We start from the raw sequence: 237791 nt of genomic DNA on the forward strand, positions 1-237791 counted from the left end.
CAAGTACCTAGAAAGGTGCTTAGCACATAGTAGGTGCTCAATAAATATTTGTTGAACAAATGAACTAATCCTCACGATAACCCTATGAGGTAGATTCTATTTTTATCACCCCCACTTTATAGATCAGGGAATGGAGGCTCAGATAGTTTAAGGAACTTACCCCAAATCATACAACTAGTAAGTGGCAGGGCTGAGGGTGGAATCAAAGTGGGCTCTACTTTTAAGTCTAACTCTTTAACCACTGCAGTACACTGCTTTTATATCCCAATAATCAGTCCTGTTAAGTCTACCCCTATGGCCTTTGTTAGTTTTGGCCTCCAATGACTCTTACCAAGATCTCTTTAAAGCTCTTAACTGTTCTTCCTCTCTTGACCGCACGTCTTTATCCTCTACACAGAACCAGAGTGACCTCACTATTTGTATTACTTATACAATTCACTAGTTTTTAATATATTCACAGAGCCACCAGTGAATGCAGCCATCACCATTATCTAATTGCAGAAAATTTTCATCACTCTGAAAAGAAACCCCATACCAATTAGTAACTCACTTCATACCGATTAGTAACTCACTCACTGATCTACTTTCTGCCTGCAAGGATTTGCCTATTATGGATGCTTCATTTAAGTGGAATCATACAGTATGGGCTCTTTTACTTCTGATTTCTTTCACTTAGTATAATGTTTTCAAAGGTCAGCCATGTTGAAGCACGTATCAGTACTTCATTTTTTTTTTTGTATACTGTATGGTGGGATCATACTTCATTATTTTTCCATGTGATTATTCCTTTATTGCAGCACCATTTGTTAGATTTTTTTGTTTGTTTGTTTGTTTTTTGGGGAGTGCACGGACCTGGAATTGAACCCGGGGTCTCCCACATGGCAGGCAAGAATCCTACCACTGAACTACCTTTGCACCCCCTTCATTTCCTTTAATTGCCAAATAATATTCCATTGTATGGATATACCACATTTTATCTATCTTTTCATCATCTGATGGGCATTTGGAGTGTTTCTACTTTGGGGTTATCACAAAAAATGCTACTATGAAATTCATAATGTGTTTGTGAGGGTATAGGTTCCAGTTCTCTTGGGTATATACCTAGGAGTGAAATTGTTGGGTTATTTGGTAATGCTACACTTCATTTTTGAGGAACTGTGTTAGTTAGATTCAGTTGTCAACTTGGCCAGGTGAGCGTACCTAGTTTTGTTGCTGTGGACATAAGCCAATGGTACATGAACCTCCTCTGTTGCTAACTACATCTGCAGTCGACTAGGAGGCGTGTCTGCTGCAATGAGTGATGTTTGACTTAATTGGCTGGTGCTTAAATGAGAGAGCGCAACATAGCACAGCCTAAGCAGCTTGGCATTCCTCATCTCAGCTCTCGCAGCTCAGCCCAGGCCTTTGGAGATGTAGAAAGAAGTCACCCCAGGGAAAGTTGTTGGAACCCAGGGGCCTGGAGAGAAGACCAGCAGAGACCATCCTGTGCCTTCCACGTAAGAAAGAACCTCAGATGAAAGTTAACTGCCTTTCCTCTGAAGAACTAGCAAAATAAATCCCCTTTTATTAAAAGTCAATTCGTCTCTGGTGTGTTGCATTCCGGCAGCTAGCAAACTAGAACAGGAACTATCATTGTTTTCCAAAGCAGCTGCACCATTTTATAGCAATGTGTAAGGATTCTAATTTTCCCACATCCTCACCAACACTGGATTATTGCAATAATATCAACAGCTTCATTCTTTTGCATGTGAATATTCAGTTGTTATTGTCCATCTTTTTTATTATCGCCATTTTAGAGGGTATAAAGCAGTTTGTGGTTTTGGTTTGCATTTCCCTAATGACAAACGATGTTGTGCAATAAGACTGTCTTTTCACTTTTGTAATTCCTCTGCTTTTCAGAATGTATGGAACATAATATGTACTAAAATTTTGTTGAATGAATGAATGGGAAGTAGCCAATTGATCTGTTCTTTAGGAGTCCCATTCTTCAGTAAACCTGTCCTTGAGAGTTCTAATCAGTGGTTGGAAAATAAACCACCGAGCCAGGAATTCCAAGGAGGTAGTTCAGTGTTCCTTTATGGGCCTGAGATAATTGATAAATGATAAAAGTTATTTTTTTTCACAGTAGTCTGGGGGTTATAGGGATAATTTGTTTTATATAGCATCTCAGATTTACAGCCTGCTAAACGCAATTGGTCTTCTTGAATCCAAGTTTTCAATGCTAAGGATTTTTTAGACCCCGCTAATTTTGATGTAGCAAAAACCACCAAAAATTCCTTGTTGAATGCTTGCTGTGTGCCTAAAATGTGCTAAGAACTTTATTAAACTATCATCATTTCATCCTCCCCACAGCCCAGTGAGGTAAGGGATTATCATCTGCATTTTATACCTGAAGGACCGAAAAATTAAATTGCTCGGGTTCCCAAGGATGGAGTCAGGTTTTGAACTCAGGCCTTTTGACACTAAATCCGCACTTTTAACTGTTTGGTTCCTCCTTCTTACCTACTTACAATGAATGATTTTGCCAATAGTGCAGTTGTATCTTACTTGAAAATCAGTAAATAAGGCAAAAATTGCATATTGTCAAAATTATTTTTGAAAAATACTTTGTTAATCAACATAGTATACAGACACATCATGTCTGCATATGTCCAACACAGCTGATTTTTCCCTTCAGCTCAAATCTCCTTCTTTGGTTGACCATCAGCTGAAATGCTTGCCTTGCACAAAGAGACTATTAAACAATAACAACAACGTGCTTTCTTTAAACACTGAGCACTGGGTGTATAATTACAATCATATACTTAAATGCAAACATGATGGTACTCTTTTCTATTTGCATACTTTGATTTTCTGGACTGGGGAATAGAGTGGGTAGTGCCTCCAGTGCAAGTATTGTTCCCTCCCTTTCCCCCATATGTCTCAGAGTCAAATGTTCCTGTGAAATGGGACAGTCTCCTTAGATGTTTCAATTTTAGAAGATTTATTTCAGATCTTTCTTGGGGATGTACACAGGGAGAAGGTAAAGCAAATAAACATGGGGCAGTTCAAAGTTAATCAAGTGCTTAATCATCATATCACCATAAGTGATAGTTCCTATTTGTTTGTGCTCTTATTCCCATATGCCAGATGTTTTGAAGTGTTTTATTAGCATTGTACATTTAATCCTCTTAATCACCCTGTGAAGCAGTTTCCATAAAACTGAGGCTCAAAGATTTTTTTTAATAATTTGTCCCATGTCGTTTTTTTTATGAGGAGGACCTTGATGTAATCTGAAATGTGTCTGATTCCAGAGCCTGTCCTGATGTTAGGGTTCCTGGCCTATAGTCCTTTCTTTTGGGGGGGCTGCGTGGGCTGAGAATTGAACCTGAGTCTCCCACAGGCAAGGCAAGAATTCTACCACTGAACTAAACGTGCACCCTTAATCCTTTCCTTTGAAAGGGTAAAATAGTCTCCTGATTGGACTTTTTGAAAAATCAAGGCCATTAGACCCCAACCTGAAAATGCCACCAACAGGAAATAGTAAAGATTTCCTTTGCCTCCAGTAGGGAATTTGCATCTCTGAGCATGTCCAGAGAGACATTTCTCTAAGTCTGTTCTGGCCCACACATGATACCTTCGGGTATTTCCATCCTTATTTGCTAATTCCTCCCTTTCCAACCCCCACTGTTCTCCATTCAACCAAATCTTTCATTATGCCCAGAACGTGCTTGCACTTTTGGGCTTTGCTCACATCCTCTACCTGGAAAGACCAGGTCATGGTAAGGAGTTTGATGAGGGGAGTTCAACCAGGTGAATGACAGATTTGATCTAAGTTTTTAAAAAGATCACTCTGTCTATGATATGGAGAATGGACTGCAGGAGCAAGCATGGAAGCAGGATGTGCTGGTTTGAATCTGTTATGTACTCCAGAAAAGGCCTTGTTCTTTTAATCCACTCTTGTGAGTGCAGACCTGCGGGACCTTTTTGTTAGTTTATTTCAATTGAGATGCGACCCAACCCATTCAAGGTGGGTCTTAATCCTTTTACTGGAGAGTAGAAAGGACACAGAAAAAGCTCAGAGAGATTTCTCAGAGAGAAACACAAAGAGAAAGCTGAAAGAGAAAATCCCTGGAGATGCTAAGAGAGGATCCACATAAGCTCAGAGAGTAGGCTACTGGAGCCAGGAGCTGAAAGGAACAAAACCTGGAGCAAAGGACCAGCAGATGTTAGTCATGTGTCCTGCTCTCTGACAGAGGAAACTCAATGCCAGCAGCCTTTCTTCAGAGAAAGTAACTTCCTCTTGATGCCTTAATTTGAACATTATCATGGCCTTAGAATTGTAACTTGTGAGCTAATAAGCCCCCATTGTAAAAGTCAATCCATTTCTGGTACATTGCATTCCAGGCAGCTTTAGCAAACTGAAACGTGGGGAGACTTTTAAGGAACTTTAGCAGTGCGATTGTGGGAGTAGAGATGGTGAGAAGTGGTCAGATCTGGAATAGATTTTGAAAATAGGATTGGAATTTGGGATGTATGTTGGAGGTTAAGTTAATAAGACTTACAGAGATTGGTCTTAGACTGTGAGAGACAGCACAGAATAAAGGGTGAGAAGTAATAAGGGCCTCAACAAGGCACTCTCTATTTGTGTTATAATATGCAATGTTCAATTCATAGTCCTGGTTTTTAAACTGGGACAAAATTGTAACTATGGCTTCAGAAAATCTTTGACTGAAAGAGTTGTCTACTGAGCATCATGTGTGTTGGGGGAAGGGTGTGTATCTTAGTTTAACAACGATGTGAACCAACATTATCAGTATCTGCTAAGTGCCATATGCTATGATAGGCTTTGCCATAGAAGTGGCGTCATTTAACTTTCTCCAAAATTCTGAGACCTAAGAGTTAATATCCTCATTTCATAGAGAAGGAAACCAAGATTAATGAGGTTACATAGCCAGTAAGGGACTGACCTCAGGTCTGAAGCCAAATTTGACTTCGAAGTGTCTACTCTTGTCACTGCACTAATTCAAAGGTACAGAATTGGAATTTCCCAAACTTTTTTACTCATTACTTGAAGCCTTCCATTGTCTTTCATGTGCCCTAGTTTAGAGCCCAAGGCTGGCAAACAGGAAAGCTTTGTTCTGTCTGTAGCCTATCTACTGACTTGCCTTGTGATTTAGGGCAAGCTTCTTAATTTGGTGGTGTCTCAGGATTCCCACATGTTAAGCAGGGCTAGTAATTACTTATGGAGAAAATGCTTTGAAATCTGCAGATGAAAGGACCTATAGCCATTAGTGCAAACATTTTCTTTCACATGATATTCTTTTGGTTTCTAATATCTTCTAGGACCCTTCATAAGGAAAAGGAAAAAAAAAACAAAAACAAGGAAGGAAATAGGGCAAATGTAAAACTGTATTTTCTTTCTCACTAGAAGCCAATGGCATTTTTGGAAAATAAATGTAATAATCTTTCTTATTGCCTTGTTGTATTAGTACTCAAGAAATGTTATTAATGGCTCAGTAAATTATATTCAGAAATCCATTAAGGTAGGCTTTGGAAAACCACTGAAAACCTCTAAAAATGATTTCTATTTTGTGTTCTGGCTATTTAAACTCTAACTATTCTCTAGTAGTAAGAAAAGGAAGGAGTTAGCATTTATCTAGTGTCTGCTCTGTGCCAGGTGTCAGGCTAAGCGCTTTTATAAATAACCTCATTTAATCATCATAATAGCACCATCAGGTAGGTGTTATTATTACTTCAGTTTACAGGAGAGGAAACCACGTCTTTGTATAGTTCACTGATGTGTCCAAGTTAACAAAATTAGGAAGCTGCAGAGCAAGACTAGAATGAAGCTGAGCCTTCCCTGCTCTAACTTCGGGCTTCTCCTAGGACACCCCGTTGCCCTGAAAAATTAGCACTGATGACAATTTTGAACTGTCTTCTCACAACCTGGGTGTACATGGCATTTAAAAATCTCTCACTGTTTGTTCTTTTCATGGCATAGTTCCTGGCACCAAAACAGTTATTTGTGTAGCACAATTGCTATTATTGTGCAGCCTCACATATTCTTTCTGCCCTGTGCAAACACAAACAATAATGGGCTATATTTATGAAACCAGCAGCTTGGAAGCATGAGCTCCAGATTACCATTACAATTATAGTATATTGTGTATATATGTATTTTGTAGCTTAGCACCATTCATGAAAATAAACTGGTTCTTTGTATATTCAGAGATCTCTTCACAGTTCTTTTTTTCATAGATTCAATCTCATCTGCAAATGCTGACATCACAGACGTTGCACTGTTCTTGAAGAGCTGATATGACAGCCACCTCCAAAAGTTGGAAAATAAAGAAACAGAAGTTGTTGCAGTTTCCTTTATGAGTATATTGGGAGTGAGATGGTAATTAGAGGAGGATAGAAAGATGGAAAGATGGGTTAATGACAAAGCTATTGGGCTCAGTTATCATAAATCCAGAGCCTCATCTTTCTTATCTAGTTGTTTAGGGGGTGATTGATGCCTGTAGGATGCCAGCAGCACACTCTAGTAAAAAGCACATTTGGGGGCAGGCAACGGTGGCTCAGTGGCAGAGTTCTCGCTTGCCGTACCGGAGACCTGGGTTTGATTCCCAGTGCCTGCCCATATTTTAAAAAAAGCTTATTAAAAAAAAGCACATTTGGATCAGAGATTTGTGTACAGTTCCCAGTCTTGTCACTAATTATAAACTTGAACAAATTCTTCTTCTATAAAACAAGATTAATAACAAACTCTATTGTATCGTGAGGATTAAATAAAATAATCATGAAAGTAGCAACTGTTAGTTATTAACATCCAGATTTAACTCATCAGACACTGATGTATAAAAGCAGAAACTGAGTTTGCCTAGAAACACTATCATTCCAATGATAGGGATACATATGTCAGCTATTCAAAACAACCCTTTCTTGTAAACAATGTATCTGCAAAACTGACTTATTGACTGAAGGGTGAAGAGTTAAAGGGTGATCTTGAAGAATGGCATTGTTATCGAACTTATTGAACATCTATTCCAGGCCAGGCTTTTTTTTTTTAGATTTCTAATTTATTATTGAATTACTTAACAAATCTTTTTCCAAATAGTCAGAAAATGCACATTAGATGAGAACAAAAATTAAGTTCAAATACAATAAAATTGGCTCCAAGAAGCTATTATATATATATATATATATATATTTTTTTTTTGCATGGGCAGGCACCCGGAATCGAACCTGGTTCTCTGGCATTGCAGATGAGAACTCTGCCTGCTGAGCCACTGTGGTCCATCCCTACCAAGAAGCTATTTTAAAAGCAAAAAATCAGAAAGTGTATTTGGAAAATAATAATTTTTAAAAATCTGAACTGGCATTTTTCATGAGGAAAGATCCTACATCATGGTAAAGTGTGACTGGAATTGATTTTCCTCTCTAAGAGTTAAATGGATGGAAATGGATGCAAACACTTTGATAGTAAAGTGAGATTTTAAGTACACAGAAAATGAGAAAGAGCCCTTAGAACATGGCTCAGTTTTGTCTCCACTTCCTATTCTTAATATTCACATCCTTAAAATTCAATTGTACTTTTCTCATTTTCTTTTCCCCTATAAAACCTAAGGATATGTAGGTCTATAAAGGAATAACAAGATTAGTTTATCAAGACCATGATGATCTTTTTGGAGATCAGTCTAAATAAACCTTACTCCAAAAGGAGACTGGAAGACATCACTGTAATTTTCTGAGGGGTGGAACCCAGTTGTTCTTTAGTTACATTTGCCACAAAATTCAGTGTTAACATCAGATATGGCCATTTATCCCAACAGTTTAATATTTCAAATTAGAAAACTCAAATCAGTTCCATCAAATCATATCTGGCTAATGATCAAACATCAGGTATTAGAAATAAAAAAAGCTGGCCCAGTTCTTTTTTTGTTGTTGTTAATTAAAAATTTTTTTTTAAACATAACGACATACAAGCACAAACATTCTTACCATATGATCATTCCATTCTTGGTATATAATCAATAATTCACAATATCATCACCATGATCATTTCTTAGGACATTTGCATCAATTCAGAACAAGAAATAAAAAGAAAAAAAAAACCTTATATATATCACACCCCTTACCCTTCCCTCTTATTGACTGCTACTATTTCCATTTACCCAATATATTTTAGCCTTTGTTTCCCCTATTTTTTTCTATACCCCTTACCACTCCCTTTCATTGATCACTAGCATTTCAATCTACTAAATTTATTTTAATATTTGTTCTCCCCATTATTTATCTATTTTTAATACACATGTTTTACTGATCTGTCCATACCATAGATAAAAGGAGCATCAGACACAAGGTTTTCACAATCACACAGTCACATTGCGAAAACTATATCATTATACAATCATCTTTAAGAAACATGGCTACTGGAACACAGCTCTACATTCTCAGGCATTCCCCTCCAGCCTCTCCAATATACGTTAATGAAAAAGGTGATGTCTATATAATGCATAAGAATAACCTCCAGGATAACCTCTGGACTCTGAAATCTCTCAGCCACTGAAACTTAATTTTGTCTCATTTCTTTCTTCTCCCCTTTTGGTCAAGAAGGCTTTCTCAATCCCATGATGCCAGGTTCCTGAGAATCCCAGGAGTTCTGTCCCACATTGCCAGGGAGATTTATATCCCTGGGAGTCATGTCCCTAGTGGGGAGGGTAGTGAGTTTACCTGTCAAGTTGACTTAGAAAGGCCACCTCTGAGCAACAAAAGAGGTTCTCTGGGGGTGACTTCTAGACCTAATTTTAAGTAGGCTTAGCTTATCCTTTGCAGGGATAAGTTTCATAGTGGAAACCCCAGGACTGAGGGCTCAGCCTATTGATTTGGTTGTCCCCACTGCTTGTGAGAATATCAGAAATTCTCCAGTTGGGGAAGTTGAATATTTCCCCCTTTCTTCCCAGTCCCCCAAGGGGACTTTGCAAATACTTCCTTATTTACTGCCCAAATTACTCTGGGATTTATCAGGGCATTACATTAACCTGGACAGACCAACAAGATCTCATGCCCTATTCAAGATTCCATGTACTTACAGCGTTCAACTAAACAGGCCATATGAGTTAAATTAGGTAATGTGCTACCCAAGATACAAATTTTAGGCCAGGTTTTTTGATAGGCCATTTATGTATTGTCTCTAATCCTTACACCACCCTACAGGGTAAGTATTATCTACAATGTACACATGAGGAATCAGAGGCTTAGAGACCCAGAGGCTTTAAAGTGTCCTAGAAAAAACAGGTAAGTCTTTTTAGTCTGCTCCTTGAAGCTCATTCTTGTTACAGTGAATTAGATCATAACATATCTTCCATTAGCTACATTTTGCTCTCCTAAAATAGATTTGGGATATGACCTAGTGCTTTGATGAGATCTGGGACACACATTTGCAAACTATCACTGCTGTGTCAGTTTAAAAAATCCAGTTCCAGACGTTTTAGGCCTTTTTAGGAGTTTGGACCATTTTCTCCCACCCCTGTAGACCTGCTTCCATCCCCTACTACTTATCAAGTTATTGATTTAATCCAGAGCCAAGGAGGGGAGGAAGTTGGTGGCACAAATTATTGGTAGTATGGAAGGGAGCCTGGGGCAAATTTCATAAAATTTTTCTCTCTTCTGTTTTGGTCTGCTAAAGCATTGGATTTTTTTTTTTTTTTCCTGCATGGGCAGCCAGAAATTAAACCCAGGTCTCTGGCATGGCAGATGAGAATTCTGCCACTGAGCCACCATTGCACCGCACTAAAGCATTGGCTTTTCTGCATTTTTTTTGGGTTGTTGTTGGTGGTGGTGCATGGTCCAGGAATTGAACTCAGGTCTCCTGCATGGAAGGCAGGAATTCTAACCACTGAACTACCCGTGCACCCCAGCACTGGCTTTTAAAAAGGGGATTTATTAAGTTACAATTCTAGGGCATGGAAATGTCCAAATTAAGGCATTAACAAGAGGAAACCTTCACTGAAGTAAGGCCAACTGCATCTGGGTTCCTCTGTCACATGGGAGGGCACATGGTGACGTCTGCTGGCTCTTCTCTCCTGGGTTGGTTTCAAAATGGCTCTCAGCTCCTGTGGGTCCTTCTGGTTTCTGCTGGGGCATTTTCTTTCTTCAAGCATTTGTGCTTTTCTCCAAAATGTCTCTCTGAAAGGACTCCAGTAAGTAGATTAAGACTCACTTTGAATGGGTGGGGTCAAATAACCTAATCAAAAGGTCTTACCCAACAATATGTCTACCCCCACAAGATTAGATTAAAAGAACATGGCTTTTCTGGGGTACATATACATAACAGTTTCAAACTAGCACATTTTCTTTTCTTTTTTCCTTTCCCTTTTCTTTTCTTCCCTTCCCTTCCCTTTTCTTTTTCTTCTCTAAGGCCCAAATCTGCTTTCAGTGATCCTTCCTTAAACAAATTAGTTATAAAAAATGTGTTCTTTGGTTTTCTCATGTATGAAATGGAGATCCAAATAATTACAAATGAGATTATGTATATAGTTCTGTTTAACACTTTCGCCACAACTACTAGATGCCAGAAGTTGTGCTAAATGTTGTATGTAAAAACATTTATAAACTGTGAGGAGCAATACTGCACAAATATTAGCTGCCATTTTCTACTTATTATAAGTTGTATTAAATAATAATAATTCCTTATATTTCCTCAAAAACTTCCATACTGCTAATTTTGTGATTAGCAAACTGTGATTTGCTAATTTTCACATATGAGAGATTGAAGTTCAGATAATTTAAATGCTCTGTCTGAACTCACATACTAAATGACTTCAATATTCTATTTCAGTGTTACTACTGCACACTCCTTTTCTAGGAGTGTGTACACCAGGGACTCGACTCTATTCAACCAGAATAACATCTTGTATCTTATATGGTTTGGAGGAGACTTCTTGAACAGCAAGTGTGTTGGTTTGAAAGGATTTATGTACCCTAGAAAAGTCATGTTTTAATCCTGATCCAGTGAGAGCAACCATTTCTTTTAATCTCTATTCTGTACTATACACTGGAAACTCAATTAGATTATCTCCATGGAGATGTGACTCACCCAATTGTGGCTATTAACCTCGGATTAGAGGGAGCTGTGACTCCACCAATTCCAGGTGGGTTTTGACTTGTTTACTAGAATCTTTTAAAAGAGGAAGCATTTTGGAGAAAGAGAGAGCAACAGAGCAGACTCCTAAGAACCATGAGAGCCTATGCAGCCAGACGCCCTTGGAGATTAAGAAGGAAAACGTCTTCACGAAACAAGAAGCCTGAAGAGAAAGCTAGCAGATGTCATCATGTTCTCCATGTGTCTTTCCAGCTGAGAGAGAAACCCTGAACTTCATCAGCCTTTCTTGAGTGAAGGTAACCTCTTGTTGGTGCCTTAATTTGGACATTTTTATAGACTTGCTTTAATTAGGTCATTTTCATGGCCTTAGAACTATAAATTTGCAACTTAATAAATTCCCTCTTTTAAAAGCCATTCCATTTCTGGTATATTGCATTCCGGCAGCTAGCAGACTGGAACAGCAAGTAAAAGTAAACTCCCAAAATCAAGTTGCTCTACCACTTTCAGATTTCTTAACTAAATTCATGTACCTACAGCTTTAGGCATTTTCCTACATCTTATCTCATTTATCTTCACAACTACCTTAATGTCTTACAGCTAGAAAATGGGTGTTTCTGATGTCTGAGCACTGTTTTTTCCACTACACTGCACTGCTTTTTTTTTCTTAATGCAATTTTATTGAGATATATTCACACACCATACAAATCATCCATGTATACAATTACTAGTTCACAGTATCACACTGCACTGCTTTTCCACTACACTACACTGCTTTGGCTATTAGCAGTGTGACTGGGAAAATCCCTTTAGTCTCTGTTATGCCCAGTTTCCTCATCTGTAAGGTGCATATGATGATCACTATCTTCTCAGGTGGCTGTGAAGCTCAAATGTGATAACATGAAATAGAAAATTCCAATAGAGACATCAGTTGTGGTTCTAGCTGATAAACATACCAAAGCAGAGTCATTTAAAACAGTGTCTCCCCTTCACCCTTGAGGCAAAAAGAAAAATAGCAAAAAGAGGCCAAGGAAGACTCTTTGTTAAATAAGTGATTGCACAACAGACCTGTATTACTTGCTCTTAATGGATGGACCTTGTTGAAGGGGTCTGAGCAAAGTTAGGTGTCCCTGGGGACATTTTTGGGATGGTTTGCCTATAGTGGAAAAGGTCTAAAAACTTAGGTGGGGTCAGCTCCATCATGGGTTTGTTCAATTGGCGCTCCTAGGGCATCAAATGAGGACTGCTATGATAATGGTATCAGGGGTGTGGGCTTGATAGAGTTGTGGTTAATTGTCATGGGAAGCCACAGTGACTGAGAAAGGGAGACCAGTTCTGGGCAAAGATATTTATCGAAGCGCTCTCTGGGCTGGGTTAAACTGTGAGTGGTTGTGGTAGAGAGTCGGCCATATGTCCTCAGTTTAGTGGGGTGTAGACAAGCCCTCAACTAACTCTTAAAAACAAGGCAGATTGTAATAAGGATCGTATCAGAGCAATTAAGAGGTGGGGTGGGGAATTCCTAGAAGGCTTCTTGAAGGAGATGGCATATAAGCCAGACCTTTGAAGATGAGGGTTTCAAATGACTGGTTGGTTATTCCAACTGAAGGTGGCAGCATGGGAAAGTCTAGGAAGTCTTACATTTAATGCAGGCAGGGACTAAGACATGCAAACACTCACTGAGCACCTACTACATGCTAAGGTCTGAGGACAGAAATATATCAGAAACAGCCGTTGTCATTGAGGAGCTCAGTCTAGCAAGAAAACAGATATAAACAGTCATTCAGGTGATGATGACTTCCTAAAAGAAGAAATGTTGAACTGAAGAAGAGAGTAACTCTGATTTGAAGAGGTCAGGAAATAGTTTTCCAGAGGAGTTGACACTTGAGTTTCGTCTGAAGGAATGAGGAGGAGTTTGCTAGATAGATTAAAGCAAGAGTTAGGAGGTGATGCAGGCATCTAAGCAGGGCTGTGTTCTTTTATTGGCCAATCCATTTGCGGCAGCCAGCAGGCGAGGAAAGGATTTTTTTCCCCCTCTCACCTAGATTTTGACTTGGAGAGACAGTGATATCATACTCCAATAGTAGATGGTTAAATGAAAGATTTTGGAGTCAGACCTGGATTCTAATCCAGTTTATCTACTCAGGTGTATGATCTTAGGCAAGACACTTATTTGCGTCTCAGTTCCCTCATTCATACAATTAAAAAAATTAAAGCGTCTGGCACAGAGCCTGGGACATACAAAGTGCTGTTATTCTTTACCATTATTATCTCATTTAGCCCTCACAAGCTACCTGGACTGTGGGTATAAATTTCTCCCATTTTTCAAAAAACAGAAGCTCCGGACTAGGTAGGTGACCTGCCCAAAGATCACAGGACAATCAGGATTCCCCTCCCACTCCGCAGCCCCGTCTGCCTTAATTTCCTATTCGCGCGGGCTTTTCTCAGGCAGCCCCGAGGACAGGCAGCTCCGGTCTGGCGGCTCAAACTCCAGTGCCGAGGTTTGGGTTCCGCCGCGGCCTTCGCCGGGCGGGCGGGGGGCGGGGCCAGGCGGGGCGGGGCGGGCAAGAGGAGGGAAGTTGTCGAAGTTGGGGTAGACGCCCGCCTGCCCGGGCCTCGCCTCCGGCCGCTCCCTCCGCCTCCTCCCCGCCCGAGTCTCCGTCCGCCAGTCCTTCCTTCCCCTCCTGTGCATGATGGAAACACCATGGCTGCGGCGGCCCAGCTTTCCCTGACACAGGTAACGCCACCCGCCCGGCCGCCGGGGTCCCCCGGCCGGTGCCTGGCCTATTCGTGGCTCCAGACTTCTTCCCCCACTGTCGTTAGGTTCGCCGACCCGGGCAGCTTCTCCAGGTTCGCTAGCCTGGCGGCCGGTGTTGATGAGAAGCAGCGTGTGAGTGACTGGGGGAGGGCGCCATCCCGAGCCGGTAGCTCAGCGACGGCAGCCGCGACCCCGCCCCGGGTCCCTCAGTGCCCCCCCCTCGCCCCCCGACCGGCCCCTCTTCGCCGCTGCTGAGTGGACCGTGTCCCCCGCTTGGATCAACCCATGCCCGGCCCTTCTCACTCCAGTCAGCTTTCACCGACCCAAGAAAGTTTCCTTCTTCCAGGCCAGACGCACTCCCAGGTGAGCTCCGTGTTGAGCTCGCGTGGACCATCCTGACCCCCTGCTTCAGCCCTCGCCCCGCACGAGGCTCGCCCTCTTGGCAAGGCAGCGCGCTTCCCCCCTCAGAATTACCTTCCCGACGCACAAGCTCACTCGAAACTAGTCTTTCCCCTTTAAGTCGGCTTTTTTTTTTTTTGCCTACTGGAGTCCAATGAAATCACCCTCCTCCCCAGCAGTTTTCTTCAGTCATCCTCATCCTATCAATGTACTCACTCTGCTAACTCCTTATTGAGTTGAGTTTCTTCCCCTCCCGGTCAGGTTATCTTCTGGGCCAGATCCCGATTTCGAGTCTTTTCCTTTCCAAATCCACCTCCACCCCTGCCAGGTGGGCTCTCACTTAATCCCTCTCCAAGCGTACAAGAGGGAAACAGCCTTGAAACAAGCGTTTGCTTCCTCTAGTCTTGGTCCTGGGAACATTCACTGAGATTACTTGTCCTGGGGAATCTTCACCAAAATCTGTTCTTTAAGGTCTTTTCCTCTTGCCTTTTTGCTTCCTTCAGAGACCAGTCCTTGTGCTTCACAGAAGACCTCCCAACATCACTTACTCAGAGAACCTCTTTCCTCCCTCTCTGTCAAAGAAAGCCAATTGTAGTTGGCCAGTATGATAGCCGGTATGATGAGATGACAGGTGTCTGCCAATCCCTTCCTCTCCCTCTGACCCGAACAGGGCCATATACTTCCATGTTGGGGCCCAACCTTCCTGCCCACCGTGTGGAATTTTTCTGTTACCTTGTAGTCTTCTTGGCTTGGATTTGTCGGTGTTTAATAAGGCAGTAGGATCTTCTGTGTAGAAACAAGAGGCCTTGCTATTTTGTGCCTAGTACTCCACAACAGAAACTTAGTGATAAATGTCTTCTCCCAGGAACCAGGAGTTACTAATGAACAAGTGCTGCAGGTAAAATAACAAACTTCAGTTTGCAGGAAATAACAGTCTCATAAGTGAATGTTTATTTCTGCATTTATTTGGTGTTAGTTATCCTGATTTGAAAAGCAGATAGCAGGGAAGACCCCTTTAATATGGAATGTGGTGGCTAGAGTCTTGGTCTTGAATCTCTTTGGAAGGGTCTGCCTGAAATTCAAATTTGAAGAATGGCAACATTGACTTTTGGGTGTTAGCTTTCTGAGTGTAGTTAGTGACATGTACTAAACAAGATCCCTTTTGGCAGGCTACTGCTCTTTGGCTCTCTTGGCTAATTCTGGCAGGAGTTTTCTCCTCTGATACTTTTGTTCTTTTGAAGACTTTTATAGATTTGCTTCTTAGTTGTGTGTAAACTTTAGTTTCTCCCTGGGTAATACTGTTTTTAAAATATCTCTTTTCTCTCATTCATTTTGGTGATTTGCTTCAGGTTCTATCAGGTTTGTAGTCACCTAAGTGATTTATGTTCTTGTAGTTATATATTTAGGAGTTAACCTGTACCCACAGTAAATGATGAATTAGGAACGAGTGTTGTTCCTCAGTGTTTCAAAGATGAGAGAACATACTACATTGATGGTTCATTTATATTGATAATTCGAAAAAATCACTTTAGACTATTTTGATTTTAGAATATTGAAAGGCAGTGAGATATATTGTAAAGGCCCAGTAAAAAAGAACCTTTTCAATTGTTAGTATACACTAATGTGCCTCCTTGTTATTGTAGAACTTTGCAGATATGTAGGTTTTTAATTAAAAACATTTTTTAACTGCTTGAGTTTAACTGCTTAATTTGAGATAATGCAATCTGGTCTCACATTCATTATTGATATATTTATGTCACCCCCTGCCTTCCTCACCCTTTTCCCCCTCCCCCAACATGTAGGCATACTGGAGTGAGAAATCCTTCAGGGCAAGGGTAGCTTTTAATTCCTCTCTCTCCCCCAGTGCCCATCTTGAAGAAAATGATTAGTCAATGTTTGTCAAATGAATGATTGAAAATTCTAAAACACTCTATGGCAGTTATAAAGATTAAAAGGATACTGAAATTAGTTTCTGCCTCTGGTTGTGAGATAATGATGGGTTTGAGGTAGGTTCATTTTAACAAATATTTAAGTATTATGTGCTAGACACTGTGTTGGGATTGTCTTGTTTATGATTTTCTGCCTTTATTGATTAAGCGCAACTGACAGTTGCGGGGGAGGGAAATGTGAAAAATATTTTAATTTATGCCTTCCTTCCTCTTCCCCTGCTTGCCACCCAACCCTCAATCTCCCAACCCCCAAACTAAAGTAAATTGTATATTAGCTTCTAGAGAGGATAAGAATATTAGAGTAATGAAACTCTAGTTCCATTTTCAACTCTGCCAACTGAGGATATGCTAGTGAACAAAATAGATGACAGTTATTGCCTCCGTGGAGTTTACATTCTAGTAAGGGAGTTTGAGCTAGCAGATCTAAGGACCTTTCTAGTTCTTAACATTTCTGTTTTATAGATCATATTCTATGACTTGTAGATACAGTAGTGACTTTTTCAGGGTATTAAGTGCTCTCCAGCTTTAGGATTTTTCTTCTATAATTCCACTTGCCCTCACTAGATGTTCTTTTTTCATCTTGTCATAAGAATTAAAACTTGAGTGAGAAAAGTTTTGTGGTTTTTGCTTATGGTGGTAGAATACAAAAAAGATACTACTTTCTGTCTTTATAAACTTTTCCCAACTTTTCTTAAGCCCTATATCTGTAATAATAACAGTAATACTATTAGCTTCCCTTTGGGTGTTGTTATACACTAGGAATTTTACTTCACTTCATCTAATAACAATCTGTTTTACAAATGAGGAAAGTAAATACTACTTAAGCTAGTCAATGATAGATCTAAGATTTGAGCCAAGGTCTGTAGGACTTCAAAAACAATTTCACTTTATTTTTCTTTGTACTAGATGCTTGGCATGTCCAGCGCTTCCTTGAATTTTTTATTTTCTTTTTCATTATGTGATCTGTTGTCCTAATTAGGTAGGAAGCTACTTGGGATGGAAACCATGTCTTTTTTACCTCCTTGAATCTCCCTGCAGTGTCTTTCATGATATTTTGACAAAACAATTGTGGGTGTGCTATTAGTGCTATAGATATTTAATTTTACTGAAATGGTATTACAGAAGTATTTTAAATAATCTTTCAGTAGTTCAGCTATTGCTGAAGTTTTCTTGTTTCATTTGGCAAAGGTTTTTTTTTAATAATTAAAAAACCTTAAATTGGGACTTCCTAAAGAAAATAAGCTTAGTAAATGGTCTAAAACAACAAATATAGCATATGTAAGAGTGATATAACTGCATTACTAAAAATATGTATATTAGAGAAAAATTTCCCATAATTTCAGCTTCCGGTGTTTTTCAATTTCACTTTTTAAAATAATACACAGTGTGTGCTAATGAACCTACTACCTTTGTGGTCTGTTTTAAAACTTTGGTCAGCAAGTACAGAGCAGAGTTTGAAGATTATAACATGTTCTCAGAAGCAGAAAAGGAGCATTTATGCAATATGGCAGATATTTGAGTCCTACTATGGGCAAGGCATATTAATGGCATTTTTCTTTTTTGTCTGCAGTTGCTTTCTAGTATATTCAGGAAATCTGCACTTCCTTGAGAGATAGCTAACCATTCTCAAAAACGGCTTGGAATGTTCAGCATTTGGGAGGAGTTGTCATACTTAAAATTAATTAGGAACATTTGGATTTGTCCAATAGAAAGCCTCCCAAGAATAACCTAAGAGTGCAATCCTTTGTTTTCACTCTGCAGACAGTACCCTAATAACAAACTAACATGTAGTAGAAAAGATGGACCATCTTTAGCAATAAATTACTATTCTAAATCTCCTATCTCTTAAATAGTCGTTTTTTAATAGCAAAATCTAAGGTGTTTTACTTGCTCTTCAAGGATTTTTAAAAGACTTTATGTTTTTTTTGTTTTGTGAGTTTGGAGTTTAATACAGTTGGAACTTTAGCAACCCAAAGCAGGAAAATGGCTTGAGAGAGGGAGAGATCTGATTACTTAGAGAATTGGCAGAAATAGTAAATGAGAAGTTAACCTAGGTGGAGTTTTTTAGACAAATCCATATCCTGAAATCTTATTTTAAAGCAGTTGAACCTTCATCATCAAGATAGAATATTATGCCTTAAATATCATTAAAATAAATTAAAGATGATATTTCTCGGGAGTTCATAATTATCTAAAGAATATTATATGTATTTTTTTCAATGTTATACAGCTCCGTGTTTTTATTATATGTAACTTGAATGCTGTATTATGATAAAGTGGGAAATTTTTATTTAGACAAAATGATCTAAGTTTGTTAAACATGCATAGAAAAAAGACTAGAAGTGAAAGTACCAAGATTTTATTATAGTGTGGTTAAAGTTTGAAAATAATATACTTTGCTGTATTGTTTTCTAAAGTTTTCTGCACTGGACATGCATGTATTCCTTTTGTAATCAGTAAAAGTTAAAATAGATGATATAATAATTAATATATTTTTAGCTGATTTTACGATTCTATATGATAACTTTTAGGCAAATCTACTCATTTAAGTTGAAATCAATAATTGTGGATAAAGTAAAAATCTGTTCTAAGATTACATTTACACTTGGGTTTCACCTTAAACATACCCATCTTTGATTTTAGAGAAATTGGTCAGAAGAATGATAATAATAATAATTATTGTAATTGGTTTGGAGAATTCAGTCAGAAGACTAATTTATAATTTTGTGTGCTGCTTTATAATATACAGAGCATTTTATGCTCTCTCATTTTATCTTCACAATAACCAATGAGCTAGGCTGTTACTAACATTATTTCAAATTGGGGGATATTGAGGCTCAGAATTTGTGCCTTAAGTTTTATCATCAGTAAATAAGAGAACCAACATAAACCATGTTTTAAAAAATTCAAGCAATTCCAGTGAAAAGTCTCCTTCCAGCCCCAGACCCTCAATCGTCTTCCCTGAGGCAGCCATGCTTGCCAGTTGCATATTGTGTTGCAACCTATTATTTTTTAGCTTAACTGATCTAGGAGATTTTTCTATACTAGTACATATAGATCATCCTTATTATTTATAAAAGTTCAAGGTATTACCTTAATATGGATAGACTATAATTTATTTAACTAGTAACCTAATGATGGACATTTATGTTGCTCCCAATCTTTTGTTACTAACAATACTGAAGTGAGTATTCCTTTACATGTCTTTGTGCACAAGTATATGTGAATTAGTTTCTAGTGGATGTGTAATTTCTGGGTTAAGGGATATCTTTAATTTCGATAGACACTGCTAATTTGCATTCTGAAAGACTGTACCAACAAATGTTTGAAAGTGCCTTTTTCTCTACAGCTTCATCAGCATAAATTGTTGTCCAACTTTTGATCATTGTCAATCTAATATATAAAAATTATATTTCATAGTTTTAACTTGTCACTGCTTTAATTATGGCTAAGATTGATCTTATTTTCATTTTTTTAGAAATCATTCCAGTTTCTTCTTTTTGTAAATTGCCTGCTAAGTACTTTTACCAGTTCTTCTGTGGGATTGTTGGTCTCCTTACTGATTTGTAAAAACTCAATATGATTAGGAATCTCCCGCCTGTTTTTTTCCTGTAAAATTCTTTGCAAATATATTTTTCTCTTTTAAAAAGTTTTGTTTATGGCATATTTTGCTTATGTAGAAATACTTAAGTTTTATATATTTAAACTTAGTCTTTTCTATTAGAATTCTGTCAAATCTAGGTTTTTAATCTTCAGGGCCAGAGGTAGAAAATAAACCAGCGAGAGGAGAGGGGTTCTGCTTCAGAGTAACTGTAATTTTGAGAAAGTTGCTTAACCTCTTGGCCTCAGTTACTCATTTGTTAGTGGAAATAAATTATCCATATTTTAGGCATGTTGTGATTATGAAATGAGATTATGAATGGAAAAGGATTTAACATATATGTGGCTTTCAGTAAGTATTAATTTTCTTTAGCAATCCCTTGTAGTTCCTTGATTTCTTAAAAGTTGACCTCATTCCCTGCCTCATGCCCTGTGCTCTTCTGTCACATAAATGTGAACTTTTAAGTATTTCATGCAAAAGAAAACCATACTGAGGTAGAAGAAACATATCTTTGAGATGTAAATAATGCTTTTAGCAGAATTGGAGGTGCAGTTAAAAAAGTGGCAGCTCAGGCTCTTTTTAAAACAAACTTTTAAAAAATTAGAGTACTTGTAGGTTTATAGAAAAATCGTGCAGAAAGTGTAGCGTTCCCACATCCCCCAGCCCTGCCTCCCCTCACCCTATCCCTGTTTTCCTTGTTAACACTTTCCATTAGTGTGGTACTTTTGTTGCAGTTAATGAAAAATTATTATAATTATACTATTAACTATGGTCCTCAGTTTACTTTAAGGGAGTCTATTCTTTGTTTTTATAGTTCTGTTTTTTTTTTACCTTGTTTTGTTTTGTTATTCTGGTAACATAATTATACCTTAAAATTTCTTGTTTTAACCATTTTCAGGTATATAATTCAGTGGATTTAATTACATTCACAATGTTCTACCATCACCACTATTGATTAGCACAACTTTTCATACCCCAAACAGAAATTGTATACCAATTAAACATTAATTCCCCATTCCCCACCCCTGTCTTGGCCTCTGGTAACCTGCATTCTAGTTTCTGACTATGAATTTCCATCTTCTAATTATTTTATATAAATAAGATTATACAATGTTTGGCCTTTTGTAGCTGACTTATTTCACTAAACACGATGCCTTCAAGATTTATCCGTGTTATAGCATGTGCCAGGCCTTATTTTTTATGGCTGGATAATATTCCATTGCATGTATATACCACATTTTGGTCATTGATCTGTTGATGGACATTTGGGTAGCTTACACCTTTTGGCAATTGTGAATTATGTTATTTTAAACATTGGTGTGCAAAAGGCTCTTTTTAACTTTTTTTATTGTATAATATAAAATATATATAAACAAAGAAAGAAAAATGCAATAGTTTTCAATGCACTCTTCACCAAGCAGTTACAGGACAGATCCCAGAGTTTGTCACGGGCTACCATATTATCTTTGCAGATTTTTCCTTCTAACTGCTCCAGAATATAGGAGGCTAGAAGGAATAAATATTTTTTATCATCATAACCAACTTTTTTCTGAAAAATAACATCTGTACAAAAAAGGAATAAATTTCAGAGCACAGCACGACAGTTGTAGAACAGATTTCATAGTTTGAAATGTGTTGTAGGATTACAATTCCACAATTTTAGGTTTTTACTTCTAGCTGCTCTAAGATATTGGAGACTAAAAGAAGTATCAATTTAATGATTCAGCTGTCATGTTTGTTTGTTAAACCCTACCTTCTCTGTATAACTCCACCATCACCTTTGATCTTTCTATCCCACTCTTTTTTTTTTTAAAATTTATTTATCTATCCCACTCTTTAAGGGTATTTGGGCTATGTCCATTCCGACTTTTTGATGTTGGAAGGGGCTGTCAATAATATGGGGTAGGGAGATGGGACTAGCTGATGTTCTGAAGAGTCTGGGCCCTCTAGGTTTCAGGATTTACCTGGTCTAGGGACCCATCTGGAGGTTGTAGGTTTCTGGAGTGAAAGTCTCTTTTTAAAACTTGTTTTTTACGTGGTAGAAGTATACAAAGAAAAACAGGACTCACTTCCTTCCTCTTTTGGGCTGGGGATTTTGTAATGATAATTTAATGGTACCACGAGTTTACCATTTAAAGTGATCAAGCTGCTTAGTCTTTTTTGTATCTTCAATAAAAATACAAATGTGACCAAGAATATTAGGACAAGAGCATACTGTTTTTGAGGGAAGCTTCTATATATTGCAGTGTTTTGCATTTCTTTAGATCAGGGTTTCTCATTTTCAGCCCTGTTGGCATTTTGGGCTGGATAATTCTTTATTGTAGGGGAGTGTCTTATACATTGTGGAATGTTAGAGCAGCATCCTTTTGTAAGAGATGCCAATAGTACCCTCCCAGTCATGACAGTCAAAAATATCTCCAGGCATAAAACAAAACAAAACAAATACATGTGTGTGTATCTTCAGGCATTGCCACGTGTTTCTTGGGAGACAGTATGTCCCCAGTTGAGACTACTGATCTAGATGTATGCTTTTTGTGATCCACTTGGACATGTAGGAGAAAAAAAGGTAGGTCCTTTTTTGGAGTAGGGATGAGGAGAGGGGCTAGTTAATCTTCTTCATCTTATTTCCTAACTTGCTATGAGCTGTGAATGATTAGTTGTGCATAGATAGATACTGAGCTTAAAAAACTTAAATGGTAAAACACCCTGAAATTGTGAACTTGATATGTGTGGTTTCTCTTCCTTTTTTGTAGTGCAGTCTTCTTATTTTAGTGGAGCACTTCTTTCTATTGGCCAAGTATGAATGCAGAAATCCTGGAAGAAAAACACTCTTAAGCTATTTTTGAGAAGGAAGCAGTCTGTTGTTTATTAAACTCCTAATGAGCACTAGGTACTTTTAGGTGATTTACATGTATTATTTCACATAATCTACACTACTTTTCTACAAGTAGAATTTATCTTCTGTATTACTTGCTCAGGGTTTTGTTGGTAGTATTTGGTAGAATTGAGATGTGAACCCGGACGCATCTGTTCTCCAAGCACATTTTCCATGCTGCTTCATGTAAATAGTCTCTGAGAACATTCAGTCAAATTTAGGGATGAAAATAAACATTCATATGCAATTACTTTCCTCTACTGATGTGTAAAAGGAGAAAAATTATTCAGATTGTGGTGTGTATGTATATGAGAGAGGATGAGAAAGGGTGTGAGAAAGTTTAATAGACCAGTGATAGCACGGATTATTGGTAACTGCATTCCATCTTGAATTCTGTATGTACAGCACAGGTATATCATTATGCATATGTTAAAAATTTGGACCTTGTATACATAAAGTTTTTTTTCCAGTATTGCTGATTATTATTCTTTTAATTCAGAAAACATGTACTGAATGCCTCCTGTATGTTACCACTGTATATGCTAGACCTTGCACATATAAAGAGAATATGTTTTAGCTCCTTGCTCTGAAATAGCTTTGTGTTTTTTAGGAGGTTAAACACTGCCTCTGGCGTGATAAATACTAAGATAAAGGCTCACAGAAGTAAGGCATTGGGGATACTGTGGGAGCATCTTGCAATTATGATAAAATTTTTGTGTTACTTTAGTCTTTAGGTTTTGTAATTGCTTTACAGTATTGTAAAGGATTGGTATTGTTGATGACATTTAAAATTGTTCTTGAAAGTCCATCATGAAGCCACAGGAACATTTGATTCAGATTAAATTATGTTTTGGTGCATAGGGCCCACAATGGGGGCGTATAATGTCCATTTTTTAATAATTTATTCTCTGCTTTTTAAATTCTTTGTAATAAAGCAAGAATTTTTAACATAGAGCATAAGCGAATAAGAATGCTTAAAGTCATTAAGAAGGTTGGGCTTCAGGGGATATGTGACCTACCCCAAAAGAGTACATAAAAGACATTGTCTGTATATTGTTTTAGCAGAGTGTTAAGGTTCTTATCCCAGGAATCCTCAGAGAGATTTTATGTAGTAAAAAAAACACTGGATTCAGTATAAGGCAAACCTAGTTTTGAATTCTTACTCTGCCACTTCTGTTTTTTCTGGAGAGGTTAAGGCAAATTGCTTAACCTATTTGAACTTCCATTTTCTTGTGGATAATGTATATACATTGCAGAATATTGGACACATTCAATAGATAGAAGTGCTGTTCCTACAATTGTTGATGCTTATAAGCAAAATTATTTAAATATTATTTTAAATGTTTTTTCATTTTGAAAATTCTTTACTCATTAAAGAAAACTTGGAAAATGCAGAAAAATAACAGAAAAAGCATGGATCACCTTTTAATACTGTCTTTAAATTTTAGTTTTTTTACTTTTAGTTTTTTTCCCCTGTACATGTTATTTTTTCCAAATGTGATTGTATATACACGTACACTCACACACACATATATATATGTATAATTTTGTATTCTGCTTTCTTTGAATTAACATAGGTGTTTTCCTGTGTGGTCTTCACAAGCATCTTTTTAATATCTTTAGGTTATTTTCCTTGACTTGGTATTCCATAGTTTACTTAATCAAGTCGTTATGTATAAAAATATATTGTATGACTTAAAATTAATGCTGTTGCAAACAACTTTTTAATGGTTTTCTTTTATTTTCTTTTTTATTGCCTTTTGCTTTTTTTTCTATTTGCAGACAACTTTTTTTTGTGTGTGTGTGTGTTGTATGACAGGGTCACATTTCATTCTTTTTCCATGTGGGTATCCTGTTATTGCAGCATCATTTGTTGAATTTTTATTTGTTTTTTGTTTGTTAGTTTGCTTGTTTGTTAGTTTTTTGGGAAGTGCATGGGCTGGGAATTGAACCTGTGTCTCCCTACCCTTGTACTTCCTACAGGCAACTTTTAATATATTTTTTTGCTGAATTCTTTCCTGTAGAGTTTTGCATAAAATTTTCTACATAATTGATTTATTTTTCTATGTCTACCTTTGAGTTCTGAAGTCAAACTTGAGTGATTTTTGTTTAGTTTTTATTTTTAAGATCTTGAATGGCATAGCAGACAGCAAAAGTAATTTACTTAGATAGGAGCAATAACCTCAAAGATATTTCAATCTCAAAGATATTATTGCTAAGGAATTAAGATGAGTATATTTAATTCAGTTGCAAAGGTAATTTATAATTTCCCAAAGCTCACTTGGCATAGGAATGGGGCATTAAAAATTGTGAATTTGGGCGGGCCACGGTGGCTCAGTGGCAGAGTTCTTTCTTGTCTGCCATGCCGGAGACCTGGGTTTGGCATTTTTTGCTTGCCCGTGCAAAAAAAAAAAAAAAGAAAACAAATTGTGAACTTGAAGAAGATTGAAATATTTTGGTCTGTGTACAGTTTTTATTCTTTGCAGATTGGGTTGCTTTTATTCTTAGTATCTGTTTTCTACATCCTGTTCTTCTGTTTTGGTGTTTCATTTTCTTTTTTTTTTTTTCTGACACACTTTTTTACAGGACCTTGTAAGATCCTGGGGGTGGCTATTCTGGACCATCTGGTACCTCAGAACAGTTAAAAAACTTAACTTTATTGACTCTACTTAGAGCTAGACTAGCTTGAAATGTCTTGGGTTATCTCTGTGCTTGGCAAGTTTTCTCCTTTTTACCTACACAGTTTTTTTACAACTAAGTTCTTCCTTATTTTAGTATAGGATGTTTAACAGTTCTGATTATTCATAGATTAAAGTAGACAAAACTTAATTTAATAGGTATATAATTGACGTATTTTGTATTCTTCAATGTGTTGGTTAAATATTTAAAAGATTAAAAAATTGAATAGTTTTTAGGTACAAATTATAGCATTTCTTTCATCATGAGGCTAGGTGGAGGGGAAAGTATATTTTGTAAACTGTAGATTTACTGAGTTCATTTCTAGTTCTAGTTAAAATTCTTTATGTGTCCAATAATGAAAATTTTTTTGTTACATCTGAATTTAAAAATATGAGCCATCATCTTCAAAAATCTAGAGGTACAGATTTTTTTTTAAATCTTTAAATGTTTCATTGTTAAGAGACTGACTTTGTGCTTCCTGACCTATAGATTTCTGTGTATGTATATTAAGTATCTGAAGGTTCCTTGTTGAGCCATTGATTGATTGTTCAGGAAACCTAGTATTATTTGAAAGGACTTTAATTCACATTTTTGTTTGGTTTTGAAGCTCAGTGGTTCTTGAGGGTGATCCTTGTACCAACAGCATCACTTGAGAACTTTTAGAATGCAAATTCCAGATCCCACCCTAGCCTTACTCTGAATCAGAATCAGAAATTCTGGTGGTGGGAGTTTACTTAGCCTTGTTCATGATAAATATATTTCATGTTAGAAGAACTAATAATGGTACTGGTGAGGAACATATATAATATATAGGGTTTTAAGTTCATATAAAACATGCAATATTTGCAGATTGTTTATAGTAGGTATTTTATTTTTTAACATATGAGGAAACAACCTTAGGAAGTTGTCAGTTTTCTGTGCTTTCTGTTATCATACTGAATGGCTTGGAATTCCGGTTCTACTATTTACTAGCTGTGTGAATTTGTTGAGCAAGTCATTTAATCTCTCGATGTCTCAGATTCTTCATATGTAAAATGTGAATGAGTGCCTGCATCATACAGTTGTGAAGATTAGATGAGATAAAACAAGTAATGTGCTGAGAATCATACACTCTCCCAAAGTAAGTCGTTAATAAATATAAATATTTGCTGTTATCTTTATTACTGGTCAAGAGCAACTAGTCATGGCCGGTTTCTCACACCTTTCTTCTATACATGTTTCTGGCTATGCCTGAATTCCTTTTCCTCTCCTTTGCTTCATTCATTCTACAGATCTTGAGTACCTACTCTCTGTGAAGCATTGGTTTTGGTACAGTGGATATGTGGCAAAGAAGAAAGATAAATTCACTGGCCCCATAGGCTGATATTTCTAGTGAGGGATACCATCAAGAACATATAGATGATAAATATAATGTCAGATGGTGATGAGAGCTAGAAAGAGCAGTAAAGCAGGCAAAGAGAATAATGAGTGATAGAGGGTACTACTACCTTAAATAGGGTGCCAGAAAAGGCTCCACAGGGGAGGTTATATTTGATTAGGGATCTGAATAAAATAAGTAGTGAGCCATAGGTATATCTAGGAGGATTTTCCATTCAGAGGGACAGCAAGTTAAGAGGCCTTCATAAGAGAGTGTATTCTTTGCAGTTATTTGACTTGTTCCTTTAAGATTTAGCCTAGGTGTTGTTTCTAAGCCAAGACTTCTTTGACTTTTTCCATCTTAATTTGTTGTGAAATCATTAAGACATAATTTTTTCCTTCTCTTCCTCTTCTGTCGCTCTTTGGAACTTCTGGTCACATAGTAACTGCATGTTCTCTCGTTGCACTTACCACAGTTGATTGTTTTTGTCTGCTTTCTCTCCTGGACTCTGAGTTCTCTAATTAGCTATTGTGGTTTCTTATTTATTTTAGTATTCTCAATATCTAGACATAGAGACTCATTATAAATGTTTAGATAAATGAATAATGAGTAAACAAATTTTTTGACTTGATATTTCCTTAGCACATTTCTCTCTGAACTTTTTCTGCTTGGTAATGAAAGTAAAATTTATGGGAGTACTTTTTTGTTTGTCTGGCACTCATCTTAGTGTATCACATACATTTCTTATTTAACCATTGTGTAATAGTTTATCTTTTTTTGTCTTCTCTCTCTTAAGATTGTAAGTTCCAGGAAGGCAGAAACTGTTGTCCTATTTGTTCACCTCTGTATTAGGAGTGCCTATTGTAGACCAGCAGTTGTTTGAATAAAAGAGTGATATGTTAATTTGTCAGTATAGTGAGTCTTCTACTGAATCACATATAGTATAAACCATCATTGCATGATATTGTAACAGGCACTGAACTGGGAGATTTAATCAAAATAAGTGATTTTAGATTTCCTTACCCTTCCAAACTGCTCTTCCTTAGTAGTACCTTATCCATGTCTAATGTTTGTCAGAGTGCTCCAATAGGAGTAACTTTATTTTTCTAACTAGAAGTTGATATAAATGGTCTGATAATTATACAGAATACTTGAAATTCAGGCTGGATGATTATTATCTCTGTATTTATGCACTGAAACTATCCCCTCCTCCAATTTCATAGTAAAATTCTCATTCTTAGTACCCTCTAGCTATAGGTTAGGTAATCATACTTTCTGGTCTAGGTAGTTATTTTCAGAGTCTGCATGAATGATCATAAGCAACCCCTAGAGTGAACATTTACCTTTTAAAAGAGTAGTTTGCTAAGTAGTCCAAAGGACAGTTGGTGTTATGTATGTGGCTGAAAGTAATACAGACTTCTTGTATTTTACCAAACTAGGGACTGAAATAAAGTAACAAATCTTTTCATGTTACAGTAATGTAAATTGATGGTATTTTCCCAGCTAGAGATTCATTCTTTTGTCTGAAAAAGGATGCTTTTTTTTTTTGCATGGGCAGGCACCGGAAATTGAACCTGGGTCTCCAGCATGGCAGGCAAGAACTCTGCCTGCTGAGCCTCCGTGGCCCGCCCTGAGAAAGGATGCTTTTTTTGGGTGCTTGTTCTGGGAATTGAACCTGGGTCTCCCGCATGGAAGGCGAGCATTCTACAACTGAACCACCCATGCACCCTTGAAAAAAGATGCTTTTTTATTTCTTGGTTTGTAAATTTATTTTCAGGAAAAGATAATGGAACAGAATATTTGAAATCAGGAAAATTGAGTTTTGTTATCACCAACTATAGGATGAAGTTCTGCTATTATCTTTGTATTAATAAAGCATTCACTGAAGGTTTCTGTGCCTCATGATACTCTCTTTTTTTTTTTCTCATTCCCCTTTTTAATGTGTCCTCTCGAAAGCCTTTTGACACTTGAGAGAGCTGCGGGAAAGGCAGTCTCCTGAGAAAGTAGGGGAAGCTAGGTTTTAGTTAGAACAAAATGTAAAAGGATTATTTAGAGAAGATGAGCTCAGACATAGAATAGCTGACAAGTAGTTGGGTGGGAGGTTGGGGTGAGGAAGTGTGTGATATGCAGAGCTCTGTGAGTTGAAGGATGACCATAGTCCTGGGTTCCTTGCGTTGCTGTGTTCCTTGTGTTGCTGTAAAGAGATGTAGTCCTGATGATTTCAGGGTATATAATGGTGGTGGGTGTTAGAAGAGAGTAATGGGGTCTTAATGAGGAGCACATAGAGTTCCAGACCTCTCTCTTTATTTTTGCCTGTGATAATGTGGAAGCCAGTGGAAGAACAGTTGTATCCAAAGCCCATGGATTTCCAGGCCTCCCCCCCCCCCCACTGTTTTTTTTTTTCAGGGTTCCCTCTTGATTCCTACCTAGGGATGTTTGGAGGCGAGGAAAAACTTTCTTATAGGGAACGTGGAATTCTTTGACTACCCTCTTTTTTTAAAAAAAAAACATAACAATATACAAGCACGAACATTCTTACCATATGATTGTTCCATTCTTGCTATATAATCATTAATTCACAATATCATCACATAATTGTATATTCATCACCATGATCATTTCTTAGAACATTTGCATCAATTCAGAAAAAGAAAAAGCAAAAAAAACCCTCATACATACCATACCCCTTACCCCTCCCTCTCATTGACTGCTAGTATTTCCATCTACCCAATATATTTTATAGCCTTTGTTTCCCCTATTTTTTTCTATACCTTTTACCACTCCCTTTCATTGATTACTAGCATTTCAGCCTACTAAATTTATTTTAACATTTGTTCCCCCTATTATTTATTTATTTTTGATCCATATATTTCACTCATTTGTCCGTACCATAGATAAAAGGAGCATCAGATGCAAGGTTTTCACAATCACACAGCCACCTTGTGAAAGCTGTATCATTATTCAGTCATCTTCAAGAAACATGGCTACTGGAACACAGCTCTACATTTTCAGGCACTTCCCTTTAGTCCCTCCAATATACCTTAACTAAAAAGGTGATGTCTATATAATGTGTAAGAATAACCTCCAGGATAACCTCATGACTCTGTTTGAAATCTCTCAACCATTGACACTTTATTTTGCCTCATTTCTCTCTTCCCCCTTTTGGTTGAGAAGGTTTTCTCAGTGCCTTGGTGCTGAGTCCCAGCTCATTCTAGGATTTCTGTCCCACGTTGCCAGGAAGGTTTATACCCCTGGGAGTCGTGGCCAGCTTAGAGAGGGGAAGGACAGTTAGTTTGCTTGTTGTGTTGGCTGAGAGAGAGAGGCCACGTCTGAGCAACAAAAGAGATTCTCTGGGAGTGACTCTTAGGCCTGATTTTAAGTAGGCTTAGCCTGTCTTTTGTGGGGATAAGTTTCATATGAACAAACCCCAAGATTAAGGGCTCAGCCTATTGCTTTGGTTGTCCCCACTGCTTGTGAGACTATCAGGAATTCTCCACATGGGGAAGTTGAGTTTTCCCCCTTTCTCACCATTCCCCCAAGGGGATTTTGCAAATACTTTTTTATTCACTGTTCAAATTCACTGTACAAAATCTCATGCCCTACACAAGGTTCCATGTACTTATGTTGTTCAATTAAACTGTCCACATAAGTTATATTAGGAAATGCACTAGTCCAAATATAAATTTTGTACCAAATAAACTTTTTTTGCTTTAGTCTTACACATAAGTTGAAGTTTAAAATGTGAATTACCATCTATTTTCAACACCCTGCAATATTGACATTCCTTTGTTCTTCTTCATGCAAAAACATTTTTTAATTTCTACATTTAGTCACTATCATTATACACTCAAGGTATTCCTAGATCATATCATCTCATTCTTTATCATCTATCTTTCCTTCTGATTTCATTTGTGCCCCCAGTCCTCTTCCCTCTATCATTCTCACATTTAGCTTCATTCGGTTTTCTAACATTATTATATTGCAGTTAGGTAGTATTGTACTATCAATTTCTGAATTTTTCCAATCAGTCCTGTTGCACAATCTGTATCCCTTCAGCTTCAATTATCCAATGTCTGTCCTATTCCTATCTCCTGATGGTCTCTGTTCTTAGCTCAAATTCTCCAAATTCATTCATTAATATTGGTTCATATCAGTGAGACCATACAGTGTTTGTCCTTTTGTTTCTGGCTTATCTCACTCGGCATAATGTCTTCAATGTCCATCCATGTTGTTACATGCTTCATAATTTTATTTTGTCTTATAGCTGCATAATATTCCTTCGTACATATATACCACAGCTTATTTAGCTACTCGTCTGTTGATGAACATTTGGGCTATTTCGATCTCTTGGGAATTGTAAATAATGCTGCTATAAACATTGATGTGCAGATGTCTGTTTGTGTCCTTGCTTTCATGTCCTCTGAGTAGATACTTAGCAATGATATTGTTGGATCATATGGAAATTCTATACTTAGTTTCATGAGGAACCACCAAACTGCCTTCCACAGCAGTTGTACCATTTTATGTCCCCACCAACAGTGGATAAGTGTACCTCTTTCTCTCCATCATCTCCAGCACTTGTCATTTTCTGTTTTATTGATAATGGCCATTCTTGTGGGTGTGAGATGATAACTCATTGTGGTTTTGATTTGCATTTCCCTAATAGCCAGGGAAGTTGAGCATCTTTTCATTGTGTCTTTTGGTTTGGCTACCCTCTTGATTCCTTGACTTCATTTATTCCGGCAACATCAATTAAGCATTTCAGACACTGTGCTAACTAACAGCTGGGGATAAAAGTTGAAAAAACCTGAAACTGACTTTAAGGGTTATATAGGCCATAATTTATATGAAGACAGTACTTTTTTCACTTGTCTCTCAAAGACTTAAATTTATAAGAGGTTTTCAAGATCACTTAATGTGAAAGTTTATGAACTGTTTAAACAATGTGCGTTTGTGGCTATTTCTCTAGGTCTGTTTTTTTGCTTGTTCGTCTGAAGTGTTGAATACATGAATTTTTCAACTCTGGCCAGGCAGAGTTGAGGTTTTAAGGATAAAAGTATAAAGCTTGGTGTTGAGAAGTCACATTGTAATCCTGTGAACTAGGCAGAAAAAAGGTGGGTTAATTAATTTTTTTCTTAATTATAAATCCATAGTTTGTTATTTGTACCTCTGTCACCTTAATACTTCAGTTGCATGGTAAAATTCTGGGTGGTTTATTATAGGTGATATTTTTGTGTTGCCAGAAAAGAAATTTAACAAAGAAGAGGTGTGAAATTTTCTAAGTTTTACTTACCAGGATACTTCTAAGATGTATAAATCGGGTATGGTCTATTCAAATAGGCTGGGCTTGGCTAATTGCTAGTGTATATCACTCTTTTTTGCATATGCTCAGAAATAAAACAGTTCATGATATCTGTGTATCATTTCAAAGGCATTAGGTCACATTCCATCTAGTTGTTGGGTGTGTAAGATGAACTTTTTAGGTTCACCTTGGGCAAGTTACATATTAGACAGTAGGCTGTAGTAATTGCTAAAGTCCCTGGGAGTAGATTATAGAATTTTGAAAGCTAAAAGAGGTTAATTGTCAAAAAATTGTCAGGTTCTGAATGTTCAAAATTAATTTTAAAAATGAAACTGGGTTTAAACAGAAAAAAGGAAATACCAGAGACAACTGCAGCAGTTTCAATTTTCATTTATACTGAAGAGATTAAGAAGTGAGGCCTAAATTAGAGGAAGTAGCATGTTTCTTTCCTTCTGTGCTAATGACTATAAGGATTGAGATGAATCTTCAGATTATGAATGTGAAGAAAGCTTTGACTTAATGTTGATTACGATCCTGAAGAAGAAAGGTGGATAACTGTATGCACTTCTGGTTTAATAATAAAAAGTGTTCCTTTACATTTTGTCTTTATTTTTGAAAGAAGTATTAAATAAAGGGCGATCCTTACAACTGAAGGTGTCTTAGAATTGAGGTAATATGGTAATACCTTTCCTGAATATAATGCAATGCATATGAAAAATCCTAGGAAGGTAATATTGAAGATAATAATAACACTGATGCTAGAGGCAACAAACCCACTGGTGAAGAGTGAGAGTCTTGGTATCAGTCTTCTTGGATTTGATCTTAGTGCCAACACTGACTAGATGTGTGACTTTGAGTTAATTACTTAATTTATTAATCTCATTTTCCTCATCTGTAAAATAAATAATAATAGGACATGCCTCATCATATTGTTGTAAAGAGTAAATGGGTTTAATGTGTAAAGTGCTTAGATTAGTATTTGGTATACAAGAAATACTCAATAAAAGGCTCAATATATTACCGTGAAGCAGTGGAAGAGTATTTACATGTGTGTGTGTAAGATTTGAAAACGTAGTGTTATTAAAATTCATACCTTACAGCTGAACTTGTCTTTTTAAATAGCAGTATTTCATTGCTGATTCTTTGGTCTCCTGTATCCTATTAACTGAGAAATTTTGTGTCTTACTTGTGCAAAGCTTATGTTTTTCTCCCTGAGTAAGCTACTCTTCATTTCTATGTAAAATGTAATTAACTTTGTTTACCTTCTGCTAGTCCAGAACACCTTTTAGTCATCAAAACTATTAGTATTAATCCAGAGGGTGGATCATGCAAGGACTTGAGACCAAAGCAAAGAGTTTGGATCTAATTTTTTGAAGTAAGAAGCTGTTGAGTGGTTTTAAACAGGGAAATTATATGTCATGGTTTATATTTTTAAATGGCTACTGTGTAATCTGTGTGAATAATAAAATATAGCAGCAAGGATAAAAATAGAGAGGAGAGATAAAGATGGTTGCAGTAGTCCAGGCAAGATGTGGACTGGGTTCAAAATATGCTTTCAAATTAGAGTTGATAGGTCTTGCTGATGGATTGAAAATGGAGAGTGAGAGAAAGGCTGACTCTTAGGCTTTTGGCTTTTATACCTTGATGGTTAGTGGTAGGAGAGGAACAGATTTTTGGAGGAAAAAGTACAAGTTCTGTTGGATGTTTGGGAGACATTAGAGGTGTAAAGTAAATAGTTTTAACTCTTACCATCAACTCATAGATATATGAGTTTGGAGTTCAGAGATGAGGTCTGAACTGGAGATATCAATTTGGCAGTCATCAGCATAAGTATGGTACAGTATTTGATGTGATCATCTGGGTTAGAGTGAAGAAAGAGGACATGAGAGATGAAGTTATAAATGTCCTTTGTAAAGGGTAAAAGACTTTGCAAATGCAAGAGGCTGTTATTTTGGTTTCTTTTGCTACTTACATGAATTTTTATAAATTGATATATTAGTCATTCTTGCTTAAATATCATGTTTCTTTCCAGTGATCCCTGTTTCTTTTGGGCTGACTAGAATGGCATATATAAGGCTCAGTAAGTCTTTTGATGAGAGCCCAAAGCTGCTCATCACATTTATTCTTTGTATCCCTGTTACCTACACATTTGATCAGGTTGAATTGAATTTAACAGAAGCTGGTCTGTTACTGGGTGCTGTTATGGTCTGTTTATACCCATTATTTTTAGTAGTACCTAGCTTGTGACATCTTTGAAATTCTTTTTTTACTCTATTTAAAGTTTCTTTAATCTGTAATTTCTGCTAATATCTAGAGCAAATATATTCTTAGATCCAGATTTTAAGAACTTTCTTTAAAAGACTGTATTTATAATATATTTAGATCTTGACCTGCTAACAGTATTAGCCATTTACAATGGTTTGTTATGGAGCAAATGTGTTAGAATGTTGGCAGAATGAAGCATTACAACTTTTTATATCTATAAGAGCTAGTTACTTGACTTTTCTTAGTAGAATAAAATGAATAAGTTCTTTTGAGGGTAGGAGTCCTATCTGATTTTTGTAATGCTAGATACCTAAACCTATTGGCTGTACCTAGAAGGCATCTAGTACATGTTTATTAAATTTTTAAATGAGTTGTGAATAACAGTGTTTTCCGAAGAGCTAAGGGCTTAATACTGTGCATTCTGTAAGGAAAATGCTCAGGTGGCTGCTTGTTTCCTTGTGCCTCTCTTCCTCTCAACCCCCGTTGTGAGGACTGCTCAAGTGATTTGCTTTTTTCTATCCTCCTACTCCCTCCACACCAGCTTCAGTTTTCTTTTCTCAAGTTTCTTCATTACTGACTTTCTCTTAACTCTTCAAACAGCTTCTGATTGCTGTTTCTTTTGTCAGTTTGGATTGCCCTGTCAGTGTTGCTCCTTTCTCTTTTTCTTCCTTATCTTCTGATTACTATTCATTTTCATCCTGTTTTCCTTTGCATTGTGAAATACACAGGTCTTCTTTAGAGTTTAGACATTATAAGCTTATTAAAAGCTTTTAGTTTTCTTCACTGAAAACTATTCACATTGTGTAAACACATGTACAAAACCTAGGCTCTTTTTGTGTTTTGTTCCTGTGATGCTTTGGCCTTACGAGTTGCTGTTCCACCATTAAGGTATGGTGGTAGTGAGAAAGACGTTGAGAAAATGTGGAGACTAGTCCTCTTTCTGATTTCTGAGCTCTCTTCAAAGTGGAAGTCTAGAATGCTGAATTCTAAATAGTTGGATTTTTACATTTTAATATGTCAAAAATAGTTATATGATAAATTATCCACACAATTGTGTGCTGGACTGTTACTCATTTTCTTAAATTTTTATAGAGAGCAAAACTAAAAAAGATTTTGAATGGTTAGATTCTCTCTACTTCAACACAACCTTTTTTGTAGGAAGTTATAAAAAGTAATACCAAGAGGTCCCATGTACTCTTTACCCAGTTTCCCCTAATGGTAACATCTTATATAGTTATAAGATGGTATAATTATCAAAACCAGGAAATTGACCACAGACCTTATTCACATTTCACCAGTTTTAAGATACTCGTTTGTGTGTATGTATTAGTTTGTAAAGCAGCCAGAATGCAGTATACCAGAAATGGAACAGTTTTTAAAAAGGAAATTTATTAAGTTGCAAATTTACAGTTCAAAAGAAGTGAAAGTGTCCAAATTACCTTCACTCAAGAAAGGCTGATGACTTTTCTGAACACCTCTCAGTTGGGGAGGCACATGGCTTGCATCTGCTCGTCCCTTACACCTGGCTCCATTGCTTTCAGCCTCTATTTCTATGGGGGTTCCTCACTTTGCTTCTCCTGGGCTGACTTTCATCTCTTGGCTTCTTTTAGCTCTCTCCAGGTTCTGGCTTGCTTAGCGTCTCATGGGAAGCCACATGACAACATTTGCTGGGCTCTGATCATCTCCAGACATTTCTGTTCTCTGCCTGTTAGAACTGCTCTGAAGTTTCTGTCAGCTTTGCCGTTTTTGTCATTTTTGGCTCTCTCCAAAATGTTTCTTCTTTTAAAGGATCCCAATAAACTAATCAAGATCCACCCGAAATGGATAGAGTCACATCTCCATTTAATCCAGAGGTCACACCCATAATTGGGCACGCCACGTCTCTGGGAATAATCTAATCAAAGTTTCTGCCCTAAAAGTAATGGCTGCCTCCATAAGATTGTTCGGCATTAAAATATGGCTTTTCTGGTGCATAATAGATTGCCATGTGCATATATATTTCCATGTGGTTTTATTACATGTATGGCTTCATGTAACTACAACCACAACCAAGATGAAGAACTGTTCCATCACCAGAGATACTCATGCTATCATACTCATATCCACCCCCATTATTTTATTAATTTATTCATTGGTTATTTTTAATATAATTTGACCATGTGATTAACCAAATAAAAAAGATTGGCACTGTGTTTTAGGGTGGTGTTTTTATTTTATCATTTTCCATAGTGTTCTGCAAGTATTTATCATAAGCCTATTGGCAGTTTCAGTTCATTTTGCATATTATAGAATCTTAGCCTGTCAAAGTTATATAATCCAGCATTTCCCTTAACATCACCTCCCAAAAAATGAAACCAGAAATCCCATATGAAGCAACTTTTGCCATTTATTATTAACCTGTAAATTTCCCCAATAACTGGGACCTTTATTTATTTATTTTTTTGCCACCTGATATATTTTGGTGTTAAATTACCTTATGCTTTAACTTTAGCTAGATTATGTATGCTACAGTAAGAAACAACCCAAAATATCAGTAGTTTACAATAACAAAGATTTATTTATTGCTCACGTTTTAGGTTGCCTAAGAACCAGATTCTATAGCTTTGCTCTGCAAGTCTTTCATTACAGGATTCAATTTGAAGAAGTAGTCCCTATTTGTGACATGCTGTTCCCTTGGCAGAGAGAAAAGAGCTAGAGCCTGTGGAAACACACAGTAGCTCTGAAAGCTTCTTAGAACTGAAACTTCTTACATTTCACTGGCCAAAGTAAGTCATATAGCCAGTCACCAAAAGGGCACCCACAGAAAGGCACTACAAGTCACATGGCAATAGGCAGGGATATTAGTACTCTGTTACAGAGAGGGTAGTGAGTGAGAATTAAATACAACCTACTACACCTTAGTATGGTTTACTGTAATAACTTTTTTCTTAGTCAAATTTACTTTACTTAAGGTTTATTATAATTAAAAAAATTAAAATAGCAGCTACTTTTCTTTCTTTCTTTCATGCATTAGTTAAGTTATTGAAACAAGCCAGAATCATGCAGAATCGCAATGTTTTAAACTAGAGAGGTTTATTTCTTTCAGGTGACAGTCTGAGTGGCTGTTATGGCAGTTTCATGATGGTGTCAGGGTCTCAGGCCCCTTTGTGTCTGGTTACTCTGTTCTCAACCATGTTTTTCATCTATCAATCTAAGACAGCTGCTTCGTGGTTTGCTACCATATTTGCATCCTAGCCAGCTTAGAAGAAAGGCTGGGGGGTGGGGGCGGGGGTTGGTAGAAGGCATTCTGTTTCCCTATAGGTACACAACCTGGGAGTTGAACATGTTATTTCCTTTCACATTCTAATGTCTAGGTAAACATTAGGGGTACTATTACTAAAGAAAGGAGGGGAGAAAGACTATTAGGGGATAGCTAGCAATTTCTACCCCATTTTTTATTTTAATTAATCCTCACAAAAGCCATGAAAAGTTATTATTGGCACTTTTCAGATGAAACAGGTTTTTCCAAGATATGGAATAAGTTGCTCAAGAACATACACATAGGAAGTAGTGGAGTGAGCTTTGAATCTAGGCCTTTTCGGCACCATATCCCTAGTGCTTCTAGGAAGTATACTGGTTTTCAATCATCTCTTATTTGCAAGCACTTTACATTTTGTTCAGATTAATAATAAGTAGCTATTGACTCTTTAGAAGGAATTCTGACAGTTTTGTGGCAACTGGTTAGAGTATGATACAGCTAGTAAATAATAGCTTTTAACTTATAATAAGATTCAAAATTTAAAAGATCAAACTTTGGTTCTGACAACTGTTTAAACATTTCCTTTATAAGTTAATTTAGTTGTTAAAAATTCATATATTCTCGCCTGCCATGCTGGAGACCCGGGTTTGATTCCTGGTGCCTGCCCATGCAAAAAGGAAAAAAAAAAAAATCATATGCAATTTTGAAAACCCATAAAATGTTTGGATTTTAATATTTCCCCCCAAATTGAAAATAGCTTTATTGTTTTAGTCTAATTATAAAAATAAGACGTGTTTATTTAAAAAAAAAATTCAGAGAATGCTGAGTAGTATGCAGAGATGATCACTGTTACCATTTTAGCTATGGCTTTCAACTTTTTTCTCTATGCATTTCCTGGGTATGTTATGAATACGAGTGTTTTTTTTTTTTTTCACTGATCATATCTGCAACCTTCCCCTCACATACATACACATCTAAGACACATCAATAACACTCTTTGATCATCTTGCTTGATGAATGAAATGGCAATTTGAATGTTTTTTCCTTTCTCACTTCTATTTCATTAGTAATCAGCACAGGGTGTATTCTCGAACACTTTCATGAGCTAATGTTTTCTCATATGTGTTTATATAGTAACTAAACGAGTCTATAATGTGATGATTAGTAAGTTACAGATTGGAGCTCAGGATTCTTAACTATGTATGAGTTGTATGAATTCTTTTTCTGGGTACTAAAATTCAATTACATTGTTTTAAAAAATTAACTTCATTATTGAATGAACTTATTTGCTTACTCTATTAAAGCATTTATACTCTTGTCTATAAGTAGGATGATCATATAATTTGTCATTCAAACTTGAGTTTTAAGAATTTAAAACATTCAAACATTTAAATTTTGAGAATGAAAAGAGCACTGAAATATTACAAATTTTATAAATTTGTTGAAAAATTTTTTGACAGTCAGTGGTTTTATTATATTAGTCAATAAATTATTCTGTTCAAAACCTTTTAAGAAGTAAAAATTTTCTGTAATATTTCCTGTACTTTAAAACAAAATTAAAAATTCTTCACAATGATTATATGAATATTAAAAAACACAAGCAAGATAAGTATTCTTGTTAATAATCGTATGTTTTAATCTGTTTGTTAGCCATATCTGCTTCTAATATTGTATCATTAATACTTTTCTGAAGACTGTAATTTTTCTAATATTGTTTTATCATTTTTACTTTTTTCATAAAATTTTCTGTAATGTTTTTCAGAATTGCATTTAAAGATTTGTCGTTGTTCATCTCTAAAATTGATTTTTCTTTGTAACTAATAATAATTCTACTTGCTAATATACTCGCTGTACATATGCGATAATACCTGCTTGGCTCAAAAATATTTGCCAGGTGGAGAATATTCTTGATTCTAGTTTTTTTCTTATTGAAAAGTTTATTTCACTCCAAATATTTTTGCCTCTATTAAGAGTACCCCTCTTTGACAAATGTTTTTATAAGACAAATCTTGTCAAATAAGTTGTTTCTAAATAGATTATTTTATGTTTACTCAAATTTAGCTGCTATGAAATTGTAATTTCAGAAAATAAATTTAATTTTATCCAGTACAAAATATAAATTTTCCAGTTAAAAATAGAAAGGCTCTTTTGATGGAGATCCTCCTACAATTCATTCTAAGAAGTAATTATAGAATTTCAGAATTAAATTTTGTTTATCATTTGAGTTCTTAGTCGTTTAGTTTGTTCAGTTCTGTCTTTGCTTTTGAGGGATGCGTTTCAGTGTCTGGTAAACTTTAATAATTGATACTTGCTAAAAGCTTCAAAAGCTGAAAATTTTTTGGTGTTTTATTCATTGAACTTTAATCCTTGATTAAAGATTTCCACTTGATTTTGAATAATATGCAACCAAATTTTAGAGGACTTTTTGTTAAAAAAATTTTTTTTACAAAGTAGTTTTTTAAATGTTCTAACTTTTAAAATATGATGCATGATAGGTTGCAAGGAGAGCTCACATATTGCCATGTGGAAGTTTTTTTTAAATTCAATTCCAGCTTCATCCTCAGAATTTTAATTATGGATATAAAAAAATTATAAATTTTAACAGTTGCAATTAACTTCATTATTAGTGATGTCATTAGAGATCCTATAATAAATAGGAATATCCTCAAAGGTTTTATATGAATTGTCTGCTAATCAGTTTTCTGGAGAAATGGAAATTCAGTAATTTTGTATTAAATATGCAGTTTCTTCTTTTTATCTCATTGCTGATGAAAGAATTTATTGGATAATGCAAAATTATTGCCAAAGAATAAAATATGTAGTTGTGGATTTATACCATACTATAAATGACAGAACCACAAAACCACCCAAGAGTTTTCAGACTATCTACTACTCATATGTCATTTGTACCTAAACTGTAATTTCCCACAGTCTAAGTGTTTAGTGGCCTGGTAAATCTTGTAAGCCATAGCACATGTCACTGCACTGGCTGGTATTACCAAATAGCCAGCAGGGATAGCAGTATCAAATACTCTTCTCCTTATCTTGCAAGACCATAAGCTGTCCATAGTTACTTATGATTGAGGATACTTTTCAGTGAGTCTTCAGCGCTCTGTTTGAAAGGAAAGGTGTTAGTTATGTTGTATCTTTAAAGAGCCAGGAAAAGAAAGGTGGAATTATTATCAGTCCACTTTCAGATTTAATCTCCTTATAGTGGTTAAAGCATTGCCCTCGCATCTTACATACTACTTACTAATACTTTGGCCAAAAACCGTTGTGCATGGTAGAGCTGCATTATACCCTTGGTTTATTTTAATGAAATGATTCATAATAATAGTTCATTTAAAAAAAATGAAAATCCAGGATAAATGGTAAAATAGATGGGATGCTGGGGCAACAATTTGTAAACCAAGAAAACCAGGGCTTATGGGAAGCAGTGTGGCTCTCTTTTAAAAGAGCCTGAGGTGGGACAGACCTGAGTTTTAAGTCCTGGCGCTGCCATTGAAAAGCTTGGACAAATACCTTCTCTGAGTATAGGTTTCCTCATTTGTGAACTGGGATGATAATATATAGTTCACAAGGATTAAGTGTGGTAGTATTTATGAGGCACTTGGCATAATGTTTTCTCAATGAATGTTAGTTATTTTTATCCTGTTTTGTATATCCATTGAGACTGTAGACCCAAATTTGATGCTAGAAGTTTTTTTCCATGTTCATGTTTGTATTTGAAACTACCCTGCACTCCCACCACCACACATACACATGCATTTAACAAATTTTGTTAAAACTATCTAATAAACTTTTCTTCAAACCATATTCCTCTTTTCTGCCATTGCCAATGATCAGGTTCTCATCTGCAGCCATTGAAGTTATTTCCTACATGGCCCCCTGCATTCAACCTCTACTTTCCGTCTTTACATATAAATAAGTAGGTAAATCTTGGATCTTTCCCTTTTCCCATCTCCATTTTCTTTTACCATGGCAGATGAGGCCCTTTATAAGTTGACTTCTACAAAACTTAGCATTCTTACCTCCCTGCCCTCTCACCATTCAGAACTACCTGCTTTTCTCTTCAAATGTAACTGAACTTTCTGTTGACTGCATGCCTTAGTGCCTCTGTATAGAATCCTACCCACCCTCCAACCCCTGTTCTTCAGGTTCCTTCTATTCTGTAACCACCATGAAGCCTTCCTGCCTTTCTTTCCTGGTTCTGGAACACTCTTAACCGTTTATGTACAGGTTAAACCCTGAGAGCTTTCAAACGTTAGTACTAAGCTGGCTTCAGATGAGGTTTATAGCCGATGAAGGAGCTCTTTGAATTGTGATGTTAATTAAATGGTACTACCTCTTTGCAAACAAAATCTGATGACATCGTATGTTCCAGCCCAGCATAATCCCTAGACTAAAGAATACAGCCAGATAGAAGATTAGCCATGAGTTTTAATTACCACCTTATGGACCGGAGAATAATTTTCTCCAATGGCAGCCAGTTGGGAATTGAAGTCTGCACTTCAATTCCCAAAGCCAAAGCGGGGGTTGGGGGTGGCACTTACAAAGTTCAGCCAGGAATCTCAGCAGAGTCCTGCAAGAGTTGGCTACCAAAGTGATTAGGGGAGGGGAATTTTAATGAATATCTGTGCTCTGGTCATGTGGGCTGCTACCCCACCCTTTCTCTGGAGTCTCGACTCCTGGGCTGCTGCATCAATATATTTTCTTTTTTTTCTCTCAGAAGTTTGTATATTCAATTGATTATTTTATTGAAGTGTTTTTTGAGCAGTATTCATAGGCGCCTTGGACACTTGAGTAGAAGATGAGTCCTTGGGGCTTTAGGTAGGTTAGCTGGCTTTTTTTGGGGGGGGGGGAAGTGGGGGTGCATGGTCTAGAAATTGAACCCAGGTCTCCCAGATGGAAGGTAAGCATTCTACCACTGAACCATCAGTACATCTTAGCTCAGCTGGCTTTTAACTCCAAAGCATTACATCTTTAATATGTTTTATGTTGGGTTTCTGGGTAAATTTGTGCTCAAGGAAAAGACTTCCAGTGTCAAAAATAATTTTAAAATTCTTATTTTATTTCTTATCTACCTGATAAACAGTTACACATGTGCTGCCTTTATTCATCACCCTCCCCCTCCGTAAGAAACAAAACCAAATTTCTTTGAATCAGAGGCTTTTATCTTACTTATCTTTGATTCTCAAATATCTGTTGAGTGATTGCTGAGTATGGTAATACAAACTATTGAATAGCCTATAATTTCTGTTTATTTATTTTAGTTATCAAGTGGGAATCCTGTCTATGAAAAATACTATAGGCAGGTAAGATTTTTGTTTCTTTATTTTCCTGTATTGAACATAAAATTTACTGACAATTCTTGATTGTATGTATGTTAGTTAACAGCCACCTGGATAAATTTTGACAAGTCTTGTTTTTAACGTCTTATGCTTTGGCCTCCTACTTTGAGTACTTAATGCTTTTAACAGCTCTCAGAAAAATGAAGGAAAGATAATTAAGATCAAGCAGTTATCTTAAATATCTGTATTAAAAATTGATATAACATTAGAGCATCTAGAAGGAAAAACCTAGAATTGTGGAACTGTAATCCATATCAAACTCTGAAATCTGTTCTATAACTACTTGTTACATTGTACTTTGAAATTTATTGCTTTTTATATATATTCACAATAAAAAATGTTTAAAAATTGACATAACAATAGATATATTCATCCAGATATAAATACCCAAATTAATTTATAAATTGAATATAAATTACTTTTAAGATTCTTTCAGGCTTATTGAAGTATAATTTTATATTTGTATAAATTATACAAATATAAAATGGACAGGTGTTAAAGATTTTATTCTACTCACTAATTACTAAGGGAAGCAGTAAGATGTATAAAATAATTCAAATGAGAATATGTCCCATGGTAATCACTAAGAAAATACCTGAAAAGCATACCCAGAAGGAAATGAGATTCAAAATGGTTCACATCAGAAGGTCAAATATATTCAAATGTAGATAATAAAAGAGTGTTTTTAAAAAGTTGTTAAAAAAAACAAAACAAAGCAAAATGATAGAAGAAAGCAAAATTTACTGCAGTAAATGTAAATGGATCAGGCAAAAGGCAGAGATTGGCAGAATGAATAAAAAAGCTTGATCCAGCTACAGACATACCTCATTTTATTGCACTTAGCTTTATGTGCTTTGCAGATATTGCATTGTTTACAAATTGAAGGTTTGTGGCAGTCCTGCATTGAGCAAATCTGTTAGTGTCATTTTTTCAACAGCATATGCTTGCTTTGTGTATCTTTGTCACATTTTGATTAAGGTAAATACATTGTTTTTATAGATATAATGCTATTGCACCCTTGATAGACTATAATATATTGTAAACAACTTTATTACATAGATCAGATATTCTCCTGAGGTCTAGACAGCCTTATTTGTCCATTTCTAAGTATTGGACCATTTTTTTCTAATGGTCATTTTACTTTGTGATCATGATTACAGGAAAGGTTTGTCTTGTTATGTATTTGACTTGACTGCCTACATAGTGTTAATTGACCATTATAGGCCTCCTTGGGTTTGACTTGTAAATCTGTTGAGCAACTTCTAAGGCATGAGAATTAATTTTTGCTTGAAATTTTTTATAAGTAATCTCAGATTGTCTGTTTTAAAGCCTTTGTTGCATGTTCCTTTATTTCAAGGTTACATTTCAAACCTTAGAAATTCTCCCCACCATATTTTACCTTGAAGTACATATAAATTAGAATGAATTTCTTTCATTTTAGGATTTCCCAAATTTACTGAGGTTCCTAGCCTGCTAGTGAGTGACCTTGCTACTTATGGTGCTGGGACTTGATAAACCAGGTACCAGGCCAGTTTTCCTAGGAGGGCTTTGTAGGCATTGGCCGTACATAAAGTCAGTCTGTTCCTTGATAGTGGCCTGTTCTGTGTGAATAAAAGAGATTAATTTTCAAATACGGCCTTGTTTTGTACCTTGCTTTACCCAATTATCCTGATAAAAAGGAGAACAAATTGTTGTTATAGTTATACCCATCAGATAACTATAATGCCTTGAAAAGTAAGGGCTTTCAGGAGAAATACTTGTTTTTGAATTCTGTAGGGTCAGTGATAATCAGATACCATTTCAGATTATTTTATTTTGAGTTACAAAATAAAGACTACTAAATTGAGGGTTAGAAACAGCCTAAAAAGAAAAAGAAAGGGCTTCTTCATTTATCCATTACAAATAGAACATTTAAAAACAATACCAACAATATTCTAAATAAATAGCAGTAATTAAATTTTTCTCAACAGTTCATTCAGTCTTGTGTAATCAATTCTTGTTCTGCTGGTCAGCAGTTATTTTTTTATGAAGTACATCTGTTTCCGGACTGCACAGTCCTGAAAATCCTGACAAAATCTACCAATCAGCACTAATGATGTCAGCTCAGAAGCTTCAACTCAATAAGTTTTTGAAGTGTTAATAAGTCAGAGTATATGGTATAGTCCTTTCTGTGAAGCTCTGAAACTTTCTTTCTGGAAGACACAGATTCTAGCCTATAGCTTAGGACAGAAAATTCAATTAAACAGGACAACAGAAACTAATTGTAGATGACAAAGACAAAATGATTGTGTTTAATAAATTAAATGTTTAATTTTTTGCAGTAACCAAAAGAATGAGAGAGAATAAAATTCTTTATTGAAATACAGTACCTAAATATTTCTTAGGAGCTTGATGTTTCCTCTGAGCACCTCTATATTTTTGGCTGTGCTGAGAGTTGGGATTCCTTTTCTACCCTGGTCAGGGAGTAGGCAAAAGAAAGGAGTTCTGGAGAATTCTAGAGGCAGGTTTCCCAGCCCTTTTTGTACTTCCCCCAAATTCGAAGGATTGGGTAGTTGTTTCTTTTTTGCTGAATGCCTGATTTATCCAGTGCTTTAGAAGTTTGAAGAAAGGGTTTCCTTTTTTGCTTCTTTTCTGGAACTGTCCTAACTGGAATGCTTTATATAAATTAACAGTAAACTTAATCTTTTAATGAAATTGGAAAAACAGCTATCTCAGAAATACCTTATTACTATTTATTTTACCTTTTCTATAATTAAAAAAAAATCACTTTTCATTTTTACAACTAGAATTTTACGTTAGGAAATCTTTACAGAAGTCTTTTTTTCTTTTTTTTTTTGCTGTGACTGATTTTGTCTTGTCTTACTAATGCCATTTTAAAAAATTAAGTTATTTTTATTTTTGTTATTTCTGGTGTATGTAAATTTTCAAGTGCTTTTCTGTTATTGGTGACCTCATTCTGTCTTAAAGTAAAGTCCCCATTAGTTAAAATGATGTTTCTCTTATATGGTTTAGGAACTTAACAGTTTTAATAATGTTTCTTTAAGTTTATTATGAAATCACAGCTGATTTCTAAGAGTAAGTAGAAAATATAAGTTAATACTTTACAGATGTTTGAAAAAGCAGATAAGTTGCATATATTTCTACTTGTTAAAGAACCTCTGTGGGAAATGTCTCTTTTTCTCCTATTGCCATTTAAGTTTATTGGGATTTAAGTGGCAACTAGAGAGGATTTTGGAATCAGAAGATATGTGTTAATGTTATGACTCTATTAATTTACTTTACTTGTCTGAGCTTCAGTTTTCTCATTTCTAATCATTGGGATGATAAAAAGCACTGTAATTGTCAGTGCTGTTTAGATGTTACCATACATATATGCCTCTTTACATATTCCTGGACCCTTGCTAGTCAAAGGATTCCCCTTCTTTCTTTGAAAAAGCCAGTTCCTAAAGCATAGGGATGGAAGGCAGATAATTGGTGATAATTTTGCCTTTGTGCTTTGTTGTCAACTTATTGTCTGTATCTTTTCAGGTTGATACAGGCAGTATTGGAAGGGTGTTGGCTTCTGATGCTGCTGTTTTCCTGAAAAAATCAGGGCTTCCAGACTTGATACTTGGAAAGGTAGTATTTGTTTATTATAACTAGATTATAATGAATATTTAGTCCTGTAGCTGAAAGTGTATTCCAATTCAGAAAGATAACCATCAGCAAACTTAGATGTTAGAACTGAGTCGTAGATGCAGTTACAGTAATGGGATGGAGAGAATTTGGAGGGTAGTGATTTACCTTCTTGAGAAAGATGTTTCTCAAATTTTTAGAAACAAATTACTTTTAAGTAGGATGCAATGAGGAAGTAATAGTACATTTGGGTATTTTGGAGAGAAACATTGCTGACTGGAACCTTGCCACCCACTCAGAGAGTTGGCTCTATCCCTACTTCCTCTATTACAACTGTCTTTTAGCTGTGTTTAATATGTAGTGAGGAGAGTGGGTGATGGGAGGCTTTGAAAAGACCACATGGGGTGGAAATCCCCTCCCTTGGCTTGATCTCCTGGTGAATCCTTATGTATGATATTGGTATATCAATGTCCTAAAAAAAATTCACTTAATAATTTAATTATTCACAAATGAGTGCCAGCCATCTCAATTTGCCCATGAGAAAGAATATCATCTTAATAAAGATCTAAAATTAAGACTATATGTTCTTGATGTGTATAGAAAGAGCATTGGACTTAGAGTTAGAACCTGGATTAATGAAAAAGGCATTGAATGGAAAGTGAGAACCTGGGCTTTGTTTCTTTCCCTGATTCTTTGAATGTTCTTAAGGAAGTAACTTTACCTCATTGGTCCTCAGTATCTCTGAAGGAGTGCACTAAATATCTTTAAGGTTTCTTTCCACTATGAAAGTTCTATGATTTTCAGATCTGATTACCAAATAGCATGAAGTGGTAAACTATTTTTAATCTATTTTAAGATAATTTTTGTTTAAAATATAGATTGATGCTTTATATGTATTTTTTACATTGCAGATTTGGGATTTAGCTGACACAGATGGCAAAGGTATCCTGAACAAACAAGTAAGATTCAGAGATTTTTTACAAAATTTTTTTTAATGAGAGTGGTTCAAAAATGAAAATAGCCAGCAGTTTTGTTTTGTTTTGTTTTGTGTTTTTAGGCTAAGAATTGATTTTTACCAACATTAGGGTTTTGCAAGGGCAAATATTCCCAATCACTGAATATGAAAATAACAAATTCCCAAAGGTTAGTGTTAGTTTGAGGATATTATTTTCCTGGGATTTATTGTTTTTAGTCTGAATTTCAGAGAAACTTTGGTCTTTGTATTTTCTTTTTAATTAAAATTCTGAAGTGTTTGGGTTTATAAGTAAAAGTGGATGTTATTAATAAGTGTTAAGTGTTAAGATGATATTGTCCAGTTAATTTGAAATGAAGTTCTTGGCTAATCAGACCTGAATGTTCTGACATTATTATCCATGTCCTTACCTCTGATATATAAATTACAAATGGTTTGCAGGTCAGAAATAAATCTAGACCAAAAATACATGCAAGTGGTTGTGGCAGGGAGTTGGGCACTATCAGTGTACTTTGAAGTTCTGTTTGATGGGATTGGTTTTCAAAGTTCCACAGGATTGAGTTCAAAACTGCTTTGTGTTGAGATGTTTGCTGAGCACTGTTGCTCAAAGCTAATTCTGTCCAACGGTGATAGCTAAAGCAAGATCAAACATGGAAAAGGAATGGGAAAAATTAGATGAGAGGGTTAGATTACACAGTCTCTCAATTAAGATTTCAGGGCTAGATGGTAGTCCATATTAGAGTTCTTGGGCAGAAGGGCCAATTGGATGCATTTGAAACATAATTCATACGGGCACTCAGGGTAATATACCCTCAAGCAGTATATATTTTTAGTATACCCTCAAATAGTAAATGTTTGTTGGGTACCTGTTATGAGTCAGGCTTTGGAAATATAAAGGGTCAATATGACTGATGTGGTCCCTACCTTTATAAGCTTACAGTATAATAAATTCTCCCCTGATATTCCTGGGCTTTGGATGTTGGCTTTGAGTTGTCTTCGTTAAATCCAGATTGCTGGACTTATGATTCTGGGGTTAAATTTTGATGTTTGGATGGAGGCATAGATTTGGGAATTAACAATTAACATATGAAAAAAGAAAAGAATCCAATTCTTACTGAGTTCTGATGTGCCAAAAACAGCACTAGGCACTTTCCTCCTATAGTATAGTTTTAAGTTTGTTGTTTATAATACATTTCAAGGTAGGTATTAGGGACCCCCCGTTTTTTTTTTTTTTTTTTTTTGCATGGGAAGCGAACCTGGGCCTCCAGCATGGCAGGTGAGAAATTTGCCGCTGAGCCACCATCTCACCACCCTAGCTCCCCTTTTTTTTTTTTTTTTTTTTTTTTTTAAAGAGAGAGGGAGGAAGGGAAGGAAAGACAGAGAGAAGGAAGGAAGGATGGAAGGAAGGAAGGGAGGAAGAAAGGGAAACATCTTTAAACATTTTCTTGTTTTTTATTATATTTTGTTTGTTTGTTTGTTTCTTACATGGGCTGGGGCCGGGAATCGAACCGGGGTCCTCCGGCATAGCAGGCAAGCACTCTTGCCCGCTGAGCCACCGCGGCCCGCCCCTAGCTCCCCTTTTGTGGAAAAATTTTTTACATAATTTGCCCATAGCCGCATGCAGAATTAGAATTTTTTTTTTTTTTGTATGCTGTGTGGTTGGGGTCACATTTTGTTCTTTTTCCTGTGGCGATCCTGTTATTGCAGCACCATTTGTTGAATTTTGGGGGAAAGTACATGGGCTGGGCATCAAACTCGGATCTCCCTCATGGCAGGTGAGAATTCTACCATTGAACTACCCTTGAACCACCAGAACCAGAATTTAATGTAGGACTCTTTCACTTCAAAGCCCATCTGTACCAAAGTGGATCTGATAACCTAAGAGTATTTAATCTCACATAGAGTTAAAGAGAAAGAGAGTCAATATTGGAATACTTAAAATACTAACATTGGGCGAGCCATGGTGGCTCAGCAGGCAAGAATGCTTGCGAACCCGGGTTCGATTCCCGGTGCCTGCCCGTGTTAAAAAAAAAAAAAGATATATATATATATATATATATATATATATATACTAACATTTAAAAATTGGAGGGGGGCAGGCATTGAATCCAACAGAAGAGACTGGACAGGTTAGTGGGGAACTAGGTGAGCTTTATGAAGCTGTATTGGTGAAGGAGAGCCTCAGGGATGATGGTAGTGTTTTATGCTGCTAGGAGAACAAGCAGGATGAACCTTTTTTTTTTTTTTTTCCTTTTTAAGCTGTTTGGTAGATAAGAGGTTATTTGTGACAAGGCAGAAGTTTCTCTTGGGAGTTGAAGTCAGATTGCACAGAGGCTTCTGGAGTGAATGAGAAAGCAGGGGAGATCTTAAAATAGAATTTTTTCACGAACTTTGTGAGTAAAGGCAGTTGTATAAAGCCAATAGCAGGCAAAGTGATAAGAGTGAGTTTGGAATTGGGTAATAAGGGTGTTGGTGAGAAGAGTGGATTTGAGAAAAGTTGTGAAGGGTTGATTGCATTGGTACTTTTGTAGTAGGATTCGGTCTTGGTTTATTAGCTGCTGAAACAAATACCATGCAATGGGTTGGCTTAACCACAGGAATTTATTGGCTTATAGCTTTAGAAGCTACAAGGCTTGCTTCCTCCTAGGGTGGGTAATTTCCATCACATGGCAATGCACATGGTAGCATTTTCTCCTTTCTCTTGCAGTTCCTTTGACTTGCAAGTTCTGACTGCTCTCCTTTTGTGTTCAATTGCATTAGGACTTCATCCATATTTGATTTAAACCCACCTTCATTTAGTTTGGGCATACCTTAACTAATAACATCCTCAAAGGTCCTATTTACAAAAGGAGTCACACTCACAGGACCGGGGGTTGGGACTTGAACATGACTTTTATGGGAGTCAATCCCCATAGGTATTAACAAGTTGTAAATAATAACTGGAGTAAAAACTTTTATCATTTCTATTCTGCTTAATTCAAAACAGCTGAAACCATTTGCTTCAGCTTCTTTGCATTTATTTATTTGTTGATTGCCTGGTTGATTTAGTTAGTTTATTAATTTTGGACTTCAAATACCAAAAATCCCAAAGGCCTTTGGAGGAGATTTATACTAAAGTCAAGCATTTATATAATTGTTCCAGATGCTGCATAGTGATTCTCTGTAGCTATTCTGAAATAGCAATGGTTGTACAACTTGAATGACTGATTCCTTTTCAAAATTAATAATCTCACACTCCACACATAACTTTTGATAACAATTAGGTATTATTTCCTTTTATGCTTTTTTCATATTCTTTTTTCCAACTCAAATTATAACATTTCCTCATATAAATGGATATTCTTTGAAACATGTTTATTCTGTATAATTTCCACTATCTCTGTGTGTCACAATTCATTTAGATATTTTCACATTTATATTTTTATTAGTTTTTTGCTGTTTAAAATGTCAGAAACATCTTTGTATGTATGTCTTTTCTCAATTTTAGAGCAAGTGATTTCTAAGCAAATGTACCATTAACATTTGTTGCTATATAAAAACCTGTAATAATTTTGAATCATATATTTTCACATTTTTTGTGTGCTTATGTATATGTGTTTATATAGTAGTTTTTTAACATTCATACTTTTCTTTCTCAGGAATTCTTTGTTGCTTTGCGACTTGTGGCATGTGCCCAGAATGGATTGGAGGTTTCACTGAGCAGCTTGAACCAGGCTGTTCCTCCACCAAGATTTGTAAGAAACACTTTAAAATTTAAATTGTATTTAATTTTTTTTTTGGAATGATACCACATTGTTTGAAAACTAAAATTTTTATATATATGTATATAAAATTCTCCCTCCAACCCATATTGCCCCGCTACTTGATTTTATTTCTCAGTGGCTAATGCTGTTAACTTATTTCTTGTGTATCCCTTTAGAGATATTATATGTGTATAAAAGAAATGTAATTATGCATTTCCTCATTTTACGCTATTTGTAGCATATTATACACATGATTCTATACCTTTTTAAAATAATTTAAATGTTTTAGAGATTTTTACATACTATTACATAAAAACTTCCTAATTCTTTTTTATAGCTGCTTAGTATTCCCTTGCTTGTATTTACTATAATTTATTTTAACTTCATATTGATAGGTGTTTAGCTTGTTTCTAATCTTTTATTATTAAAAAATGCTATAATGAATAATAACCTTGTATATATGTCCCTTTTCATGTATAGGAGTATATGAGTATCCATAGATTCCCAGAAATGGAATTGCTGCTTCAATGTTTATGCATTTGTAATTTTCTCTGAAATTATCAACTTACCTTCCATTCCATGGTGGTTGCACTACTTTTGCTAATATACTATTGTCAAACTTTTAGATCCTTGTCAATTTGTTAGGTGGAAAATGGTATATAAGTGTAATTTTTATTTGCCTTTTGGTTTCATGGAGTGAGATAAGCACAAACTTTCCTTGTGCTTATGAGCTGTTTGCATTGCCTTTCTGTGAAATATCTGTTTATAGCTTTTTGTCATTTTGCTTGAATTGTTTTTTTCTTAGTGAATTCTAGAGGTGCTTGACATATTAGGAAATTTGTTCTTTGTCTATATGAGTTGCACATATTTTTTCCAGTTTAGTATTTGTCTTTGCTTACAGTGATCATTTTCCATTAACATTTGTTGCTATATAAAAACCTGTAATAATTGTGAATTGATTATTAATCCACAATTAATAATCAATTGATTATTAATTTTAAATTGATTATTAATTTTTAAAATTTCTGTTTCTTTTTCACATTTATATTAATCCTGATAAAAGATATGAATATGGATTCAAATTTATACTTTTTCATGATGGCTACTTTGCTAACCTACCTAATGCAGTTTATTGAATAATAAATCTTTTCCTTACTGATTTGAAATGCCATTTCAATCATGCTAAATTCTCATATGTATTTTGGTTTCTTTCTGATTTTTCTGTTCTGACAGTCTCATATTAATTTTTGATTATTATATTTGATAATGTATCTTTATATCTGATGGAGTCAGTCCTCCACACTTCAGTCCTTTTTTTCATAGGATATGACATATCTCTTTTGCTTGTTTTCAAACTCATTGTTTTCAAAGTACTGGTTTTAGTGTTATGAATTTAACCTGAGTTTTGAAAATTTCTGCACTTCTTTATTTAGGAAGTTACCGAGAGGCTGCATAGAGCTGCATAGAAGGTTAATTTGGGAATTTGTTGTTTAACTATACTAGTATAAAGATTTTTCAAATATATTCAGATAAACATAATGACTTGGGTATTTTGTTAATAGGTGTTAATACTTATAATCTGATAATATTAGGTAATGGATGTTAATGGTGGTCACTTAAAAATCCTAAGGGATATCCACATTGAGTTGTTTTCACAATCTCATTTCCTTAAATAATTCTGTTGGGTTGAAGTCATCAGTTGAGGACCATAAATACCCTTATATTGACCTCAATTGTGATAGGATTTCATTTATAATACAAGTATGTTTTAGTGCTTTATAATTATTTATGTTGTTAATTCAGTGAAAATAGTTTTTGTTTTATTTGTAATTAAATAAAGGTATAGTTAATGTAAAATACGAGTGTCCTGTGTGCACTGGGAAGAGGAATCATTTCTTATGAATACATCCAAACCTGAAGACCACTTTTTCTTCTTTGCTTATTAATATACTATATTTTCTTTTTTAGCATGATACTAGTAGTCCTTTACTAGTTAGTGGAACTCCTGGAGCTGAGCTCCCATGGGCTGTAAAAGTAAGTAAACTTTGTAACTATTCTCTTTTTATCCCTACTTTGCTTTCTGACCATATATATATATCCTCTTTTCCTACATTCCAAGATGTAATGCAGTCTGCATTAATCATTTCTATCTATGCTCAAATTAGGAGATTACTGGTACTAGAAATCTTTTGAGGGATCTTTCAGCTGTGTCAGTCATTTTGTGGCATTTCGTATTGGTCTAATCTCATTTCTATTATATTTTAAAGTAAAAATGGTGATGTCATAATCTTGTATTAACTAAAATATTTGAGGAACAGAAGTAAAACTTGTTGGAATTTTTCTTGTTTGAAAATTCTATTTAGCAAGCTATTCTCTTTAGGGTTGAGCCTCTTTAAGTTTCTTTGAAACAAATTGTTTATGAAATCTCTTTCTGAATGGGCATTTTAATTATAATTAATTAAAGGCATCATCTTGATTATAGCTATCATATATTTTAAAAATTGTAATTTTAAAACAGTATTAGAATATAGCAGATCGAATGGACTTTAGTAAATATGTACAGTTTGTCAGAAAACCATTTTGGTTTGTATGTGTGTGTATGCTTGTGGGCTATTATAGCCAGTTTTAAAAAGTATTTATAGATATTTGGCCTTGACAGGGAAAATCATGAATAATAGTTTTTGATGTTCTACAAATGACTTTTCAGGTTTTTTGCGGAAATTTTGTTAATAGACAGAAAGAGGTCTTGCTTTGGGAAAAATGGGAGTTATTTATTCCCAAGGCAGTGATTTTATTTAAAAATTTATTTGTTTAGATTTGAATTGTACTTAATACCATGCTCAGAAAGTCATGGAATGTCACTAACTCACTGTGTGTTCTTGTAAGTGAGAAGGTTGGACTAAATGCCCTTCAAAGCCCTTGTAGCTCTGAAATCTTTTGATATTAACTTAACATTAGAAAAGTAAAAATAGTTTTCTAACTCCTGAAAGAATGAGGTCACCAGACTCTTTCGTAGAGCCTCTTTGAAATTATTAATTATAAAATATTTTGATGGAAGTAAAAAAATTTTTAATGATAGTTTAAAGTATGTGTTTTTGTTCTTTGAGGATTTGATTTTTGTAGCTGCATTTAAATCCTTTTCACCATTATTTAACTTGTGATCTTTTTTTACATTATAGTCTGAAGATAAGGCCAAATATGATGCAATTTTTGATAATTTAAGTCCAGTGAATGGATTTCTTTCTGGTGATAAAGTGAAACCGGTATTGCTCAATTCTAAATTACCTGTGGATATCCTTGGAAGAGTAAGATATTGTTAAATTTGAAATGTAATTTCTATGTATTTTAATTTTGTGTCTGTCAGGAACATTTATAGCTCACTGTTTAAAAATATATAGATCTTATTTTGAAATTGTGTTAGTACAAAATTTTCTGTGTTCTGACATAATGTATAAAATTATTGCCAATTTATTTCTCAATTTGGTTGTTCCCTACTACAAGGCTTTAATTCTTTTATGTCAAGATCTTTTCATCTGCATATCCTTAGCTCCCTTTGCCATTGTTATTCTTCTATCTCTCCTATCTGTTAAAATTCCAATTTTACGTGAAGCTAATTATTTATCTATATACTCTGTGGTTGCATATGGACAGTAGAGAAAATCCTGATAAGATTGATGGTGTCATAAACTCATGGTCATGAACCTCACCTGGGCTTTCCATATTGCCAGCTACTTTTGTGATATCTTTCTACTCCTTTTCATATTTCAAACTTACCTTCTTTAAACCTGTAGCCCTTGCTTGAGTCAGCTTAGTCCATTTGCATAGGGTCAAATGCTGGCTGTACCACAAGGTGTCTATCTATGTGACACCTTGGGCAGATCTTTAGAAAACCATGTCTCGGTTTTCTAATCTTTAAAATAGGTATGATAATTCCCAATTTATAGAATTATAAAGGTTAAATGGGATAATATATGTAAAGCATAGTGCTTAGTGCATACCATGAATGCTAGCTGCTATGATGATGATGATGATGATAGTGATAGTGATGATAGTGATCACTACCATCAATACTACTATTACTGTTACTCCTCCTGGCTCAGTGTTGTGTAGATGATGTGCATAATGAATATTAATTTAAAGGGCCTTTTTTGGTATTGCTTTCCACTAATTACTTCTCCACTGTATGGTCAGTGTGGAATTTTTAAAAGAAAAATAAGATTCTGTCATTTTTTTTTACTTAAAACTAGCATTTAGTGGCTTCCCATTGCATTTAGGATAAAGTCCAAATTCCTTTCAAGGCATTTAATGACCAGGTACTTGCTTATCTCTCACCAATAACTTTCTTTCCTTGCCCCACTTAAAATTTTATTGAATGAGTTAAGTATTTCTTTTCAAGAATTTATGTAGTTTTGTATCTGGTCTAAAGCTATAGAATCAAGTCTGGATTTGGATCAAATCTACTCTTTGTAAGACCTTGACATTAGCTAGTAAATGATTGATACTATAGTATTCATTTGGCTATTTCTTTTAGCTAAGTAGAGGTTCTGTAGTGAAGAGAAAACAATAATGGACTTAGAAGTTATCTGAAAACTGATTCTATTATTTAATAATAGTTGCATGATCTCTGATGAGTTATATAGCCTCTTGTCTAAAATAGGGTTGATATAATGGAATTGTTTCATGAAATTAACTAAGATGTTAGTGAAGAAGCTTTGTAGTTTTTAAAGTACTTTGTAAATAACTGTTTTCTTGAGCAACAAAATTGTATTTTCTTTAAAAATTTAGAAAGGAATATTTATTTGAAAAATACTTAGTATTAAAATTTATTATTGCGTTTTACCATAATGTTAATATAATATGTGATATAAAATGATCAGTATACTTGAAATTTCTCAGAGGAATAGGCATTATAGTGTTTGTTTTCTTTCTCCACATTTATATATTTGATATCTACATGAAATGAAAGGATATTAATCTTTCTCGATATTTGCTTTTCTTCTTAAGGTTTGGGAGTTGAGTGATATTGACCATGATGGAATGCTTGACAGAGATGAGTTTGCAGTTGTAAGTAACTTAATGCTTTTAAAATGTTAAGCAACTTTTAAAAAAAGTTTGCTCAAGTGAAAACTTTTCCTTTTAGTTTATCATAAAAGGAAGCTCTGTTTCCATAGGATTTTTGATGTGAGAATATCTCTTAGACCTATGGGCAGTAAATAAATATTTTTTAAACAAATAAGTAATAGAAAGTTTGTGTTTTCTCTATCTTCATATTATTTGACTTTAAGTTTCATAGAATATTCACTTTGGATAATGCACTTTAGAGATGTTGAGTGGTATTTTTTGTATTCACACTTGGTCAGGCATCTCAGTACCTTCTGCTGTGGATTAATTTTGCTTCATATATTCCTCCCAAATATCGCATTCATTTCACTAAAGGAAAACATAAATTAGACTTGTTTTATTTTACTTTGAAGGCAGATAAAGTTTACTCATCTTACCTGAGCACTTGTTCTTAGCAGTTGGATACTTAATTACACAGTGTTGTAATTATCTCTTCAGAGAAAACTCTGCTATGGATACACAGTGGTGCATCTTTTGTCCTTCTTTTAAATTTCTTATTTGGAAATTAATCTGTTCAAATTTTTAATCTTTTTTTTTGTTAATGAACCATTTCCTTGACTTGTAAATTGGTTGCCATAGATATACATTATTCTTTTTTTTTTTTTTTACAATATGAACATTCTTTTTTTATCACATAGTTGTATATTCATCACCATGATCAGTTCTTAGAACATCTACATGAATTTAGAAACAGAAATAAAAAAAAATTCATACATACCATACCCCTAACCCTTCTCTTTCATTGATCACTAGCATTTCAATCTACCAAAGTTATTTTAACATTTGTTCCCCCTATTACTTATTTTTTTCTTTTTTTTTATTAATTAATGGAAAAAAAAGAAATTAACCCAACATTTAGAAATCATACCATTCTACATATGCAATCAGTAATTCTTAACATCATCACATAGATGTATGATCATCGTTTCTTAGTACATTTGCATCAGTTTAGAGGAACTAGCTACACAACAGAAAAAGATATAGAATGTTAATATAGAGAAAAGAAATAAAAGTAATAATAGTAGAAAAAAAACAAAAAAAACCTATAGCTCAGATGCAGATTCATTCAGTGTTTTAACATGATTACTTTACACTTAGGTATTATTGTGCTGTCCATTTTTGAGTTTTTGTATCTAGTCCTGTTGCACAGTCTGTATCCCTTCAGCTCCAATTACCCATTATCTTACCCTGTTTCTAACTCCTGCTGGACTCTGTTACCAATGACATATTCCAAGTTTATTCTCGAATGTCCGTTTACATCAGTGGGACCATACAGTATTTGTCCTTTAGTTTTTGGCTGGACTCACTCAGCATAATGTTCTCTAGGTCCATCCATGTTATTACATGCTTCATAAGTTTATCCTGTCTTAAAGCTGCATAATATTCCATCGTATGTATATACCACAGTTTGTTTAGCCATTCTTCTGTTGATGGACATTTTGGCTGTTTCCATCTCTTTGCAATTGTAAATAATGCTGCTATAAACATTGGTGTGCAAATGTCCGTTTGTGTCTTTGCCCTTAAGTCCTTTGAGTAGATACCTAGCAATGGTATTGCTGGGTCGTATGGCAATTCTATATTCAGCTTTTTGAGGAACCGCCAAACTGCCTTCCACAGTGGTTGCACCCTTTGACATTCCCACCAACAGTGGATAAGTGTGCCTCTTTCTCCGCATCCTCTCCAGCACTTGTCATTTTCTGTTTTGTTGATAATGGCCATTCTGGTGGGTGTGAGATGATATCTCATTGTGGTTTTGATTTGCATTTCTCTAATGGCCAGGGACATTGAGCATCTCTTCATGTGCCTCTTGGCCATCTGTATTTCCTCTTCTGGTAGGTGTCTGTTCAAGTCGTTTTTCCATTTTGTAATTGGGTTGGCTGTCTTTTGGTTGTTGAGTTGAACAATCTCTTTATAAATTCTGGATACTAGACCTTTATCTGATATGTCATTTCCAAATATTGTCTCCCATTGTGTAGGCTGTCTTTCTACTTTCTTGATGAAGTTCTTTGATGCACAAAAGTGTTTAATTTTGAGGAGCTCCCATTTATTTATTTCCTTCTTTAGTGCTCTTGCTTTAGGTTTAAGGTCCATAAAACTGCCTCCAACTGTAAGTTTCATAGATATCTCCCAACATTTTCCTGTTTTATGGTTTTAGACCTAATGTTTAGATCTTTGATCCATTTTGAGTTAACTTTTGTATAAGGTGTGAGATACGGGTTTTCTTTCATTCTTTTGCATATGGATATCCAGTTCTCTAGGCACCATTTATTGAAGAGACTGTTCTGTCCCAGGTGAGTTGGCTTGACTGCCTTATCAAAGATCAAATATCCATAGATGAGAGGGTCTATATCTGAGCACTCTATTCGATTCCATTGGTCGATATATCTCTCTTTATGCCAATACTGTGCTGTTTTGACCACTGTGGCTTCATAATATGCCTTAAAGTCCGGCAGCGCAAGACCTCCAGCTTCGTTTTTTTCCCTCAAGCTGTTTTTAGCAATTTGGGGCACCCTGCCCTTCCAGATAAATTTGCTTATTGGTTTTTCTATTTCTGAAAAATAAGTTGTTGGGATTTTGATTGGTATTGCATTGAATCTGTAGATGAGTTTAGGTAGGATTGACATCTTAATTATATTTAGTCTTCCAATCCATGAACACGGTATGCCCTTCCATCTATTTAGGTCTTCTGTGATTTCTTTTAGCAGTGTTTTGTAGTTTTCTTTATATAGGTTTTTTGTCTGTTTAGTTAAATTTATTCCTAGGTATTTTATTCTTTTAGTTGCGATTGTAAATGGGATTCGTTGCTTGATTTCCCCCTCAGCTTGTTCATTGCTATTGTATAGAAATGCTACAGATTTTTGAATGTTGATCTTGTAACCTGCTACTTTGCTGTACTCATTTATTAGCTCTAGTAGTTTTGTTGTGGATTTTTGCGGATGTTCGACGTATAGTATCATATCGTCTGCAAACAGAGATAGTTTTGCTTCTTCCTTTCCAATTTTGATGCCTTGTATTTCTTTTTCTTGTCTAATTGCTCTGGCTAGAACCTCCAACACAATGTTGAATAATAGTGGTGATAGTGGACATCCTTGTCTTGTTCCTGATCTTAGGGGGAAAGTTTTCAATTTTTCCCCATTGAGGATGATATTAGCTGTGGGTTTTTCATATATTCCCTCTATCATTTTAAGGAAGTTCCCTTGTATTCCTATTTTTTAAAGTGTTTTCAACAGGAAAGGATGTTGAATCTTGTCAAATGCCTTCTCTGCATCAATTGAGATGATCATGTGATTTTTCTGCTTTGATTTGTTGATATGGTGTATTACATTAATTGATTTTCTTATGTTGAACCATCCTTGCATACCTGGGATGAATCCTACTTGGTCGTGATGTATAATTATTTTTTTTTTTTTTTTTTTTTTTAATCTTTTTTTTTTTATTAATTAAAAAAAAAGAATTAACAAAACAATTAGAAATCATTCCAATCTACATGTACAATCAGTAATTCTTAATAACATCACATAGTTGCATATTCATCATTTCTTAGTACATTTGCATCGATTTAGAAAAAGAAATAAAAAGACAACAGAATAAGAATTAAAACAATAATAGAAAGAAAAAAAAACAAAAAAAAAAAACAAAAACAAAAAACCTATACCTCACATGCAGCTTCATTCAGTGTTTTAACATAATTGCATTACAATTGGGTAGTATTGTGCTGTCCATTTCTGAGTTTTTATATCCAGTCCCGTTGTACAGTCTGTATCCCTTCATCTCCAATTATCCCTTCTCTTTTTTTTTTTTTTTTAATTAACGGAAAAAAAGAAATTAACCCAACATTTAGAGATCATACCATTCTACACATGCAATCATTAATTCTTAACATCATCACATAGATGCATGATCATCATTTCTTAGTACATTTGCATTGGTTTAGAAGAACTAGCAACATAACCGAAAAAGATATAGAATGTTAATATAGAGAAAAAAATAAAAGTAATAATAGTAAAATCAAAACAAAACAAAACAAAAACCTATAGCTCAGATGCAGCTTCATTCAGTGTTTTAACATGATTACTTTACAATTAGGTATTATTGTGCTGTCCATTTTTGAGTTTTTGTATCTAGTCCTGTTGCACAGTCTGTATCCCTTCAGCTTCAATTACCCATTGTCTTACCCTGTTTCTAACTCCTGCTGAACTCTGTTACCAATGACATATTTCAAGTTTATTCTCGAATGTCCGTTCACATCAGTGGGACCATACAGTATTTGTCCTTTAGTTTTTGGCTGGATTCACTCAGCATAATATTCTCTAGGTCCATCCATGTTATTACATGGTTCATAAGTTTATCTTGTCTTAAAGCTGCATAATATTCCATCGTATGTATATACCACAGTTTGTTTAGCCACTCTTCTGTTGATGGAGATTTTGGCTGTTTCCATCTCTTTGCAATTGTAAATAATGCTGCTATAAACATTGGTGTGCAAATGTCCGTTTGTGTCTTTGCCCTTAAGTCCTTTGAGTAGATACCTAGCAATGGTATTGCTGGGTCGTATGGCAATTCTATATTCAGCTTTTTGAGGAACCGCCAAACTGCCTTCCACAGTGGTTGCACCCTTTGACATTCCCACCAACAGTGGATAAGTGTGCCTCTTTCTCCGCATCCTCTCCAGCACTTGTCATTTTCTGTTTTGTTGATAATGGCCATTCTGGTGGGTGTGAGATGATATCTCATTGTGGTTTTGATTTGCATTTCTCTAATGGCCAGGGACATTGAGCATCTCTTCATGTGCCTCTTGGCCCTCCGTATTTCCTCTTCTGAGAGGTGTCTGTTCAAGTCTTTTTCCCATTTTGTAATTGGGTTGGCTGTCTTTTTGTTGTTGAGATGAACAATCTCTTTATAAATTCTGGATACTAGACCTTTATCTGATATATCATTTCCAAATATTGTCTCCCATTGTGAAGGCTGTCTTTCTACTTTCTTGATGAAGTTCTTTGATGCACAAAAGTGTTTAATTTTGAGGAGTTCCCATTTATTTATTTCCTTCTTCAGTGCTCTTGCTTTAGGTTTAAGGTCCATAAAACCGCCTCCAGTTGTAAGATCCATAAGATATCTCCCAACATTTTCCTCTAACTATTTTATGGTCTTAGACCTAATGTTTAGATCTTTGATCCATTTTGAGTTAACTTTTGTATAGGGTGTGAGAGATGGGTCTTCTTTCATTCTTTTGCATATGGATATCCAGTTCTCTAGGCACCATTTATTGAAGAGACTGCTCTGTCCCAGGTGAGTTGGCTTGACTGCCTTATCAAAGATCAAATGTCCATAGATGAGAGGGTCTATATCTGAGCACTCTATTCGATTCCATTGGTCGATACATCTATCTTTATGCCAATACCATGCTGTTTTGACCACTGTGGCTTCATAATATGCCTTAAAGTCTGGCAGCGCGAGACCTCCAGCTTCGTTTTTTTTCCTCAAGATGTTTTTAGCAATTCGGGGCACCCTGCCCTTCCAGATAAATTTGCTTATTGGTTTTTCTATTTCTGAAAAATAAGTTGTTGGGATTTTGATTGGTATTGCATTGAATCTGTAAATCAATTTAGGTAGGATTGACATCTTAACTATATTTAGTCTTCCAATCCATGAACACGGTATGCCCTTCCATCTATTTAGGTCTTCTGTGATTTCTTTTAGCAGTTTTTTGTAGTTTTCTTTATATAGGTTTTTTGTCTCTTTAGTTAAATTTATTCCTAGGTATTTTATTCTTTTAGTTGCAATTGTAAATGGGATTCGTTTCTTGATTTCCCCCTCAGCTTGTTCATTACTAGTGTATAGAAATGCTACAGATTTTTGAATGTTGATCTTGTAACCTGCTACTTTGCTGTACTCATTTATTAGCTCTAGTAGTTTTGTTGTGGATTTTTCCGGGTTTTCGACGTATAGTATCATATCGTCTGCAAACAGTGATAGTTTTACTTCTTCCTTTCCAATTTTGATGCCTTGTATTTCTTTTTCTTGTCTAATTGCTCTGGCTAGAACCTCCAACACAATGTTGAATAATAGTGGTGATAGTGGACATCCTTGTCTTGTTCCTGATCTTAGGGGGAAAGTTTTCAATTTTTCCCCATTGAGGATGATATTAGCTGTGGGTTTTTCATATATTCCCTCTATCATTTTAAGGAAGTTCCCTTGTATTCCTATCTTTTGAAGTGTTTTCAACAGGAAAGGATGTTGAATCTTGTCGAATGCCTTCTCTGCATCAATTGAGATGATCATGTGATTTTTCTGCTTTGATTTGTTGATATGGTGTATTACATTAATTGATTTTCTTATGTTGAACCATCCTTGCATACCTGGGATGAATCCTACTTGGTCATGATGTATAATTCTTTTAATGTGTTGTTGGATACGATTTGCTAGAATTTTATTGAGGATTTTTGCATCTGTATTCATTAGAGAGATTGGTCTGTAGTTTTCTTTTTTTGTAATATCTTTGCCTGGTTTTGGTATGAGGGTGATGTTGGCTTCATAGAATGAATTAGGCAGTTTTCCCTCCACTTCGATTTTTTTGAAGAGTTTGAAGAGAATTGGTACTAATTCTTTCTGGAACGTTTGGTAGAATTCACATGTGAAGCCATCTGGTCCTGGACTTTTCTTTTTAGGAAGCTTTTGAATGACTAATTCAATTTCTTTACTTGTGATTGGTTTGTTGAGGTCATCTATGTCTTCTTGGGTCAAAGTTGGTTGTTCATGTCTTTCCAGGAACCCGTCCATTTCATCTAAATTGTTGTATTTATTAGCGTAAAGTTGTTCATAGTATCCTGTTATTACCTCCTTTATTTCTGTGAGGTCAGTAGTTATGTCTCCTCTTCCATTTCTGATCTTATTTATTTGCATCCTCTCTCTTCTTCTTTTTGTCAGTCTTGATAGGGGCCCATCAATCTTATTGATTTTCTCATAGAACCAACTTCTGGTCTTATTGATTTTCTCTACTGTTTTCATATTTTCAATTTCATTTATTTCTGCTCTGATCTTTGTTATTTCTTTCCTTTTGCTTGCTTTGGGATTAGTTTGCTGTTCTTTCTCCAGTTCTTCCAAATGGATAGTTAATTCCTGAATTTTTGCCTTTTCTTCTTTTCTGATATAGGCATTTAGAGCAATAAATTTCCCTCTTAGCACTGCCTTTGCTGCGTCCCATAAGTTTTGATATGTTGTGTTTTCATTTTCATTCACCTCGAGGTATTTGCTAATTTCTCTTGCAATTTCTTCTTTGACCCAGTCGTTGTTTAGGAGTGTGTTGTTGAGCCTCCACGTATTTGTGAATTTTCTGGCACTCTGCCTATTATTGATTTCCAACATCATTCCTTTATGGTCCGAGAAAGTGTTGTGTAAGATTTCAATCTTTTTAAATTTGTTGAGACTTGCTTTGTGACCCAGCATATGGTCTATCTTTGAGAATGATCCATGAGCACTTGAGAAAAAGGTGTATCCTGCTGTTGTGGGATGTAATGTCCTATAAATGTCTATTAAGTCTAGTTCATTTATAGTAATATTCAGATTCTCTATTTCTTTGTTGATCCTCTGTCTAGATGTTCTGTCCCTTGATGAGAGTGGTGAGTTGAAGTCTCCAACTATTATGGTATATGAGTCTATTTCCCTTTTCAGTGTTTGCAGTATATTCCTCACGTATTTTGGGGCATTCTGATTCGGTGCGTAAATATTTATGATTGTTATGTCTTCTTGTTTAATTGTTCCTTTTATTAGTATATAGTGTCCTTCTTTGTCTCTTTTAACTGTTTTACATTTGAAGTCTAATTTGTTGGATATTAGTATAGCTACTCCTGCTCTTTTCTGGTTGTTATTTGCATGAAATATCTTTTCCCAACCTTTCACTTTCAACCTATGTTTATCTTTGGGTCTAAGATGTGTTTCCTGTAGACAGCATATAGAAGGATCCTGTTTTTTAATCCATTCTGCCAATCTATGTCTTTTGATTGGGGAATTCAGTCCATTGACATTTAGTGTTATTACTGTTTGGATAATATTTTCCTCTAACATTTTGCCTTTTGTATTATATATATCATATCTGATTTTCCTTCTTTCTACACTCTTTTCCATGTCTCTCTCTTCTGTCTTTTTGTATCTGACTCTAGTGCTCCCTTTAGTATTTCTTGCAGAGCTGGTCTCTTGGTCACAAATTCTTTCAGTGACTTTTGGTCTGAGAATGTTTTAATTTCTCCCTCATTTTTGAAGGATAATTTTGCTGGATATAGGAGTCTTGGTTGGCAGTTTTTCTCTTTTAGTATTTTAAATATATCATCCCACTGTCTTCTAGCTTCCATGGTTTCTGCTGAGAAATCTACACAAAGTCTTATTGGGTTTCCCTTGTATGTAATGGATTGTTTTTCTCTTGCTGCTTTCAAGATCTTCTCTTTCTCTTTGACCTCTGACATTCTAACTAGTAAGTGTCTTGGAGAACGCCTATTTGGGTCTAATCTCTTTGGGGTGCGCTGCACTTCTTGGATCTGTAATTTTAGGTCTTTCATAAGAGTTGGGAAATTTTCAGTGATAATTTCTTCCATTAGTTTTTCTCCTCCTTTTCCCTTCTCTTCTCCTTCTGGGACACCCACAACACGTATATTTGTGCGGTTCATATTGTCCTTGAGTTCCCTGATACCCTGTTCAAATTTTTCCATTCTTTTCCCTATAGTTTCTGTTTGTTTTTGGAATTCAGATGTTCCATCCTCCAAATCACTAATTCTATCTTCTGTCTCTTTAAATCTATCATTGTAGCTATCCATTATTTTTTCTATGTTTGCTACTTTATCCTTCACTTCCATAAGTTCTGCGATTTGTTTTTTCAGTTTTTCTATTTCTTCTTTATGTTCAGCCCATGTCCTCTTCATGTCCTCCCTCAATTTATCGATTTCATTTTTGAAGAGGTTTTCCATTTCTGTTCGTATATTCAGCATTAGTTGTCTCAGCTCTTGTGTCTCATTTGAGCTATTGGTTTGTTCCTTTGACTGAGCCATATTCTCAATCTTTTGAGCGTGGACAGTTATCTTCTGCTGCTGGCGTCTGGGCATTTATTCAGATTTCTCTTGGTGTTGGACCCAGCAAGGTTGTAATATTTTTCTGTGAAATCTCTGGGTTCTGTTTTTCTTCTCCTGCCCAGTAGGTTGCGCTCGTGGCACACGTTTGTCTGCGGGTCCCACCAGTAAAAGGTGCTGTGGGACCTTAAACTTTGGAAAACTCTCGCCGTCCTGGGGGTTCGCTAGCCGAAGCGGCTTGAGCCGGCCCGGGGTCCGAACGCAGGGAGGGTGTCCGAACGCAGGGAGGGTTGCTGGTCGCCGCAGCCAGGGAAAGAGCCCGTCCGAATTTCCTAGTTGGCCCTGGGCAACAAGCGTGGCGGGAGGGCGCCAGCGGCAGCGGCCCGCCTGAGAGAGTGCACGTTCCCCGGGAGTCACGGGGTCACCGTTCTCCGCGGCCTGGGGGTTTCCGATCCAATTCTCTCAGTTGGTCCGGGGGCTGCGCGTGGTGTGGGCGCCAGTCGCCTTGGTTTCAGGGGACCACCTCTCCAATTCTCCCAGCCGGCCCGGGAAGGGGGAAGGGAGTAACTCCGGCCGCTTGCCACCCCGCCCGGTAAGGCCCGCGCGCCTCGGCGATCTCACCCGAGCTGCTTCTCTCAGCCAGCCAGCCGTTCCAGGATGGGGTACGCTGTCTTTTTTATCTCTGTGTGGCTTTGGGCGCTTTCTGTATCGTTTCTACTCCCCTAGTAGGTGTCCTGGAGAAGAAACTAAGATCCGCGCGTCTTACTAAGCCGCCATCTTCCAGGAAGTTTGTGTATAATTCTTTTAATGTGTTGTTGGATACGATTTGCTAGAATTTTATTGAGGATTTTGCATCTATATTCATTAGAGAGATTGGTCTGTAGTTTTCTTTTTTTGTATTATCTTTGCCTGGTTTTGGTATGAGGGTGATGTTGGCTTCATAGAATGAATTAGGTAGTTTTCCCTCCACTTCGATTTTTTTGAAGAGTTTGAGGAGAGTTGGTACTTATTCTTTCTGGAATGTTTGATAGAATTCACATGTGAAGCCGTCTGGTCCTGGATTTTTCTTTTTAGGAAGCTTTTGAATGACTAATTCAATTTCTTTACTTGTGATTGGTTTGTTGAGGTCATCTATGTCTTCTTGAGTCAAAGTTGGTTGTTCATGTCTTTCCAGGAACCCGTCCATTTCATCTAAATTGTTGTATTTATTAGCGTAAAGTTGTTCGTAGTATCCTGTTATTAACTCCTTTATTTCTGTGAGGTCAGTAGTTATGACTGATCCATTTCTGATCTTATTTATTTGCATCCTCTCTCTTCTTCTTTTTGTCAGTCTTGCTAAGGGCCCATCAGTCTTATTGATTTTCTCATAGAACCAACTTCTGGTCTTATTGATATTCTCTGTGGTTTTCATGCTTTCAATTTCATTTATTTCTGCTCTAATCTTTGTTATTTCTTTCCTTTTGCTTGCTTTGGGGTTAGTTTGCTGTTCTTTCTCCAGTTCTTCCAAGTGGTCAGTTAATTACTGCATTTTTGCCTTTTCTTCTTTTCTGATGTAGGCATTTAGGGCAATAAATTTCCCTCTTAGCACTGCCTTTGCTGCGTCCCATAAGTTTTGATATGTTGTGTTTTCATTTTCATTCGCCTCGAGGTATTTACTAATTTCTCTTGCAATTTCTTCTTTGACCCACTCGTTGTTTAAGAGTGTGTTGTTGAGCCTCCACGTATTTGTGAATTTTCTGGCACTCTGCCTATTATTGATTTCCAACTTCATTCCTTTATGATCCGAGAAAGTGTTGTGTATGAATTCAGTCTTTTTAAATTTGTTAAGACTTGCTTTGTGACCCAGCATATGGTCTATCTTTGAGAATGATCCATGAGCACTTGAGAAAAAGGTGTATCCTGCTGTTGTGGGATTTAATGTCCTATAAATGTCTGTGAAGTCTAGCTCATTTATAGTAATATCCAGATTCTTTATTTCTTTATTGATCCTCTGTCTAGATGTTCTGTCCATTGATGAGAGTGGTGAATTGAAGTCTCCAACTATTATGGTGTATGTGTCTATTTCCCTTTTCAGTGTTTGCAGTGTATTCCTCACGTATTTTGGGGCATTCTGGTTCAGTGCGTAAATATTTATGATTGTTATGTCTTCTTGTTTAATTGTTCCTTTTATTAGTAGATAGTGTCCTTCTTTGTCTCTTTTAACTGTTTTACATTTGAAGTCAAATTTGTTGGATATTAGTATAGCCACTCCTGCTCTTTTCTGGTTGTTATTTGCATGAAATATCTTTTCCCAACCTTTCACTTTCAATCTATGTTTATCTTTGGGTCTAAGATGTGTTTCCTGTAGACAGCATATCGAAGGATCCTGTTTTTTAATCCATTGTGCCAGTCTGTGTCTTTTGATTGGGGAATTCAGTCCATTAACATTTAGTGTTATTACTGTTTGGATAATGTTTTTCTCTACCATTTTGCCTTTTGTATTATCTATATCATATCTGACTTTCCTTCTTTCTACACTCTTCTCCATACCTCTCTCTTCTGTCTTTTCGTATCTGACTCTAGTGCTCCCTTTAGTATTTCTTGCAGAGCTGGTCTCTTGGTCACAAATTCTCTCAGTGACTTTTTGTCTGAGAATGTTTTAATTTCTCCCTCATTTTTGAAGGACAATTTTGCTGGATATAGGAGTCCTGGTTGGCAGTTTTTCTCTTTTAGTAATTTAAATATATCATCCCACTGTCTTCTAGCTTCCATGGTTTCTGCTGAGAAATCTACACATAGTCTTATTGGGTTTCCCTTGTATGTGATGGATTGTTTTTTCTTGCTGTTTTCAAGATCCTCTCTTTCTCTTTGACCTCTGACATTCTAACTAGTAAGTGTCTTGGAGAACGCCTATTTGGGTCTAATCTCTTTGGGGTGCGCTGCACTTCTTGGATCTGTAATGTTAGGTCTTTCATAAGAGTTGGGATATTTTCAGTGATAATTTCTTCCATTAGTTTTTCTCCTCCTTTTCCCTTCTCTTCTCCTTCTGGGACACCCACAGCATGTATATTTGTGCGGTTCATATTGTCCTTGAGTTCCCTGATACCCTGTTCAAATTTTTCCATTCTTTTCCCGATAGTTTCTGTTTCTTTTTGAAATTCAGATGTTCCATCCTCCAAATAACTAATTCTATCTTCTGTCTCTTTAAATCTATCATTGTAGGTATCCATTGTTTTTTCCATCTTTTCTACTTTATCCTTCACTTCCATAAGCTCTGTGATTTGTTTTTTCAGTTTTTCTATTTCTTCTTTATGTTCATGCCATGTCTTCTTCATGTCCTCCCTCAATTTATCGATTTCGTTTTTGAGGAGGTTTTCCATTTCTGTTCGTATATTCAGCATTAGTTGTTTCAGCTCCTGTATCTCATTTGAACTATTGGTTTGTTCCTTTGACTGGGCCATATTTTCAATTTTCTGAGCGTGATCTGTTATCTTCTGCTGACGTCTGGGCATTTAGTCAGATTTCCCTGTGTGTTGAACCCAACAGGTTGAAAGATTTTTCTGTGAAATCTCTGGGTTCTGTTTTTCTTATCCTGCCCAGTAGGTGGCGCTCGTGGCACACGTTTGTCTGCGGGTTTCACCAGTAAAAGGTGCTGTGGGTCCTTTAACTTTGGAAAACTCTCGCCGTGGGGGAGGTTCGCCAGCTGAAGCGGCTTGGAAGAGTGCCAGCCGGCCCGGGGGTCCGAATGCAGGGAGGGTCGCCGACCCCCGCAGCCCGGGAGTGCGCCCGACTGAATTTCCTAGTCGGCCCGGGGCGCCAAGCGTGGCAGGAGGGTGCCAGCCGCCGCAGCCCGGCAGAGTGCACCGATCCCAGCCGGACCGCGGAGTCACGTGTTTGGAAGGGACCCCCCCCCCCCGGTCACCGTTCTCTGCGGTCTGGGGATTTCCGAACCAACTCTCTCAGTTGCTCCGGGGGGCCTGGCGTGATGGGGGCGCCAGCTGCCACGGCCCGAGGGGACCGCCTGTCCAATTCTGCCAGCTGGCCTGGAAGGAGGAAGGGAGGGACTCTGGCCGCTTGCCGTCCCGCCCGGGAAAGCCCACGCCCCTCGGCGATCTCACCGGAGCTGGTTCTCCCAGACAGTCAACCATTCCAGGATGGGGTACGCCGTCGCTTTGATCTCCGTCATGGCTCCGGGAGCTGCTCTGTATCGTCTCCACTCCCCCAGTAGCTGTTCGGTGGGCTGTGCGCGGGCCGCGAAGCCACTGCCCCTCATCCTGGCCTGCGCGTCGCGAGTCTGCTGTCTCGGCTCCCACCGCCGCCACCACCCGAGCACTCCACTTCCTCTGCTGCCACCTACACTGGCCCAGTGCGCGCCGGCCGCGTCCTCCCGTCACCAAGCGCAACCCCTTACATTATTCTTTTAATATCTTCTGGCTTTGTGTTTGTGTTCTTTTCTAATTCCAAATCTTGTGTAATTTTACTCCCTTTCATTGTTAATTTAATTTGATTTTATCTATTTTGTTGATCTTTTAAAAGAGCCATCTTTTGGGTTTGTCGTTTCTATTAAATTTTGACTTTTTCTTTCTTTCTTTTTAGCTTTTACCTTAATTCCGTTTTCTAGTTTCTTTTGTTAATTACTTTTAAAAACTTCTGAATCTGAGTACTAAGTTCTTTTATTTTCATTAATTTTTATATTCAAAGTATGTGTTCTAGTTTGCTGGCTTCCTGAATGCAATATATTAGAAACAGAATGGCTTTTCAAAAGGGGAATTTAATAAGTTGCTAGTTCTAAGGCTGAGAAAATGTCCCAATTAAAACAAGTCTATAGAAATGTCCAATTTAAGGCGTCCAGGAAAAGATACCTTGGTTCAGGAAGGCCGATGACATTCAATGTTTCTCTCTCAGCTGGAAGGGCACGTGGTGAACATGGCAGTTTCTGCTGGCTTTCTCGTGGCTCTACAAAAGGGACTCTCTCCAAAATGTTTCTTCTTTTAAAAGATTCCTGTAAGCAACTCTACCTTCAATGGGTGGAGACACACCTTCATGAAAATATCTAATCAAAAGTTACCACCCACAATTGGGTGGGTCACATCTCCATGGGAGCAATCAAAATGCTCCCACCCAGCAATATTGAATGAGGATTAAAGGACATGACTTTTCTAGGGTCCACTGCAGATTCAAACCAGCACAGTATATAAAGAATACATAAACCCTGAATACAGGTTTAGCTGGATTCATAGATAGTACTAGAAAGTGTTTGTTTTTCAAATATACATATATTTTTACTACTTTCTCGGTAATTTTAAATTTTCTTTGGTCATCTGATTAGGAAGATTTTTCCCTATCTCAGAGTAGTTAAGTTTGCTTTTTATTACCTTTGTATGCATTTTTTTTTTTTTTTTAACATGGGCAGGCACCAGGAATTGAACCCGGGTCCTCGGGCATGGAGGCAAGCACTCTTGTCTGCTGAGCCACCATGGCCCGCCCTTATTTTATATGCATTTTTAACTTAATTGGTTTATGACTTAGAGAATGTGGTCTGTATAATCTCTGCTGTAAAAAATTTGTCAGGGTTTTCTTTTTTGACAAATTTGTGACCTGTTTTTGTATTTGTTCCATTGATATGTCAAGATTTCTGTTAGGAGGATATTAGATGCCTATAAATCCATTACATGAAGTTTGTTATGTGTCAGTTTCTCATTGTCTTTACATTTTTTTCCCCTTTCATTAATTTTATTGTATTTGCTTCCTATAAGACCCAAATGAAATAGATAGGGTACATATTATCACGTTCAAATATATGTGTGTATATATATATCTATATGTATACACATATGTATTTATTTGCCTATATAATTAGATAGAAGCTTAATAAAATTTGACGTGACATATGTTCCAGGTCAGGTCATGGATTCCTTTGTCTTTTTTATTTTGATTTGGGTGATAGTTGGGAAATGGCAGGTGATATCCCTTCACAGTGATAAAAAGGATAGCCCAGCTATATATCAGAAGTTGGGTCATTGTTTGTGAGATGTTTTGAGGAAAAGGGAGTATTGAAGAGCTTTGGATGATGATGTACTTGAAAGACTATCATTCTATATATTAACTTTTCATGAATAGTTTTTGTGTTAAGAATAACAGTATAAAATTTTTTTGCAGTGGAAAGATGTATTGAAGAATTTTTTTTCATTATAAAAGTGAAAAATTTATATTCCAAAGGATCTGTATGGTTAGGATACGGTGGAGGATAGTACTATTCTCATATGATAAATAGTAGTACATACTAAGGTACATTTTATCTTATATATCTTGAAGCTTTTCCTAGGCAACTTTATTTTTAATCAAAGTAAAATCATATTTAAAAATAATAAATATGGCGGTGCGCCGGAGGCTCAGTGACAGAATTCTCGCCTGCCTTGCCTGGAGACTTGGGTTCGATTTCTGGTGCCTGCCCATACAAAAAATAAAAATAAATAAAAATTTAAAAATACCAATAAACATATTTGTGGGAATTTATTACTTAAAAGTTTTTTAAGAAATAGTGAAGATCAATATACGTTCTAGATTTATTAATTTTTTTACCATTTTGCCATGTTTACTGTCCCCCTGTGTGCCTTCCTCAGGGACTCTTTTCCAACTTTAACATCCTTACTGCTTTTTTTGTGTGTCTTTTGGTTATTGTTTTCTTCATCCTTACTGCTTTTAATTTTAAATTCCAGGTTATGTGATATTAATATTACTTTTCCAGTTCTTTATTGTTTGAATTATCTATTTCATTTCTTAAGTTTGATGTTCTCTCTCTTGCAAAATGACACATTCCTGTTTTAATTTTTACCTAATTTGACATCTTCGTCTTTTAAGATAGAGACACATATGTTGCTTTTGTTCCTCCTCCATATCTATTTATTTTACTTTTATTTTCTCTTTCCTGTTGTTGCTGCTTATTAAGTTTTGATTCGTTCATTTTCTCCTTGTTCATATGGAAATTCTGTAATAATGCCTTGTTCCAATAATGGTTAGTGTGCCTTTCCCTATATTTGTCCTACCATTTCTCCTATATTTGAAAACAAGATTATTGACACTCACTTTAGTAATATGAGACATTTAGATTATTTTCACTTCTCTTTTTTCCTCTAGAAGATTTCAGATTTTATTTGATGTTTGTTTTAAAGATCCAGTAGCTATATAATGTTTGTGTTTTTGCATGGAAACAAATAAAAATTAAATTAATTGAGAGATTTTTAGCTTGGTTTGTTGACTTGCAATGTAGTTTTTTTTTTTTTAGAAAAACTTACTTCACCAAAACCTGATTGAGCTTGAATGTTTATGGTCTCAAGGCTTACCTTTAAAATTCATATCCAGTTTCTGTCTTTCCTTTTACAGCATAAATGGGTTTTGTGGTGGTTTTTTTTTTTTAATGAGAATAAAGTTGGAGTTAGTGAAAGATTCTAACTTGTAAAACTTCTGTTGCCATGTAAACCTTTAATGAATAGCCCTTGCTTCTTTTCAAATGTAAAAGCTTTTTCATAATATCTGAAGTTCAGTGGTTTCCAAATCTAGAATATATTTGAATTTTTTTTTAACTGAATTTGTACAGGTCAGGCTTTGGCATGCCATGGGTGTCCTAGCCAAAAATAATGTGACTTTTGAAAGGTGTGTGTGCTTGTGTGTATATATACCAAAAATAAATAAATAAATAAAATGGATTTAAAATAAAGTGGACTTAAAAAATAATTTTTCTCTCTTTGAGTATAGAATTTTTTATATCTGTGACATGTCAATATTCTGTGTGCATATAATATTTATTTTACTTTTACTTGAATTCTTAATATGAATATTAATTATATAATTCATATGAGTTATATGAAAAGAGTGTAAGGATATTAAAATATATTTCCCTGAGTTTTACTCCCAACACATTTACTTCAGTAGAAAGTCTCTGACAGGATATCATGGGGACATTTTTTTTTTTCACTTTTTTTTATGAAAAAACAAAGAAATAGGAAAGCAATAATTTTCAGAGCACTCTTCAGCAAATAGTTACAGGACAGATCCCGAAGTTTTTCATGGGCTACCAACCATCTTCTCAGATTTTTCCTTCTAGCTGCTCCAGAATATAGGAGGCTAGAAGAAATAAAGATTTTTTTATCACTGCAATTGATTTTTTTTGTGTGTGGAAAATAATGTATATACAAAAAAGCAATAAATTTCAAAGCACAGTACAACAATTAGTTGTAGAACAGACTTCAGAATTTGGTATGGGTTGCAGTTCCTCAATTTTAGGTTTTTACTTCTGGCTGCTCTAAGATACTGGAGACTAAAAGAAATATCAATTTAATGATTCAGCAGTCATATTCGTTTGTTAAATCCTGTCTTCTCTGTACAACTTCACCATCACCATTGATCTTTCTGTCCCACTCTTTAGGGGTGTTTGTGCTATGGCCATTATAACTTTTTCATGTTGGAAGGGTCTGTCACTAATGGGGTAGGGAGATGGAGCTAGCTGATGATCTGGAGAGGTTGGGCCTCTAGGTTTCAGGACTTATCTGGTCCAGGGATCCATCTGGAGATTGTAGGTTTCTAGAAAGTTACGCTAGTGCGTGGAACCTTTGTAGAATCTTATATATTGCCCTAGGTGCTCTTTAGGATTGACTGGAATGGTTTTGGTTGGGGTTTGGCAAGTTATGATAGGTAGCAATGTCTAACTAAAGCTTGCTTAAGAGTGACCTCCAGTAGCCTTTCAACTTTATTTGAACTCTCTCAGCCACTGGTAATTTATTAGTTACACTTCTTTTCTCCCTTTTGGTCAGGATGGAATTCTTGGTCCCACAATACCAGGGTCAGACTTATCCCTGGGAGTCATCTACCATACTGCCAGGGAGACTCATCCCTGGACATCATGTCCCATGTAGGGAGGAAGGGCAATGGTTTCATTTGCAGAGTTGAGCTTAGAGAGACTGAGGCCACATCTGAGCAACAAAAGAGGTCCTCCAGAAGTAACTCTTAGGCATACCTAAAGGTAGGCTAGGCTTCTCCACTACCAACATAAGCTTCACAAGAGTAAGCCTCAAGATCAAATGCTTGAAAATAAATAAATAAATAAATAAAAATGAAGATCAAGGGCTTGGCCTGTTGATTTGGCTGTTCCTAATGTTTGACACAGTATCAGGGGATTCCCTGGTAGTAAAATTTAATAGTTACATATTTTTTCTCCCATCCTTCAAGGGATTTTACCCATACTTTTTTTTCCCTTTTATTTATTTATTAAACAAAACCACATACTAACACAAACATTGTTACTATATGATCATTCCATTCTTGATATATAATCAGTAACTCACAATATCTTCACATAGTTGTGTATTTATCATCATGATCATTTCTTAGAACATTTGCATCAATTCAGAAAAAGAGATAGACCCACTAGAGAATCTCCTTCACTTCTATCTATTCCCTTACATTTGAGTTCAACCTCATTAGCTGACTGTTCACACATCTCTAGCATCTTTGTATCCCTAAGTCCTATGGGGACATTTTACAAAAAGGGCAAATTTTCCTCTCTGATATCAGTTGGAAAACTCAAAATTTATATGGTATTGGCAGTGAACAAATGTAATTAAATCATGGTAATGTAAAAGTTTGTTGTTCCCTTTGCTGGAATGAATTCCATAAGTGTGCAGTCCTGTTCTGTAAAATAGTTTTTTGTTTTATTGAAGTGAAATCCACTACTTTATACATACAGGAAAGGTCCCTAAGTCTTAGTAATCCAGTATTTGTTGAATGAGCTTACGCTCATTCTTTATGAGTTTTATTGTTGGACAAAATCCTAGAAATTATCTTTAAGTAGAGCAGTTAGTACAGGGCTGACCTGAAACTGGACTCATGTACCCCCTCTCCCCCTTTTTTAAATAAACTAAGATTTGGAATTATTTTGAATTTACAGAAAAATTTTCCAGTATATGTTTTGTTTAACTAAATTGATGAAAGAAATTTATATTGCTTGAAAAGCATAGTAAACGTCTGATATTTTCATCCATATTGCTGTTTTAAGAAATTTAAACTGGCAGGTCAAGTGACTAAGTAGACCAGTGAGCAAGTAAAACTCTGAAGGTGACTACTACAAGGACTGCTTCTCAAATGGGAACTCCCATTTGCAGCATCAGCATGACTTGGAAACTTACTAGAAATGTGAATTCTGGGGCCTTGCTTGAGACCTGAAATTCTGGGGTGGGGTCCACTAAAATTTGAAAACTGCCTACAACCGTAGAAAATGAAAAAAAAAAAAGAAAGAAAGTGAGCAGCTGCTGGTAATTGACTAACAATAAAACTAAAATCCCTTCTTTCCATTCTCTCTCCCTGAATAAACTGAGGGTTTTATACTGCCCTGTAGGAAGATTTTTGATGACTGATTGAATCTCTTTACTTGTGATTGTTTTGTTGAGAGCTTCTTTCTTCTTGAGTCAGTGTAGCTTGTTTTTTTTGTTTGTTTTTTTCCTCATGCAAAAACATTTTTAAAATTTCTACATTTAGTCACTGTCATTATACACTCTAGGCAGCCCTAGATTACACCATCTCAATCTTTATCGTCTTTCTTTGTGATTTCATTTATGCCCCAGCCCTCCTCCCTTTATCATTCTCATATGCAGCTTCATTCAGTGTTTTAACATAATTGTATTACAGTTAGGTAATATTGTGCTGTCCATTTCTGAGTTTTTATATTCAGTCCTGTTGCACAATCTGTATTCCTTCAGCTCCAATCACCCAATATCTTACCCTATTTCTATCTCCTGATGGTCTCTGTTACCAAGGAAATATTCCAAGTTTATTCACTAATGTCAGTTCATATCAGTGAGACCATATAGTATTTGTCCTTTTGTTTCTGGCTAATCACACTCAGCATAATGTCCATAATGTCCATTCATGTTGTTACATACTTCGTAACTTTATTCTGTCTTTCAACTGCATAATATTACATCTTATGTATACCACAGTTTGTTTAGCCACCCGTCTGTTGATGAACATTTTGGCAGTTTCTGTCTCTTGGTAATTGTTAATAATGCTGCTATAAACATTGGTGTGTAAATGTCCATTTGTGTCCTTGGCCTCTTGTCCTTTGAGTAGAGACAGCATATAGATGGGTCCTGTTTTTTAATCCATTCTGCCAGACTATGGATAGTTTAATCCATTAACATTCAGTGTTATTACTGCATGGGTAGTACTTTCTTCTACTATTTTGCCTTCTGGATTTTATATGTCATATCTAATTTTCCTTCTTTTTACCTTTACTCATAATCTTCCTTTCTACACTCTTCTCCACACCTCTCTCTTCTGTCTTCCTATCTGTCTCTAGTGCTCCCTTTAGTATTTCTTGCAGAGCTGGTCTCTTGGTCACAAATTCTCTCAGTGATTTTTTTGTCTGAAAATGTTTTAATTTCTCCCTCATTTTTGAAGGACAATTTTGCTGGATACAGAATTCTTGGTTGGCAGTTTTTCTCTTTTAATAATTTGAATATATTATCCCATCGTCTTCTCGCCTCCATGATTTCTGCTGAGATATCTGCGCATAGTCTTATTGGGGTTCCCTTGTATGTGATGGATCGCTTTTCTCTTGCTGCTTTCAAGATCCTTTCTTTCTCTTTGACCCCTGACATTCTAACTAGTAAGTGTCTTGGAGAACGCCTATTTGGGTCTATTCTCTTCCAGGTACACTGCACTTCTTGGATCTGTAATTTTAAGTCTTTCATAAGACTTGGGAAATTTTCAGTGATAATTTCCTCCATTAGTTTTTCTCCTCCTTTCCCCTTCTCTTCTCCTTCTGGGACACCCACAACACATATATTCGTGCGCTTCATATTGTCTTTCAATTCCCTGAGTCCCTGCTCATATTTTTCCGTTTTTTTTCCCTATAGTTTCTGTTTCTTGTTGGATTTCAGATGTTCCTTCCTCCAGTTCAGAAATCCTATGTTCTGTCTCTCGAAATCTGCCATTGTAGGTTTCCATTGTTTTTTTCATCTCTTCTGCTGTCTTTCATTCCCATAAGTTCTGTGATTTGTTTGTTTTTTCAGACTTTCAGTTTCTTCTTTTTGCTCTTTTCTTGCCTTCTTTATATCCTCCCTCAATTCATTGATTTGGTTTTTGATGAGGTTTTCCATGTCTGTTCGTATATTCTGAATTAATTGTTTCAGCTCCTATATGTCATTTGAATTGTTGGTTTGTTCCTTTGACTGGGCCATATCTTCAATTTTCCTAGTATGATTTGTTATTTTTTGCTGGTGTCTAGGCATTTAATTGCCTTAATTAGTTTATTCTGGAGATTGCTTTCACTTCTTTTATCTAGGGTTTTCTTGCTGGATGAATTTGTTGTCCATCTGTTCTTTGACATTCCGTTCAGCTTTATCTGAACCTTTAGCTTAAGTTTTGTTTAACAGAAGAGAATTTTTCAGTTCTTGTTTTCTTGTTTCTTGCCCTGCTTGTGTGGTGTCTTCCCCCACACACACACACACTTAGAAGGGTCTGCTTAGATATTATAGACCCCAGCCAGATTTTCCCAGACCAAACTGGCCTCCTATCAGGAGGAAAGAGTCACCTGCATCGGTTTTCCCTAAAGGTGAGACCCAGCAGGTTGAAAGACTTTCCTGTGAAGTCTCTGGACTCTGTTTTTCTTATCCTGCCCAGTATGTGGTGCTTGTCTGACTGCAGGTCCCACCAGCGTAAGATGATGTGGTACCTTTAACTTTGGCAGACTCTCCCTACTGGGGGCATGGTGGAGACAGAGAAGAGGTTGTAGGCTGGTTTTAATGGCTTCAAATTACCAAGCCCTGGTGTCTGAATTCCTTGATGGAGGGATTCCACCTGGGTGGGGCTTCACCCCTCCCCTGGGGAAGGCACAAGCTCCAGATAAGCCCCCTAAAGAGCTCACTTCTGCCTATGCCTGGGGCAGTTGCAGCCTGAAAAGTCCTGCCACTGTATCCAGAGGCAGTCAAGCCTTTGTAGATACACAGCCACAAAAACCTCTGTTTCCTTCTTTTTTCCCCCCTTTTTCTGTCAGTCCTGCCCCCTTGGCGCCGGGGCAAAAATGAGCAACCTCCGCTTTGATCAGGTTCACCTAAGCTGGGGGCCTATTTTTAGTAGTCAGTATTTGTTAATTAGTTCCACAATTGGCATTTGATTGTGCCCAGTCCCTGCTGCTGGTGAAGTCCTTTCCTTTCCCCTCTGGGAAGTGGCCTGTTGGGGAGGGGCGCTGGCCGCTGCAGCTTTGGGAACTCACGATTCTGGGGAGTGCTCGCAGCTGGTCCAACTGGTCCAGACAGGGGTACGCTGTGTGTCCGATCACTGACGTGGCCCCTGGAGCTGTTCTGTACGTTTCTGGTTATTTAGTAGTTGTTCTGAAGGACAAACTAAAATGCGCACATTGTTAAGCCGCCATCTTGACCCAGAAACAGTGTAGCTTGTTTTTGTCTTTCTAGGAATTTGTCCATTTCATCTGAGTTGTCTAGTTTGTTGGTGTATAGTTGTTTATAGTATCCTCTTATGATTTTTTTTTTTATTCAGGTCTGTGGTAATGACCCCCTCTCATTTCTGATCTTGTTGTTTACATCCTTTCTCTTTTTTCTTTGTTAGCCTTGCTAGTGGCCCATCAATTTTATTGATTTTCTCAAAGAACCAACTTTAGTTTAATTGATTCTTTCTGTTCTTTTGATCTCCCATTCATTTTACTCTGCTTTAATCTTTGTTATTTCTCTTCTCCCATTTGCTTTGGGGTTAGTTTGCTGTTCTTTCTCAAGTTTGTCCATGTGAGCAGTTAAGTCCTCGATTTTTGGTCTTTCTTGTTTTTCAATATAGGCATTTAGGGTAATATATTTCCCTCTCAGCACAGCCTTTAGCACATCCCATAAGTTATGATATGTTGTCTTCTCATTTTCATTCGTCTCCAGATAGCTATTTATTTCTCTAGCAGTTTCTTCTTTGACCCACTGGTTGTTTAAAAGAATGTTATTGGGTGGTCCATGGTAGTTCAGCAGGCAGAATTCTCACCTGCCATGCCGGAGACCTGGGTTCGATTCCCAGTGCTGCCCATGCAAAAAAAAAAAAAAAAAAGTGTGTTATTTAATCTCCATGTTTGTGCATATTCTTGTTCTTCGGTGGTTACTGATTTCCACCTTCATTCCATTATGATCAGAGAAAGGGCTTTGGGTAATTTCAGTGTTTTTAAATTTATAAAGACCTGTTTTGTGCCCCAGCATATGATCTATCCTGGAGAATGTTCAATGAGCAGTAGAGAAGGATGTATATCCTGGTGTTTTGGGGTTAATGACCTGTATATGTCTGTTGGCTCTAAATCATTTATCAAATTAAGTTCTCTATTTCCTTGTTGATCTTCTGTCTGGTGGTTCTATCTATAGAGGAGAGTGGTGCATTGAAGTCTACTGTTATTGTTGAAATGTCTATCATTCCTTTCATTTTGTCCATGTCTGTCTCATATACTTTGGAGCTCCTTGATTGGAAACATAGACATTTATGGTTGCTATATCTTCTTGGTTAATTGTCCCTTTTGCTAAGATATAGTCTCCTTCTTTGTCTCTCATGATGTCTTTACATTTATATTCTTTTTTTATACATGGGCAGGCACCGGGAATCGAACTCCGGGTCCTCTAGCATGACAGGCAAGCGTTCTTGCCTGCTGAGCCACTGTGGCCTGCCCAGTGTCTTTACATTTCAAGTCTATTTTGTCTGATATTAGTGTAGCCACTCTTACTTTCTTTTGGTTATAACTTGCATGAAACATTTTTTTCCGTCCTTTCACTTTCAATTTATTTGTATCCTTATGTCTAAGATGAGTCTTTTGTAAATGGCATATAGCTGGATTAAATTTATTAATCCATTCTGCCAATCTGTGCCTTTTAATTGCTAAGTTTGGTTTGTTAACATTCGAAGTTATTATTGCAAAGGCGTTTCTTGAATTCACCATCTTGTCCTTGAATTTTATTTGTCAGATCTATATTGTTTCCCCCAGTTCTTTTCTTTTTATTTTTTAAGTTACACTAATTGATGCTCTTCAATTCTGTGCCCTCCTCCAGATCTCCCTCTCCTGTCTTTTTTTTTTTTTCAGCCCTCAGAACTCTCTTTAGTGTTTCTTGTAGAGCAGATCTCTTGTAGACATATTCTCTTAGCTTTTGTTTGTGAAAATTTTAATCTCTCCCTTGGTTTTTAACTTTTTTTATTGTCTAACATAACATATATACAAAGCAAAGAAAGAAAAAAGCAATAGTGTCAATAAGTAGTTAGAAGACGGATGCCAGAGTTTGTCATGGGCTATCATACCATCCTCTCAGATTTTTCCTTCTAGCTGCTCCAGAATATAGAGCAACTATTGTTTTTATCATTACAATGACTTTTTTTCATGAAAAATAACATATATTAAAAAAAAACCAATAAATTTCAAAATACAGCTTAACAATTAGTTGTAGAACAGATTTCAGAATCTGTTGGTATGGGTTACCATTCCACAATTTTAGGTTTTTACTTCTAGCTGCTCTAAGATACTGGAGACTAAAATATCAGTGTCATGATTCAACAATCATATTCGTCTGTTAAACCCTACCTTCTCTGTATAAGTCTACCATCACCTTTGATATTTCTATCCCACTTTAAGGGGTATTTGGAGTATGACCATTCTAACTTTTCATGTTGGAAGGGGCTGTTAGTAATATGGGGTAGGGAGATGGAACTAGCTGATGTTCAGGAGAGGCTAGCCCTTCTAGGTTTCAGGGCTTACCTGGTCCAGGGATCCATTTTCTCCCTCAGTTTTTAAGGACAATTTGTCTGGGTACAGAATTCTTGGCTGGAAAGCTTTCTTTTTCAGGATCTGAAATATATCATACCACTGCCTTCTTGCCTCCATAGTGCCAGTTAAGTATTCCGAATTCAGTCCTACGTGGTCTCCCTTGTGTGAGGTAGATTATTTTCCTGTTGCCATTTTCAGGATTTTCTGCTTCTCTGCTTCTCAGCATTTGACAGGCTGATTAGTATTTGTCTTAGGATAGGCCTATATGTATTTATTCTGTTTGGAATTCTTTGGGCTTCTTTGATTTGCATATTTATGTCTTTTATAAAGATTGAAAGGCTTTACCCCATTATATCCTCCACTGATCTTCGTAGCCTTTTTCTTTTCTCCTTCTGGGACACTGATGATTCTTATATTTGTGTGCTTTGTTTTGTCCATTCACTTTCCTGAGATCCAATTCAAATTTTTCCATCTTTTTTGTCATTTGCACTTTTGTGTGTTCAAAATTAGTTGTCCTGTCCTCTCATTCACTTATTCTTTCTTCTGCCTCTTCAGATCTGCTGTTGTGTGTCTCTTGTATATTTTTGGTTTGGTCTGCAGCATCTTTAATCTCTGCGATATCTGCTACTTTTCTATTTATTCTTTCAAATTCCTCATTATGTTCTTCTGGTGTCTTCTTGATCTCCTTTATGTTATTAGTCACCCCACTGATTTTATTTAGTTGAGTTATGTGGACATCTTTGATTAGTTGGTCCAAAATTTGTGTCTCCTCTGATGTTTTAATTTTTTCATTAGATTGGGCTGGGTTGTATCTGTCTACATCTTCATGTGGTTTATGATCTTCTGTTGTCTTCATGGCATGTGTATATTGGTAGGGTTACTTTGGAATTTGATTTCCTTCAGTATTCTAAAGCTTTGTATTTGTAGGATGGGTGTGGAACAGGCATAGCAGTGCAGTGATGGGTGGTCGTGCAGGTATATATACGAATCGGGGATGCTACGCTGGTGCCTGTGAGCGTGGGGTGCAGATCGCAGAGTTGTGGAGGTGTGGTGTGGAGGCCATGGGATTGAGGTGCAGCTCAGGCAGGCTTTGGAGCTCAGGAGCAGGGTCCAATGTGGGGGACACAGAGATAGAGCATGACCTGAGGTGAATGGGGGGCTGAATGGATATGCTGGGGCTGGTATGTGGGCAGAATGCGGGTGGGCATGTGAAACATTTAGGTCATGGGTGTCATTGTGTGGGGTACAAGGTATAGAAGTCAGGGCACAGGGAGGGCAGGGTGCTTGTGTGTCCTTACTTAGAAGAAGGAGTCCAGGGTTGCTGGTATGCAGATATGCAAGTGTATAGGGGCGGGGCACAGGTCGTGGAGGTCGTGGGACTTGTGTCAGGGTGGGTGATGACGGTTGGGCCGGGCCCTGGCATGGGTGCACAGGTGCTGGGGCAGGTGGGATTGGCATGTACGCTTGTGCAGGGCAGAGGCTATGAAGCACAGATGTACACTACAGCACCTGACAGTTGTTGGAGAAGGGCACTGTGCATGTGTGTGGGGTGGGTTGGGGTGGGGTGTAGGGGTCAAGAGGTCAGTGCATGGATACTTGGGTGCCTGGCAGGGAGGATGTGGCTGTGCCGGTGCATGGGTATGGGGCCTGGGCCCTGGTGTACACAGGTGTAGAGGGGCAGGGCCCTTGTGCGCTGCATGTTCACAGAGATCAGGGGCAGCGAGGTGGGACTATGCCTGTGTGGGCTAGGGGCAGTTGAGTCTTGGACACACAGGTCAGTGCTTGCCCGGAGCTTAGGGGGCATGGTGTGAGTGGGCATTAGTGTACGCGACTGAGAGACTGGGGGTGGGTGGGTAGATGGATGGGGCCAGGCAGGGTTGAAGGACTGTATGGGCTGGGTGCGGGTATGGCTTGGGTATGAAGGTGAGTGCCTGCAGCCTGTACGCGCAGATGAATGCCTGCAGGGGGCAGGAAGGGGGAGGTGGAAATCAAGGGGCTGGACACAGGTATGCAGTCTTGAAGGGGCAGGGCAAGATTGTGTACTTGTGCAGGAGAGTTGTGTCAGGGTGGGACAGACTTGAGTGCATGTGTGAGGCAGGGCCCGGTGGTTGGAATGTGGTGGGGGGCAGGTGACAGGGGTCACATCTTTAAGATGTGGGGGGGAGTCATGGTGTGGGGGCTGCATGCATGAGGGTGGTGCTTCCAAGAAATGCAGCATGACTTCCTTGTTGCTGACTCCCTGTCCATGCACTCCTGAGGCCTCTGGGCTTCTGTTTCAGGAGTACCATAATTTTGCAACCAGTCTTCTGTTGATGGACACTTAGGTGCTGATAAAAACAACACTGGATTTAATAACATTTTTCACACAGTATTTCATATGTAGGCAGGTAATCTGAAGATAAATTTCAGATGTGGGATAACTGAGTCAAAGGAGAAATACGTTTGCAGTTTAGTAGATTTTGCTTATTTATCCTCCATAGAAATTGTACTGGTTTGAGCACCCACAACTTACTAGTAGTATGAGAGTGCTTGTTTCCTCACAGCTAGCTAGTAAAGTATGTTGTGAAACTTGTGGATTTTAGTCAGTTAGGTAGAAAGTGGTATTTCAGTACAGTTTTACCTTGCAGTTTTCTTATTATGAGTGAAGTTGAACATATTTTCACGTCATAGGATGGGCCATTTGTATTTCTTCTTTTGTAAAATATCTCTTCATACCCTTTGCCCATTTTCTGTTAGGTTTGGTTTCTCCTCTCTTGATTTGTGTGAGTTCTTTATATATTAAAAAGATTAGAGATTAGTTTTTTCTTTGCAGGTATTTTTCCCTCCAGGTTGTTTGGTTTTGACATGGTAAGAACTTTAGTTGAAGGGTGTGTCTTGAAGTTTTGACTGCTCAGGATTTATATTCTGAAAAGTTGCTTAGCTTTGATTTGTTTCCTTTCATCTTCCTTCCTTTCACTTCCTCCCTCTTTTCCTCTTCAGTTTAATTTCCTCAAAAAGTATTTGAGACAGCTTAAAAGTGCTTTGTTGTTCAACAGTAATAAATTCAATAGGTTAATGTTGTTAAATGGTTTTAATATATGTGACCCTTGTTCATATATTTTGAAGGCCATGTTTTTGGTATACTGTGCACTGGAGAAGGAACCTGTGCCAATGTCCTTGCCTCCAGCCTTGGTGCCACCTTCTAAGAGAAAAACGGTCAGTATATCAGGCTCAATGCAGTTGATCCCCTCTTCAGCATCAGCCAAGGAACCTTACCACTCCTTACCACCTGTAGGCATTTTACTTCCTAAAGCACCATTAAGACAGGTATAGATTTATCAGTGTTATAGGATTTATTTTTAACAAAATGCATGACATTTAACACTTGATTATTGGTAATAAAGATAGAAGTACAATCAAAGGAATCCAAGATTTAGAGTTCCTTCTGGTTGAACCTGTATAATGTGATGACCCAGAGAAGACAGATAAATTCCTTTTCTTGCACTTGGCCATAGGTCGTATGAAGGCTTAATTGCCTTTGCCTTGATCTATCTATAATTAAAGTTGGGAATGTAAGACACTCCGTGCTAACATAGCATGCTTGCCCTGGCATTGTTAGTAGGTTTTTTGTTTAGTTTCTAGTTAACTCTTGATTCTTTGATATATTATCCAGTTTTGTTCCCCGTGGCCTTTTTTTCTCTCCTGTTTGTTCTCCAGCCAGGTGGGTAAAGGAAAAGAATGACAGGTTATATGAATTGGCCATTTTGGCTACAGTTAATAATGTTGGAAGTTGAAACTACAAAAAAATCGAGATTGAAGATTATGTGAAGTTTTTTTATACAGACTTTCCTAGCTACTCATATTAACATGGGCATTCAGAATCAAGGGTTAACTATGCTTGAATTTACTCATTACTTAAAATAAGTTAAATGGGCATCTAAAAATATAGTCCTAACTGACCTTTATTTTTCTTCTGTTATTTTCCTTTCAACACATTTTGATTAAGTTGTGATAGATGTTGCATCTAGTGGGGCAGCATAATTCAGAATTTGTATTAGATACTGTCATATATTAATAGAGTGACATTTCAACGTTTGTTTCATTTAGATAGAAATTATTTCTTTATTTATTTTCCTGTAGTGGGTTGTAACTCCTGCAGAAAAAGCTAAGTATGATGAAATCTTCCTGAAAACTGATAAAGATATGGATGGATTTGTGTCTGGATTGGAGGGCCGTGAAATCTTCTTAAAGACAGGTTTACCTTCCACCTTATTGGCTCATATTTGGTAAGACTCTTTACATTTATTTCAAAAAAACAAATACGGTTTTGTGTCACCTCTAGTTTCATGCCTTTTTTTAAATGCATTTGTGCATAGGGGTGTTTTTATTGCTGAATTCTTTTTTTTTTAAGAGAAAATTTTATTCTGAGAATTTCTTCTTATAATAGACAAAAGCTTGAGAATACTTTTAAGATTGATGGAGTTAATTGTTAGTATATTGTTCATAGCAATTAATTAAACTAACATTTTTAGGGGAGAATCCAAGTATGGGAAATATAAATGTAGAATGGTACCTTCATGGAACTGTATAATTCTGCAGGGCATGTGCATATTTTCATACCTTTATGTAGAAATAATGCATTTGGTTCTTAAAAAAGGATGAACCTCAGTATCTTTAATAGATTTTACATTTCATTGAAGTAGTGTATATGAAAATACTTTATACCTTGCCTACCACCAGTCTTCATAACTATTCCAGAGGTTAATTTGAGTTTTTTAAGGGGCAGCAGTCAGAGGTGGAACCACATAATGGCAAAGAGAAATTTAAGAATAGAGGAGAAAAAATCTGCCTTAAAAGGAATAATAACCCAAGACTGGGAAGAAATAAATGAAAATGACCAGCTGTCATTTTCAGCACCTAATCTAGGTTAGGTACTAGACTCAATAAATGGCAGCTGTCACAAGCTTGGCATTATGCCCAGACTTCTATGAGCCCAGTCTTTAATCCTTACAGTAATCTTGCAGAATAGGTGTTACCATCTCTACTTTATAGATGAAGCAGATGAGGCTAGGAGAGATTAAAAATTTTGACCAAAGAAGAAATAAGTGGAAAAGTTGGAGTTCAATATTTATTTGACACCATAGACCTCATCAGGCTGTATTGACTTTAAGTAAATCAAATAGATCAGGACTTCAGAGAGGAGAGTGTAACAAAACAAAACAAAACAAAGCAAAAAAAAGGGAGGGGGGAGAAAGAAAAGAAGAAAAATAGAATAAAACATTTGCTCTTCCTTTTAGAGCGATTTTGTAAAGCTTTCCAGATGCCTGCCTTCTCCTCACATGTGATCTCCATTTTCAGCTGTTATTTGTGCTTTGGTTTAGTGACCTTATATCCTCCTACTCCAAAAGTTGCTGGAAGCCATCTGATGTGGAAATTTTTGCTTGTCTTAGAAGTATGCTAGTGCCACCATTAAGCCAAATTTGTTGAAGCTTGTGTTTCATCTTTAACGTCTTTTAATGTTGAGAATGTTGGGAGTAGGGAATGTTGGCATTCTTTAGTCCACCACATTCTCATCTGTAGTGGTTCTGGAAATTGGTAGAAAACATAAAGTAAACCCAGATTAAAGGCCTATCATGCTCAGTACCAGGGTGAGCATTCTCTATTTTCACTATCTTAGTTGATCTATTTCTTCTAATATTTGAGTGATTTGGGGTAACCCACAAGTGAATTTGACTTTTTTTTAAAATAAAAATTCAACTGATCATTTTTAAAAAGTTACATACAGTCTTATTACTTCTGAATTTTTAGAATGGTAGTAGTGACATATATATATATATATATATATACTGTTCATTTTGTTTGTTTGTACAGGGCATTATGTGACACAAAAGGCTGTGGGAAACTTTCAAAGGATCAGTTTGCCTTGGCTTTTCACTTTATCAATCAAAAATTAATAAAGGGCATTGATCCTCCTCAGATTCTTACTCCTGAGATGATTCCACCATCAGACAGGGCCAGTTTACAAAAGGTAAATCAATTTAAAAGAAAACCTGAATGCATTAACTGTACTATGTTATGTATAAATTTGATTCGAATGCAGTAATGGAGAAAATGTATCCGCTAAGAGCAAATCAGTATACTGTTTGTGGTTTAGAGTGTGCTTATGAATATGCTTGAGTGCCTTGTATGCCATCCTTGGGCCATAGCTTGTTTGCCCTCCCATTCATTACATATATGGCAGCCATATTTTCCAATCTTAAAATTGGAAAAATGTGACCTCGTTTTTCCTCTCCTGGATATGTGAGTTAATTTTTATGAGTAGGTGTAAAAATAAATGAAAGCCATAAGGATTAAATGATTGTGTTTCATTTGATGAAACAAAGAAAATTAGAAAGCAAAATCTAGGAGATGATGATTGGTTGCTATCAATTATACATCAAAAAATCTCAAATATATTGAGGGTAAATCTGTTTCATTTTTGCTATAGATGACCCTTGACCTAAGCATAGAACAACTAGAAATAGGTTTCAGCTACTTTTGATTTCTGCCAGCAATGGAAAATTTTCAAATTATATTATTTTAGCAATGTTGCCTTAATTTTTCTCTCCTCTGGAAACCTTACCATGCATTTGGCCTTTCATAGAGCTTTAAAAGGACTTCTAATGTCTAATGACTATTTGCCTTTAGAAATAAATGCTTTGTGTCTTAAAATTTCTTTTGACCTAAAAAGTAATTCATTATTGTGGTGATTCTTCAGAGTTTGTATATAACAGTTGTCAAATGTGAGGTATGAAGTGAGCTGTCTTTAAAAGTCAATAGAATATTTTTGTTTTGCATTATTTTGCCAAATGTGTTTTAAAATCCCATTTTAACAAACCTCAGAAAAGTCAAACTTGAATTTTTTCTAAATTTTCTAAATTTCTAAATGGAAATTTACAGTTATCAGATATAGAGAGTTACTAATGGCTGTTTTTGTCTTTACTTTTAGTAAAATAGGTTTTTGAGTATATATTATATTTTAAGGTAACAATTACTTTGTGAGTTTTTTTGTGGGAGCACAGAGCATTTCATGAGTTTTTTTTAGATTCCTTCTGATATAAGACATGGTTCCATAAGTTGTGGAGAAGGCTGAGAATTATGTCACCAAGAAAGATAAAGATTTCAAAATTTTTATTTATGTCTTCTGCTATAACTGTATTGCAGTTATGGAATGCTGTGTTGTTGTTCTCTTTCTTTTATCTTTGTAAACTTTTTTTTTTAACCTCTTTCCTTCTTCATTTTATAACCCACTCAGCCCCTGACCAACACAAATGACAGATATGACAGAAATTACTGAAGTAAATGTTTGTTCCTTTGAGTCTCTATGACATTAGTAGATACTTGAAAGTATATCTGCGATAATGAGTTTTTAATTTAATAGATTTGTCTGAAGTCCATTCAGTAAAGCATAGACTCCTTTGCCTATTTATGTCAGATACCATATTACTCTTTAAAATGGGATTTTAGTGCTGTTGCCTTATCTCTTAACCAAAAATTTTAACCTTATTTGAAAATAAAATTTGCATTTGTTTTGTCTTTCAAATAATCTCATTACTCTTTATAATCTGATTTTTTTTTTTTTTAAAAGTACTGCATATTCTGCAGCTTGACTAATCCTTTTTTGAATGTTACTTTCCTCTCTGTGTTTTTTCTAGTTTGGACTATTTTTTCCATTCTGCAGCACTCTGCTTTTCGCCTTTCTTGTACTGTCAGTTTCTTAAATCTACTCTCTCTCAAGGTTAGAGCTTTACTTTCTGCATTTTTAGCCTAATGATTTTTGGTTTACAAGATATATTTGAAAGTAGAGGTTTTCTATGCAGCAAATGTGATGCAGAGAAAGTACCTAAACAGCATGCTTTTGTAACACGTCACTTGGTCCTTATGTGCACTGTAGCTTGCTTTCCCCTGCGCTTACTGATCCACTTAAAAACACCAAGGTGGAATTTTGTGTGTAATACACAAAACAGGGTGGGAGAAAATATTTTGAAAGAAGGGGTCATGCTACATTTTTCTTCATATACCCTTCATATACTTCATATACTGTTAGCTGAACATTTTTCATGCTTCCTGGTTGCATGCCATTTTATTGCTGTTTTATGGGAATCTAATTTTTCTGTCAGTTGAGGAATACATAATTTGTATCAAGTATAGTACACTAACCTTCCTTCTAGAGTCATCTGGGGTGTCACCCAAGTTAAACTAATTTGTCTCACTTTGTCTTCTTATTTGGTAATAGTTTAATAGCAAAAGGCTGTGAGATATGAGTCACTTTTTGAGTTAAGCTAGTAACAGAAGAGGTGTTGAAGTCATGAGTTTCTTGGTATGCTAGTACCTCTGACAGCAAATTTCTCAGTAGCATTTAAGTGATGTAAGTTATTCTTGGCAGTAAAAGTGATCAAGGGTTTAGATTTCATTTTGTTCACTTATTTAGCTGTCTGGCTAGGCTTAGCTCATAGGGCAAGTTTGGACAGTTAAAATACTCTCATGTTCCAAACTCCATTTTAAAATTTCTAATTTAATTTAGCATTAGTAAAGGTCAGTGTATTGATGGAGCACTCTAAAACATTGAGGTAATTTGATATAAATCTCTAAGTAATATAAAATTGATACTTGCATTAATTGAATGCTAATAGATACGATTTTGGTATTCATAGTAAAAACAAAACAGCTCAGTACTAGTAATGCAGTGTGGCATGCAGAAATATAGAAGGAATTATTTACCAAATTTTATTGAAGTATATATTTAACAAGTTGACTTTTAGGGTATTTCATTTACTGAAGTGATCTTGGTATGTAAATGCAAGGGGCAAAGTGTGAAATAGTACTTTAATTTAATCAGAATTCTCTTGATAAGAGAATTCTGATTAAATTAAAGTACTATTTGGATTCAGCTTTAAGTAAGTCATTTAATCTCTTTCTTCAGCTCTTAAATGGGGTTAATAATACCTGTCCTACCTAGAACCTGCTTTTCACATTAGTCTGAGGAATTGACTAATGGATTTGGAAGTGCTTAATGAATTATAAACCATAGTATAAATGTGAGGAGGTGGTATGTTTTGAGCTTTTAGCATTCTTCTGTTGTATGCATTGGTGACATACATTAAATTGACAATAATAACTTTTATGCTGTACTAATAAGCTCATCAATATGTCTTAGTTTTATATGTTCAGGCCTCAGTCTTAACATTTACAAATGGTGATTATTCTTGTTATTTGTCATTCTACTTATAGCATTGGATATTAGATCAAGTGTTTGAAGGAATAGTAGTCTTTTTGCCTTACTTCAACCAGCTATATAAGGCATCAAGAATGGTTCACAAAGGAGATTAAGCCAAGGTGGAAGCAAGTCAATTAGAGGCCAGTCATCTTTCAAGAGACTTTTCTGATGAGGAGGTTAATTATATAATTGCTTATATTAATAAAGTGTCAGTTTGCAGAGGGATTTCACATGCGTTATTTCATTCAGTTTGTAAAATGAGTAGGGCAGAGATTATTTTCCCATTTTACAGATGAAGATCATGCAGCTGGTAAAATAGTAGAGTCCAGAATAAACTCAGCTATAGTTTCTTATAATAGAATTCAGACATCACATTTGGCATCTTCATTTATGAAAGAAAGCCATATGTAAAGGATATCATATATAATATCATATATGATATCATGGTCCATACCTGAACACTGGTTTTACTCTAAACAGAGTAGGCACTAAATGTATTTAGAAGTATTGGGCTTAGTTTATAGGCTTAGCTTATAACCAGTATTATATTTCTGAGAGCCAACAAAAATTTGTGCACCTCCTTGGTACCAGATGATACAAATTCAAATTGTCATCCATCTCCCCAATAAATTTATACTCTAGTAAGGGAAATAATTTATGAATCTTACATGTGTTTTATTGCAAGATTCTAAACAGACTAATATCAGGTGATCAAGTCAAATGGGGATATACATATAGAATAGCATTTAAAGAATTAAAGAAAAAAATCTCAGAATAAACTAATATATATACATATATATAATTTTACTAGATTTGGTTTTCTTAAATGAATTGTGTTAGTAATACAGTAAAATATGGAATACCTTGTATCTTGTCTAGCACTTTAACATTTTTAATGCTTTCTGTCTGTTGTATAATTTTATAGAAATAATGCATAATTATGGACTTTTTTTTTTAATTTTAGAACATCATAGGATCAAGTCCTGTTGCAGATTTCTCTGCCATTAAGGAGTTAGATACCCTTAACAATGAAATAGTTGACCTACAGCGGTATGTAAAGTAAAATTGCAACCAACTTCATATATGTGTATGTATATGTATGTATAGATGCAGTATTTCTCTTTCACATAAACATACCTCTTCTGTTTCTGATGTGTATGTTGGTAAATACTACTTTATTTTGTTAAATACATAGTTCTATTTGAGCTGGGAATCAGTATACCTTATTTTACCAAATCTAAGGCAACCTTTAATTGTAGGATACATTATTTTCTTATGTTTCATTAAAAAAAGAGAGCGGGCCACGGTGGCTCAACAGGCAGAATTCTCGCCTGCCATGCCAGAGACCCAGGTTCGATTCCTGGTGCCTGCCCATGCAAAAAAAAAAAAAACCAACAAAACACTGCCAAATAAACAATGGCATGCCATCAACTATAGGATACTATTTGATTTCAGGTAATAAAAATATGAAAGAATATACATCTTTGAATGAAATATACCTTTTCTTCAATTTTAGATATTTGAATAGCATATTAAGAGGACATTATTTAATACATTCTATGGAAAGAATAGTAAAAACACCGTGTAATGAACTTTTGTAACTGCTGTCTCATTTCATCTTTACAAGAGCCTTGTGACTTGAGATGTGTTCCTCTTTAATACGTATAGAAGTTAAGGTGCTTAAAGAGCTTATTTCTCCCAAACTCAGACAGACTTGTCAGCATATCTGATCCTAAAAGTATTTGATTCCAAATTGAATCTTTCTTATAACTGAGTGTACTATGTAAAACAGACTCGAAAACAGATTTGAAATCAGAGTCCAGCAGGTACTGTTAATATTTCCTTAATTCCCTTGTTTCTCAGGGACTTTATGATAGTACTCATTCTAAAAATGACTTCCTAAAATTACTTCTTAAAAGTTAAGACCAATCCCAGCAATTACTCCAAAAAAAGTTAAGAACATTTTTCACCTGTTGAGCATTGGATTTAAATATTAGTTTGTATTTACATGAACCTTTTTTCTTTGACAGCATTTTTTTTTTTTATGACATGGGCAGGCTCTGGGAATCGAACTTGGGTCTCCAGCATGGCAGGTGAGAACTCTGCCACTAAGCACCGTTGCCTGACCTCTTTCACAGAATTTTAAAATAGATAATAGCTACTATTACTGATGGTACTGAGGCATAAGGGAATTAAATGCTTAAGTTATATGGCAAGAACTTTGCAGTATTCTTACCTCATCAGTGAGGCTACAGAGACTACTGTAGAGAGGCTTAGATGTTGGGATTTTTTCAGTTGTGAGACAGAACTCAACTCTAACTTAAGCTGAGAGTAGATTTATATGCTTATGAAACTAAAAACTCAGAGTTAGGGATGACTTAAAGCAGAGCTTGATACTGGGGCTCAAATAATATCAGTTCTCTTATTCTCTCCATTTCTTTGTTCCACTTTTACTGGATTGGGTTGATGTCATTCTAATAGGCTTTCTCCTTATGTTGACAAAGTGACTATAGCACATTCTCATGTACTTATAATTCCAAGTTCTGTGGAGAGTGCTTCTTTTCTGGTAGCTCCTACAAAAGTCCTGAAATTCATTCCAATTGGATTGGCTTAGGATGGTGTCCACCCTTGAACCAGTCACTGGCTAGGGATGTATAGTTTATGAATTTGCCTGAGCTCCTTTCTGGGAGTGATTGGTACTTGGCTCCCAAGACCGCATGGAGGAGGGAATATATCCAAATGAAAATTGGAGGCTGTTGCCTGAAGGAGGAATGAATTTGGGGTGGTGGGGTGGGGTAGAGACAGATATCTACTATAGGCAGTATAGCTTCAAATCCACAACAATTTCAGTCATTAGCCTTAGTTTCATCTACCTTTTTGAACAATATGACTTGGCATTCTGACTGTTTTTATGTCATTGTTTGGTTTTGAGTGTATCTTGCCTTGTACTAAATTCAACTGAGTTCTTATTTCCTGTTATAAAATTGGCTTTTGCCTATTATATAATACCTCTAATATTGGACTCGTAGAAAGTAAGAAAAACTCCTTGGAGTTTTTATAGTCCAATTTCTTCCTCATTCATGAAAAAAATCAAATCCAAAGTCTCACATTAAGTCAGCAGTAGTGCTGGAACTCAAACCAGAGTATGTAAGTCCTAGTTCAGTGTTCTTTCTATTATATAATTCTGCCCGTTATTAAGATTTAAAAATTTTTGGCATTGGTTCAGAATAGAAGTAAGCAGTTATTGTTGTTTTAGTTTCCTAGGTTGCTCAAGTAAACACCATGCCCTGGTTTGGCTTAAACAGTGGAAATTTATTTGCTTATGGTTTTGAGGCTAAGAGAGAGTCCAAATCAACGCATCGTCCAAGGCGATGCTTTCTTCCCAAAGGTTGACATTCTGTGGCTGGCTGCTGGCATTCCTTGGTCCTTGTCATATGGCAAGACATGTGGCAGCCTCTTCTGACTTCTCCCTTCTGTTCCATTCCATTGGTTACAGCTCTGGCTGCTCCCTTTGTAGTTTCTCTCTTCTCTGTCTGAGTGTCATTCTGCTTATAAAAGGCTCCAATAGTGAGAGTAGGACTCATTCTTGTTGAGATGGGACACACCTTAACTGAAGTAACTTCATTAAAAGGTCCTACTTTCAATGGGTTCACACCACAGGAATGAATTATTTTAAGAAAATGTTTTTCTGGGGTATGTACAGCTCCAAACCACTGCAATAACTAAGTCTTTAATGGTGCTGAGACTTTTCATTTTCATATGGTATATAAATGTTCCATAAAACTTTTTTACTTGCATAATACACACCCACACACGTAGCATGTAACTGTAATGTAAATTGGATAGTAGCTTTATTACCGGATCAAACATAAAATGTTCTTAACCAGTGCCAGCATTTATAATATTAGTTATATTTTGGTCACTTAATTTTTTAATGACTTTTAGTAACCATAATTGAAAGTTGTAGTCTTGATATGGACTACAGCTAACAACATAAAAAGAATACATCTAACGTTTTGTGACAGTCTTATTAAGAAAATCAGAGTGTCCAAAACCTTGTTAGTTTTTACTTGTAGTCACATTTTATAGATATGTGATCTATTTATATATGATTTGACATTTGTGAAAATATTTCCCCAAGACTTTTATTGTAGGTGAGATTGGTAATGTAGGCACACTTCCATCATCTGTCAACCCTAGTAATGTCATAATGAGTCTCAAGTATGCATGCTAAAGTTATGATTGTTAAAATTCACTTTTGTAAGTAATTGTATTATGTTACTGTCACTAAGTTATCAGGGTATTACATTATAAATCATGGCTTTCATTATTGTTTAAAGCAATTTTTTCCTGTGCAAAAGTTCTACTTTTCAGCCTTTAAATCTTTCCTGTTATTAATATATCAGAACATACAGGAAAAAAAGAATTTAAAGACATACCATGTATGACTTTTACTAAATTGTTATTTTACAAATATCAGCCCCTCCTTCATTGTTGTTTTTGAGATGAGGATATTTAATTTTAGTTCAGGGACACAACCTGTAAATAAACAGCATATATAATGTGGAATCTGTGTGTAATGAATATGGTACTTTACAATATTCAATATTTTTTTTCTTCCCTTCAGTAATTCTTATAATACATGTTCATCATAAAAATTGGAGAATATAGAAAAGCATAATGAAAGAAAATGTTTATTAGAGTAATATTTTGTTTTGAGCATTGTAAAGCAGTGTAGCTATTCAAAGATATATATATATATATATTTGGGTATTAGCTGGATAAAGCGTGTTCTTTGTTACTGGTTAGAGAATGAGACATTATCATTGTTTTCATTTCTGGTTCACCAAATTGTCTCTGATGAGAAATAGAAGACATTGAGAGCTTAAGATAAACCTTTTTGGCATTTTGTTTCTTTATGCTATTCCTTCAGCATTGCTATGAATTTTGGGATTTAATGATGCCAATTAGATTAAATCAGTGTGCTCATTTTAGCTTAAAGAAGGAAAAGCAATAGTTATAGTCTCACCAAATACCTGGATCTCTTTTACCTGGGCTCAAGGCCTATATTTTTCATTGTCTAGTAGTATCTTCATCTTAAGTTCCAGTAGAACATACCTTCTAAATCTTCCTGTAATTGTCTCCTTGTCTTTCTTATTTTCTTTCCTCAGTGACATCACCATTCATATAATCACTCATCTTCTACATTCAATTGATCAGTCTTTACTTTTCTACTTTTCGAATGTGACTTGAATTAATTCCTGCCTTCCTGTCTCTTTTACCTGACCATCTCTTTCTCATCCATCAATTCTCAAATTAGACATCATTTCCTATGGGAGGGGAAGCCTTCCCTGACTTTTTATCCCGTCTTCTATAACCCTCAAGTCTTAAGAGCCTCTCTTATATAATCATTATATTTACTTATCATAGCACCTACCTTACTTTATTGTAATTGTCTTTTTTTCTTTGAATCTCCCACTAGACTGTGTGCTTCTTAAGTGTAGGGACTGTTTGCTTGTTCACTGTTGTATCCTTAGTGCTTAGCTTATAATAAATAAGAAAATAATTTAGTCAGTATTATTGAATCTGTCTTCTCTGTTCTACTTTTTCTGTCTTAAGTTTAGCCTTTATCTCTTATCTTTATTACTGCTATAACTTCCTTTTGGCTCCCTTCTTTAAGTCTCTCCTTCCTTTCTTTGAGCCATCTTACATTAACGAGTATAATTCATTCCTCCTTCAGGCAACAGCCTCCAATTTTCATTTGGATATATTCCCTCCTCCATTTGGTCTTGGTAACCAAGTACCAATCACTCCCAGAAAGGAGCTCAGGCAAATCCATAAACTATACATCCCTATATATGTATAATATGCAGCTCAGATCCATCAGTGAGCCCTCATCCCCATCTGGATCCAATTCGTGTTGCTGATGTAGCATAAAGATTCTTCCTGAGGGTGTTCCCTTGGCATCCTGACCATTCTTTTGTCTTAGCCACCTCCCACAGTAACAGCAATTATCTTCTCCCATTACACTGTAAAGTTTCTTGAGAGCGGGGACTGTGTATTTGCTCTTTCTCACTGCTCAGCATTTGCTCTAACCTACCTTTTCACCATCTTCCTTCTTCTCTAGCAAAATGGTGGGTGGGCTTTTTATCACTTGCCTTGATATGCCACTGTTTTTTATCCTTCTGGGCCTCTGATCCTACTACTGCTGCTGCTTCCTTTTGCTTAGATGCACCTTTCTTCTTTTTTTGCCTTGCAAACTTTTACTTGTGCTTCAAGACCCAGCTTATATATCTCCTCTGTCAAGCCTTCTTTAAAACCTCCAGATTGCTAGTTGCTCTTTCCTATTTCCTGAGACTTTATACCTTTATTATAGTACTCATTACATATTATAGTTATTTATATGCTTTTTTTTTTCCCTTTGTAAATTTTGAAGTCCTTAAGGGTAGGAGCTATGTCTTAATCATTTTGATAGGTCTAGAATTTAGCACATAGTGCCTGACAACTTAGAGTCTCAGTATAGGTTTGTTAGTTGAACAAATGAAAAAGTATGTTAAAAATAGAATATTTTCCTTCACATTCCTGCAAAGTTCATGGTAGACTAGAAGTCCTGTGTTAAATATTGAAATAAGGTAAAAGATGTATGAATAATAGTTTATTTGGAAGATTATAACAGAGGATTTTGTAAGTTGAAGATGTTTAATCCTTACAAGGACATGAAGGTTAATGTGTTGATTCTTCATGCTTTCCATTTTGTCAGGGATTTCCTTTGAGAATCTGATGAGGGTTAATTAGTCCTTGTCCCCAGAAAAAAAGAATGTGCATCCATGAACCCGGGTCTCCAGCATTGCAGGCAAGAACTCTGCCTGCTGAGCTGTTGTGGCCCTCTCCATGTATATTATTTTGTATTTATTTCAGGAGTTCCCAGATCTTTAAAATATCCATGGACTCATTTTTGTTGTTGTGAAATCATACACATACAGTCCATCTGTAGTATACAATCAGTGGCTCACAGTATCAGCACATAGTTGTGTATTCATCACCATGATCATTTTTAGAACATTTGTATCACCCCAGAAAAAGAAATAAAAAGAAAAAAACCAAAAAACCTCATACATCCCATACCCCTTGCATGTTCCTCTCATTGACCACTAGTATTTCCAGCTACCCAATTTATTATGACCTTTATCCTCCTCTTTTATTTATTTATTTTTTTATCCTTATCTTTTCACTCATGTGTCCACACTCTGGATAAAGGGAACATTAGACACAAAGTTTTCACAATCACATGGTCACATTGTAAAAGCTACATAGTTATATAATGGTCTTCAAGCAAGAATCAAGGCTAGTGGAATGCAGTTCAACAGTGTCAGGTACTTCCCTCTAGACACTCCAGACATACCATAAACTAAAAAGGAATATCTATATAATGCATGAAAATAACCTCCAGGATAATCTCTTGACTCTGTTTGAAGTCTCTCAGACACTGACACTTTATTATGTCTCATTTCTCTCTTTTCCTCTTTTGTTTATGAAGGTTTTCTCAATTCTATGATGCCAGGTCCCAGCTCATCCCAGGAGTCCTGTCCCATATTACCAGAGAGATTTATACCCCTAGGAGTCTTGCCCATTTAGAGGGGAGGGCAGTACGTTCACCTCCTGAGTTGGCTTAGAGAGGGAGGCCACATCTGGGGAGCAAAAGAGATTCTTTGAGGGTGATTCTTCAGAATAATTATTAGTAGGCTTAGCTTCTCCTTTGCAGGAATAAGTTTCATAGGAGGCACACCCCAAGATTGAGGGCTCAGCCTATTGAATTTGTTATCTCCATTGCTTGCGAGAATATCAGGAGTTTCCCAGATGGGGAAGTTGAATATTTTCTCCTTTCTCATTAGTCCCCCCAAGGGGACTTTGCAAATACTTTCTTATCTTCTGCCCAAATTCCTGTGGGATATATAGGGACATCACCCTAACCTGTACAAACCAATAAGATCTTACGCCCTATAAAAGAGTCCATGTAGTTATGGTGTTTGAATAAACTGACCATATAAGTTAAATTAAATAATGTGCTACCTAAAATATAAACTTTATACCAAATAAACATCTCTCCCTTTGGTCTCACACAGAAGGTGAAGTTTGAAAATATGAGCCATATCATCCCTTACCCAGTGTTCTGATTTATCTGAGTCCTAGCCAGATCAGCTTCATTTACATTTCTAATTGACACATGGACCTATTTTTTTTTCAATCTAAATATATTTTAACATTTGTTCCCCCTATTATTTATTTTTATTCCATATGTTTTACTCGTCTGTTTATAAGGTAGATAAAAGGAGCACCAGGCACAAGATTTTCACAATCACAGTCACATTGTGAAAGCTATATCATTAAATGATCATCTTCGAAAAACATGGCTACTGGAACACAGCTCTACATTTTCAGGCAATTCCCTCCAGCCTTTCCATTATACCTTAACTGAAAAGATATCTATTTAATGCATAAGAATAACCTCCAGAATAACCTCTCGAGTCTGTTTGGAATCTCTCAGCCATTAACACTTTACTGTGTCTCATTTTGCTCTTCCCCCTTTTGGTTGAGAAGGTTTTCTCAATCCCTTGATGCTGAGTCCCAGCTCATTCTAGGACTTCTGTCCCACGTTGCCCAGAAGGTCCATACCCCTGGGAGTCATATCCCATGTAGACAGGGGGAGGGCAGTGAGTTTGCTTGTTGTATTGGCTGGAGAGAGAGGCCACATCTGAGCAAGAAGAGAGACTCTCTTCGGGGTGGCTCTTAGGCCTAATTTTAAGTAGGCTTGACCTATCCTTAGTGGAGTTAAGTTTCATATGAACAAACCCCAAGATTGGGGACTCAGCCGATTACTTTGGTTGTCCCTACTGCTTGTGAGAATATCCAGAATTCTCCACTTGGGAAGTTGAATTTTCCCTTTCCCCCTTTCTCACCATACCCCCAAGGAGATTTTGCAAATATTTTTTTTTTGCCCACTCTTCAAATCACTCTGGAATTTATCGGGGCCTCACTCTGGATAAACCTACAAAATCTTATGCCCTACTCAAGGTTCCATGTACTTATGGTGTTCAATTAAGCTGTCCACATAAGTTATATTAGGAACTGCACTAGTCAAAATATAAATTTTGTACCAAATAAGCATATTTTGCTTTAGCCTCACACATAAGTTAAAATTTTTAAATATTAATTACCATCTATTTTCAACACCCTGCAGTCATGACATTCCTTTATTCTTCCTTATGTAAAAGCATTTTTTAAATTGTACATTTAATCACTATCATTATACACTCTAGGCATTCCTAGATTATACCATCTCAGTCTTTATCATCTATCTTTCTTTCTGATATCATTTGTGCCCCCAGCCCTCCTCCCTCTATCATTCTCACATTCAGCGTCATTCAGTGTTCTAACATAATTGTATTGCAGTTAGGTAGTATTGTGCTATCCATTTCTGAGTTCTTACGATTAGTCCTGTTGTACAGTGTGTATCCCTTCAGCTCCAGTTACCCAATATCTTACCCAATTCTGTCTCCTGATGGTCTCTGTTACCAATAAAATTCTCCAAGTGTATTCACTAATGTCAGTTCACATCTGTGAGGCCATACAGTATTTGACGTGGACTTATTTTTAAGTACCCCTGCTTTGAGAGTAAAACACCTTGGATAGAGAAATTCTTGACAATAGAAAAGGCAAAACATAACGAGAGATTATTTCAGTCCCTGGGATAGCATGGTATTGGTACTGAATTACGCTGAGGCAAGAGTTAATATTTGTCTTCTACCAACTTCTGCTTCCTTCCTGCCTCTGTCCTTTCAGCAATAGCATCAGGAAGTAAAAAGCCACATCCTATCAGGCCTGTTCATTATCCTGGTCTTGTACCAATAAATAGGATAGATAGTAACAATAAAAATTATCAAGCATCTTTACATAAATTCTCTTACTATATTCTTTCAGTAAGTAGTTTTATCCCTGTTTTTCAGAAGAGAAAATGAATAAGTCTGCCTTTCCAAGAATTTTTCACTGATACTTATCTCAGTACAGAGAGCACTCAGTTTCTTTCTCTTGGAGTACTTAAAATAGGAATTTTATTTTTTTCCCTAGTAATCTCCGAGATCTGTGTAATGGCACAGATCATCTATTTCTAATGAGGTGATATAAAGTAAGAGCATGGGCTTTCTAAAACCAGATTGCTTGGTTTGACATAACATGAACAAGTTACTGAACTATCTGCACCTCAGTTTCTTCATCTGTAAAATGGAAATATTAATAATACCATGTAAAATATTTAGAACAGTTCTTGAAATATGGTAAGCCCTCAATTCATTTTAGTAATTATCAATATCATAATCCCCCAGTATCCACCTCAGCACTCAAGTATAACATTTATCAAATAGGTTCTCAGTAAATATTGGTTAAATGAACCAAAGAGCTGAATGAATACTCTCTTTCCCTAATTGAAGAAGCACTGCTACAGTATAGCCAAGTAGCCAAAATTTAAATGTATAAACCTCTACCTCAGTTATATTCAAGAATTCTTTTTTTAAACAATTTTTAAAAGAGAGTTAGCATATGGTTTGAGCATTTTTTTTGCAATTGAATTTTTAACTCTTTTTATTATATGGTATAATATATATACAAATCAAAGAAATAAAAAAGCAATAGTTTTCAAAGCATTCTACAACTAGTAGTTACAGAACAGATCCCAGAGTTTGTCACAGGCTACCATACAAACCTCTCAGATTTTTTTTTTCTTGCTGCTCCTGAATGTAAGAGACTAGAGGGCTTAATTATTTTTTTATCATCATAGTTGACTTCTTTGTGAAATATAACATATATAAAAAAAGCTATAAATTTCAAAGCACAGTACCACAATTAGTTGTTGTTCTAGTTTGCTAGCTCCCATAATGCAATATACCAGAAACAGAATGGCTTTTAAAAAGGGAAATTTAATAGGTTGCTAGTTTACAGTTCTAAGACTGAGAAAATGTCCCAGTTGAAGCAAGTCTGTACAATGTCCAATCTAAGGCATCCAGGGAAAGATCCTTGATTCGAGAAGGCCGATGAAGTTCAGGGTTTCTCTCTCAAGTGGAAGGGCACATGGTGAACACGGTCAGGGTTTCTCTCTCATCTGGAAGGGCACATGGCGAACACGGTGTCATCTGCTAGCTTCTTCTCCTGGCTTCCTGTTTCACGAAGCTCCCCGGGAGGCATTTTCCTTCTTCATCTTCAAAGGTCACTGGCGAAGGGACTCTGCTTCTCATGGCTATGTCATTCTCCTGTGCTCTCTCTGAATTGCTCTCTGAATTTCTTTCATTCTCCAGAATGTTCCCTCTTTTATAGGACTCCAGAAACTAATCAAGACCTACCCAAATGGGTAGAGACATATTTCCCCCAATCCAGCTTAACACCTCCTCTTGATTGAGTTACGTCTCCAAGGAAATGATCTAATTACAGATTCAAAATACAGTATTGAATAAGGATTATTCTGCCTTTATGAAATGGGATTTAGATTAAAATATGGCTTTTCTAGGGATATACATCCTTTCAGACCAGCACAGTTGTAGAGCATATTTCAGAGTTTGACATGGGTTACAAGTTCACAATTTTCGATTTTTACTTCTAGCTGCTCTAAAATACTAGAGACTAAAAGAGATACCAATTCAATGATTCAGCATTCATTTTCATTTGTTAAATCCTGTCTTTTATGTATAAACTCCACTATTACCTTTGATCTTTCCATTCTTCTCTTTAGGGGTGTTTGGGCTATAGCAATTCAAAATTCTTCATTTTGGAATGGTCTGTCACTAATATGGGATAGGGTGATGGAACTATCTGATGTGCTGGATAGGCTGGGCTAGGTTTCAGGACTTATCTGGACCAGGGACCCATCTGGAGGTTGTAGGTTTCTGGAAAGTTACTCTAGTGCATGGAATCCTTGTGGAATCTTATATATTTCCCTAGGTGTTCTTTAGGATTGGCTGGAATGGTCCTGGTTGGGGGTTGGTAGATTATGATAGGTAGCAAGGTCTACCTGAAACTTGCGTAAGAGCAACCTTCAGAGTAGCCTCTCGACTCTTATTTGAACTCTCTGCCACTGATACTTTATTAATTATACTTCTTTTCCCCCTTTTTGTCAGGATGGAATTGTTGATCTCATGGTGCCAGGTCTGGATTCATCCCTGGGATTCTTCTCCCACATCACCAGGGAGACTTTCACCCCTGGATGTCATGTCAAACATAGGGGTAGGGCAATGATTTCACTTGCAGAGTTGGGCTTAGAGAGACTGTGGCCTCATCTGAGCAACAAAAGAGTTCCTCCAGAAATAACTCTTAGGCATGTATATATGTAGTCTAAGCTCCTCTGCTACCCACATAAGCTTCACAAGAGTAAGCCTCATGATCGAGGACATGGCATATTGCTTTGGGTGTCTCTAAAGTTTGACACAGTATTGGGGTATTCTCTGATGGTAAGGTTTAATAGTTCCATATTTTTCTCCCATACTTCAGGCGACTTTGCCAATACTTTTTGTTTTATCTGCTTAATATACTCTAGGATGTATCCAGGCATTAAAATAATCTATACAAGACTAAAGAACCTCTTTTTTATTCTGTGTTCCCTGTGTTTCAGTTGTTCAAATGAGCTATACAGACAGATTGTATTCGATCATTATGCATTACAGAAAATTTCAGTTCCAGATCAAACCTTTCTTTCATTGGTCTCAAAGAGTATGTGTGGTTCTAAAGTATAGACACTGTCTTCCTTTCTCCTGTGGTCTGAATTACTTTAGCCCCAATCTGTTTGGCTTCATTCTTATCTCTAACTATCAGGTCATATATATAAAACAGCCTCTCAAAATCCAGAAATAATAATCACCACTCCAGACTTAATGTGTCTGCTCTAAAAGCTTACAGTGTAGGTCCCTGTTTTCTTATAAGCATTTTCTAAAGGTGACCATACCATTTTTGTTCTTTTGTTTCTGGCTTATTTTCTCTCACCAAATGTGGTTCATTCACATGTTGCATACCTCAAAACTTTGTTCCTTTTTGTAGCAGCACAACCTTCATTCTTAAGTATACACCATCTTTTGCCAATCTACTTCTTCCTCAGTGCATCCTTCAACCACCTGCATTCATTGGGTATCATGTAGAGGGCCCAAAGTCCACAGTCCATCAACATTCTCAATTTTAAATAATGTCATTGTTCCCAGAGAAAGAAAACCAGTAAACATACTCTCTCCAATAAAAGATCTAAACCTCCTCTTAACTCTTGTCCCTCCCCCATTATTTACCTCTGCTTTTGTTGTTGTAGTGCTGATGTTTCCTTTTGAACATAGCTGATAGCATACAATAGCAGTTTCCCCCATACCCTCGACTTAAACACGCTGTACAAGAATCATATCTTTGAAGTAATTCTTGTGAGAACTAATTCATATTTCTAGTGTTGATCAGTGGGACTCGTAGGTCCGTACAACCCCTTACAATCTTGTACATCTTCAATATGGTAATATAACTTATAGACCCACTAGAGAACCACCTTCACTCCTGTCTATTCCCTTACTTTGGAGTTCAACGTCCTTAGCTAACGGTTCGCCCATCTCTAGCTTCTATATATCTTCTGTGCATCTCTAAGTCCCCTATATTCTGTATTATAAGCTGCTGATTATACCTTTATGCTGGTCATAAAAATGGAATCGTACAGTATCTACCCTTTTGTGTCTGGCTAACTTCGCTCAGCATTATGTCCTCAAGGCTCATCCATCTTGTCATGTGCTTCTGGACGTCATTTTGTCTTACAGCTGCATAGTATTCCGTTATATGTATATACCACATTTTGTTGATCCACTTGTGTTGATGGGCACTTAGATTGTATAGAAATGTTACTCATTTTTCCACATTAATTTTTTTTATTAATTCAAAAAAATTAACACAACATTTAGAAATCATTCCATTCTACATATGCAATCAGTAATTCTTAATATCATCACATAGATGTATGATCATCATTTATTAGTACATATGCATCGATTTAGAAAAAGAAATAGCAAGACAACAGAAAAAGAAATAAAATGATAATATAGAGAAAAAATAAAAATAAAAATAAAAAATACAAATATATATAAGAAAAAAAAACAACTATAGCTCAGATGCAGCTTCATTCAGTGTTTTAACATAATTACATTACAATTAGGTAGTATTATGCTGTCCATTTTTTTTTTTTTTTTTTAGAAATCATACCATTCTACATATGCAATCAGTAATTCTTTTTTTTTCACTTTTTTTATTAATTAAAAAAAGAATTAACAAAACAATTAGAAATCAATCCAATCTACATGTACAATCAGTAATTCTTAATAACATCACACAGTTGCATATTCATCATTTCTTAGTACATGTGCATCGATTTAGAAAAAGAAATAAAAAGACAACAGAATAAGAATTAAAACAATAATAGAAAGAAAAAAAAACAAAAACAAAAACAAAAAACCTATACCTCACATGCAGCTTCATTCAGTGTTTTAACATAATTGCATTACAATTGGGTAGTATTGTGCTGTCCATTTCTGAGTTTTTATATCCAGTCCCGTTGTACAGTCTGTATCCCTTCAGCTCCAATTATCCCTTCTCTTTTTTTTTTTTTTTTTAATTAACGGGAAAAAAGAAATTAACCCAACATTTAGAGATCATACCATTCTACATATGCAATCATTAATTCTTAACATCATCACATAGATGCATGATCATCATTTCTTAGTACATATGCATTGGTTTAGAAGAACTAGCAACATAACCGAAAAAGATATAGAATGTTAATATAGAGAAAAAAATAAAAGTAATAATAGTAAAATCAAAACAAAACAAAACAAAACAAAACAAAAACCTATAGCTCGGATGCAGCTTCATTCAGTGTTTTAACATGATTACTTTACAATTAGGTATTATTGTGCTGTCCATTTTTGAGTTTTTGTATCTAGTCCTATTGCACAGTCTGTATCCCATCAGCTCCAATTACCCATTATCTTACCCTGTTTCTAACTCCTGCTGAACTCTGTTACCAATGACATATTCCAAGTTTATTCTCGAGTGTCAGTTCACATCATTGGGACCATACAGTATTTGTCCTTTAGTTTTTGGCTAGACTCACTCAGCATAATGTTCTCTAGGTCCATCCATGTTGTTTCATACTTCATAAGTTTATTCTGTCTTAAAGCTGCATAATATTCCATCGTATGTATATACCACAGTTTGTTTAGCCACTCGTCTGTTGATGGACATTTTGGCTGTTTCCATCTCTTTGCAATTGTAAATAACGCTGCTATAAACATTGGTGTGCAAATGTCCGTTTGAGTTTTTGCCCTTAATTCCTTTGAGTAGATTCCCAGCAATGGTATTGCTGGGTCGTATGGCAATTCTATATTCAGCTTTTTGAGGAACCGCCAAACTGCCTTCCACAGTGGTTGCACCCTTTGACATTCCCACCAACAGTGGATAAGTGTGCCTCTTTCTCCGCATCCTCTCCAGCACTTGTCATTTTCTGTTTTGTTGATAATGGCCATTCTGGTGGGTGTGAGATGATATCTCATTGTGGTTTTGATTTGCATTTCTCTAATGGCCAGGGACATTGAGCATCTCTTCATGTGCCTTTTGGCCATTTGTATTTCCTCCTCTGAGAGGTGTCTATTCAAGTCTTTTTCCCATTTTGTAATTGGGTTGGCTGTCTTTTTGTTGTTGAGTTGAACAATCTCATTATAAATTCTGGATACTAGACCTTTATCTGATATGTCGTTTCCAAATATTGATTCCCATTGTGTAGGCTGTCTTTCTACTTTCTTGATGAAGTTCTTTGATGCACAAAAGTGTTTAATTTTGAGGAGTTCCCGTTTATTTATTTCCTTCTTCAGTGCTCTTGCTTTAGGTTTAAGGTCCATAAAACTGCCTCCAATTGTAAGATTCATAAGATATCTCCCTACATTTTCCTCTAACTGTTTTATGGTCTTAGACCTAATGTTTAGATCTTTGATCCATTTTTAGTTAACTTTTGTGTAGGGTGTGAGATATGGGTCTTCTTTCATTCTTTTGCATATGGATATCCAGTTCTCTAGGCACCATTTATTGAAGAGACTGTTCTGTCCCAGGTGAGTTGGCTTGACTGCCTTATCAAAGATCAAATGTCCATAGATGAGAGGGTCTATATCTGAGCACTCTATTCGATTCCATTGGTCGATATATCTATATTTATGCCAATACCATGCTGTTTTGACCACTGTGGCTTCATAATATGCCTTAAAGTCAGGCAGTGCAAGACCTCCAGCTTTGGTTTTTTTCCTCAAGATGTTTTTAGCAATTTGGGGCACCCTGCCCTTCCAGATAAATTTGCTTATTGGTTTTTCTATTTCTGAAAAATAAGTTGTTGGGATTTTGATTGGTATTGCATTGAATCTGTAGATGAGTTTAGGTAGGATTGACATCTTAACTATATTTAGTCTTCCAATCCATGAACACGGTATGCCCTTCCATCTATTTAGGTCTTCTGTGATTTCTTTTAGCAGTTTTTTGTAGTTTTCTTTATATAGGTTTTTTTGTCTCTTTAGTTAAATTTATTCCTAGGTATTTTATTCTTTTAGTTGCAATTGTAAATGGGATTCGTTTCTTGATTTCCCCCTCCGCTTGTTCATTGCTAGTGTATAGAAATGCTACAGATTTTTGAATGTTGACCTTGTAACCTGCTACTTTGCTGTACTCATTTATTAGCTCTAGTAGTTTTGTTGTGGATTTTTCCGGGTTTTCGACGTATAGTATCATATCATCTGCAAACAGAGATAGTTTGACTTCTTCCTTACCAATTTTGATGCCTTGTATTTCTTTTTCTTGTCTAATTGCTCTGGCTAGAACCTCCAACACAATGTTGAATAATAGTGGTGATAGTGGACATCCTTGTCTTGTTCCTGATCTTAAGGGGAAAGTTTTCAATTTTTCCCCATTGAGGATGATATTATCTGTGGGTTTTTCATATATTCCCTCTATCATTTTAAGGAAGTTCCCTTGTATTCCTATCTTTTGAAGTGTTTTCAACAGGAAAGGATGTTGAATCTTGTCAAATGCCTTCTCTGCATCAATTGAGATGATCATGTGATTTTTCTGCTTTGATTTGTTGATATGGTGTATTCCATTAATTGATTTTCTTATGTTGAACCATCCTTGCATACCTGGGATGAATCCTACTTGGTCATGATGTATAATTCTTTTAATGTGTTGTTGGATACGATTTGCTAGAATTTTATTGAGGATTTTTGCATCTATCTTCATTAGAGAGATTGGCCTGTAGTTTTCTTTTTTTGTAATATCTTTGCCTGGTTTTGGTATGAGGGTGATGTTGGCTTCATAGAATGAGTTAGGTAGTTTTCCCTCCACTTTGATTTTTTTGAAGAGTTTGAGGAGAGTTGGTACTAATTCTTTCTGGAATGTTTGATAGAATTCAGATGTGAAGCCGTCTGGTCCTGGACTTTTCTTTTTAGGAAGTTTTTGAATGACTGATTCAATTTCTTTACTTGTGATTGGTTTGTTGAGGTCATCTATGTCTTCTTGAGTCAAAGTTGGTTGTTCATGTCTTTCCAGGAACCCGTCCATTTCCTCTAAATTGTTGTATTTATTAGCGTAAAGTTGTTCATAGTATCCTGTTATTACCTCCTTTATTTCTGTGAGGTCAGTAGTTATGTCTCCTCTTCCATTTCTGATCTTATTTATTTGCATCCTCTCTCTTCTTTTTGTCAATCTTGCTAAGGGCCCATCAATCTTATTGATTTTCTCATAGAACCAATTCTGGCCTTATTGATTTTCTCTATTGTTTTCATGTTTTCAATTTTATTTATTTCTGCTCTAATCTTTGTTACTTCTTTCCTTTTGCTTGCTTTGGGATTAGTTTGCTGTTCTTTCTCCAGTTCTTCCAAATGGATAGTTAATTCCTGAATTTTTGCCTTTTCTTCTTTTCTGATATAGGCATTTAGGGCAATAAATTTCCCTCATAGCACTGCCTTTGCTGCGTCCCATAAGTTTTGATATGTTGTGTTTTCATTTTCATTCGCCTCGAGGTATTTGCTAATTTCTCTAGCAGTTTCTTCTTTGACCCACTCATTGTTTAAGAGTGTGTTGTTGAGCCTCCACGTATTTGTGAATTTTCTGGCACTCCGCCTATTATTGATTTCCAACTTCATTCCTTTATGGTCCGAGAAAGTGTTGTGTAAGATTTCAATCTTTTTAAATTTGTTAAGACTTGCTTTGTGACCCAGCATATGGTCTATCTTTGAGAATGATCCATGAGCACTTGAGAAAAAGGTGTATCCTGCTGTTGTGGGATGTAATGTCCTATAAATGTCTGTTAAGTCTAGCTCATTTATAGTAATATCCAGATTCTCTATTTCTTTATTGATCCTCTGTCTAGATGTTCTGTCCATTGATGAGAGTGGTGAATTGAAGTCTCCAACTATTATGGTATATGAGTCTATTTCCCTTTTCAGTGTTTGCAGTGTATTCCTCACGTATTTTGGGGCATTCTGGTTTGGTGCGTAAATATTTATGATTGTTATGTCTTCTTGTTTAATTGTTCCCTTTATTAGTATATAGTGTCCTTCTTTGTCTCTTTTAACTGCTTTACATTTGAAGTCTAATTTGTTGGATATTAGTGTAGCCACTCCTGCTCTTTTCTGGTTGTTATTTGCATGAAATATCTTTTCCCAACCTTTCACTTTCGATCTATGTTTATCTTTGGGTCTAAGATGTGTTTCCTGTAGACAGCATATAGAAGGGTCCTGTTTTTTAATCCATTCTGCCAGTATATGTCTTTTGATTGGGGAATTCAGTCCATTAACATTTAGTGTTATTACTGTTTGGATAATTTTTCCTCTAACATTTTGCCTTTTGTATTATATATATCATATCTGATTTTCCTTCTTTCTACACTCTTCTCCATACCTCTCTCTTCTGTCTTTTTGTATCTGAATCTAGTGCTCCCTTTAGTATTTCTTGCAGATCTAGTCTCTTGGTCACAAATTCTCTCAGTGACTTTTTGTCTGAGAATGTTTTAATTTCTCCCTCATTTTTGAAGGATAATTTTGCTGGATATAGGAGTCTTGGTTGGCAGTTTTTCTCTTTTAGTAATTTAAATATATCATCCCACTGTCTTCTAGCTTCCATGGTTTCTGCTGAGAAATCTACATATAGTCTTATTGGGTTTCCCTTGTATGTGATGGATTGTTTTTCTCTTGCTGCTTTCAAGATCCTCTCTTTCTCTTTGACCTCTGACATTCTAACTAGTAAGTGTCTTAGAGAACGCCTATTTGGGTCTAATCTCTTTGGGGTGCGCTGCACTTCTTGGATCTGTAATTTTAGGTCTTTCATAAGAGTTGGGAAATTTTCAGTGATAATTTTTTCCATTAGTTTTTCTCCTCCTTTTCCCTTCTCTTCTCCTTCTGGGACACCCACAACACGTATATTTGTGCGGTTCATATTGTCCTTGAGTTCCCTGATACCCTGTTCAAATTTTTCCATTCTTTTCCCGATCGTTTCTGTTTCTTTTTGGAATTCAGATGTTCCATCCTCCAAATCACCAATTCTATCTTCTGTCTCTTTAAATCTATCATTGTAGGTATCCATTGTTTTTTCCATCTTTTCTAATTTATCCTTCACTTGCATAAGTTCTGTGATTTGTTTTTTCAGTTTTTCTATTCTTTATGTTCAGCCCATGTCCTCTTCATGTCCTCCCTCAATTTATCTATTTCATTTTTGAAGAGGTTTTCCATTTCTGTTCGTATATTCAGCATTAGTTGTCTCAGCTCTTGTATCTCATTTGAACTATTGGTTTGTTCCTTTGACTGGGCCATTATCTCAATCTTCTGTGCGTGGACAGTTATCTTCTGCTGCTGGCGTCTGGGCATTTAGTCAGATTTCCCTGGGTGTCGGACCCAACAAGTTTGTAAGATTTTTCTGTGAAATCTCTGGGTTCTGTTTTTCTTATCCTGCCCAGTAGGTGGCGCTCGTGACACTCGTTTGTCTGCGGGTCCCACCAGTAAAAGGTGCTGTGGGTCCTTTAACTTTGGAAAACTCTCGCCGTCCGGAAGGTTCGCTAGCCGAAGCGGCTTGGAAGAGTGCCAGCCGGCCTGGGGCCCGAATGCAGGGAGGGTCGCTGGCCGCCGCAGCCCGGGAAAGCGCCGATCCGAATTTCCTAGTCGGCCCGGGGCGCCAAGCTTGGCGGGAGGGCGCCAGCCGCAGCGTCCCGCCCGGGAGAGTGCACGTTCCCGGGGAGTCACGGGTTTGGAAGGGCCCCCCCCCCCCCGTCGCCGTTCTCTGCGGCCTGGGGATTTCCAATCCAATTCTCTCAGTTGGTCCGGGGGGCCGCGCGTATTGTGGGCACCAGCCGCCGCGGCTTGAGGGGACCGCCTGTCCAATTCTCCCAGCTGGCCCGGGAAGGGGGCAGGGAGTGACTCCGGCCGCTTGCCGCCCCGCCCGGTGAAGCCCGCGCCCCTCGTCGATCTCACCAGAGCGGGTTCTCTCAGCCAGCCAGCCGTTCCAGGATGGGGTACGCTGTCTTTTTTATCTCTGTCGTGGCTTTGGGAGCTGTTCTGTATCGTTTCTACTCCCTTAGTAGCTGTCCTGGAGGAGAAACTAAGATCCGTGCGTCTTACTAAGCCTCCATCTTCTCCGGAAGATTTTTCCACATTAATTTTATATCCCGCCACCTTGCTGAATTGTTTATAGCTCAAGTATAATAGTGGTGACAGTGGGCATCCTTGTCTTGTATCTGATCTTAGGGGGAAAGCTTTCAGTCTCTCTCCATTGAGTATAATGCTGGTTATCGGTTTTTCATGTATTCCCTTTATTGTACTGAGGTAGTTACCTTTGATTCCTAGTTTTTGGAGTGTTTTTATCAGAAAAGAATGCTGAATTTTGTCAAATGCTTTTTCAGCGTCAATCGAGATGATCATGCGATTTTTCCCTTTTGATTTGTTAATGTGCTGTATTACATTCATTGATTTTCTTGTGTTGAACTATCCTTACATTCCTGGTATAAACCCCACTTGGTCATGGTGTATAATTCTTTTAATGTGTTGTTGGATTTGATTTGTTAATATTTTATTGAGAATTTTTGCATCTATGTTTTTTAGGGAGATTGGCCTGTAGTTTTCCTTTCTTATAGCATCTTTACCCAGTTTTGATATTTAAATAATTTTAGCTTCATAAAATGAGTTAGATAGAGTTCCTTTTTCCTCAATGTTTTAGAAAAGTTTGAGCAGGATTGGTATTAGTTCTTTCTGGAATGTTTGATAAAATTCCCCTGTGAAGCCATGTGGTCCTGGGCTTTTCTTTGTAGGAAGATTTTTGATTACTGATTGAATCTCTTTACTTGTGATGCGTTTGCTGAGATCTTTTTTTCTTCCTGAGTCAGTGTAGTTTGTTTGTGTGTCTCCAGGAATTTGTCCATTTCATTTAAGTTGTCTAGTTTATTGGCGTATTGTTGTTCATAGTATCCACTTATGATTTATTTTATTTTTTCAGGGTCTGTGGTACTGCACCCCTTCTCATTTCTGTTTTTTTTTTTGTGTGTCCTCTCTCTGTTTTTGTTTTTTTTGGTCAGTCTTGCTAGTGACCAATCAATTTTATTGATTTTCTCAAAGAACTAACTTTTTGTTTTATTGATTCTTTCTGTTGTTCTTTTGTTCTCCCATTCATTTTCTCTGCTTTAATCTTTGTTATTTCTCTTCTATTTGCTTTGGAGTTAGTTTGCTGTTTTTTCTCTAGTTCTTCCAGGTTTAAGTCCTCGGATTTTGCTCTTTCTTGTTTTTTAATATAGGCATTTAGAGTAATAAATTTCCCTCTCAGCGAAGCCTTTGCTGCATCCCATAAGTTCTGGTAAGTTGTATTCACATTTTTATAGATGGTATATGATCTGTCCTGGAGAATGTTCCGTGAGCACTTAAGAGGAATGTATATCCTTGTGCTTTGGGGTGCACTGACCTATATATGTCTATTAGGTCTAATTCATTTATCAAGTTATTTAACTTCTCTATTTCCTTGTTAATTTTCTTTCTGGTTGTTTTATCTATAGAGGAGAGTGGTGTATTGAAGTCTCTTACTATTATTGTTGAAACATCTATCGATCCCTTTAGTTTGCCAATGTCTGTCTCATGTACTTTGGAGCTCCTTGATTGGGAACATAAACATTTATGATTGTTATATCTTCTTGGTGAAGTGACCATTTAGTTAGTATATAGTCTCATTCTTTGTCTCTTATGATGTCTTTACATTTAAAGTCTATTTTGTCTGATATTAGTATAGCTACTCCTGCTTTCTTTTGGTTACAACTTGCATGGAACATCTTTTTCCATCCTTTCATTTTTAATTTTGTATCCTTTTGCCTAAGATGGATCTCTTGTAAGCAGCATACAGTTGGATTATATTTCTTAATCCCTTTTGCCAATCTGCATCTTTTAATTGCTATGTTTTGTCTGTTAACATTCAAAGTTATTACTGAAAATGTGTTTCTTGAATACACCATCTAATCTTTTTTGTTTTATTTGTCAGATCTCTATGTTCTTTTCCCCTCTTTCTCTTTGTATTGTTAAACTACCCTTAGTGGTCCTCTTCAATTTTGTGCCCTCCTCCAGTCCTCCCTCTCTTCTATTTTTTTCAACCAGCAGAACTCCTTTTAGTATTTCTTGTAGGGCCAGTCATTTGTTCACAAATTCTTTCAGGACTTCTTTGTCTGTGAAAACTTTAATCTCTCCTTCAATTTAGAAGGGCAGTTTGGCTGTGTACAGAATTGTTGGCTGGAAGTCTTTCTCTTTTGGGATCTTGAATGTATCATACCGCTGCCTTCTTACCTCCAGAGTGCTAGTTGAATAGTCTGAACTCAGTCTTTTGGTTTCCCTTGTATGTAGTAGATTGTTTTTCACTTACCGCTTTCAGAATTTTCTGCTTCTCTTCAGCATTTGACAGACTGATTAGTATGTGCCTTGGCGAAGACCTATTTGGATTTATTCTGTTTGGAGTTGGTTGGGCTTCTTTGACTTGTGTGTTTATGTCCTTTGTGAAGGTTGGGAAGTTTTCCCCCATTATATCCTCAACTACTCTTCCTAGCCCTTTACTCTCCTCTTCTCCTTCTGGGATACCAGTGATTATTATATTTGTGTTTTTGTCTATCGTTTCCCTGAGTTCCAATTCAATTTTTTCCATCTTTTTAGCCATTTCCTGTTTTGAGTCTTCGAAGTCAGTTATCCTTTCCTCTATATCACTTATTCTTTCTTCTATCTCTTCAAATCTGGTGTTATGTGCCTCTAGTATTTTTTATTTGGTCAGCAAAGTCTTTAATCTCCGAGTTATCTGCTATTTTTCTATTTATTCTTTCAAATTCCTCTTTATGCTCTTACTGTCTTCTTGATGTCCTTTATGTCATTTGCTATCCCACTTATTTTATTAAGTAGAGTTGTAAGAATGTGTTTGATTAGTTCCAATGTCTGTGTCTCCTCTGGTGTTTGAATTTGGTATTCAGGCAGGTCTGTATCTATCTGCATTATGATATGCTTAGTGATCTTCTGCTGTCTTTGTCACATGTAAGTATCTTGAGTGATTTACTTTAGGAATTGATTTCTTTCAGTAGTCTAAGGCCCTGTGTTTGTGTGATAGTTGTAGAGTAGGGAACTGGGCATGGGGTGGGCACTCAGTATATTGATTTATTATAGGGCAGGTAAAGACGCAGGTTGGGGATGTTACACTGATGCTTGTGAAAGTGGGCGCCCAGTGGCCTGGGAGAATGTAGCTGTATGGGTACACTGGTCTGGGTGTCATAACCCTGGTGTGCGCTGGTCTAAGGCATTGGGGCCTTTTTTGCGCATACGTAGGGCTGTGGCAGCAGGTTGGCATTATGCCTTTGTGGATTGGGGGTAGATGTGACCCGGCTACACAGATTGGCCCTTTCTCAGAGCTGACAAGTGTGGCTGAGGGCCTTGCACATATGCAGTTCTGGGACTGCTGTAAGGTGTGGTTCCCAGAACTGAATGAGGCTGTGATTGGGGGCCCATGTGCATGCATTGGCCTGGGATGCCGTAAATGGATGTGCAGAGCTCGGGTGGGGGTGTGCGGAACGAGGCTATGTGACACTATGGGCAGGGGGCCAGGGGTAGCCTAGGTATGGAGGTCAGTGCCCGTAGCCTTTATGTGCTGGCAACAGCCTGCAGAGAAAGGGGAGGGGAGGCAGTTCTCCTGAGGGATGTAGGAGAGGTGGGTTGGGCTGGGCTTGGGGTAGGGTTGTGGGGCAGGTATGTGCGCTGGGGGCTGGTGAGGCGGAGGTGCCTGTAGTTTGGGGAGTGGGGATGGGTGACGGGGTTTGGATGTGTAGGGTGTTGAGTGAGTCGACAGTCATGGGGCTGTGCTGGTGAGGGTAGCATGCCTGAGGAACGCGGCCTTTCTTACTTCCCAGTCTTGGGCTCCCATCCGTGCACTCCTGTGGACTCCATGGTTCCACGCCTCCGCGCCAGGCTCCAGCCTTCTGCCTCCGAGTTCCTTGGCCTCTGCAACTTGGACTGCCATGTATGGTGCAGAAGGCTCTCCCAGATTCCTGCCTCAGTCACCCTCCTGTCCCTTCTCTAACTTTTCCATGGAAAAGTTACTTTTTTCCACGGAAAAAATCTTGAGTTACTCTATTTGGCCATCTTCCCAGAAGCCCCTAAGTATTTTTTTGAAGTTCATCTTTCAGTTTAGTTTAGTTCAGATACCATTAGACACCATTAATTAGAGAAATCTTTGCTTATACCTTTGAGTCTGGAGCTGTTTTGCTTATGCTGCTTACATGATCTAACCTCATTTGTTTTGGGTCCTGTAAAGATCTGTGGTGCTAATAGTAGGATATCTTAGTTACGTCTACCTCAGGAACGGCACTACTGATTGAATGACTGTGGCTCTAGGTTGTAGGATATATTTGTTTGATAATAAGGAGACAGCCTAATTCATTTTCATATAAAGCACATGGATCATCATTTATAACCTCTATTTAGAGAGGCTCCTCTTACTTGAAAACTTTATTGCTAATGTCTGAATCTGCACTGTCCAATACAGTAGCTATTAGACATGTGACTTTTGAGCACTTGAGATATGCCAGTCCAAATTAAGATGTAGTGTAGTATGTCTACTGAAATCCAGATATACTGGATTTCAGTAGACATACAAAACATACTATAGACTTAGAAATATGAAAAAAGACTGTAAAGAAATCTTGATTTTTAACTTTTTAAAAAATATTTATTATATGTTGACATGCTAACCCTTTGGATATATTGGGTTAAATAAAATATATTAAAATAAATTTCACTTTTTAGTGTATAGCTATTAGAAAATTTAAAAATGACATATGTGGCTTTCATTATATTTCTGTCAGACAGCCCTAGTCTGAATCAGTTGTATTCTGTAAAAGTTACATTTCATTTGCTTGAAATGTATTTTGTGGCCCTGGTAGCTTATTAAGGGACACGTACTTCTAAGAGAGCCACAGATTTTAGGTGTGGCATAGTCTGTCTTTAGAAAACAAAGATCTCCAGCAAGACATTTCAGCTCCTGAAGGATTTAGGAATCCCACTTAACCACCAACATTTGAGTCCTAACTGCTGTCACTCTGGATGCTTAATTACAAATTTTCAAAAAGCCAGTAAATATTGTACTTTTATATTAGGAAATAATATAATGGTAACAATAATAGTAGCTGATATTTATGAAGTATTGTGTGCAACAACAACTTTTATTCTCCTTGTTTTATAATTGTGCAAAGTAAAGCTTAGTTTTACATTTCTTTTCTTTTAATTTTTTCATCTTATTTTTGCCCTGCTGAAGAAGTAGAATAAATTAATTATTTTGGATTTGCAAATAAACTTTTATTTCTCCTTTGAAAATTTTTATTCCTCCTTATCAAATGTAATTTTTAGTACTATATACACTTCAACTTTTATAGCATTTATCTTATAATTTTATCATTATAATAGTTATATTTGTATTCCCCAGCAATCTATAAGTAGAGGCTCAATTTTAATCTTGTTTGGCATATGGTAGATATTTGATGAATATTTGGTGAAATAATAAGAGAATACATAGTCATTAGAGATTATATATGTATTTTTTGTATGTTGTATGGTCACATTTCATTTTTTTTCCATGTGAGTATCCTGCTATTGCAGCACCATTTGTTGAATTTTTGTTTGTTTGCTTGCTTTGGGGAAATGCACAAGCTGGGAATTGAACCTGGGTCTCCCCGCATGGCAGGTGAGAATTCTGCCACTGAACTACCCTTGCACCCCCCTGGAGATTATATTTTAAGGCAGTTTTTAGAGAAATTATAAACTTAAGGTAAAGATCCATGTCTTTACTTTTAAATTTTAATTTTTTATCAACCCACCATGAATTTTCAGATTAAAGATTTCTAACTTTCAGATTGGTTTAGGTTAAAAATTAAAAATTTCTCATCAGGCATCTATAATTGCATGTCCAATTTAATGTAAGGCTTCTGAAAGTTTCCAAGATAAGCAGAGTGATGATGTTCTGTTTCCTTTCTAGCAATTGTCATCACCTTTCTGAACAGCAAGAACTCTTCTTCCTCTCTCTCTCCCACAGAATAGAAGCCAGAAGGAAAAGAAGAGTTGTGTCGTTAAATAATACCATTTAGAGTTAAAAATCAGCATGACTCAGAAATCTTTTGGGACTCACCATTGCTTGTATATTGAAAGTCTATGTGTCCTTACCTAGTACTGAACTTCTTTTGTAATCTTATCCTGATCTACTATTCCAATTTTGTTTCCCATTCATGAACCCTCCATCTCAGATAAATTACTATCTAGACTTTTCTCACTTTGCTATATTCTTACCCAACATTCTTTTTCTTTCAAGGCTTAGCTGAATACTTGCCTCCTTCACAAAGCATTCCCAGGCTGATAAACATACTGCCTACTATCTGCATAGTTTGCCTGGCAATTAATTATACCACTTACACTGATACCAGGGAAGCCTTTCTTGATCCTCTCCAGGTACCCATCTTTTGTGTTCCCACAGCACCTTATGCTTCCTCTTGTAATATCTGTAAACTGCTTTTTTTTTGCATGGGCAGGCACTGGGAATTGAACCCGGGGCTTTGGCATGGCAGGGGAGAGCTCTTGCCTGCTGAGCCACAGTGGCCCACCCCCCACACTTCCCCCCCATACACTGCATTTTAATCATTTCTTTACCTTTATCCTGACCCCTCCCATCCAGTGTGAGTGTTCATAAATTGAATTGTGAGTTTCCTAATGACAGGAACCTGTTTCACTGTTTTTGTATCTCTAAACAGTAGCGTAGTGACAAGAATGAGGCAGGATTCAATATATGCTTATGGAATCAGTGAATAGCTCAATGTTGCATAGGGGTATATTGAGATCTGTTGTATATTTTCTCTTTCATTTGTCACAACAACCTGATATATAATTTGTAAAGTAGATCTTATGTTCAATATATAGATGGGGAAATCAGCTTATAAAAGTTTGTTACTGGGGGGTGCAAGGGTAATTCAGTGTTAGAATTCTTGCCTCACATTTGGGAGACCTGAGTTCGATTCCTGGTATGTACACTTCCCAAAAAACAAACAAAACAGTAAAAAAACAAGCAAACAAAAATTCAACAAATTGTGCTGCAATAACAGGATACTCACGTGGAAAAATAATGAAATGTAACCCCGCCATACAGCATACATAAAAAAAAGTTTGTTACTGTCTTACCAGTTATTTAGCACCCAGTATGACTAGGTATGTTGGCATAAATTTAATCCTTTCTGCAACTATAATTGGCACTTTTTTTTTTAAATCCTTCTTTTAGGAGAAGAAAACCAAGGCTTAAAAAGATGAGGTGCTATACCTAATTTAATCTATTTTAGGCAAAAAGGAAAATTTCATAAATCCATATAATTGGGAAGAGTAAGGGTGTAGTTGATTGATTGCGGGAACCAGAGCCTAAACCCTATCAAGACTGTCCCTACTTTTTACCTTAGCTTTTTGGTGTGTGAACATTTTATTATTCATCAAGCAGTACAGTGACTGCTATCAGCACCTGACTCACATTTGTCCATTGTCATCATTTCACTATAAAGATTTTTCTTAAGAATAAAGTCTCTGGAATCAGACTTCATAAACTTGAATTCTGGCTCTCCTATTTCCCAGATGTATGTTCTTGGGTAAATTACCTGTTTTCTGGGCCCCAGCTCCCTTAGCTCTAGTATGTAGAAGTAATAATAGTGTCTATCACATAGGGCTGATGTGAGAATTAAATGAGATAATACATGTAAAGTGTTTATTACATAGCATCTGTCTTCTGTAATTATTATTAATAGTAGGAGTAGTAATAGAAGTGGTAGTAGTGGTAGTATTCTTTTAATTCCAAATAAAAAATCCTAAATAGAAATTCTGACTGCTTTGACTTTGGTTATGGACCTATTCTTGAATTAAACACTGTGATTGTGAGTCGGGATACTATGATTGGTTTAACTTTGGTCGGAAAACTGCCAATTATTGCCTAGAGAGGTAGGATCCAGATGGTTTTTAAACTGTATGGACAGCAAGTAGGTAAGGGAGAGAAGATCAGTATCCTAAAAGAAGGGATTGCTGGGTCCAAGAAAAAGGGAAGCGTCAGCTAAAATTATAACTGTTACTGTAGTGATTTTAACCAAGATGATATGTGATGGAGCTAGTATTTGAATCCTGGCCTATTTTACTGCAAATCCTATGCTTTGAAAATCATTATGAGTTTCTAAAAGCAGAGCAGTTTATTTTGAATAACATTTAAATAAGGTTTGGGGGCAGAGATTTCAGTGATTACATTATATATTCTCATAACTGTATTCAATCAGTGTTTTCTCACCTTTTTTATCACCTTTTTTTTAAAACATGTAATTCCTTTTTAATTTTAAAAATTACTCCATTAATATTATTTAAAATTCTGAATAAAGTTATTATTATTAGTATAAAGCAACCAAGGCATTTGATCATGGCTTGCTTTTTTCCCCCTAATTACATGGCATCTAACATGTTTTGCCTCACAAATCTTAAAATGCTAGAAATATTAGCACCTGCATTTGAAAAATAAGACTGAGATTCTAAAAGGTTATGTGACCTAATCAGAGTCAGGATACTATTTCAAGGCAGAGACAGATTAAAATCCATGTCTCTAGTTCTTAGTCCCAGACCCAATACCTTCCTGAAGACTACAGAATGAGAATGGCATGCTTTTCTGTGTTTGCTTGTAAAAAGAGATTGGCAGTTAAAGAACTTACTAATAGGACCATCTTTAGGTTAAATGTGCCCTTAAAACATTTTATAAGTTTTATGGTTGAAAAAACATAGCTTTGTAAGTTTTCATAGCTTTCTAGTTCCTGACTGGTTTTTAGCTTTTATTGTTTTTGTTTGTTTATTTAGTAAACAATGGATTTTTCTTCAGGAAAAAAATTTGTAAAATTATCTACATGGGAAGGACTTTGAAATGATTTAATCTTGTCTATGTGACTCTATCAGGGAAATATCAAGATTAAGACAGATGGCTCGTTCACTTCTCCTCATAAACACAGCCTAGGAAAATGAAAGTGGATTTCATGGATTCAAGATCCTTGAGCCTGACTGTCCTTGTGAACAGTTTTTTGCTACTTTATCTGCGATTTATGCATTTGTCAAATTTAGGCTTCTGAAAGACTAGATTGGACTTTGCTTTCCTTGCTGGTTCAGATACTAGGTTCCATGGAATCAGAACAGTGAGCTTCTGAAACATCAGGGAGTGCCATTATGTGGTCCTTCTTTTTATGGTGGTAGTACTTGTGGATTACTCAAAATGTTTAAGTGTCTTGGGGGTAAATAGGGACAGAGAAGTGATCGAAGATGAAGGGTGTGTAGCATCACTTATCTCCCCTTTTCTGGAAGTTACTAAATTGATGGTAATAGCTTTTCCTCATCCAACAACTGAGATGAGCAGTTCTTTGGGCAAAATGCTCAGCTGCTTATTTATTCTATCTTAAGTCTACCTTATCTACATATATTGGTGGGCTCTTTGGGAAGCTGCTTATTATAAATGTTATTTTTTATTTCAAGTCTTCAGGAAGCCTGGAAAGTAGAATCAGGTTTTAAAATTATTAATGTTACTTGAAAGAAGGAGGAATGTAAGAAATATGGGCAGGCATTCTTAGTACATCTAAACACATGCTTAGACATTACTTGCCTGAAATGGAAAGGATAGCTTTAGAGGTTAAGAACCATTGGAAGATGACAATAACAATTTGGCCTCTCTGCAATGATAATGTAAATCTTTAAGAAAATAATTTGGTCTTCAGTCTGGTTTATAGGATGGATTTTCAGTTGTAATGTTTTGTAGCAAGTAATATTACTGGACATTTTATTTTTTAAGTTTTTCTTTTTAACAATGTATGTTATAGTATTTGACTTTCATAACAAAAGGAATTATTCTGAAACTAATTTTACTAGGTAAATTTGAATTGAAAGTTAAATTTTATCTCCATACTAAGAGAAATTAATGACCAAAGAATCCTATATTTTATTTAATAGTTTGTAATGGTCTCCTGAATATATTTGGGTACATGACCACCACTCCCACCTGACACACACATACACACAGTCCAAATTATAAATTAAAGACACTGAAGAAAAATTTGTACTCTAAACTTCTTCCATTTTACCTAATAGACTATATTTGCTACTTGGAGCAGATAATCCTTTTATAATATTTTCCTTTTTCACTGAGTGAGCTTCCTTCCTTTGCTCACCTTTCTTGTGCAGCCCTATTTTCCTTCATGTACACTTGTTCTTCTGAGCAGACACTGCCTGTAATGGCAGTTAACAGTGGAGTAGAAAGGATTGAATACTAATGTGCAGAATTGTGTGTGCAGTGCTGAATTATGACACTGTGTAATGTTTTTAATTTTTGTTATTATCTACTCTTGGAAGTGAGGAGCTGAATTGATACTGACTGTGTGGAATGCCTCCGAGGATTTGGTTTGTGGGGAGAGAGGGAACTAGTTTTTCATGTGACTTATCCCTGAATGCTGCAGCAGACTGAAAACACTCATCTGCTTATTCAGGAGGAAATGAAAATATCCAAGATAGAGCTTGCAGAATTTATGGGGTATTTTCAGATTTTTGTGTGTGTATGTTTTCCATTTTTAAATTTTACTTTATTTGATAAGTGGGGGATGACCTTTACATAATAAGTAGATTGAGAGAAATGGGCTGCAACAATAATTTGCATGGTAAAGGACTATTTAAAATCTCCACGACATTGAAACCAATCTGATAAACAGGTGGTGAGCTCCTTGGCTATCTCAGATGTTTTAAAGTAATGGTATACATATAGCTTTATTTTCATGTTTTTCTTTTTTCCATACAAATCATAGAATATTATACCTGTATACCCGAAACAGTTGCTTTTTGGTCGACATTAAATGTGAGATATTAAGTATCCTTTTATACTTAGGATACATTATTTTTATGTATTTGATCAATTGAGTTTGATAGTGGGCCTAAAATAGCTTTTTTGAACAGATGTAGTATTTAATAGAGCAAATGGTTTAGATATTAACAACTTTTTCAGTTTTCTGTATGTTTCATTATAAAATTGGTGTACACCTGTGATTTAAGGGGAAATTAGTACTTCAGTAAATCCCACCTGAGAAGGTGAGAAACATAAATTTAATATGCACTTGTCCCTCAAGTATAAATATCTCATATTATGCTAGAGCTTAATGGTGCCTGACATCACATTTGTGTTGCGCCTGGGGCTGAGAGTGAAACATACTTACAAAACTCTAAGGAGAAACTTCAGTACTAGTGTGGAGGACTTTTAAGTGCCATCTTTCCTTCTCTATATTGCCTTATTTTACCTTTGCCTACCCCAAAATGTATTGCTGCAGAATTTTTGATCTGGCATAAAGTTCTGTTATAGATACAAGCATGGCTTGTTTTTCTCTCATTTTGTAGAAAAGGAAGTAGTAGCGTGTTTAAGTTATTACATCAAAAGAAATAGCCTTATTTTATTATCCTGAATTTAAGGTTGCTTGGATTCATTCATTAAGACCCCAGCTCTAATAGAAGCATATAAGAGTTTAGAAAATGATGATTAGAAGTTAAAGTAGAGCTTAGCATATTTGATCTGAAGTGTAGAAAGAGATAAATGCTAATGTTTCCTTTTATACTTTGGAAACATTATTTTTATGTGTTTGAGCAATTGAATTTGATAGTGGTCCTAAAATAGCTTTTTTGTACAGATGTGGTATTTAATAGAGCAAATGGTTTGGATATTAACAACTTTTTCAGTTTTCTGTATGTTTCATTATAAAATTGGTACACACCTGTGATTTAAGGAGAAATTAGTACTTCAGTAAATGTCCTTTTCCTTAATATTATTGACTTTCTATTAGCCATTTTCATTTAATTTAACAGTGGTACTTAAGGGTTAATCTTACAGAGCTGATGCAACCCCTCCTTTTTTTCACCAGCAATTTTCATTGGACAGAATTCCATAGCAACAGTGATATCAGTGAAATCTGAGTGTTTCATTGATTACTTTTTTTCTCTTCCTTTTTTAATCTATTCTCTTTTCACCACATTTTAGTGAGAAAGCAATTTTTTTTTTTACAAACAGAGCTTATATTGATTTCTATTCCATAAATAATTAAAAGAGGGTGGAAAAATCTGCCCTTCATTTAAAAATTGAATGTTTCACTATGTATTTAAAAAGCGATTCAGGATTAGGAGGATGGATAACCATACCGGCTGTAGCTGATGTTCTGAAATATTCTTGCATTGTTTGTTGGTCTTCTAGGGAAAAGAATAATGTTGAACAGGACCTTAAGGAGAAAGAAGATAATATTAAACAGAGGACAGTCGAGGTTCAGGTAAATGAACTGTAGCATTTGGTATTCCATTTCTGATTTAGGAGTATTAATCTTAAATGTATAAGATTATTTACAGTCTGATGGATGTGATATTGAATAGGTCAAGTGGATACCTAATATTTATATAATATAAATGTTTTTCTTTTGCAAAATGATCATTTTTGCTTTGAATTCTAGCCTACAAAGACTATACTGCAATGAGAAAGCAGTATTTTCCAGCATAGATTTCTAATTTTTAAAATACATTTAAAATAATATTTTCTTGCATATCATATCATTAAAGGTAAGTTTGAATGACTTACAATGTGAATATTGTTACACCAGTAAAATTAAATGAGTGAGATCATTGTTATAGCCAAGCAGATTGCTTTTTTGTGGGTGTGAGATTTTGTTAGCTAGAAAACCTAGAATATTTCCCATAATACTAGTAGGGTAAAGGAGATGATAGGGAGTAATTTAAAATAATATTTTATAAGTTGCTTGGTAGCCAGATATCTTAAACTTTGATATAAAGAGATTTAATTTATTTTCACTAAGTGCTGTGTTAAGTAGTTTCATTTAAATAATAAAAACTATAAAATTCAATTTATGTTTGGGAAATAATACAAAAAAAGGATATTTTAAACATTAAAAATAAGGAAAAATGGGACAGTTTTGCAATTAGAACTGTAAGTACTATGTGTGATCATGTTATTGGGGTATTATTTACTGAATGCTGTAGTAGGATATACAGGAGGTTGGTTGTAGAAGCACTGATAATAGTTGCCATTAGCAGTCATGGATGGACATTTCTTAATCTGTTACTTTTATGTTGGATTACCTTGTTTGATTGAATAGTCTTTTTTTTTTTGATTGAATGGTTTTAAATGTTGAAAATTAGAAACCATTAGATCCATTCTTTTGCTTTGATGTAAGACATTCACCACATCTTGTCAGGTTGGCTACTAGAATGAAAAAAGATTTATTGAAGGATTGAGGCAGAAGCTAGAGTGATTTCTTGTTAGAAGTTGATTTTCTGATTGAATGACTATATTTATTATATGTACTGGAATTTTCCTTAAAGTGATGCTGAAGTCAATAATATTTTTCTTGCTGTCAGTGAGATGAGGTGGGGGTAGGGTAGCCTCAATTACATTATTTTTGATACAATATTTGAGCTTCTTAAGAAAGGTAAAAATGTCATGGACTTTTAAGCAGTCACTGCTAAATTAGTTTAAGAATGAAAAGCGAAATAATCTACAAAAGTTTTCTCAATCTGAATAAACAGATTTGGTTACTGATGTAATCTTGAGCAGCTTCTAAATTTAACTACTTGCTGTTTCAAAGTACATATGTTCTTGTGATAGACTAACATCTTTTTTATTTAAGTGCATCTATTTGTTGTTTTTACCCTACCACATCTTTTGAAGATGTGAATTTTAGTAACCAGTTTTGAAGAGAACTAAAATTTACATTGTTTCTTTTAAGCTGAATAGGTTTTCCTCAAATATTTGATTTCTTTAATTATAGAAGTTGTGTCATCAGTCAAAATGTCCTTGTCCTTGTTTATTTAGTAGTGGTGCATGTTTAATTTTAAGTTTTGCAAGATCCAAAATGCATGATTGCCTTGGAAGTTAAAATTGTTGAATTTTTCTGCATAGGGTGCTATAAGGGTAAGATATCTTAGGTCATGGTTAGTACAGACCAAGTGCTAATGGTTGAACATAAAAATTGAAAGAAAAAGAGCAATGGATTGGTTAAAAGTTTGGGTTAATAGATTCATTACTCATTCTATTCCAGTAAAGGTAACTCTGCATTATACATGGTAATGAGGCACTAGACTAAGCATGACATGTTTAATTGACATCTACAAATAATTAAAACTCTTATTTTAGTGCTACTTAACCAACGCTAGTATTAAGTAGATTTCCTTACCCATAGCATCCTATTGAGTTAACTCTGATTTACCCATTGATAATGAGGCAGAGACTAGGAATAACATGGATAATTAAAATCCAAAAATAACTCAAACTACCAGTACTCATTTTCTGATTTCTAATAGCAAAAGAACTATTAGTAAATAGCTATATTAAAGAATGTATACTTCACTTCTTCTTTCTGACTACACCTTTTAATGGAAGTGTTAATGAGAAATGACAAAATGAAAATGTCAGAGAAGAGACATAAGGGAAATTTGACCTATCAATGAGTGTCTGCTTAATCCAAACTTGGCTTTTCTTAGTGTTCTTGCTTTTCTCAGTATTGAAAGTCACAGATGGTGATTATATGACCTCATATCTCAAGCACAGCAACCAAAGTCTCTTTAGATGTGGCCAAAACTCTAGAAGTCTTGTTTTTGTTGTTTTATATTTGTTTAGTCTCCTCAGTGCAATTACTTTAAAAAATCTGTTATATATTTAATTTCCAAACTTTCAGTCCCCATCTGTTATCCTATGAAATATCATCTTGAAAATTTTCAGTTCAAGATATTTCCCTGAAGACCAAACTAATCATTGACTTCAAATTTTCTTTCAGGAAATAATTACTATTAACTCTTATGAGATACAGTAGTTCATCAAGTTCTGTAGAGAAATTGGGCCCAAAGTGATCCTGTCCCAAGGGGAAAAAACTGTGAAAGGCATTCTTAAAATATTAATGGTTCTGGCTTTTCTTTTCTTTTTTAAGAAGAGAAGGTAGATCCACATTCTCTCCTATCTTAAACTGCCTGTGTACAGTCTTACTGAAAATTTTCTTCTGAGAAGTCAGCAGATGCTTAGTTTTGTTTTTCTGGTGTTTTTAGTTTTCAGTTTTTCTTCATTTTGCATAGAGGTTTATAGCAAGACATTGGTGTCAGGCAGACTTAAATTCAGTTCCTGGTTATGCCACTTCCTATGTTTGTGATCCTAAGTAATTTAACCATTCTATATTTTAGTTTTCTCTTCTGTAACATGGGATAATAAAAATGCCAAACACTTAGAATTGCTATAAAAGTAAATGAGATAATGCAAAGTGCCTAACATAGTGACTGATACACAGTAGGTGTTAAGTATATGTTCTCATTAGTATTGTTATTCTATATCACAGAGTCATTTCTTTACCACCCTCCCTTCAACTTGAAGCTCTTTCTTCTCTGACTTCTGTCTTCACACCAGCACTAATATCTTTGTTTTTACTATGGCTGCTGTCTTTGTTTGCCTGACCTGCTATCACAAATACAGTAGCTTGACTTAAACGACAGACATTATTGGTTCATGATTTCAGAGGCCAGAAGTCCAGCATCACGTTATCAGCAAGACTTGCTTTCTCTACAAAGACTGTAATGTTCTGGTGCTTGCTACTAGTGATCCTTGTGGTTCTTTGGATTTTCTGTCTTCACGTGGCAAGGTCCTCTTCCAGGTTCCCTGCTGACTTTCAGCCTCTGGCTCTTTATAGAAGGCCTCCAAATCCTGACATTTGGGCCAAACCCATGCTAAAAATAACATCTTCAGAAGTCCTATTTACAATGAGTTTACCCCCTCAAGAATGCGGATTAAAATTAATAATGTGTCTAAATTGTGGTATATAATTTAATCTACCACAGTTCCCACTTCCAATTCATTTTGATGCATTTTTCTCTACTTTTGTGCTTTGCTTTATGTGGCCTTTTTGCTCTTCCTGGCCTTTCAGTAACCCTGTTCAGTCTGCTGGTTACCTGTGCTGTGCTTTTATTTTTCTCTGCAAGGCCAGCAATTATCTTAAGACCAAATCCGCTGGTTCTTCCAGAGGTGTGTACTGCTTTCTTTGGTTTTACTCGCTTGAGGTATTCTCCTACCTCTTTGAGCCTTTGCCTTTGCTGCTTTTCCCAGGATCTGACTCCCTCCCAACTCCCTCACGTCTCTAGTTGGATATTTTGGTGATTATCACTTCAAACACAGTATGTCTAAAATGAGTCTCACCTTCTCGAAAAAATATTGGCTTCTTTTTGAACTTTGTCCATGTTTTCCTTTTTTCACTGCTGCCACCTTTATCACCTAACATTTAAAAGTTTAAAGCCAGAACATAAGTGCTTACGCCATCCCCTTCTTGCCTTTTTTCTTAAATCAATTTTAATATTATGGCTCTCAGATGTGAAAATTTTTACTGCTGCTGTTAATGATGGGAGGATGTCATTACTCACAGATAAATTGGGGATAGAGAAAAAGGTGTCAAAATAAAAACTTCCTGCCTTTGCTCAATTTGCTTTCTGTTGTCTGACTCTAAACTGTGCACTATATACATTTCTCCTTATCCCTATCCTTATACCTTTTGTTATTGCTATCTAGAATGCACCCTAATCCCTGCTTGTGTGAATTGCATTGATGCCTTAAAGCCCAACTCAATTCCCAGAATTTCTCAAAAACTTTCCCTTCTCTCTCTTCAGTCTACAACAGACTCCTCTGTTTTGAAACTCCCAGAGATGTATTCTCTGTGCCATTTGTATGGCATGTACTGTGTATTTCCTTTGTAATGTTACTTTGGTTTGTGTGTATATAGATTCCAGTATATTCCAGCCTATACTGGAAGTTCCTTAAGCTTAGAAATTGTACCTTGGATACCTTCCACTGCATTTGGTAATATATACTTAATTGGAGGTAAATTCAAAGTAGCTATTCACAATAAAAATGAATAAACTTCAATTTTTGCTCATGAAATTAAAAATAGGACAAGTCACAGCCAGAAACCACAGAAATTAAAAAAAGGATTAGAAACACAGCAGGTACTATGATACAGATTTTTCCATATTGTTTTGTTTTGTTTTTTGCATGGGCAGGCACCGGGAAATGAACCCGGGTCTCCAGCATGGCAGGCAAGAACTCTGTCCTCTGAACCACTGTGACCTGCCCCCCATATTGTTTTTGTTTATAGAAAAGAAACTCCCAATTATTTATACTTTACCAGTAAAAATTCAGTCATTCAAGGTAATTGTCCATGTTTCTTTCATTTTAATTCACGAAATTGTTTGTTTTCTTAGGTTAAAGGAGATGACTTATTTTAGTCAGAAATAAAATTAGATACATGAGCTAAACATTCTTTTCTTAGTAATAATGCTGTTTAGAACATTTTGAAAATTATATGATTGGGAAATAAAAAGGCAGGCTGCTCAATGGGGCTTTCTAACATCTATCCTAGTTTAACAGACCCCTTTCAGTTCTTTGACTTAAACATTTTGCTTTACAATTGATGTTTTTTTTAAATGCTTTTTAAGTGGTAAAATATATATACAAAGCAAAGAAAGAAAAAGCAATAATTTTCAAAGTACACTTCAACAAGTAGTTACAGAACACATCCTAGAGTTTTTCGTGGACTACTATTCCACCATCTCAGATTTTTCCTTCTAGCTAGAAACTAGAGGGAAAATTAAAACAGTGATTTGGCAGCCATACTCATTTGTTAAATCCTATTTTCTCTGTTATACCTCCTCCTCTCCCAGTCTATAGGGATATGTGGGCAATACCCATTCTGACCTTTTCATGTTAAGAAGAGGTATCTGCACTAGAGGATAGGGGGATACAATCAATCAGTAATCTTGGAGAGGCTGATCCTTCTGGGTTTCAGTCTTTATCTTCCTTAGGAACTCTCTGGGAATTATAGGTTTTAGGAGAGCAAACTTAATGCATGAAAAGTTTATAGAGTCTCAGTTTGAGCCCTAGGTGTTCTTAATAGTCAACAGGAGTGATGTGGATTAGGGTTTAGTAAACCATAGCAGTTAGCACTAGCTAACTGAGCTTGCGTTAAAGTGACCTCCAGAATAGTCTTTTGATTCTATTTGATCTCTGTTGGCCATTGATGCCTTATTTTATTACACTACTTTCCCCCTTTTTGGTCCGGAAGGCATTGTTGATCCCATATTGCCAGAGTCATCCTGTGAAGTCATATCCCATGAAGCGGGGAAGGTAATGATTTTCATTGAAGAGTTGGGCTTTGAGAGAGAGAGGCCACATCTGAGCAACAAAAGAGGTTTTCTGCAAACAACTCTTAGACCTTGTTATGGGTGGTTTTAGTTTCTCCCCTACAGAAACAAGTTTCATATGAGCAAGCCTCAAAATCCAGAGCTTGGCCTATTTTCTTGGGAGTCCCCAATGGTAGAGAGGGTGCCCAGGATTTCCCAGGTGGGAAACTTTAATAGTTTTGTATGTATATTCCACACACCCCTCTTTGAACCCAAAAGAGACTACCAATACTTTTTTGTTTGTTTCTTTGTTATTTTTTTTATGTTAGTTAAAAAATTTTTTTTAAACATAACCTATAAGCATGGACATTCTTACCATATGATCATTCCATTCTTGGTATATAAACAGTAATTCACAATATTGTCACATAGTTGTATATTCATCACCATGATCACCTCTCAGAACATTTGCATCAATCCAGAAAAAGAAATAAAAGAAAAAAAAATTCATACATACCATACCCCCTCCCCCTTCCCCTCACCAATCACCAGCATTTCAGTCTACTAAATTTATTTATTTTATTTTATTTTTTTAAATACAGAAATACACCAAATAAACACAAGCATTCCTATCATTCTGTTCTACATATATGATCAGTAATTTACAATATAATCACATAGTTGCATATTCATCATCAGGATCGTTTCTTAGAACATTTGCATCAATTCAGAAAAAGAAATAAAAAGACAACAGAAAAATAAAACGAAAACAGAAAGAAAAAAAAATGGTACATACCATACCCCTTACCCCTCCCTTTCATTGATCACTGGCATTTCAAACTAAATTTATTTTAACATTTGTTCCCCCTATAATTTATTTGTTTTTAATTCATATGTTTTACTCATCTGTTGATAAGTCTACCAATACTTTTTAATTATCATCTGAGATATATCAGGTATTACATTAAGCTATACAGAATTACAAGGCCTTGTTCCTCTTCTGGGCTCCAAAGTCTGGGTATTTTAGATTGAGCTATCTAGACACATTGATTTAGATTATGTGTTACTGAAAATTTAGTTTCTAGACGTAATAAACCTGACTGCCTTTGGTCTCATATAGTTAAGTGAAGGTCTCAAGTACATGCACTATCATCTTTTGCCCTTATTCTGATTTACCTTAGACTCAGCCACATCGGCTTCATTTTTAACTCTAATTGAGGCCTGATCTCTTTTTTGGTTACTTTACCTGTTATTATAAATAGCTATGCAAACTTTCAAGGCTGCAGCACTCCATTTCTGACTCTTAGGTATCACAGAGTTATTCAAAGTTCCAAGGAAATACTAGCTGATACACGTAAAGCTCAGAGTCTCAGGATCTAGACATACATTTACAACTTCAGACTAAGTCTGGCTGCTATAAGGGCTTATAATCTAGGCTCCAATTTTGTTTTCAAAGAGAGAAAGTGTTTATTACCAGGCACGTAATAGAAGAGCAGATGATCTATTGGGCCAAAATCTGTCTCCCCGAGTTTAGGGCATTCAAAGTTTCAAGGTTTTTAGGGATTTTAACAAGGGGAGATGAGGTCATTTCAGATAGCAAGTTCAAAGCAGAAAAGAAGACAGTGTTTTCATTATCATTTCAATAGGAAAATAAGATGAAGGGAGGGAAGGCAGAGCTGTCATTTCAGTATAAAGGTGTAAACTGAAAGGAAGGGAGACAAGTTATCTTTCAATAGCAGAGTCTAGCCAATAAGATTTACAAATATTGAAACTAGTTAATGGCTGACTTCAAATTTTTCCTTAGCGTTAGGGTCTTTCCCATACAAGAAAATGACCAATTAAAGGGAGTAACAGCTCTTACAATCACAAAGGCACAAGATAAGGGCTTTTACAATCATTTCAGATATCAGGACAGTTGAATTATAGTTTAGGGATTTCAGGTATTTCCCTCTGTCTACACCACTATGCCAGAAAGCAAAAAGAAATATAATGATTCAGTAATCAAAATCATTCCTTAAATCTTAATTTCTCTGTTACAATTCCTCCCTCTCATTTGATAATTATCTCTCAGTCTTGAAGGATATATGGAAAGACAACTCTTCTGTCTGCTTCAAGGCCAGAAAGGGGCATTGTCATTAAGGGGCAAAGGAGTTAAAGGATGAAAAGAGTTCTTGGAGAGTGCAGTATTTCTGGGTTTCAAAACTTCACTAGCTTTGGAGCAATCTGGATGTTTTAAGTCTCTGAAAAACAAACTTTAATAAGCAAAATTTTGTGGAGCCCAGGATTTCTTTCTGGGTTTCTAGGAATACTGTTTCTTGGGTGTTGCCGTATTGTGGCACTTTTCAATATCTGGCTGAAATGTGCATGAAAGTAATCTCCAGAATGACCTCTCAACTCGTTTTGAACTCTCTTAGCCACTGAAATTCTATTTCTTTTCCACCCTTTTGGTCAGCTAATCCACAATACCAGGGCCAGGCTCATCTTTGGAACTTGTATCTCATGATGCCCGGGCCAATTATGTTTCACAATGCTAGAGCCAGTCTTAACTTATTATACCCTTGGAAAATTATGTCCCACATAAGGGGAAAAGGTCAGAGTTTGGCTTAGAGAGACCACATTTGAGCAGCAGCAGAGATTTTCTGCAGATGACTCTTAGGCACTAATCATAAATAGGTTCAATTTCCTATTACAGAATTAAGTTTCATAAGGGCAAGCCTCAAGACTGAGGCATTGGCCTATTAAATTTAGAGCCCCTCTTGTTTAAGAAAATATCAGAAATTCCCCAGGTGAAGAAGTTCGGTAGTTCTATCTTTCCCAGTCCCTCAAGGAACTAACAAACACTCGTACATTTTCTACCCAAACTATTCTCAAATGCATTATGGTATAACATTAACTTACACAGAATATTAAGATTTTATTCTTTATTCCAGGGTCTATATCAAATAAGCCTGAATTATGTTGTTTAAATTAACTGACTAGACACATTTAGAGTGCTACAGAATGATTAAATTTTGGACAGAATAAACATTTCTCTTTTGTCTCACACAAAAGTTAAAGCTTTAAAATACAGACAGTATTATCTTTTACCTTGTATATTGATTGAACTTAGTTTTAACCAGATCAGTTTCATCACATCTTTATCAAAGTTTGATCTTTTTCAGTTTTTTTTAACTGTTACTATATGGACTTATGCTGACTTTCAGGGCTGGAGGACTAAATCTGAGACTCAGATGTCACACAGGTACTTAAAGTTCCGGGGAACTACTAGGTTATAAAAAGAGCAAAGCATTTCAGAATTTTTTTTTTCATTTTTTTATTCTTTTTACATTTCAGAATTTAAAGATAACAATTAAAGCTTATAATCTAAGCTCTAAATTTTATAAGTATTTTAAATGAAGCTATTTTCAGAAATAAAAATATTAGACAATTGTTTTATATTAAACCATAGCAGAAGTTTTGTTTTGTTTCACTTTTCCGTATTTACCAGATTATGTTAATTGACAGATAAAATATAATTTTTATATTTGTTGTGCCTTTTTTTAAACTTTTATTAATTAAAAAAAATTAACAGACAAAGCATTGATACCATTCCATTCTACATATACAATCAGTAATTCTTAATATCATCACATAGTTGCATATTCATCATTTCTTAGAACATTTGCATCGATTTAGAAAAAAATAAAAAGACAACAGAAAAAGAAATAAAACGATAATAGAGAAAAAAAGATTATACATAACATACCCCTTACCCCTCGTTTTCATTTACCATTAGCATTTCAAACTAAATTTATTTTAACATTTGTTCCCCCTATTATTTATTTTTATTCCATATGTTCTACTCTTCTGTTGATACAGTAGCTAAAAGGAGCATCAGACACAAGGTTTTCACATTCACAGAGTCTCATTGTGAAAGCTATATCATTGTTCAATCATCATCAAGAAACATGGCTACTGGAACACAGCTCTACATTTTCAGGCAGTTCCCTCCAGCCTCTCCGCTGCATCTTGAACAACAAGGGATATCTACTTAATGCATAAGAATAACCTCCAGGATAACCTCTCAACTCTGTTTGGAATCTCTCAGCCACTGACACTTTGTCTCATTTCAGTCTTCCCCCTTTGGTCGAGAAGGTTCTCTCAATCCCTTGATGTTAATTCTCAGCTCTTTCTAGGGTTTTTCTCAGTCCCTTGATGCTGAGTCTCAGCTTATTCCAGGATCTCTATCCCACGTTGCCAGAAAGGTCCACACCCCTGGGAGTCATGTCCCACGCAGAGAGGGGGAGGGTGGTGAGACTGCTGGTCATGTTGGCTGGAGAGAGAGGCCACATCTGAGCAACAAAAGAGGCTCTCTTGGGGGTGACTCTTAGGCCTAAATTTTAGGTAGACTTGACCTATCATTTGTGGGGTTAAGTTTCATATGAACAAACCCCAAACTGGGGGCTCAGCCTATAGCTTTGGTTGTCCACACTGCTTGTGAGAATATCAAGAATTCAACTTGCGGAAATTGAATTTCTCCCCGTTCTCACCATTCCCAGAAGGGGGCTTGCAAATACTTTTCCAGTCACTGATCAAATCACTCTGGGATTCATCGGGGCATCACTCTGGACAAACCAACAAAATCTCATGTCCTACCTGAGGTCCCAAGTACTTATGACATTCAATCAAACTATCTACATGAGTTAAATTAGAAAATGCTCTAGTCAAAATAGAAATTTTGTAACAAATAAACATTTTTTGCTTTAGTCTCACACATAAGGTGACATTTAAAAGTATTAATTATCATCTATTTTCAGCACCCTGCAATAATGACATTCCTTTGTTCTTCCTCACGCAAAAACATTTTTAAAATTTGTACATTGTACATTTCACTATTATTATACACACTAGGCATTCCTAGATTATACCATCTCGATCTTTAACATCTATCTTTCTTTCTGATTTCATTTATGTCCCCAGCCCTCCTCCCTCTATCGTTCTCACATGCAGCTTCATTCAGTGTTTTAACATAATTACAGTACAGTTAGGTAGTATTGTGCTGTCCATTTCTGAGTTTTTGTATCCAATCCTGTTGCACAGTCTGTATCCCTTCAGTTCCAATTACCCAATATCTTACCCTATTTCTATCTCCTGAGGGTCTCTGTTACCAATGACATATTCCAAGTTTATTCACTAATGTCAGTTCATATCAGTGAGACCATAGAGTATTTGTCCTTTAGTTTTTGGCTAGTCTCACTAAGCATAATGTTCTCAAGTTCCATCCATGTTGTTACATACTTCAAAAGTTTATTCTGTCTTAAAGCTGCATAATATTCCATCGTATGTATATACCACAGTTTGTTTAGCCACTCGTCTGTTGATGGACATTTCAGCTGTTTCCATCTCTTTGCAGTTATAAATACTGCTGCTATAAATATTGGTGTGCAAGTGTCCATTTGTGTATTTGCCCTAAGTCATCTCAATAGATACCTAGCAATGGTATTGCTGGGTAATATGGCAATTTTATGTTCAGCTTTTTGAGGAACTGCCAAACTGCCTTCCACAGTGGTTGCACCATTTGACATTCCCACCAACAGTGAATAAGTGTGCCTCTTTCTCCACATCCTCTCAAGCACTTGTCATTTTCTGTTTTGTTGATAATAGCCATTCTGGTGCGTGTGAGATGATTATCTCGTTGTGGTTTTGATTTGCATTTCTCTAATGGCCAGGGATGTTGAGCATCTCTTCATGTGCCTTTTGGCCATTTGTATTTCCTCTTCTGAGAAGTGTCTGTTCAAGTCTTTTCCCATTTTGTAATTGGATTGGCTATCTTTTTGTTGTTGAGTTGAACAATCTCTTTATAAATTCTGGATACTAGACCTTTATCTGATATGTCGTTTCCAAATATTGTCTCCCATTGAGTAGGCTGTCTTTTTACTTTCTTGATGAAGTTCTTTGATGCACAAAAGTGTTTAATTTTGAGGAGCTCCCATTTCTTTCTTTCTTTCTTCAGTGCTCTTGCTTTAGGTGTAAGGTCCATAAAACCGCCTCCAATTATAAGATTTATAAGATATCTCCCTACATTTTCCTCTAACCGTTTTATGGTCTTAGACCTAATGTTTAGATCTTTGATCCATTTTGAGTTAACTTTTGTATAGGGTGTGAGATACGGGTCCTCTTTCATTCTTTTGCATATGGATATCCAGTTCTCTAGGCACCATTTATTGAAGAGACTGTTCTGTCCCAGGTGAGTTGGCTTGACTGCCTTATCAAAGATCAAATGTCCATAGATGAGAGGGTCTATATCTGAGCACTCTCTTCGATTCCATTGGTCAATATATCTATCTTTATCCCGGGACCATGCTGTTTTGACCACTGTGGCTTCATAATATGCCTTAAAGACCGGTAGCGTGAGACCTCCAGCTTCGTTTTTTTTCCTCAAGATACTTTTAGCAATTTGGGGCACCCTGCCCTTCCAGATAAATTTGCTTATTGGTTTTTCTATTTCTGAAAAGTAAGTTGTTGGGATTTTGATTGGTATTGTTTTGAATCTGTAAACCATTTAGGTAGAATTGACATCTTAACTATATTTAGTCTTCCAGTCCATGAACGTGGTATGCCCTTCCATCTATTTAGGTCTTCTGTGATCTCTTTTTAACAGTTTTTTGTAGTTTTCTTTGTATAGGTCTTTTGTCTCTTTAGCTAAATTTGTTCCCAAGTATTTTATTCTTTTAGTTGCAATTGTAAATGGAATTCGTTTCTTGATTTCCCCCTCAGATTGTTCATTACTAGTGTATAGAAACACTACAGATTTTTGAATGCTGATCTTGTAACCTGCCACTTTGCTGTACTCGTTTATTAGCTCTAGTAGTTTTGCTGTGGATTTTTCAGCGTTTTCGACATACAGTATCATATCATCTGCAAATAGTGATAGTTTTACTTCTTCCTTTCCAATTTTGATGCCTTGTATTTCTTTTTCTTGTCTAATTGCTCTGGCTAGAACCTCCAACACGATGTTGAATAACATTGGTGATAGTGGACATCCTTGTCTTGTTCCTGATCTTAGGGGGAAAGTATTCAGTTTTTCCCCGTTGAGGATGATATTATCTGTGGGTTTTTCATATATTCCCTTTATCATGTTGAGGAAGTTCCCTTGTATTCCTATCCTTTGAAGTGTTTTCAACAGGAAAGGATGTTGAATCTTGTCAAATGCCTTCTCTGCATCAATTGAGATGATTATGTGATTTTTCTGCTTTGATTTGTTGATATGGTGTATTCCATTAATTGATTTTCTTATGTTGAACTATCCTTGCATACCTGGGATGAATCGTACTTGGTCATGATGTATAATTCTTTTAATGTGTTGCTGGATTTGATTTGCTAGAATTTTGTTGAGGATTTTTGCCTCTATATTCATTAGAGAGATTGGTCTGTAGTTTTCTTTTTTTGTAATATCTTTGCCTGGTTTTGGTATGAGGGTGATGTTGGCTTCATAGAATGAATTAAGTAGCTTTCCCTCCACTTCAATTTTTTTGAAGAGTTTAAGCACGGTTGGTACTAATTCTTTCTGGAATGTTTAGTAGAATTCACATGTGAAGCCGTCTCGTCATGGACTTTTCTTTTTGGGAAGCTTTTTAATGACTGATTCAATTTCTTTACTTGTGATTGCTTTGTTGAGGTCATCTGCTTCTTCTCGAGTCAAAGTTGGCTGTTCATGCCTTTCTAGGAAGTTGTCCATTTCATCTACATTGTTGTATTTATTAGCATAAAGTTGTTCATAGTATCCTGTTATTACCTCCTTTATTTCTGTGGGGTCAGTGGTTATGTCTCCTCTTCCATTTATGATCTTATTTATTTGCCTCCTCTCTCTTCTTTTTGTCAATCTTGCTAAGGGCCCATCAATCTTATTGATTTTCTCATAGAACCAACTTCTGGTCTTATTGATTTTCTCAATTGTTTTCATGTTCTCAATTTCATTTATATCTGCTCTAATCTTTGTTATTTCTTTCTTTTTGCTTGCTTTGAGGTTAGTTTGCTGTTCTTTCTCCAGTTCTTCCAAGTGGACACTTAATTCCTGAGTTTTTGCCCTTTCTTCTTTTCTGATATAGGCGTTTGGTGCAATAAATTTCCCTCTTAGCACTGCCTTTGTTGCATCCCATAAGTTTTGATATGTTGTGTTTTCATTTTCATTCGCCTCGAGATATTTACTGAGTTCTCTTGTAATTTCTTCCTTGACCCGCTGGTTGTTTAAGAGTGTATTGTTGAGCTTCCATGTATTCGTGAATTTTCTGGCGCTCTGCCTATTATTGATTTCCAACTTCATTCCTTTATGATCTGAGAAAGTGTTCTGTATGATTTCAGTCTTTTTAAATTTGTTGAGACTTGCTTTGTGACCCAGCATATGGTCTATCTTTGAGAATGATCCATGAGCACTTGAGAAAAAGGTGTATCCTGCTGTTGTGGGGTGTAATGTCCTATAAATGTCTGTTAAGTCTAGCTCATTTATTGTAATATTCAAATTCTCTGTTTCTTTATTGATCCTCTGTCTAGATATTCTGTCCATTGATGAGAGTGGGAAATTGAAGTCTCCAGCTATTATGGTAGATGTGTCTATTTCCCTTTTCAGTGTTTGCCTCACGTATTTTGGGGCATTCTGGTTTGGTGCATAAAATATTTATGATTGTTATGTCTTCTTGTTTAATTGTTCCTTTTATTAGTAGATAGTATCCTTCTTTGTCTCTTTTAACTGTTTTACATTTGAAGTCTTAATTTGTTGGATATTAGTATAGCTACTCCTGCTCTTTTCTGGTTGTTATTTGCATGAAATATCTTTTCCCAACCTTTCACTTTCAACCTATATTTATCTTGGGTCTAAGATGTGTTTCCTGTAGACAGCATATAGAAGGATCCTGTTTTTTAATCCATTCTGCCAGTCTATGTCTTTTGATTGGGGAGTTCAAGTCATTAATATTTAGTGTTATTACTGTTTGGGTAGTACTTTCCTCTACTATTTTGCCTTTTGTATTTTATATGTCATATCTAATTTTCTTTCTTTGTACACTCTTCTCCACATCTCTCTCTTCTGTCTTTTCGTATCTCTCTCTAGTGCCCCCTTTAGTATTTTTTGCGGAGCTGGTTTCTTGGTCACAAATTCTCTCAGTGACTTTTTGTCTGAAAATGTTTTAATTTCTCCCTCATTTTTGAAGGACAATTTTGCTGGGTATAGAATTCTTGGTTGGTAGTTTTTCTCTTTTAGTAATTTTAATATATCATCGCACTGACTTCTCGCCTCCATGGTTTCTGCTGAGAAATCTACACATAGTCTTGTTGGGTTTCCCTTGTATGTGATGGATTGCTTTTCTCTTGCTGTTTTCAAGATCCTCTCTTTTTCTTTGACCTTTGACATTCTGACTAGTAAGTGTCTTGGAGAACATCTGTTTGGATGTATTCTCTTTGGGGTGTGCTGTACTTCTTGGATCTGTAATTTTAGGTCTTTCATAAGAGTTGGGAAATTTTCAGTGATAATTTCTTCCATTGGTTTTTCTCCTCCTTTTCCCTTCTTTTCTCCTTCCGGGACACCCACAACACATATATTTGTGCACTTCATACTATCATTCAATTCCCTGAGTCCCTGCTCATATTTTCTGCCTTTCTTTTTTTTAAGTCTTTCCTTATTACAGATGGAGCTCTGACCATCTGTAATAAGCTGACCACATATACTTTTAGAGAGGTGTTAGAGCAAAGCAGTGCAACTGACAATTTGGCTATGTCTATGATACCTTTTTTTAAAAATATATTTATTATAAACAATGAATAGACATACCAATATTCTTGATGTACAAACATTCTTGACATGATTACAATCAGTGGCTCAAGATATCATTACATAGTTGTGTATTCATCACCATGATAATTTTTTTGAATATTTGCATCTCTCCAGCCAAAGAAAGAAAAAAAGAAAAAAACCTCGTATATGCCATGCCCCTTACCACTCCCTTTCATTGATCATTAGTGTTTCAGTCTACTCAATTTATTTTAACTTTTGTTCCTCCTATTATTTGTTTATGTTTTTTATCCATATATAGCTTTTTAAGAATAATTAAAACCATGACTAACATCACCATACCATTGTTTAACATCATACAGATTAATATCAGGATATAACATGGATGGTGAAAACACTGTCAGAGTTTTTGGAATTTTATACCATCTCTAAATATGTGAATAATGCTTACTCATACAAATTTAACCAGCAACAGAATAGAAAATCTCTTTTAACCACTGTAAAACTTCTGAAACATCTCCTATGCCATAGGTCAAACTGTTTTAGTACCTTACTTATACAAGGTCAAAGAACAAGTTATTTGTAAGTTTTCCTTTAAAAGTGAGAAAACTTTCTTCTGAAATAAAGGATGATAAGGACAACAGAAACATTAACAAGGATATTGTTTTAATGTAAAGTCTTTGTTTCCTAGACAGAATACTCAGAGGATTAAGAAAAAGTTTTTAAAAACTTTATATTAAGCACAGACTATGAGCCCACATTATTTTAACAGGGAAAAAAACTAAACTTTATTTTTATGAATACCTGGCTTGACACAAAAGCTTTCTTTTTCAAAATATATGATAAAGAGACTTACTAAATTTTGGTTGGCACTGACTCTGACGGACAATTCACTTCTTAAACTCCTTTTTTACAACTGTATATTCGTTCAGAGCTTATAGCCAACAATGACTATGACAAACAAAATTCCCCTCCAACAACTCTCTACTACTTTCTGTATCCATTCAGGGCTTGTAGTCAACAATGAGTATGACAGACAAAATTCATTTCGTTAAACTTCCTACCTTCTTTATCCATTCTACCTATAATTTCTTTTTTTAACCAGACTGTACATAAACAAATAAATTTGATAAATGAATTCACATAGCTTTTTGACCCTGTATACTTCCTTCCAATAACAGTGTTCATGAAGGGGAGAAGAGACAGAAATACTACAGAAATAATGGATGAAGGTTATATACTTTATATTCAAAACAGACAAATGATTACAATATGCCTAAAGTCTCTCAGTTCAATTCAGCACTACCTTCAAAGGTCAAAAAAGCCCCAGGTTTAAAATAGAATCACCTTTTCGGCATTTAAGGATTTATATCTAGAAAAAAACCTAAGTTTTTTTTAACAATGTTCCCAAGTGTTAAATAAAACCAGAAATATGTTAGTTTGCAGAATTAAGTTATCAAGAATTAAACGTCTAAAAAACTAGTTCAGAGATCTATTTATTTAAATGTTTCTTTCTTATTTAAATGTCTTGTATCATCTCTTCTATGAGGACTTCTTAGGTCATTTATCTGTCTGCTTTTTAAATTCTTCCAGCATTTTTATTCCTTCATTATTAATGTTTTACACTATGCCCTGGTAGAAGTATATTCTAACTAGGATATAAACTCTTTGATGCTAAGAATTAGGTTTTCCCTATTTGTGATACCATCTACTAACAAAAATATACTGATTGACATTAACAAAGCTGCTACAAATTCAAATTCTTTTACATGCTGAGGTAATATTGGCCAAGTAACCAAAAGCCAGATTTTTTGAAATCCGAGTAATCAAGGTTATAAAAAAATCCATTTTTATTTCCTACTAAACTTCACTGATTTCTATAATAATATATGTTTGAAGCATTAGCATATTTTTTATTATAGTTTATATGTGTTATTATTAGCAGATACATTTGCTCAGTTTGTGTAACAGTCTATCTGCTTAGGCTATTTTAAGAGGAATTTTGAGACTGAATTTATAATGTAGCTTATTTTATCAGTAAGCGTATATAGATTTATGGAGAACATACCCAATCATAAAATTCCTTTTATTGGAGGTTGAAAAAAATCTCTTGGTTTTCATAATATCTTAAAATTATGAATAATTTAAAAAATATGTAGACTATCAAGTTCTGAAAAATTACTGCAACTGTTTAATATGTCCCAGGCCCAAAATCCAGGAAAACTTTTCGATATCCCTCAAATATGTTTCATTTTACTTACTGATATTTGGTAATTAGGTTTCATTCTGTTATTCCTATCCCAAGCTATTTATATTTTAATAATGTTCTGATTACTACAGTTACTATTGCAAAGGTATTGGAAAAGCATAATATTAACAAACATGGCCAATTCTATAATATTTTTTATGCTTACCATTTCTAATCTCCAAGTCCAGTAAAAAAATAATTCTAAACCACACCTTGCCATACCTTTCTATGCCTACCTCTCCCCATAACTGCTTTAGGTGGTTAGGCCTTGGGGCAGAATGAAGCCTAGCTTGCTGAAAGTTTTAGGTGAGGGCCTAAAACTGAAATTTTGGGAGTTCTTATGCCCTTCTTTAACAACTATTTCCAATTATTAAATTTATTTTAGTTAAAATAATTTAAATTTATTTTACTAAAAATTAATTAGTTTAAAATAATTAAATTTATTTTACTAAAAGTTGTGACCAGGACCATTGCGAAAGATCTTTGCTTTTTCCAGAGTCAGCCATTTGGCAGTTTTCTGCTTCCTTAGGGAAATTTCCAGCAGCTGTTTCTTTGTAATGTCCTGGGTTTGTTTACAGTAAATACAAAACTAAGGTTTTGAGTCTTATTGTTCAGAGAATTTTTTCTCTCTTTTACTCTTTTACTTCAGAAGTACCAATTTATATAAAATTCATATGAGACTACCTATTTATTTCTCAAGCAATTCCAGTAGAGCCTTTTTTTTTCTTTTTATACTATATGGTGAGGGTCACATTTCATTCCTTTTCCATGTGGGTATCCTCTTATTGCAGCACTGTTTGTTGAATTTTTGTTTGTTTGTTTGGTTTGGTTTTTCGTTTGTTTGGAAAGTGCACTGGTCAGGACTTGAACCCAGGTCTCCCACATGGCAGGCAAGAATTCTGCCACTGAACTATCCTCATAGCCCCTCCAGTTGGGGCTTTTTAAATAATTTTTGTTACTTTGTTATTGCCATCCAGAGGTATGAGAATATATATTAAACAGGCAGACAGACACAAATAGAAAATTACACAAGAAACAGAAGCACAGAAATACTTCTGAGAGGAATAACTAAAGAATTGAATATATTATTTCATCCCATTTCTACCTTTTTGCAGAATAATTTTAACTGTGAAACCTTTAATTTTAACTGATGATAGTATTTTGATTTTAAATAATTTTGAGGCCAGATTGTGTTACATAAACAAACCCTTTTTTATAGACTCATAACTAAAATCTTCTCAATTTTCAATACAGGCCAAAGGTTCCCTTTTTTATAAAAGAATTTTCAAAATCATTAACCAGTTAGGAACATTTGACCAATACAAATGCAGTAACATACCAACTAACAAATTTAAACAAACACTTAACACTTAACTATATTTAAGTAACACACCAATTAATAACTAGGCTGAACACACCAACTAATAATTAAACAGGCGTTTAATGCTTAACACATGGATTAACAAACAAGCATTAAACTCTTACTATACCTAGGTAACACACCAGCTAGCATTTAAACAGGCCTACTTAATTTCATTAAATACCAGTTAAATGTTGGATTACTCTTTCTTGGAGTATATTCAAAGACAAATTTAGGTCAGGACCTCAAACTCTGTATAGCATGGTACCCAGAAAACAAAAGAATACAGAAGTCAGAGCAAGAGAGATCATTCTGGCCTAGCTCAAGGGGACTTTAAACTCCCTATTTATTCCCCGATCCTTCTTTTTACCCTAATGACCCACTCAGCCAGTCAGATGCAAGACACGGAAATGGTTTCTGTCTTTGAAGATTTTTAAGGTGTCAAAAGTTTCTAGAGTGCCAGCAGAAAAGAGAACCCTGGTTGCCCACCCTCTGGACTAAATTCAACCAGTAGCTGCTAAAGGCTCGGTTACTGGTTTATGTGCTCTGCTGGGGCTCCAGAGTCTTGGGCATTAGTCCCATCTGTAGGTCACCAAATTATTACTGTACAAAGGCTGTGGATTCTTTTACCTCTCTTGTTCAAATAACCAGTACCTGAGACACTGGGGTTTCAAAGAGAGAAAGCGTTTGTTACAAGGCACGAAGTAGGAAAGCAGATGAGATGGCCTATCTGCCCAAAATCTGATCCTCCGATTTTCTTTCTTTCTTTTTTTTTTTTTTGTATGCTGTATGCCAGGGGTCACATTTCATTCTTTTTCCATGTGACTCTCCCTTATTGTAGCACCATTTGTTGAATTTTTTTTATTTGGTTTATTTTGCTTGTTTGTTTGGGACGTGCATAGGCCAGGAGTCGAATCCAGGTCTCCCGCGTGGCAGGCGAGAATTCTACCACTGACCTACCCTCACGCCGCCTCCTCCAATTTTCTTTTAAGTATTTTCTGAAAGAGACCTTAGCATATCAGTTCTTTTGTTTCTGGCTTATTTTGCATAGCACGTTGTCCCCAAGGTTTATTCAGTTTGTTGTGTAATGTCCTTCCTTTTTGTAGCCGCACAACGTTCCTTTGTATAAATGTACCACACTTTGCCATTCTACTTTTCAGTCATTGCACCCTACAGCTTCCCCTGTCTATTGGGCATTATGGATAATGTCCAAAATAAACAAACCATGGCTTACAGTATCCTCACTTGGTTGTACCATCGGCAGCACTCTCAATTTTAGACAGTTTTCATTGTTCAGTAACGGCAAGGAACTGACAAGCCACAATGTCACCAACTATCAAATCAAAACTACCTCTTATTACTTGTCCCTTCCCCCCAATTAGCTGCCCCGGTATGCTGTGGTACTGTTTTTGTTAACTATTGGCCATAGCATGCATTTTTAGATTTCCTACATACCTCTTTATTATTGACTCTTTGTCTACTATCAAATTTTTTAAATACTTCATGCAAGAATTTAGTTATTGTAGATTTAATCAGTGGAATACATGGCACTGTACATCCCCTTTCAATCATATTCACCTTCAATATGGCTGTCTTATAACACTGCTAATTAGTTGCCGTCACTTCTAGCAGTTCCCTTGCATTTATGTTCAGCTTCATTGGGTAGCCTTTCCCCTGTCTCTAGCTTTTGTGTTTCCCTAGTTCTGCTGTAGTCTGTGGAGTAACCTCTGAGATTACCTTTATTAGAGTCATAATAACAAAATCATACAGTCAATTGATGCCTTTTTTTAATATAAAATTTCTTTATTACAGAAGTTGTAGGTTACATAAAAATCATGGAGAAGATATGCATTCCCATATAAACCTCCCTACCCATTGTTAATACCTTGCATTGGTGTGATATCTTAGTTACGATTCATGAAACGATATTATTATACTTGTACTACTTACTGTAGTCCATTTATTTACATTAGCATTCACTGTCGTACAGTCCTACTTTTTTGTTAATGTTTATCCTAGTAACAAATATATAAAATACAATTTCTCCATTTAACCACATTCAAATATATAATTCAGTGGTAGTAATTACATTTACAGTGTTCTGCTACCATCACCACCATTCATTATCAAAACCTTTCCATCACTTCAAAAAGAAATTTTGAACCTATCGAGTATTAAACCCCACACCAGCCCCTGATAACTATACTCTAGTTTCAAACTCTGTGAGTTTGCTTATTCTAATTATTTCATATCAATGTGATCATACCATATTTGTCCTTTTGTGCCTGGCTTAGTTCACTTAATGTAATTTCTTTGGGGTTTATCCATGTTGTCACATGTATCAAAACTTCATTCTTTTTTTAAAGAATGAATAATATCTCATTGTATGTGTATTCCACATTTTGTTTATCCATCAGTTGATGAATACTTGGGTTGCTTCTGTCATTTGGCAATTGTGAATAATGCTGCTATGAACATCAGTGTACAAATATCTGTTTGATTCCCTGCTTTCATTCTTTTGGATATATGCTTAGAAGTGGGAATGTTGGATCATTTGATAATTCTGTATTTCACCAGCAGTGAAGGGGTGCTCCTGTTTCTCCACATCCTCTCCAACACTTATTATTTTTCACTTTTTGAATAGTAGCCATTCTAGTATATGTGGAATGGTGTTCTAGTTTGCTAGCTGCCAGAATGTGATATACCAGAAACGGAATGGATTTTAACAAGGGGAATTTAATGAGTTGCTAGTTTACAGTTCTAAGGCCGAGAAAATGCCCCAATTAAAACGAGTCTATAGTAATGTCCAATCAAAGGCATCCAGGGAAAGATACCTTGGTTCAAGAAGGCCGATAAAGTTCAGGGTTTCTCTCTCAAGTGAAAAGGCACATGGCAAACACAGTCATGGCTTCTCTCTTGGCTAGAAGGGCACACAGCGAATACGGCATCATCTGCTAGCTTTCTCTCCTGGCTTCTGTTTTCATGAAGCTCCCTGGGAGGTGTTTTCCTTCTTCATCTCCAAAGGTCACTGGCTGGTGGACTCTGCTTCATGGTGCTGCAGCATTCTCTGCTCTCTCTGAGTCTCTCATTCTCCAAAATGTTTCCTCTTTTATAGGACTTCAGAAACTAATCAAGACCCACTCAAATGGGGGGAGACATGTCGTCCCTTAATCCAGTTTAACAACCACTCTTGACTAAATCACATCATCCAGGGAGATGATCTCATTACAGTTTCAAACATACAGTATTGAATAGAGATTATTCTACCTTTATGAAATGGGATTTATATTAAAACATGGCTTTTCTTAGGGGGCGTACTTCCTTTCAAACCAGAACAAATGGTATCTCATTGTGGTTTAATTTGCTTTTCCCTAATGACTATGTTCAGCACTTTATGTGTTTCTGGATATTTGTGTATCTTCTTTGGAGAAAAGTCTATTTTGGTGCTTGGCCCATTTTTTTTTAAACTTTTTTTATTGTATAATATAACATATATACAAAGAAAAGAAAAAAAACAGTACTTTTCAAATGAGTAGTTACAGGACAATTCTATACTTAGCATCTTGAGGGGCCACCAAACTGCCTTCTAGAGCAGCTGCACTATTTTACTTTCCCACCAGCAGTGGATAAGTGTGCCTCTCTCCACATCCTCTCCAGCGCTTGTTGTTTTCTGTTTTTTTTTTTTTTATTAATTAACGGAAAAAAAGAAATTAACCCAACATTTAGAAATCATACCATTCTACATATGCAATCAGTAATTCTTAACATCATCACATAGATGCATGATCATCGTTTTTTAGTACATTTGCATCGGTTTAGAAGAACTAGCAACACAACAGAAAAAGATATAGAATGTTAATATAGAGAAAAGAAATAAAAGTAATAATAATAGTAAAAAAACAAAACAAAACAAAACAAAAAAACCTATAGCTCAGATGAAGCTTCATTCAGTGTTTTAACATGATTACTTTACACTTAGGTATTATTGTGCTGTCCATTTTTTGTTTTTGTATCTAGTCCTGTTGCACAGTCTGTATCCCTTCAGCTCCAATTACCCATTATCTTACCCTGTTTCTAACTCCTGCTGGACTCTGTTACCAATGACATATTCCAAGTTTATTCTCGAATGTCCGTTCACATCAGTGGGACCATACAGTATTTGTCCTTTAGTTTTTGGCTGGACTCACTCAGCATAATGTTCTCTAGGTCCATCCATGTTATTACATGCTTCATAAGTTTATCCTGTCTTAAAGCTGCATAATATTCCATCGTATGTATATACCACAGTTTGTTTAGCCATTCTTCTGTTGATGGACATTTTGGCTGTTTCCATCTCTTTGCAATTGTAAATAATGCTGCTATAAACATTGGTGTGCAAATGTCCGTTTGTGTCTTTGCCCTTAAGTCCTTTGAGTAGATACCTAGCAATGGTATTGCTGGGTCGTATGGCAATTCTATATTCAGCTTTTTGAGGAACCGCCAAACTGCCTTCCACAGTGGTTGCACCCTTTGACATTCCCACCAACAGTGGATAAGTGTGCCTCTTTCTCCGCATCCTCTCCAGCACTTGTCATTTTCTGTTTTGTTGATAATGGCCATTCTGGTGGGTGTGAGATGATATCTCATTGTGGTTTTGATTTGCATTTCTCTAATGGCCAGGGACATTGAGCATCTCTTCATGTGCCTCTTGGCCATCTGTATTTCCTCTTCTGGTAGGTGTCTGTTCAAGTCTTTTTCCCATTTTGTAATTGGGTTGGCTGTCTTTTTGTTGTTGAGTTGAACAGTCTCTTTATAAATTCTGGATACTAGACCTTTATCTGATATGTCATTTCCAAATATTATCTCCCATTGTGTAGGCTGTCTTTCTACTTTCTTGATGAAGTACTTTGATGCACAAAAGTGTTTAATTTTGAGGAGCTCCCATTTATTTATTTCCTTTTTCAGTGCTCTTGCTTTAGGTTTAAGGTCCATAAAACCACCTCCAATTGTAAGTTTCATAAGATATCTCCCAACATTTTCCTCTAACTGTTTTATGGTCTTAGACCTAATGTTTAGATCTTTGATCCATTTTTAGTTAACTTTTGTGTAGGGTGTGAGATATGGGTCTTCTTTCATTCTTTTGCATATGGATATCCAGTTCTCTAGGCACCATTTATTGAAGAGACTGTTCTGTCCCAGGTGAGTTGGCTTGACTGCCTTATCAAAGATCAAATATCCATAGATGAGAGGGTCTATATCTGAGCACTCTATTCGATTCCATTGGTCGATATATCTATCTTTATGCCAATACCATGCTGTTTTGACCACTGTGGCTTCATAATATGCCTTAAAGACCGGTAGCGTGAGACCTCAAGCTTCGTTTTTTTCCCTCAAGATGTTTTTAGCAATTCGGGGCACCCTGCCCTTCCAGATAAATTTGCTTATTGGTTTTTCTATTTCTGAAAAGTAAGTTGTTGGAATTTTGATTGGTATTGCATTGAATCTGTAGATGAGTTTAGGTAGGATTGACATCTTAATTATATTTAGTCTTCCAATCCATGAACACAGTATGCCCTTCCATCTATTTAGGTCTTCTGTGATTTCTTTTAGCAGTGTTTTGTAGTTTTCTTTATATAGGTTTTTTGTCTCTTTAGTTAAATTTATTCCTAGGTATTTTATTCTTTTAGTTGCAATTGTAAATGGGATTCGTTTCTTGATTTCCTCCTCAGCTTGTTCATTACTAGTGTATAGATATGCTACAGATTTTTGAATGTTGATCTTGTAACCTGCTACTTTGCTGTACTCATTTATTAGCTCTAGTAGTTTTGTTGTGGATTTTTCCGGGTTTTCTACGTATAGTATCATATCGTCTGCAAACAGTGATAGTTTTACTTCTTCCTTTCCAATTTTGATGCCTTGTATTTCTTTTTCTTGTCTAATTACTCTGTCTAGAACCTCCAACACAATGTTGAATAATAGTGGTGATAGTGGACATCCTTGTCTTGTTCCTGATCTTAGGGGGAAAGTTTTCAATTTTTCCCCATTGAGGATGATATTAGCTGTGGGTTTTTCATATATTCCCTCTATCATTTTAAGGAAGTTCCCTTGTATTCCTATCTTTTGAAGTGTTTTCAACAGGAAAGGATGTTGAATCTTGTCAAATGCCTTCTCTGCATCAATTGAGATGATCATGTGATTTTTCTGCTTTGATTTGTTGATATGGTGTATTACATTAATTGATTTTCTTATGTTGAACCATCCTTGCATACCTGGGATGAATCCTACTTGGTCGTGATGTATAATTCTTTTAATGTGTTGTTGGATATGATTGCTAGAATTTTATTGAGGATTTTTGCATCTATATTCATTAGAGAGATTGGTCTGTAGTTTTCTTTTTTTGTATTATCTTTGCCTGGTTTTGGTATGAGGGTGATGTTGGCTTCATAGAATGAATTAGGTAGTTTTCCCTCCACTTCGATTTTTTTGAAGAGTTTGAGGAGAGTTGATACTAATTCTTTCTGGAATGTTTGATAGAATTCACATGTGAAGCCGTCTGGTCCTGGATTTTTCTTTTTAGGGAGCTTTAGAATGACTAATTCAATTTCTTTACTTGTGATTGGTTTATTGAGGTCATCTATTTCTTCTTGAGTCAAAGTTGGTTGTTCATGTCTTTCCAGGAACCCGTCCATTTCATCTAAATTGTTATATTTATTAGCGTAAAGTTGTTCATAGTATCCTGTTATTACCTCCTTTATTTCTGTGAGGTCAGTAGTTATGTCTCCTCTTCCATTTCTGATCTTATTTATTTGCATCCTCTCTCTTCTTCTTTTTGTCAATCTTGCTAAGGGCCCATCAATCTTATTGATTTTCTCATAGAACCAACTTCTGGTCTTATTGATTTTCTCGATTGTTTTCATGTTTTCAATTTCATTTATTTCTGCTCTAATCTTTGTTATTTCTTTCCTTTTGTTTGCTTTGGGGTTAGTTTGCTGTTCTTTCTCCAGTTCTTCCAAGTGGACAGTTAATTCCTGCATTTTTGCCTTTTCTTCTTTTCTGATAAAGGCATTTAGGGCAATAAATTTCCCTCTTAGCACTGCCTTTGCTGCGTCCCATAAGTTTTGATATGTTGTGTTTTCATTTTCATTCGCCTGGAGGTATTTACTAATTTCCTCTTGCAATTTTTTCTTTGACCCACTCGTTGTTTAAGAGTGTGTTGTTGAGCCTCCACGTATTTGTGAATTTTCTGGCACTCTGCCTATTATTGATTTCCAACTTCATTCCTTTATGATCCGAGAAAGTATTGTGTATGATTTCAATCTTTTTAAATTTGTTAAGACTTGCTTTGTGACCCAGCATATGGTCTATCTTTGAGAATGATCCATGAGCACTTGAGAAAAAGGTGTATCCTGCTGTTGTGGGGTGTAATGTCCTATAAATGTCTGTTAAGTCTAGCTCATTTATAGTAATATTCAGATTCTCTATTTCTTTATTGATCCTCTGTCTAGATGTTCTGTCCATTGATGAGAGTGGTGAATTGAAGTCTCCAACTATTATGGTATATGTGTCTATTTCCCTTTTCAGTGTTTGCAGTGTATTCCTCACGTATTTTGGGGCATTCTGGTTCGTTGCATAAATATTTATGATTGTTATGTCTTCTTGTTTAATATTCCTTTTATTAGTATATAGTGTCCTTCTTTGTCTCTTTTAACTGTTTTACATTTGAAGTCTAATTTGTTGGATATTAGTGTAGCCACTCCTTCTCTTTTCTGGTTGTTATTTGCATGAAATATCTTTTCCCAGCCTTTCACTTTCAACCTATGTTTATCTTTGGGTCTAAGATGTGTTTCCTGTAGACAGCATATAGAAGGATCCTGTTTTTTAATCCATTCTGCCAGTCTATGTCTTTTGATTGGGGAATTCAGTCCATTAACATTTAGTGTTATTACTGTTTGGGTAATATTTTCCTCTACCATTTTGCCTTTTGTATTATATATATATCATATCTGACTTTCCTTCTTTCTACACTCTTCTCCATACTTCTCTCTTCTGTCTTTTCGTATCTGACTCTAGTATTCCCTTTAGTATTTCTTGCAGAGCTGGTCTCTTGGTCACAAATTCTCTCAGTGACTTTTTGTCTGAAAATGTTTTAATTTCTCCCTCATTTTTGAAGGACAATTTTGCTGGATATAGGAGTCTTGGTTGGCAGTTTTTCTCTTTTAGTAATTTAAATATATCATCCCACTGTCTTCTAGCTTCCATGGTTTCTGCTGAGAAATCTACACATAGTCTTATTGGGTTTCCCTTGTATGTGATGGATTGTTTTTCTCTTGCTGCTTTCAAGATCCTCTCTTTCTCTTCGACCTCTGACATTCTAACTAGTAAGTGTCTTGGAGAACGCCTATTTGGGTCTAATCTCTTTGGGGTGCGCTGCACTTCTTGGATCTGTAATGTTAGGTCTTTCATAAGAGTTGGGAAATTTTCAGTGATAATTTCTTCCATTAGTTTTTCTCCTCCTTTTCCCTTCTCTTCTCCTTCTGGGACACCCACAACACGTATATTTGTGCGGTTCATATTGTCCTTGAGTTCCCTGATACCCTGTTCAAATTTTTCCATTCTTTTCCCGATAGTTTCTGTTTCTTTTTGGAATTCAGATGTTCCATCCTCCAAATAACTAATTCTATCTTCTGTCTCTTTAAATCTATCATTGTAGGTATCCATTGTTTTTTCCATCTTTTCTACTTTATCCTTCACTTCCATAAGCTCTGTGATTTGTTTTTTCAGTTTTTCTATTTCTTCTTTTTTGTTCAGCCCATGTCTTCTTCATGTCCTCCCTCTATTTATCGATTTCGTTTTTGAAGAGGTTTTCCATTTCTGTTCGTATATTCAGCATTAGTTGTTTCAGCTCCTGTATCTCATTTGAACTATTGGTCTGTTCCTTTGATGGGCCATATTTTCAATTTTCTGAGTGTGATTCGTTATCTTCTGCTGGTGTCTGGGCATTTAGTCAGATTTCCCTGGGTGTTGGACCCAACAGGTTGAAAGATTTTTCTGTGAAATCTCTGGGTTCTGTTTTTCTTATCCTGCCCAGTAGGTGGCGCTCGTGGCACACGTTTGTTTGCGGGTTCCCCCAGTAAAAGGTGCTGTGTGTCCTTTAACTTTGGAAAACTCTCACCGTGGGGGAGGTTTGCCAGCCGAAGCAGCTTGGAAGAGAGCCAGCTGGCCCGGGGGTCCGAACATGGGGAGGGTCGCCGGCCGCCGCAGCCCGGGAGAGCGCCCGACCAAATTTCCTAGTCGGTCCCGGGCGCCAAGCATGGCGGGAGTGTGCCAGCCGCCGCAGCCCGGGAGAGTGCACAGTTCCTAGCCGGACCGGGGAGTCACGTGTTTGGAAGGGACCCCCGCCCCAGTCACCGTTCTCCGCGGTCTGGGGATATCCGACCCAACTCTCTCAGTTGGTCCAGGGGGCCTCGCGTGGTTGGGGCGCCAGCCACCGCGGCCCGAGGGGACCGCCTGTGCAGTTCTGCCAGCTGGCCTGGAACGGAGGAAGGGAGGGACTCTGGCCGCTTGCCGTCCCGCCCAGAAAAGCCCGCGCCCCTCAGCGATATCACCGGAGCTGGTTCTCCCAGACATTCAGCTGTTCCAGGATGGGGTACGCCGTCCCTTTGATCTCCGTTGTGGCTCCGGGAGCTGCTCTGTATCGTCTCCACTTCCCCAGTAGCTGTTCTGGAGGAGGAAAGGTGAGAGTGGCAAGGCTGTCGAGGACGGTGGTGGAGGAGCCGGTGAAGACGAAAGAGGGCACGGTGGTGGTTAGAGAGCCGCCGGAGCAGGAGGAAAAAGGGAAGGATAAGATGGCGGATGGAGCGCCACCGGAGCAGAAGGGGGAAGAGGAGGGCAAGATGGCGGCGGGAGCGCCGCTGGCGGAGAAAGAGGGAGAGGAGGGCTGGCTGGCGGCGGGAGCTCCGCGGCGGAGAAAGAGGGAGAGGAGGGCTATGTTTTGTTTTTTTATAATGGTCATTGTAGTGGTTGTCAGATGATATTTTATTGTGGTTTTGATTTGCATTTCTCAAAGAGCCAGTGAAGTTGAGCATCTTTTCATGTGTCTTTTATCTATTTGTATTTCCTCTTCTGAAAAGTGTCTGTTCATGTCCTTGGCTCATTTTTTAGTTGGATTGTTGGGGTTTTTTTGTAGAATTTCTTTATATATTCTGGATATTAAGCCCTTTTCTGATATATGGTTTTTAAATATTGTCTCCCAATGCATAGGCTGTCCTCTTACTTTCCTGTCGAAGTTCTTTATTGCACAAGAGTGTTTAATTTTGAGGAGCTCCTGTTCATCTATTTCTCTTTTCATTTCATGTTCTTTTGGAGTAAGGTTCAGGAAACCATGTCCTGTCATAATCATAAGATTTATAAGACGTTTCCCTACATTTGCTTCTAAAAATGTTATGGTCTTAGCTTTAATGTTTAGGTCTTTGATCCATTTTGAGTTAATTTTATAGGTTGTGAGATATGGATCCTCTTTCATTCTTTTGGATATGGATATCCAAAATGAAGCAATTTCTCCATCCCAGTTGAGTTGAATTGACAACCTTATCAAAGATCAGTTGTCCACAGATGAGAGGGTCTTTTTCTGAATGTTCAGTTCAATTCCATTGGTCAGTGTATCTCTCTTTATTCCAGTACCATGCTGTTTTGACCACTGTAGCTTTGCTACGTGCTTTAAGGCAGGTGGAGTGAGGCCTCCCACCTCATTCCTCTCTCTCAAGCTATGTTTAGCTATTCGGGTCACCCTGTCCTTCCAAATAAATTTGCGAATTGTTTTTTCTACTCCTGCAAAGTAAGTTGTTGGGATTTTGATTGGTATTGCATTGAATCTAGAAATCAGTTTGGGTAGAATTGACATCTTATCTATGTTTAGCCTTCTAATCCATGAACATGATATGCCTTCCCATTTATTTAGGTCTTCCATGATTTATTTTAGCAATTTCTTTTAGTGTTCTGTATATAAGTCTTTTGTGGCCTTGGTTAAATTAATTCCTAAATATTTTATTCTTTTGGTTGCTATTGTAAATGGAATTGTTTTCTTTATTTCTTCCTCAGATTTCTCATTACTATTGTGTAGAAATACTACCAATTTTTTGGTGTTGATCTTGTAGCCTGCCGTTTTGCTGTTCTCATTTATTAGCTCTAATAGCTTTGCTGTAGATTTGTCGGATTTTTGATGTATAGTATCTTGTCATCTGCAAACAGTGAGAGTTTTACTTTTTTCTTTCCAATTTGGATGTCTTTTATTTCTTTTTCTTATCTGTTTTCTCTGACGAGAACTTCCAGCACAATGTTGAATAGCAGTGGCAATAGTGAGCATCCTTGTCCTGTTCCTGATATTAGAGGGAAAGCTTTGTCTTTCCCCCATTGATTATAATTTTAATTGTAGGCACATTTCTCAGTGATTTTTCCCACATTCTAGAATCCTTGTGATAATTACAATCATTGCTTAATTAACCTTGGAATGTGGTTGACATTGTACTGTATTTTGTAACCTCAGAGAAGAAGGAGGCATGGGGCTATGTCCTTTAGTAGTTTATAATTTAGAGGCAAGTATTATACAGAATAGTAGATGTGATAAAATAGAGGTAGGTACAAACTTTAAATGTGGGTCAGATAAGAGTAAATTTAGCTTGGCCTTAAAGAATGAATAGTGGGTTTCCAGATAGTAATGTTGTAGAATAGCATTAACGGCAAAGAAAACTGCACAAGGACATTTAAGTAGTATATTTCTTATAGAAGAAAGAAAGTCTTCTGAGGCTGAACTGGTTCATATGAGGGGAAGAAGGTGATAGAAGAAGTAGAAGGATAACTTGGGGCACAGCTTTGAAGATTCATTGTGTTGTGCATCAAGTTTTACATTTACCTAATGATGAGAGGAAATCATCATCTACTTTTAAAATAACGGACTGATTGAAGTTAACTCCTTTAACCATTTGGAATAGGAAGAAACGAAGGTAGAGAAAACCATTTACAAGTCAAAGAGGGATAAAGAAAGCCAGAATAACAGTAAACAGCTTAAAGTGAGATTTTTATGGTGGAATAATAGGACTTGGTAACAGATTAAATGTGCAGAGAGGGAAGATCAGAGGTTCTGGACTGGGTTGCATAATTATTGAAGACATTATATTCATTCAGCCAGTATTTATTGAAAGGCAGTGTCTGGTTTTACCTAAATGTGTATTTCCATATTTGAGTATAGGAAAGGAGGAAATCAGCTAACAGTATAAGAAAGGTGGAAAATTTAGGCATGTTGTTGATAAATGATAAATAGTAGAGGAGCTCACCATTGAGAGCCTGTAATCACAAAGATTCATGGAATGTTTGCATTAGAAGAGTCTTTCATCATCATCCATTGTGATGGTCCTTCTAAAGGAATTTTTTAGGAAAGCAACATGATAGTAGTTGTACTTTGAGACTAGTCAGTTGGTTGAGAAAATAAAAGATAAGAAGTAGTCTATAAAAGCATTATTCAGTATTTTATTTAATCACAGGAGCATCTACATGTATTTAGAAAATAGTGGTACATATTTGAGACATTTGTCTACAGACTATTTATAGCATAGTGGTTAAGTGCCCAGACTTTGAAATCAGCACATGACTTGAATCTATCACAAATTTTTAGACCATCTGTGCCTCAGTTTTCTTATTTGCATAATGGAAATATTAATAATAGTACCTACTTCATAGTTGTATCATAAGAATTATAAATTAGTTAATATAAGGAAGGTTCCTTACCTGAGTGACAGTGTAGCCCATTGTAAGTTTAGTGAAATGTTGCTATTGTGATGGTGCTATTTTGTGTATTCTTGGAATAACCAGAGGCCTTCTGGTAAGTTTCCTTCTATTATTCTTAGGTTCTTATTCTGAGGGAAGATTATTGGGACCTTTGAATTTGTGTTGTTAGAAAGATATTGTTACTATTAGAAATTTGTTTTCAGAATTTTACTTCATCCTTTTCAAGCTCTCTGCCCACTTCCTGCCAGTTCATGCCTTAGACTGATCAACCCCTTCTCCTTTTTAATCTGTGGTTCCAGGAGACAGTTAAACTCTAGCTCCCTAAAATAACCTTCATATGTAACAAATTAACTTCTCTTTTGTGCATCTAGAATGGTTCTAGTAATGTATCACTCTTCAGAGAATTAAGAAAATAGTAATTCATATGATTTTCTGTGATTTAGATGAGGAACTCCAATTGGCAAAGGATACATTTAATCAAACCATCTTGGCTGCTGTGTTTCATGGTGATAATGGTGATGGTAATAGCTTTTTTCTATCTCCAAGGTTTCCTTTGTGTTATTATCTATGGCTCTTATCATTAAGTATAAGATTTGCCACATAGATGAATAAATAAATACAGCATTTTCTTTACTTTCTTTATTTGTTGTTTTAAGAAATTCTTTCCTACCTGAAGATCTACATTTCCTTTTATACATTTTAAAGTTCCATCTTTCAGATTTAGGTCCACACTGTATCTGGAATTTATTTTTCTGTTTCTTGTGATTTAGAAACTTTATTACTATTTTTGCCATATACATTTGCCCAGTACCATTTACTGAATAGTTTTTCTTTTCCCTAGGTGCAGGTAATACCATATCTTCACATCAGTTTTCTGTATATGCCTAGGTCTGTGTCTAAATTCTCTTTTTTGTTCCTTTGATCTATTTGTCTATCCTTACATTAAAACCAACTATCTTATTTATTTTAGCTTACTAGCAATTCATGATACCTAGTAGCGTAAACCTTTTTCATTTTATAAAGCTGTTCTTTTGTCCTTTTCTCTTCCAGTATTTTTTAGTATCAGCTTGTCAGGTTCCTTGAAAAACTCTGTAGGATTTTCATTGGAATGTATAGATTAATTAAGAAAGAATTGATGAATTTATGATTCGTTTGTTACTCATCACTCTTTTATGGAGTGCTTCTTATATACTGGAAACTGGGGATACAGCAGTGAATAAAACTTTAAAACAATTCTGCATCATGGAGCTTATGTACTAGTGGAAGGACAAAGATGACAAGCAAGATAAATTAATGTGCTGTGTTACTTACAGTAGCCCTCTGTCCAGCAACTGGTATATCTATACAATGGAATACTACTCAGTAATAAGAAAGAATGAATTACTTATTCATGCGAAAACAGAGATGAATCTCAAAAATATGCTAGGTGGAAGAAGCTAGATACAATAGACTGGGTGTTACGTGATTCTATTTATGTGTAATTTCTGCAAAAGGCAGCGATAGAAAGCAGATTGTTAGTTGCTTGGGGCTTGAGGTAGGAGAAGGGATTAACTGCAAAAGAGTTTGAGGGAACTTTGTGGGGTAATGAAAGTGTGTTCTAAAACTGGATAGCTGGATTGTGGCAATGGCTGCCAAGTGCATAAACTTACTAAAACTTGATTAAATTGTATAATTAAAGTGGGCAAATTTTATGGTGTGTAAATTAAATCTCAATAAAGCTGTTATATGCCAACATGGATGAGTCTTGACAACATGCTAAAGAAAAGAAGCTAGTCACAAAAGATCACATATTGTATGATTTCATTTATATGAAATGTTCGGAATAGGCAAATCCGTAGAGATAGAAAGTATATTGATGATTGCCTAGGGCTTAAGGTTTGGCGAAAAATGGGGGAGTGACTGCTAATGAGTACAGGGTTTCTTTTGGGGGGATGAAAAATGTTTTAAAATTGATTGTGGTGATGGTTGCACAGCTCTTGTATTTGAGAATACAAAAACCATTGCATTGTACTCTTCTAATGGGTGAATTGTATGGTATGTGGATCATTTTGGTTGCAAAAAAGAAATAAAATTATACCCTGTATTTGACGGGTAATCTGAGCCTCACTGAAAAGGTAACAGTTGAGCAAAGACTTGAAGGAAGTGAGGGGTGGAGCTGTGTAGAAACCTAAGGGAAGAACTTTCAGGAAGAGGGAATAATCAGTGAAAGAGTAAACCTAGTAAAGATTGAATTTAAAGCTATGAGTTCCTTAATCCATAAACACAGTATACTTAATGTGACAAGACTTTATTTTCCCTTGATAGACTTTTTAAAATTGTGAACGTGAATCTCCTTCCCCTGCTCCCAAAGATGAGAAATATGATAATTTTCTTGTATTTTAGGATCTTCAAGATGAAGTTCAAAAGGAGAATACTAATTTGCAAAAGCTACAGGCCCAGAAACAGGAAGTACAGGAACTCCTTGATGAACTGGATGAGCAGAAAGCCCAGCTGGAAGAGCAACTCAAGGAAGTCAGAAAGAAATGTGCTGAGGAGGCCCAGCTGGTACAAAGTCTGGCTATTCACTACTGCTTGCATTTATACTTTACTTGCTTTTCCTGGCTTAGGAGGAAAAGCTCTACTTTTTTTTGTTGTTGCCATTAGGTAACAATCTAGTTAGTAGTTGGGCATATGAGAGAGATGGAGCAAGGGTCATCCAGTAAATATAGGCCCATTTTAGAGGAAATAGAAATACTTAATGTGCTATTTTTCCATATTTTGGTTGATTGTGTGGTACCTGTGCCTTCATCTCCCTTCTATCCTGTTTACAATTGCCCTTCTCTACCAAAAAAAAGCCAAAATAGTAAATTAAACAAATGAAAGTATTGCATTTTAATGACATCTCTTCTCTCAATCTCCCTTTATTCCCATTCATCTTCATATTATAGATCTCTTCTTTGAAAGCTGAATTAACTAGTCAAGAATCACAGATCTCCACCTATGAAGAAGAACTAGCCAAAGCCAGGGAAGAGCTGAACCGCCTACAGCAAGAAACAGCAGAGTTAGAGGAGTGTGTGGAGTCAGGGAAGGCTCAGCTGAGACCACTTCAGCAGCACCTTCAAGATTCACAGCAGGAAATCAGCTCAGTAAGTCTTTATGGACACAAGAAATAAGTTTAAATGGCCCTCATAATCCTTTTAGTCTATAATACTTCCTCAAATTCTTCTTCTCCCTCTGCTTAGGGTATTATTTATTTTCTAATAGTTTTCTACAAATAGGCTTCTTGTCACCTGTCATAAGTTATAGCTATTATACTTCTTGAACATCTGATGATTATCATTGAATTAGAGTTAATAATGTTGGCTTTGTAGTTAGATGGTCTAGGTTTACATGTGGCTCTGTACTTAACTAGCTGAGTCAACTCAATCTCAGATTCCTCATCTTTAAAATTGGATAATTAGTATTATCCCTACCTCTTAGGGCTGCTGGGGTTTAAATGAAGCAGAACACATGAGGCATTTTAGCATGGTGTTTGGAACATAAATGCCTAAAAAGTGTTGCTTATTTTTAGAAATAACCCAGTGTCTTCCCTTTTATGAATCTAATTTTGAAATCCATTCTGCATACTTAGAAACCTTTATTTTTTTTAAATTAGGAAGTTGTTCCTTATAGAGACAGATGTGCAGTGTTTTATTGTATCTTACATATAGATGCTTTGCTCTTTTATTTCTAGATTTCCGCAAATGAAGAATGAGGTTTCATAGAATGTTAGGTGAGATGGTTTCACTTACAGAGTTGGGCTTAGAGATAGTGAGGCCACATCTGAGCAACAAAAGAGGTCCTCCAGAAATAACTCTTAGGCATACTTATAGGTAGGCTAAGCTTCTCTGCTACCTACATAAGCTTCACAAAAGCTTAGGGACTTGGGTTTTCCTGTAGTTTGACGCAGGGTATTTCCTGATGGTAAAGTTTAATAGTTCCATATTTTTTTTCCCATCCCTCAAGGGTCTTTGCCAATTATTTTTGATTATCTGCTTAATATACTCTAGGATGTATCCAGGTAGTATATTAAGGTATATAGGATTAAAGGACCTCTTTCTTATTCTGGCCTCCCTGTGTTTCAGTTGTTCAAATGAGCCATACAGGTAAATTGAGTTAGTTTATGTGCTACAGCAAATTTCCGTTCCAGACAAAATAAACTTGTCTTCATTTATTCTCAAAGAATATGTGTAATTAAGAAATACAGATGCTGTCTTCCTTACCCCTGTGTTCTGGATTACTTTAACCCCAACCTGATTGGCTTCATTCTTATCTCTAAATAACAGCTTTTCTATCTATCTATCTGTATCTATCTATCTATATCTAATCTATCTAATCTATCTGTAAAACAGCCTCTAAAAATCCAGAAATAATAATTACCCCCCCAGACTAAATGTGTCTACTATAAAAACTTAAAATTTAGGCCCCTGTTTTCTTATAAGCATTTTCTAAAGGAGACTATACCATTGTTGTTCTTTTGTTTCTGGCTTAATTTGCCTCACCAAATGTGCCACACTTTCATTCATAGCGTTGCTTGCCTCACAACTTTGTTCCTTTTTTGTAGAAACACAACATTCATTCATAAGTGTACACCATCATTTGCCAATCTATTTCTCAGTTAGTGCATCCTTCAGCCACGTGTATTCATCAGGGATCGTGCATAATGCCCAAAGTCCACAATTCATTAACACTGTTCAATTTTAGATAATTTCGTTGTTCCCAAGAGAAAGAAGACCAATAAAGATACCCTTGCCAAATAGGAAATCCAAACTTCTTCTTAACTCTTGTTCCTCCCCCCATAATAGACTTCTGCTATTGCTGTGGGTAGTGCTGATGCATAGCCCATAGTTTGCAATAGCAGTTTTCCCCCTGTACCCTGAGACTTAAGCTCTTTTTGTACATGAATCATACCTTTGAAGTAGTTCTTGCAAGAACTAATTTATATTTCTAGTATTAATCGGAGGGACACGTAGTTCTATACAACCCCTTTCAATCTTGTTCATCTTCAATATGTTAATATTACTTATAGCCCCCCTAGAGAACCACCTTCACTTTTGTCTATTCCCTTACATTTGAGTTCAACCTCATTAGCTAACCATTTACCCATCTCTAGCTTCTATGTATCTCTAAGTCCCCTGTATTCTGTATTATAAGCATCTAATTTTACCTTTACCATGGTCATGAAAGTGAAATTGTGGCCCTGGGCTTTTCTTTTTAGGAAGATTTTTGATTACTGATTGAATTTCTTTACTTGTGATTAATTTGTTGAGATCTTCTGTTTCCTCCTGAGTCAGTCTAGCTTGTTCGTGTGTTTCTAGGAATTTGTCCATTTCATCTAAGTTGCCTAGTTTGTTGGCATATAGTTGTTCATAGTATCCTCTTATGATTTCTTTTATTTCTTCAGGGTCTATGCTAACCCCTTCTCATTTCTGATTTTGCTTATTTGCATCCTCTCTTTTTCTTTGTCAGTCTTGCTAGTGGCCCATCAATTTCATTGATTCTCTCAAAGAACCAATTTTTGGTTTTATTGATTTTTTCTATTGTTCTTTTGTTCTCCCATTTTTTTTTTTAACTCTGGTTTGATCTTTTTTTATTTTTCTTCTGTTTGTTTTGCTATTCTTTCTCAAGTTCCTCTGGGTGAGTAGTTAAGTCCTTGATTTTTGCTCTTTCTTGTTTTTTAATATAGGCATTTAGGGCAATAAATTTCCCCCTCAGCACAGCCTTTGCTGCATCCCATAGGTTCTGATAATGTTGTATTCTCATTTTCACTCATCTCCAGATAGCTACTAATTTCTGTCACAATTTCTTCTTTAACCCACTGGTTGTTTAAGATTGTGTTATTTAATCTCCATAGATTTGTGAATGTTGTTGTTCTTTGATGGTTATTGATTTCCACCTTCATTCCATTGTGATCAGAGAAAGGGCTTTGGATAATTTCACTGTTTTTAAATTTATAAAGACCTGTTTTGTGCCCCAGCTTATGATCTATCCTGGAGAATGTTCTATGAGCATTAGAGAAGAATGTATATCCTGGGGTACAGTGGCCTATGTATGTCTGTTAGGTCTGATTCATTATCAAGTTGTTTAACTTCCTTGTTAATCTTCTCTCTGGTTGTTGTATCTTTAGAGGAGAGTGGTGTATTGAAGTCTCCTACTATTACTGTTGAAACATCTGTCGCTCCCTTCAGTTTTGCCAATGTCTGTCTGATGTACTTTGGAGCTCCTTGATTGGGTGCATAAACATTTATGATTGTTATTTCTTCTTAGTGAATTGTCTGTAGCTTGTCTTTTAATTTTCTTTGACTTTTTTTAAAGAAGGCTGCTTTAAGTAAAGTATAAATGAGTAAAGTAGAAAGGGTTCTGATTATTATAAATCAACATTGAGAAAAGAGAACATTATTTTTCAGCAAGAAAAATAGCCTCACCAAACTATAGTACTTAGAGTATTGGAGTATATTTGGTATCTCTGGAAGAAATTACATCCTGTCTGATCTCTGAACTTTAAGAACAAACATACCCATTTCTTACAGAGTTTGACTCAGTGGCTTATGTGTCCCTCCTACAGAAAGCACTGTATGTCCGTACATCTATAAAAATGAAAGTCTATATGTAAATTAGCCTGAGACTCTGATGGCTCTCTAAAGCTAAACTATGACTTTTTTGAAAAAGGGTTAACTAAGTAGATCTTTTTGACTGACTAAATTTTCATCTTTACTTCTTTCCCAGTATGTGCGGCAAGAGTAAAGCAGAGAATCTCAGATCTTAAATATGCTTATTGTCAAAAAAATGTATATGCTTATTGTACTTGTACAATATAAATATCTCTGGCATTCTAATAATTGCATTTCTCTTGCACAATTTGCAAAGAGCTTGTGTTAATTGCTTGATTTTTTTTTGACCCTGTAAATATACACAGATACTAAGAAGATCCCCCTCCTTAGAAAGAACACAAGCCTACAGACAGGTGCATGAGAAAGTCAGATATAGGGAAGTCTAGTTTTGTTCAAGATTCTACGTGTCTCAGAAATGGCCATAAGGAAACATCTGTCCTAGTTAGAAGTGTCTGCTGGGCAGGTATTTCCACTTACTCCTTCCTCTATATGGTAGATGGAGTTAAGATAGTGTTAAGGTTTTATTTCAAATTATGAGATTACAGTGGGTCATGAAACTGATTTGTCATAATAAAAAATTTTAAATGGCATAGGAGAGAATAATGTGATAGTTACAGGTAGTAAGGATAAGTATTACTTCTTGAGGCTTCTGTTCCACCACTGTTTGTGTACATACATGCATACTTATTATATGTATATGTCTACATGATATCTTTGTGTTTATATTTATGTGCACCTATCCATAAAGCAGACACATCGAAATATATACACATCTGTCTACTGGGTTAGGAAGTAAAATATGTTTTTTTCTGTGAGTTAAAGTTAAAAAATGTTTATAATTCATTGCTCTATGGGAGTAGAAATATGCAGAGTATATGGTATGTATTATAAATGTTTTGGATTGTTATATTAAATTCTAAGTGCAAAAAAAATGGTAGATACATATGTATTGATGTCCACTGTTTAAGTTGTAAGTGAAGATAAGTGTAGTGCTTGTATTCTTTCAGTGAACATATATTGAGCACATAAATCATTGTCCTAGGCATTGGAGATACAATGTTGATAGCAGAAAGTATGGTCCCTGCCCTCAAGGAGCTCAAGGACTTTAACTTCTTAAAATTGGGGTAAAATAAGTAAAAAAGGAACAGGGAGAAAACTAGATACTGGAAAAAACTTAACTGCTTTAGGAGTGGGAAATGTAGCATACCAGGCATTTTTACACACATTGCCCATCATTTACATAGACCTTTACATTTTAAAGAGTATTTTTCAACTATATCATCTCTTTTGATTCTCATAACAATTCTCTGTGCAGATATGAATTACCTTATGGATTAAGAAATAGAGCCTTGAAGAGGTTATTTTGACTAAGAACAGTTAGCTAGAAAGTGACAGAACTAGATTTAAAACCTGTCTCCTGATTCAATATAGTATTCTTTCTCCAGGATATGACCCTGAAAAAACTTACAGTAAATTACAGATTCCAGCTTCAGCAACTTAAAACCCTTAAGGTTTAGAGGACTTGAGTAAACTTATGAAAGGTTAATAGGTAATTTTTGTATTTGCCAAAAATAAAAAAAAACAGACAGCATACTAAATAAAGAAATCTCAGTGTATTTTAAAATATTTTACAAAATAAGTGGATACTATGTGGTAAAATTCCATGTTATTCCTTTTTCGCTAGAGATTTTTTTCCTTTTTTTAATCTCCTATCTCAGTTTCTTAGAGATATTTGTAAATTTGTTTTTCTTTATTATCGATGAGGATATCTGGTCTCTAACGTTTTTCTTTTTATATGTCTTAGAATTGATTGAATTCTCTGTTCATGTCCCGCTATTGTCCCAGGAATGTAAAATTACTTGCTTGTTTGAGGTTAAAAAAAAAAATCTTTGAATGCCCTTTATTTAACCTGCTTGGTATAACTTAGATTTAGATAATACTTCCTAGCGCTCGAGTCCATTAATAAATAATGCCAAACATAGGACACTAGCTCGTTTTGCCTTGCCTCTACTCCCCTCTTTCCCAGTTAAGAGTATGAATGGTTCTAAACCCTTGTGTGTACTCCAACTTCCTTTATCTCTCCTAAAGCATTGTCACAAATTCTTCCCTTACTTTATCAGTTTGCTTTCTTTTTCCAATACCAGTCCCCTGGCACTTCTTTTCTAATGGACTACCAATTTGCAGATATTTGAATCAAAATTCTTGGGGCTTTCAAAAATAGATAAAAGCAAATCTGTGTATTCTGGAAGTTCAGGAGAGAAGCTTATTGCGAGTGATTATTGAAATCTTTCCTCTAAGTCAAGCCGTGTTCCCAAAGGTTCTTCTTAAAGGAAGCAAGTTTATCTTAGATGAAATCTAGGGGTATAGCCATTTTTATGTTGCATGTTTTTCTAGTAATAAATTTTGTTTTTTTCTACTTTGTGTTGGCAGATGCAAGTGAAACTGATGGAAATGAAAGAGCTGGAAAACCATAATAATCAATTAAATTGGTGCAGTAGCCCACACAGCATTCTTGTAAATGGTACTACAGAATACTGCAGCCTCAGCACTAGCAGCAGTGAAACAGCCAACCTTAATGAGCATGCTGAAGGCCAGAGCAATCTAGAGTCTGAACCCATACACGAGGAATCTCCAGTGAGTCTAGTAATTCCTTCATAGTCAACTTCAAAAAAAATGGTTTTAGATAAAGACTTTGCTTTAGAGTCAGAGACAACAATTCTACACTTTTAAGTAGCGTAAAATGTCATTTTAATGGATTAATTTTTAAAATAATAATTCTATAGACAGTGAACTTAAAAAAAAAATAAAGGGCGGGCCACGGTGGCTCAGCAGGCAAGAATGCTTGCCTGCCATGCCTGAGGACCCAGGTTCGATTCCCGGTGCCTGCCCATGTAAAAAAAAAAAAAAAAAAATTTAAAGGCTATCACTCAAGATTGAAAGTATTTCTTTTTTTTTTTTTTAGTTGACAAGCCAAAACAACATACAAACACGAACATTCCTAACATACAAACATTCCGTACATATTGTACAATCAGTGGCTCACAGTATCATCACACAGCAATATTTTCATCACCATGATTATTTCCCAGAACATCTGCCTCACTCTGGAAAGAGAAACAAAAAGAAAAAGAAAGAACTCATACATACCGCACCCCCACTCCTCCCCCTCACCAACCACCAGTATTTCCATCCTCTCAATATATTTTAACCTTTGTTCCCCTATTTTTTTTTCTCTACCCCTTACCACTCCCTTTCATTGATCACTAGTATTTCAGTCTATTCGATTTGTTTTAACATTTGTTCCCCCTGTTATTTATCCATTTTCAATCCACATTTTTTACTCATCTGTCCATACCATAGACAAGAGGAGCATCAGACACAAGGTCTTCATAATCATAGTCACACTGCGAAAGCCATATCACTATACATTCATCTTCAAGAAACATAACTCTGGAACACAGCTCCACAGCCTCAGGCACCTCTCTCCAGCCCCTCCAAACACACTCCAAAAAGGGGATAGCTATACAATTCATAAGAATAACCTCCAGGACAGCCTCACGACCCTGTCCAAAATCTCCCAGCCACCGACACTCCACCTTGTCTCACCTCTCTCTTCCCTGCTTTGGTTGAGAAGGTCTTCTCAGTCCCTTGATGCCGAGTCCCAGGGGCTCATTCTGAGTTCTTTCCCATGTTCCCAGGGAGGTTTACATTCCTGGGAGTCATGTCCCACACAGAGAAGGGAAGGGCAGTGAATTTTATTGCCATGTTGGTAGAGAGAGAGATAGTCCACATCTGAGCAACAAAAGAGGGTCACTGGGTGACTCTTAGGCCTAATTTTAAGTAGGCTTAGCCTATGCTTTGCAGGGATAAATTTCATATGAACCAACGCCAAGATTGAGGGTTCGGCCTATTGATTTGTTGTCCCTGCTGCTTGTGAGAATATCAGGAATTCTCCAAATGGGAAAGTTGAATTTTCCCCCTTTCTCGCCATTCCCCCAGGGACTTTGCAAATACTTCTTTATTCACTGTTCAAGTCACTCTGGAATTTATTGGAGCAACATATTGGACAAACCTACAAAATCTCATGCCCTATTCAAGGTTCCATATACTTATGGTGTTCAGTCAACCTTCTATATAAGTTATATTAGGTAATGCACTATTCAAAATTTAAATTTTGTTCCAAATAAGCATTTTTTGCTTTAGTCTCACACAAAAGTTGAAGTTTTAAAACATGAATGACCATCTATTTTCAGCACCCTGCAATATTGACATTCCTTTGTTCTTTCTCATGTAAAAACGTTTTTTAATTTGTACACTTAGTCATTATCATTGTGCACTGTAGGCATTCCTAGATTGCACCATCTCAGTCTGAAAGTAATTTTTTATTGCATAATGTTGAAGAGGTTCAGTTAGCAGTTATTCAGAGAGTACCAACTGTGTAGGAGTTCTGTATTAAGCCTAAGAGCTGCAGAGACAATAGACTTTTAAGTCTGCCTTCAGGCAGCCAGTAGTCTAGTAGTATAACATTGTATTAAAGGGCTGTGATAAAGAAAGCACAGAATAATCAGGTAGAACAACTGGGAGTGATATCAGGGAAGATTTTGTAGGGAGAGCTTTACAAGTAAGGTTTGACAAGTGAGGAGTTAAATAGAAGAAGGTGGTATAGTCTGGCAGAGGAAAAACTATATTATAGGTACAAGATGAGAGAAAAAATTCACTAAGTCATGAGAAATTTTCAAAGTCTGTCTTGTGTTGGTGGGAGAATATTGGTAAGAGATGAGGCTCTTTTTGTAGTGGGTATCTGCATTACCTCTGATATTTTATCAAAATACTGATGTCTGTGTGTCTCCCCAAACTTGCTGAACTAGAGTTTCTGGGATGGAGCCAGGTACACGTATTTTTAAGACAGAGTCAATTCAACAAGAAGACATAGTGTGAGACTTCCTGGAAGATGGCGGCTTAGTAAGACGCGCGGATCTTAGTTTCTTCTCCAGGACACCTACTAGGGGAGTAGAAACGATACAGAAAGCGCCCAAAGCCACAACAGAGATAAAAAAGACAGCGTACCCCATCCTGGAACGGCTGGCTGGCTGAGAGAAGCAGCTCGGGTGAGATCGCCGAGGCGCGCGGGCCTTACCGGGCGGGGTGGCAAGCGGCCGGAGTTACTCCCTTCCCCCTTCCCGGGCCGGCTGGGAGAATTGGAGAGGCGGTCCCCTGAAACAAAGACGGCTGGCGCCCACACCACGCGCAGCCCCCGGACCAACTGAGAGAATTGGATCGGAAACCCCCAGGCCACGGAGAACGGTGACGGGTGGGGGAGGCCCCTTCCAAACCCGTGACTCCCGGGGAACGTGCACTCTCTCGGGCGGGCCGCTGCCGCTGGCGCCCTCCCGCTACGCTTGTTGCCCAGGGCCGACTAGGAAATTCGGACGGGCTCTTTCCCTGGCTGCGGCGACCAGCAACCCTCCCTGCGTTCGGACCCTGGGCCAGCTCAAGCCGCTTCGGCTAGCGAACCCCCAGGACGGCGAGAGTTTTCCAAAGTTTAAGGTCCCACAGCACCTTCTACTGGTGGGACCCGCAGACAAACGTGTGCCACGAGCGCCACCTACTGGGCAGGATAAGAAAAACAGAACCCAGAGATTTCACAGAAAAATATTACAACCTTGCTGGGTCCAACACCAAGAGAAATCTGAATAAATGCCCAGACGCCAGCAGCAGAAGATAACTGTCCACGCTCAAAAGATTGAGAATATGGCTCAGTCAAAGGAACAAACCAATAGCTCAAATGAGACACAAGAGCTGAGACAACTAATGCTGAATATACGAACAGAAATGGAAAACCTCTTCAAAAATGAAATCGATAAATTGAGGGAGGACATGAAGAGGACATGGGCTGAACATAAAGAAGAAATAGAAAAACTGAAAAAACAAATCGCAGAACTTATGGAAGTGAAGGATAAAGTAGCAAACATAGAAAAAATAATGGATAGCTACAATGATAGATTTAAAGAGACAGAAGATAGAATTAGTGATTTGGAGGATGGAACATCTGAATTCCAAAAAGAAACAGAAACTATAGGGAAAAGAATGGAAAAATTTGAACAGGGTATCAGGGAACTCAAGGACAATATGAACCGCACAAATATACGTGTTGTGGGTGTCCCAGAAGGAGAAGAGAAGGGAAAAGGAGGAGAAAAACTAATGGAAGAAATTATCACTGAAAATTTCCCAACTCTTATGAAAGACCTAAAATTACAGATCCAAGAAGTGCAGCGCACCCCAAAGAGATTAGACCCAAATAGGCGTTCTCCAAGACACTTACTAGTTAGAATGTCAGAGGTCAAAGAGAAAGAGAAGATCTTGAAAGCAGCAAGAGAAAAACAATCCATTACATACAAGGGAAACCCAATAAGATTTTGTGTAGATTTCTCAGCAGAAACCATGGAAGCTAGAAGACAGTGGGATGATATATTTAAAATACTAAAAGAGAAAAACTGCCAACCAAGACTCCTATATCCAGCAAAATTATCCTTCAAAAATGAGGGAGAAATTAAAACATTCTCAGACAAAAAGTCACTGAAAGAATTTGTGACCAAGAGACCAGCTCTGCAAGAAATACTAAAGGGAGCACTAGAGTCAGATACAAAAAGACAGAAGAGAGAGATATGGAAAAGAGTGTAGAAAGAAGGAAAATCAGATATGATATATATAATACAAAAGGCAAAATGTTAGAGGAAAATATTATCCAAACAGTAATAACACTAAATGTCAATGGACTGAATTCCCCAATCAAAAGACATAGATTGGCAGAATGGATTAAAAAACAGGATCCTTCTATATGCTGTCTACAGGAAACACATCTTAGACCCAAAGATAAACATAGGTTGAAAGTGAAAGGATGGGAAAAGATATTTCATGCAAATAACAACCAGAAAAGAGCAGGAGTGGCTATACTAATATCCAACAAATTAGACTTCAAATGTAAAACAGTTAAAAGAGACAAAGAAGGACACTATATACTAATAAAAGGAACAATTAAACAAGAAGACATAACAATCATAAATATTTACGCACCGAATCAGAATGCCCCAAAATACGTGAGGAATATACTGCAAACATTGAAAAGGGAAATAGACTCATATACCATAATAGTTGGAGACTTCAACTCACCACTCTCATCAAGGGACAGAACATCTAGACAGAGGATCAACAAAGAAATAGAGAATCTGAATATTACTATAAATGAACTAGACTTAATAGACATTTATAGGACATTACATCCCACAACAGCAGGATACACCTTTTTCTCAAGTGCTCATGGATCATTCTCAAAGATAGACCATATGCTGGGTCACAAAGCAAGTCTTAACAAATTTAAAAAGATTGAAATCTTACACAACACTTTCTCGGACCATAAAGGAATGATGTTGGAAATCAATAATAGGCAGAGTGCCAGAAAATTCACAAATACGTGGAGGCTCAACAACACACTCCTAAACAACGACTGGGTCAAAGAAGAAATTGCAAGGGAAATTAGCAAATACCTCGAGGCGAATGAAAATGAAAACACAACATATCAAAACTTATGGGACGCAGCAAAGGCAGTGCTAAGAGGGAAATTTATTGCTCTAAATGCCTATATCAGAAAAGAAGAAAAGGCAAAAATTCAGGAATTAACTATCCATTTGGAAGAACTGGAGAAAGAACAGCAAGCTAACCCCAAAGCAAGCAAAAGGAAAGAAATAACAAAGATTAGAGCACAAATAAATGAAATTGAAAACATGAAAACAATAGAGAATATCAATAAGGCCAGAAGTTGGTTCTATGAGAAAATCAATAAGATTGATGGGCCCTTAGCAAGATTGACAAAAAGAAGAAGAGAGAGGATGCAAATAAATAAGATCAGAAATGGAAGAGGAGACATAACTACTGACCTCACAGAAATAAAGGAGGTAATAACAGGATACTATGAACAACTTTACACTAATAAATACAACAATTTAGAGGAAATGGACGGGTTCCTGGAAAGACATGAACAACCAACTTTGACTCAAGAAGACATAGATGACCTCAACAAACCAATCACAAGTAAAGAAATTGAATTAGTCATTCAAAAGCTTCCTAAAAAGAAAAGTCCAGGACCAGATGGCTTCACATGTGAATTCTACCAAACGTTCCAGAAAGAATTAGTACCAATTCTCTTCAAACTCTTCAAAAAAATCGAAGTGGAGGGAAAACTACCTAATTCATTCTATGAAGCCAACATCACCCTCATACCAAAACCAGGCAAAGATATTACAAAAAAAGAAAACTACAGACCAATCTCTCTAATGAATACAGATGCAAAAATCCTCAATAAAATTCTAGCAAATCGTATCCAACAGCACATTAAAAGAATTATACATCATGACCAAGTAGGATTCATCCCAGGTATGCAAGGATGGTTCAACATAAGAAAATCAATTAATGTAATGCACCATATCAACAAATCAAAGCAGAAAAATCACATGATCATCTCAATTGATGCAGAGAAGGCATTTGACAAGATTCAACATCCTTTCCTGTTGAAAACACTTCAAAAGATAGGAATACAAGGGAACTTCCTTAAAATGATAGAGGGAATATATGAAAAACCCACAGCTAATATCATCCTCAATGGGGAAAAATTGAAAACTTTCCCCCTAAGATCAGGAACAAGACAAGGATGTCCACTATCACCACTATTATTCAACATTGTGTTGGAGGTTCTAGCCAGAGCAATTAGACAAGAAAAAGAAATACAAGGCATCAAAATTGGAAAGGAAGAAGTAAAACTATCACTGTTTGCAGACGATATGATACTATACGTCGAAAACCCGGAAAAATCCACAACAAAACTACTAGAGCTAATAAATGAGTACAGCAAAGTAGCAGGTTACAAGATCAACATTCAAAAATCTGTAGCATTTCTATACACTAGTAATGAACAAGCTGAGGGGGAAATCAAGAAACGAATCCCATTTACAATTGCAACTAAAAGAATAAAATACCTAGGAATAAATTTAACTAAAGAGACAAAAAACCTATATAAAGAAAACTACAAAAAACTGCTAAAAGAAATCACAGAAGACCTAAATAGATGGAAGGGCATACCGTGTTCATGGATTGGAAGACTAAATATAGTTAAGATGTCAATCCTACCTAAATTGATTTACAGATTCAATGCAATACCAATCAAAATCCCAACAACTTATTTTTCAGAAATAGAAAAACCAATAAGCAAATTTATCTGGAAGGGCAGGGTGCCCCGAATTGCTAAAAACATCTTGAGGAAAAAAAACGAAGCTGGAGGTCTCGTGCTGCCTGACTTTAAGGCATATTATGAAGCCACAGTGGTCAAAACAGCATGGTATTGGCATAAAGATAGATATATCGACCAATGGAATCGAATAGAGTGCTCAGATATAGACCCTCTCATCTATGGACATTTGATCTTTGATAAGGCAGTCAAGCCAACTCACCTGGGACAGAGCAGTCTCTTCAATAAATGGTGCCTAGAGAACTGGATATCCATATGCAAAAGAATGAAAGAAGACCCATCTCTCACACCCTATACAAAAGTTAACTCAAAATGGATCAAAGATCTAAACATTAGGTCTAAGACCATAAAACAGTTAGAGGAAAATGTAGGGAGATATCTTATGGATCTTACAACTGGAGGCGGTTTTATGGACCTTAAACCTAAAGCAAGAGCACTGAAGAAGGAAATAAATAAATGGGAACTCCTCAAAATTAAACACTTTTGTGCATCAAAGAACTTCATCAAGAAAGTAGAAAGACACCCTTCACAATGGGAGACAATATTTGGAAATGATATATCAGATAAAGGTCTAGTATCCAGAATTTATAAAGAGATTGTTCATCTCAACAACAAAAAGACAGCCAACCCAATTACAAAATGGGAAAAAGACTTGAACAGACACCTCTCAGAAGAGGAAATACGGATGGCCAAGAGGCACATGAAGAGATGCTCAATGTCCCTGGCCATTAGAGAAATGCAAATCAAAACCACAATGAGATATCATCTCACACCCACCAGAATGGCCATTATCAACAAAACAGAAAATGACAAGTGCTGGAGAGGATGCGGAGAAAGAGGCACACTTATCCACTGTTGGTGGGAATGTCAAAGGGTGCAACCACTGTGGAAGGCAGTTTGGCGGTTCCTCAAAAAGCTGAATATAGAACTGCCATACGACCCAGCAATACCATTGCTAGGTATCTACTCAAAGGACTTAAGGGCAAAGACACAAACGGACATTTGCACACCAATGTTTATAGCAGCGTTATTTACAATTGCAAAGAGATGGAAACAGCCAAAATCTCCATCAACAGAAGAGTGGCTAAACAAACTGTGGTATATACATACGATGGAATATTATGCAGCTTTAAGACAAGATAAACTTATGAACCATGTAATAACATGGATGGACCTAGAGAATATTATGCTGAGTGAATCCAGCCAAAAACTAAAGGACAAATACTGTATGGTCCCACTGATGTGAACGGACATTCGAGAATAAACTTGAAATATGTCATTGGTAACAGAGTTCAGCAGGAGTTAGAAACAGGGTAAGACAATGGGTAATTGAAGCTGAAGGGATACAGACTGTGCAACAGGACTAGATACAAAAACTCAAAAATGGACAGCACAATAATACCTAACTGTAAAGTAATCATGTTAAAACACTGAATGAAGCTGCATCTGAGCTATAGGTTTTTGTTTTGTTGTGTGTTGTTTTGTTTTGATTTTACTATTATTACTTTTATTTTTTTCTCTATATTAACATTCTATATCTTTTTCGGTTATGTTGCTAGTTCTTCTAAACCAATGCAAATGTACTAAGAAATGATGATCATGCATCTATGTGATGATGTTAAGAATTAATGATTGCATGTGTAGAATGGTATGATCTCTAAATGTTGGGTTAATTTCTTTTTTTCCGTTAATTAAAAAAAAAAGAGAAGGGATAATTGGAGATGAAGGGATACAGACTGTACAACGGGACTGGATATAAAAACTCAGAAATGGACAGCACAATACTACCCAATTGTAATGCAATTATGTTAAAACACTGAATGAAGCTGCATGTGAGGTATAGGTTTTTTGTTTTTGTTTTTTTTTGTTTTTTTTCTTTCTATTATTGTTTTAATTCTTATTCTGTTGTCTTTTTATTTCTTTTTCTAAATCGATGCAAATGTACTAAGAAATGATGAATATGCAACTATGTGATGTTATTAAGAATTACTGATTGTACATGTAGATTGGAATGATTTCTAATTGTTTTGTTAATTCTTTTTTTAATTAATAAAAAAAAAAAAAAAAAAAAGAAGACATAGTGATTATAAATATATATTCACCTAACAGCAGAACCCCCAAATATATGAAGTGGATATTGACAGATTTGAAGGGAGAAATAGGTGGTTCATTAATATAGGAAACTTCAGTACACCAATTTAATGGGTAGAACTCTTGACAAAGGATCAATAAGGAAATAGAAGACTTGAACGATACTATAAATCGATGGACCTAATAGATATATACAGAACACTTCACTCAACAGCAGCAAAATGCACATTCTTTTTTAGTACACATGGCTCATTCTCCAAGATGGATCACATGTTAGGTCACAAAACAAATCTCAGTAAATTTAAAAATAGTAAATTCATATAATGTATCTTCTTTTACCAAAATGAAATAAAACTAGAAATCAATAACAGAGGGAGAACTGGAAAGTCATAATACGTGGCAATTAAACAATACACTTTTTAAAATTTTTAGCCTTGTAATATAAAATTGTGTTCACAATGAGCAACACACTCTTAAATGACCAGTGGTTGTTCAAAAAGGAATCACAAGGGAAATTAGGAAATTTCTTGACCCAAATGAAAATAACCCAACATACAAAAACATAATGGGGGGCAGGCCATGGTGGCTCAGCAGGCAGAGTTCTCACCTGTTATGCTAGAGACCCGGGTTCAATTCCCGGTGCTTGCCTATGAAAATAAGAATTAAAAAATAAACTTAATGGGGTTCAGCAAAGGCAGTGCTGACAGGGAAATGTATAGCTCTAAATGCTTACACTAAAAAAGCAGGAAGAATTGATTATGGTGATGAATGCACACCTATGTGATGATACTGTGAGCCATTGATTGTATACTTTGATGGATTGTATAGTGTGTGAATATATCTTAATGAATCCTCAGTTAAAAAGAATAGAGAAGCACTCAGATCAGAGACCTAACCTCTTAAGAATGAGATAAATGAAGTAGAGAATAAAAAACTAGAGAGAATCAACAAAACCAAAAATCGAATTTGACAAACCTTAGTTAGACTGACAAAGGAAAAAAGAGAGGGAACTAAATAACTAAAATCAGAAATGAAAGGCAGGGGGAGTATTACTACCAAACCCTCAGAAATACAGAAATTAAAAGAATTATAAAAAAATTCTGTGGGGTGATTGTCATGTTACATGTTTAAAATGACCACTTTTAGATCACAAAAGGTACAATAGATAAGAAATTTCAGTTCATGTGGAAGCATTGGTAATTTATTTCACAGCAACAAGTAATCACTGAAGAATTTTAAGCAAGTAATAGCAGGATTTAAATTTACCTTTTAGAAAATGTGGTAAATGCATTGAAGAACAGGACCAGCGACAAGAAAGAGATGCTAAAAGACTGCTGAAATAGTCTATATGAGAGTTGTTTAAGCCTGAATTTAAGCAGAAATGGGAGTGATGATGAGAAGAATGCAAGTTTGAGAGATATTAAGTATTTAAAATTGACAGACATAATTTTATTTAGACAGTGTAATCTTTGATACATTATGCAATATTCTTTCAAGCACAGAAGGCTGATTGATTACTGGGCTGTCCTTCAAAGACGTAAGGGTGGTGTGAAATGGAGATGCCCCTGTCTCTACGTTAGCCTTACTTCCTACTGATTTAAATCCAGAAAACAATGGTTAACCACTGAAGAACTTAAAGAAAAGTCATGATCAGATTCACATTTTGTACCTATTACTTTGAATGGTGAAAGAAGACATATTAGAAGGGCTCATATTGACAGTAAGAAGGCAGTTGGAAGGTTATTACAGTAATCTGAAGGTTATTTACAGTTATTACATAAATAATGATCTTGTAAATGCATGATAGGTAGTGAGGGTAGAGAGGAAGCATTTGAGAAAAGGAAAGTATCTGGGGAATGACCAAATGGGGTGTGATTAAGGATGAACTGAAGGTTTCTGACTTGAGTGACTTTGATGGTTAGTGATAATATTTTCCTAAGAAAGTTTATGGAAGTCATTCACTAAACATGCTCTGCTTGTCGTCGTCATCTTTTTAAAATATTTTTTTGGTTTTCTTTGTCAGTTTCCTTTGTCAAGTAGGAATGTATATTGTTTGTCCATGAAGCATTGATATTTTGTAGGCAAGAAGTAGTCCTGAAATACCACCTTCTGGTGTGACTGATAAAAAGGAAGTGGTGACTGTGGCTGATACTGAAAAACTTTGTTCTGAATTCAGCAATGACAAACCTTCAAAAGAGGTAAAAAAATAATTTTATAAATGTTCTTATCACTGGTTTCCTAGATGAGTTACTTAGTTTTTTAAGCTAAGGAAAGAGAAAAGTGCGTCAGGTATACTTTTTGACCATGGACATATTTGTTAAATTACCTCCAGTTGATTTTTCAAAGCATGCACATGATATAAATTTGTCATTTTATTTAACCTTTTAAAACTTCTTTGGTTCCTAAAAAAATTGTTTTAAAAATTATTTTATAGGAAGATCACTATAATATAGAATCAAGCTCACTGACAGATCCAGTTACAGATACAAACTTGGATTTCTTTCAATCTGATCCTTTTGTTGGCAGTAAGTACTTTTATTTCTATATTATTGTTTTACAAAAATAGGCTTTTCAATGTAAAAAATGTGTGAGATTAAGACTTCACTTTAGAGAACTTACTAGTTATAACAATAGTAGAGAGGAAAATGAGTGTTTATGTGCTCAGATTTGCTAGTACTTGTCCTCAATACTAGCTGAGTACTGGGACTAAGCCTTTGATTCTGTTTTAGGACCCCCTTGATTGAGATTGTGTTTCTTCTTCAGGCCAGGAATCAAAGGAAAGAGATGTTATGGATCAGGAAAGGAGATGGGGCAACCTTGAGTCAAGCAACAGTTTTTATCAAGAGTACCAGTGTTGTTGTGCTTTTAAAGCAGTGGAAGCTGTAGAAGGGTTAGAAGCCTGATACCCATCCTTAAGATGCCTATAATCTTGTTGAAGAAACACAGATTTTGATAAATTAAAATATCTCATGTCAGTGGAAGCTATAAATGGGTTAGAAACCCAATCCCTAATTTTAAGGTTCCTATAGTCTTATTGAAGAAACATACATTTGATAAAATACCTGATGTCAGTATAAGTTATTTTAAATATTACTTGTATCAAACTTCTTTTGTACTTTATTTCCACAAGCACTCTGTGAAACTGTTGGGTAAACTTATGTTACTTTTTAAGATGAGAAACTGAGGCATACAGATAAAATGCAGCCCTGGTATTAGAACGTTTTTGTTGTTGTTGTCTCAGCAGCTTTATTGAGGTATAATTTGTGTTAGGGTTCTCTAGAGAAAGATAACCAACAGGAGATATCTATAAATATGTGATTTATAAAAGTGTCTCTTGCAACCGTGGGGACATAAGAATCTAAAATCCTTAGGGCAGGCCGTGAGGCTGGCAGCACTCCACTCCAGTGGAGTTCTTGATGAACTCCATAGGAGATGCTGGCTGGCTGAAGAAAAACAGTGAAAATCCTCTCTTCTCCCTTAAAAGTATTCAGCTGATTGAATCACAACCAACTGATTGGATTCTCTTGTTTGTGGAAGATACCCTTAGATAATGTATGTAATCAGTCACAGGTGCAGTCAATTCCGTGATGATTTAATAAACCAACCTTCTGATTTATCATCCATCCATGAAATATCTTTGCAGTTAGGCCAATGCTGAACCCAACCATCACATAATTCATCCATTTGATACATACAGTCTGGTGATTTTTAGTATATTTACAAAGCTCTACAAACATCCCACAATCTACTTTTTTTTTTTTTTTTTTTTTTTTTTTTTTTTTTTTAAGGAAAGACAGAGAGAAGGAAGGAAGGATAGAAGGAAGGAAGGAAGGAAGAAAGGGAAACATCTTTAAACATTTTCTTGTTTTATTGTATTTTGTTTTTTTTTTGTTTTTGTTACATGGGCTGGGGCCGGGAATCGAACCGAGGTCCTCCGGCATAGCAGGCAAGCACTTTGCCCGCTGAGCCACCGCGGCCCGCCCCACAATCTACTTTTGAAACATTTTTTAACCACCGCAAAAAGAAACCCCAGTACTCGTTAGTGGTCACTTCCTATTCCCTCACCTTAGCCCTAAGCAACCACTCTATTTCCTGTCTCTGTACATTTCCCTTTTTATGAATTTCTATAATATGTGTTCTTTTATATCTGGCTTTTTTCACTTACTATATTTTCAAAGTTTGTCTGAGTTGTAACATTTTTCTGTATTTCATTCCTTTTTATTGCTGAATGATAGTCCATTGTATGGTTATGTCATATTTTGTTTATTCATGCGTAAATTGATGAATTTGGGTTGTTCCCACTTAAGCTATTATGAAAATGCTACTATTAACATTTTTGTACAAATTTTTGTGTATATGTATATTTTCGTTTCTCTCAGATATATATCTAGGAGTGAAATTATTGGGTCATATGATGACTTTATGTTTAACCTATTAAGAAACCACCAGACCGTTTTCCAAAGCCATTGTACCATTTTACCATTTTGCATTCCCACCAGCAGTGTATGAAGGTTCCGGTTTCTTCACATCCTCGCTAAAGCCTTTTATGTTTCTCTCTCTCTTTTTTTTTTTTGATGGTAGCCATCTAGTGTGTGTGAAGTGGTATCTCATTGTGGTTTTTATTTCTATTTCTCTGTGACTAATGTTGTAGAACATCTTTTTATGTACTTATTGGCCAATTGTGTATCTTCTTTGGGGAAATGTTTATTGAAATTGCTTGCCCATTTTGAAATTGGATTGTCTTTTTAATTATTGAGTCCTTAGTGTTGTTTGTGTAGTCTTGGTACAATTCCCTTTCTGATAAATGATTTACAAATACATTCTTACATTCTGTCTGTTGTCTTTTCACTTTATTCATCATGTGTTATGAAGCACAAATTTAGTTTTGATGATGTACAGTTTGTCTGTTTTTTTCTTTTGTTGCTTATGTTCAGGTGTCATATCTAAGTAAGTATTGCCGAATCTAAGGTCATAAAGATTCATCCTATGTTTTCTTCTAAGGGTTTTTATGGTTTTAGTACTTACATTTAATTCTTTATCTATTTTGAGTTAATCTTTATATGTAATATGAAGTAGTAGAAGTCTGACTTCATTCTTTTGCATCTGAATATCCAGTTGTCCCCAGCACCATTTGTTGAAAAGGCTATTCTTTCCCTGTTGAATTGTCATAGCACCATGGTCAAAAATCAATGGACCTAAGTACATGGAACCTTGAATAGGGCATGAGATTTTACTGGTTTGTCCAGGTTAGTGTGATGCCCCAATAAGTCCCAGAGTGATTTGGACAGTGAATAAAGAAGTATTTGCAAACTCCCCTTGGGGGAGTGGCAAGAAAGGGAGAAACATTCATCTTCCCCATTTGGAGACTTCCTGATATTCTTGCAAGCAATGGGGACAACCAAATCAATGTACTGAGCCCTCGATCTTGGGGTTCACCCCTATGAAACTTATTCCTGCAAAGTATAGACTAAGCCTACTTAAAATGATGCCTTAAGAGTCAACCCGATAGAACCCCTTTTTTTTTTTTTGCTCAGATGTAGCCTCTCACTCTAAGCCAACTCAACAAGTGAACTCACTGCCCTCCCCTCTACATGGGACATGATTCCCAGGGGTGTAAATCTCCCTGGCAGTGTGGAACAGAACACCCGGGATGAGCTGAGACCTAGCATGGAATTGTAAAACTTCTTGATGAAAATGGGGAAAAGAGAAATGAGATGAAATAAAGTTTCAGTGGCTGAGAGATTTCAGACATAGTCAAGAGGTTATCCTGTAGGTTATTCTTAAGTATTATATAGATATCCCTTTTTTAGTTTATGGTGTATTGGAGTGGCTAGAGAGAAGTACCTGAAACTGCTGAACTGTGTTCCATTAGTCTTGATTCTTGAAGACAATTTTATAAAGGTACAACTTTTGCAACCAATGTGACTTCTATCTCATGCTCCTTTTATCCAGGGTATGGACAGATAAGTAAAAAACTATGGATAAAAAAATAAATAGATAAATAATGGGGAGGGATAAGGGGTAAAAGAAATCAAGTAGTTGGAAATACTAGTGGTCAATGAGAGGGAGGGGTAAGGGGTAAGGTATGTATGCGGTTTTTCTTTTTTCTTTTTATTTCGTTTTCTGGAGTGATGCAAATGTTCTAAAAAATGATCATGGTGATGAATATACAACTATGTGATGATGTTGTAAGCCACTGATTGTGCACCACATATGGACTTGTATGTGTGCAAAGATGTGTCAATGTAAATATTAAAAAAGAAGAAGAAGGGTTGCAGGATTTTGTCAATACCTTTTCTGTATCGAGTTGATCATGTGTTTTTTTTCCCTTCGTTGTGTTACTGTGGTGTATTATATTCATTGATTTTCTTATATTGAACGAACATTGCACACCAAAGATAAATTGTTCTTGGTCATTGTATTAGCTAGGGTTCTCTGGAGAAACAGAATCAGTAGAAGATATCTGTAAGTATAAAATTTATAAAGTGTCTCATGTGTAATCATGGGGATGTAGAGTCCAAGGTTTGTAGGGCAGGCCACAAGCTGGCAGCTCCGATGAAGGTCCTCAGTGAACTCTCAGGAGAGGCTGGCTGGCTGAAGCAGGAAGCATGATTGTCTCTTCTGAGTCCTCCTTAAAAGCCTTCCAGTGATTAGATTGTCACTCTTGCAAAAGACACTCCCCTTGGCTGATTGCAAATGTAGTCAGCTGTGGATGCTGCCAAACTGGCCATGATTTAAGTCCATGAAATGTCCTCATAGCAACAGACAGGCCAGCACTTGCCCAACCAGACAACTGGGCACCATCACCTGGCCAAGTTGACACATGAACCTGATCATGACAGTCAAGGTGTAAAATTCTTTTAATATGCTGTTGGAATCAGTTTACTGGTATTTTGTTGAGGATTTTTGTATCTCTATTCATTAGAGATACTGGTCTGTACTTTTCTTTTATTGTGGTGTCTTTATCTGGCTTCGGTATGAGCATGATATTGGTCTTGTAGAATGAATTGGGTAATGTTCCCTCCTCTTCAATTTTTTGTAAGAATTTGAGCAGAATTGGAGGTATGTTTTCTTGGAATATTTGGTAGAATTTCCCCATGAAGCTATCTGGTCTGAGCTTTTCTGTATTGGGAGATTTTTGGTTACTGACTCAGTCTTTTTATTAGTAATTAATTTATTCTTGAGTCAGTGAAGCTACTTGTATGTTTCTAAGAATTTGTCCAAATCATCTAGGTTATCTAATTTATTGGTGACTGTTGTTCTTAGAAACCTTTTATAGTCATTTATATTTCAGTGGGGTCGACAGTAATGACCCTCTTATCATTTCTGATTTTCGCTATTTGTATCCTCCTCTCTTTTTTTCCATGTCAGCCTAACTAAAGATTTGTCAATTTTATTGATCTGTTCAAAGACCCAAATTTTGGTTTTGTTGGTTCTTTCTGTTTTTTTTTTTCTATTTCATTTATCTTTCCTTTAATCTTTTTTTTTTCCCTTCCTTCTACTTGCTTGGGTAGTTTGCCATTCTTTTCTAGTTCTTCCTGTTTTGAGGTTAGGTCTCTGATTTAAAGGCTTTCTTCTTTTTTAATGTGAGCATTTAGATTAAATTTTCCTCTCAGCGCTGCCTTTTCTGCATCCTATAGGTTTTGATATGTTGTGTTTTTATTTGCTTCAAGAGATTTCCTAATTTCCTCTTTTACCCATTGATTGTTTAAGAGTATGCTGCTTAATTCCCATATATTTTAAATTTTTCCACTTCTCCTATTGTTGATTTCTAGCTTCATTCCATTGTGGTTAGAGAAGATAGGTTGTGTGAATTCAATATTTTAAAATTTATTGGCTTCCGGAAAAGATGGCGGCTTAGTAAGACACGCGTGTCTTAGTTCCTCCTCCAGAACAGCTACTAAAGAAATAGAAACGGTACAGAACAGCTCCCGGAGCCACGACAGAGACCAAAAAGACAGCGTACCCCGTTCTGGAACTGCTGAACCGGCAGGGAGAATCCTCTGCGGTGAGAACACCAAGGGGCACACGCTTCCCTGGGCTGGGGCGGCTGGCGGCCAGAGTCCCTCCCTCCCTCCTTCCCGGGCCGGCTGGGAGAATTGGACAGGCAGTCTCCTCAAGCTGCGGCGGCTGGCGCCCACCCCCCACACACGGGCCCCTGGAACGGCTGGGAGAATTGAATCGGAGGTCCCCCAAGCTGCTGAGACCGGTGACCAGGGTCCCTTCCACACACCTGGCTTCCCGGTCCGGCTGGGAACGTTGGATAGGCACTCCCCCAAGCCGCGGAGGCCGGCGACCCTCCCCACACGCGGATTCCCAGGCCGGCTGGGAGATTCGAATCGGCACTTCCCCAAGCCGCGGCGGCCGGTGGCCCCCCCCCCCCAATGCACGGATTCCTGGGCCGGCTGGGAGATTCGGATCGGCACTGCCCCAAGCCGCTTCGGCTGGCGACCCTCCCCCACAGCGAGAGTTTTCCAAAGTTCAAGGAGCCACAGCATCTTTTACTGGTGGTACCCGCAGACAGACAAGCGCCACGAGTGCCACCTACTGGGCAGGATAAGAAAAACAGAGCCCAGAGATTTCACAGAAATATCTTTCAACCTGCTGGGTCCCACACCCAGGGAAATCTGGCTAAATGCCCAGACGCCAGCAGAAAATAACGGATCACGCTCAGAAAATCGAAGATATGGCCCAGACAAAGGAACAAACCAATAGTTCAAATGAGATACAGGAGCTGAGACAACTAATGCTGAATATATGAACAGAAATGGAAAACCTCTTCAAAAACCAAATCAATAAATTGAGGGAGGACATGAAGAAGACATGGGCTGAACAAAAAGAAGAAATAGAAAATCTGAAAAAACAAATCACAGAACTTATGGGAGTGAAGGACAAAGTAGAAAAGATGGAAAAAACAATGGATACCTACAATGGTAGATTTAAAGAGACAGAAGCTAGAATTAGTGAACTGGAGGATGGAACATCTGAATTCCAAAAAGAAACAGAAACTATAGGGAAAAGAATGGAAAAATTTGAGCAGGGGATCAGGTAACTCAAGGACAATATGAAGCGCACAAATATACGTGTTGTGGGTGTCCCAGAAGGAGAAGAGAAGGGAAAAGGAGGAGAAAAACTAATGGAAGAAATTATCACTGAAAATTTCCCAACTCTTATGAAAGACCTAACATTACAGATCCAAGAAGTGCAGCGCACCCCAAAGAGATTAGACCCAAATAGGCATTCTCCAAGACACTTACTAGTTAGAATGTCAGAGGTCAAAGAGAAAGAGAGGATCCTGAAAGCAGCAAGAGAAAAGCAATCCATCATATACAAGGGAAACCCAATAAGACTATGTGTAGATTTCTCAGCAGAAACCATGGAAGCTAGAAGACAGTGGGATGATATATTTAAATTACTAAAAGAGAAAAACTGCCAACCAAGACTCCCATATCCAGCAAACTTGTCCTTCAAAAATGAGGGAGAAATTAAAACATTTTCAGACAAAAAGTCACTGAGAGAATTTGTGACCAAGAGATCAGCTCTGGAAGAAATACTAAAGGGAACACTAGAGTCAGATACGAAAGACAGAAGAGAGAGGTATGGAGAAGAGTGTAGAAAGAAGGAAAATCAGATATGATATATATAATACAAAAGGCAAAATGGTAGAGGAAAATATTATCCAAACAGTAATAACACTAAATGTTAATGGACTGAATTCCCCAATCAAAAGACATAGACTGGCAGAATGGATTAAAAAACAGGATCCTTCTATATGCTGTCTACAGGAAACACATCTTAGACCCAAAGATAAACATAGGTTGAAAGTGAAAGGCTGGGAAAAGATATTTCATGCAAATAACAACCAGAAAAGAGCAGGAGTGGCTACACTAATATCCAACAAATTAGACTTCAAATGTAAAGCAGTTAAAAGAGACAAAGAAGGACACTATCTACTAATAAAAGGAACAATTAAACAAGAAGATATAACAATCATAAATATTTATGCAACAAACCAGAATGCCCCAAAATACGTGAGGAATACACTGCAAACACTGAAAAGGGAAATAGACACATATACCATAACAGTTGGAGACTTCAATTCACCACTGTCATCAATGGACAGAACATCTAGACAGAGGATCAATAAAGAAACAGAGAATTTGAATATTACAATAAATGAGCTAGACTTAACAGACATATATAGGACATTACATCCCACAACAGCAGGATACACCTTTTTCTCAAGTGCTCATGGATCATTCTCAAAGATAGACCATATGCTGGGTCACAAGGCAAGTCTTAACAAATTTAAAAAGATTGAAATCATACACAACACTTTCTCGGATCATAAAGGAATGAAGTTGGAAATCAATAATAGGCGGAGTGCCAGAAAATTCACAAATACGTGGAGGCTCAACAACACACTCTTAAACAATGAGTGGGTCAAGGAAGAAATTGCAAGAGAAATTAGTAAATATCTCGAGGCGAATGAAAACGAAAACAACATATCAAAACTTATGGGATGCAGCAAAGGCAGTGCTAAGAGGGAAATTTATTGCCCTAAATGCCTATATCAGAAAAGAAGCAAAGGCAAAAATTCAGGAATTAACTGTCCACTTTGAAGAACTGGAGAAAGAACAGCAAACTAACCCCAAAGCAAGCAAAAGGAAAGAAGTAACAAATATTAGAGCAGAAATAAATGAAATTGAAAACATGAAAACAATAGAGAAAATCAATAAGACCAGAAGTTGGTTCTATGAAAAATCAATAAAATTGATGGGCCCTTATCAAGATTGACAAAAAGAAGAGAGAGGATGCAAATAAATAAGATCAGAAATGGAAGAGGAGACATAACCACAGACCTCAAGAAATAAAGGAGGTAATAACAGGATACTATGAACAACTTTACGCTAATAAATACAACAATTTAGATGAAATGGATGGGTTCCTGGAAAGACATGAACAACCAACTTTGACTCAAGAAGAAACAGATGACCTCAACAAACCAATCACAAGTAAAGAAATTGAATCAGTCATTCAAAAACTTCCTAAAAAGAAAAGTCCAGGACCAGACGGCTTCACATGTGAATTCTACCAAACATTCCAGAAAGAATTAGTACCAACTCTCCTCAAACTCTTCAAAAAAATTGAAGTGGAGGGAAAGCTACCTAATTCATTCTATGAAGCCAACATCACCCTCATACCAAAACCAGGCAAAGATATTACAAAAAAAGAAAACTACAGACCAATCTCTCTAATGAATATAGAGGCAAAAATCCTCAACAAAATTCTAGCAAATCAAATCCAGCAACACATTAAAAGAATTATACATCATGACCAAGTACGATTCATCCCAGGTATGCAAGGATAGTTCAACATAAGAAAATCAATTAATGGAATACACCATATCAACAAATCAAAGCAGAAAAATCACATGATCATCTCAATTGATGCAGAGAAGGCATTTGACAAGATTCAACATCCTTTCCTGTTGAAAACACTTCAAAGGATAGGAATACAAGGGAACTTCCTCAACATGATAAAGGGAATATATGAAAAACCCACAGATAATATCATCCTCAACGGGGAAAAACTGAATACTTTCCCCCTAAGATCAGGAACAAGACAAAGATGTCCACTATCACCAATGTTATTCAACATCGTGTTGGAGGTTCTAGCCAGAGCAATTAGACAAGAAAAAGAAATACAAGGCATCAAAATTGGAAAGGAAGAAGTAAAACTATCACTATTTGCAGATGATATGATACTGTATGTCGAAAACGCTGAAAAATCCACAGCAAAACTACTAGAGCTAATAAACAAGTACAGCAAAGTGGCAGGTTACAAGATCAGCATTCAAAAATCTGTAGTGTTTCTATACACTAGTAATGAACAATCTGAGGGGGAAATCAAGAAACGAATTCCATTTACAATTGCAACTAAAAGAATAAAATACTTGGGAACAAATTTAGCTAAAGAGACAAAAGACCTATACAAAGAAAACTACAAAAAACTGTTAAAAAGAGATCACAGAAAACCTAAATAGATGGAAGGGCATACCACGTTCATGGACTGGAAGACTAAATATAGTTAAGATGTCAATTCTACCTAAATGGTTTACAGATTCAAAACAATACCAATCAAAATCCCAACAACTTACTTTTCAGAAATAGAAAAACCAATAAGCAAATTTATCTGGAAGGGCAGGGTGCCCCAAATTGCTAAAAGTATCTTGAGGAAAAAAAACGAAGCTGGAGATCTCACGCTACCGGTCTTTAAGGCATATTATGAAGCCACAGTGGTCAAAACAGCATGGTCCCGGGATAAAGATAGATATATTGACCAATGGAATCGAAGAGAGTGCTCAGATATAGACCCTCTCATCTATGGACATTTGATCTTTGATAAGGCAGTCAAGCCAACTCACCTGGGACAGAACAGTCTCTTCAATAAATGGTGCCTAGAGAACTGGATATCCATATGCAAAAGAATGAAAGAGGACCCGTATCTCACACCCTATACAAAAGTTAACTCAAAATGGATCAAAGATCTAAACATTAGGTCTAAGACCATAAAACGGTTAGAGGAAAATGTAGGGAGATATCTTATAAATCTTATAATTGGAGGCGGTTTTATGGACCTTACACCTAAAGCAAGAGCACTGAAGAAAGAAAGAAAGAAATGGGAGCTCCTCAAAATTAAACACTTTTGTGCATCAAAGAACTTCATCAAGAAAGTAAAAAGACAGCCTACTCAATGGGAGACAATATTTGGAAACGACATATCAGATAAAGGTCTAGTATCCAGAATTTATAAAGAGATTGTTCAACTCAACAACAAAAAGATAGCCAATCCAATTACAAAATGGGAAAAGACTTGAACAGACACTTCTCAGAAGAGGAAATACAAATGGCCAAAAGGCACATGAAGAGATGCTCAACGTCCCTGGCCATTAGAGAAATGCAAATCAAAACCACAACGAGATAATCATCTCACATGCACCAGAATGGCTATTATCAACAAACCAGAAAATGACAAGTGCTGGAGAGGATGCGGAGAAAGAGGCACACTTATCCACTGTTGGTGGGAATGTCAAGTGGTGCAACCACTGTGGAAGGTAGTTTGGTGGTTCCTCAAAAAGTTGTATATAGAATTGCCATACGACCCAGCAATACCATTGCTAGGTATCTACTCAAAGGACTTAAGGGCAAAGACACAAACGGACATTTGCACACCAATGTTTATAGCAGCATTATTTACAATTGCAAAGAGATGGAAACAGCCAAAATGTCCATCAACAGACGAGTGGCTAAACAAACTGTGGTATATACATACGATGGAATATTATGCAGCTTTAAGACAGAATAAACTTATGAAGCATGTAATAACATGGATGGACCTAGAGAACATTATGCTGAGTGAGTCTAGCCAAAAACTAAAGGACAAATACTGTATGGTCCCACTGATGTGAACCGACATTCGAGAATAAACTTGGAATATGTCATTGGTAACAGAGACCAGCAGGAGTTAGAAACAGGGTAAGATAATGGGTAATTGGAGCTGAAGGGATACAGACTGTGCAACAGGACTAGATACAAAAACTCAAAAATGGACAGCACAGTAATACCTAATTGTAATGTAATTATGTTAAAACACTGAATGAAGCTGCAGATGAGCTATAGTTTTTTTTTGTTTCTTTGTTTGTTTGTGTCTTTTGTTGTTTTTTCTTTTTCCTTTTTTATATATATATTTTTTATTTTTTATGATTATTATTATTTTTATTTTTTCTCTATATTAACATTCTATATCTTTTTCTGTTGTTTTGCTAGTTCTTTTCCTAAATCGATGCAAATGTACTAAGAAATGATGATCATACATCTATGTGATGATATTAAGAATTACTGATTGCATATGTAGAATGGAATGATTTCTAAATGTTGTATTAATTTCTTTTTTTTTAATTAATAAAAAAAATTTATTGATACTTGCTTTTGTGACCCAAGATATGGTCTATCTTAGAGATTGATCCATATACATTTAAGAAGAGTGTTCTGTTTTTGTTAGGTGAATTGTTCTGTCTATGTCTGTTAGGTCTAGTTGGTTTAGAGTATTGTTCAAGTCTTATATTTCTTTATTGATCTTCTGACTAGATGTCCTATCGATTATTGAAAGTGGTATATTAAAGTCTCTTACTATTAATGTAGTCCTGTCAATTTCTCCCTTTATATTTGTCATTATTTGCTACATATATTTTGGGGCTCTGCTGTTAGGTGCATATATATTTATAACTGTTACATCTTCTTGTTTTATTGACCATTTATCCGTATATAATGACTGCCTTTGTCCCTCATAATAATTTTTTTCTAAAAGTCTGTTTTTCCTGATACTCGTATAGCTACCCCATCTCTCTTTTGGCTAATGTTTACATGGTATATATTTTTTCTATCATTTCACCCACAATCTCCCTGTACCTTTGGCTTTAAGTGAGTGTCTTGTAGTCATCATATATTTTCCTTGTGGTCACCCTGGGGTTAAAATTTAACATCCTAAATATATAACATTCAGACTTGATACCAACTAACTTCAGTAGTATACTGCACATGTACTTTTCCTATACCCCTCTGACACCCACTTTTTTTGTATTGTTTCCACTTATGTCTTTGTATAGTTTGTCCAAAACCATAGATTTATCATTACTTTTTCTGCATTCACAGTTTAGTACCTGTAGGAAGTAAGAAGTGGAGTTACATACCAAACATTACAATACAGTAATACCATTGCATTTATAATTACCCAAATGGTTACCCCTACCAGAGGTCTTTCTTTATGTAACTATGAACAACTGTCTAGTCTCCATTTCGTCTGAAGAACTCCCTTTAGCATTGCTCTTAGGGCAGGTCTACTGGTGATGAACTCTCTAAGTTTTTGTTTATCTTAGAGTGTCTTAAATCGTTCTCTCATTTTTGAAAGAGAGTTTTGCTGGATGTAAAATTCTTGGCTGGCTATTGCTTTCCACTGCCTTCTTGCCTATATGGTTTCTGATGAAATTAGCACTCAGTCTAAGTGGGATTCCCTTGTACATAACATGTTACAGTTTTCAGAACTTTACTTTTGTCCTTTATGTTTAACAGTGTGATGATCAGTATATAACAGTGTTATCTGGGTTTCATTGTTGTGCATATTCATGTCTTTTTGCTCAGTTTGGGAAGTTTTCTGTCTTTATTTCTTTGAATATTCCTTCTGCCCTGTTCTCTCTTTCTTCTCCTGCAACTCTTATAAGGCATATATTGGTATGCTTGATGGTATTCCAGTGGTGTCTTAGGGCATTTTTGCTTTTCATATTTGTTTTTTTTTTCTGCTCCTCAGACTGACTTATTTCAGGTCTTGTCTTCAAGTTTACTGATTCTTTCTTCAGGCAGCTCCAGTCTGCTCTTAAAGCCCTCCTGGGCAATTTCCATTTCAGTTATTGTGGCTTTTAACTCTAGTGTTTCTGTTTGTTTGCTTTTTAGACTTTCTATCTTTTTACTAAGGTTCTCATATTGCTCATTCATTGTTTTTGTAATATCCTTTAGTTCTTATATTTTCCTTCATCTCCATGAACATTTTTAAAATCATTTTTTTAACAGTCTTTGTTAGGTGTGTTCAATGGTCTTCTTTGTTGTTGTTTTTCTGGATTTTTATCCTCTTCCTTTGCATAGGCACTGTTTCCTGTTTCTTTGTCTTGTACTCTTTTGTTGCAACACTGTGTATGTTAACATTTTAAAATGTTAACTCTAGGTTTTATTCCCTGAGATGCCTGTTTCTTGCTTTTGTAACTAGCTGGTGATAAGACAGATTTTCTTGAGCTTCAGCCCTCTTATCATGAAGGTTTGCCCAAAGCAAATGCAATATACAGGATCATTCCTGTCTTTTCTGGGCCTGTGTCTTGTCTTGTGCTTGCTAGTTGTTTTGGTGTTCCCCCATTTTAAAAGTTTGAATGCCACCTCTGTTTCCCAGGAAACAGACCTCCTTCTCCCATGTATTTAAAGCAGGTAGGCCTTTGCCCCAGATTGTCCTCCTTTTGTTGTCTCAAGCTGCTTTCTCCTGGAGGGCGAATCATGGGAGGGAGCACACACTGAAGAGGAGTTTTTCTAGTCAGTCTTTCCCAGCCAAAACAGGGCCAGGGACTTGAGAAGAAGGCACAGACCAGCTCCACAGTGCCCTGGGGAGGTTATCAGGAAGGGCACTGAGACCTTCTTCCATGGTTCCCCAACCTGAATTCTCTTAACCTACCCAGCAAATGCAGCTCTTCAGCTGACTATTCCCCACAGCCCTGAGGAAGGTTAGTGTCTTTAAATCTCCCTGCCACCTCCTTTTTCTTGGGTGGGTTGGAACAATGGCTTGCCTTAGAGGTAGGCCTGGTGATCCAAAGTCAAAAACTGTGATCAAAGATCTGCCCACCTACCTAGGTCTTGAGTAAAAAGAATTTTATGTCCCTTTCTATTACCAGCAAGCTAGCCAGGGGGTGGACCCCACCACAGCCTGCCATAAGAGTTGGGCATGTGTATCAGTAAACACTGCAAGGAAAGAGCAATTTACTGGTCTTGACTGTAATTTACCAGCCTCTTCCTCGTACTACTCTTCCCTTGATGCTGTACAGGCCTCCGGAGTTTCAAAATAGTTGTTTCAGACAGTTCCTGCCTCTTTAATTAGTTGTTCTGGTGGAAAGACTTAATCCTGGAGCTCCTTACTCTGCCACCTACTCACAACCCTCCAGTTTCTTCATTTCTAAAGTGATAATAGTAATACATTAACCCAATACTCTTCAAGAGTAGAGATTTTGTTAGTAAATTTTTGCTGTGGTGTCTGTCTTTTCCCTTCCATCTTTAACCTGGCCTTGTGGTCAAGGTATGTATAGTTTACCTCTTTTATCAGGTATGTTAATGTTCTGCCTTGTTCTTTCTTATTTTAAATATTTCCTAAAGGTAGATGGCATTCATTGTTTTTTGTTTTTTGTTTTTTTTTCACTTTTAGGTGGAGTTAATAAAACAAACTTTGCTTTAAGAAACTCTCCTTTGCTTCATTTTGAAGTTACCATTCTTAAAGTAATGGTGTCACAACAGTAAATATCATTATTCTAATTTCTGATTGTTTTATTGCAGGTGATCCATTCCAGGATGATCCTTTTGGGAAAATTGGTCAGTATATTATTGAAGTCCATCTTAGCTGTAGTTTGATTCTTCTTAATTTTAAGTTTATGCTGTATTTAAGAATGGTAGGTCACAAGTTGGGTAGTTATAAAAAATGGAATTCCGTTTTATCCAAAGTTTTAAAACTGATTCAGAGCACCAATAAGATGTTGTATGTACCTGGAATTTTCAAAAGAGGATTGGTAGATTCTTGCTAAGTTGCTTAATAAACTGTTAACTCTAATTTTTTTTAAAAAATGATTTTTTTTTCTTTGGTGCTTTATTGACTGTGATTTCTCCTGATTACCCACAAATTAGATGCACAAAATGATCTATACTAATGCTACTGGGTTTAGAACTTAATTTTGTTTTCCTAAGAGTATAGTCTATTCATATTAATTGGGGAAAGGAAAACATCTTGAAGAACTGCTAAATGACAGGTTCTGTTTATTCTTATCTAAGAACCTCAGCTTTGAATATCACAGCTTGATCATTTAGATAGTGCCTAATTTTTCTTCCTGCATTATGCTTTGTCCTAAGTAACTCAGTAATGTTAACAGACATGTTGGATAAAATTAGCTGTACATTATTAGGAATATTAAAAATGGATCAAACTACGGAGATGTTATAAGGAAAAAAATTTAGGTAAGATACCAGGGAGGCGTGCACAGGTATTTCAGTGGTTAGAATGCCCACCTTCCATATGGGAGACCTGGGTTCGATTTCCAGACCATGCACCCCCCCCAAAAAAAGTAAAATATCAGGGAAATTTTGAAGATATTCTTTCTTTGAGATTTTTGCATTAGAATAATGCAAATCTGGTTTACTGTTTTGTTTTGTTTCCCAAGCCTGTTTAAAACTATTGGCTATAAGCCTTGCACTCTGAAAAATAAATATGTTTAGAAGTATTTGCTGCTATTGTTTTCTTTAGTTATGGTAGCATAGAATAAGGGGTCTTGAAATGAGATCTCTTGAAATTATGTGTTAATTTATAAATATGTTTATTGGATTAAAGTCTCTGTGTATTTTTTGCAAAATCTTAAAGGAACCTGTGATCCCTAAAAGAATAGGAATCATTTAAACCCAGTAATCAGGTAACATTTGTGTAAGCAGATTTTGGAATTATTGATTTGATTTGGATAATGAACAAGTAGGAATGAATGTTAATTAGAGCTATTTAACTAGATGAACCTGCTATACTTTCTCTTATAATCAAGGTTCACACTACAAACACCTAACTTAGATTTCTGCAGGAGTTCAAAATATCTAAATTAAAGTCATTATCTTGCCATTAGAGGTTAGAAAATATTGTGCAGTGATTTTTGGTCTCTTGAATATATGTTGTGTTTTCATAGATCCATTTGGAGGTGATCCTTTCAAAGGTTCAGACCCATTTGCATCTGACTGTTTCTTTAAGCAGTCTTCTACTGATCCTTTTGCCACTTCAAATCCTGATCCTTTTAGTGCAGCCAGCAATAGCAGTAATACATCGGTAAGTGGGAGAATTAAAAACTGTGTGTGTACATTGAATGGACAGCAAGTGTCCTAAGTAGGTTTCTTAAACTATACAATGATTAAAGAATCTTCCTTTAGATTACTTCTGATGGGCCAGTCATACAAGAATTTCAGTCTCATCCCAATCTATCTTGTTTTTGGTCCAAACTAGTATTTCAAATTTGATCATCCCAGAATTGACTAGAATAACTTATGGCATCCAAAAATCAAGGTCATGTAAAGGGACCAAATTTTATTCCATTCAGGATATTAAATTTAAATGGTTGGAAATCCATAAATTAGACTTAAGCAAAATTTTTAGAACTATTTGGTGCATTATTGAAATTATGGAAATTTTAGGAACAATAATGTTTTAGAAAAGAAACAATTTCTAAATTTTATAGGCACATGTTGAATGTTAATCTTGTAAAGATGTTTAGCCGGTCACTATTTAATAGTCACATGCATTGTTTCTAATCTTTACATCAACCTTGCAAAGTAGATGTTGTTATCTCTGTTTTTAATGAGGGCACTGAAACTCAGAAAAATTAATTTAACATGCCCGAGATCACACAGCTATGTGCTTTGCCATCTGGAGGCTTTAAAAGATTTTTTATATTATGGCTATTTTAAAATATTAAAAATAGAATAATATGAAGAAATATTATAACAAACCTCCCTGTATCTGTCACCCAGCTTCAATAATTATGCATGGTTTTGGAGGATTTTTTGTTCAGTTGTTTTGCTTTTAATGTTTATTTGGAGGCTTTTTTTTTTAATATTTATTTATTGTGGAATATAGCATATATACAAAGAAAAAGCAGTATTTTCAAAGTATACTTCAACAAGTAGTTACAGAACAGATTTCAGAGTTAGTTATGGGCTACCTTTCCACTATTTATAATTTTTCCTTCTAGCTGCTCCAAAACACTGGAGGCTAGAAGAAATACCAATATAGTGATTCAACAGTCATACATTCATTCATACTTATGAATCCTGTTTCCTCTGTTATACCTTCTCCTTCTCCTTTGATCTTTCTCCCAGTCTATAGGGATCTTTGGGCAATGCCTGTTCTGACTTTTTCATGTTAAGAAGGGCTATCAACACTAAAGGGTAGTGGGATGTAATTAGTTGATAATCTTGGAGAGGTTGTTCCCTCTGGGTTTCAAGATTTATCTGGCCTAGGAACCCTCTGGAAATAATAGGTTCCAGGAAAGCAGACTTAGTCGTGAAACTTTTATAGAGTCTCAGTTTGAGCCCTAGGTGTTTTTAAGGGTTAACAGGAGTGATTTGGAGGCTTATTTTTTGAAACAGATATTTCACATTTGTAAATAAACTGGACCCTGAAAGAGATGGCTGTGTGAAAGACATTTGTAGAAAAATTGTATTTTCTTATACTTCTAGATTAAAGTTACTATTTTCAGAGTAACTGATTCTTTAAAAGATAACAGGTTTTAGGGCGATGCGATGGTGGCTCAGCGGTAGGATTCTTGCCTGCCATATCAAAGACCTGGGTTCGATTCCCGGTTCCTGCCCATGTATTTAAAAAAAAAGATAACACATTTTGATATCCTTGATTTGGCTTCCTGACTTTGTTCAATCAAGAGCTACTTGATCAATAACTGCTATTTTCCATTGATGTGAAACTGGGCAAATATTTCTGTAACTGAATATTTGTGGTGTCCACAGGCTACTGAGTACTCTGTTTTCCTTTAAAGTTTACAGTTTGGATCCAGTTGTCAAATTTACTATAACCTGTACTATAACCTGAATTCTTCCCTTTCCACCCCTTTATTCTGGCCCTTCCCCCCACACACGCTCTTGTCATTTAAAGAGCAAAAAAGCAAAAACAATTTTTCCTAAGTTAAAATATATTCCCCTTGTTCCTCCCGTGGTAAGATTTTTCTACTGTTTACTTTAATTTTTTTCTTTTCTCTGCTGTGGTTAGAAGCAATATTGCCCTTGCAGATAGGTCTTAATTTCTCCATTAAAAACAAAAGAAAAATCAAGCTGCAATATAATAATATCGGCAGTTTGTCTAGTCTTTTTATGTGCAAGGTACAAATCATACTAACAGCGCCTGGAGTGGATGGCTGATGTAGAAGAGAGAATTTGAGTGACAAATTAGGTGGCCTTGATGGAGGATTTTGGAACATTAATTCTGTAAAATCATGCCACCTAAGTTTCAGTTATGAGAATTACTTTTACATGTTAAATTCGCTAACTGTAAAACTGAACATAAGTGTGGCCGATAATTCCTTCTTGGGTTGCACATTCCATCCTATTCCCCTTTGTAACTCAGTGGCCTTTTAGCATGGTTATACAATGTATGAGAAAGAAATAAAAACAAATAGGCATGCATATAGGTATGCGTTTCCTCTTTCTCTCTGATGGCAAACCAAATCTGCAAGCTGTTGTTGAAAACCAAACCTATTTGTTTTTCCATATTTGTTGACTAAATTAACATGTCATTGATTGCCTCACACGTCATTTTGAATATCATATTAAGGAATATGGAAAGTTGCCTTGCTATATAGACCAGCCTAATTTTTCTTTAATTGTTATTTTTTTCATTCAGTATATAGTTAAATTATAATCTAGTGTGCCAGATTAATAATAATATCATTGGCGTTAGTTGAAATAAATGGTATTATAATTTCCATTTCTAAAATTTCATTAGTATTACTTCTTTATGTTAGTAATTTTATGGCTTTTTTATTAAGAGAGAATATACTATAAATCCCAGTTGGCATTGCCTTTCTCTCTTCAAATGCATTTCGTTTACTTTGAAATTTATAAATTGATCTTGAGCACTGTTCTTTGACATTTTGTTGTAATATCCAACTTCTTAAATATTGGAAATACAGCCTGATAGCCATATACCAGAGTAGGAAATAAATATTCTAAAACTCGTTACCACCTCTTTTGCCTAGCTCTGTTTGCTAAGGATTTCAGCTGACCTTTTAAAAGAGCCTATTGCTGAAGCTTATATAGGTAGTGGAGAAGCTTAGCCTACCTATAGATGTGCCTAAAAGTTACTTCTGGAGGACCTCTTTTGTTACTCAGATGTGGCCTCACTCAAAGCCCAACTCTGTAAGTGAAATCATTGCCCTCCCCCCTACATGAGACAACATCCAAGGGTGAAAGTCTCCCTGGTGGCATGGAAGATGACTCCCAGGGATGAGTCTGGCCCTGGCACCATGGAATCAACAATTCCATCCTGACCAAATGGGGGAAAAGAAGTGTAAGAAAGTATCAGTGGCTGAGAGAGTTCCAATAGAGTCAAGAGGCTACTCTGGAGGTCACTCTTAGGCTTCAGTTAGACATTGCTACCTATCATAACTTGCCACACCCCAACCCAAACCACCCCAACTACTCCTAAAGAACACCTAGGGCAATATATAAGATTATTCAAAGGTTCTATGCATCAGGGTAACTTTCTAGAAATCTGCAACCTCCAGATGGATCCCTGGACCAGATAAGTCCTGTATCCTAGAGGGCCCAGCCTCTCCAGAACATCAGCTAGTTTCATCTCCCTACCCCATTAGTGACAGCCCCTTCCAACATGAAAAAGTTAGAATGGCCATAGGCCAAATACCCCTGAAGAGTGGAATAGAAAGATCAAAGGTGATGGTGGAGTTATACAGAGAAGGTAGGTTTTAATAAATGAATATGAATGCTGCTATATTGATATTTCTTCTAGTCTCCAGTATCTTAGAGCAGCTAGAGGTAAAAACCTAAAATTGTAGAACTGTAATCCATACCAAACTCTGAAATCTGTTCTACAACTAATTATTATGCTGTGCCTTGAAATTTATTGCTTTTTTGTATATGTTATTTTTCACAAAAAAGAAAAAAAGTCGATTGTGATGATAAAAAAAATTTATTCCTTCTAGCCTCCTATATTCTGGAGCAGCTAGAAGAAAGAATCTGAGAGGACTGTATGGTAGCCCATGACAAACTCTGGGATCTGTCCTGTAACTGCTTGTTGAAGAGTGCTTTGAAGACTATTGCTTTTTTCTTTCTTTACTTTGTATGTGTTACATTATACAAAAAAAAAAAAGAAAGTTAAAAAGAAAAAAGAGCCTGTTGCTAAAGGAGAAAATTTTTGATATATTCTTAAATATGTGATTTATTTTAGTATAATTAAAAGCTAAAGTATAGAGCGGGCCACGGTGGCTCAGTTCTCACCTGCCATGCCAGAGACCCAGGTTTGATTCCCGGTGCCTGTCCATGCAAAAAAAAAAAAAAAAAAAAGCTGAAGTATAAAATAGGAAGACATTTCAATATCAGGACTCTGGCTCCTGGTAAAGTTCTCATGCTTGGTAGACACTTAACCTTTGCCACTTGGTCCAGACTTTTACTTGGTTTGTTGTTGAAAGTGGCAGAATTTTTTTTAACAGAAAGCTATCCCATGTGTTTCTTCTTTTCTTGCTCCTCTCTTGCCTTGCTCTCATCTCCGGGGTACAGAATACTAAAATTCTTTTGGGCAGTTAAAAATTGAAAATTCTAACATTTTCTAGTATTAAGTATTTAAAAGTTAGAATACTGTGCTTCCTAAATACAATGTGGTATCTTGAAATTAAAAAAGGAAATTTGTGGAAAAACTAGTGAAATCCAAAAGAGGCTGACTTTATTTAATAGTTTTATACCAACATTAATTCCTTAGTTTTGGTAGATATACCCTGATTGTATAATATGTAAACATCAGAAGAAGCTGCAGGAAAGGTATGAATATTTTCTTTAGAATGGTAGGGAAGTTTTAGCTGGTAAAGGCTGCCTCTCTCAGCAGTTGTTTTGTGTAATTTATTTAGGTAGAAGCATTGAAGCACAATGATCCTTTTGCTCCTGGTGGAACAGTTGTTGTTGCAGCAACTGATTCAGGTAAAGAAATAATTTATTAACTTCTTTGAACATTATTCTTTCCTTTATCCAACCTTTGTTAAAAAAAAATTGACTCCAAATGTTTTTGTCCTATTTATTTATTATGACTTTAAAATTATTGTATAGTTGGGTGGGCAACATTGGCTCAGTGGCAGAGTTCTCGCCTACCATGCTGGAGACCTGGGTTCGATTCCCAGAGCCTGCCCATGCCAAAAAAAATAATAATTGTATATCCAATTGTAATTGGATATAATTGTAAAAAAAGGCTTTTTTGCATAGCATTTTCTACTTTTTAAATTCATCATCTCATTTGTTCATGTTAATAAGTTTTATTACAATATTCACTCCTCCCAATATCAGTAAAACCAATAAAAATTATTTTCTTTATAAAACACAGTGTTGCTTCAGGGGTGAAAATCTCCCACCATGGGGCGTGACTCCCAGGATGAGTCTGGCCCTGGCACTGTGGAATTGACAATGCCTTCTAGACCAAAAGGGTAGAAAAGAAATGTAATAAAATAAGGCATCAGTGGCCAAGAGAGATCAAATGGATCAGTAGGCTATTCTGGAGGCTACTCTTATACAAGCTTCAGTTATATAATGCTAATTGCCATGGGTTGCTAAACCCCAACCACCATCACTCCTGTTGATTTTTAAAAACAACTAGGACTCAAACTGAGACTCTGTAATGATCAGAAAGGTATTTTTTGTTGATCCCATGGTGTCAGGGCCAGGCTTATCCCTGGGAGTCATGTCCCACGTTGCCAAGGAGACCTCCACCCTTGGATGTCATGTCCCACATAGAGGAGAGAGTAATGATTTTTTCTCATGCAGAGTTGGACCTAGAGAGAGAGAGGCCACATCTGAGCAACAAAAGAGGTTTTCTGGACAGTATTGACTCTTAAGGGTCTTTACCTAAGTTAAAAGATTAGTGACTTCCAATAGGTAATGATAATAATTTTACAAATAGTAAATAGGTTCTGTTTATAAAACTTTGTAGAATTCTTTGTAATAAGAGGAGATTTCTTATTTTGTAATAATTTCTCTATAATAGAAAAACTAAATGTTATATGCCCAGCCTTTGTGCTTTATTTGTCATATCTAATTTTTTATTTATTCTTTTCATAACCTTTTAACTAAAAGTCTTATTTTAAAGATCAGGACACTAAGCACCAGAGCTGTTAAGTAACTGGGTCAAGATTGGACAGCTCTCTAAATTTGAACTAGGTCAAGCCAAGATTCAAACCTCGATCTGGCAGAGTTCAAAAGCTCTTTCAACTAAGTAACTATTTCTTTTCCATTATTCATTTAAAAATAAAACAGACAAACAGACCATTATTACATGGAGAGGAAGGAATTAGAAGTAGACCCAAACATGTAAATACTTTAATATCCTGCTGAAAGCAGGATATCTTATTTTTCTAGATGGAAGTAACATGAATTGTTCAATACACAAATTTGCTGATTGTAATGAACAGGATTTCAAGTATAGAAAATGATTAGTAAAAATGCCTTCACAAATTGGATTTCTAATATTGAGTGAATTTTAACAAGATGTGATTTAATTTAAATAAATTTTGAATTCACTGGGCAGAGTGTTTTCAGGTTGGAGAAAACTCCTTATATGAGTAGCAACAAGAAGGAATGTAAAAGAAGCAGTTTTGGAGAAACCAAGGTTTAATGTAGTGCTGGTTATTAATTTAAACACAAATTTAGAATGAGAACAGATGAGAATTCTAGAAGGCTTGTTGTGTACTAGTAGTTAAATGATATCTTTTTAAAATACATGTGCTTTTTAAGCTCTCATTATTAAATAGCTGATGAATTAATATATCACTAGGGATAGTAAATGATTATAAAAGACAACCTAAGAGAATAAACTGAAAGTTAATACATTTATAATTAACTCCTTGTTGCTCACCCTAAGGAAACGGTGAGTGTCATGAGAATGATTAATTAAAACTTCCAAGATTTAAAGGAAGAGGATGACATTGGTTTGCCTTGAAAGAATGGGCTGGGATTTTATTAAGTGGATATGGTAAGAGAGGGCATGTGAAAGAATGGAGGCAGGACTTATACAATATATTCAGTGGAAAAGAACAGATATTTTGAGAAAAGTTTGTTTTCAGATAGTGGAATAGTAGGGTTAAGGCTGCCGTGGTAGATTGGAGCTTTACTGTAGATTTTCTAATGCCTTCATTTGTCTTCCCTTTCAATTCCAGTGCTTAGCTCATTTATGTAAGGTGGTAGAATAAATGACTATAATAGCCTGTTGTAGGAGGGGCCAAAGATTTATTGTTGTTAATCCTAATAACAATAATAGCTACTATTTATTAAGCACTTACAGAATTCCAGCACTCAGTGTGCTAATCTTTTCACATACTTTGTCTTATTTAAATCTGATAGCAACTACATGAGAATTCATGTTATATTTATTGTACATAAGGAAATAAACACAGAGAGATGAAGCAGTTTTCCCACGGTTAAATAACTAGTAGTAGATGGACCCACATTCAGTGAGGCCTCTCTGTAAAACTTAGGTTTCTTTGACTGCTTCATGAAAGGATAGAAATAGTGTTATTACATAGGTTCAAAAATATAGATTCATACTGTAGAGATTGAAACAAATAGGCAGGAGTGACATTATTTCTCCAGTTAACTTTTTTTTAATACAAAAAAAATAAACACAAACATTCCTATTTTGATCATTCCGTTCTACATAGTTCAATTAACTTTTTAATAGATTTGCAGATAGTACTTTCAGTGATCTGGCTAATCATGTCCTTGAACTCTTCTACAGTAGTCTTGTTCTTTCTCCTACCTCAACCATTTACCCCATGGTCATACCCTAGACGTTATCATTACCTGTAAGTACAACCCCACCTTAATATTAATTGTGTGCATCCCACTGTCTGACCACCAGCTTTTTTCTCTCCAACTTCTTCCTCTAGTATCCTAATTTCATTAATCCTAGACCTTACCAGGACCTCAGATCCATTGATCCTACCATGTTTTTACTGTTCTTCTCCTCTATGAGGTCCCTCCATCTCTTCTTTACTAGCTTATAGTCCATGGTCAGTCCTTATACTTCCTTTATGATGTCCCCACATCTCTTATTAATTGGCTTATAGTCTATGGCCAATCATAATACTTTATATATAAAATACCCTGATTGTTGTGTTCCTCTTTCCCTTTGTCATACTTGCTTGGCAAAATCATACATTGGTTGAATCCAGCCCTCTGCCTGTTCTTCTCTTTGACCAATAGAGCATGAACTAAACTGGTGAAAAATACATTGGTTAAAAATGCAGACCCTGGAGCAGACATAACCTCTGTGCGTCATCTATAAAAGTGAATACAGTATCGACATCAATGTGGTTTTTTTGGCATGGGCAGGCACCGACAGTCAAACCCAGGTCTCTGGCATGGCAGGCAAGAACTCTGCCACTGAGCCACTGTTGTCTGCCCTACCTCTATGGTTTTTTTGAAATTTAAAAAAGTTACTATTTGTGAAGTATTAGAGATGTGCCTTCCACATATGCTGTTTAAGTGTTAGTTAAATTAAAGCCATACTGACTAGTGTGGCCCTTGGTATGACCAGTCATACTGTATGTTCTTAATTTGCTCTCCCACTCCCTAGACAACCATTTCACACCTTCTCCTTTTCCTTTCCCTACAACTGCCTAACATCTCCTCACTCTCTTCTAATGACCTTCTTCCCATTTCCCCTAAAAAATAGAAGCAATCAGAAAAGAACTTCTCCAGATCCCTACCACTACCACATTTGTCTACCTACAACATTTGTACTTACAGTCTGTTTTCCCAATATGCATGCTCAAATATGAACCCAACTTTTTCACTTGAGCACCAGATACCATACCTACTCATTCATTCAAGGATATCACTTCATTGTTTTTTCCCTTTATCTCTAAATCATTAATTTTTTCAGTCTTTACTGGAGCACTCCTACTAGCCTACAACCTTTAACAAAAAAAAAGTACTCATGATCCCACTTACTTTTCCGGTGTGTCTGATTTTTTCATAAGAGTTGGGAAATTTTCAGTGATAATTTCTTTCATTAGTTTTTCTCCTCCTTTTCCCTTCTCTTCTCCTTCTGGGACACCCACAACACGCATATTTGTGCGGTTCATATTGTCCTTGAGTTCCCTGATACCCTGTTCAAATTTTTCCATTCTTTTCCCGATAGTTTCTGTTTCTTTTTGGAATTCAGATGTTCCATCCTCCAAATAACTAATTCTATCTTCTGTCTCTTTAAATCTATCATTGTAGGTATCCATTGTTTTTTCCATCTTTTCTACTTTATCCTTCACTTCCATAAGCTCTGTGATTTGTTTTTTCAGTTTTTCTATTTCTTCTTTTTGTTCAGCCCATGTCTTCTTCATGTCCTCCCTCAATTTATCGATTTCGTTTTTGAAGAGGTTTTCCATTTCTGTTCGTATATTCAGCATTAGTTGTTTCAGCTCTTGTATCTCATTTGAACTATTGGTTTGTTCCTTTGACTGGGCCATATTTTCAATTTTCTGAGCGTGATCCGCTATCTTCTGCTGGCGTCTGGGCATTTAGTCAGATTTCCCTGGGTGTTGGACCCCACAGGTTGAAAGATTTTTCTGTGAAATCTCTGGATTCTGTTTTTCTTATCCTGCCCAGTAGGTGGCGCTCGTGGCACACGTTTGTCTGCGGGTTCCACCAGTAAAAGGTGCTGTGGGTCCTTTAACTTTGGAAAACTCTCGCCGTGGGGGAGGTTCGGCAGCGGAAGCGGCTTGGAAGAGTACCAGCTGGCCCGGGGGTCCAAACGCGGGGAGGGTCGCCGGCCGCCGCAGCCCGAGGGAACCGCCTGCCCAATTCTGCCAGCTGGCCTGGGAAGGAGGAAGGGAGGGACTCCGGCCGCTTGCCGTCCCGCCCGGGAAAGCCCGCGCCCCTCGGCGATCTCACCGGAGCTGGTTCTCCTAGACAGTCAGCCGTTCCAGGATGGGGTACACCGTCCCTTTGATCTCCGTCGTGGCTCCGGGATCTGCTCTGTATCGTCTCCACTCCCCCAGTAGCTGTTCTGGAGGAGGAAAGGTGAGGGTGGCAAGGCTGTCGAGGCCGGTGGCGGAGGAGCCGGTGAAGGCGGAAGAGGGCACGGTGGTGGTTGGAGAACCGCCGGAGCAGGAGGAGAAAGGGAAGGATAAGATGGCGGATGGAGCGCCGCTGGAGCAGAAGGGGGAAGAGGGAGAGGAGGGCGGGCTGGCTGGCAGGGTGTGAGCGCCGCGCCGGGCCGGCGGACAAAGAGGGAGAGGAGGACGGGCTGGCTGGCGGGGCGTGAGCGCCGCGCCGGGCCGGCGGACAAAGAGGGAGAGGAGGGCGGGCTGGCTGGCGGGGTGTGAGCGCCGCGCCGGGCCGGCGGACAAAGAGGGAGAGAGCGTGTGTCTGATTTTTTGCTCTCCTTTTCCGGAAATCTCCTTGATAGAAGAGTCCCCATCTCTAATCTCTAATTCCATTTCCTCCCTTTCAGGCTTTTACCTCTGTCACTCTACCAAAATTGCTCTCATCATTGTCTGATTTTCTTTCTACCTCATCAGTTATTCTTTCTTAGTCTCCTTTGCCTATTCTTCCTCTTTTCGCCGACCTCTTAAATTGTATTGCTCCAGGGCTTAATCTTGAACCTCTTTTCTTCCCTGTATTTCCTTGGGGATCTCATCCAGTTTTGTAGTCTCATATCATATCTATATGCTGATCTGTATGCCACATCTTTTCTATATGACATCTCCACTTGATATAGATATGTTAGATTTATCAAATACAGCATGTATAACACTGAATACCTGATCTTCCTTACCAGACCTGATTCTCTTACAGTCTTCTCCACCTTAGTTCATGGCAACTTCATCTTCAAGATTACTCAGACCTAAAACCTTAGGGTCATTCTTCTTTTCCCTTATAGTCCATCTCCAGTCTGCCAGGAAATCTAACTGTTTCTGCCTTCACATTACATCCAGAATCAGACACTGAGCACCCTTCTCTCTCCTTGATTACTCTAAAAGCCTCCTTACCATCTCTTGGATTTTACCCTTGTTATCCCCCGGTCTTTTCTCAACAGAGCAGCCAGGGAGATTCTTTTTAAACCTCAGTTAGATCTTGTCATATTCCAACTCAAAACACTGCAGTAACAGCTCATTTCTTTTACAATAAAAGCCCTAAAATGGCTTATACCTTTATGACAACATCTCTGCTTCAGCCACACTAGCCTTCTTACTGTTGCTCAAACAAGTCTGGTGTTCCTAAAGTGCTTTGCACTAGCTGTTCCCCCTTCTTGGAATTTTATCTTTCTCCATATATCTTTGTAGTAATCTCCATTATTGCTAAAAAATCTACTCAAATATTACTTTCTCAGTGGGGTTTATTCTGGGCACCCTATTTAAAATTTGTAACACCATCTACACAACCTAGCGCTTCCATCTTACCGCTCTCTATTCTTTCTCTTTTCCTTATTGCTTTGTTACTTTCCAGGATACTATATAATTTTATTTTCTCTCATCTATCTCCTCCCACTAGAATTTAAACTCCACAAGGAACTGGTACTTTGCTTTCTCTGATGTATCCCAAGAACTTGAAACAATCTGACACATAATATTATTGACTGAATGAATGAATGAATGAGTCAATAATATGCACTCTCCTCAGAGTGCATATAGTGGGAGCCCAATAAATGAGAATCATAGACCAAAAGTTTAGAAGTTGAGTGGGCTGCACATTAGTGGTGCCTGGGACTGAGTTATACAGACCTTCCACAAACTCAGGGAAATGTCAGATGACTGTACTTTTTTTTTCAGCCATATAAAGTTTGCTTTCACATTTTTCTCATTTAATCTTTACAGCAGTTACATAAAACAGATACAATTATTTCTCACTTTAAAGAGGAATAATAAAAAAGGCCCAATAATTTGCCTAAGGCACAATAACTGCTGGGTAACAATGCTTATTCCAATTCATGTCTCATTACAGAGCCCATGCTCTTAGCCACTGTGTTGTTTTGCCTCTGCCTCATCTTCTCATACAATCCTGACAATTTAAGGATTGGAGTGAGGGGGTGATAGAATTTTTGTTTTTTCTCTCAAACTTATGCTGCTGCCTTTCTTAGAGCTAGAAGGAGCCTTAGATATCCTATGGGCCAGGGCTTTCATGTTAGTATTCCAATAAGCTAGCTTTTGGTAGGTGCTTCAGGGAATGACAGATTCTAGTCTCATATTTTTAAAGTGTCTGAATTTTTTAAAACTGAAGTTTAAATAAATACATGCATTTATATACGCTATGAGCCAAGTTTTAAGAAATTAGAGTACATGGTATTTTAAAATGCTATTGGGTTAACTCATTTCTGTGCACGGTTCCAAATAAAAAATTACCTTAACTATTCTGAGATTATAAAACACCTGTTTAAAAAAGTATCTCTTTGTAACTGTTTCTCTGAGCAAATTAGACTTTTCAAATGGAGCAACCAAAATTTACTCTGGACTTTAAATGATCATGTAAATCAAAATTGCTTCTTTGTTTTATTGTCATTATGGTAAGTATATGTTATAAATGTGAACTTAAAGTAATGAAATTCCCACTTACTTATGTCATATATTGGGACTCCATATAAGGCTTGAGAACCATTGTCTGTTTTTTTTACATAGTGGAAGGGAAGCTGAGTGCCAGGGCCATCTATCAGTTTGCTGCTCAATCAGTGCCCTGTGATCTTTCTACTGTATTATCCTACCTTTCTACTTATCTAAGTAAATGAAGAAACTTAAAAATCCTTGGAACCCCGAATTTGAGGAAGCATAGAGGAAAATAATGAAATGGAAAATGTTGAGTAAAGAAATGAAAATGATCCGTGAATAGGCTTTGAAGATGGGGGAGCTAACTCCAGATTTCAGAGTTAGCCTTACTGAACTCTTGTTCTAGCATCAACAGAAAATAATTAAGAAAGAGATGGGTTATTTGAAGCAACCACAGAAAATTAAAACTGAGAAATTTTAAAAAGATTTAATTCAATAAGAAAACAACAACAACAAATCCATTACATATCAATGTAAATAACATTTTTAAAGAAAAATAACTTTTCCAAAGCAAAAAAAATTGTGAGAAGAGTAGCATTGTTTATACATTTTTGCCAAGCTTTTTAATGTCTGATAGAAGATAGCAGGATACTCATATCTGTTTCTGCATTCAGTATGCTGTTGTGTTGTTTTGGTTGAATTATATGAAATGGAAAAAATATGGCCTCACACAAATGTGTACTTGGAAAAGTGAGTATTTAAATAATGTTTTCAAATAATTGTGGATTTTCTTCTTTGATTCTCTGCCCAGTTTCAAGAAGTATTAATTTCTTCAAAGTTAGTTGCAATATGGGATATGCAATGTATCAGTGAACTTTTCAAATTGTATTACATTAAAATCCATTGGTCTGCATATGATTTTGTAAAATCATGCATTGATCAGTTGGAAAATACTGGTTCACTGATTTACTACAGATCTTCTAAATGATAACACATTTTGTTACACATTGGTATTCATTTCCTAGTAACAAATTACTACAAATTGGGTAGCTTAAAACAACACAAATTTATTCTCTCACAGTTCTTAAGGCTAGAAGTCCGAAATTAAGGTGGCTAGTCATGCTCCCTGTGAAGCCTCCACCAAAAGATCCTTCTTTGCTTCTTACAGCTTCTGTTGGCGACAGGCATTCCTTCAATTGTGGCATCATAATCTCTGTTTCTGTCTGCACATTACCCTCTTCGATCTGTGCATGTATGTCTGTGTTCAAATTTTCCTCTTCTCTTAAGGACACCAAATAAATAAATGCATGCATATGTACACACACACACGCACACACACACCAGTCTTATTGGATTAGGGTACACCCTAATCACTGTGACCTCATCTTAACTAATTACGTCTGCAGAGACATTTTTTCCGAATAAGGTCACATTCACAAGTACCAGGGATTTTACCTGAACATATCTTTTGGGAGAACACAATTCAACATACAACAGTATTTTAAAAATCACATTTATGATTATCACTGTCCATCTCATCAAAAAAAGTTTTGAATATTGGTAAGCTCCAGTTGGTTACAGTGGCAGGTACAAGTTTTCCGAAATTCAGTTTTTACATGGAAACTTAAGTTTTATCATTGGCTACAAACACTGTTATTTTCCATAAAGTAACAGGCTTACTTTGTTTATTTTGGACATAGAGTCTGTCAAATACCCAAGTGTATCGGTTGTTCTTTCAGGTAAAAATTATGTTCCATGGAAAAAGCAGCTACTTCAGTTCAGTTCTCAAACCGTCATGCAACTGCTTTTCCTCCAGATAAACAACATACTTTGATATTCAGCATAAGTGCTTTATTTCTATTTTGTTACTTAGAATTTTAAAAAGATATGTTCCTAAAGGTCAAGACTCGATAAAAATTAATGATTTTATTGATTCATCAAGGATGAAAGTTCTAAAGTGCAACTGTATCTCTTTTTCTTGTTTTTCTGCAAGTTTGTGGTAGTGAAGAATATGATGGCTACCAGCTAGTTTGGTGCCATTGCCTTAATTTCTCTTAAGGCACCAGTAGTTTTTTTTTAATTAATTAAAAAAAAATTTTTTTAAATATAACAACAAACAAACACAAACATTCTTAACTTATGATCATTCAATTCTACATATATAATCAGTAATTCACAGTATCATCACATAGTTGCATATTCATCATCATGGTCATTTCTTAGAACATTTGCATTAATTCAGAAAAAGAAATAAAAAGAAAACAAAAAAATTCATACATACAATACAATACCCTTTACCCATCCCTTTCATTGATCACTAGCATTTCAATGTAAACTTATTTTAACATTTGTTCTCCTTATTATTTATTTTTATTCCATATGTTTTACTTGTCTGTTGATAAGGTAGATAAAAGGAGCATCAGACACAAGATTTTCACAATCACACAGTCACATTGTGAAAGCTGTATCATTACACAATCATCTTCAAGAAGCATGGCTACTGGAACACAGCTCTACATCTTGAGGCAGTTCCCTCCAGCCTCTTCATCACATCTTGACTAGCAAGGTGATATCTGTTTAATGCATACGAATAACCTCCAGAATAACCTCCCAATTCTGTTTGGAATCTCTCAGCCATTGACACTTTATTTTGTCTCATTTCTCTCTTCCCTCTTTTGGTCGAGAAGGTTTTCTCAATCCCTTGATGCTGAGTCTCAACTCATTCTAGGATTTCTGTCCCACATTGCCCAGAAGGTCCATCCCCTGGAAGTCATGTCCCACATAGACAGGGGGAGGGTGTTAAGTTTGCTTATGGTGTTGGCTGGAGAGAGAGGCCACATCTGAACAACAAAAGGGGTTCTCTTGGGAGTGATTCTTAGGCCTAATTTTAAGTAGGCTTGACCTATCCTTTGTGGGGTAAAGTTTCATATGAATAAACCCCAGGATTGGGGGCTCAGCCTATTGCTTTGGTTGTCCGCAATGCTTGTGAGACTATCAAGAATTCAGTTTGGGGAAGTTGAATTTTCCCCCTTTCTCACCATTCCCCAAAGGGGACTTTGCAAATACTTTGTTATTCACTGTTCAAATCACTCTGGGATTTATCAGGGCATCATTCTGGACAAACCAACAAAATCTCATGCCCTACTCAAGGTTCCATGTACTTAATGTATTCCAATTAAGCTGTCTACATAAGCTATATTAGGAAATGCACTACTCAAAATAGAAATTTTTATACCAAATAAACATTTTTTGCTTTAGTCTCGCACATGTTAAAATTTTAAAATATTAATTACCATCTGTTTTCAACAACCTGTAGTAATGACAGTCCTTTGTTCTTCCTCATGCAAAAACATTTTTTATATTTGTACATTTAGTCATGAGCATTATACACTCTAGGCATTCCTAGATTATACCATCTCAGTCTTTATCGTCTATCTTTCTTTTTGATTTCATTTGAAAGCACCTACTACTACTACTGATTTTGCCCCTGGGTTCCATAGGTTTTTTAATTGACTGCCTAAGAATGAATAAATGAATTTTCTTAAATTGTCATAAGATTTTCCCTCTTTGTTTTTTTTGATATGAACAGGCTCCAGGAAGTGAACCCGGGTCTCCGGCATGGCAGGTGAAAACTCTGCCACTGGAGCCACCGTTGCCCGCCCTGTCATAAAATTTTGAATTGAGTAAAACATAAACAGTCTAGAGTGGGGTTATCATGGTTAGAACACGTATGCTTGACTCCTGCTGCCTGGATTTATTCAGATAAAATAAATCTAGTTAGATTTACTGAGTCTTAGTTTCCTAACCTGTAAAATGGGGTTAATAATTATATCTCATGGGTTTTGGGGTAGATTAAATGAGATAATGAATGTTAAATTATTTATCATGGTTCTTATCACAGTAAATGTATTATTATTATTTTATTATTTAGTAGAGTGGTTTCCAAATGCAGACTGTTACTGTAATATACACTTATAAGTTCTAAGTGAAATAAGGACTATGTGTATGTGTGTGTGTGTGTCGCTAATTCTTTGTGGAAAGGACTGTTTGAGTCTAAGATAATTTTCTCTTCTTGGTTTTTACTGTTTTTTTAAAATCACTTTTATTTGTGTTTGTGTATTTTAATTTTTCCCAAAAGTAATAATATTTAGTGTAACAAAATAAAAATGCAAATACTACAGAAATTTGTAAACTAGGCCAAGGAGCACTTCTGTAATCACCATCTCTTCCCCTGTGGTAACCACTGAGGAGAGAATGATACTTATTCTTTCAGACTTTGTCAATATATGTATTAAAGTTTTAAAAAGAGAGAACTCATGCTATACATACTATTCCATATCTTGCCGTATTTCTCTACATCATATAAAGGGATTTTCTGATTGTGAATTTATATATTCTAGTTAGGTTGTATTTGTGAATTCATATAAAATCTGTCCTTTTATGTCTGACTTATTTTACTCTGCATTATGTTCTCAAGGTTCATCCATGTTGTCACATGCTTTAAGACTTCATTCCTTCTTACTGCCAAGTAATATTCCGTCACATGTGTATACCACATTTTGTTTATCCATTCATCAATTGATGGAATCTTGAATTGTTTTGATCTTCTGGCAATTGTGAATAATGCTGCCATGATCATCGTTGTGCAAATATCTGCTCATATCCCTGCTTTCAGATCTTCTGGGTATATACCATTTAGCAAAACTGCCAGCTCATAGGACAGCTCAATATTTAATTTTCTGAGAAACCACCAAACTGTCTTTCACAGTGGTGGTACTATTTAATATTCCCACCAGCCTTGAATATAGCTAATGAAAGATGAATGTTTTACATGTGGTTTTTAGCCATTTGTATTTCTTCTTTGGAGAAATGGCTGTTCAAGTCTTTTGCCCATTTTATAATTGGGTTGTTTGCCTTTTTATTGTTGCGCTGTAGGATTTTTATATATATACTGGATATCAAACCTTTATCAGATATTTAGTTACCAAATATTTTCTCCCATTGAGTTGGCTGCCCTTTCACCCTTTTGACAGAGTCCTTTGAAGCACAGACAGTCTTGAGGAGTGTTCTGGTTTGAAATGATGCATATCCCCTAGAAAAGCCATGTTTTAATCAAAATCCCATTTTGTTTTAATAGCAGAATAATCCCTGTTCAATACTATATGTTTGAAACTGTAATCAGATCATCTCCCTGGATAATGTGAGTTAGTCAAGAGTGGTTGTTAAACTGGATTAGGTGATGACATGTCTCCACCCATTTGGATGGGTCTTGATAAGTTTCTGGAGTCCTATAAAAGAAGAAACACTTTGGAGAATGAAGGAGATTCGGAGAGAGCAGAGAATGCTGCAGCACCATGAAGCAGAGTCCACAAGCCAGCGACCTTTGGAGATGAAGAAGGAAAACGCCTCCTGGGGAGCTTCATGAAACTGGAAGCCAGGAGAGAAAGCTAGCAGATTACGCTGTGCTTGCCATGTGCCCTTCTAGCTGAGAGAGAAGCCCTGACTGTGTTTGCCATGTGCCTTCTCACTTTAGAGAGAAACCCTGAACTTCATCGGCTTTCTTGAACCAAGGTATCTTTCCCTGGATGGATGCCTTAGATTGGACATTTCTATAGACTTGTTTTAATTGGAACATTTTCTTGGCCTTGGAACTTTAAACTAGCAACTTATTAAATTCCCTTTTTTAAAAGCCATTCCATTTCTGGTATATTGCATTCTGGCAACTAGCAAACGAGAACAGATTTTGGTATTGGAGAGTGGGGTGCTGCTGCTGCGGTTTGCAAATATCAAACATGTTGGAACGGCTTTTTAAATGAATAAAGGGAAGATTCTGGAAGAGTTGTGAGAAGCTTGATAGAGAAGGCCTAGAATGTTTTGAAGAGACTCTTGGTAGAAATGTAGACTCTGAAGATACCTCTGACGCGGCCTTAGACAGTAATGAGGCATGTGTTATTGCAAACTGGGAGGAAGGCGATCCTTGTTTTAAAATGGCAGATAATCTGGCAAAATTGACTAGTGGCTTTGGCTGGAAGGCAGATTTTAAAAGCCATGAACTAGGTTATTTAGCAGAAGAGATCTCCAAATTAAATGTCGACAGTGCAGCCTGGTTTCTCCTCACAGCTTATAGTGAAATGTGACAGGAGAGAGTAAGCTGAAAACTGAACTCTTGGGTACAAAGAAGCCAGAAATTGATGTCCTGGAAAATTCTGGGCTTCCAGCAAGGGAGACCCCAGAGAATAGTGCTCCATGTGAGGATTTGGCCAGATGTGGAACCAGTCAGCCATTTCAGAAAAAGCCAGGATCAGACATGGAGTTATCCAAGAAGGGTTTATGGAAACTCCTTATGTCTGATGGGCACCACCCAAGGCTACCGCATAGAAAGCCAACGAGAGTGCTGTGGGACTTGTATAAACAGAGCCGCTGCCAGTCTGGACTGGGGGATTCAGAGAAGGGACACATTGGAAGAAAAATAACTTCAGAGGCAAAACAATGGAGGCTGAGGCCTGAAGTCTAGAAACCTTGCGCCAGGAGAGTAGACCCACCCAAGCCCATGAAGAGGGTGAGTTTGCCCCGATGGCAGAGGATGGGCCTTCCACCTGGTTGCAGTGGAAGAGTCATGCCACCTCAGGCCTTGGAGAGGGTGAAGCACATTCCTTGGGGTTTGGGGAGAGCCTGGCTGCCACCACATGGAGGGGTTGAGTGTGTGCCCCAGCGATGACAGAGAGCCCAGGTAGCCCCAATGCTTGGAGAGGGTGGAGCCAAGTAAAAGGTGGTCTCCCCAGAGTCCCCCAAGGTTGCATTTGGAGAGAGGCAGGCCTCTGTGTAGGCCTTTGCGTAGGGTGGGACTGCTGCTTTCAGAAGCTCCGAAGATAAATGACTCTCAGACTTTGAAATCCAATGGACTTTGCCCTGCAAGTTTTTTAAACTGCTTGGGTCTTGTGACCCGTGTGTTCCTTCCTCCCCGTGGAAATGTTTATATGTATCTTATGACTGTTCCTCCTTTGTATGTTGGCAGCAAATAACTTGTTATGAGTTTTCAAAGGTCCAGAGCAAATGGAGAAAATTTTACCTTAAGACTGTCCATGCCTTTAACTAACTTTGATGAGACTTTGTACTGATTTTAATCTTGTATTAATCTTGTATTTGAATTGTTACTGGAATGGTTTAAGGTTATCTGATATTGTTATGAAATGAATGTATTTTATATACAGGGAAAACATGTTTTTTTTAGGGTCCAGAGGGTGGAATGTGCTGGTTTGAAATGATATATGTCCCCTAGAAAAGCCATGTTTTAATCAAAATCCCATCTTGTAACAGCAGAATAATCCCTATTCAATACCATATGTTTGGAACTGTAATCAGATCATCTCCCTGGATGATGTGATTTAGTCAAGAGTAGTTGTTAAATTGGATTAGGTACGACATGTCTCCACTCATTTGGGTGGGTCTTGATAAGTTTCTGGAGTCCTATAAAAGAAGAAACATTTTGGAGAATGAAGGAGATTGAGAGAGAGCAGAGAATGCTGCAGCACCGTGAAGCAGAAAGTCCACGAGCCAGTGACCTTTGGAGATGAGGAAGGAAAACGCCTCCCGGGATGCTGCGTGAAACTGGAAGCCAGGAGAGAAAGCTAGCAGATGACACTGTGCTCGCCATGTGCCCTTCTAGCTGAGAGAGAAGCCCTGACTGTGTTTGCCATGTGCCTTCTCACTTCAGAGAGAAACCCTGAACTTCATCAGCCTTCTTGAACCAAGGTATCTTTCCCTGGATGGATGCCTTAGATTGGACATTTCTGTAGATTTGTTTTAATTGGGACATTTTCTCGGCCTTGGAACTTTAAATTAGCAACGTATTAAATTCCCCTTTTTAAAAGCCATTCCATTTCTGGTATATTGCATTCTGGCAGCTAGCAAACTAGAACAGGAAGTTTCTATTTATCTATTTTTTCTTTCATTGCTTGTGCTTTGGGTGTAAGGTCTAAGAAGCTACCTCCTATGACTAGGTCTTGAAGATATTTCCCTGTGTGCTCTTCTAGGAGTTTTATGGTACTAACTCTTATATTTAGGTCTTTGATCCATTTTGAGTTGATTTTTGTAAAGGGTATGAGGGTAGGGGTCCTCTTTCATTTCTTTGAATGTTGATAGCCAGTTCTCCCAGCACCATTTATTGAAGTGACTACTTTTTCTCAGTTCAGTGGATTTAGGGACCTTTTCGAAGATCAATTGGCCATATATTTGGTGGCCACTCTCTGATTCCATTAATCAATATGTCAATCTTTATGCTAGTGCCATGCTGTTCTGACCACTTTGGCTTTATAATAAGCTTTAAACTGTGGAAGTGTGAGTCCTCCCACTTCACTCTTCTTTTTGTGGATTTTTGTTGGCTATTTGAGGCCTGTTTCCTGTCCAAATAAATTTGATAACTAACTTTTCCAACTCTGCAAAGTAGATGGTTGGAATTTTGGTTGGTATTGCATTTAATCTCTAGATCAGTTTGGGTAGAATTGACATCTTAACAACATTTAGCCTTCTTATCCATGAGCATGGAATGTCTTTCCACCTATCCAGGTCTTCTTTGATTTCTTTTAGCAATGTTTTATAGTTTTCTGTGTATAGGGCCTTTACATCCTTGTTTAAGTTTATTCCTAGATACTTGATTTTTTTAATTACTATTGTGAATGGAATGTTTTCCTTCATTACTGTATTAGTTGGGGTTCTCTAGAGAAACAGAATCAACAGGGAACACTCACAAACATAAAATTTATAAATGTGTCTCACGTGACCATGTGAATGCAGCCCAAGATCCACAGGGGCAGGCTGTGAAGCCGACGATTCCGATGGAGAGTCTGGATGAACTCCACAGGAGAGGCTTGCCAGCTGAAGCAGGAGGAGAGCCTTTCTCTTCTGAATCCTCCTTAAAAGGCTTCCAGTGATTAGACTGAGCATCATTCATTGCAGAAGACACTCCCCTTTGGCTGATTACAAATGAAATCAGCTGTGGATGCAGCTGACATGGTCATGATTTAATTCTATGAATTAAAGCAGACAGGCCAGCAATTGCCCAACCAGACAAACAGATACCGCCACTTGGCCAAGTTGATACATGAACATGACCATGACAATTACCTTCTCAGATAGCTCATTACTAGTGTTTAGAAACACTATTGTGTGTTGATTTTGTATGTCATCACTTTGCTGAATTTATTAGCTCAAGTAGCTTTATTATTTTCTTAGGATTTTCCAAATATAGGATCATGTCATTTTCAAATAAATGAGAGTTTTGTTTCTTCCTTTCCAATGTGGATGCCTTTTACTTTTTCTTCTTACCCAGTTGCTGTAGCTAGAACTTCTGCAACAGTGCTGAATAACAGTGGTGACAGTGGGCATCCTTGTCTCATTCCTGATCTTAGAGGGAGGCTTTCAGTCTCTCACTGTTGAGTATGATGTTAGCTGTGGGCTTTTCATATATGCCTTTTATCATATTGAGGAAGTGTCCCTCAATTCCTACCTTTTTAAATATATATTTTTATTGAAATTTATCTATCCCTGTACAGTCCAACCATATATAATCTGTGGCTCACAATATCGTCACATAGTTGTGTATTCTTCACCATGATCATTTTTAGAACATTTGCATCACCCCAGAAAAAGGAAAAAAAAGGTACCTTTTACTCCTCCCTCTCATTGACCCACAGTATTTCAGTCTACCCAGTTTTTACCCTTTATCTCCCCCCGTTATTTATTTATTTTTTTATTTTTAATCATCTGTCCATACCCTGGAAAAGGGACATCAGACACAAGGTTTTTACATTCACACAGTCACATTGTAAAAGCTATATAGTTATACAGTCTTCTTCAAGAATCAAGGCTACTGTAACACAGTTCAGTAGTTTCAGATTCTTCCCTCTAGCCACTCCAGTACACCATAACCTAAAAAGGAATATCTGTATAATGTGTAAGAATAACCTCCAGGATAACCTCTCTACTCTCTTTGAAATCTCTCAGCCATTGACACTTTATTTTGTCTCATTTCTTTCTTCTCCCCTTTGGTCAAGAAGGCTTTCTCAATCCCATGATGTTGGGTCCCTGTGAATCTCGGGAGTTCTGTCCCCCATTGCTGGGGAGATTTGCACCCCTAGGAGTTATGCCCCACACAGGGGGCAGGGCAATGAGTTCACCTGCCAAGTTGGCTTAGAGAGAAAGGCCACATCTGAGCAACAAAAGAGGTTTTCCGGGGTTGACTCTGAGGCCTAATTTTAAGTAGGCTTAGCCTTCCTTTGCAGGAATGAGTTTCATAGGGATGAACCCCAAGACTGAGGGCTCAGCCTACTGATCTACATTAACCTAATGACTACTGATATTGAACATCTTTTCATGTGCTTTCTGGCTATTTGTGTATCTTTGGAGGAATGTGTGTTTTAAGTCTTTTCCCCATTTTTTAATTAAGTTGTTTTATTTTTTATTTGTAGGTTTTCTTTATATAATCTCAATATGTAACCCTTATCAAAGATATGCGGTTTCCAAATATTTTCTCCCATTATGTAGGTTGTCTTTTTACTCTCTTGATGAAGTCTTTTGCACAAAAAAATTTAGTTTTGATGAAGTCTCATTTATCTATTTTTTCTTCTCTAGCTCCTGTTTTTTGAGTAAAGTCTAAGAAACCTTTGCCTTCTACAAGTCCTGAAGATGCTTTCCTATGTTTTCTTTCAGGAGTTTTATGGTTCTGATTCTTATATTTAGATCTTTGATCCACTTTGAGTTGATTTTTTTAATATGTTTGAGGCAGGGGTTCACCTTCGTTCTTTTGCTTCAATTTCTTGAAGAAACTGTTCTTTCCCAATTGAGTGGACTCAACAGCTTTGTTGGAAATCAGTTGGTCATAGATATGAGCATTTATTTCTGAACTCGCAAATTGATTTTATTGATCTATATGTCTGTCCTTATGCTAATATCATGTTGTTATGCTATTGTGGCATTGTAATAAGTTTTACAACCAGGAAATGTGAGATCTCAACTTCATTCTTCTTTTTCAAGATGGCTTTGGTATTTGGGGCTTAAAGGAGCTTACCTTTCTATATAAATTTGATTATTGGCTTTTCCCTTTTTGCAAAGAAGACTGGGCTCCCATGTGGAAAGATTCTATGCTGCAGGACTGAGAGGGTTAACTCCCTCAGCCAGCAACCAAAGTAGTAGTGCACTGCTTTTCCAGTGCCTGGTTCAGCCAGTGCACAGCCGTGGGCCTATTGTGATTGCGTACACTCACCCCTATTTCTCAGTTGTAGTTTCTCTTCTTTTTCATCCAGCTCTTCCTTATATATTGCAGTGGACCTTCCCTGGTCACCCGAGCCCCAAAACTCCTGCTTTAGACAATTTCTCCCTGTTCTTTAATTGTTATATGGTGGAGGAGTAAGTTCTATCAGTCCTCATTCTGCCATCTTCCCAGATGCTGTTCCAACCACTGCCTTTTTGATGAACTTAACGGTTGTTTCTTTCTGGGGGTGGGGGTTATAATGTTTAATCCTAGGCACGACAAATAACTAACAACTAGTTTATGTATTTTGTAAGATCAAATTATTGCCTATCACACTAGAGTAACTTGCCAGAAACCTACTACCTCCAGATGGATCCCAGGTCCAGATAAGTTCTGAAACCTAGACCAGCCTCTCCAGAACATGAGATAGTTCCATCTCCCTACCCCATATTAGTAACAGACCCTTCCAATATTAGAAATTTAGAATAGCCGCAGCCCAAACAACACCAATGAGAGGTATGGAAAGATCAAAAGTGATGGTGAAATTATACATAGAAGATAGGACTTAACAAATGAATATGAATGCAGAGTCATTAAATTGATATCTCTTTTAGTCTCCACTATTTTAGAGCAGCTAGAAGTAAAAACCTAAAATTGTGGAATTGTAACCCATGTCAAACTTTGAAATATGTTCTACAACTAATTGTGGTGCTGTGCTTTGAAATTTATAGCTTTTTTGTATATATGTTATTGTTCACAAAAAAGAAGGGGAAGAAAGTCAATTGTGATGATAAAAAAGTATTTAAGCCCTCTAGTTTCCTATATTCTGGAGCAGCTATAAAGAAAAGTATGAGAGGATCGTATGGTAGCCCATGACAAACTCTGGGATCTATCCTGTAACCACTTTTTGAAGAGTGCTTTGAAAACTGTTGCTTTTTTATTTCTTTGCTTTGTATATATGTTATACTATACAATTTAAAAAAAGTTAAAAAAAAGTGAAACAAAAAAATTATTGCCTATCATATTTTTCTCTTTTTTTTTTTGTTCTTTGAGTCTCTCTTTACCCTTTATAAAAAATTTTTATTAAAATATTGTAGGTTTACAGAAAAACCTGCATAAAATAGAGTTGCCATATACTGCATTAGTGTGGTACATTTGCTGCAATTGATGAAAGAACACTTTTACAATTATTTTTTATATTTATATTCTAGTAACATCCATACAACCTAAAATTTCCCCTTTTAACCACATATATAATTCAGTGGTGTTAATGTATTTGCAGTGTTGTGCTACCATTTCTTCTTTTTCTTTGTTCTTTAGTTTTCTTCTTCCTAAAATCTCAATATCTGGAAACCACTGAGACTTAGAGAGGTAATATTACATACCACTGTGACCAAACACAGGACATTTGCCCTCTTTACTCTACCTGTTTACTCCTATCCTTTTCTTTGACCAGAAAATGTACTTTTAATCAGCAAAAAGATTAATCCTACAGAGCTGATCTATTAGCTTTCAGAATAAATAAAACATTTGAGTATATTGTTCTTCTTAAAAATTAAATTATGAACTTCGTCCCACCTTTAAACATAGCAGTTATGATAGGGGTAGAAAGATAATAAATATTTTAAATGTTTTGCCTCACATTGGGCTCTTGTTTATTGTATTTGCTTCTGATGTATAGACTCATTGCTTACTAAGATAGAAAACTGAGGAAAGCAATTTCACACTACTCATTTTCTACATATACCTTTATTTTGACTTGTAAAAAATATTTTCTACTTTGTTGTAAGTTTTCTGGTGCTAGAAAACTTTGTGTGTGAAATATATTATGTACTTCTTACTGAGAAAATGTAGACAGACTCTTTCCAATTATTAATTAAAACTTTAGAACATTCTGAGGCTATACAAGGAACTCATGATCTTCCCAGACCATCTTTGATTCCAGCAGGAGTGTAATGCCAAGTAGGTCTTCCGTTTTACAGGCATTGACTTAGGCCTTAGCATGCAGATGTTTATATATTTTACTGTTCTTAGCCTCTATTCACTTTCATGTTTCTTCTCTAAGTTTTTTATTTTCAAGAATTACAGGCCATAACTGTCTCAAGTCCACTCAAGTTTTAAATGGAAACATTTGTATTCATGAATAGGTGTGTATTTATAAATTGTCTCTCTTTTCTGTCCACAAGTAAAAGAAAGTGAAACTCTTTTTGTAAAGTGTCCTTTGTCTCTTCCACTTATATCTAAGTGCTACATCTCCTCTCTTGTCTTTGAACTTCTAACATTTACTATGTAATGATAGTGTGCATGTGTATGATTCAGTTTAATCATGAGCTCCTTGAAGGTAGGTGTTGTGTCTTATTCACCTCTGAATCCCTAATTCCTAGCCTTGAATATAATAAATGCTTTGTAAATGTTGAATGGGTGGGTGAGTGGTTGAGTGAATGAATTGGCGATTAGCTTAGGGGGAAATGGATTCTTTATTAATAAAAACATCTGCACCTTAGGTTATTCATGAGTATCTCTTGAAGGTAGTCCGTGAACTTGATTTCTAGTATCTGAATGGGTCATGGGAGAAAAAGTTTATTCCTCTTTCCTGGATTCTCTGGTAGACAGCTGTTTGGGAGAATTTTCATTTGTGAGCCTTAAAACTAGTTTCCTTTATTTATTGCTGGTTACCAGGTCATGCTAAGAAATGTTAAATCTGTTTGGAAGACCCTTAATAGACAGTTTCTGTCACTTGTTCCTTAAATGTTTTCAATGAATTTGAGTTTCTCCTATTTGCCAAACCTTGTTCTATGCCATGAGGATACAGTAGTGAGGAGAACAAAATTTGTTTTATAGAGCTTATATGGGAAAGATTGGCAATAAATTAATAAATTTCAGGAACTGATAAATGCTGTGAATTAAATTAGAGTAAGGAATAAAGAGTGATATAACTTAAATATTGCTTTATTATTCGCACCTTCATAAGAAAAGCATATCAGGATAGTATGATCTCAAATATGTAAAGAAAAATACCAAGAGAAAAAGGCTAAAGAAATATGCAAAAATACTAGTAAGGGTATTTCTGATAATGAAATTACAGGTGATTTATTTCCTTTTATTATGCTTTTTAGTATTTTTCCTAACTGTTCATTACCTTTATTCTTGTAGGGAAGGGAATACTAACGAGAGCATATTTGCATTTAAAGCCTAATTCTGCTGGCACTTAGTTCCTGTGCATTTCAGTAGGCGGAAAGCCACCTACAGAGTTCTTCAGTATTTCTGAGACTACTCGGTAGTTGTCTCATAAATGAATCTGCACAGCTCACAATCAGTTCTTCCAGTTTTGGACAGGCCTCTGCTCTGTATCAACCATGACCAACCATCTGAAAAAGTTCTTGCCAAAGTCTTAATGTCCCAATTTGGGAAAAAATATTTTGTTATTATCCAGGGTGCATTTCCTATTGTTTGGACCAATGCTGAATAGGTTCTTTATTCTGATGAGGAAAGTGTAGAAAAACTCTCTAGTGAGCTACATTCTCTTTATATAGAAACATCATGTTTTTAATTAATTTATTTCATAATGTGCACCTTACAATATATCAGTCAAATCTGACCTGACCCAATCCTATTGCCACATGTGTTCTGATTTCTTGTAAAGGGTAAGGTCAAGGGCAGGGATAAAACATGAAGCAGATTATTCAGTCCCTCCAGTGAAGTGAGCCCAACTCCTTTTCCCTTATCACCATTCTCCCAGTCAGTCTAGTGTTTGCACTCTATTCAAGCTGCTCCTCAGCTACTGCAACATCAGAAATAGGAGAGGATGAGAAAGAAGGGAAAGCCTGAAACAGCACCAATGTCAAGGATGGATCCCAGGTTATAGGACTCAGCAGATATGAATTAATTAAAAAGTGTCTTTTTAATAGCAAAGCTGTAGAACTTCCTATAAAACTGGAACTTTCAGAATCTTCTTCAGGCCCACAGTTGACAGTACATCCAAAAAAGGGGCTTTTTTTTCTATACTTCTCCCTAACCTCTTCACCAATGCTCCATGCCATGACTGTCTTGATGATAAAGCAAAGAAATATATCTTTCTTGCCCCTTTTCTGTTGATACCAACAGCATATTCAATTTTAGAAATAAAAACACTTTTAAATGGGTAGGTGGGCACATGTTTATTCTAAGAATGATTTGATGTAAAGATGGGAAGAACAAGGAAAACTTCTCTGTGTCTCTTTGGTTGGTGTCTTGCCTTCCCTTTTACAATTCTTTTTCCCTCCCTTCCTTCCTTTCCAACTCTCCTTTTGTTTCTTTCCACCTTCCTATATCCGGTGACAATTCCTATTAACATTCTTTGGCTTTATTGGTAGCCCTTATGCCTGAACAGGTGAAGCCTGTCTAGGAACAGGTCAGTTCATTCCACCTGAAAATGTTAGTGCACTGTGATTTAACAGATAAAACTTTTTTTTTTTTTGTCATGGGCAGGCTCTGGGAATTGAACAGATAACATTTTAATGCCTGTGGAGCAGTAGTTAAGAGCAGGAAACATGTTTCATCTTGATTCTTTTTATGTCCCCAGTATCTAGCACAGCACCTAGCACATAGTATGTACTTAAAAAATAACACTTTTTTTAGAAAATAAATACCTTTTTGTTATAGTCATTAAAGGACTTCTGAGTATCTGATATATGCAAATATTGTACTAATTAGATGAACTCATAGTTCTCATTTAGACATTTTTTCCCTGCAACATCATACTAGAGCATCCTTTTATTCTTTTCCTCTAACCTCTCTTCCCACGACTTTCTACTCATTTTTCAAAATGACTCAGGTGTCTTCTACTCTGTGAAGCCAGTTCTGTCTTCATCAGTTATTCATTTTTTCCACTATTTATGCCTTACACATGTCCCTATTCTTTTTTAAAAAAAAGCTTTTTATTTTGAAATACTTTCAAACTTACAGGACAATTACAAAAATAGTACAAATCCTATGCAGAGAGCTCTAGCATAGCCTTAGCCTCCCAGATACCCGAATCCATCAATCTTATTACATTTGCCATATCATTCTATCATCTGTTTTTTCTGTCAATCCAGTTTCTGGACACTTGAGTATAGTTTGTAGATATATGCTGCTTGAACACTTAATACTAAATACTACCACGTACATTTCCTCAGAACAAGGGATTTCACTTATAAAACCACCTTAGGTGCAGTTACTGAGTTCAGGAAATTTAACATTGATATACTAGCTTACAGTATGTATTTGAATTTTTTCCCAGTAATGTCTTTTTGAGCCTTTTCCCATCCCTTGTTTAATCCCATCTAGGATCATGTATTGAACTTAATTGCTTAATTGTCATTCTCTCTTTAGCTGTGCTTTCTTTTATTTTTTCTTGTTTTGTTTTAGTCATGGGCATATATATACAATCTAAACTTACCTATCTCACCCATTCCCAAAAATACCATTCAGTGGGATTTATCACATTCAAAATTTTGCAGTGCCCCTCCCACTTCCATTACTAAAACTTTCGTATCTCCTCAAACAGAAACCCTGCATCCCTTATGTATTAATTCCTCACTCCTTCTGCCCCACTTCCTGGCAACCTGTACTCTAATTTTTGTCATTATGAGCTTATATTTTCTCTAATATTTTTCTTGTAGTTACCATAGGGCTTAAATTTAACATCTTAAATCTGTAAGTCTCATTTTTTTAATACCAACTTAACTTCAATAATATGTACAAACTATGCTCCTAAATCCCTTCGTCCTGTTGTTCTTATTTCACCTCTCCTTGCTTAGCCATTCTTGAGCTATTCTTGAGCTTGTTTAATATATATATGTGTACCAAAATTAAGAAAGCCTCTTGGCCATGATATAACAATCACAAAAATTTCTTCTGTGTAATCTGAAGCCCAGCAAATATAGTTGGTTGGTTATATAAACCCAGAAAATAATCATTGAGTTTCTCTTGTGCACTATATAGATTGTCTCAGAATCTCTTGTGGCATGAGAAAGAAATTAAATTTATAGACTTGAGTGTGCTGAACCTCTTCACTTTGGTCTTTCTTGTAAATGCATTCACTATGATAAGATCTTTGTTCTCAAAGTTCTCTATCATTCCCCTTATGTGGAGGAATCATTTGATTCCTCAACTTGAGGAGGTTTTGGCGATGCCCTGTAAACTTTGTTTCCTTCATCTATTCAAATGGCTTTAAATACTATCTGTATGCCAAAGAGTTTTATACTTTCCACTTTGATTTTTCCCCTAGAAACTTCTATCATTCTGCCTTGACATTTCTACTTGGATGTCTAATAGGCACGTCAATCTTAACATATCCAAAACAGAATTCTTGCCTTTCCTCTCCAAATATATTTGTCCTCTTGTCTGCTTCATCTACCCCCTTGCTCAAACCAAAAATCAAGGAGTTGTCCTTGATCTTTCTTTTCTTCTGCTGAAGTGGCATCTATCAGTGTGTCCAACAGTTCTACCTTTAAAATATATCCTCAACCAATTTCTCTCCATCTTCACTACTGCCTCCCTAGCTCCATCCACCATCATCTGTCTCTCAACTAGTCTCCTATTTTCATTCTTGCCTCTTTATAGTCCATTCTCCACACAGCAGTCAATGTTGATTAGAAACAATAAAACAATTCTATTCATATGACTCTTCTGCCTAAAACATTCCTGGGGCTTCCCAACTTGCTAAAAATCAAATCCAAACTCCTTATCACAGACAACCTCAGTTATCCAAACCTCTTCTGTATCTTGCTATACATAAATCAGTGATAATATCTGTTCATTAAACTGCAATAAATTATATGAGCTACTGGGCTATCTCATACCTTGCCCACCTCCCTGTAGCTAAGGGGGTCAATATCTCACATACCTGAACCCATTCAAGGTAAACTATTCATAATCATAACTCTCTTTTCCCTGGTCTCATCTAATATCATTCTTGTCATCACTCCATATGCTTCGGCCACAGGACCCTAGGATATGCCAAGTTCACTCCCATTTTATGGCCTTTGCCAACAGTTAGAAAAACTCTTCTAGATCTTCTCATAGCTGGTTCTTGATTGTTTTTCATATCTCATCTTAAATGTCTACTGTTTAGAGAGACTTCCCTCACTGTACAGTCTAACAGAGCCTAGTTCTAGTAGATAGTTACTACTTCCACAACAGTTTTTTCAGACCCCTCTAATAGCTCATATCAAACTGTTTATGTCTCTCACTTGACAGTGAACTTTTCAAGGGTAGAAATTGTTTCCTATGTATATTCTTGGACTTGATATATAGTCATCAGATGTTTCTTGAGTATTCATTCTTCATTGGATAAGCTTTGGTGCTTGTTTTTAAGGACTAACAGTCTAATAAGAGTGGTATGCCAATCACTGATAACCGTAGTACAAACTGGATTGCAGTCAGTGCCATAAAGAAGAAAAAAAATCACTTGTTGTGGAAATTAGAGACACTTAGGTTACTCTGGGCTTTGAGGATAAAGTAGCGTTTGAAATGGACCTTGAAAGATGAGCATGAGATGTAGAGATCTAGCTTTTTTTTTTAATTCTTGATTTTTTTATTAGAAATAATTTAAATTCATAGCAACGTTATTTGACATGCATCCCAACACTTTTAGAGTTCACCTGTTTTTTGTTATCAATGTACTCACTGTCCATTGTAGACTTCAGTCATAAATTCAGAAATTAGTATTTGGGATTAAATATATTCCTATTGTTTGAAGGTTGCCAGTCAAACTAGGACAATGAAGTTTGATGTCTTTCCTATTGCATTGATTTTCTTTATTCATTTTAGCCACAGACCCCTTTGCTTCTGTTTTTGGAAATGAATCATTTGGAGATGGATTTGCTGACTTCAGCACATTGTCGAAGGTAATTTGTAGTGATTAATGAGAAGGGAGATTATACCATCAAAGGTGCAGTCTCTCCTTTCAATTACATAGTCCTCTCAGAAACATTGCCACATGATTTCAGTAAGTCACAGTAAATGTGGATTTCAGATAGAGATGAAATATAAGATGTAGTTAAAGTAGACATTTTTCTATACATGAATTAGACTATGGTGTGTACAGGTAATTTATAATCTTCTGACAGATTTACTCAAACCTTCAGTGATCTTCTTCATATAAAAGCTTCATGTCTTTTTAAGTATGTTTTTTCCAATTGAAGAAACATTTAATTTTCCTTGTTGACTGACAGGGTCAATAGCTGTAAACTTTGGACATTGATTCTATCTTTCCTGCGTTGTTTATTTGATTTTATGTTCTGAGGATGTTATGGTCAGTATGAACATAATAATATGCCTAGTCCAGCACTCTGTGTCCACTACCTATTTTCCATTATAGCTCTAGGATTGATTCAGGCCAAGAGAGAGAATATGTCAACTTTTCTTTATCGGTGTTCTCAGTCAGGAGTGATTTTGACCCCCAGGGGACATTTGGCTGTGTCTGGAGACAGTTTTTGTTGCCACTACTGGGGGTAGGGTGCTGCTCACATCTAGTATATAGAGGCCAGGGATGCTCTAAGTATCCTACAATGCACAGGACAGTCATTTAGAACAAAGAATTATCTAACCTTAAAATGTCAATATGCCACTGTTGAGAAGCCTTGGTCTAAATAGATAGAAAATCACTGTCTAATACATTGTAGAAAAGTGAGACTTTCATTACTCCATGTATTACAAAGGCAGACGCACATTAAAGTTCTCATTTTGTGGGGTCAGTTTGCTTTAAAAATTTGAATTTCAAGTTGATTGTACAGTTTTTCAAAATGCCATTGTCTTTGGCTTTAGTATAAAATCTCATTTAAATGCTTTGCGAATTGTAGGATCAGTATTTTTTTTCTTTATCATTTGAATTAGATTTCATTTGAGGAAAGATGTCCAGACCCTTAGATGGTTTTGTATTGAATATTGCCTGAAGCTTGACAACTTTTAATCCATAGTTGGCTGTTTTTGTTTGATCTGTTGCTGTTAATAAGTAATGATTTTATTATCACTATTTACCCAAAACATTTTTAAAAATTTCTCCCTTTTGGGCCTCAGTGGAAAGATTAAAATTTCTATGCTCTCAAAATTGATGTAAAGCTACATTAATTCTTATGATCATTCTTTCAAATGCTACACTGACCATGCACAATTTGCCTGGTATAATGTATGTAACCATGTATAAACACTTCTCTTCGAACAAAGGTCAACAATGAAGATCCTTTTAGTTCTGGCACATTGAGCTCTGTCAGCAATGTGGTCATTACAAAAAATGTGTTTGAGGAAACATCAGTCAAAAGTGAAGATGTACCCCCAGCACTGCCACCAAAGATTGGAACTCCAACAAGGCCCTGCCCACCACCACCTGGTATGACTGTTGATATCTTTCCTAAATCAACTAGATATGTCTCTTTCTGAAGAGTACTGTGTAGGCCTTATGTGTATACTTATATAAAGGACCTCAAACAAAATGAGTCAAAAAACATGGCAGAAGCCTACTATAATCAGTCCTGACCCCATACAGAATTATAGACTGTCCCTAAGAGGCCAACATGTGCAAACTTCATGAACTGCCTTTCTGGCAAGAGTCTGTTTGTTTGTTTGTTTTAATCATTTTAGAGGACTAGTAAGTGGAAAAATGAAAGTGCAGACAAAACATCCTGCCTTTTAGAAACTTATGATTAGCATTTGAACAACGGTTTCCATAATTCCTACAGTCAGTGTTTTAATTAATTTCTGTAAAAGATTATTCAGAGTTCCCTTCCTTTCTTGCCAGATGAAAAGTCCACCTTAAATCCATGAATGTGAGAATATATGGCCTCTCTGTTATCCAGAATTCAGCAATACAGGTTTAAAACAAAATATGTTTCTTGAAAGAAAATATGATGTTAGCTCACTTAGTAAAAGATTCCTTTAGTGAATTTTTTCCAGGAATAAAAGCTTAATAGCTTTGGATTTCTTTTGTTTTGTTTATAATGAAGATAATAAAACTCATGAGCGGTGGCCAAAAGGGCAATTCCCGCAGTAATTGTGGTGCTGCTAGACTGTTAGGTGAGGAGACACATCTGGCACATTGTTGTTTTAATCATATCTTATTTATTTGAAAATTTTCACCCACAGTAGTTATAGATTATTACTATTGCACTTTCATAGTAACATCCCCATAGTATTTCTTGGGCAGATAATTTTTCTCTTCTTTGTCTTAAAGAGTTGCATGTACAATTATTATTCAACTACTTGTTGAAAAATCAAGTGAACAAGTTAAGTGATTCCTATCTTTTTTTTTTTTTAACACATGGGCAGGCACTGGGAAACAAACCCGGGTCTCCAGCATGGCAGGCAATCACTCTGCCACTGAGCCACCGTGGCCTGCCCAATATCTATCTTTTAAGGAAAATTAGGCTATGTCATATGTTGCTAGAGGGTATGGTAGTGAGGCTATTAAAATATATTTTCAAACTAGTAATCAATTTATTCATTAAAGTTTTTATGCTGTATGATGCCAATAAATGAGGTTATTTTCTGTATCTTTAGTAAAATAATATATTAGCACCTTGATTAAATCTATGAATCTTCAACAAAGAGTGTATGTTTTGTAGAAAAATCAAGAAGGGAAGGAGGTTTGTTGGAAAGAGCACTGTACTGGGAACCTGAAGATATAGGTTCTAATGCAGAATCTTCCGCTGATTGGCTGTTTAATCTTGCATGAATAATTTCATATGCCAACCTCAACTGTATCAGTTCTTTAGACGATGGCAGTAATTCTAATTGTGCCTACCTTAATGGAGTTGTTGCCAATATGAAATATGAATGTCTTGTAAACTGTTCAAGTAATGGAAAGAATCTTTTGTTATATTACAGCCTCAGTCGTTACCAACCTCAAGTCATTTTTTAGGAAAAATATGTATTTGAAAATGTTTTATTTTTTCTTCAAGAAAAAGATTTTAAAGTAAGATTTTAAAGTTAGAGAACTTGTTTGAAAATGTTGATGAGTTACTAAGTCAGTAAGAGGACAGTATTTAGTCAAAGATTAGTTTATCAGTAACCACTAAGATTTAGGCCCTGGGCTTCAAAACATTCTGTTTATTCTTCAGTTTGAAATACAGTGGATAGTAAAAAGTAGGTATGGTTTTGCCAAGGTAATTTTTAATTTCATGCTCCCATGTGTTGTGTGTACATACAGCAGAGAACAATTAGAAAAATTTTGGCATTTTTCAAAGATCATTACCCTTATCGCCACTGCTGGACAGCTATCTAAGTATCAGGCTGAAGTTATAACAGCAGAGGCTATACTGTTTATATTTTTTGTCATTTTCTTCCTCTTTTGTCCTTGTCTCCCTCTCTTTTGGGGAACATGTGCATTGGTGGAAAAATGCTTAATCTCTGGCAGAAATATAGTTCCTGGCCCATCCCCTCTTTGCTATTTTTTCATTTTGCTACATAGAGCTTTAATGTATTTGAGAGGTTGTGTGTGGAAATTAGAGGACAGATTCTTGGTGTGGCCATTTAAGACAATATTGAGAATATGCTTTAGGCTCTCACCTCAATCCCTCACCCCCAGTTCTTTAATGCTTCTTGTGTTCATTTTCTTGTATGTTTGTATTTGCCGTATTTGCTGGTTAAGTTAATTGTAATGATTTTGATCCAGGGAAAAGACCCATCAACAAATTGGATTCTTCTGATCCCTTTAAAATGAGTGATCCATTTCAGCCTTTCCCATGCAATGATAGCCCCAAAGAAAAAGATCCTGATATGTTTTGCGATCCATTTACTTCTTCTTCTACTACTACCACTACCAATAAAGAGGCTGACCCAAGCAATTTTGCTAACTTCAGTGCTGTAAGTACTGTGAAAGGGCTTTTTGGGGGGAGGAAATCTTTCCATTTATAGTTTAAAGTTTTCAAGATTAATTTGGAGTCTGCCAAATGTGCATCACTTGAAGCAAATTTGCCAACATATTAAAAATGATCTTTGATTCTTCCCCCAAGCAAAACCTCTGATTCCATTTTAAAACTGTTCCATTGCACAAAATAATGTTAATAGTCTCAGTTCTAATGATATATTCAAGGTGTTTTGCAAATCCTTCTCATAGTCTTGGAGTGCAGTCTAAATAAAATCCTGAGATGAATTATTTTGCACATGGCTAGGGATGATGGTGATCTTGTGGACGATTAGGCAGTGCTGTCTGTCTACGGGATGAATAATACCTAGTGTATTTGTAACTGTGTATGACTGTGCATCAAGTTTTGGTCATTTCTGGAGACCAGTCAGCAGCTGTTATGTAAATGGATAGGCTAAGGATTCTTTGATTAGAAAGTAAAATTCTGGTTTTATATTAGTACCTTTTTAAAAGTGTGAATGCCAAGATCTAAAACCTGATTGTCAAAACCTAACCAATTTTAATTATTCAGAGGGCTCTAATTCACTAATCTTCCATGTTTACTCTGTACTCTCTCAGAGCCGATTAGACTAGACAGAAGATTAGAAACAATGGAAGGGTACTGATAACAGCCCCTGAAATGTGGCAACCAACTATGGAGTGTCACTTTGGGGGAGCATATAGCAGTGCCATATATTCCATCGTTATGCAGATAAAAATAAGTCTTTTTTTTTAAATAAAATTCTTAGAGTAGCCAACAAAATTTTTATTTTCCCCAAATTTTATTTTCAGGCAAAATGACTGATTATCACTGCCCATTCTGTAAAGGACTTTTTCTCTATTTATAGAATTAGATGATTGAGTAGCCAAGTAACCCTGGCCACTTTCTGCTTCTCTTCTTCCTCAGTGTAGCATTTGGTCGCCCAGTGACTCCCTTTATCCCTACAGCTATTTCTAGTTAGAAAAGAATTAAACAGGGCATTTGCATACAACTGAGGCAGACAGAATTAGACTGAGCTTCCTAGATTTTGAATCTATACTTTGAGTTCCAGTGACTTGTTCTGAAGTGAAGGAGCAGAAGAGGAATCAGTATTTTGAATATTCCGAAAATGGAGTGTGAGGCTATACTGACTTGATTTTTTTTTTTTTTTTTTGCATGGGCAGGCACTGGGAATCGAATTTGCATGACTTGAACCAAATTTGCCAGCGTATTAAAAATGATCTTTGATTCTTCCCACTTGTACTGCAAGTGCCAGGCGAGACTGCCTGCTGAGCCACTGTGGCCCACCTCTGACTTGAATTTTGTTAGCTGAAATTTGAATCATTTCAAGCAGAGAATCAAGAATTGGCCTTCTTAGGAGATTATAATCCTCTTATTTAATATAAAATAACAATATTAGTATCTTAAATACTTAATATTGCAAGCCAAAACCTGTTTGGAATGAGTCTTGAACAACAGATGAAATGTTTTACTTATTCATACTCTACAATCTCAGTATGCCGTAATATAAAGCAGTTCATAATGAAAATATCTTCCGTTGTTATGAAATATTTTATAAGAATTATGTTTATAAGTTTTAAAGACTCTCAGGAAAAAAGCTACCATTTTTCAAAAAACGTAATAATTTCTTTCACTTCATCTTTTTATGGGATTCCTCTATGTGACAGGACTTGATGCCAAGGAAAATTTCTATTTAGTTTCTGCCACGATTGCTGTTTTGGGTAGATAAAAATATTTCTTTGACCTAATAATGACCAGTGCTAAGGCTTTATTTAGACTGGGTCAGAAAGTTCTCAAAGCCTGCCAAAGCCTCAAACTCCTCATAATGCTTTTCAAAAAATTATATACTTTGTACTCTTAAGTTGTATAGCAAAACCAGCATACTATTTGCTTCATAGTTTTTCTCTACCTGAAGATCTAAGATAAGATAGAGATTTACATGTGGGATTAAATTAAAAATGGCTTACCATGTGAGGATGCTCACTAAACTTGAAGTAGTAAATATTTTGCATTATAAGAGAAAGGGCAGCCCTTTCCTCTGTTTTTAAATCTCCTAATTCTACCCTTTTTAAGTGATGTTTGGTAGTGTTTAGCTTTATAGGCTTTCTATCTGTAGAGTGATTTAATTTTTTAATTAAACCAAAATATAATAACTGGTTAAACTTAAACCTGTTTGCAGCAAAAAAATATTTTAAGAAGCAATACCCAGAGTCCTTCTATTGAAACAAGTAAATAATGCCTTTTTTCCCCCTCTTTTCTTTTTGTTTTAAATGCCTTTTTCCCCCCTCTTTTCTTTTTGTTTTTTTCATTTGTTCATTTGTTCATTCATTTGGTCTTTTAAATGGCAGTATCCCTCTGAAGAAGACATGATTGAATGGGCCAAGAGGGAAAGTGAGAGAGAGGAAGAGCAGAGACTTGCCCGACTGAATCAGCAAGAGCAAGAAGACTTAGAACTGGCTATTGCACTCAGCAAATCTGAAATATCAGAAGCATGAAGAATTCTCATGTCATTTTTCAACAATACTCTTATTTCCTGAATACTGAAGCTATTTACATTGTGTAGCAAAACTACCTATAAGCATGGGTATACAAAAGATTTGAGATTCCTGTAAATGTGACGAAGTTTGTTTTTTTATTCCATTTCAGATTTGTCTTTTTTTTTTTTCTGTAAAAGCAGTGACCAGTCAGATAACTTCACTTAGACCCCTGCTCTGGTGTGCATTTACTGTAAGCTTTTGCTTGCCTGTGCTACTTTTACTTGTAAAGCTAGAGTACCCAAACTTCTGCCTTCTAGAATATAAAGAAGAAATAGTTTCACTTCTATGCTATCCTTGTTCTGTGGTTATTCTGATAATAGCCAGTGGGATTTCTAAGATTTGCAGTATTCTCAACCCTGATTTTGACTGGTTGAGGGGAAAGAAAGGACATCCTTTTTTTTTTCTGATGCAAACTGACTAGTTAAAAGTGCATGTTTGTATTTCCTTATATTGAAAGTATTATTGAGCTTGTTTTATAAGGACAAGGAAAAGGTTTTGCATAGATTTACTGAGCAGTTGAAAAAAGGATGCTTTCAGTTGAACATTTATTTTATAGCTTCAGATTTGATCTTTTCCTAAATAAAAACATTAAACCCTCATATGTGAAAATATTTTTTAAAAATTTCTCTGAATTCAAGGAATTTTAAATCAACAAATACCTCTCCAAATGTTTGCTAATTAATGAAATCGTTTCTTACATATCAAATTTGTAAGAAAGCATTCATTTTAAGTGGAGAAAATTTGTCACCTAAAATATACCCATCGATCCAAGGTAAGCAAAAATCTTAACATGGCAGCCATTCTGAAGCATCAGAGTCCTCTTAAGTTCATGATAGGATTATTTTTGAGCTTTTACAGGAAAAGCTTCAGCAAGCTAGAACTGGAGGGTACTTTAATTTTTCATATATATATTTTTTTGTTTTCCTTAATGAATTTTCAGTTACTTGACTTGAAATGTAAAAAACTTCATTGAATACAGATTGAAATGGTGATGTGTATTAAATCTTTTTTGTGTGTGTGTCTTTGTGGTTTAAAAATAGTTTCTTTACTCTCATCATGTTTTTCACTTTTAAAACTGGCAAGCTAGCAAAAAAACTTAGCTTTTAATTGGGAGAAAAGAGACCTGCTAGAGCATCAAATCTCTTTACATGTTAAAAGGTCCTGCACAACTGACCCTGCAGACAAGCTGAATTTAAAGTAGACTGTGAAATAGATTGTAAATTCTTGAAAATCTTAATTTTTTAACATCAGTTACTGACAATGTATTTAATACCAAGATAAAGAAAAATGCACTTAAAACTGAAATTCCCCAGTGTCACCAAGTTAAGGTGGTAGTAATTTGTTTTAATCAGAGTAACTTACTTGCCCAGCCTATAAATAAATTCTAAAATATCCATTTCATCTTGAAATGGTGCTTTTTCTTCTCCACACACAGTTGGATTGTTGCAAATTCAAAACAAAACTTAAACCACTTTCTTGCACTGCTATTTTTTTCTACTTTTGTAAATAGAAACATTTTTGGCTTAAAAGTCATTATGAAGCAAGGACTGAATCATCATCACACAGCTTTAATTTTGATAAACTAATCCAGTGACTGAAGGATATACAGTGAAAGTTGATTGAGAAGGCAGTATTGAGAGTTGTGATAGGTAGTGTGTGTGTTTTGTTTTATTTTTTTTCCTTCCCCTTACTCTTCAGGAAAAAGGTAAGTTGACTTGAACAACCTACTTCTGCACTGGGAAAATGAATAAATGTTTGAAATACTTTTAAAGAACTTTTAAACAAAAAGCTCTAGAAAATATTAAATATCTGTAACTTATATATGCGAACTTTTGATGTAATAAGTGTACCCTAATCTTATGTATGTTTATCTGGAATACATAGACTATTATCTTTTGTTAAAATATGTATACTCAGTGGACCAATATAATATTAAAGTATGTATATATTATATAAATATACCTTTATCTCATCTTCACTTGTGTAGGATGAATGCCTTAGAGTTGTTTGTGATTATATTTTTCATTGTTGACACTGGCTCCAAAGCCTGTGCTTGAAAAGGCGAGATAAGTATTGCTGAGAACTAAGTGGCACTACTTAGAAAATTTTAAGTATCTTCTACATACTTGTTCATGTTGGTCTCTTTATACAATTTTCTCTGTTTCAGACTTCCAAAATGTAGCCTGTAATTATGAGAACAATAAACTTTAAATAATAAAGCATCCTATTCATACATCCTATTCAAAATGGAATTTTGCAAAATTCTCTAATTATATTTGTGCTTTGTCCAATCAATACAGTCAGTACAGATTAGTATGTACAAAGCTGGTATAGAATAAATGCTCAACAAATTTTAATTTGTTATTAGTTATGTCTGTTATTGTGAAAGAGAGTAGGAAATCTGTGTGCCTAAAGACACAGCCTGAAACATAGATGGCTTTGCATGTTTTTGTGGAATGAAGATTTGTGATAGAGACTCTGAGAAGGCAGTATGATGTAGTCAATTACTATGGTCCTGGGATTGAGTTCCTGTTCTGCCATCTTTGAGAAAGACTATATAGAAAGTAGTGTGCTGTAAAGATGACTTTGAGAAAGTTATCTAACCTCCTGAGCTTCATTTTCCTCATCTGGGCAGGATAATACTTAACAGGAGTATTCTAAAAATTAAATGTTATCATGAAGAACATAGTAGAAGCCCAGTAAATTTTAGGCCACAATTTTATTAATAGTAAAAACAGCTATCAGTAATTTGATGTACATTATGGGTGAAGCACTGTACTGAACACTTAATGTGTTTTTTCTCATTTAATGTTCAAAAGAGCCCTAACTAATAGGTAGTATTATTATCCCCTATTTTAGAAATGGGGAAATTATAGCTCAAAAAAGTTTAAATAATGTGCTTCAAATCATACAGCTAATAAGTAGCTGAGCCAGGAATTCAACTCCAGACTATCTGATTCCAAAACATGATGCTTGTTCCAGTTTACCGTGCTTTATCTCGTTTTATGTTTTAAAATAAAAGGCTTATAGGAAATCCTAGGAACAGGACATATTTAATAATGAGAAGCCAGAGGAGTTAAGATTTTGAGCTAAGTATATTGAGGAACCAGTGGCATGTTTTCATAAGAGTAATAGGGGCAGATTTTTATTCTGGAACAATCTACAATTTGCAGCATGAAGGATGGTTTGAGAGGAGAGAGAAAGACAGACTGCTGTCAGGGAAATTAGGAGGCTTTTGCAGAATGAAGGCCTGAATTGGGGCGGTGGCACTGAGAATGGAAAGGACAGACTTGAGAGATATTTAAAAGAATTGTTAGGACAGTTTGATGTTTTGGAGGGAGCTGGGTCAGGGAGAAAGCCTGAAAGATGTACTCAATAAATAACATGACTAATGAAGGTGGAACCAGAGATAAAGGGCTGCGATGCTTCACTAAGAACTTAGGAATGGGAAAAATCTATGTTAGGAGGAGTTAAACTATAAAGTCCATATATAATGGAGCAAAACAAGGATACACAGAGTCACCCCAGAGAGGTATTATGGCTACCCAACCAGCCAAATCAGCCTGATTTAAACATATTCATCTAAAACTTTTGTCCATTAGAGGGGCTCAGGCAGTCCAGGACTCAGAAAGCAAGAGTAGCCTCAGAGGCAGGAGTCATCCAGAGACCAGCAAGGAGGGATTCTTAAACAATTATAGGTACTTTAAGCCCTGTGGTAAGCAACTATTTTTTTGCAGGAAAGTGGCATTATGATTTCTACCTCCGTCCCTATTAACTTGCTTAATGGGAGCTTTTTTTCCCTTAAACAAATCTCAAGGAAATACTCCTTGAAGGAAATAAATCGTTAATACAGCATGGAATCCTTTTGAAATGTACATAATTTTAACCTCTAACTCTGTTTTCCAACAAAAGGTAATACATTGGGCGGGCCATGGTGGCTCAGCAGGCAAGAATGCTTGCCTGCCATGCCAGAGGACCCAGGTTCGATTCCCGGTGCCTGCCCATGTAAAAAATAAAAAAAAATAAAAATTAAAAAAACAAACAAAAAAAAAAGGTAATACATTAGTTAGATCATGAAATTAATTTAGTGACTCATTAGCAGCATCTAAAAAATGTAAACAAAGTAGTACAATGAACTCTCATGTTCCCATAACCAGTTTCAATAAATATCAGCTCATAACAAAATTTATTTTATCCATACTTTTATCCACTTCCCTCTCATGTTTTTTGAAGCATATCTTTGACATTTATTTCATTTATAAATTTTCCAATATGTTAATGGGCAGCATTTTTAAAATCATGAAATAGAATTCATTATTGAGTATGTATAAGTCACAATATGAAATGTTTGAAAGCTACCAATTCTTTAAAATCTCTTTTAAAGTAAGAAATGCAGGTTCTAATGTTACGTATTCAGGTAAGATAAAAGATTATCTCAGGGAGGGGAAGATGTGTCTCTGTAGAAAGACTCCACCCATTCCTCCTCTCCACTCAACGAGTGTATAGAATGTGTTCGACTGTCCAAGACCTAAGGCTTATTCTCGGCTTCACCTTTCTGTTTCCTTTGGAGTCAGTCCTTGCAAGAACTGTTAATTTGTGAGAAGGAAAGGATCAGGAAAAGGAGCTAACACTTATTGAGGACCTTCTCTAAGCCTGCCATGAAGACTCTTTATGTATATTAACTTATTTACTCTCCACAACACTTAGTACGGATGCAAACATGAGTTATATAGAGAGAAGTGACTTGGCTAAGACCCCTCAAGTCTCAGAGACCAAATGAGATTTCAGCCCAGTTGTCTGGGCTCTGAGACTTGCTTTTACACCACACCAGCCTGCCTTTAGCTAACCTGGAGTTAAAGGCAACCCTTTGAACATAGGTAGCAACAAAGGTTAAGACTTAGAAATCCTAGATCCCAAGAAAGAAACCTCCATCCAGCCTACAGCAGAGCTCACACCACTCCTTGAGTTCTCCAGGACACATGGAAGAGGTTACAAGCAGTAGTACTTGCTCAGCTTTACCACCAAGGAACTGGAAAATGATTCCAGAATCCGTGTAGGCCTCTTAATGTTACTGGGTATGTCAGTGCTGAGCCAACCCTGAATTGTTCTCATCTAGCATGGGTCTCTGTGAACTTGATCAAGTCCTGAGTTAAAAGACCCCTCTGGGATTAGAGATTGACTATATGTGGTATGTTTGCTACCTTAGTCAAAACTCTGGTCCCAGAGTGGGCAGAAGCAGGTTAGGTTAGGACCCCCCCATCCCACTCCCTTGCAGAAAGCCCCCTTAACTACAAAGGAGCATAACTGATAAAGAAAACCCTAGTTCATTACAGCTTCCTGAAAAGGTTCTCAGCCCTGCAGAAGGAACCCAGACCTAGAAGTCTTACTAGCATGGATCTAATTCTGGCCTTACCATTTGCTACTTTTTGTCTTTGAATAAATCTCCTTTCTGGCCCTTAGTGTCCATATCTTTAAAATAGGAATAACACTTCTCTCACAGGGTTGTTGTGAAGATTAGAGATGATGTGAGATTAGAGTGAGCAGATAAGAGCTGTGATGTCTTTAAGAAAGTAAAGATAATACATTTTAGGATAATGTCCATTTACGATTAAATTTCTAAAAGACTGGCTGCACAAGAAGATTAACTTCAGTTATCTTAAAAGTTCATTTATACAGAACATTTAATTCCCCACTGATTCTGAGTAAAACTATCATTGTAGGACGTGCACAGAACATACCTTATGTGTCAGGCATTGTTCTAATCTAATCCTCGCAACAACCCTTGAGATAAGTACTATTATTATCCTCATTTTACAGACAAACTGAAGCACAAAGAGGTTAATAAGTAAACTTGTCCAAAGTCATATGGAGTTAGCAAGTTGTGGGGCCAAAATGCAAACCCAAGTGTATGGCTCCAGATTGAGGAGGGATGGGAAGAGTAAAGCATGCTCTACCTTGAGGTTGTTATGAGATTCCGATAAACTCTGGGAAAATGATTCATAAATGCTGTTTGTGTTCTAAGAGCTTGCATGGCAGCAAAGTAGAGTTCGGGTTAAGATATAGACTCAGATCCAGTTAAGATATAGTCTCAACTTGGGTTGAGTCCCAGTTCTGCCACTTAACTAGCTTGTGTGATCTTGAGCAAATTATTTAATCCCTCTGTGCCTCACTTTCTCACGTATGAAAGTTGGGATTGTAAAAGGACATACATGATTGGATTGTTTTGAGGATTAAATGAGTTGGTACATGCAAAAGATTTAGAATAATGCCTCACATAGTTCTTGACAAATGTCTATTATTTGAACAGGAAACAAGCCTTGGAGTGTAAAAACTGGGGTTAAATCCCAGCTCTTGATTCAATTTTAGGAATGTTTCTGAACTTGTGATTCAGTTTTCTCAAAACAGAGTTGTTGAGTAAAGTAGAGGTAGTATATATAAAGGCCCTCAGTGTACTGCCTGCCACTGAGTAGAAACTTGATAAATATTCATTCATTAACCAGCATTGAGCATCTACTATGTATAACAATAATAGACTCGGGAAGATGCAGATAAGAGGTGCTCTCTGAAACTGTGGTAAAACAGAAATCTGAAAAGTGAGGCCAACATGGTTGTCAATACCTAATAAAAGAATTTAAAAATAGGTAGTGCTAAAAGCTGTGAGAAAGAGATCCCTGCCATTGGGGAGTTATAGGAGGGCTTCCCAGAAGTGGTTTAGCTGCAGACTCAGAGGCTGGGCGGGACTTCTAGTCCTCCCCAGTAGATCAGGCTCTAGGCCGATAAGAGACCAGGCTTCTGAGGCCCTTTGATATTGTTGCCTGTGAGCCTGGGAAGAAGTTGGCTGTGTGTGATGCTTATGACTGCCGAGCTGGACGAAGCTCTGTGGGCTAAGGGGTTTGGGGCTTGGGTGTACCCGTAACTGGAATTTCCAGATCTGGAAGCTCTAGCTTTGTGGTCAGATAGGCAACATTCTTAGGCCCTTATTGGTCTGCCAAGATCATGACATGAGTGCTCAGAATGAAGAGGGAAAGGTCAGATACTTTCTGCTGCCTACCAGGGGAGAGTGAGAGTAACTTTAGGTCTTCTGCTCTCTGGGTGTTTTGCCTGTGCCTACTACTCTATGTCCATCCCACCTGCTGATCATGCCCAAGGAGGGCTGGGTTTATGATCTGGCTCCACCACTAAGTCCCAAGTATGTCAGTTAATGTCTCAGAACCTTGGTTCCATCATCTGTAAAATATGGATAAATGAATATTAACTAGGATGAAAGCAAATAAGAATTTGTGGAAAACACCTGGCCAAGGACTTGGCACATTAGAGACTGCCTGGGGTTTGTAAGAATCACTCACCATTTAACACAATCTGTGCATAAATACCTAGGATACAGACACAGCCCCCAAAAAGACAACACCTGGGTCTCTTTCTTAGCCACCCTGTCCCTACCACATCCTCCCTTGCCCCCCGCCCTTCCCCACCTAGAAGGGTCTTGGGGTCCCTGAATCTGTCCATGCTGGAGCCGAAGTGATTGTTCTCAAGCAACAAATCATGGTGCGCCCCTGATCTTTGTCCTTAGTTGAACGTCTCAGAGCCTGCTCAGTCAGAGGACTGCACCAGGGGCTCACCTTGCTTCTTGGTGGGGGTTTAAAGGAAAGCATGGAACTTCAAACAAAGTTTGTACTGGAGACGTTTTCTTCTGTG

General features: G+C 36.3%; 1 protein-coding gene across 1 annotated transcript; it reads left to right on the top strand.

Annotated features, from left to right (window-relative positions):
• Window positions 1-13621: 13621 nt before the first annotated feature.
• On the top strand, window positions 13622-231099 carry EPS15 (epidermal growth factor receptor pathway substrate 15). Its single transcript, XM_077149693.1, has 25 exons — window positions 13622-13817; window positions 42777-42818; window positions 46383-46472; window positions 47381-47428; window positions 51081-51176; window positions 53154-53219; window positions 54365-54490; window positions 56190-56249; window positions 84228-84317; window positions 85242-85387; window positions 86973-87129; window positions 91322-91407; window positions 123253-123325; window positions 157725-157886; window positions 158270-158467; window positions 164402-164605; window positions 175442-175558; window positions 175795-175885; window positions 190502-190537; window positions 191884-192020; window positions 196837-196906; window positions 223490-223566; window positions 224885-225047; window positions 227328-227518; window positions 229908-231099. Exons 1-25 carry the CDS (start codon window positions 13785-13787, stop codon window positions 230052-230054), a joined length of 2706 nt encoding a protein of 901 aa, XP_077005808.1. The 5' UTR covers window positions 13622-13784; the 3' UTR covers window positions 230055-231099.
• The last annotated feature ends 6692 nt before the right edge of the window (window positions 231100-237791 follow it).

This window comes from Tamandua tetradactyla, chromosome 2, assembly GCF_023851605.1.
Source record: "Tamandua tetradactyla isolate mTamTet1 chromosome 2, mTamTet1.pri, whole genome shotgun sequence".
NCBI classification, from domain to species: domain Eukaryota; kingdom Metazoa; phylum Chordata; class Mammalia; order Pilosa; family Myrmecophagidae; genus Tamandua; species Tamandua tetradactyla.

Coding starts and splice junctions, on each gene's coding strand:
- EPS15 (XM_077149693.1), top strand. CDS start 13,785: ATGGCTGCGGCGGCCCAGCTTTCCCTGACACAG. Junction 56,250..84,227: donor ACAGAGATGAGTTTGCAGTT/GTAAGTAACTTA, acceptor TATATTTTGAAG/GCCATGTTTTTGGTATACTG. Junction 85,388..86,972: donor ACCTTATTGGCTCATATTTG/GTAAGACTCTTT, acceptor TTGTTTGTACAG/GGCATTATGTGACACAAAAG.